This window comes from Giraffa tippelskirchi, chromosome 13 (assembly GCF_054371585.1).
Source record: "Giraffa tippelskirchi isolate mGirTip1 chromosome 13, T2T-mGirTip1v1.2.pri, whole genome shotgun sequence".
Lineage (NCBI taxonomy): Eukaryota > Metazoa > Chordata > Mammalia > Artiodactyla > Giraffidae > Giraffa > Giraffa tippelskirchi.
Window position 1 is genome coordinate 105,875,303 of NC_137287.1, and position 246,762 is coordinate 106,122,064.

General features: G+C 43.3%; 5 protein-coding genes and 1 pseudogene across 71 annotated transcripts; 3 read left to right on the forward strand and 3 right to left on the reverse strand.

The window, feature by feature from the left end:
• The first annotated feature begins 12,240 nt into the window (after positions 1 to 12,240).
• Positions 12,241 to 21,767, forward strand: TP53INP2 (tumor protein p53 inducible nuclear protein 2). 14 transcript variants are annotated; one of them, XM_081559881.1, is made up of 5 exons: positions 12,241 to 12,474; positions 13,535 to 13,586; positions 16,916 to 17,099; positions 17,490 to 17,787; positions 18,322 to 21,767. In XM_081559881.1, exons 3-5 carry the CDS (start codon positions 16,973 to 16,975, stop codon positions 18,569 to 18,571), a joined length of 675 nt encoding a protein of 224 aa, XP_081416007.1. In that variant the 5' UTR covers positions 12,241 to 12,474; positions 13,535 to 13,586; positions 16,916 to 16,972; the 3' UTR covers positions 18,572 to 21,767. The 14 variants fall into 14 exon arrangements, with proteins under 14 accessions (XP_081416007.1, XP_081416005.1, XP_081416013.1 ...); XM_081559889.1 differs by having other exon boundaries at positions 12,252 to 12,474; positions 17,610 to 17,787; XM_081559893.1 differs by having other exon boundaries at positions 12,265 to 12,474; positions 16,954 to 17,099; positions 17,610 to 17,787.
• A 1,164-nt stretch (positions 21,768 to 22,931) lies between these two features.
• NCOA6 (nuclear receptor coactivator 6) lies at positions 22,932 to 116,123 on the reverse strand. 41 transcript variants are annotated; one of them, XM_081559868.1, is made up of 17 exons: positions 115,967 to 116,123; positions 99,191 to 99,268; positions 82,744 to 82,849; positions 78,619 to 78,900; positions 74,954 to 75,109; positions 64,945 to 65,067; positions 58,114 to 58,242; positions 56,955 to 57,382; positions 56,522 to 56,654; positions 54,339 to 54,449; positions 50,700 to 51,816; positions 48,041 to 48,162; positions 41,785 to 44,736; positions 38,743 to 38,811; positions 36,413 to 36,449; positions 33,130 to 33,275; positions 22,932 to 23,461 (listed from the first exon to the last, which is right to left on the reverse strand). In XM_081559868.1, exons 4-17 carry the CDS (start codon positions 78,851 to 78,853, stop codon positions 23,418 to 23,420), a joined length of 5,802 nt encoding a protein of 1,933 aa, XP_081415994.1. In that variant the 5' UTR covers positions 78,854 to 78,900; positions 82,744 to 82,849; positions 99,191 to 99,268; positions 115,967 to 116,123; the 3' UTR covers positions 22,932 to 23,417. The 41 variants fall into 41 exon arrangements, with proteins under 41 accessions (XP_081415994.1, XP_081415991.1, XP_081415988.1 ...); XM_081559865.1 differs by having other exon boundaries at positions 54,339 to 54,452; XM_081559862.1 differs by having other exon boundaries at positions 54,339 to 54,485.
• On the forward strand, positions 68,986 to 69,761 carry LOC145532242 (small ribosomal subunit protein eS1 pseudogene; annotated as a pseudogene).
• Positions 116,124 to 127,174: 11,051 nt separating the features above from the next.
• GGT7 (gamma-glutamyltransferase 7) lies at positions 127,175 to 154,338 on the reverse strand. 4 transcript variants are annotated; one of them, XM_081559895.1, is made up of 15 exons: positions 154,145 to 154,338; positions 148,720 to 148,955; positions 148,205 to 148,356; positions 146,623 to 146,740; positions 145,687 to 145,754; positions 145,399 to 145,472; positions 144,629 to 144,825; positions 142,663 to 142,750; positions 140,982 to 141,109; positions 140,724 to 140,812; positions 137,907 to 138,056; positions 137,670 to 137,787; positions 136,767 to 136,904; positions 134,713 to 134,812; positions 127,175 to 127,649 (listed from the first exon to the last, which is right to left on the reverse strand). In XM_081559895.1, exons 1-15 carry the CDS (start codon positions 154,311 to 154,313, stop codon positions 127,420 to 127,422), a joined length of 2,055 nt encoding a protein of 684 aa, XP_081416021.1. In that variant the 5' UTR covers positions 154,314 to 154,338; the 3' UTR covers positions 127,175 to 127,419. The 4 variants fall into 4 exon arrangements, with proteins under 4 accessions (XP_081416021.1, XP_081416023.1, XP_081416024.1 ...); XM_081559897.1 differs by lacking the exon at positions 127,175 to 127,649 and adding an exon at positions 130,179 to 130,933 and having other exon boundaries at positions 140,982 to 141,073; XM_081559898.1 differs by lacking the exon at positions 127,175 to 127,649 and adding an exon at positions 130,179 to 130,933 and having other exon boundaries at positions 134,720 to 134,812.
• Positions 154,339 to 159,766: 5,428 nt separating this feature from the next.
• Positions 159,767 to 203,595, forward strand: ACSS2 (acyl-CoA synthetase short chain family member 2). Of its 4 annotated transcripts, XM_081559899.1 has the most exons (19): positions 159,767 to 159,981; positions 167,672 to 167,867; positions 189,503 to 189,594; positions 189,812 to 189,915; positions 190,113 to 190,185; positions 190,465 to 190,540; positions 190,702 to 190,816; positions 191,598 to 191,636; positions 195,582 to 195,719; positions 196,647 to 196,817; positions 197,110 to 197,243; positions 197,435 to 197,567; positions 197,649 to 197,705; positions 197,889 to 197,969; positions 199,619 to 199,727; positions 201,184 to 201,252; positions 201,546 to 201,722; positions 202,500 to 202,574; positions 202,716 to 203,595. In XM_081559899.1, the coding sequence occupies exons 1-19, from the start codon at positions 159,804 to 159,806 to the stop codon at positions 202,841 to 202,843; spliced, it is 2,145 nt and encodes a 714-aa protein (XP_081416025.1). In that variant the 5' UTR covers positions 159,767 to 159,803; the 3' UTR covers positions 202,844 to 203,595. The 4 variants fall into 4 exon arrangements, with proteins under 4 accessions (XP_081416025.1, XP_081416027.1, XP_081416026.1 ...); XM_081559901.1 differs by lacking the exon at positions 196,647 to 196,817; XM_081559900.1 differs by lacking the exon at positions 191,598 to 191,636.
• GSS (glutathione synthetase) lies at positions 200,911 to 229,019 on the reverse strand. Of its 8 annotated transcripts, none has more exons than XM_081559908.1 (13): positions 228,990 to 229,019; positions 225,743 to 225,877; positions 220,375 to 220,520; positions 217,283 to 217,358; positions 216,842 to 216,981; positions 216,031 to 216,147; positions 212,481 to 212,561; positions 212,302 to 212,379; positions 210,712 to 210,778; positions 207,864 to 208,058; positions 207,303 to 207,384; positions 205,643 to 205,832; positions 200,911 to 201,392 (listed from the first exon to the last, which is right to left on the reverse strand). In XM_081559908.1, exons 2-13 carry the CDS (start codon positions 225,869 to 225,871, stop codon positions 201,320 to 201,322), a joined length of 1,374 nt encoding a protein of 457 aa, XP_081416034.1. In that variant the 5' UTR covers positions 225,872 to 225,877; positions 228,990 to 229,019; the 3' UTR covers positions 200,911 to 201,319. The 8 variants fall into 8 exon arrangements, 7 of the variants coding, with proteins under 7 accessions (XP_081416034.1, XP_081416033.1, XP_081416031.1 ...); XM_081559907.1 differs by having other exon boundaries at positions 228,962 to 229,011; XM_081559905.1 differs by lacking the exon at positions 200,911 to 201,392 and adding an exon at positions 204,203 to 204,773.
• Positions 229,020 to 246,762: the final 17,743 nt, after the last annotated feature.

The window sequence follows — 246,762 nt, forward strand, 5'->3', positions numbered from 1 at the left end:
TGAAAGCAAAAAATTGAAACCCAACCAAATGTCCATCAATATATGTTCAACTAAATAAACTTTCCACAGCCATAGCAGTGGGAAATTGTAAGATAGTCTTTGTTTTTAATGAAGAAGATCTATGCATATTGACATACGTAGAACTCCAGTGTCATATTACTGAGTGAAAAATGTGAGTCTGCAGGACAGAGTATATCATATGACATACTAACAAAGAAACAAACAAACTCATAAGCAGTATAAATTGGTACATCCTGAAGGCTATTTGGCAGTTTCTATCAACTTTTAAAATGTTATTTAAACTTTTAAAATAAACTCAGCTGACTAATCCCCACTAATAGGGATTCATCTTACAAATAAATATGCAAAATAATGGATAAAATATTTAATTGCAGCATTGTTTGTAATAAAATATTAGAAACAACCTTTCTTTCCATAGGGGACTGGATAAATATTGTGCATAAATATAATGGGATACCAAGTATGTGTGAAAAAGAAGGAGGCTATTTTCCATACTGATAAAAAAAAGTCTGAAAAATATGCTATAAAATGAAGAAAAACAAGGTGCAGAAGAGTCTTTCTTTGTATGGAAAATACATATACGTATATACACATTGAGTTTTAAATGCTAGACTATCTCTGTAAGGAATTACAAGAAGCTAGAATTCGTGGTTGCCTCTAGGAGAGTAAAGAGACAATTGGGAACAGAGAAGAGAGGGACACCCACTTTTTACTGTTTTCCCTATTGAACCTTTGAAATTTTGATCTCTGTCCCTGTAATTGTCAGTTCATAAAATTTTTTAAAGCATAGTTCTAAAACTAGAAGCAAAACAAGCTCTTTGAAACAGTACACTTCCTGTGTGTACATACATGTGTTGTGTAGAAACACGGAAAACTCCAAATCAGGAGCAGTAGTGGAAGGTCTCTGGGCTGGGACGAGGGGCAGTCAAGGGTGGCCCTGACTTTATTTTGTTTTTGTTTTTTATAATTTTTTAAAAATTACAAAGTCTGCTTGGATTTTATATAATACTTTATATAAATTGTTGCATCATTTAAGATACATTTTAATTCAAACAAATTTTTCTATTTTCTGACTTCACCATGTGGGACCCTAGTTTCCTGACTAGGGACAGAACCTACGCCTTCTGCAGTGGAAACATGGAATCTTAACCACTGGATTACCAGGGAAGTCCTTAAATACATTTTAATTTTTAAAAATAGACTTCAGGAGATTTTCCTGGTGGTCTATTGGTTAGGAATCTGTCTGCCAATGCAGGGGACACAGGTTTGATCCCTGATAGGGGAACTAAGATCCCACATGCTGTGGGACAACTAAGCCCGTGTACTAAAATGAAGAGCCAAATAAATAAATATTTTTTTAAAATAAACTTCAGGTGGATAGAATGCAACTGCGCACACCCCCAGGCAAAGCAGTGAGGCTGACCCTCTCCTTTCTGAGAGAAGGATTCACCTTATGCCATTTGTCCCACCTGCCTTCCCCAAGGACACCCTGGCTCAGATTGGGGCACCCAGGTAACACCCAGCATCATACTAAAGAGCTTCTCCTGCCACCTCTTACCTACATGGCTCCCTGTCTCCAGTGTCTGGGCTGAAAACCAGAGCTGATTGACTGTGGGGTCATATTTTCACAGGGTCTCATTGATGTGAGGTTGAGCAGGGTCAGCCCAGGAAACCTGGGACACCTGGCTCTAGCATCTTACCTCTCTGGTGTCCCCTTCAATGCCCCATCACCCTTCTCCCCACCTCCCAATCTGTGTTTTTCTCAGAATGCTCAGTGGATAGAAGGCGTTTGAAAAACCCATTTGACTAAACGGGTAGGGATTGAGTGCTCCCCTTCTCTTGACTAGTTGCATTTTAGGAGGCATCTAGAGAGGGCAAGGCTTGGGAACTTCCCTGGTGGTCCAATGGTTAAGACTCCATGCTGCCAATGCACGGGGCACAAGTTCGATCCCTGGTTGGGGGACTAAGATCTCACATGCCACAAGGCATGGCCAAAAGATTAAAAAAAAAAATGGCAATGCTTAACTGTGAGGGAGGACCCAGTCAATGGTGGAATTTCTGGCAGTAGCGAGGAAGGGATCCTGAGGCAAAAGGGTTTTGCTGTCACTCTTAGGTCATTTTATAGGTAATGCTGTATAGCATTACCATATAGCACTTAAGAGCTATATGGACTCTAGAATCAGGCCGATAGGGTTCATATCCGTCATGTGTGCATGCGTGCTAAGTTGCTTCAGTCACGTCTGACTCTGTGTGACCCTGTGGACTGCAGCCTGCCAGGCTCCACAGTAGGGAGGAATTTTCTGTCAAACCTCAGGCAGATAACTCAAAGTCTCCATACCTGAGTTCCCAAACCTGCAAGATGGGGACCACAAAATGAGCTTCTTCAAAGGAGAGTAGTGAAGCTATATTGAGATATTACATGTAAAACCTTTAGAACATCTCCTGGAACAGAGAAAACGAGCAAGTAATGTTAGCCATGGTTATTACTACTCATACACATGCTTTTTTTTTTCTTTTTTAAAGGGCACAAATTAAAAAGCTTTGATAGTCCCTGCAAGAAAAATCCAATCTAGGAAGTCAACACAGCACCTGGATAGACAGCAAAGAGGTATTAGTCACCAGCTTTGTAATCCCACCCAAGTCAGGAGCCATGGTCATGTCACAGTTCTTGAACAGAAGTCTATAGGAGATGATGTTCTGACCAAAATCTGTGACGACTTCATCTCAGAGATGCAAACATCTGACTTGGGAGTTATGAACGGCTAAACTCAGACGAGTTGGTGCATGTTGACTGTGCATGTAGGTCAGTGGTCACATTGTGTTTTCTTAACTAAATTGAGTAAGTATATATCAATGTTGCCTTTTTTTCTTTTTAAATCACTTTTTTGAGGTATAGTCAATTTTGGCAAATAGATATACCCTACCATCCCACAATCAAAAGAGAACACTTCTACCACTCTAGAAAGTCCCCTCGCTCCCCTTTGTAGTCAGTCCTTCCACCCATCCCCAGGAAGCTATGGATCTGCTTCCTGTCTGTATGTATTACTTTTGCCTGTTCTAGATATTCATATAATGGAATCCTATAGTATGTACTATCTTGCTTCTGGTTTCTTCTGTAAAGCATGATATATTTTTTTAACATTTATTTTTTTTATTTTTGGCTGTGCTGGGTCTTTGTTGCTGTGCACAGGCTTTCTCTAGTTGCAGCGAGTAGGGTTCTCTAGTTGCAGTGTGTGGGTTTCTCACTGCAGTGGCTTCTCTTGTCGCAGAGTGCAGGCTCTAGGGTATACAGGCTTCAATAGTGTGGCCCACAGGCTTAGCTGCCTTGTGGCATGTGGGATCTTCCTGGACCAGGGATCAAACCCATGTCCCCTGCATTGGCAGGCAGATTCCCAACCACTGGACCACCAGGGAAGTCCTACATTTTGAGAGAATAAGGATTGACTGAGTCTGAACTCTAGGAGGAGAGGGTGAAGAGGTAAGACCTGGAGGTAGAAGCCTCAAGTTCCTGTTCTGTCCCTCTTGCTCACATATTCTGTTCCCTGGGCTAGTCCTACCCTCTCATCCAGACTTCAGTTCCCATATTTGTAGATTTATGGCATTAGATGATCTCTAAATAACCATTCTCTGCAATTCTATTACAGGTAGAAGGATTTCTTCTCCTTCAAGAAGGTACTTTTTTTTTTAAAGGTTCATAGGTAAGGGCCTGCCCCAGGATCTTAGAGTAGACCCAGTGAATTCCTCTGGCAAAGTCCTACCAACTAGCAATGGAGAAACAGAAAACCAAGTAGCAATGAAGAATAAACAGGGAGGCCCCAGGCAAGTCTAGGAATAGATCAATAAGTGTTTACACTCTACGCAGAGCCTCTGGGCTTCCTAGGTGTTGGGCACAGTGGTAAAGAACCCACCTGCCAATGCAGGAGACACAAGAGATGTGGGGTTCGATCCCTGGGCAGGAGGAAATGGCAACCCACTCCAGTATTCTTCCCTGGGAAATCCCACAGACAGAGGAGGCTGGTAGGCTACAGTTCAGAGCGTCGTAGAGTGTCAGTCACGACTGAGTGACTGAGCACATGCACAGAGCCTCTATCTCCGGATTTTCTGCCCACAGCTCCTGGCAGGAGACTCTTGGTTGGAATCAAGGGAGTCGGCCTGGAGGATTTTTAAGATGCAGGAAGAGTTCCGAGGACTTCAGAGAGCAGGCCATGGTGAAGGGCTGAAGCTGCCACTCTGGGCCCCAACAACAGGGTGGGCAGAACTGAGGGAAAAGGCAGTAGGAAGAGCTTGATCCAGAGGACGGATCAGAATCTGTCAAAAACATCACTGAGCCCAAAAGCTCCCAGTATCTAAATAAATCCCAGGGTTCCAAGTGGCTCAGGCTTAGCACCTTTAACATCACATTCAAGAACTGCAGTATGAAGGGAAAATTGTTGCAAACAAACTAAAGGTTTAAATATAGGGGACTAACTGAATAAACTTCAATCCATCCTTACTATGAGACAATGAAATACTATGTGGCTGTTAACAAAGAATTAGGCAGCTCTGTATATACTGCTAGGGACTGTTCTCCAAGTTGTATTGTTAAATTAAAAAAAACAAATTTCAGAAAAGTGTGCATAGTACGCTATCATTTGTGTTCAAAACAGGGGAATCATACCTACGTATGCATGCTTGTACATGCAGAGATTATTTCTGACAGTTCACACAAGAAGCTGTTAACAGCAGTCCCCTCTAAGGGCTAGAAGTTGATTGGAGGGTCCTAAAGGCAAAAATGGGAAGGAAACTTTTACCCTTTGTTCTCTGAGATTTCAAATCATGTCCATTTTAACCTGTTCAGAAATGGATAAAAATGTAGTAAATCCAAGAACAATAGTCCAGCTCCCAAGAGCAATTTTAAAATGACTCTAATATTTATCCATAACTCTCAAAAGACATCAAAGGGTCTCCACCCCTTGTCAACACTCTAGAATCTCCTTTGCTCTCACCGGTGCTCTCAAGCCCCACTGCTGCCTCTCAGTGTTGCTCACTTACCAAATCTGTCATTTCCCATCAGAAACTGTCCCCCTAGGCCCTTTTCCACAAGTCTTGCTTTTTTTCTTTCTTCCTTCTTTCCTGTCACTTCTCCATCCAGTTTCTGTCTCCCTGTTATCCCAGTTCTCTACCTAAAATGCCCGGAAAGTGGTCAGACAAGACAAAACTCTCCTTAGAAAGAAACAGGCAGAAAAAAAGTGAGCAGGCAAAGGAATTCCCCGTGTGTGTGCCAAGTGGCTTCAGTCATGTCCAACTCTTTGCAACTCTATGGACTGTAACCCGCCAGGCTCCTCTGTCCAAGGGATTCTTCAGGCAGGCATGCTGGACTGGGTTGCCATGCCCTCCTCCAGAGGAATCTTTTCAACCCAGGGATCGAACCCATGTCTCCGGCAGCTCCTGCATTACAGGCGGATTCTTTACCACTGAGCTGCTGGGGAAGCCCCACAGGAATTCCCCATCATGCCCCTATTGTGCAGACAGAGAAACAGAGGCCCATTGAAGGACAGAGAATCACCCAAAGCAAGTCAGAAGCAGAGCCAGGACAGGGGTGTAGGGCTCCTGATAGATATACATATTTAATATTTATTTATTTGGCGGTGCCATATCTTAAATTGCAGCATGCAAGATCTTCTATCTTCCTTGAGACATGCAGGATCTCTTTTTGCAGCATGTAGGATCTAGTTCCCTGACCAAGGATCAAACGTGAGCCCCCCTGCATTGAGAGCGTAGAGTCTTAACCACTGGACGACCAGGGAAGTCCTAGAGGGCTCCTGATTTGAATCATATTCCTGGCCATTCAACCCCAAGGTCAACTTCTACTCATCCTTCAAAGTCCATCTCAGATGTCTTCTTTTCCAGGAAGGCTTCTGTAGATCCCCTTTTTTTCCCCGGATTCCCATAGTTCCTTGTTCTAATCACTATCCTAGCCTCTTGGGCTTCCCTTGTGGCTCAGCTGGTAAAGAATCTCCCTGTATTGTGGGAGACCTGGGTTCGATTCCTGGGTTGGGAAGATCCTCTGGAGAAGGGAAAGGCTACCTACTCCAGTATTCTGGCCTGGAGAATTCCATGGACTGTATAGTCCACGGGGTCTCAAAGAATTGGGCACGACTGAGTGACTCTCACAGGCATTTTAAAGTCTCTGGTTATGTTTATGTTTATACTGACGGGGCTTCCCAGGTGGCGCTAGTGGTAAAGGATCTGCTTGCCAATGCAGGAGACATAAAAGACATGGATTCCATCTCTGGGTTGGGAAGATTCCCTGAAGAAGGGCATGGGAACTCACTCCAGTATTCTTGCCTGGAAAATGATATGGATAAAGGAGCCTGGCGGCCTTCAGCCCATAGGCTTTGCCTTCAGCAAAGAGTTGGACACGACTGAAGCAACTTAGCATGTTACACTGAAAGAGATTCTCCAGTATAGAAAAGATTAGGTATCTCCTGGAAAGAAACTAAGCATTCTTGAGTATGTGGTGAATTCAAAGTGTACAGTGCTCTAAGAGACAGGCAGACAATGTGTTTGTTTTGGAGGCTCTGAGGAGTGAGAGGTTAATTCTTTTCAAAGAGAGCTTGGAGAACTTACTGGAGGAAGTGACTTTTGGCTGAGATGTATACCCTGGATTTGCATCCCACATATGCAAATTACTCGATTTCAACTATATGACTTCAGCAAAAGAAAATATTTGCACTAAGACAAAATGTACTAGAGTAAGATGAATAATTCAAGCTGCTTCTTAATTTTCATGCAAAAAAACCTTTCAACACACGTGTAGTCTTCTATTACTATCTAACAAACTTCCATAGATTAAGGGACTCAAGACAACACCCATTTGTCTTTTTCCCTCCTGGGTGAATACAATTTTTGTATTAAATTAAAAAAATTTTTAAAATTTTGTATTGGAGTATAGCTGATTAACAATGTTGTATTAGTTTCAGGTGTACAGCAGAGTGATTCAGAGCTATACATATACGTGCATCTATTCTTCAAATTAGTTTCCTATTTAGGTTGTTATGTAATATTGAACAGAATCCCCTGTGCTATACAGTCAGTCGGTCCTTAAGACAATACCCATTGTTAGCTCAGAGTTCTGGAAATCAGAAGACCAGGCATAGCTCACCTGGGTTCTCTGGTCAGGAACTCACAAGGCTGAAATCAAGCCCTTGTTCTCATCTGAAGACTCAAATAGGGAAAGTTTGGCCCTAGGCTTCCTCAGGTTATGGACAGAATTCATTTTCTTGCTGCCGTACTACTAAGATTTCCCTTTTCTTAGTCTTTTGGGCTGGGACCACTCTCAGCTTCGAGAAGTCCCTCTTGGGTCCTTGCCATGTGGCCATCTTCACAACACGGCAGTTTGCTCCTTCAAGGCCAACATAGGAGGGTCTACTGCTCAAGAAAATGATTTTTTAAAAAATACTGTACATTTTTTCACACACAGCCTTTATAGTTGTATGCTATTTATTATTGAACATATAAGCACATAGAATATGGAGCCAGCCATTTTGCAGATGAGAAAACTGAGGCCCAGACAAAGAAAGTTGACTTGACAATGAACCTAGGATAGAACCAGGATTGAAATCTGGATTTACTGACAATCAGGCCAAGTTTTTTTTCATGGTGTACACACACACACACACACACACACACACACACACACCACAGTTACCCCCAATTCAAACATCTCTTGGTTGAACAACAAAGCTTTTTGAGTATAGGTTCTAGGGACGTGCCCCTTGGTTAAGGTATAGGTCAGTCTTTTGGGGGAATATGGAGATTATGTTTGCCTTAGCTGGCTTTACCAATTAAATTTCTTTCCTTGTCTGTCTCAGTTTTTTCACCAGTAAAATGAGAAGAATAAATTTTATCTATATTGGGGGTTGTTGTGGAGATTAAAGGAGTTATCAGCACAGGTAAGGATCTAGAATGGGCTTCCCAGGTGGCGCTAGTGGTAAAGAACCCGCTTGCCAATGCAGGGGACATAAGAGACATGGGTTCCATCCCTGGGTCGGGCAGATCCCCTGGAGGAGGGCATGGCAACCCACTCCAGTATGCTTGCCTGGAGAATCCCATAGACAGAGGAGCCTGGAGGGCTACAGTCCATAGGGTTGCAAATAGTCGGACACGACTGAAGCAATTTAGCAAATATGTAAGCAAGGATTTAGAATAATACCTGGGGCATAGAGGTTCTGAGTGTCGCCATTAATATGGTTTGTTTAACTCTGTAAATCTAGGGCTAGCTCGGGGTGGGGGGTTGTGTTTCTAGAGTAATCAGGACCTGCTGGTTTCATCAGATTCCAAACTGCTCACCAGGCTTGTCTCAGCCTTGCCCTCTATCTCAGAGGGGAAGAGGAGAGAGGGCAGTGGTGAGCCAGTTCTTCAGTGGGCTCATAACTTTGAGTACATGCAAGATCCCATGAGGGATACACCCAGGCTGACACATCTCTGCCCTTTGAAGTAGGGGAACCCCAAGCCACTAGGGAGCCTCCGGAGTTTGGTAAAGGCAAGCCCAGGGCCCAGATAGAAGAGAGGCCTCTTGACTTCCAACCCTGGAGCCTATAAAACTGGGCTAGTTTTGGGACTTCCCTGGTGGTCCAGTGGTTAAGACTCTGTGCTTCCAATGCAGGGGACACGAGTTTGGTCTCTGGTTGGGGAACTAAGATCCCATGTACCCTGCAGCCAAAAAAGAGAAATATTCGGCAGGTGCTTATATCTGGGCAAGGATTAGAAGGGCATGAGCATCTGTTAACTCTGCAAATGTGAGCTCATGTGCACATGTGTGTATGTTTGTACATGGATGCCTTCATGTATACACATAGATGCCCGTGTGTATGTGTGTGTACAGGAGTGGCACCTTATGTCTGATTGGAAATGAGATTTCAGGATTACCTTCTGCATGGTGCCCACGCCAGGCCAGGTTCCCAGAATACTAAGCCCACTCCAGTACCAACCAAGGTCAGTAGATGACTCTGTTGCTTTATAATTCTAAACAAGTAATTTAATCTCTCTGTGTCTCATGGTGCCTTAGTTTCTCCACGTATAAAATGAAAATCTGGGGATGAGCTGAGCTCTGAGGTCTTCTCCAGCCCTAACAGTAAATCTCTGCAGTAGAGAGGGATGGGTCCCAGGGGTTTCAGGAGGGGATTCTGCTAGGCTCAGCCACCCCACTTTCATGGTACCCTTGACTCATGAGAAATGTAAGGCTGAGATCTGGCCTAACTGCCTGTACACAGGGTTTATAAGATTGGGAGCAGAATCCAGGTCATTTAGGGGACCAGAGTATATGACAAGAAACCCTTTCCCTGGACTTGGGGGACCATAATCCTGTGCCCAATAGAATGCTTCCTGTACCAGGGTTAAGGGTCCAGGTATAGGAGTCTTCTCATACCAATCATTTCTCTTGAACTGAGCCTTTAAATTTTTTTAATAGAAATATAGTTTATTTACAATGTTGTGTTAGTTTCAGGTATACAGCAAAGTTATTCAGTTATATATACACATTTATATTCTTTTTTTACATTCTCTCCCATTATAAGTTTTTACAAGATATTGAGTATAGTTCCCTGTGCAATACAGTAGGTCCTTGTTGGTTGTCTTATACATAGTAGCGTGTATATTTTAATCCCAAATTCCTAATCTATCCCCCATTCTCCAGCCTTTATCTGTTGAACCTTTGGTTAAGTCTACTCTATGCTAGGCCCAGCACAGGCTGAGTGAAGTATATGGACAAAGATCCTGCCCTTGGGAGGCCCACAGTCTACTTGGGAAAACACATATACACAATTAGTCATCATCACTTACTGTTTATTGAACAAATAAATGATTGTACTGTCCATCAAGGTAGTTCTGGACACCTGGGTGGGGACAGAAAAGGTGACCTAGAGGAAGAAGGAGTGAGTAGAAGCTTGAAGACAGAAAAACTCGGAATTCAGAAAGGCCTGAACAGGGAATTCCAGGAGAAAGCTTGAGCAAAAGTATAGGTGTGGGAGAGTGAAGAGACAGTAGGAGTCTGAGCGTAGCACGTGGTGGATGTAAGTGAGGAAGAGGAATAAAGTGAGAGCACTGGGGCTGGATCATGGAAGGCCACAAATGCCGTATTAAGGGGCGTGGTACTGTGGGAGCCCCAGGAGGTTTTAGCGCAGGCAAGTGATGTGACATGAGAGGCATATTAGGGATTATCCAGTTTGAGTCAGCAAAAGGTGAAGAGAGGGCATGAGGTTAGCAGGAAGCAGATGTGATGAGCAGAGGCTCAGGGTTGCAAAGAATGAGGATGATTTGGGGATACCACTCCAAGGGCCAAAACACTGCTCCCTCACTCCTACCCCTCTTCCCCAGGCCGCTGGGTATTGTTTCCTGGTTCCTTCTCCTAGTTGCTAGGATTGAGGAGTCCCTCTGGGATTTCAGATTAGGCCGGGACAGGATTTTATCAGCAGAGTAGAAGCTCTGGCCTAGTTCCCTCTCCCCCCAACCCCCCCTCCCAGTGAGACAGATGAGCAGTGCTCAGATTCATCCCCACCAGCCCTGCTCTACTGAGAGAGGATGCACCACCTCTGGAGATGCTGAGGATGTGTACTTGTGGTCTTTTCAGCTACTTCTCAGGCCACTGGGAATGCTGGGGGCCTAGAATATGGGACTGGAAGAATCCTGAGGGTGATGACTTTGAAAGAATCTCTAAAAGGTAACTTGGATGTTTCGACAGATATGAAAATTGAGTGCCAGAGAGATGACATGACTTGCCTGAGGTCACACAGCAAGTTTGGGGAAAGGACGAAGCCCAGGTCTCCTGGGGGAGGCTGAAGCACCCTCGGGCTTTGATTATCTGTTGCTTGTAGAGAGCAGAGAGTGTTGGAGCCAGGAACTATGTGTTCAAATCCTGGCTTTGCCATTTACTATAACTGTGTGACCCTGATTCCTCAACTGGAAAATGGGGTTAACACACACCTTTTCGGTTGTTGTGAAGAATAAAAACACATATACCGCAATATGGCACAATGCCTGGCACTAAGTGCTCAAAAATGTCAGCTAATGGTCTGGCAGCGGCAATAGTTGTTGTTGAATGCATTACTGAGTATGAATCTATATACTAACCGTGAGATCTATCTGTTTCCCTGTGTGGTGGTGGTGGTGTTTAATCACCCAGTTGGGTCCCACTCTCTGCAACCCCATGGACTATAGCCCGCCAGGCTCCTCTGTCCGTGGAATCCTCCAGGCAAGAAAACACTGAGTGGGTTGCCATGAGATCTATCTCAGTTTCCCAGTGTGTACATCGAGGTTAATAATCAATCAATCCCTGTCTCTCACTTTTCTGTCCAGCCCCAGTAGCATATGGATTAAATAAGGTGTGTAAGGGCTTCCCAGGTAGCCAGTGGTAAAGAATCCGCCTGCCAATGCAGGATAGGCAAGTTCCATCGGTAAGATCCCATGGAGAAGGAAATGGCAACCCACTCCAGTATTCTTGCCTGGGAAATCCCATGGACAGAGGAGCCTGGCAGGCCACAGCCCATGGGGTCACAAAGAGTCGGACACGACTGAGCACACACACGCACAAGATGTGTAAACGTTCCAATGCAGAGTACTCTCTAGATCAATGTTTATTTAGCCCAAAGCAATTCCTCTCCAAGTTCTACCGGCAAAATTTTCCTGTCAGCCTAACCAACTTTGTAGACTTCCTGCGATCCCCTGGAACCAGGAAGAGGGTTGTCCCCCACCTGTTAAGCTTGCCCAGCCGAAGAAAAAAAAGGAGTGGGAAAGCAGCGAGCGTGTATGGGTAAGAAAGGGAGACAGAAAAGGAAGAGCCGGGAGACGGGTGGTGAGGAGGCTGGAGGGCACGAACGTGGTGTGGCATTGAGAAAAGTGTACAAACTGAGGGACTTGAATGTAAGATGCAGGTGAAAGGACAAGAGAGGCAGCGGGAGAGGTGAGCGCGCTGACAGATGCGGAGGGAGTGCAGGAAGATGGGGATCTCGTAGGAACGAGTGGGAACCGCCCTCTTAGAGAGGTCCGTGGGTCGCCCAAAGGCAGGGCGGTCCAAGCTTCCAGCAGTTGCTTCTCCAGGCCTCCTCTTCCCTAGCCTGGGAGTCTGGAATCCCCGCGAAGGAGCCACTAGCCGGCTAACCGCGGAGGAGGCGGGGAGGGGGGATCCGCAGCCTGGGATTGGCCGCCGCTTGGCCGGGCGGTGACGCGAGGCGGGCGGGCCCCTTTGTGACGTCACAATCAGCTGTTTGAACGTTCCAATTTGTGCCGTGAGTCCAGCTGCGGCGGCTGTAGACTCAAAGCCCCGCGCGCGAGCGCAGTCACTCTGAGCGTCCGACGTGCTCCCAACCCAGCCCCCGCGATGCTGCCGGGCCTGTGATCCGCCGCCGACCCCCGGACGCTCCGCCTCACAACTACCTCAGCGCCACCTGGGCCCGCCGCTCCGCCCCCAGCCCCCAGGTGAGTTCCGACCGGCTTTGGCCAGGGGGGCTCCTGGAGCTTCGGGACACGCCCCGCGCCCCCAGTTCCCCGGTCTTTGTCAGTGTCCGCCTGCGGCTGCCGAGGCTGCATTCTGGGCTCCGGATTGGCTGCCCCCCGCCCGGTAGACCGTGACGTCTCCCTATTTGCATATGACATTGAGACGTCACCAAGGCCGGCACCGCCCCCCACCCCCTCCCGACTCGGGTCGCTTGTCCTCCGGTGACCCGTTGGGCGTTGAGTCGAAACTGGGCCCATGAGTGAGGGACGCTGAAGGCAGCGGGACCAGAGGACCCTCCTGTTTCCTGGGCTAACCCAGGAGCTGAGGTCAAACCTCTGATCTTCTACTTTCTCTTGAGACCTGAGAGAGGTTCCGAAGGCGCTACTGGGTCTAGATAGGGGGAGGGGGTTGTCCGAAGTTCAGGAGCCCCTGAAGCTTGAACTCTAGATCGCTGGGGCAGCGCCAGTTGGTGGTGCAATTTCCTCCCTCAGGCTCCAGGCTCTGCTCCCCTGGGACTAACGTAATAACATTCTCCTAATCCCTGACATGTGTGCAGCGCCTTAGCTGACGTCGTTCCCAGCCCCCGAACGAGGGGTCGGTCTTAGAGCCCATTTCATGAATGGAGTAACCGAGGCCCTGAGAGGGGAAGTGGCTTACTCGAGATCGTGCAGCCAGTTAGAGTCATGCCTCTCTAGTGAGTGATGGATGCATTAGCCACTGGCAATACCTAGTAGAAGCTTATTACAAGTAACAAGTTACACGTCCTCCTTGCACCTAAGACTCTACTTGGGTTAGTTCAGTTCAGTTGCTCAGTTGTGTGGGACTCTTTGCAACCCCATGGACTGCAGCATGCTAGGCTTCCCTGTCCATCACCAACTCAAACTCATGTCCATTGAGTCGGTGATGCCACCCAACCACTTGGGCTAAGCCCCATCCAAATTTGATAATGCTCCCAGGTTTCCTCACTCCTGGACCTTTTTCCAGGAGGTCTCTGGAGACTGGGTCCCCTTTTGAGGCCCTGATCCTCATTCTGTTCCTCAGAGTTCTGGAGCCCAGTAAAATCACTGCCTCCCAGCTGTTTTGGCCAAGAAAGGTGAGTCAATGGTTGCATCAGGGTGTCTCCCGGGCCGATGTTGGGATGGGATGGAGGTGAGAGTTCCCTCTGTTTGGCTGTCCTTCATCTCCCACCCTGGTGGCTCAGATGGTAAAGAATCTGTCTGCAATGCAGGAGACCAGAGTTCAATCCCTGGGGTCAGGAAGATCCCCTGGAGAAGGAAATGACAACCCACTCCAGTTTTCTTGTCTGGAGAATTCCATGGATAGAGGAGCCTGGCAGGCTACAGTCCATGGGGTCACAAAGAGTTGGACACAACTGAGCAACTATCACTTTCACCTTGCACCCCCAGAGCTGTCAGCTAGAAAGGATTGACCTGGACTAGTGCTGGTGATTACAAAGCATGTGCTTTCCTCTCTCTGCTCACAGAGAAGCACCAAAGAATGAGCAGGAGGAGAGCCTCTGACTTTCCAAGTAGATGGGCCTATGGGTTGGACCAAGAGTCCTATCTTAGCCTAGACTCTGCTCATGGATGGGCTGGGGTAGAGGTGGCTTGGGGCTCAAGTGTTATTCCGGGCACAGCTGTTGCAGTTATTAAAGGGAATGGTTCTCCCAGGAGCAGAACTGGGAATGTGAGAACCAGGAAGTTGGCAGGGCTGGGAAAGAAAAATTCTGGGAGCCTCCCTCTGTGGTCATGAGAGGGGGCAGGCACTAGCTGGCTGGTGAGGTTGTCACTTCTGGCTCTGTCACTGACTTGCTGTGTGACCACGGGCAGGGAGCTTTCCCAGCCCTAAGCTTTCCTTACTTCAATCTGTTTGTAATTTGAAGAGGCCTGGAGCAGACTCTGGTACACAGTGGGTGCTCTGGTAAATGCAGGATGAATCTCAGTGCCAGGAACCTCAGACCCTTTTATAGCTGGACAGAGGGCCCCCTCAGAGGGGCAGTGACTTGATCAAAATCTGACTCCTGTCTGACTTCCCCCATCTCCCTTGCATCATTATATTTTGGGGGATTGTTTACTGAGGGGTTCCTGACTGTACACTTCGGACCAAAGGCTCAGTGACCTGGTGCTAGGCCTGTTCTGCCACCATCTAGCTGTGTCTTTGGACGGACTTATGTCTTCTGATCCTCAGCTTATAAAATGGGCTGGGTGAATACCATGGTTTCTGAAACACCTGTTCACTTTCTTTTCATTTTCTCGATGAAGCAGTAGGTCCTTAGAAAGAAGGTGTGCCTCATCAAGGCCCCAGTCTTTCCCTTCCTTCAGGAGGGGTCAAACTCTCTGAATTTTTGGTAACTGAGTCACTAACTCCCTGTGGCTACAAATGGGCTGGGATATGTGGCTTGTGCTGGGCGGGCACTGATTGAGGTTGACCCAACCTTTCATAATCCCTGAAAATCTACCACCAGGGAGGCCAACACCCAGGCACCACTTCCTTCTGGAGCCCACTGTGGGGTCTGCAAATGTACACATACTCTCAGGGTATAGAGCTTAGGTGATTCTGTGGCAAGTGTGGAAAATACACGCAGGGATTGGAAGAGGTGCAACAACCATAGAAATACCCCAGGTGGGTTTTTAGTAAGAGTAGAATGCCTCCAGGGGATGGAAGTGTGGCTATATCCCCAGGGAGCTTTATAGAAGGTGTGGAAACATCCTTAGAGGAAGGTGACAAGTGGCTGAGTAGCAAAACTGTTGGTTATCTTCAGGAGAGTCAAGCTTTAGGGACATTCAGGGGGGCCTGGTCAGCAGCCCCTAACCCAGGTCTAGTCCTGAAGTAGGCTTGGTGTTTCCATTCCTGGAGCAGGGGGTCTCCTTTCTCACCTTCACCCAGGGAAGGACTGATTGAGGGCTTGAGTCCTGATCTAACCCTCAGTCCTCATCTTTAAGGGCTCTTGGGGTCTGATAGCTCTCTCCCTCCATCATCACCTCCCACTGACCTGGGCATCCCTGGGACCAGGCAACCTGATCTTCCTCCCTAACCAGGGATGCTATCTTTGAGCAGGAGCTTGGGAATAGTGGGGATGAGGGTGGATGGCCAGTGGGAATAGGACCTTCACCTGGCAGACACAATTGAGGTTTATGTAATCACATGGTGAGATGGTAGCTATTCTGTGGGATTTCTGCCAGTGAGCCCTTTTCAAGCCACACAGGCTCAAGTAGTGGTTCTTTTTTTTTTTTCTTTTTTAATTTTATTTGGCTGCACCAGGTCTTAGTTGCAGCGCTCGGGATCTTCAATCTTCGTTGCAGCATGTGGGATCTTTAGTTGCGGCATGCGAACTCTTAGTTGCAGCATGTGGGATCTAGTTCCCTGACCAGGGATGGAACCTGGGCCCCTGAGTTGGGAGGGCAGAGTCTTAGCCACTGGACCACCAGAGAAGTTCCCTTAAGTAGTGATTCTTAATCTCTGGGGTCAAGGACTGCTGTTTAGGAAATCATGCTGAAAACCAAGGTCCTTCTGTTCAGAAAAATACACATGGACCATGGTCCCAGATCACTAAATTAAAAATGCCTAACCCAGACAGATACCCAGCAAAGGCAATGGAGTATAGTGATGTGGAATCTGCGTGGATTAGAATCCTTCCTCTGTGTCTTACTAGCTGTGAGATTTTAGACAAATCATCTTATGTCTCTGAGCCTCAATTTCTTCACCTGTAAAAGAGGGCTAATAATTATATCCATTTCCTAGAGTTATTGTGAAGATTACATGAGGTAGTATAGGTTAAAGGCTTAATACAGTACTTGGCACATGAATATTAGCTATATAATGATGTTGATGGTGATAAATAATCACAATATTGGGGGATTTCTTCCTTGCCTAGAGAACTGTTTTTACCCTTCAAGGTCCAGGTTGGATGTCCAGTCCTTTGAGGACCTTCCCTGATAGAGTCTTATATATCAGTCCTAGAGCATGCAATAATATTAACAATTATTAATAATAAACTACTTAATTAGTTTATCAAATGCTTAGTCTGTATCCACTGTTCTGAGCAGTTTGTGTTTAGCTCATTTAATTCTCATGAGAGCCCAGAAGAGGATACTATTATTAGCTCATTTAATTCCTTTAAGGTCTGAGAGGAGGATACTATTATTCTTGCCATTTGACAGATGAGAACACTAAAGCACAGATACCTTAAATAACTTCTAAGGTCATACAGAAAACAGAAAAGCCTGAAGGCAGGCTGACTTAGCAGAAAGTGAACAAACAACACACACACACACAAGTGTATACACACACACACAGGGCAAAGCTTTCCCACACATTTCCGTTGTACTCTTATCAATGTTCTGGGTGCTGGGGAAGGTATCCCCAGCCAGGAGTTGCGGGGAGAGCAGTTCCTGGTACCTCTGACTCCTCTCTACCTCACAGGTTTCTGCACTGCCATAGACCATTCTCCCCACCCCCAGGCCTCTTTGCTCCCTCACCATGCTTCAGCGCCTCACCAGCCTCTTCTTCAGTCCCCCGCCGCCTGCTGCCGAGGACCCTGACTGCCCCCAAGCCTTCGTCTCCGAAGAGGATGAAGTGGATGGCTGGCTCATCATTGACCTGCCGGGTGAGTCTGGGGCCAGGACTGACTCCTGAGCCTATGAAGTGTTCGTTAGGGCCCGTAGTCCAGCCATCGAGCAGGGAGCTGCTAGGGGACTGGGGAGTTCCCAAGGCAAATTGAGGCTGAGGCAGTAGCAATGGAGGTAGGGGTGACAGCGCCGTCCCATGCAAGCTGGGGCTCTCTCCTGGCAGAGGTGTTGCAGTCCACACCTCACGCGCCCCAGGGCAGCAGGTCAAGACTTGTGGGTGCCCCGTGGGTGTGGCTGGCGGGGCTGCGGGGCTGACTAACGATGCCCTTTCTCTCCCTGTCCCGTTGTGTCCGGTGTGTGTGTGTGTGTGTGTGTGTGTGTGTGTGTGTGTGTGTCGCCACTGCGCCCCCTCCTTCCGTAACCCATAGACAGCTTCACAGCTCCACCCAGCCCCGGGGCCGCCGCTGCCCCGGCAGGCCGCCCTCCGCCCGCACCCTCCTTGATGGATGAGAGCTGGTTTGTTACCCCTCCGGCCTGTTTTACTGCAGAGGGGCCTGGACTCGGGCCTGCCCGCCTCCAGAGCAGTCCCCTGGAGGACCTCCTCATCGAGCACCCCAGCATGTCCGTTTACGTGACTGGCAGCACCATAGTGCTGGAGACTGGCTCGCCCTCCCCGCATCCAGAAGACGACGACGCTGCCCTGCCTGACGGAGACTCTAGCGATGGGTGAGCGGGCAGGGGGCGGAGCCTGGAGGCCTAGAGAGGAATGTCTCGGAGCCTAGGAATCCCCTGGCCCTGCCCAGGAGGAGCCTTTAGAGGCAAGTGTTCGAGGCAAAGGGCGGGGCCGATGGGCCAGGATGTAGGGCGCGAAGGCAAAGGAGCCTTTGAGATTGGGAGAGGCGTGGCTTCGTGGCTGGGGCAGGGATTGAGAAAGACTGGAGCAGAGGCTTGGGGTCTGCGGAGGTTGGAAGGGCGAGGCCGCAGCGCTAAGGAGGTGTAGGGGTAGAGTACAGAATGCCAGGGTCGAACCGGAAGTTGAAGCTGAGCCTTCATGGGGCCACATTTACCCATTTTAGAGTCTAGGACCGAGGAGGCATCTCCGGGGTGGTTTGGAGGAAGGGCTGGTACCCTCGAGAACGGCATTGGGCGCCCCCCTCTGAGCAGAGACTAAAACTTGCGGAGGGTGCGGGGACAAGTGGGAGGTGCCAGCACTCCCCTCGATTTGTCCAGCCCTGACTAACTCGCTGTCTCTCCCTGCAGGGAGCTGGCGCCTGCTCGCCACGAACCCCGGGCCCTGCACCATGCCGCCCCTCTGCCGGCGCGGGCTGCGCTGCTGGAGAAGGCGGGCCAGGCGCGGCGGATGCAGCGGGCCCGGCAGCGGGCCGAGCGCCACGCGCTGAGCGCCAAGGTGGTGCAGCGGCAGAACCGCGCCCGCGAGAGCCGTCCGCGCCGGCCCAAGCACCAGGGCAGCTTTGTCTACCAGCCCTGCCAGCGGCAGTTCAACTACTGAGCTTCCACCGGCCGTGCTGCAAACCCCTCGCTGACTCCCGACCCTATGCAGCCCCTCCGCCGCAGCCAGTGTGCTGATCGAGGGGGCGCCTGCAGCCCACCTCGGGCTGGACACCACAGCCTCCCTTCTTAAGTGTGTGAGGTGGGCTGATCGCCTCTCTCTCCCACTCCTACTTCCCTTTCTCTGATCCTCTAATCTGCCTCTGAACACACCCCACACCCCGCTCCGCAACCACCCCCTCCCCCCGCCCCCAGCCCCGCTCCGTTCACCCTCTCACCTTCTGGCCCCTTCTGGCCCCTTCTGGCTTCTAATCCTCCATCTCCCCCACTGACAGTCGGTCTTTCCTTCTCTGGTTCCCCTTCTGGATCTTTGCTCAGACACTCTCCATCCCCATTCCTCCAGTCCTCTATTTCCGGCCCACTCCTGTTTCTGAGTGTCTTCTTCCAGTCTCATATCTGGCTCATTTCCTACCTTCAGCCCCCACTTTACAAGCCTCACTCTATCTAATGTTTGGACCTGCATTCACTCCTGCTCCCTTATTACTCAGTGATTCTCCCAGTGAGACTAGAGGGTTCTGCCTTTAGTCTCCCCCTTCCCTCTCCTCTGGAGGCTGGGCTCCTTGGAGCTGCTCAGGCATGGAAAGGTAAGGTATGTGGGAAAGGACTGTGAGATGTGAGTTAGTGGGAGAGAGTGGAGGGAATCGAGGAAAAGAGGAAACCTACTGGAAACGTAGTCAGGTCAGAGGGGTTGAGATGCTGTAGGGAGCAGGGCACAATAGGGGGCTCGCACTGTGCCTGCTCAGAGAGGCCAAGCCTTGTTCTCAAGCTGGAGCCCAGAGTCTACTCCCTCATCCCTTTTCTATAATTCACCTCCCAAATCTCTTCCTGAAATCAAACCCTCTGCAGATCCCTGTGTCTGAAGGGCTTAGTTAGTACCTTGCTGCCCTTACCTGCAACATGTCAACTTAGCAGTAAAGGCTGGGCAAAGCCCTGCCATCCTAGATTATCTGTTCATATGCCCAAGGTGCTAGAACTAGCTTAGGAGAGATGCAAGCTGGAGGGATTCTAGGCAGGGGAAGGACACACCCCAGAATAAGAATGCAGAATGGTAATGTTGGGGAGGACAAGCTGTGGGGTGAAGCCATCCCAAGAATGGCAGCTCAGCATTTATCTTGCCTCTGGCCTGGTATTTCAGGCTCTGCCAGGATGGCTAATAAACAGTCCTGGGTAGGAGGCCAGGAGCCCCACTGCCCCAATCCCCATAGTCCCTATCCAGGTTCAGGGCCTTTAGGGAGGGCTCTCTTCATTTTCTTTCCCAGGGCTCTCTCCCTTTCTAGGCTGCTGGGGAGAAATAGGTAACTTACGGTTTCCTCTTCCCTTCTCCTCCAGTAAGTACCTGGGAGAGGGAACCTGGATACCTGGATGAGACACAGGGGATGGGGCAGTCAGCTTTCTCCTCAGCAGGATTGAATTTTGGGCTCAGACACCAGCAACAGCCTCTTGGGATGCCCTGAGTTGCTTCTCCTTCCCTGTAACTTGTCCTTTTCTAGTGTGTGCTCTCTCTTCCTTGAAACTTTTAATATTTCCTGTTACATACTAACATAGGTCTTCCCCCTCACTCCCGTTCTAGGTTTCTAGGCCTCATGGCCAAGCTGAAGTTTAGAGAAAACTCTGCAGTTCCATGAGGGCAAAGGCAGCTGCCCTCCCTGATCTGCTAACCCTAGGGCTCATGGGGGGGTGGTGTATGGATAAGGGAGCGGGTAGCCCTACAGATGTTGGGATGGGGACAGAGGAAGCCCTGTTGGCATCTCCTACACAAGGGAATAAGCCACATTTACAATATAAAAGCAGTTCAAAGTCCCCATACTGGTCCACTAGGGCTCCAGTAGTTGACAGCCTTGCTCCTCTCCCCAAGGTTCTCCTTCAGTTACAACCTAGTCTCTTTGATTCTCCCAGCTACTCCTTGGTTACATCACAGCCAGCTTAGGGTCTTCAGCACCTCCAAGAGCTGAAACTCCCTCCAGTGCTTCTTGCCTACTCTTTCGCAGCCAGCTGGAGCCTAGGCTCAGTTCTGGGCAGTGCTGTTCACAACCCTTCTGTGGGGGAAAAGTGAGTTAGAGCATTTGGCTCCAGTTTTGGAAGGCCCCTACCTTACCCATAATTCTGAAGGCTCCTGTAGTTCTAGAACCCTCCAATATCATCACCTGGCTGGTGGCAAGGCTCATATTTTTTTACTTTCCTATAGATTTCTGTAGCATTTGAGTGTGGCAATATTTTAATTGTATATAGATCTCTAAGAACCAACACTAGTTGGTCTCCTGTTGGTCCTGAAGCGTCAGACCTCGTCACACTGTACTGACTGTGTATGTGCCTTTCACCTTGAGCATGCTTCAGGATTTTTTTTTAAACCACAGAACTTGAATACATGAGGGAACCAGAACTCACAAAGTCCTATGCAACCTCAGACAGGAGGAGGTTAGAGTCTGTCCTTATGGATGTTTTCAGAGACCCTGGAGAAGTCTGTTCCAGACTGTATTATTTAATGTCAGCACTACCAGCGCTTTGCCAAAACTCAGTACGTGAGAGGGACCCGTTTCTAGAGTGTGTCCCAGTTACATTAAAGGACAACTTCCGTAATTCCTCAATACATCTGAGTGATTTCCCCAATACAGCTCTCTTCAAGCTGGGTGTCATTTCCAGCTCTTGCCAGTCTGGCCCCATCAGGGTACCACGTGTGTATGAATGCAGTGTGCTGCTGTTTTGGAGTATGCTTGCTCCCTGACCCCTGTCTGGAACCCTGGTAGTCTGCTCTGACACATGTCAGGTGCAATGAGGACCCCACCAGAGCTCCTGGATGACTCCTCAGATCCATGTGGCTTTCTGTGAGGGGACTGAAGGCAGACATAACACGGCCCCTTGTATCTTTCCTCTTGCCCTGCCCCCTGGTTCCAGGCGGAACCAGTAAGATGAGTGCATCCCTCTTGGGTGTTTTGTGTTGAGACCGGCTGAAAAGAGGAGACTCTGGTTGACCATGTTGTGACATGTTGACAGACTCGAGGACACAACCACCTCAGCCTGGTCATGTGGCATGCCTGTGGATGTGTGTAACAGGATTCTGATTGTTAGACTGTAATGTTATTCCTCTATGGGAGAAAAAGTTAATATAAAGAAAAACAAATAAAAATCTATTTAAAGCACATGCTTTCTTCCTGAGTAAAGTTGGAGAAGCACTCTGCAATCTCAAACACAGTACTGACACAGCGTGTTATTACAAGGCTAGGTTTGGTTCTGGTTGTGTGTGTCGCACAGGGAGGAAGAGAGTAGATGAGCTTGCTGGTGACAGAGCCAGACAATGTGGTGTGACTCAGAAATAACTACTTTTAGAGAATCCTTATAATGCAGGACACGTTTTAAAAAATGAGAATAAGAACATGAGAATCACCAATTCATTCTTTGGGTCTCAGGCACTGGGTTACAGAGCCAGTGGGAAGGGAATGGGAGGGGAAGGGATGGAGTATATGTCTAGCTATAGGAGACATAACAGAAGGCTGGGGCCCAGATCAAGATAAAGACAAGACCTCAAGCATTGATGTCACCTGAATGTTGGGGGTAGGAGAGGGGCAGAAGCAGCTGGTTTGGAGACCACAGTTTTTAATGTAAGGACAGAGCCAGGAAAGGGAGAAACCTAGACATGTTCATAAGTCACCTCAAGCCATGGTGATGCAAATTAGAAACAGAGCAGCCACAGAGGGGAACACAGTGGGTTCCCCTGAACTATATAATGCAAAATGACCACTTTTATTTGGGAGCTGCTCCATCTAACCACAGATACGGACTGAAGTTAGAAACCTGACCTAAACTGGGCTAGATTCTTGATGCTGTTACAAAAAATCTTGCTGGTTGATCTGGGCTTCTCTCTCGAATGGAGGAGGTGTATACGTGCTTGTTTTGGAGCAATTGTGCATGGAGAACCAGATGAAAGAGGTAGAGAAAAGTGCCATCTGATTTGCTGATTGCTTCCCGTTTCTAGATGATCCTAGGTGACTCTGCTCCTCTCTAAGTTGATTCTGTTATTTTCAACCAAAAGAAATCTGACCAATATCAAAGTGCCTGGTACAGTGCTAAAAAGAGCTAATCTTCCAAAGCCAAGGAATGAGCTGAGTGCACAAGTATGTTCATTTTCCACAATTCCCAGGTGGGCATCTCAAGTGCAATGAGGACAAGATGGAAATCTAATTCATAAAGAAGGCTGTTCCTATTCACTTATGGTCCAAAGAAAGAGCCTGCTTACCCAATAATCCCTTACCAATAACATATGTTTATGTTCTAGGACAAAAGACATTTATTTAACACATTCAGTATTTCACATTGTACAAACCCTTAGATTCTCTTTATTCACTGGTCCATTTCTACAACAAATACATCCAAAACACTATATAATAAAATTATTTACAACATTTCCAAATGGGAAGATTTCCTGTTGCCCTACTACTGCTATTCACACACAGTACTTCCACAGCACAATACATCATTAGAGATCTAAAAATGCTCACCCTGTACTCTAGGCTGCTTAGGAAATGTGAAAACTAATAACATAATCGCATTAGCTCCTCTCAATACATGGCAACATTTTAGAAACCCTGAACTTCATCTTGCAACACCAAAATGGTTCAACAATTTTGCTTTCCCCATTGCACTTTACGAAACAGGCTGCAGGGACTAGGAAAAGGACCACGTTATTAAAATAACTAACTGTACAGAAATGGATTTTTAAAAAGTCACAGCTCAAAATTGCTTTTTGTAAAATTCACACACATTTACAAATATCAAGTCGTCGTCTAGCTTGTTTACTTGGATTTTCTTCGCTTGGATTGCACCGCACTGGTTACGTCTGTGGGGAGAAAGGAAAGACATGTTCAGCTGAGGCAACTTTTTACTGCAGTGCCTTTCAGGCAGTCCACAAGAACCAGGGGTGACCTGAGTGGAGGCCTACTGGACTCTGAGTCAGTCTGCTGCTGCTGCTGCTAAGTCGCTTCAGTCGTGTCTGACTCTGTGCGACCCCATAGACGGCAGCCCACCAGGCTCCCCCGTCCCTGGGATTCTCCAGGCAAGAATACTGGAGTGGGTTGCCATCTCCTTCTCCAATGCATGAAAGTGAAAAGTGAAAGTGAAGTCGCTCAGTCCTGTCTGACTCTTTGCCACCCCATGGACTGCAGCCTACGACGCTCCTCCATCCATGGGATTTTCCAGGCAAGAGTACTGGAGTGGGTTGCCATTGCCTTCTCCGCTGAGTCAGTCTAAGGGCCTCAAAAGGCCCACTCAGTGTGAAGAGGGTCTCAGGCTTCTTGGCCTGATAAGACTAGGGCCTGGCTGGCAACTGGGGAAATGTTACACAGGTGGTAGGAGGTGAAGCAAACATACATGGAAAAGGTGCCAAGGTGAGGACAGCCTCTTTAGCGGGGCAATTAACCCCACCATCTCCATCACCTGTTTCCATCACTCAACAAAATGATGGACAGACTGACAATGCTTTTAGTCAGAAATCAATGAGTGATGCTACAAGCAAGTGAATATATTGTGCCAGAGTACAAAACAAAACAAAACAAAACAGCCTCTGGATCCCTTCTGGGGCTAAGCCATTTTTTTCACACTGAAGAACCCTTCACCATGCCATAGTCAAAGTCTCTAAATAAGATGACCATGACCTTGGTCAGCAAGTGTCTACCATGGTCTAATAGCAATTCGGAGCACGCCACAGCCTGCTCTGAGCCCAGGTGAGCCTGAAGGCTTCATGAGAGAGGTGGGAAGTGAGAGGTTTATATCAGTGAAAGGGTAACAGTGACATAAAAGGGAGGGAAGGAGTGTGTTTTAATTCCTTTAGTATTATGTCTTCAACCAACCATCTTCTCCCATATTTAAACCATCTTTCTCAAAAACTTTTCAACATAAGTCTTCTACAGCAAAATAACAGGGGATAGCCTGAAGCTCTCCAACTGCACACATTTCTTTAAAAATCTCATATTAATATTAAAAATTCACCCTCATTCTTCATGCTGCTCCATAATAGATATGTTTGATTTAAAATGAAAAAATGTTTTTACTTCCCAATAAGGACAAAAAAAGTGCTTTCTATTTAACATAAATGTGTCAGATGAATCCAACTTACCCTTTTCTAGAAACTAGGCTGAATTCTCTGATGCTGCACATTATTAGGTTCAGTATTCTAAGCAATTTTTATTTTCTTTTTTGTATTATATTTTGAGAACCCAGACTCAAAATGTAGATGCAAAAAGCAAAAATATCACTAAGTAAAATTTTAGCTAAATAATTGCTAAGAAGTGAAACCTAGATGACTTTCTAGAAGGTGGCTTGTGTGGTGATTTCAGGCTTCTGTTGGTAGAAGTTTCAATACATCTTGCTTCTTGCGGGCAGATCGTGATGCTCGTGCCAGGTGGTAGAATTAGTTTCTCTGATTTACTCATTAGTCTTTTGCTAATTGGAGGACAGTAAATCTGATACGATGTTGATAATGGTGTTAATGTTGATGTTGATAATGATGTTGATAAGGTTTTAATTCCATGTAAATAAACTGAGTCCCACATAACACACAACTCCCCATGATCAATCAACTCGTTACATCCACCTCTCAACCTTCACTTTCACTGTAGATTTGTCATTTGCAGTGAAAACATACAGGGTTTTGTCTTGACTAAGTGTTCATCCTTAGAAAAATATCTGTTACTTAGGTCAACTTTGGGAACTTCTCCTTTGTTATGATATGAATGATCAAGTAGTTGTGTCTAACACATGTGGTGTTCTAACGTGGCTGGGAAGCATGGTTAGCAGTGGGGGAATAAACAACCTTAGGCTCCCCCCTCCATCCCCTCCTTGCTTGTTCCCATCTGTCAGTGCTCCAAAGCACCCAGGGATCTGGCAGGCTGCCTCTGCTTCTGAGGATGAATCAATGAGTGGGGCCATGAGTAAACAAGTTATCTATGCTGCTGCTAAGTCACTTCAGTCGTGTCCGACTCTGTGCGACCCCATAGATGGTAGCCCATCAGGCTCCGCCGTCCCTGGGATTCTCCAGGCAAGAATACTGGAGTGGATTGCCATTTCCTTCTCCAGTGCATGAAAGGGAAAAGTGAAAGTGAAGTCGCTCAGTCGTGTCCGACTCTTAGCGACCCCATGGACTGTAGCCTACCAGGCTCCTCCATCCATGGGATTTTCCAGGCAAGAGTACTGGAGTGGGGTGCCACTGCCTTCTCCGTTATCTATGCTAGAAACTGCAAAAAAAATAAAAGTCTTCTAGATACGAGGGTGAGAGGTGGCAGTGGTGGGGTAGGGTGTACGTTTATACTTCCATGAAAAAGAAAACCTGATCTTGAAGTCTCTATCACCTTCTCTGGATAAATCTAGCCAATCTGGTCACAGAGCAAAGTTACCTTTGATTCTATAAACCTGAAAAGTTATTTTTATGGTTCAATTTTATACACCCTCTAAAATATTACCACCTTTACCATTCCGTTGAACACAGTAAGAAAATCTAGAAGCTAAGTTTTTAGGGTAAGGAATTCTGGGGAAGTAATGTAGTAGGTGAAGGTATATTCAGGATGTATTTAATATGTAAGGCTTGCTCCTTATGGCCACCTAGCTTATTTGACTATGTATAATCCTACCCCAAGCCCCTATTGCTGCTGCTAAGTCACTTCAGTCGTGTCCGACTCTGTGCGACCCCATAGACGGCAGCCCACCAGGCTCCGCCGTCCCTAGGATTCTCCAGGCAAGAATACTGGAGTGGGTTGCCATTTCCTTCTCCAGTGCATGAAAGGGAAAAGTGAAAGTGAAGTTGCTCAGTCATGTCCGACTCTCAGCGACCCCATGGACTGCAGCCCACCAGGCTCCTCCATCCATGGGATTTTCCAGGCAAGGGTACTGGAGTGGGGTGCCACTGCCTTCTCTGAAAGCCCCTATTATAAACACCATATTGGAAAAAAAAAAATACATACATTATTGAAAAACTCTGTTTTGTTTTTCTTTTTTTAACCATCAAAGATCTTTTTGTTTTTGTGTGCACTGCGCTGCTTGCCGGGATCTTAGTTCCTCGACCAAGGATTGAACTCGGGCCACAGCAGTGAAAGCCCAGAATCCTAACCACTAAGCCACCAGGGAACTCCCAACCTTCAAGGATTTTATAAATTAATGTCTTCACAGATATACAAATAGTCCAAAGACTAATAGTATAATTCACTGATATTCATATTTTACAATCGACTATATGGTAAAAGCGAGGGTCAGTAACAGTCTTTCAGGTGGTGTCTATGTATGTCCTTGGGAAACATTTAAATTTGTAATTTGAAAAGGGCATTTTTAAAGTAATTTTTAAATGACTGCCTCATTTTTTGACCTTAAGCAAATTTGGCCAAATCTATATAGTTCAAGGTTCTATTAAATCTTCTAGTATGTGAGCTTTACCTTCTAAGGAGTTTTATAAATTGACCTTGACCTTGCTCATTTCATTATGCCTTTTACTATTCTTCTAGCCAAGATTTCCACTTAATTGTAAAAAAATTCTGGAAATTTCCTTTCAAAATTTGTATGGCTTGTTTCTAAATGACTACAAGAGTACAGTTTCAGGCAGTTACTGTTCAGGTCTCCCACACTGCAGGTGGATTCTTTACCAGCTAAGGCACCAGGGAAGCTCTTTCCTTCCATAAGATGCATCTAATTTTGCTTATTCTATAATAATAACACCTACATTTTAAGTGTATCTGTATCAGTTCAGTCACTCAGTCTTGTCCAACTCTTTGTGACCAACTGAGCCACTGATTCCAGTGTATCTGTATACTCTGTGCTTTTTAGATTGCTGCTTTTCAAGTCACCAGCTGTGGACAGGACAGAGTTATCACCCCACTTTGCTGTCAGAGGCATCTCAGGGCACACCAGGGACACCCACAGCTACTGCTGATTACAGCTTGCTCTGAACTTCCCTCTTATTAGGATATTTTCCCTGGTTTCAAACTCGTACACCAAACTTCATCTTTTTAACTACTGATCCTTTTTCCCAGATGAAAATATAACATAAAGCTACTACAGATGTAAGACTAAATAAAGAATGACAAGGGAAACTAGAAAAATCATTTCTGTGTGAATGGAGAATTCATCATGTCAGAAGCAGAACTACTCATGTGCGTATCTGTCAACACATCTGATCAAGTGCAATTTTAAAAAGTTCACTGATCGGTGGGAGCCAATTTTTGTTGCCAGTAATTAAAAGCGGCAGGATGGGGACTCCCCTGGAGGTCAAGTGGTTAACAATCTGCACTTCCAGCACAGGGGGTAGGGGTTCAATCCCTGGTCGGGTAACTAAGATTCCACATGGCATGAGGTGTGGCCAGACAAACAAACAACAGTGTCAGGGTCCTGGGGGTTGGTGGTGGTGGGGGGAACCCAACCAACCAAAATCAAACAACAAATCAGAGACAGTGACCCATCGACCATGTGGGCCTCCCTGGACTTGCTCAGAAATCATCCATCCCACCGGCTCCAATCTGGTAGTCCAGTGGCCCTTGGTTAGCATGAGGTAAGCAAACTCTGTTCTCAAAGCAGAAGCATGATGAAGGTTACTGGTTTTCCAATAATACAGAAAGTACCAATACTTCTCATTATAAACTGGTCATAATATTTCTCAGCTTTCAAGATTCTCATGAAAAAACAGACTGTTTCTGATTTTGTTTGGGCATATATGACCAAAATCTTAAGAGTACAAAAAGGCAAAACCCTCTCTTCCTTTCAAAATTTGAAGAAGTATTGATGCTGCAGGAAGATGTTTCAGGTACCCAGCAGTATATATGTCTACAAGTTTGGGACACATACAGCTTAGAAGCCAGCTTGATATTTTATGACACTGGTTCATTTTTGGATACAACACAGAAGGCCAAATAATATGCATATTAATTCCTTACTTTGGATCCAAGAGCTCTAACACTTAAAAATCAAGAGCTATAGCATTCATTTCTGATTTAAAAAGTAACTTACCCTAGAAGAGCTAAGGATAGACAGCCTGAGGGCTTAAAGCTGACGTGGAGATCTAGACATGACTGTTGATTCCTGGGGTCTGGCCAGAACCCTGCCATCCTCTCGGGAGATACTTACACAGCGTCGCTCCACGTAGTATCGCAAAGCCTGTGAGTCATTAGGACCTCTTCTAAGCCAGTTGCTAAGCCTCAAAGCATGGATGGGACAGGCAGTCCAACATGACTACCATCACCTTGGGACAATGTTCAGTTTAAGTGTACAGGCCTGTACACCCAACCCACTTCTAAAACAGGCTCCAGCTTTCCATCTTTTCTTGGCTAGCAGTTATCTACAGAGTGGCTCTAATTTGGGCATCTCTTAACTGTCCCAGCTGCCAGATTAGTTCTTTCTGGTGCACTGTAAATGACATCTTTAGTATCCTGAGGCTCTGGGCTCAGGCCAGATTTCCAAAAATCTGGTTGTATGACACCTCTAAAGGTCAACACTTATTTTCCTGCTTTAAAGATAACTGCAAACCATATTCTACAGCCTGGAAGACCCTGATCCTTTGGGAAAATACACAGAATTGAAGGGAAGCAGATTTCCTCACAGAACTTCCAAGAATCTTCCACATTATGCTTCCTTCCGAACAAGTTTTTGCCTAGGAGATGATTCCCAGGGAGGGAGAAGGAAGTTGTTGATTCCACTTCTGTATCCAAAGTGGGGATACCCACAGGACCCTGACTGTGGTATACACAGTATGTCTGGAGAGGAAAGAAGGCCCCTCCCAACCTCTCCCCTGTCTGGCAGGCTGAGGTAAGGTGACGTCCACATCTCTGCTTTGCCTGTACTTGATCTGCAGATTTGTGGCCTCCTCTAGGAACTCTTGTGAGGCATTTGAATTCCGACCCAGAAACGTGACCCAGAAACAGCTGAGCTCTCAGTCAGTGTCTGGTGTTGGGGCATCGCAATCTGCCCTGGTCCTTAGGCTGATGTCCTAATGGTATGTGACTGTTTCGAAGCAGCCCTGCTGATATCAGGCACTTGGCCAAGACCCCAGCTCTTGTCTAACTTGAGCTACTTAAGCTCAGTACACTTCCTGAGACGATGATACCCTCCCTCAGCTCTGGGCGTTTGCATATGCTTTACCTTTTACTTGGATGATGCTTCTTCATTCTCAGTCTCAGCTTAAACATCATTTTCTCCAGAAAGCCTACACTGACTTGACAGAAGAACAAAGCATCCCAGGTATTGGGTTGGCCAAAAAGTTCCTTTGGTTTTTAAGTAAAAATAAAAAACATATTTTTCATTTTCACCAACATATTCACTGTTTTGTTCCACTACCTTCTGCCCTTTTTTTCAGGCAACTTCATAATCCCATCTTCCCAAAACTTTATTTTTTTGAGCAAAGAACTCTCCCAGGTACCTTTTACAGTCTTCCAGGGAAATGAAATTTTTTTCCAGTAAGAGAATTTCGTAAAGACCAAAATAAATAGAAATCTGAAGGTGCGATGTCTGGTGAATACAGCGGATGAGTCAGAATTTCCCAGCCAAGCTGTAACAGTTTTTGCCTGGTCATCAAAGAAACACGGGGTCTCGTGTTATCCTAATGAAAAATTATGTGTTTTTGTTGACTAATTGCAGAGACTTTTTGTCAAGTGCTGCTTTCAGTTGGTCTAACCAGGAGTAGTACTTGTTGGAATTAATTGATTTTTTGAAAAGAGCTCCTAATAGAGGACTCTCCTCCAATCCCACCATACACAATATCACTTACTTTGGATGAAGACCAGCCTTCGATGTGGTTGGTGGTGGGTCACGTCACTTGCCCTATGACCTCTTCTGTTCCACGTTATTGTACAGTTTCCACTTTTCATTGCCCATCACAATTAGTTTTAAAAATGGAACACATTCATTACATTTAAATAGAAAATCACATGCAGAAATATGGTCAAGAAGGTTTTTTTGCTTATATGGGATCCAAACATCAAAGTGATTAACATAACCAACTGGGGTAAATGATTTTCAATGCTTGATCTGGATATTTTGAGTATGTCAGCTATCTCCTGCGTGGTATAACACTGACTGTTCTCAACTAATGTCCCGATTCGATCGCTATCAATTTCAACGGGTCTACTCAGCCATGGAGCAATCATCCAGCACAAAACTTTTCAATTCATTTACAGACTTCAGATTTGGGTACCCCCATGCAATGTACAGCTCCACAATTCTCAGCATGTTAATTGATGCCTTGTTGAGCTTCACAAAGGTGCCACTGAAGATCTGCTGGAGGCAAAGGAGCTCCAGCACCTTTCGATCCTTCGGGCTCACACCGTTAATACCTCTGATTCTGATGACAAATGCCAATTTGGGTTCTGCGGGTACATAGAAGTTGCCGGCTTTTTGTGCCATCCTAGCCATTCAAATTTCAGTTCTGTACATCTGCCTGTATTCCTTGTGGTAATGCTTAGCTTTTTCATAGATAAGCTTCCTCCTTGCCTTTCGAAGCATCTTTTGGGCAAACTTCTTTCTCAGGTGCTTGGTCTTAAGCTCTGCGAAATTCTTTCACTTTTTCTTAAGGGTTTCTGGCACAGCAAGAACCTTCTCTTTCTTCTCTTCTGCACCCTCCATGGTTCCAGCCGGGAAAGAGCGCAAAATCTTTCTTGATAGCTTATAATCAATGTGACAAAGACTCTGTTTTTTCACTGTTACATCCCCAGAGCCTGGCATGCAGTAAGCACTTAACATATAGTTGATAGATGGTTATTAATATAATAATTACTGACTGGATACTTCTTGCATTTAGGCACCCAGTAGGCAGCAGGCATAATGTGGTGAGCAAAACCAGACATTTCCTGCCCTAACACAGTATGTATATTAACTGCCTACCACATCAATTGACGTAAGGTACAACTGTGGTGTTACGAAGGAGAAGAATATGGTGCTATGATTCCACATGGCAAGGACAACAGAGTTAAGATAAGCAGAAAGAGTGAGAAGTTAATGAGGAAAAAAGAGGAAGAAAGAGAGAATACTTCCCACAACAGGCATCACATGTACCCAGGCTGTGATGAGAGGATGGCATGTCCAAGTTGCTAAGGGAAGTCAAATGAGCTGAGAGAGGTTGACAGGGGCCAGACCAGACAGGACCTGTGGTTTATGCTGATGCTTTTAAGACTTTAATCCCAATTATAATGGTAAACCATTAAAAGGTTTAAAGCTAGGGTAGCAGTGAAGATGGGGAAAAGTAGATGAACTTGAGTTATCTGAGAGAAAATCAGTAGCTTTCTGAGATATATGTGAGGATGAAGGAGAGAGGTGTCAAGCAGGACATGCCTAATGGGCAGACAGATGGGAGCAGGGGACCAACAGCAAAGGACCTGGCATCAGGGGTGAAAAATCACATCTGCTTTTAGACATGTTGAGTTTGTGGTCCTGTTAAGAATGTATGTGCAGTTGTCTAAGATCTCTAGGTCAGTACTAGAAAACAAATGTATGAGTCATCTATGAAAGGTTGTAACTAAAGAAGTGAGGCATGAATGAGATCACCTGGGGAGAAAATATAAGTTGAAGAGAAAAGTTGACTCAGGATTAAAGTTTGAGTAGGCCAACATCTAATGCATGGGTACAGAATCTGAGAAGGAATAGTCAGAAGACTATTGAGAGTCCTGGGTCAGAGAAGCCAAGAGCAGAGTTCATTTAAAGGAGAGACAGCAGTCAACAGAGAAGAGAAAACTGATTGTGTCAGGTCTTGAGAAGCTCAGAGAAGATGGGATCAAAGGCACAAGTGAAGGCACTGGCTTTGGACTGAAGGAGGGACAGTTACTCTATTACAGCACAAGCAAACAAGGACACTGGTAGATTTATGTCCTGGCAGTGAGAGTTCTGGAGAAGGCAATGGCACCCCACTCCAGTACTCTTTTGCCTGGAAAGTCCCATGGACGGAGGAGCCTGGCAGGCTTCAGTCTATGGGGTCGCTAAGAGTCAGACACGACTGAGCGACTTCACTTTGACTTTTCCCTTTCATGCACTGGAGAAGGAAATGCCAACCCACTCCAGTATTCTTGCCTGGAGAATCCCAGGGACAGCGGAGCCTGGTAGGCTGCTGTCTATGGGGTCGCACAGAGTCAGACATGACTGAAGCGACTTAGCAGTAGCAGTGAGAGTTCTCTGTGAAGAGGTGAAAGTCTCTGCTAAAAGAGAGGACATAAAATAGGAGCCAGAGGTTTAAAAAGAGTAGAGAGAAGGAAAACAAGTTGACCACAGAAACATAAGAAAGACAAAGGAGCCGTACTGAGGACCTGTCTTGAAGTGATGATCATGAATCAATCTGGCCTGTTATGTGCTTGCTGCTCTGGTACATACACTGCAAACACACAGTTAAATGAACTAACAAATAGAGGAAGGACCCACTAAGCTGCAGAAGTCAAAGCAACTTGAAAATGTAAGGAATACAAGCAAAGATGAAGGGTAAAGGCCGCTGATGTTGTGGTAAGAACCCTGTTCTTCTATTTGACCCAGAAATAGCATCCACAGCCCACTGCTAACCTTTAGAGCTGGAGGCTGAAGCAGGCCGAGAGGATCGCTTTCGATGTCCGTTTTCCACACTTTCAGAAGCCACAGCCGGCTCTTCAGTTCGCGAGTTTCTTCGGCTCGGAGTTTTGGACTTTTCAATTATCTCTTTGGGCTCACTGCTGACAGAGAGAAACACAAAGTCCGAGGAGGTGAGGGAATCAAGTCACACAAAAAATAAAGATTAACAGTTTCATTCACAAGGTAGGAGATTAAGAACTACATAATCATTCTGAGGAGACAATGTTCCAGTCTGGGACAATAATCACAGTTACACTCTAATGTTACTGACAATTTAAAAGTGAGTCCAGCTTGTTATATTAGTAAAAATAAAATAAATTTAAGCATAATACTGGTGAGATTGTGGAAAAACAGGTAAAAGACATTAAGAACTCAGAACAAACATCATCAAACTTCTTCACCCATTTTACTAAGATGAGGCTAATTCCCTTCAAAAGTTAATAGCACCTTTAGGTGCTAGGAAATGGATAACATACACTGATATTTACTATGAGTTAGACAGATAATGGCATATTACAAGTCACATTGGAGAATCAATAGGAGAATGTATTTACAATACACTGCTGGGTATATCGATTGCTCCAATCCCCCTTTTTTAGTACATGAAGATTAATCCAGTATTACTGAGGGTATAGGGACAAAAACTCATGATGGAGTGTAAACTGCGCAACCCAGTGATTCTCAACAGGGGGCAGTTTTGCCTCTTAGGGACAGTCGGCGATGTCTGGAGACATTTCTGATTGTTATGACTGGGGGATGCCACTAAACATCCTCTAATGCATAAAGCAGCACCCTCCCCCACACTCCACACAGAATTATCTGTTCCAGTCAGTAACGCTGAGGCTGAGACACCCTGGTGTAATCCTCTGGCTCAGCAATTCTGTTTCTAGGTGCCTAAGGAAACAAATCTTTTTACAGAGCTCTGATTACACACAAGGATGCCAAAGCATTTTATTCATATTGATGAAGACAGAAGACCGAGATGCTTAACAACGACAGCAGATTAGTTAACTAAATCATGGCACATCTAAATGGAGCTATAAAAATCATGCTGTAGAAGGTTAATAATAAAAACTGTGCATAATATATTATAATAGGGAAAAAAGCTATCACCATTATGAACAGTATAATCTCATTTTCACTGTAACATATATTAGGTATATATGTAACATATATGAATGGGTGTGATATATTTATATGTGTGTATACAACATATAGGATTTATATATGGATATAATACCACATATTAGATGTATACAAATACTATAGTATATATTAACATATACCATCTTTGGAGAGTTTTAACTCTATCTGTACATACTCTGTGAAGAGGACTAGAAGAACTAAAATATACACAGTGAATACTGCTGAACTGTAGGAATACTGGCTAATGGGTAACGCTCTTCTTCGTAATTCTCTCATCTCAATTTCAATTTATCTTCAGTAAACTCTCACTACTTTCACAGTTCAAAAAATTCATGTTAAAGTCATTAGGAAAAAAAAGCAGTTGATTACATTTACTTATAAGACATGCAACTGAAACAAAAGGAATGCAACAGAAACAAAACAAAAAGCCAGTCAAAGGGATGCCTCTTCTGGAAAGTCTTCCATGACCTCACTCCCCAAGAGGAGTTGCCCCTTCTGTCTTTTGGGTTCAGAGTCTGTGTCTGACATTCTAGAGCACCCATAAGGCTGTACAGCATCTTTTTAGTGTCTTGTGTCTTCCCCTACAACATAAGCTTCTTAAGCATGGCCTGTCAACTATCCATACCCTTCTACTGCTTACTCCTGCCAGAGGACCCTTTGCCTGGCAATCCGGCCACAGAGTTCTTTACCCTTGCTTTACTTTTAACAACTGCCCGGCAAGCCAAGGCAAGTCAAATAGGAGGCTGGGCTAGCACTGCAAGTCAGGGGGATTTATATATCCTTTTAGAAATGGTGTGTAAGGATGGCTTTCTGACTAGGAGTCCACAAAAGGGTCAAAGCCTCTAAGAAGAAGATTCCTAATGGAGGTGCCTCTTTCTCCTGGTAAAAGCCTCAGCAATACTGTCCTGGTGTTTATAGGGTCAATGGTCAGGCGACTTGGGGAACAAACACCTATAAGGTATCTTTGGTCTGATTATCTCTTCCCTAGCCATACAGTTGGTGTATACTTTGAAAAATGCAAATGAATTCAAACATAAGCCCAATCCAAATGAAACTAGACAGGCAGAGTGGTGTTGTAGGAATAGCAATGAGCCTGGAGTCAGAACAGGGGTCGAGTCTTACCTATGCATTTACTGGCCATGATATTTAGCTTTATGCTTCAGATTCTTGATCTATAAATTCCCATCTTGTCTGCTGTAATACATTAAGTGTGAGAGCTCTGGAGTCAGAAGGCCTGAGTTTGAATCTCAGCTTCACCATTTACTAAACCTGTGGTTCTGGGTGATTTAGTTAACCTCTCTGAACTTTAGGTTCCTTATATGTAAGACAGAATTTCCTTTCCTAATAGATACTGTGAAAATTAAATGTGATAATACATCTAGGGAGCTTTTAGCTCAGCATATGACATGGTAGAGCATTCAAATAAATGTTGGCTATTATTACCACCTCACAGGGGAGATATGATGATTAAATGAGAAAATGACTATGAAGCTGTTTTACAATCTAAGTTGATACAGAGCGTGACAAATTCTTTAAAATGTTGTCTAGTATATTCCTACACTAAAAAAGGAATGATTTTTTTAAATACAATAATACTCCTCTCCATGGGGCTAGTGAGGTCTAAGCCACAGTTGTATTTCATCTTGTTAGGTTATATGGAACAGCACAGTATAAAAGACAAAGCATGAGTTTTGTGGTCAGAGCCCATCTGCTTTTCTCTTACTTGAGGATCAAACAGCTACACTTAGAAGGTACTGCAAGGAATACTATTAATGACCAATGATGGCAACAATTCCTACATACTGATTCCTGTATATTCCTATACACTTACTATTTACTCACTATGCCGAGTGCTGAAAAATGTTATGTGATTCAGTTTCAGAACAACCACAAAAGGCAGAAACCTGGCCACCAAGTTTTATTCTGAGAGGTTGGTACTCACGACAGCTCCCTACTTCAGCAGGAAAAAAACTGGTACAAAGAGTGAAGGAAAAGGCCAAGGTGAGGAGAGGTTTAAAGGCTGAGAAAGCTGATATCTTTCAAAGAGGCTTATGCCATATTCATGCTAAGTCTGCAGAAATGATCATCTTACCTTTGTCCAGAGACTATGGCAGCATTTGCCTCGAGTTCTGTTAAAAATACAAAGGACAGAAATGAGATGTAGGAGCTTCTCGTGTATATGTCCACTGGGAGAGGCTAGGTATCTGTGAGAATTGTAAATGCCCTGTTTACGCTGCCATGTCTCCAAGCATGGCAGGATCCTCACCCTAATGCAGTACAGAGACAGAGCTGGCATGGACACAACTCGACTGTCTGGGGCATAAGACACTAACTCATTCTATTTTCACTTCTACTCCATACTGTGAAATAATCCTGTTTGGATCAATAGAACTAAATTCACACTGCCTGCTTCATATTTCATCTAGCTAACTAGGTTAGTAAACTAATCCTCTTCCTCTCATGTAGAAAGAGACTGTTTTGATTCTTAAAATCTCTCTTCCCTCCTGACATATTTTTTAAACAGTAATCTTCAAATATGTCTTAAATATCCATTAAGAATGTATTCTTCTCCAAAGGATTTTCCCACTGAATTTTAGAGGGCAGACTGCTTTACTCTAAGGTATCACCTACAACCCCATTATGTCCCTCTCTTCCTCAACCTCTCAGCAATGCCCTCTAAAAATGGAAACCCTCAGTAATTTGTCTAGCTGGGTTTTGCTTAAACGAGAATCCTATGGATTTACCAGGAGCTTCTTTCTTAGCACCAGCAGGAAAACACCCTCTTCCTCCATTATCCACCTTTAGGTAGTCTCATCTTTTCCAAAAAGACCATCCCTGATGCATCTGGTCTCCAACAGTCCTTTGGCCTCCAACAGTCCTTTCCCCATACCCTGCTTTCAGGGAATTCAGCACCTCAGACTCAGTGTACATGTCTAACCTACCCTACTTATTACAGAGTAACCTCCTTAAAAGCAATGAAGTCAGAGTGCCTTGGTTATTTTGACCTCACTGCCTGTTAGCCATGCGACCTTGGGCAAACTTTTTGACCTCTCTGTCCTCAATGCCTCACTTAACGGGGATAACCACTTTACCCACTTCAAAGTTAAAAAGACCCATCTTTTGGAGAAAAAAGGTGGGTCAGGAGATAGAATTCTCTTCCCCTTTCTAGTTGCTCCTTTTCTCACCATAAATGAGTTTAACTATCTAATTTGCTCCATTCCTATCCTTCTCAGGTATCATGTGGGAAGTTGGGAGCAAAAAAATCTAGGTGGTTAAAATGTTTTTTTCATCAACCACATTTTCCAGAGGTCTGGTTTTACCCAAAGAATGTACAATAGAAAGTCCTATCCATCATATAGGACATAGCACCCTGAGGCAGGTTTTAAAATAATCACAACTTTTACCTTACATAAAAAAAAAAAAAAAAATTATTTTAATTTTATTCATTTATTTATTTGACTGTTCTGTGTGGCTTGTGGCATTTTAATTCCCTGACCAGGGACTGAACTGGGCTCTTGGCAGTGAGAGTGTGGAGTCCTAACCACTGGACTACCAGGGAATTCCCAATTTTTACCTTACTTTTACTAACTCAGACTCAAAATTAAACATTAAAAAAAAAATTCTGCCAAGTGTATGAACTGTATTGTCAGTGAGATTCTAACCTCCTTGTGGAAAGCAGTCATACTTTTTTGGGGGGCATACCTACAATAACCTACAATGCAAAGAGCCAGGCAGGACTAACCTGTAACAAATCTATGCTCTTTATCTGCTCTGGCACTCTAATCTATGAAGGCAGTGTGCTATTACTGCCATCAAGATCCTCATGCATTCAGAGCTGACCCAGCATCTCACAGTAGTTATCTGTCAGATTACCATGGACTCCACCTTCCAGAAACACCATCCGTAGTGCTATTTACAATATTTTGGTCATGGGAAGAAACTTAATGCCATCCACAGATGACTGAAATGACTCTGACTCTCTGGAGGAGTGGCTACCTCACTGCAGCCTAGGTTTTCAGAACAAGCCTCCACTCCTGTTATGATAGTGCAATTACTATCTTAATGCAATAATGCCTGCCACCCTAGTGAGTTACCATGTGCCAGTCAGCTGCCAAGTAGGGGGCAGGGTCATGGAACAGGGCAAACTGTGCAATGGAAACCACCCACGGCTGGGTGGCAGACAGACAATGGGCACTGAGATGCCCTTCTTGAGTTCCCTGGCTGACACCAGGAATACGTCAGAGAGCAAGCTGCCCAAGGGAAAAATAACCTCAAATAGTACTGCGTAAGCTGCCACTCAACCAAAGTCTGCCCTAAAGCAAGTAAGATAGTTTCAGCCATTTCCTGGCACATTGAGAACAGTAGTGGTTCCTTCACATGTGATCAATTCCACTCGAGAAAGTTTTCCAAGATGGGTCTTACCTGGTCTGGGAACAGACCCCTGCAGTGCTGTGGCTGGAGTTTCCTTTGGGACTAAACTCTGTGAAGGAGCTAAGGCAACAAGTGAAAAAAAAAAAAAAAGAAAGAAAGAAACAGGTCTTTAACTTTCTTTTCTAAACAAAGCAGAAAGCACCAAATCAAGAGCTAAGTAACTGCTGAAATACATATACTCTAAGAAAGCAGTACTTGAAATTAACTTTGAAAAGTACAGTACATTTCAAAACTGACTTTAAAAATTAATTACTTTAACACTCAGTAACAAAGACTACCATGAGAGTCTGTTTTTCCTTTTTGTATGTACAAAGAACAAGGAAGGATATGGCCATAAGATAATAGCACCCATAAATTTTGCTTCTTGGGGTCAAGTTCTGTCCAGTATTCTAAAAAACCCCAAAGCATACTTTGGCAGGCAACCCAAACCTCTTTCAGAGGGACAGTTATACCATCCAACCTTAGCACTGAAAAAACTGCCTCAATCCTCTAAAGACTACATTCCTTGAGAACTGAAATGAATCATATAATTTATCTTGTACTTTTCTACAGCACCTGGCAAGTGTGATGGGCATAAAGCAGGTATTCAACTCATATTTAATGAAGCAAATCAATTTGATGTTATCTACTTATCTAACAAACAGTTACCAAGAACTTTCTAGGGGAAAGGCTCTGTGCTAGGCACCCTTAGAGACCAAATTACATTCTTCTTGCCCATCAGAAACTCAGTCTAATATTAAAGATATATATACAACTGGCACTCGGGAGTGAACTGTGATGTTAAAATGAAGCAGATTCATAAAGTACAAAGTGCTATGGGAGTCCAAAGCAAGGGAGATCAATTCTAAATTAAGAAATCTGAAGGTACCCTAGAGGCAGAAACATCAGAATTAGGCTTTGAAGGACAAAGAGAACTTGGGCCTCTGAAAAGGACTGGAACAGACTACACAATGTACTCTAGAATGGAAACTTCTTGGATCATACAGTAAAGATTGAGGGCATAGATATGCCACAGTCACTCAAGGTTATGTCCTCCCACCTTGATACTCAAACATCCTAGATAAACTCTACAACAATAAGTTTTATCTTCTTGTGCAAATGTGACTCTTGCAGATTTCTCTGTCTGCTTAGTCAATGATGCATTTTTGTTAAGAATTTATTTTGAAAAAAAAAATTTATTTTGGGTGCTTATATAATACAGCTTAAAACTATAACTTTTATTTTTTACTCCAGTATTGGTTTCTCACACTTTTAAGGTAAAATCACAAAAGGCCTTTGAAAAAGAATGGAAATAATCTTATCTAAATTTGAGAAGTTTCTTTCCAACTACTGGTTCATCTCCCTAACACTCATGTATTTCTCTAGGATTATATAGGACCCTGATAAAATGTTTTCTAAATCATTATCCTCTTGGTACCAGAGGGGAAAGTCACCCAAAAGGAAGTAGAATGGAAACATTTAATAGTGGAAAACATGTTTATGTCACATATTTTTAATTCTTTTAAAAAATTTTAGAAGGTTTGAAAAATTCTTAGGGCTCACCTACACCAACAGAACTACAATCAGAAATCTATTAATATAGTACCCAGCCCTATGAAGTCTTTCTCCTCCAAGGACGGAGAACTCCTTAAAGGCCTTTATCCCTCCCTGCATCTCTGGTATTGAAGTGAACAGGTACAGAGGAGGAGAATTAGCCTTTCCTGGGCTCTGTGGGAGGCAGCATGCTGGCCTATATGCTAAACCCCTCAATGAATCTTTGTATCAATTCTGGCAGGTAGGAATTATCGACACAATCTCAGTTTACAGGTGAAGTCCATAGCTTATAAGAGGTTAAGGGATTTATCCAACCATGACTGGTACCAGCGGAGCTAGAACTTGAACTATGATCCTGTCCTGAAGCTTGTGTTCTTTTCGCCCCTCCTCCATCCCCTCCAAGCATTTTAGCCGCATAAACAAGATAGGTGCTCTTGGCTGGCCTAGAATACAGCAAAGGTCTTTTGAGCTTTGGCAGTTTTTGACTGATTCTACAGTGGGGAAACAGAGCTTCTGTACCACTTAAACCTCACAGAAGGAGGAACATTATGTGTGTGTGTAGGGGTGGGGAGGTGGCATGGGGTAGTGGTGAGGGGGATGCCAAGAGAAGTAAGGGAAATGTAAGGACACCTATGTTTCTTATGATGTAGCCCACCTTACTAGTACATAGGAAATAATCTGAACTAGAAATACATCAATGGGATGGTCTAATTTTCAAAGGGACTGCATCAAAAAGAAACTGGTAATAAGAATACTTATTATTGAATGATTACTATATTCTAGCCCTGTGCTAAGCATGTTATATACAGTATCTCATTGAATTCTTACAATTACTACTGTCCCTACATGACAAAGGAGGAAACTCAAGTTTGGAGTAACCTGCCTAAGATCAAACAGCTGGTAAATGTTGGTTGGCACTGTGATACCTCCTTCCATGTCTATTATCATGAAACCTGGTTTTCTGGAAAGCTCTCCCCTAGCCAGTCAGAAGGAAAGAATCCCTGGGAGAGAGTACAATGAGGAAGGCACTATGAGAAACCTGCTCTGAACAGTTGAAAGCAAGTCTTCACCACAGTAAGAACCTGCAGGAGCTGCTGTTCACCCTTAAGAGACAAGGTTAAATTGGACACTCACATATAGACTTTGAACAACTGAACTCTGAGCTTCCCATCAGTAGAATGAGATTAGGGTTACCTGACATGGTTGGTATGAAGATGACGTAACGTATGTAAAAATGCTTCTTTGTAAAATGAAAAATTTTATAAAAATATAAGGTATATCATTATTCTAGGAGTTGAGAGAGAACCACATTAATAATGTAAACAACAACATGGGAATTTAAATAGGAAGTATATTTCCCAATGTACTTCAGATAAATGAAACTACCACAAGTCATTTAGCCCACGCTTTTTCCTCCAAGTAGAAAAGGAGCCATGCTTTCTCTGGTGGGATAGGTCATCAAAAATTGACACGAGATGATGCCAGGTATCAAGTACATACCTATGCTGGGCAGAAGCTCTGGATGAGATCCCACCTTCTCCTCCACTAGGCCACCTGCAAGTGGCTCAGATGCTATGCCAACATGATTGCTTTTTGTGGTCGGCGCCGTGGAGATGAGTTCAGAGGGTACCAGAGCAGTTACTATTGAGCGTACATTGGTGGGGAGAGTACTGCCAGGTAAGCTGGGTCCTGCTGAGGCGGAGCCCGGGCCCACAGGGCTAGAGGTCATTTTTAGCAGAGTCGGTGCTGGGGGAGTTGGGGTTTTACTGTCCAGCTCTGGGCATAACTGTTCTGTTCCCAAGAGCCCTGGAGCTGGGGTCTCTAGCCCTTGGCCTTCAGACTCTCCATCGGCACCATACTGCTCTTCCCCTTTCTCAAGGGAACCTGTAACTTTTTTACATGCCTTGGTCAGCAAAATCTGGCCGATTTTGTCCACTTTTCCTTTGCCCTTACTAGATGAGACTGGGCTTCGCCGGTTGACAGAGGAGCCTGGACTATTGGTCAAAAGGGGAGAAACCACTGTGGTTGACTGTGAAGAGGGCAGAGTGCTTTGATCTGCTGAGGTGCTCACCTGAGGGCTAGTCTCATCTGGATTCAGTTCTTTTACTTGCTGGACAGAGGGGTGAGGAGGAACAACTGGAGAAGTTGTACAAGGCGGGGAAGGAAGCTGAACAGGGGTGGCTCGTGAGTTAAGGACCAAGGGTCGACCTGTCTGTATGTTTGGAGCAGGACTACTGGTGGGGGCATTAGGCAGCACAGGAGCAGAAGAAAATTTTATATTCTGAGGTATGTGTAAAGGGCCAACGACTGCAACGGAGGGAGGCATCAAGCCAGAGTTGGTTGTCAGCGGGGCTGCAGGAATTGTGCTTGGCTGTGATCCTTTCATAACCTGAATTATTGAGGATGAATTGATAAAGACAGGCGTAATGAATTGAGGCCGGGCATTTGACTGAGCAGCTGACTGTCCCTCAGAAACCATAACCTTGTTACCCACATTGGGCATTGTGACAACTGTTGACATTAACGCAGACTGCAGGTGAGTTGGCAGAGCTGCTGATGTGTTCGCTGAAGTTGTGATGGGATTGGAAGTCACGAAAACAGTTATCTGATTTGGGGGCAAAGGAGTGGAAATGGAGGAAGAGCTGACAGGTCTTGATATTACTTGAGGGATGCTTGGGGTGACATTAGAACTGACCTCACTCAATTCTGGATGCACAAGGGTTGAACACGGCTCGTTACTGTGAGGTAAATTTAGGGAACTGGAGGGTTCTTTAGAAGACGGATCCTGCAGGGAGGGAATGACAGATGCTTTTTTTGGGTCCTCTCCAGACACTCCTGGAGGTGTTACTTCCAGATCTGTAAGCCCGGGGGGTTTAATGGTCACATTAGGAGCTCCAGAGTTGTCAAGAAGTTGACTTAGCGATGTTGGTGCTTCCCTCATAGCAGGAGACACCAAATTTTTGTTCTCTTCGACACTGGGAGGTTTGTTAGGATCCAAAGGTTGCCCATCCTTTTTGGATTGATCTTCAGGGACAACCATTTTCACTTCTTGGGGAGGGACTGCTTTTAGCTCAATGTTTACCTGCTCCTTCCTAACCTGGGAATTCTGGCAATCACTGTCCTGTGGCATATTCAAGCTCTCCTTGTTATCCTCCAGAACACCCCCTATCGTGGCCACAGGCATGGTAGGATTCTGAGGATTCAGCCCGCTGTTGTTAGGGAAGCTCCCAGGTACAGGCGGATTAGCCAAAGGAGTAGGACTGACCAATACATTTCTTGGCAACTCTACATTTTGCAACGATGCATTTGTTTGAGAGGCAAGTGTAAGTTTAGGGGCTTTTGAATTCTGTCTCCCAGGACTTGGGGTGGTTTTCCTACTTGACCCAGGACTAGACCTGCGGCTGTTGCTTGGACTCGCCCTTTTCGGTGCTCCAGAATTAGACTGCTTTCCAGAATTCACCACCACAGAATCTAATTTGTGAGTCTGTGGGGCAGCAAAATTGGAAGGATTATTCATAGTAAGGTTTGAAGGTGCTTGCCCGATGGCCTTCAAAGTTGTCGGATTTAGGCCCTGTTGATCAAAGCCCCTGTTTAAATTTGGCCTGGGGGGTAAAGGAATATTAATCTGTGGGGGGAAGAGTCCTGCTATGGAGGCATTGAGTCTTTCTGGTGATAGACTGATTTCTGAAGGTTCCGTGCTGGGAGGGCGGTTGTTGGGTGTCTGAGGATAATAGGGTCTGGGGCTGGCTCTGTTGGGTGTTTTAGGCCTAGATGTTTGAGTGGGGGCAGCCACGTTTGGAAAGTGGTGGCCATGAGAGCTGGGCAGGGAATTTACAGGAGGTTGCTGGGGAGTTGCACCTTGAGTTGCTGAAAGCGGTGATGGTCCAGGTTTTGGCCCTGTCATCATTAACTGATTCTGGGAGACCACTAAATGTGAAGACATGTTATTTGGGCCTCCTGAGACGGACGGTCCTTCACTGCCACTTGCTTCTGGGAGTGAGGACATCTCCCCCAGTGGTGAGCTGGAAGGGTTCTGGGGGTTCTCTTGGTACATCATTTTCCTTGAAGTGCTTCCCAGAGGAGTATTCACAGGCATTGGCATTCTTTGCTTGTCAGGTGACGGTGGCACCGAGGCAGGGCCTTGCAGACTGACCATGACAGGCACACTGCCACTCGGCTGCATGGGCATTCTCTGGGAGTCTGGGTTCAGTGGGCCCCTGGGGGGGTGGACATTCTGGGAGACTGGAAGCCTAACGGATTTGGGGTCCTGCTGCATCATGAGCATCATCATCATTTGTTGCTGCTGCTGCTGTTGCTGCTGCTGAGACTGTGGCTGACTGGGAGGTGGCTGCGGCTGCTGCGGTGGCGGCTGTGCTGGGGGTGCCACATGCTGCACGAGCTGAGGAGGCAGCTGCTGAAGTGGCCTCTGTTCAACTGGTTGAGAAGGATAACCTAAAACGAGCCCCCAAAATCAGGGAAGTTAGATTTTCAGCAAGAAAAGCTTTGCGACCTTTAGGGTATGGCCAAGCAATACTCATCTAGGTGGCACAAACAGCTCAGGCATGCCCGTTCCCAGGGGGGTAAGGGGCGGCCCCTCTTCTCTGGCATAAGCAAAGAGGCACGCTGCTTCAGGAAGCAAAAAGCAAAGCATTGAGAACCTGGAGCTCCTCAGTCTTCAGGGTTTGCATGAGGCATCACTGTACTAAGACTCTAACAGGCACTGTGCTATGCACTGAAACTGGCCAAGTCTATGCCAGCCTCACATTCAGATGAAATGAGGACAACTCCATCAACAGCACACAGATGACCACCCAGTACTGGGCTCTCATGCAGGCATAATAAACATTTCACTGGATTTGTGAATGAAGCATTTAAGATTCACTTTTTTTCTTTTAGCACAGATTAATTTTTTTAAAGACTTGGTTTTGTTGAAAACGCCAGCATCGAAGACAGCCTTTTTATTCTTTCAACAGAAGTAAAATATAAAGTTCTAGGGTTCAATTCCTTAAGAAAGAAGGATTTAAAATCACTCCAATCCATTGGCTTCACACACCACGCTGCACCCTCCAGGCTCGCTTCTTTGGGAAACCCATGAATTAAACTGTCCCTCCGACGTAAGTCAGTTTAATAAATAGTAGGAGCTAAATAGAAGCTGATACACACACTGAAAATAAAATGAGGGCACTGAAATTTTTTTTACAAATGCTAATTTCCATTTACTTTTTTATATGTCAAACTCTATTTGGAGAAATATTGTCTTTGAATCCATAGTGGAGAATAAGTGAGCAAGCAGCATAGCCCTCAGGAATAAAAAATAATTTTGGGAAAAGAACTCTGAGGACAATGCCTTATAGATTTCTAGAAGGCAATATCTCAAATGATTCTTTCTTTTGTGAAGATTTTATTTGGCATTTTAGAACCAAAACCTTACATAATCAGCAGAAAGGACCAAGAATAAAGGTGGTTCAGTGGGAAAAAGTGGACATATAGCTGGGATACAATTTTTATTTATTTATTTATTTTTTGGGGAGGGGATACAATTTTACAATTTTACAAACTAGATTTATTCCATTGTTGCATGAAAAATATATTAGGACAGTTTTATGAAGGCACAGGCATAAGGACAGCTGGCTCTGGCGGTCAGAAGTGCCGGCTCCAGATTTTCACTGAGCAGCTATCAAATGCTAAGGATCCATAGGGTCACACTCTGTGTTTAACAGCTAATCAATGTCTTCTGGCCAACGACAGACATGACACCAATGAATACAAGGTTTTTTTTAAATTATTTACTTATTTGGCTGCGCTGGGCCTTAGTTGCGGCATGTGAAATCTAGTTACCTGACCAGGGAACAAACCTGGGCCTCCTGCACTGGGTCCAGTCTTAGCCACTGGACCACCAGGGAAGTCCCCAGAATCCACTTGTGAAGTTTTTGTGTTTTTTTTTAAATCCTTTTTTGTTTTAGGCCCAACTGACTTCTTTATATTTATAACACCAACAACATATGGCATTTCTATAGGTTTAACTTAGGCTCCCATGTAAAGAAAATTGTAATTTCTGTAGAAATTACATAGCCCCTTGATGTCAGGGCTATGATACAAACGCCTTTGTCTTTAAAATTAGGGCACCAAACAACATAAATACCAAAGAGAGCAGCATAGACAATACAGCAGCCTCGTGAAAGTAACAGTTAAGGGCATGGCTGCTATAAAGGTTCCAGAAGTTGGAGGCAGCAGTCCAAACAGCACTAATGCTAAGAAGACAGACTGGGGTTGTGGTGACAGAATGGCGGAGAGGCACAGCCAGGACACACACAGTGCATATAACATAATCAAAAATCAAATTTATTAATCAAAAGATGAAAATTCATATGCCTTTAGGGGCCAGACCAGTAAAAAAGAGAAGTGGGTTGCTATAAGACAGTAGTAGTTCTGTGGACAGAGCCAAACTGCAGAGCTGATGCTCTACCTAAAGGCATCTAAAATCAGGCTTCTGTTTGCTTTCAGATTCTGCACGACAATTCAAATATATTGCAGGCCAAATTCAGCCTATAGGCTCCCAGTTTGCAAACTGTAGAAAGGAAGCAAAGACGTGTGTGAGAACCTCTGGGATTTATAGAATTCAGATGTGCCTGAGGGAAGAAGGTGCCTTCCTGTTCATAATGCCTCTGGACATATCCACCAAAGACTGGTGACCTCCCAGCCTCAACTGCGCTGCTGCAATTCACCGATGGGAAGTGTGGTGTGCCCAAACAATTTGCAATCAATAACACATAGTATTGACATCATAATGAATTTACTTTTTTTTTTTGATTCACTTTTAAAATACATAAATTAAGGATACTAAAGTTTATCCTTAAAATAACTTACAAAATCACTTACACTTACATGCCAAAGAGGAGGTGGAATAACTAGAAAGGAAGGAACAAAACATAATCCTTTGTATACACACGGAAGTGTGGCCTAAATGTGATAGGTTTGTGTGTCTTCGTCATAGGGGAATAAAGTTACAAATTACTCCTCAGGCTAATAGTAACCAGGTTTGGAGACATTGTGGCAGCTGGCCTTGGTTCTATAATAGCTAGGTTAGAATGAATTAATTTTAGGAGACTTTTTTCCTTTTCAATATTTTAGAGGATGGTATTATTTTATAATCAGAGGGGGATACAACACAGAGGGCTTCAACAATACTGGTCCTTTTATTATTAACCTGGGTAGGAAGTACACGAGTGTCTCTTCATTACTCTTTACATATTTTTTTATGTTTAAAGATTCATAGTAAAAGCTCTATTTAAAATCTTATTTTAAACCCTGGTAGTTCTCTGCTTTGAGAAAGCCCCAGTAGAAAAGGCTGCAGGAAAGGCAGGCAAGCAGGATTAGAGTGATAGCATCATTTCATTTAATCTTATTCCATTTTGATGCCAGCTAGAACCTTGATATTGACAAGAATAAAGAGGCACTGACTAATTTTAGTTTGATTTTATGAGGACCTAAAATAACAAAGACTAGTTTGAGCAAAATACACACACATACACAAATACATATACATACACATGCACATACACACACTTTCAGAGGTTATATTTGAAACTTTTTACTTAATTAACAAGGCAAAGTTTCCAATTACTAGACACATTAAATCACTAAAGTAGTCTAGTTAGTAGACAAAATAAAATACTATTGTTTCCTTGAAAAAAAGCCTTATAATGCTGCAAACAAATGATGCCAAGTATATAAACTTTAGCTAACATTTTATCACCTGGTGGTCGGTTTGAAAATTCTGCCAGTTTAGGGCCTGAGCTGTCCAAGTTAATTCCTTGTTCTCCAGGCAATGGCTGTTGATCAGCCTCCTCCAGACCAGCTGGGCGAGTCTCTGGGGTACTAAAACATAAATTACACGTTTGAGAGTAAGTTGTACAGTTTATACATGAAAATTGTTTAACCCCTCCCCTATGTCTGAATAAATCTATCTGCATTATCGTTCTTAGCATTATTTATATCTCTCTAGTCTGATAAAACATTCACTATTTGGCATAAAAAAATCCGCCAATTTCATTAAATGTTAAAATCCACTTAATTTAATAAATGGCCATTTACTCGAGGTACTTTCTGCAAATTTCTGATATAATGATTTTCATTTAATTATCCACCCATTCAATGTTTTAAGACGTGATTTTGGGTTATCAGTATTGTACTGTTCCTATGAAACCACACTATCTTTGGGGTAGCTATCAAATTCAACCAGGGAATCCAGACTTCTTTTTTTGTGAATATTGCAATGGTGGCTCCAACAATTCATAACACCTTGCAAGAAATTGCATACTGGCTAATGAAAATAGTATTCAGAGAACAAAGAAAGCTGGAGAATACCAGAACAAAGCTAATTAATTTTGTTGCAGAATGTCTATTTAACAGACATCCCCATCAGCTTTGGGATGCTTCCATTTTCACCAAAGTGTACCTTACAATTTGAGTAGAGAAGGAAAAAAATGAAGAAACACCCACATTCCCAAAGAACCAGGGCTCACAGCCTTCATTTCGTTTTTGCCCTGGTATTAGTCACCCACTTTTAGACAGTATTTTATCTCGCAGTACTCTGTAGTTTCATAAATCTTACCCTAAATCCATTTTAAAAGCTCTAGCACTTGGGAATTTAGAACCTGAAGCAGGTCCTGAGCACATCTAGATTCCTGTATTGATTTGTTCCTTAAATGACTTCTCTCTCGCTTCAATTACAGGTAAGGATTCCTGTAGTATTCTTTACTTTCAAAGAATTATACTGCTAAAAAAATATCTCAGGACCACCCACCTCATGTTACTGGATGATAAAACAAAAGCCCACACAGGTGTAAGAAAACAGCTGAAGATTCCATGGTAAGCTAGTGGTAGAGCTGAGAGCATGCGCTCTTCCTTTTAACTTAACTGTCTCCATTCCTAGGAGCCTTGATGTGGTATAAGGCCCTTTCCACAATCTGTAGCCGTACACAGTAAGCAACTCCCTAAGTGCTGGTACAGATAGCAAAAATCCATACTAATGGCAACTGAAGAATCTTGCAGTGTTACTCCTAGATTACTGAGAGGAATAAATATTGCCACAGAAATGTTATTCCCACACAGATTGATAGTAGTAAAGAATTTAACTTAGAAAGAGCTATTGGAAAAATCAGATAACCAAAGAGTTTACTAATTCTGAATTCAGGAAAAATATAGGTTGCTAATATACAATTATTGAATTTTGATTTATAAGATTCAAGAAGAAGACGAATATGATATAGTTTTATAGTACAACCAAAGGCATAGTGTGACAAGACTGAGAAAGGTATTGCGTTGGCCAAAAAGTTCATCCAGTTTTTTTCCAGAAGGTGTTATGGACAAACGCAAACAAACTTTTTGGCCAATCCACTAGATGGTTTTATTTTGAACATTTATGTTCGATTAACTAAAACTCCCCTATTCTCTTCTATAATTCTAGTAATTTACTTGAATTAACCCGCTTTTTTACTCCTTAGTCATTATTTTCTGGTAATAAATGTCTCTGGATTTCAGTTTTGTGATTAAAGGCAGAAAATCCAGTTTAATCAATATCCTTTAGAAATCATTTTATCAAAGCCAAAAATATGACTTAACACTTAGCTTTAGGAAACAAAATGTAAATTAATTGCCCTTCCCACTGTGATCTTGCAAAAGACTCACCTTTACCAAAAGAGTAACTGATTGAAAAGGTCTAATCATCTTAGCATGAGGTTTTAAGCTGCTAAGGATGATAAAGAGCCTTTAAAAGAAAGGTACTTGCACTAAAAACCATTTCTATTTGAGAGACAGAAGGGAGTCTCCATAAGTAATTTTCATTCCTGAAACAAACATAGCCTGTCTGGTTCCCCAGCAGTCATTATAAGCCTGACATGCTTTGTAGAGTTGTAGTGTGGTAGCACTGGCTACTTCTCAGGCTCTGAATGGCACAATCCCCTCTGAGACTACAGACTGAAGAGACACATATCAGTTGACTGCAATATATGAACCCTGTCTGGCTCCTTATTTGAACAAATTGTAAAAAAAAAAAAATTATTTTGAGATAATCAGGTAAATCTGGACACTGTCTGGATATGTGAGAATATGAAGAAAGCGTTAGTTTCTTCCAGGTGTGCTAATCGTATTCTGTGATCATAAAAAACAGAAAACAAAAAAAACCTGTCCTTATCTTTTAAAGGTACTGAAATATTTAAAGTGAACTCGCTTTAAAATAATCAAGAGGTAATGGGGAGAACATGAATGAATGCAAGATAGATTATGAGCTGAAAATCTGAAGCAAGGGGAATTTCATTATACTGTTCTTATACATGCTCAAAAGTTTCCATCAAAAAAAGTTGTTCACATAGAAATAAATGAATAAGATTTCAGACAAGACTATCAGAACCTACTTTAGATCCTGCTGACTATTTTTCTTCTTCCGAGGGGGCTTCTTCTTCTTCGGTTTATTTGCGTTGGTATTGTTTTGCTTATTGTTTACCCCGAAATGGCCTGCAGAGATATCACTCTGCAACAAGTTGACCAACAACGGGCTTGTCAGCGTGACATCCTTATTGACCGGGAAGCCTGGATTCTGACCACAGGACATCTGATTTCCATTGGGTGCTCCACTGAAAGGTGCATTGAAGGGCATCCCATGGCCTGAGAAGTGGTTTCCCGAGGCACTGTTCCCCTGCATGGCCTGCACATGGGGGGGGACCATGTTGCTTTGCTGCATGCTAACATCAGGCATCATCTGAGACAAGCTGACATCATTATTTGCTGTCGTAGCAGGATCACCATGCTGCTGGGCCATGTGGGGGCTGGGCCCTGGTGGCCGCAAGACCTGCCCCTGCATCCCCATAACCTGAGACGGACTGTTGTTCACAGGCCCTTGCTGCGGCAGCATCTGTCCTGACATCGGTCCTGTAAACTGCACCATGTTTCCTTGCAAGTTTGGCGTTGGTCCCCTCATTATCTGTGCTGGTCCCGGCATGACATTAGATTGGTTCTGAGTGTTAAACTGTTGCTTATTCCCCTGCATCTGATTGGTCATGATCTGCTCTATCATTGGATTCTGCTGGAGCAAAACTTGCCCCTGAGGCCCCATCATCTGGTTATGTGGAGCCATCATTTGGGGGCCCTGCTGGGGAAGCATCTGCTTGGGTGGGGTCATCCTTTGGGGCGAGGGCCCAAGATTTTGGCTCTGAGGATTCACCATCATCTGACCCTGCGGCATAAGCTGGGCCCTTGAAAGGATCATGGGGTTCTGAGGGTTCAAGGTTCCTTGTTGCTGGACCATCTGGCCCTGGGAGGGCACGATCTGCTGGTGCATGCTCATCAGTTGAGATGGTGGGCCCTGTTGGGGCTGGCCTTGCATGTTGCCCAGGTTCACCTGAGGAACCCCAGAACTACCAGCCTGTTGGTTGTTCATGTTGCCATGAATTCCCATGAGGCTGGGCTGCATCATATTTGGTGGCCCGTGGGACACCTGCATCTGGTTTTGAGGAGGACCAGCTCCTTGACCACCTTAAAAAAAAAAAAAAAGGCACAGTTTCAGGAAGAAATACTATTATCTTGTTGGTATTAAGATTCTCAAATTACCTTAATTAGAAAAACCACCCCTCACCCATATCCAGTGATCTACCTAAACAGACGTGCTATACTTAACGTATTTCTGTGAGTTTTCTATAGTATGAGGCTGTGACTATGGCATATATTCTCAGTGACCATACAACAGAGAAAGAGAAACCATTTCTTTATTCCTATTTGGTAACTTGATAACATTTTGAAGATCAATATAGTTTTCTTTCTCTTAGACTAAACAAGAGAAAGGCAGCATCTCATTATTTAAAAATAACTTGTAACTACCTTAAAATGAAGAAAATTAATGAAAAGTGCTATGGGGTAATGAAATAAGCTCTACTTTAGATGAATCAGGAAACAAAAAATGTGCTGCAGCCTCTTAAGGAAACCTCAGCAAAGTTGAGAAGATGTTTAACAATGCTCCTTGGGAAACTAATAAGGACTCTCCAAGGTTATGGATGTGTTATCTGGATGTTGCACTTTAAAGAAAAGAACAGCTAATACTTCCTAAAGATAGGTCTCCTCCACTCCCATGTGGTAACAATTATTTAATCTTGATTGGAAGCTGAGCCTCTGGTGGAAGTCAACTGACAGACAAGAAGCTGCAGGCAGAGGACAGTCAACAAAGGATGACAAAGCTTCAGTGGCCCTCTCCCGTGGCAGTCCCTAGTAGACCACACGGCACGTGTTTTAGTCTTCTTAATTATTTTCAATTCAGACAAAGAACACTTCCTGCCTTGCCACAGTGTATACTTACTGTTAGGTCTTTGGGATTTTCCTGTAGCTGCTTATATTCTCTCTTCCTTTCCGCAGAAAAACCTTTTAGCTTATTTTATCTCCTCCCCACCCTTTTCATTTTTAAATGGGGACGAAAAAGTGATAGCCACAATGAAGTTATTAAGCCAGTCCATGCTCCAGCCAAGAGGCAGGGGACAAGCTGTCCTTTGTTCATACCATCTAGATTTTTCCTAAATCCTAAGATCTTCCAGACCGGCCTTAAACTGAATTCCATGACCACTGTATATGTTATATACACTAAATATTCCAGTATATATTCATTTAATCGACAATCATCTATTAAGTACCTAATATGTGCAAGGCACTTTTGGTACTGAGGTAACATCAATAAGCAAGACAGACCAAATCCCTTACCCCTTAGAGTCTAGTTGGCAAGAGTAAAATAAGTATTTTCACAGGAAGAAGTAAAAGCTAACAAGAGAAATAAAGTAGAGTAAGAGAACAGGAAATGAAAGACAAGAGTAGAGCTATCTTAGATGGGATAAACAGAAAAATCAAAACAGTAAGTGCATGTGTAAGGCACCACATAAAAATATAAAACAGCTGTGCTTATATGGAGGAATTATGAATGATTTTATTACTATTTTAAAACTTCCTATAGAACGTGAATTTACGTAGCTCAGGAATTATAGTTTTGCACTAGCAGATAGGGAAAGTCATGGTTTGCCCTACACTTCTCTAGCCCTTCAAGAGGCAGTTTGAACTTCTTAAGTTTCAAACTGTTCTCCTTCCTTAGTGATTTACAATTAACAGTGGAGCCACACAACTAAACTAACTCCAAATGGGCATGGGAGCTCAGAAAGTATTTGTGTTACCTCAATCCAAACTCCCTATGAGAAAGGGTAAGAGGATTAATCATGTGCTACCTAACAGCAACCAGATACATGCAGTCTGGGCTTATACAATATTGCTTACTAATACTTTTAGCCATTCTGCTGTATACAACATGCCCTCCTAAATTTCTTATATACAATACACGATTGGCATTACACCTGTATTGATAAAACCTGGTCTTCAAACATCACCTTGTAAACCAGAATTCAGATACTCAACATATACAATATTAACATGAATTATAGAGATTTTAAATGCTGCAGTTAGTTGTTCAAAATGCCATGTAACTCCATGCCTTTGTACTTACCATCTCCTTTGCCAGAAATACCTTTTGTCCTTTTACTAACTGAGGGGTCAGCAACCTATGATCCATGGGTCAAATGAGGCCCACTGCCAGCTTGTAAACAGACACAAATTCCCTCGGAGCTCAGGAATATAGTTTTGTATTAGCATAAAGGCAGTGTGGAACACTGCCATGCTCATTCATTTATGTACTGTCTATGGCTACTCTGGTGCTACAACAGCAAAGTTAGGTAGCTGCAACAGAGAACATATAACCTGTGAAGCCTAAAATATTTACTACCTGGTTCTTTTCAGGGAAAAAAATCTTCACTCCAGCTCTACCTCTAGTTTTATTTCCTTTCTTTAGGTGTTTCTAGATTTTTCAAGACATTTCACCTACTTTCAATATAACCGTTATTGCCCTGAAAGAATATTTATAGGTCTGAAACGAAGGGGAAGGATCAAAGCTTATATTTCTCTGTATATCCTTGTTGTCTACCTACCACACAATGTTCAATAAATGCTGGCTGAATAAGTCATAGAAAACAAACCTGCATGCTGGACATTTTGATTTGCTTGCAGCTGAGGGGCTCCTGAATTCCCAGGGGTAGTTGCTGTGGTCGAAGGCACCTGACCTTGCATAAAGTTCGGATTGGCCTGTCCTGCTGAGAAGCCAGGTGGGAGGCGTTTAGGCATTCCTTAATAGAAAACAACGAGTAAGGCAGTTACCTAGCAAATTTATACTCTTGCTTAGATGTGGGATGAATAAGGAAGGATGAGCTGCATGAAGTCTCCACTGGCTTAGCTCTCTCTGTCACACTGGTAGGATCTTTAACAAGGTTGGGAAAGATGGTTAAAAAAATCAACACAATCTCTTACATGAGCATTGTCAAAATGAAAAAGAAATACTAAAAAATTTACACTTTGAACATGCCAAGGAAAAGATGGCAATCTGCTCCCTAAATGTGATCTGAGGCCACGTCACAGCAAGGTTTAGGGCTCACTTTTCTGTAATATAACGGACCCCAAATCTTTACATACTTTAACATAGGTACCAAAGGAATACACTAAATTCTCTCATATTCAAACAAACCGATCAGAAATACTATAAAACAAAGACCTGGGTCCTGATATTAAGCATAGATAGGTGATTTTTTTTTTTTTTTTCCATTGAGGGAATAGATGACAATTTTCTTTGTGGAAAAATTTCTCCCCTGTATTGTGCTGGTCTCTTTGGAAGAGACAAGAGATCAGAAACAATTTATAGGAGCATCAAAGTGAGGTTATATTAAATTTATCATTACACCTTCCCCTCAAAAGGGTTTGCTGAAATTCTGACCCAAAACTGTGCTCTAATGGAATCTTACTAAAGTAATACTTTCTTTTATAGGAAGGTTTAATTTCAGAAAACAAATCTATAATAAGAAGAATCTCAGAACCCATTCACTGTTTATAACATAGGCCTGGATGTGGCCAGATCACCTAGGTGAGCACATCATTTGCTCTATGAAAGCATCAAGACCTAAGCTCACTTGAATTAGTCCATTTATTTAAGGGCCAAATTTTCAATGTCCTGAAAAACGCTCTGTAGACAAATATGCATTTGTCCTTTCTTTAGCAGTGACAAGTCCCCATTTGCATGCTTCCATTGTAATTATATCAGTAATCACATTTGCAGGAGGGACTACCCAGCCCCCACTGATCCAAGGCTAGATGCCCAGAACAGTGAAGTTTGGAGCCAAAACATTCTTGCAGTTTCTCAAAACTTCTTAGGATTCAAATATTACAGCCTGCATGTCAGTAAAAGTAATTACGAGAGAGTGAAAAGACTGATGAACGATTTAATTTTACCAGAGATCATGGGAACATGCCTTTGCTATGTTGCACTAAAGATGCAAGGTTTTTTTTTCTGGATAGGCAATGGGTGTCTTTTGGTGGGGGGTATGTTTATCAGGTGACAGTATTACACGCTCTATACCTTACTGAAAAGCTCCAAGCACATTCATGTGCACTAGATCAATGATTAATAAGAATAAATAATAAACATGGAGATGGATAAGTTTTACTGTAATCGTTTTACCTCTCACACATTAAGCTCCATTGCTTTTTCTTCATACAAGAGGCACCTTACAAAATAAATAAATAAATCTCCTTTAGGTATAACTGGTGGAATTCCCTCTCTAAGGAGCAGGCATTGGCATTATAAAACTGTAAAAGTCAATGATTTCTGAACTTACTCCCCTTTAATACTTTAAGCAAATTTAACAAATACCATGCTAATAATATTTTTGCTAACTAGGATTATCAAAATTGAAAACCACAAGGGCCATTTCCCCAACAAAACCCTACACTTATCTTTTCATTTTTGCTCTACTGCATAACCTTAATTTTTTCAACAGCGGAGCAGCTTAAGTTGTTAATAAAACCATGATTCTTCCGGACGCCTTAATTTACTAGTACAAGATCAGGCAAAAATATTTTGAAAAACAAAATGAACATATATCTACATTGAATTTTACCTGCGTTTTTATCCAGAGGACTAGCTTAAACATAACGAGTAAGATGCTGCATAATGTATCAAGTTAACTAAGTCATATCAAGTGTCATCACTATATTTACAAAACCAAATAGTTACATCCTCGTTTCACTCCCTCCATTAACTCTAAAAATTGAAGTGCTACTAAGATCTAGCAACAGTCAATTTACCAACACAAATAGCTCCAGTGTTCCTCACCTCCTAGGCCTGGATGTAAACTCTGTGGCCCCTGATTTGGTGGTTGCTGCTGCATCACCATGAAGTTAGGTGGCACGTTTCCCTGTTGAACCATAGGATTCCGACCCGGAGAGCTGACGGGCTGCTGAAATCCCTGGGGAAGTGGGTTATTTTGAGGTGGCCTTGGTCCCATTTGCTGCTGAGTTTGGTTAACCGTTGGGGAGGAAGCAGGGGATCCCTGCTGGAAGGAGGAGGGTGAGGAGGCAGGAGACTTGTTGGTGAGGTGGGGCTGCTGCAGGGGGGTTGGGACCCTAGAGGGCCCTCCCTGCAAACTCTTCATCTGAGGAGCTGTGAACTGGCCTGGGTTGCTCATCTGAGGAAAGTTTGTATGGGCTTGTGAAGCTTGCTGGCTGCCAAAGGGATATGGAGGGGGAGGGTGGGAAGGTGTCTGTACCGTGGCTAAGGATGGTCTTGCCTGGAGTTGCTGTTGCATTGGGCCAGGCAAGGGAGCCTTCTTCCACCCTTGATTTGCAGTCATTGTGCCCAGAGAACTCTGGGCTGGAGGAGGCTGAAGGGCTCCGGAAGGCAGCTGGTTCCAGCCTGGAGGAACAGGCACCTGAGTTGGGGCAGTAAACTGGGGTCGAATTCCCTGTGGCTGTTGCTGCTGATGTTGCTGTGGGGGTCTTGCCTGCAGCTGTTGCTGCTGTTGTTGCTGCTGCTGCTGTTGTTGCTGCTGCTGCTGCTGCAGCTGGGGAAAACTGGCTGGGTTTATTTGTCTGTTCACAGGGACGGGCTGCATTGGGTGGTGCGGGGGCGCTAAAGATCCTGAGGGATGACTTTGTTGCTGTATATGGAGCCCAGAGAGGAGTGGATCCATTGCATCTGTTTAAAGATAGTCAACAAAGCAATAATTAACTTACTGCAACCTAGATTCTAGAGCAATCCTAGAGTCTTGGCAATTCTGCAAAAACAGAGTAAAATCTTCTGGTATCATTTAATGAAATGTTTGTGAGCATTTACTATACTGCAAAACAACTACCGAGATGAGAGAAAGACTGAATTTTGTGTATAAAGAGTATATGATTTTAAAGTGGATATAAGAGCCAGACAAACTATGCAGAGCAGTATTCTCCAAAGCATATTCTGAGGAACTATGTTCATTAGTATTAGAAGAAAACAAAACAAAAAATAAAGTCAATCAGGTTTGGGAGACACTGGACCTAACAGTCTTAGACAGGTTTCTTCACTATAGGACTTTCAGTGCTTCCAACATGTTACTTTTGGATCTCTGGGAGGGAGGATCTAGTAGGACAATTAACCAAATTTACTTCACTACAGAATTCTCAGTTATGGAGGAGCAGGATTAAGTAGGCCACAGAATACATTTTTAGGAATGTTGGGGTATAACTGATAAGAATAGTGAGAAACTCTGAGAAGAAATTTTGAAAAGGAAATAATGACTTCCAGCTTGAAGAAACTAGGGCAGATTTTATATAGAAAACAGCATTTAAGCTGGGCAGTTAGAAATCTGGCATCAGAGAGAGAGCTGAATTCAATGATGCTCTGTGCAGGGAGTGCAGCCTCTTCAATTCTCAAAGGCTGGAGGTCAATACCTGACTGAGAAGCAGGGCGAGGAGTCCTGGGCTGCAGTTCTGAATTGGGGCCTGGTGCCATCATGGAAGATGACACGTTTCCACCCTGGGGTATCATAACAGTGGCAGGGCTGGTCATCCTTATTAATCCTAGAGAAAAAAAAAAAATCTCTAGAATAGAGTACTGGAATTGACACAATGCTTGTTTTTAATGAAATATTTCAAAGATGTAAAAAGGTATAGAAAAATTTTATACCACCATCTACCTTATTTAAATGTAAACATTTTACCCTGCCTGCTTCATATATATATGCAAATATATATAAGAAGCCTCATATTCCTTCCCAATCTCATTCCATCCTTCCTTATCTCACATCTGGGGTTAACAGTTCTAAGTTTTTATTTTTTCTACATATATAAACTGCAATACATTTTTTGAATGCTTTTAACCTTTGTATAAGTGACACTATTCTATATGTATTCTTCAATTTCCCTTTTCACTTAATGCTATTTTTTTGAGATTTACCCATCCTGACTATAATAGTGCCCCATTTTATGGAGTCAATACATCCATTCGCCTGCTGATGAACACTAACTTTTCATCCTTAGAATTTTGCAATGGCATGTATTTGTCCTGTATTCCATAGACAAGTAAGAGTCTCTTTAGACTACATACTTAAAATCGCTACGTTTTAAAGTATAAGCATCTTCAATTTTACTAGATAGTGGTAAACTGCACTCAAAAGCAGTTATACAAATTTATACTTTCACTAGCAGTTTGAGAACTCCTCTTGATTCACATCTTGCTAATTTCTGATAGTACTAGATTTTCTACAATTTATTAATAGCATCTACCTTTATAAGTGAAAACAACTTATAATTATCCTCTGCTCTCGTCCTAATTTTAGCATCATGTTCTAAGTGAGTTGGAAAGCATCTTTCCTCTTTCTCTATGCTCTGAAAGAATATGTGTATCTGTTCTTTAAATATTTAGTAAAATTCACCTGTAAAATAATCTGAGCTGGTGGCTATACTAGTTGATTCACAGGGAGACAGATTATTTTATTTCTTAAGTAGTTATAGATTTTTCATTTGATATGTCTTACTAAGTCAGTTTCAGTTAAATTATACTTTCAAGAAACTTGTTAATTTATTAGCATAAAGTTATTCATGGAATATTCTTTTTTCCCATTCTTTCTAAAAACTGAGATATAATTCACATACCATAATAAAATACACCCTTTAAAGTGTATGCTTTTTTTCATTCTTTACATTGCTCATGCCTCTCTTTATTTGTCTTACGAGGACCAACAATGTTAGTTGTCTTTTCAGAGAAACATTTTTTGGTTTTGCTGCTCTGTTCCACTGGGTTTTTTAATTCATACTTTACTTATTTCTGCTCTTACCTTTATTATTTCCTCCCTCCTAAATTATTACTTTACTGTTCTTTTTCTCATTCTTATGTCAGACATTTAGTCTTTTAATTTTCAGACAGCTCTAAAATAAGGTCTGCTCTAACATAAAGGGGTCAAATTTTCTTGTCTACATCTCACAAGTTTTGATATGTACTGTTTTCATTGCCATGTTATGTGCTCAGTCATGTCTGACTCTTTGTGACCCCATGGACTGTAGCCCGCCAGGCTCCTCTGTCCATGAAATTCTCCAGGCAAGAATACTGGAGTGGGTTGCCATTTCTTCCTGCAGGGGATCTTCCTGACCCAGGGATTGAACCTGCCATCTCCTGCATTGCAGGCAGATTCTAAACCTGCTAAGCCACTGGGGATCTATTCTCATTATTTCCTTCTAAAAATTTTCTAATGTCCATCTTGAATGCTTTTTTTTAAAAATCACTGGGTATTTAGAATACATTTTAAAACTTCTAAAAAATATGGGATATTTTAGTTTTTTCTTCTTTTTGGCCACTGACTTGACTTAACTGCACTATAGTCAGAGAAAATGATCTGTGTGATACCTGTATTTGGTATTTACTGAAAACTGCTTTTGGAATAACATAATCAGTTTATACAAATGTCATTTGTGAGAAGGTTAAGAATTCTTGAATTATTAGTGCAGTTTCTAAATATGTCCATTATCTCAAACTATTTTAATTATATTATTCTAGCTTTCCTTATCCTTACTAATTTTTGTTCGATCCATCAATTACTATCGGAGGTGTGTAAAAATCTTCCTTAAGATTTGCTATGTACATGAATCCGGGCCATTTTTACTTCACAAATTTGAAGCTAGTTTATTAAAAACACAAAAGTTTATTTATCTTCCTGAATTTTTCCTTTTATATTGTACAGTCATCCTTTTACTCTCCAGTAATGCTTTTTATCTGATGAAAATATTGTTACACTCCTTTTTCTTGGTTAATATTCACCTAGATTCTCTATTTTCTTTTATCCTTTTAACTATGAACTGAGACCTTATGTTTTATATGATTCCTCTAAGAGTACATAGCTAAATCTGAGTTACTCAATCTGATTAATCACTTTCTTTTCATCAGTGTTTATAATCCATTTGCATTTATTGTTAATTACTGGTATATTTTATCATTTTATGATATCACTGTTTCTTACCCTTCTTTTTCTGTGCTGTTTTCCTACTTCTCCTGAATTTTATTGGACTTTTTTTTCATCATGTCCTTCCTTTCAACCCCTCCACTACTAGTTTAGAAATTATACCTTCTATTTCTATTATTTTAGTGATATTTTTAAAATGTCAACAGACATATCTAAAGGCCATGTATGATCATCATTATTACTAAGTTAATGTTTATTTACATTTACCCAATGTTTACCAATTATTTAGCTCACCATTCCTTCTTAGCTCTTATTTCTTCCATCTTAGGTTCAATTTTCTTCTTCCTGAAGTACATCCTTGAGCAGTTCAATTAGCAAGGGTCTGTTAATGGTAAATTCTCTTAGTCTCTTTAAAAAGGTCTTTAATTCACACTACTATAGCTTTTGTTTAAAATTCTATGCTGTTAATTTTCTCATCACTTTGAAAATATTATCCTGTTTCATGGCATCAGTGTAGCCACTGAGAAATTAGCTGTGGGTCTGATAATCTTCCCTTTGTAAATCACTGGTGCTTTATTTTGAATTGCTTTTAACGTTATGTTTTGTTGCTCTGCAGTTTTACAATTTTGTGTCTAGATGTGAATTTATTTATGTTTTTTTTTGTAGGGCTCAGAATTATTGGACTTCTGAATCTGAGGACTCACGTCTTTCATCAATTCTGGAAAAATTTCAGCCATTCTCTTACTATTGTCACTCCTCAATTTCTTTATCTTCTTCTGGAACTCTTTTCAGGGATATACATTAAGCTTTTTCATTTTATCCTTAACTTCTCTTGACCTTTTTCATACTTCCATCTATTTATTTATTGTCTGTTGCATTCTGGGTAATTTCTTCAAATTCACCTTCCAATTCAGCTGTCTTTAATTGGCTGAATAAGTTATTCACTTCAATAATTTTAAAATTTCTGTAGATTCTATTTTTCCCTTAAATTCTCTTTGTGTTTTGATAGTGTCTTGTTCTCTTCTTAGAAGTTACATTATTTTAAACATGCTGATATTCCTATTACCTAGAATTCTGGAAAGAGGGTCTAATCTTAAATTTTATAAATTCGGAGAATACACTCGTTTATAACAGGCAGTAAGTATGAGAAATCTGCAATGGTTTGGGATGAGAGCTTCAACGGTTATTACCACTCTAGGACCACTTAATAACTTAGCTTTGCTGTTCCTGGGTCATTTCAATGACACATGTCCACATGTATGAGGATAGAGAGACAATTCTATAACCACCCTTTCCCCCACTCAACTAGAGCCCAGACAAAGAGGGACAAGTTTAGCCTTTGGCCTCCTGTGCCAGAGAGTGAAACTTTTTCTTATCTACCTTTTACTGAAAATACTGGCTTCATGAAGGATTCTGAATTCTAACTTCCTTCTTTATGTGGACCCAAGGCAAGGCTTCCTATTTTATCCCTCTTGGCCATTAAAACTCAAACCCCTTGGCTCCTGCAGCATCTCCTCATGTGTGCTGCTGCTGCTGCTAAGTTGTGTCAGTCGTGTCTGACTCTGTGCGACCCCACAGACGGTAGCCCACCAGGCTCCTCTGTCCCTGGGATTCTCCAGGCAAGAATACTGGAGTGGGTTGCCATTTCCTTCTCCCCTTATGTGTTCACTGCTATTTAAATGTTCTTCTTTGTTCTTGCCCTGGGGATTTTTCCTTATTGTCTTACAAGCTCATCTGCGCATTAAATGTTCTATTTTATCCAACATTTTCAGATGTTCTGTAGCTGACACAGGGCAGTTAGGCAAATGTTTACCTGTCAAAAACGGATTTGTTTCTTTGGAACCTCACCCCACTTTCCAAAGATGGTAATCGGATAGTAAGAGAGTTCTTGGGAAATAAAAAGAAACAGGTTTTCTTAGTCTACAATCAGCCTCCTATCCCCAGAAACGTTTAAGCACATGCTGGCTAACATGCTCAGTAGTGATACTGTAGAATACATTCTAGCACAATGTGGGAATCTTGACTAGAGTCATGCTTCACAACTGGGGGCAATTTTGTCCCCTAAGGGATATCTGGAAAGGTCTGGAGACAGTTTGTTGGAACAACTAGGAGGAAGGTATGGTGGTGCTACTGGCACCTGGTAGGCAGAGGCTAGGGATGCTGCTGAACATCCTACAAGGCATAGGACAGTTCCCCACAGGAAAGAATTATCGGTTCAAAACATCAATAATGACACATAACTAAATGACTACTATGGTACCTCACTAATCTTGGGATTCTATGAAACTATGAAAAAAAATTGGCTATGGATTTGGTTTTCATTTCAAAAGACCCCTGCTTATCAGTCAAGTTTCTGTTGCCAATGCAAAGAGTATAAAGTAGTGTTAAGAATAATTTAGTCTAAGACACTCTAGATACACAATTCTAAAATTATTTATTATAGTTTTAGAGGGTAGTTAAGGTCTCTTTCCCTAGAAAAATCTGTTTAGTTTTCACTAAATATTAAATTTTGTTTGCATCCACTGTCCTAACGGACAACAGAGAAAAAACATTCTTATTTTAAGTATGCTTGGCAGTAAAAAAAGATACCTAGGTGTTAAAATGTTACTGTGACTACAGATCACTACTAATTGATTATTCTTGAAACTTTATATTGTATATTTTATCACAGTGTCCTTCATTAAACACCAATCTAATTTCAACCTAAAGCTTTTAAGTTTCCTATATTGATAATGAACTACACACATCACTAAAATTTACACTCACTTTTCAGAGATACTTAGTAAATATGCCTGCCATTTGCCAGATACTAGGAGAGCCTGCAATTAGTGTGCTGATATTGGCTTAATGGAGTCTTAAGGTTTTAAGGTTGGAAGGGATCTGTAATATTGTTTCTTGGACATAAATATGTTTACAGGTAACTAAGGCCACTAACTATTAAGACATCTGACCAGAAGTTGAGACTAGAACCCAGATTTCCTGAGTCTCATCCTAGGTCTGGTCTTTCTTGCACTAACTATATGCAACTTGGCTATACTCTGCCCACTCTTCTGGCTCTTCAATAGAGCCAACAGTGTCACTTATAATCTCTCATCAAGCTGCCTTAACACAAAATGCTCAGACTTTTGTGGAGAACTAAATTTATTTAACTTCCTACTATAGGTTCCAGGTTGGGTATTTTCCATTTACTATACAGTACTCCAAAACAGCCCAACAACACAGGTCTTGACACACAACAGGAACTCAGTGAAGGTCTGCTACATTGCTCAGGGCTCATCCATCTTCAAGTAAGAGCTCAAAAGATTATAGGGACTGTTATCTCAGTGAAGAAACTGTTGCATGGAGAGGTAGAGTGACTCGCCTGAGGCAAACACTAAGTGGCAGTGCCAGGATAAAAACCTAGTTCCAATTTTCCATGGCCAAGTCTTCAGCTACAGTTCAGGAAAAAATGGCTTTATAAACTGAGCTTCTCTATTCTGCTGCATTTCTTCAAGAGCTACTGTGGTAGGTTGGAAGTGAATGATCGGGTATAATTTCAGGTACTTAGACTCTCCTTCAACCACAGCAGCTGTGCTTTTCTGGCTCATTTGAATAAAAGTTCCTACAGCAGAAAAAGTCTGAAAGCTGCTAGTGCAGTGAAAATAGCACTGACCTGGGGAGTCAGATTTGCCCACTGCTACTTGACCATGGGCAAACTGCTTCCTTTCTGTGAACGCCACAGTTTCCCCAGCTTAAAATGAGAGTACCAACTCAATTCTAACTTTCTGTGACTAAAGTGGGTTCAATCTCTAAAAAAGAAATTTCAGGACTGCTACAAAAGTAGCAAATAATTTGTAACTCTCTCAAACTCTAAATACATAAAAACACATACTCTCCCACATCTACAGATTCCACCTAAGTATGCACAAACTCCTGGATTCTCAGTCACAGAGAAAGGCTATGTTATGCTATAAACATAACATAACATAGAAGGCTATGTTATGCTATAAACACCCTGAGGATAGAAGATGTTTTATTCAGTTCTACTTGCAACACTTAGCATAGGTCCCGTCATACAGTGAGAACTCAATAAATGTTTCCTGCATGGCTCAAGGCTCATCTACCTTTAAGTATGAGCCCCAAACATCACAAAGACTATATATGCTCCATGCTCTGTGATTCTAGTATCCTAAGAGTCTAGATTCATGTCTTGTTTTCCTGAACCAATCAACAGAAATGTGTCAGGAACCCCCACCTATCTTGCAGGACTCAAATGATCATACATTAGCAAATAAAGCCAAAAAAAGGAAACTAGTCAAATGTCATACAACTGAGTGGGAGATCTCACCTGGACCGCCTGCCATGGGAAATCCTGCTTCCATCCTAACCGAATTTCCAGCTCCCATGGGTCCATTCATTCTCACATCTTGGCTCCGGTTCTGAGCCAAAGCCAGGTTGATAGCACCTTCCCCTGAAAATGACAGTCAGGTTTAAAAGGAAATCATCAGAATAAGATGTAAATTTTGTTGAAAAACAGATATACAAGAGCTTTAGTTTTATGTGTTTTTGAAGAATTATGCTAAGTTTACCACCACAAAAAGGGTGAGTTCAATACTGTACAGGTCTCCTTTCAACCTCACCTGAGCAGGTTTACTTACATGAAGCACAAGAAGAACATAACTAATTCTCACAATACAGCAAATGGACAATCATTAATGATGTATGGCACCAGCAGAGAGCCTGGAAGGGTGAATATTTATTTTCAACCAACTCATCTTATAAGTGTGTAGGAAGAAAATATTCTCAGAAAGTCTCAAATCCCAGATTACGTTTTGAGAACTTATGACCAGAAATTAGAAATATGAGTAGGTCTAATGCAGAAAGAACATACAATGGCATGGGGACACTGTGAATTTTCTAAGTAAAATACCATTTTCCTTTCAACAACTGCAATATAAAGAGATATGCAGAGGAGAAACTCATGCAATGAAGAGCAGATACGCTGCTACTATGATATGATAAGGGCAACATTTGTATAGGGATTTTAATGCTTAAAAAACTGTATCTCATTTGAATCTCACAATAGCCTGGTAGGTAATGTCACTAGAAGTATTTCAATTGAGTAGATTCTAAAGTTAGAGGTAATTTATTTTATTCTTTTTAATTAGAATGACATGATAAAATTTATTTTTTAGTAAATATCATGTACCTGGAAGAATGCATGAGACAAATTCAGTTCAAAGAATAATTACAATGCAAACCTCACATAACCAACATTCATTTTAAGGAGCAGACTCCCTGTAAACCCTTTGTGCTCCTTTAAGATCACATGCTTTTCCTTTCCTGCTGTAGTTAACTACTTAGGGGCAATTTAAACCTCACTTAATAAAAAGATCTCTGAAACAAGTTTTGGGATGCTTCCTGAGCTTAATCCCAAATTTTGACTATTCTTAATCTGGTAGACAGCACCACCTTGTGGAGAGAAAGAAGTACAACTAGCCTGTGGTTGGGAGAAGGCAATGGCAACCCACTCCAGTACTCTTGCCTGGAAAATCCCATGGACCGAGGAGCCTGGGAGGCTGCAGTCCATGGGGTCACTAAGAGTCGGACACGACTGAGCGACTTCACTTTCACTTTTCACTTTCATGCATTGGAGAAGGAAATGGCAACCCACTCCAGTGTTCTTGCCTGGAGAATCCCAGGGACAGCAAGAGCCTGGTGGGCGGCCGTCTATGGGGTCGCACAGAGTCGAAACGACTGAAGCAACTTAGCAGCAGTAGCAGCAGCAGCAGCCTGTGGTTGAGGATTTGAAAGGCTGCATTCACCATGCTCCTTACTGTTTTAGGGCAAGATGACAAAGAATGAAGCCAATGAAGGCACAGCAGTTTCCTGTCTTGTCACGATATAGGTCAGCTAGATAAATTATTAACTATTGTAACCAGGCAAGTAGCTTGGTAATAGGGAATAAATATCCTAACAATAAGTGACCAATCACCAGGGGCTATAAAATGTTCTAAATTGCCTATGGGAGTTAGGAATAAAAGAGAAAAAGAATACAGATCTTGAGGGTTTCCACCAAAGGGAAAGAACTATTAACATACTAAATTTGCAAAGATGTTCTAGGTGGAAGGACTTTTGTTTTTGAAATGGACAACAGATCATAAAAGTGGCTTGTGGCTGATACTAAGAGCTCAGATGTGGTCCTTGCCAGTCTCTCTAATCTCAAGTCATACTACTTTCTCCTTCAATAACAAGGACTCAGGCTCAGTGGCATTTTTTACTTTCTCAGGCACACAAACCCACTGTTCACCTTAAGGCCTTCGTACATGTTGTTCTCTCTGCCTAGAACAGTTCTCTTGCACTCTTCACATAAACCATCTTCTCAGTTTTCAGTGTGATCTTAAGCGTCACAAGTCCCAAAAGTCTTCTCCAATCATTTTTTTCCAAGGTCAGGTCACCCTTATCAAAACATCTTGTTACTTCTTCAGAGCACATCCCATGTAGTTATTCATTCACTTATTTTCTTGTCTGCCTCCCCTTTATGGGCTTCTGAGGTAGCACTAGTGGTAAAGAATCTGGCTGCTGATGCAGGAATCCAAGAGACATGGGCTCGATCCCTCGGTTGGGAAGATCCTCTGGATTAGGAAATGGCAACCCGCTCTAGTATTCTTGCCTGGAAAATCCCATGGACACAGGAGCCTACAGTCCATGGGGTCGCAAAAAGTCAGACATGACTGAGCACGTACACACACTCCCCTTTATATCTGTTGTCCCAGTATAGTTACTAATAGTTATTCATAGTAACTCCACTTATTTTCATCTCCTAATTTAAATGATAAATTTTATGGCCACCTTAATTATATCCTTTAAACACTGAACAGTGCCTGGTGTACATAACAGGCACTCATTAGCTATTTACTGACTATATGATGAAAAGTCATCTTATCATAACCTTACAAAGAATCATAGGCATTTTTCCATATGATAATTGCATTCCAGGAAAACCTCACGGTCTATAAAAATCTCACACTGAAAATAATAGGTTTCATGGGAGAAACACTGTTGAGGCAAACTCAAAACCTACGCGGCTTTGTAACTAGAGCTCTAATGAAAACAAAACTTGGTGTAGGCAACACACCCGACAACGAGAGTGGAAATGCCTGGTTAAAGCTGGGAGAGAACGCAGATGCAGTGGAGCTTTGAGCCGGTGGGGCTGACCTCCAGGTGGGCATGGGAGGAAGTAAGGTTCACAAGCTGAGAGCCATGCAATGCTGAGGGCGTACTTCTGGGGAAGGTACCTGAGTGTAACTTCTCATTCTCAATTTCCTGAAAAAAAGCTAAAAGGACTCCCACCCATGTAGCAACAGATCAAAAGGTTTATGGACAATTAACCTTCTATTCCTACTATTCTAACTCCCCTTGCCCAGGAAAAAAAAAATAATGTATGAATAAACACAATTTCCACACTATACGACTGTTATTTTCCTATTTGCAAGCTGCACATAAGTTAGTTGTTGTCAAGGAAACACACATAGAAGAGAACACTACTGGCTCTCCAACTTGCTGACTGGGGTTGGCAAACTATGACCCATGGGCCAAATCAAGCCTGTTGCCTGTTCAGATAAATAAGTGTTACTGGAACACAGCCACATTCACTCATTTACATACTGCCTTAACCGTTTTTTGCACTATAGCAGCAGAGCTGAGTTGTCTTGACAGAGATCTTCTGGCCCACGGAGCCAAAAATTTTTACTCTTTGACCCTTTACAGACTCCTACTTTAAATCAGAATGAATTTACAGAGGAGTCACAAAATGTCCTCAAAAGAGATGTCTCCTCAACTCCCTGGCCAAAACTCAAAAGAAGGGTACAGGGAGTGTTCTTCAATGGAGAAAAGACTGTGTGTCCTTGGGGGGACAATCTGTCCCTCCAGCCCTGCAGCAGACACCACGATAGTGGCAATACCTTCTTTTATAACCTAAAAGGCATCAGCCCATCATAAGTTTCACAAAAGCAACAGATGCTGCCACCACTTTCACTCCTGCCTGAATTCCCAGTGAAAGTAGAAAGAGAAAAGGAGATCACCCGGGACATAGATGTACTCTAAAAGTTAAAAAAAACTCTTTTCTGTAGTATGATAATCACTGCCACATGTGAATTTCATAATTTCTTATAATATATGTTATCTATTTTGCTTCCATGCTGGTATTTGCATTTTAATTTATGGCTACAGCAATAAACGGGAGTCTTACTCTTTTGAAGACTTGTAGGAAGTAGGCATGGTTAAGAGAAGAAACTTAGGGTCATACAGACAGCGCATCCTGCCCTGCTCACCTAAGTTCTAGAGCAAGCTATGCGTCTGCCCTTTTGGCTTTCTGAATGTTACCAAGATGGTCAGCAAGAATAAGCGCCTTACAAAAGGAAGCAGAAAGGGAGCCAAGAAGAAAGTGGTTGACCCATTTTCTAAGAAAGATTGGTATGATGTGAAAGCACCAGCTATGTTCAATACAAGGAATGGGAGGAAAGCACTGGCCACAAGAACTCAAGGAAACAAAATCACATCTGATGGCCTCAAGCGTCGTGTTTTTGAAATGAATCTTGCTGATCTGCAAAGTGATGAAGCTGCCTTTAGACAATTCAAGCTAATTACAGAGGATGTTCAGGGCAAAACCTGCCTGAGATTTCCATGGTATGGATCTTACCTGTGACAAAATGTGCTAGATGGTCAAAAAATGGCAGACCACGATTGAAGCTCACGTTGATATCAACGTGCTTCATCCATTCTCATGTGTGTTTTACTAAAAAATGCAACAATCAGATTCGGAAGACCTCCTATGACCTGCACCAGCAGGTGCACCAGATTCACAAGAAGATGACGGAAATCATGACCTGAGAGGTGCAGACAAATGACTTGAAAGAGGATGTCAATAAATTGATTCCAGACAGCACTGGAAAAGACAGAGAAAAAGCTTGCCAACCTATTTTTCTGCTCCATGATATCATCATTAGAAAAGTAAAAATGCTGAAGAAGCCCAGGTTTGAAGTGGAAAAACTCATGGAGCTACATGGTGAAAGTAGTAGTTCTGGAAAAGTTGCTGGGGATGAGACAGGTGCTAAGGCTGAATAAGCTAATGGATACAAGCCAACAGTCCAAGAACCTGTTTAAAATGCAGACTTTTAATGGTGACAAACAAAAGATCTTATTTGTGGTTTTAAAAAAAGAGAGAAGAAATTTGGTGTTTCCTTTCTCCACCGGAAAACACTACCACAAAGCCCTTTTAATTCAGGTAAATAGATGTCATAGACTATAAAATGTTTAGGGTTTTTAAGACACTGCCTATATGTTTCTTATAAAAAAATGTATGTTGATGTGCTTATAAAACATAAACAACCTATACGGTGTTATTAACAATAGCTGTTTGACTTCTACTCTTCCCAAAAGTTCATCCTACATTTAACAGATTGCAGTGAATTAATTTTACTTTTCTGAATTCTTTTGGACAATCAAAACAAACTGGTTATTGTTTAAGCCACTATTCCCTTACTTATCAAATTATGGAATTCACCTCATTTCTCAATCTACCTCTCAACAATCTGTTTGTTGTTACTGCCCCTTCTGGGGCACAATAACCCTATAATCCTAACTACACAAAATGTGTCTCACTCCTAAACATAAGATGTTGACCTTTCAGTTACTGAGGTTTTGTGGAACTTTTAGGTCCTATGCAAGCACAGCGTCAGAAGGGCTTGACTGACAAGGCCAAGAAAAGGCTGGAATCACTCACTGGTTGCCACCCTGTTTGCATCAACGCAGGAAGGGGAAAGAAGGTTTTTAGTTCATTGGGCACCAAAAGACAGAAGCTCCTCTGTGCTTCCTCATACTTGGCAGTTACATCTCTCAGGTTTATCTCCCTCATCAAGGTCATGAGCTCCTTCTGAGTTCATAAAGGCAAAGCCCATATTTTACTTATCATGTATTCCAAGAACCGAACCAAACTAGTGCTATTATATATATGCTTCCTTTACTTTCATTCAGCATATGTTTATTAAAGAACTTAACGTGCACAGGCAAGTAAAGATACAACAGTGAGCAAAACAAGATATGGTTCCTGCCCCTACTGGAGCTTGGAGTCCATGGGGGAACAAAACAATTATCAAAATAACTGCTCTAGTCAAAGTGTAAGAAATGGTCAGAGGGGGGAAAACCAGACTTTTGCAAGAGTATGTGAAAAAAGACTCTGATTCAGTCAAGGAGTTCAAAAAACACATCCTTAAGATTTAAGCTGACACTTGAAGGCTGGGTATATAACTAACGGAAAGGGGAATGGTAGGGAACAATATCTGTACAGAGGAGACATCAATGCAAAGGACCTGTGGCAGGAAGAAGAAATGTATATTCAAGGAACCAAAAGAATGCTGGAGAGGCCAGAACAGACAGCAAGGAGAAGGGAGGAGAGCTGGACAATATAAGGCTAGATGAGAAACGTAAAGGTCAGACTATGCAAAGCCTGAGGTCACAATACAGAGTTTGGACATTATTCTGCAAATAATGGCCAGTCATAGCAGGGTTTTAAAGTGTGTGTGTACCATATTTTCATTTTTAAAAGATCATGCTGACAGAAATATCTGCAAATGAATACTGCTACAAAAGGATTGTTCAAGGCCTCTGTTAGATAAATAAAAAATAAATACTAAATCAGGCATATTGGGTGAAAGGAAGCAGATGAAATTAGGTATTTTTTAAGTTTTTTTTTGATGTGGACCATTTTTAAAGTCTTTATCGAATCTGTTACAATATTGTTTCTACTTTAAGTTTTGGTTTTTGGCCTCGAGGTATATGGGGTCTTAGCTTCCTGACCACGGGTCAAACCCACTCCCTCTGCATTGGAGGCAAAGTCTTTACCACTGGACCGCTAGGGAAGTCCTGAAATTAGATATTGTTTAAAAGACAAATCAGTCCTTGGTTAGGATGCCAGTAAAACCAAAGTTGGACAGACCGATAGCCAAAATCAGTCCAAGGGAATGGAATCTTAGGTTATGGATGCTGAAGCATCAGGACCCAACCAGAGCCTCAACTCCTTTTTATACTAAAGTGCTACAATGTGAAGTACAGGTGACAGGAGTAACTTCTTGCTGTCATATCTGACTCTTTATGACCCCAGGAACTGCAACACACCAGGCTTCACTGTCCTTCACTATCTGACTTTGCTCAAACTCATGTCCACTGAGTCATGATGCCATCCAACCATCTTATCCTCTGCCCCCCTCTTCTCCTTTTGCCTTCAATCTTTCCCAGCATCAGGATCTTTTCCAATGAGTTGGCTTTTCGCATCAGGTGGCCAGAGTATTAGAGCTTTAGCTTCAGCGTCAGTCCTTCAGGACTGATGTCCTTTAGGATTGACTGGCTGGATCTCCTTGCTATCCAAGGGACTCTTAAGAGCCTTCTCCAGCACCACAGTTTGAAAGCATCAATTCTTCAGCACTCAGTCTTCTTTACGGTCCAACTCTCACATCCATACATGACTACTGGAAAAACTATAGCTTTGACTAGACGGACCTTTGTTGGCAAAGTGATGTCTCTTTTAATATGCTGTCTAGGTCTGTCATAGCTTTCCCTCCAAGGAGCAAGTGTCTTAATTTCGTAGCTGCAGTTACCATCCACGGTGATTTTGGAGCCCAAGGAAATACAATCTGTCACTGTTTCCACTTTTCCCCCATCTGTTTGCCACGAAGTGATGGGACTGGATGCCATGATCTTAGTTTTTTGAGTGTTGAGTTTTAAGCCAGCTTTTTCACTCTTCTCTTTCACCTTCATCAAGAGGCTCTTTACTTCCTCTTAGCTTTCTGGCATTAGAGTGGTATCATCTGCATATCTGAGGTTGTTGATATTTCTCCCGGCAATCTTGATTTCAGTCTGAGCTTCATTCAGCTTGGCATTTTGTATGATGTGCTCTGTATATAAGTTAAATAAGCAGGGTGACAATATACAGCCTTGACGAACTCCTTTTTCAATTTTGAACTAGTCCGTTGTTCCATGTCAGGTTCTGACTGTTGCTTCTTGACCTGCATATAGGTTTCTCAGGAAGCAGGTAGGGTGGTCTGGTCTGGTATATTCCCATCTTTTTAAGAATTTTCCAGTTTGTTGTTATCCACGCAGTCAAAGGCTTTAAAGCAGTCAATGAAGCAGAAGTAGATGTTCTTCTGGAATTCCCTTACTTTCTCTATGACTCAACACATGTTGGCAATTTGATCCCTAGTTGCCCCGCGTTTTCTAAGTCAAGCTTGTACATCTGGAAGTTCTCGGTTCATGTACTGCTGAAGCCTAGTTTGAAGGATTTTGAGCATTACCTTGCTATCATGTGAAATGAGTGCAACTGTATGGTAGTTTGAACATTCTTTAGCATTGCCCTTCTTTGGGACTGGAATGAAAACTGACCTTTTCCAGTCCTGTGGCCACTGCTGAGTTTTCCAAATTTGCTGACATATTGAGTGCAGCACTTTAACAGCTTCATCTTTTAGGATTTGGAATAGCTCAGCTGGAATTCCATCACCTCCACTAGCTTTGTTTGTAGCAATGCTTCCTAAGGCCCACTTGACTTCACACCCCGGGATGTCTAGCTCTAGGTAAGTGATCACACCATTGTGGTTATCTGGGACATTAAGACCTTTTTGTACAGTTCTTCTGTGTATACTTGCCACCTCTTTTTAATATCTTCTGCTTCTGTTAGGTCCTTACTATTTCAGTCCTTTATTGTGCCCATCTTTACATGAAATGTTCCTTTGGTATCTCCAACTTTCTTGAAGGGATCTCTAGTCTTCCCCATTCTATTGTTTTCTTCTATTTCTGTACATTGTTCACATAAGAAGGTCTTCTTATCTCTCCTTTCTATTCTCTGGAACTCTGCATTCAACTGGGAATACTTTTCTTCTTTGCCTTTTGCTTCTGTTCTTTTCTCAGCTATCTGCAAGGCCTCCTCAGACAACTACTTTGCCTTCTTGCATTTCTTTTTCTTTGGGATGGTTTTGGTTACCGCCTCCTGTACAATGTTATGACCTCTGTCCCTAGTTCTTTAGGCACTCTGTCTACCAGATCTAATTCCTTCAATCTATTCATCACCTCCACTGTATCATCATAAGGGATTTGATTTAGGTCATAATTGAATGGACTTGTGGTTTTTCCCTACTTTCTTCAATTTAAGCCTGAATTTTGCAATAAGGAGCTGATAATCTGAGCCACAGTCAGCTCTAGGTCTTGTTTTGGCTGACTGTATAGAGCTTCTCCATCTTTGGCTGTAAAGAATATAATCAATATACAATCTGATACCTGGTGATGTCCATGTGTAGAGTCATCTCTTGTGTTGTTGGAAGAGGGTGTTTGCTGTGACCCGTGTGTTCTCTTGACAAAACTCTGTTAGCCTTTGCCTTGCTTCATTTTGTACTCCAAGGCCAAACTTGCCTGTTACCCTAGGTATCTTCTGACTTCCTACTTTTGCATTTCACTCTCCTATGATGAAAAGGACATCTTTTTTTGGTGTTAGTTCTAGACGGTCTTGTAGGTCTTCATAGAATCAGTCAACTTCAGCTTCTTCAGCATTAGTGGTTGGGGAATAGACTTGGATTACTGTGATGCTGAATGGTTTGCTTGGAAATGAATGGAGATCATTCTGTTGTTTTTGAGACTGCACCCGAGTACTGCATTTCAGACTCTTTTGTTGACTATGAGGGCTACTCCATTTCTTCTAAGGGATACTTGCCCACAGTAGTAGATATATTGATCATGTGAATTAAATTTGCCCATTCCTGTCCATTTTACTTCACTGATTCCTTAAAATGTTGATATTCACTCTTGCCATCTCCTGCTTGATCATATCCAATTTACCTTGATTCATGGACCTAACATTTCAGATTCTTATATAATATTGTTCTTTACAGCATCTGACTTTACTTTCACCACCAGACACACACACAACTGAGCACTTTTCCCACTTTGGCCCAGCTCTCTTTCTGGAGCTATTTCTCTGCTTTTCCCCAGTAGCATTTTGGACATCTACTGACCTGGGAAGCTCATCTTCGGTGTCATATCTTTTTGCTTTTTCATATCGTTCATGGGGTTCTTGAGGCAGAAATACTGGAGTGGTTTGCCATCCCCTTCTCCAGTGGACCACATTTTGTCATAGCTTCATTGAGTTATGCAAGCCCCTTCACCACGACAGGGCTGTGATCCACGTGATCATTTTGGTTAGCTTTCTGTGAGTTACTTGGCATCGTGAATTCAACTTAAGAGGAACAGAAAAAGTGGAACATGCTATAAATCATGCTATATTCTAGTATTCCTGTAATCTGGATCCAGACACGTACCTTCAATCTGAACGGAGAGAATTCCCAGATCCCGAAGCTGCTGGTTGTTGCTCTGAGCCAGGATCCGCAGCCGCTCCGCTGCTTCCCGGGGGATATTGAATGTCACACGCACGCTGTTCCAGGGCTCCACCTTCTGTACCTTTAGCTTGCTGGATTCTTGGTTGGGAAGGGAAGAGAATAATATTAGTAACATTTTAGCCATCAGAAGACACGGAATGAACAACAACAAGGAAGTAAAAGAACAAGGTAGAATACCAGTATGGAGTAGCTGAGAGCTTAAGCTTTGGTATTAGACCTTAAATTTAATCCCAGCTTTACCACTTAGCACCTGGGAAATCATGAACAAGTTATTTAAAGTTTCTGAAACTTACCTTTCTCTTCTCTAAAACCATGAAAAAACTACTTCATGAGACTGTGAGTGCTTAATGATATAATAATATGCCAAAAATCTAGCACAGCACCTGACAATACCATAGGTACTTAATAGATGGAAAGCAGTAAGATGGAATAAGGATCATATGAGAGAAGGGAGAGATAAGTTTAAATGACTATAATAAGGTCTACTTCTGGACTTAGTTTAATGTATGTGAACTGAGAAGCTAAGAAAATTTAAGTTTCAAATTTCAAGTGAAATTCTATAAAAATTCAATGTTCAAAATTCAATATTCATATTCAAGATATGCCAACTGTAGGATATTAGGGAATATGCAGCTACAATTCATTAAACTTGTTTAAAGAAACAGCACTGAAAAGGAAGATAGTAGATTCACTTATAAAATGTTAAGCAATTGTACTTCTCAAAATGAAAAAGTTGAACTTTTAGTACTCATATTTAAATTTCCACTGAGCATCTCTGTGAAAGATATTCATCGATATAGGGAGCAAACATTTCTTCCAATGTCCTGTAAATGCTTCAGTTTAAGGAAGGCTTAAGTCTTGATTCTTTACGTCTCTGATTTTTAATCTTTTTCTATTTTAAACAAGAGTAGAGTTTCCACTGAAGCACACCAAACTGAGGAGAAAAGCAACATAAATCTCACAAATGTATTTCAGTTAGGATAAGAAAACATTACATTTCAGAAAACCTGAAAAGTCAATGCAAATTTCGAAGACGTTTTTAAATTATGATGCAAAAGTTAAACTAATTGAGGAGGTAATGTTGTTTCTAATTATAGTTTACAGATGGAAAGCAAATCCCAGGTCCAGTTAGATAATAATAAAAAAACATTTTTCCCCCAACAACCCCAGACAAAATAATTTTCCCTTCTGTTATAAACTCAGCTACATCAAATCTTTTGTATCCTCTATTCAATTATACATTCAAGTATTGAGAAAATGGTCATGTAGGCATATATGTACTCAAAATAAGAAATTTATATGGATCGGGGAAAGTGTCTATACGTTACCTAAAAGCCCCTTCTACCTCCAAAACCATTATACGTTATCAGTTTACCCAGACATGGAGTCCACTTGTTCTAATATGGAAAAAAAGAGACTACTGGCTAAGAGCAGTGAGATACATAATCAAAGAAATTTAGGAAAGATTATGCATGATTTAGTCCAAATGTATTTTATAGGGGAGGAAACTGAAGCCCAGAAAAATCTAAGAGATTTACCCAGAATCCAGCGGCTGCTGCTGCTGCTAAGTCGCTTCAGTCGTGTCCGACTCTGTGCGACTCCATAGACGGCAGCCCACCAGGCTCCGCCGTCCCTGGGATTCTCCAGGCAAGAATACTGGAGTGGGTTGCCATTTCCTTCTCCAGTGCATGAAAGGGAAAAGTGAAAGTGAAGTCGCTCAGTCGTGTCCGACCAGGCTCCTCCATCCATGGGATTTTCCAGGCAAGAGTACTGGAGTGGAGTGCCATTGCCTTCTCCAATCCAGCGGCTACCTATCACTAAAATGGCATTAAAATCCAGCTCTGATTTTCAAGCCATTTTCCTTTCCATGACACTTATACATCCAAATAGCAAAAGGCAGGGAGCTTGAGATTCTGCCACCACAGAGGACAGATGCTGCAGGGCTTCTTCTCAGTCTGAACAGTACTAGAATCTTATACCTATGTGGCGCAGATAAACATTAAACTTGCTTTTGATGTTATCTACTTGTGATAAGCCTACAGAAAAAAATTTAACTATAACACTATTATAATTTATCAAATGTTTTTTTTTCTTTTCTTAACTTTCATCATATTTGAGAACACCTGACTTAAAATACTTTTTGGATCAAGAATATAACTGATAACCATAAGTCTGAGTTTGCTAATATATTTAAAAGCCATTAATAAACTAATTCAGCTATTAAAAAACAAGAAAAAATGTGGATAATTAAGAACAATGAACAATCAGGCCCAGCTAGCCCTTAAAATATGATACATTATAACACGATTATCATGACAATTACAACTTCCACCATAAAATTCTCTAATACTACATTAAATAATCTAATTAAATAACTAGAAAGAAGCCTTAAACAACATAGTTTTTTTAAAAAAGAGCCATTAAAAAAAAAAAACTCCTCCTGACATTAATTCTAAAGAATAAGATCTCAAAACCTAAAAAAGTTGGTTAGCACTTAATATCTGTGATAAAAGGATAAAATCTAGGCTTTGCACTATGCCTGAAGGGATTAAATAACTGTGCTAACCAGAAAAGACGGAGAACATATAAACCAAAGCTGACAAGCACAAATTCCCATAAGACCACTATAGGTTATCTAAATGTGTGAAGAGGCAAGATGGGACTGTGGTTGAGGGGAAGGTATGTCTTCAGTGGCAGCTGCTACTTAGCACCACCTGGGATGGGAGAGTTCAGTGTTATTAGACCTTTCCTGTATAAAGACAAATCCAAACTCTGAATTTTAGTGTAAAATATCTCATTTCTTGAAGCACTGGCAATAAAATTCAAACATTAAAAAACAAACAAACAAAAAAAAACAGAAAAACTAAAGTGTGCTGTATGTAACACATGGCTGCACACTGGATCCAGTAGGCTATTAGTTAACCTCTGATCTAAAATTTAAGAGAACAAATTTCAAATACATTTTAAGTAAAGCCAAAAAAGTCAGGGAGTTAAAGGTTTTTTTAAGCTTTAAGTGGCCTCAAAGAGCCGTCATTTTATAGGAAAGGAAACTGAAGACCAGAGAGCTAAAAACCATAAATCCATTTGGGCCTGGAGAATTACTCCCATCCATTTTTGTTGTTGTTGTTTAGTCACTCAGTCATGTCCAACTCTTTTGTGACCCCATGGACTGTAGCTTGCCAGGCTTCTCTGTCCATGGGATTTCCCAGGCAAGAATATTGAAATGGACTGCCATTTCCTTCTCCAGGGGATGGATCTTGCTGACCCAGGGATTGAACCTGTGTCTCTTGCGCCTCCTGCATTGCAGGTGGATTCTTTACTACTGAGCCACCTGGGAAGCCCGCTCCTATCCATTAGAACAGATAATTTAAGGATTACAACGTTAAGCAATGCTTTGTATTCAGTCACTCCATGTACTTAAAAAAATACAACAGCATTTCTATTAAAAAAAATCCTAAAATTTCAACTTTGCAATTAAAATCAGCCTTTCAACCTAATACAGCACAGTTGTACTTTGTAAAACTCAAGATAACCACAGAAGGGCAATTCAAAAAGTAACAAAAGGAAAAATAATTAAAGCAAATTACCCATGTGTAACAAATTGGGCACATTCTCCAATATTGTGTCCAATTTCCATTTGAAGTCTTTATCATCTATATTTCCTTTGAAGGCCACAAAGATTGTGGAATCCTCCAAAATACTATCACTTTTTGAGTCATCATCTTCTAGTCCAGAGTCAAAATCCATCTCTGAGTCTTCTACTGTTGATGAACACAAGGAAGTATAGATGTCTTCTAAGTTTGGAAGGTCATCCAAAACCATGGTGAGTATTATTCCAGAAGCATATGTCAAGTGGACAATAAAAAAACCTTTCAAAACAGAAGATACAAAAAAGTATTACAACACATACTTACACAGTACAAAAAAGTATTACAACACATACTTACACAATCAACAATATATGAAAACTATAGTTTTCACAGAAAAAATCATAATTTATGTGACAAGTAACAACAAAATACTATAAAGTAAATTAAAAATTACAGTGAGGATAAACTATTTTAATTAAGATATTCTATAAATTCTTAAGATACTAGAAATAAAAATTTACCAGTTTTAACTAAAATCCCTTTTATTTTGTTAGCCTAGAATATAGGCAGTAGGGAACAAGAGATCACAAGAAACTAAAATAGGTATCTTCTAAGAGTTAATTCATGTAAGCCTTTGGTTGACTCCCACAGAGCAAGACTCAGGCTGACCCCACGACTCTTACTCCTGTCCTAACAAATGCTTCAGAGCAACCAAGGTTTCTAAAGTTCTTCTCTTCAACCTGCAAAGGACAACTTGACCTAAGAGCATCTGCAGGGCTACCTAAAATTCTGAAGAGTTTCACAAGGACCATTTAAAATAACTTTTAAAGGGTTATTGATAGTGGCATAGCTAAAAATAATGATTCAGAAATAGAAAAAAAGAAAGAAAAAGTTTTGAAAGAAAAAAAAAGAAATACTTCTGCCAAAGGAAAACAAGTGGTTACCCCATGTTTACAGAGGCAAAGAACTATGTCTAGGACAGAACCAAATTACTTTTTAACTTTTAGGTTTAGAGAACTCAAATTTTCTGCTATTTTCAGTTATGTTGCCTATTAAAGACAACACCATGTGGCCATTTCCTCCATTATCTCTGGGACTGATGATCACATTCTTAACCCAAAAGTGAATGAATAAACATTAATTTTTATTAATGTGTGTTAAGCAAGAATGGCAAGGAAATAAGAACCTCACACAAATCTTCTATTTAAAAAAAAATTCTTTACATAAAGCATACTTACAACTATGGTTTTTTGTTTTTTTTTAAAAGATGATTAAGAAAGAAGGACTGAAAATAAATCAACTAAAATACAAGTAGTGATTGTACTAGGTTGGCAAGATTGCTGGTAAATTTTCCTATTTTCCAAATATGCTATAAGTCATTAGGAAAATGCAAAGCTACATATGCTGTAGTATGATTATACTTCCTGCACAAATAGGAAAAAAGTATCAACTTTTAAAAATTAACCATTCTGTTTTAAATAGTCAGTAAACTTCAAGAGCAAAGGCTTTTCAAAAACTAACCTAAGCAACCTTAAGGGGGAAAATTTCTGTCATAAAAAAATACAAAAAAAAAAAAAAAAACAACTACATTTGAGCAGAGTACCTTACAGTCTGGCAATTATAACCTTTTCTAGCACCATCAGTGTTACAAAGGAATAGTATAATTTGGATGGTTAAGAAAAAACAGCATTCAGAAAATCCTTTATAAATACCATTGCTCTCAGTCAATCACCATCTACATTTTACTGATATCAAGGAACTTTAAAGGTAAATAAATAAAACTAAAAAATATTCTAAGGGTTTAAAAGCTGCTGCCTGGGAATTCCCTGGTGGTCCACTGGTTATGGCTCCAGGTTTCTACTGCACGGGGCACGGATTTAATCCTTAGTCTTGGTCAGGGAACTAAGATCCCCGGCAAAACTCCCCTGCAAAAGTCAAAGAAACAAAACCAAACAAACGAATCCCTGCTTGGTCATGCCATGTAGGCTGTGCATCCAGATTTGGAAAACTCTCTACTGGCAGACAAGAAGTCAGCTACTAACTTTGTTAGGTGTGATATAATGGTGCTGTGGCTATAAAGGACAATGTTCTTACTATCTCTTTAGAGTTGGTAAGCATTTATCTTTTTGGCCACGTCACGTGGCACACCGGATCTTAGTTCCCGAAGACGGATCGAACCCTGCAATGGAAGTCCAGAGTCTTATAACCACTGACCCCTGGGGAAGTCCCACGAGATTCGTACTGAAGCATTTAGAGGTAAAATGTCACAATGTCTATAATTTACTTTAAAGTACTTCAGGAAAAAAATTGATTAACCAAATGTTGTTGTTTAGTTGCTTCATATCTGAGTTTGCGACCCCATGGTCTGTAGCCCACCAGACTCCTCTGTCCATGGGATTTCCCAGGCAAGAATACGGAATTGGGTTGCTATTTCCTTTTCCAGGGCATCTTCCTGACCCAGGGATCAAACTCGAGTTTGATGATGGATTCTTTTACCACTGAGCCACCTAACAAAATGTTAATAATGGCTAATTACAAATGATTTGTATATGGGTGTTCATTGTATTATTATCTGTACTATAATTTACATACTTTGAATTGATCATAATAAAGAGTTAAAAATTTTTTTAAAAAAGGGAAAAGCAAGCATACCAGAAACACAGTACTGTTTCACAGTAAAACTCCACCAGTCATCGGGAATGTGAAACAGCTTATTTATGAATATCTTCCAAATCACAGTAGGTTTTAAATACATATATATTTGAACATACATATTTATAAAAATATAAATTTACGTATCACATATATTACATATATTTAGCTACTTCCAAGAGTCTTTTCAGATATAAATATATGTATTTTATACATATTCAGATTTATATGTGAATAATCGTTAAAAGATTGTCATGGACTATTCAGATTATCTGCCACTTGAGTAAAAAGATAAGACACTATTATACAGCTCAGAAATCACCTCAGAAATTCAGAAATTCATATACCTACAGGCTTCAGGTGTGTAAAATAAATAAGGGAAGAATGTTCAATATCAAATGTATCTGCATATACTGTATGAATGGTTTGAGCAACGGGAAACTCGAATACCATCTATGCTAGGCACTCACTACTTTGCTCTACTTTATTACTTTCTTTCTGGAGGGATGGAAGGAGTTGCACAGGCACAGGACTAACATTCTGAATTTTAAGAAAAGACTGGTGGCTCAGATGGTAAAGAATCCACCTCCAATGCAGGAGACCTGGGTTCCACCCCTGGGTTGGGAAAATCCCCTGGAGGAGGGCATGGCAACCCACTCCAATATTCTCGCCTAAAGAATCCCCACGGACAGAGGAGCGTGACAGGCTACAGTCCATGGGGTCGCAAAGAGTGGGACACAACTGAGCAACTAAGCACAAAATCCATATATTGAGTAAAATCTTCAAATTTAAGAATAGATTTATATTTCTGGAAAATACCCTATGGGCCAAATGAAACACACTGTAGCTGCATATGGCCCACAAGCCATCAGTTTTCAATTTCTAATTAAGTCTAGTCAATTTCTAATTAAGTCTAATTAGTCTAAATCTAACCTGGATTGAGTTAAATCCAAGTATAACTTACAAAACTGACTGATAGAACACTAGAGTGTTAAGTCGCTCAGTCGTGTTCGATTCTTTGCAACACCATGGACTGTAATCAATCAGGCTCCTCTGTTCATGGGATTTTTTCAGGCAAGAATATTGGAGTGGGTAGCCATTCCCTTCTCCAGAGGATCTTCCCTATCCAGGGATCGAACCTGGGTCTCCTGAACTGCAGGCAGATTCTTTACCGTCTGAGCCGCCCAGGAAGACTGGTAGAACACTAGGCCTCAGTGAGTTATGCTGGGTTTGGTGGAATGCTGGAAGAGACCAGGTATTTAAAATGCATTTAAGTGTTATGATATGCCTCTTGGGAGGTCTGTGGATTCACAGAGGCAATTTAAAAAAAGAGCGAGAACAAGGTCTTAACCTCAGAGAAACAGAAGGCATTCAAACTTAAGAGAATTTCGCTATATAACTTTGGTAGTGTCATTCCACTGGTGGGAATTAAGTTGAGCCATATTTACTCTCATGTAAGTTTTCACTCACCAAAATGTCTTTCTTAATTTTTATCATTTGTCCAGGTCATCTTCTAAGTCCAAACAAGCTGGCATTTTTACGGCCTGTATTTTAAGGTAGCAGTCAAATAAATATCCTAACAACAACAAAAAAAAGGTAAAGTATTATACAGAAATTACAAAGGTGATCCATCCTTTCATCAGAACACAAACATGAACAATTTATCAAGTCAACTCAGACACGTTCAGATAACAATAAAATAGGGTTTTCATGAAATATGCAAAGAATAGTTCCCCCCTACCCAGAGATCTTAGAGCACTCACTGGGCTTCCCTGGTGGCTCAGATGGTAAAGTATCTGCCTGCAATGCAGGAGATCCAGGTTCGATCCCTGGGTGAGATGGAAATGGCTACCCACTCCAGTATTCTTGCCTGGAGAATTTCATGGACAGAGGAGCCCGGCAGGCTATTAGTCCATGGAGTTGCAAAAGTAAAGAATAACTCCATCAACAAGCAATTTAAAGAATATAGAAGCAAAACTCAGGGATGTATACCAGAATTATGAAACTGGGACCCTAAGCCTTAGAAACCTCCCTATACATTCATTTTTTAAATTGATCAAATGAGAACACTCTTTGACATAAATTGCAGCAATATCTTTTCGGGTTCATCTCCTAGAGAGATGGAAATAAAAATAAATGGAAGAACCAAATTAAACTTAAACCTTTTGCACAGCAAAGGAAACCATAAACAAAAGACAACTACAGAATAGAGCAAATATTTGCAAATGAAGTGACCAACAGGGGATTAATTTCCAAAATATAAAATTGACTCACAAACTCAGTTCAAAAAAAACAAACAACCTAATCAAAAAATGGGCAGAAGATCTAGACATTTCTCCAAAGAAGACATACAGATGGCCAACAAGCACATGAAAAAATGTTCAACACCACTAATTAATTATTAGAGGAATGCAAATCAAAACTACAATGAGGTATCGCCTCACTCTGGTCAGAATGGCTATCATCAAGAGTCTATAAATAATAAATGATGGGGAGGGTGTGGAGAAAAATAAATCCTTCTACACTGTTGGTGGGAGTATAAACTGGTACAGCCACTATGGGGAACAGTATGGAGGTTCCTTTAAACTAGTTATCTGCATTCCCATTTCTGAGCATATACTGAACAAAACTATAATTCAAAAAGATACATGCACCCCAGTACTCACTGTAGCACATTTACAGTAGCCAAGACATGGAAGCAACCTAAATATCCATCTACAGGATAAAGAAGATGTGGGGGGGGGGGTGTGTGTGTCTACACACAACACACACACAAATGGAATATATCACTCAACTATAAAAAAGAATGAAATAATGCCATTTGCAGTCACACTGATGGACCTAGAGATTATCTGAAGTCAGACAAAGACAAATAGCATAGGACACGCAGAATCTTAAAAAAAAAAGATAGAAATCTATTTATTTACAGAACAGAAAAAGACTCAAATACACAGAAAACAAACTTATGGTTACTAAAGGGGAAGGGGGGAGCGATAAATTAGGAGGTTGGCGTTAGCATATACACACTACTATGTATAAAACAGAAAACCAACAAAAACCTACTATATAGCACAGGGAACTACACTCAATATTGCCTAATAACCTGTAAGGAAAAAGAATATATATATATATATACACATACATATATGTGAAGTGAAAGTCACTCAGCTGTATCCGACTCTTTGAGACTCTATAGACTGTAACCTGCCAGGCTCCTCTGTCCATGAAATTTTCCAGGCAAGAATACTGGACTGAGTAGCTGTCCCCTTCTCCAGGTGATCTTCCCAACAGGGACCAAATCCAGGTCTCCCACATTGCAGGCCGATTCTTACCATCTGAGCCACCAGGGAAGCCCAAGAATACTGGAATGGGTAGCCTATCCCTTCTCCAGGGGATCTTTCTGACCCAGGAATTGTACCAGGGTCTCTTGCATAGCAGGTGGATTTTTTACCAGCTGAGCTACCAGGGAAGCCCATATATACTACTTTGTACATACACTAAATACAAGACCTGTATTTTTTTCCCATTTTATCTATAATAGCTATACATTTTTCATTAAATTTTCAGTTCAAGTTTTAAAGCATTCTTTATTGTACATATAGAATTTTATGTATGGAAACTGCATAATTTTGGTATGCATCAGAAAAAATTTCCCTTTTAAGAAAATATCTCTACAATGTCTTTAACTGGGCTGCTAAAGTTTTACATTATTGCCAAATACAGATTTTATAATCTCAAATTTTTATTTTATTTTTAAAAATTTTTGGACGTGCTGGGTCTTCATTGCTGCGTGCAGGTGGAGAGCAGGGGCTACTCTCTAGTTGCAGTGGGTGGGCTTCTCAGTGCAGTGGCCTCTCTTGTTGTGGAGCAGAGGTTCTAGGCACATGGGTTTCAGTAGTTGCAGCACACAGGCTCAGTAGTTGTGGCTCGTGGGCATAGTTGCTCTGCAGCATGTGGAATCTTTCTGGAACAGAGATCGAACCTGTGTCCCCCGCACTGGCAGATTCTTATCCACTGTACCACCAGGGAAGACCTACAATCTCAAAATTTTAGATTGGGCTTCACTGGTGGTCCAGTGGTTACAGACCTGCCTGCCAATGCAGGAGACATGGGTTTGATCCCTGATGCAGGAGGATCCCACATGCTGAGGAGCAACTAAGCTCATGCACCACAACTACTCAGCCTACATGCTGCAGCTACTGAAGCCCATGTGCCTACAACCTGTGCTCCACAACAGGAGAAGCCACTGCAATGAGAAGCCCACGTACCACAACTAGAGAGCTGCCCCTGCTGCCACAACCAGAGAAAGCCCACACGCAGCAATGAAGACCCAGTGCAGCCAAAAATAAACAGATACACCTTAAAAAATTTTAGATGGATATATGAACTAGGTATTAATAAATAATTATTAGATAAATAACTATCACTTAACTATTTTTTTTATCAAGAAAAAGCCAATTTTTAAGTTTCCAATCGATAAAAATTAACCTTTAAGAAAGGCCATAAAGAAAATCTCAATAAATCCAAAAGTAACAATGGGAGAGTCAAATTACTCTGGTGACAATGCACCAAAACTATAAATTTAAAATAAAGCCATGTTTTTTCCACCTTAAAACAACAACAAAACCTTTGGATCTAGGTTAAAAAAGAAACTAAAACAGCAAAACTTTCAGAAATAAGGAGAATACTACATATTGGAACCTAAAGAATATAGCCAAACCAGTTGAGAAGAAAATTTACATAGCCCAGAACACCTATATCAAGAGAAAATAAAGTGAATTAAACATTTGGCTAAAAAAGTTAGACGTGGTATAGTCAAAACCCACATCCCCAGGTAAGAAACCCACAAAGGAGAGGATAATCACAGTTGCAGGGGTTTTCCCCAAGGAGTGAGGGGTTACAGATACACATAAGGATCCCCAGCCCTGGGATTCTGCACTGGGAAGATGAGTCCCCAGAACACCTGGCTTTGAAGGTCAGCAGGGCTTGTGTACAGGACAGCTAGAAGGCTGTAAGAAAGAGACTCTGCTCTTAAAGGGTGCATGTCAAATCTCACATGGTCTCCCAGTATAGAGGCAGTAACTTGAAAGGAGCCTGGGTCAAAAACACTTGCTAATCTTGCAGAGCCTCCTGGAGAGGAAGGTATCAACTGGGACACTATCTGGGGAGATAGATATTGGCAGCAGCCAAATGGGGGACCTTGTTCTACCATGAAGATACTGGTGCTGGCAAGAGCCATTTTGGAGTACTCCCTCTAGCCTATTAGTCCTGGGGGCTTTACCCACCCACTAGCAGGCCAGCACCAGTCTCAGCCTCCGAGGGATCTGGCCCCTCCCACCCATGGGCCAACATCAGCCCTGAGACCCCTGGGGCCCTGTAGCCAGTTGTGCCAGGACCTAGGCCCACCACCAGTGGGTTGGTAGCCATTCATGAGGCAGGACCTGGCAGCCAACTCGGCTAGGAGCCAGCCTTGCCTACCAGCATGTCCACAGTACATGGCCCCCCAAGAACAAAATGACCCACACAGTCCACAGAGGGCACCCCAAGAGTATATAGCTCTAAGTGACCAAGAGTAGCACGCAGCTGGGCCCCACAGGACGTCTCCTATATAAGGCTGCTGCTGCTGCTGCTGCTAAGTCACTTCAGTCGTGTCCGACTCCGTGAGACCCCACAGACGGCAGCCCACCAGGCTCCCCCATCCCTGGGATTCTCCAGGCAAGAACACTGGAGTGAGTTGTCATTTCCTTCTCCATCTCCAAAATTGGGAAATGTACAATGACTGGCCTACCTATTACATATTGGGTTGGCAAAAAGTTTGTTCAGATTTTTCCAAAACAGTGGAAAAACCTGAATGAACCTTTTGGTCAAACCAATAGAAATAAACAGAGATTTAGGCAAAACAAGGAGATAGAAGAGTATGTTTCAAAAAGAGGAACAAAACAAAACCAAAGAAGAAGAACTAAAGTAAGTGGAGATAAACAATCCACCTGCCAAAGAGTACAGGGTAGTGATCATAAGATGATCAACAAACTTGGAAGCATGAATGAACAAAGTGAGAAATTTAAGAGTTAGAAAATACAAAGAAGAACCAAACAGAGCTGAAGGACACAATAACTGAAATCAAAAATACACTAGATATAATCAACAGTGGATTAGATAATACAGAAGAACAGATCAGCAAACTGGAAGTCAGAGTAATGGAAATCACACAAGCTGAACAGAAAAACGAACTTACGAAAATGAGGATAGCTTAAGAAATCTCTTGGAAAACTGCAAGCATACTAACATTTGCAGTTTAGAGGCCCAAATAGGAGAAAACAGAAAAGGGTAGAGAATTTATCTGAAAAAAAATCTCTTGGAAAACTGCAAGCATACTAACATTTGCAGTTTAGAGGCCCAAATAGGAGAAGACAGAAAAGGGTAGAGAATTTATCTGAAAAATTAGAGTTGAAAACTTTCCTAACCTGGGAAAGGACACAGACATCCACATCTAGGACATAGTACAGAGTCCCAAACAAGATGAACCCAGAGAGGTCCACACCAAGATATACTATAATTAAAACGGCAAAAGTTAAAGACAAAGAGAGAATCTTAAAAGCAGCAAGAGTTCGGAGTTCCCGGTTGTCTAGTGGTTAGGATTCAGCTCTTTCACTGCCATTGTTGGCATTCAATCCCTGGTTGTGAACCTGAGATCCCACAAGCCACACAGTGTGGCCCAAATAAGAAAAAAGCAGCAAGAGAAAATGCAAATAGTTACATACAGAGGAATTCCCACAGGACCATGAGCTGTTTTCGGCAGAAACTTTACAGACCAGAAGCAAGTTGCATGATATAATCAAAGAGATGAAAGGAAGACAACTACAACCAAGAAGAGGCTATCATTCAGATTTGAAGGAGAGATGAAGAGTTGTGCAGATAAGCGAAAGCTAAAAGTTCAGTGTCACTAAACTGGCTTTACAAGAAATGTTATAAGGACTTCTCTAAAAAGAAAAGACCACAACTAGAAATATCAGAATTATGGGGAATTCCCTGGCAATCCAGTGGTTAGGATTCTGTGCTTCCACTGGAGGAGGAACAGATCTGACCTCTGGTTGGTGAACCAAGATCCTGAAAGCTGTGTGGAATGGTAAAAAAAAAAAAAAAAAAACTTATTTGTAAAGGAAAGTATACAGTAAAGGCAGATCGACCACATATAAAACTAGTAGGAAGGTTAAAAGGTAAAAGTAGTAAATCATTTCTATCCACAGTAAGTAGTTAAGGGATACACAAAAAAGAAGAGGTAAAATATAATGTTAAAACATTAAACGTGGCTGGGGAGGGAGTAAAAATGCAGAGTTGTTAGAATGTGTTTGAACTTAATTTACACACCCACAGAGCTATATATGAATCTCACGGTAATCACAAAGCAAAAATCTATAATACACACATGCAAAATAGAAAGGAATCCAAACATAACACTAAAGATAGTCATCAAATCACAAGGGAAGAGAGAGAAAAAAAGAAGGAACACAAAAGAATTACAAAACAATCAGAAAAAAATTAACAAATGGCAGTAAGTACATATCAATTACTTCAAACCTGAATGGCTAAATGCTCCAATCAAAAGACAAAGAGTAGCTGAACAGATACAAAAACAAGACCCAGATACACAATGCCTTCAAGAGACTCATATCAGATCTAAAAAAATACAGACTGAACATGAGGGTATGAAATAAGGTATTGCATGAAAACAAAATGGAAGCTGGGGTAGCAATACTTGTATCAAACAAAATAAACTTTAAAACAAAGACTAACCAAGAGTATTTTAAACCTTGACTATTTGATTTCAATGTTATCACATTTCCCTGAGAAATTGCAACTCATTTGGTACAAGATATTTAAAACTCTTTCTCTTCCACTAGTGGCTATTCTCCACTCTTCTTTCATCTTCCTTCTTTCAAAATGTTAACAGTAAGCTGGGAGCTAAAATGGAGGCTACCGAACAACGCCTGGTTCATCTCTATCATCACCTCCGCCCTAATTTTTCATTGATATACTGAAGGACACACTGAAACTCAGTTATTAACAACACTGGCAACTAGGACTGCAGCTCAAACAACTACTGGACTCAAAAATGACTTTTCTGCCGAAGAGCAGGCACAAATGGGAGCCAGGAGGATAGTAACAGATCTCTAACTTCCTCCAACTACCTGATCCTAAACAGCTTTCTCCAGAGGCAGCAATGGCAATGCTAAGTTACATTAACCTTCTGTAAGAGATTCACTTAAAATGGTCAGTGCTATTAGTACTATATACCCACAACCTTCTTTCTGTACTTCAGATTCTATAACATACAAAGTAGAACATACATCCTGAGATTTGAAGGCAAATGCAGGAAGGGCTGAGATAGCAAAAGCCCTGGGAGCATTACATACTGGAAATCATTTTTTTGTAGCCTAGACTTCAAATTATCAACAATAACAAAAAAATCATCTTTTTCAAAGTAAAATTACCAGGCCAAAGAAAGGAATTTCCTCTGCTCAATCCAGCAGGAAACACATACATGACTGCTGGACACTTGAAAGTATTCAGAAACTATGTGAATCAATTAGTCCTTTAGTTTAACACCTTAAAAGAGAATTCCTACAGCTACCAAATAGCCGATGAAGTAACCAGTCTACCCTATCTGGCACATACTAGACCTGTATACCCCTCTCCTTGCTCAAGGAAGAAAAATTGAGGGGAGAGAGAAAAACCTTCTGCAATATAAAATAAGAGAAACTGCCTCTATAATCCAGAAAATGAAAATATAAGGAGCAATCGGTTAAATTTTAGAAATCAACTACATTGCTCTTAACAAACTTGATAAAGCACATTGAAATAAAGAGCTAAAAGGCAAAAATGAAAGGAGCTAGTTGAGATGCAGGAATAAATACAACAGGGGGAAAAGAAAGGTAAAAATTACAAATATACCAAAGCAGAATTCAAATCTTTACTAGAAAAGTAAATAGCAGAATACATTAGAAACACAGGGACAACAAATCCCAAAATTTCTTTCAGAATGGAGTTGGGAAGGACAAATAATGAAAAGTATGAGAGAGGATTGATGAGAAGAGAGAAATAAACTTCAACTAATATGCTATCCTGGAAACAAATGGACAGAAATAATAATCAAAGATTTTTTAAAAGGAAATGCAAACTTTCCTGGGTCAAAGAATGTCCTCATCTCCAGCTCAAAAGAGCTCACAAAAGACCAGGCAAAATTACTAAAAAGATAGTGACTGGATTTGTTCTAGTGAAATTTTCAGATTTTAAGGATAAAGAAAATGCCCCACAATCAACCAATAAGGAAAAAAGAAGGCATACACAGAAGACCAAAACTTGGTCTGGCCACAGATTTTTGCTTTGCAAAACCGGAAGATAATGGCAATATATTAAAGAATTAAGAATGGAAAAAACAAGGTGACATAATAATTCTGCTCCCTTCCCCACCAAGTTGTCATTCAGTGTGAAATCAACATGATACTTTCAGATGTATACTAATCATGTACTTTTCATAAAAAATATTGTCTGAATATAATTCAGTTCAGTTCAGTTGCTCACTCATGTCCAACTCTTAGCGACCCCATGAATCGAATACAATTAACCAAAAACAAAGACCTTGAGAATAGGAAGGAAAAATGCAATCAGTTAAACATAAGACTGTGCTGTGCTGTGCTTAGTTGCTCAGTCATGTCCAACTCTTTGCGATCCCATGGACCGAAGCCCGCCAGGCTCCTCTGTCCATGGGGATTCTCCAGGCAAGAACACTGGAGTGGGTTGCCATGCCCGCCTCAAACATAAACACAAACATAAACATAAGACTAAGTCTGAATAGTTATTATAAATATGAGTTCAGTTCAGTCGCTCAGTCGTGTCTGACTCTTTGCAACCCCATGGACTGTAGCACATCAGGCCTCCCTGTTCATCACCAGCTCCTGGAGTTTACTCAAACTCATGTCCATTGAGTTGGTGATGCCATCCAACCATCTCATCCTCAGTCATCCCCTTCTCTTCCTGCCTTCAGTCTTTCCCAGCATCAGGGTCTTTTCCAATGAGTCAGCTCTTTGCATCAGGTGGCCAAAGCATTGGAGTTACAGCTTCAGCATCAGTCCTTCCAGTGAACATTCAGGACTGATTTCCTTTAGGATTGACTGGTTGTGATCACCTTGCTGTCCAAGGGACTCTCAAGAGTCTTCTCCAACACCACAGTTCAAAAGCATCAATTCTTCGGCGCTCAGCTTTCTTTATAGTCCAACTCTCACATCCATACATGACTACTGGAAAAACCATAGCTTTGACTAGACGGACCTTTGTTGGCAAAGTAATGTCTCTGCTTTTTAATATGCTGTCTAGGTTGGTCATAACTTTTCTTCCAAGGAGCAAGAGTCTTTTAATTTCATGGCTGTAGTCACCATCTGCAGTGATTTTGGAGCCCAGAAAAATAAAGTCAGCCTCTGTTTCCACTGTTTCCCCATCTATTTGCCATAAAGTGATGGGACCAGATGCCATGATCTTAGTTTTCTGAATGTTGAGCTTTAAGCCAAGGTTTTCACTTTCATCTTTCGCTTTCATCAAGAGGCTCTTTAGTTCTTTGCTTTCTGCCATAAGGGTGGTGTTATCTGCATATCTTAGGTTATTGATATTTCTCCTGGCAATCTTGATTCCAGCTTGTGCTTCATCCAGTCCAGCATTTCGCATGATGTACTCTGCATAGAAGTTAAATAAACAGGGTAACAATATACAGCCTTGATGTACTCCCTTCCGGATTTGGAACCAGTTTGTTGTTCCGTGTCCAGTTCTAACTGTTGTTTCTTGACCTGCATACAGGTTTCTCAGGAAGCAGGTCAGGTGGTCTGGTATTCCCATCTCTTAAAGAGTTTTCCAGAGTTTGTTGTGATCCACATACTCAAAGGCTTTGGCATAGTCAATAAAACAGAAGTAGATGTTTTTCTGGAACTCCCTTGCTTTTTCGATGATCCAGTGGATGTTGGCAATCTGATCTCTGGTTCCTCTGCCTTTTCTAAAACCAGCTTGAACATTTGGAAGTTCACGGGTCACGTATTGCTGAAGCCTGGCTTGGAGAATTTTGAGCATTACTTTACTAGCGTGTGAGGTGAGTGCAATAGTGTGATAGCTTAAACATTCTTTGGCATTGCCTTTCTTTGGGATTGGAATGAAAACTGACCTTTTCCAGTCCTGTGGCCACTGCTGAGTTGTCCAAATTTGCTGGCATACTGAGTGCAGCACTTTCACAGCATCATCTTTTAGGATTTGAAATAGCTCAACTGGAATTCCATCAACTCCACTAGCTTTGTTCATAGTGATGCTTCCTAAGGCCCACTTGACTTTGCATTCCAGGATGTCTAGCTCTAGGTGAGTGATCACATCATCATGATTATCTGTGTCATGAAGATCTTTTTTGTATAATTCTTCTGTGTATTCTTGCCTCTTCTTAATATCTTCTGCTTCTGTTAGGTCCATACCATTTCTGTCCTTTATGGTGCTCGTCATATTATAAATATGATTAATACCAAATGCTATTTTTGAAAAATTATTATTCAACTGGAAGATAAGGTACAAAATAAAAATTACTATCAGTCACCATCATCTTTGAGTAGTATGAACAATTTTGCTAATACACTCTACCATTAATTTAATGGGTTACCTGCCCCTCCCCATTAAAGGATAAAGAGTTTCCGGCTAGGTCAAGGAACACTGATCTGTTCAAGATACCTCATACAATAAGAGCCATACAATAAGTGGTCTTTTGTGACTGGCTTCTTTCACTTAGTTTTATTTCTCCAAGGTGCTATACCAAGTAATAGTACTTCATTATTTTAAATTACCAAATAATTTCCCTTTATATGGGCTTCCACGGGTTCCCTGGTGGCTCAGCTGGTAAAGAATCCACCTGCCATGTGAGAGACCTGGGTTCGATCCCTGGGTTGGGAAGATCCCCTGGAAAAGGGCTCGGCTACCCACTCCGGTATTCTGGCCTGGAGAATTCCATGGACACAGGAGCCTGGCAGGCTACAGTCCATGGAGTCGCGAAGAATCGGACATGACTGAGCGACTTTCATTTTCATAGGCTTCCCAGGCGGAGCAAGTGGTAAAGAACCCATCTGCCAACGCAGGTAGACATGAGATGTGGGTTTGATCCCTGGATTGGGTATATCCCCTGGAGGAGGGCATGGCAATCCACTACAGTATTCTTGCCTGGAGAATCCCATGGACAGAGGAGCCTGGCAGGCTGCAGTCCACAGGGCTGCACAGAGTCAGACACGACTGAAGCGACTGAGCACGCACACACACATACTTTTGTATGTAAACACCATATTCATTCATTCATCAGTTGACAGACATTTGGATTGTGTCCACCATTCGCTATTATGACTAACGTCACTATGAATATTGGGGTGTACAAAATTTTGGTGTGGATATATGTTTTTATTTCTCTTGAGTATATATACGCCAAGGAGGAAAATTGCTGGGTCATATGTTATCTATATTTAACCTCTCGAGTCACACTGTTTTCTGAAGGAGTTACACCATTTTGCATTCCCATCAGCAGTATACAGGAGTTTTAATTTCTCCACATCTTCACCAATATTCGTTATCTTTCTGATTATAACCATCCTAGTGGGTGTGCAACTGTATCTCACTGTGGTTTTTGACTTGCATTTCCTTGATAGCTAATGGTGTTGAGCAAATTTTTGTGTTTACTGGCTACTAGAATAATTTCTTGGGGAAATATCTATTCAAATCCTTTGCCAATTTTAAAATTAGAATGCTTGTCTTTATTACTGAATTATAAGAGTTCTTGATAAATTTTATATATAAATTCCTTTTCAGATATGATTTACAAATATTGTCTTACATTTTGTGGGTTGCTATAGGTGACTTTCTTTATTTGGTTCTCTTCTGATTGTTCATTATTGGATGTTGTATCATATTTCTTTACAGGAGATGATTTTGTTTTGTAATTTGGGACAAACTGAATATCTGGAAAAAGTTTTATTAAATTCTCACTTCAAGACTTCCCTGGTGGTCCAGTGGTTAAGACTCTGAGCTTACACTGCAGGAGGCATGGGTTCAATACCTGGTTGGAGAACTAAGATCCTGCATGCCTCACAACAGGGCCAAAAAAAAAAGCAAAAGTTAAATATAAAAAATAAAACTATAATCACATATTGGTTATATATTCATACACAGTATATTTATCAGGTCATGGACTAAAGAGCTAAAGCAAAATATATAATATTATATAATACATAATATTATGTATTATGCTATGCTATGCTAAGTCGCTTCAGTCGTGTCCGATTCTGTGCGACCCCATAGACGGCAGCTCACCAGGCTCTGCCGTCCCTAGGATTCTCCAGGCAAGAATACTGGAGTGGGTTGCCGTTTCCTTCTCCAGTGCATGAAAGGGAAAAGTGAAAGTGGAGTCGCTCAGTCGTGTCCGACTCTTAGCGACCCCATGGACTGTAGCCTACCAGGCTCCTCCGTCCATGGGATTTTCCAGGCAAGAGTACTGGAGTGGGGTGCCATTGCCTTCTCCGTTATGTATTATACAAATCATTATATAATTTCATTATTATTTTTAAAATTTTGCAGGACAAAGTACACAAGAGTAAAAAGGCAAAATATAAACTGGGAATTATATTTGTAAATGACAAAAGGTTAATCAACTTAATATTAACAATTAAGGAAGTATTAATATCACCCTCCAAAATTGGCCCTCCAAATAGAAAATTTATAAAATTAGAAAAAAATCATCAATAAATATATGAAAAGTTTGTTCATTTCATAAGTAATCGAAAAAAAGCCAAAATGAAATATGCCCTTCTTCCAACATAAACATTTTTAATGAAATACTCAACTGCAGTAAGGGTTAATATACGACAGATTAACATTCGTATTTTGCTCATAAATGTTCATTTTCCTTAACATCATAATTATAATCCTCATATCTAGGAATCTAACTTAATAATTAAAGATGTGGTTAAAGATTCATACTCAAAGATGCTTATCAAAATACTAACAGTGAAAAACTGGAACCTAGCTCAAGGCTCAACAACAAAAGTGGTGAATCAATTTAAATGTACTCAAATATTGCTTCTCCATTAAAAGTTATGTTTTCAAAAATACTTAACATCATGGGAAATGCTCACATTTTAAATATAAGAAGTATATAAAACTGATTCATCATTTTCATTTTCTTAATGTTTGTACACATGTTGGGAAAAAGACAAAGATTACTCAATAATAAGACAAAACAACCCAATAAAAAAGTCAGCAAAAGATTTGAACAGATACATTACAGTAAGAACATGAAAACATGTTCAACATCATTGGTTATCAGGAGAATGCAAATTAAAGCTATACCTACTATAATGGCTAAAATTAAAAATAATAATAATATCAAATGTTAACAAAGACATAGAGCAACTGGAACTCTCATGCTGGTGGGAATGTAAAAAAGAAATAAATGATTTGGCAGTTTAAAGTTATATAAAGTTTCTTACCATAAGACCCAGCAATCTCTCTCCTAGGTATTTACCCCAAATAAATGAAAACATGTCTATACAAAGACATGCCTATGAAAATGAATAGAACTTTATTTACAATGGCCTCAATTGAAAGTAAACTGGAAACAAATCAAAGGTCTATCAGTTAGTAAATGGATAAACTGAAGTATATTCCTATAACAGAATACTGACAAATAATAAAAAGGATCGACTACTGAAAGGCTTTTCAAGTAGAGTAGGGAGGGGATTTTGTCCTCTGTTGGACATTTGGCAAAGTCTGGACACATTTCTGATTGTTACCACTAGAGAGGAGAGTGCTAATGGCTTCTAGTGGATAGCAGTCAGGGATGCTACTGAATAACCCATATGCACAGGACAATCTCCAAGACAAAGAATTATCCTGTTCAAAATGTCCACAGTGCCAAGGCTGAAGAATTCTGAATCACTGATACATGCAACAACATGAATGAATACCAAAAACTTCATGGTGATTAAAAGAATATTTCTGTGACATTCTAGTAGGCAAAACCAACCTACAGTAATAGGCATCAGATGGGTACTTGTCTGGAATTGGGATGGGGACTGATTACACAGGGATGAGGTACCTTTAGAGTGAAAATGTTCTATATCTTTATCGTGGGGATATATACATCTATCGAAACTCAAACTGTGCATCTTACTATATATAAATAATACATGTAAGATTAGTAAAAAATAAATTGTTGAAGCTGGGTGAAAGGTACATGGGGTTCAAGATAGCATTCTACTTTTGTATCTGTCTTGAGTTCCATGACAAAATGTTTAAAAAAAAACACATATGTATATAAACACTAAATGATACAGGGAGAAGCCTTATTTGAATCTTTAAACATACACACACACACACACCACCCACTCAAGATTAAAATCTCACTGTAAGAATGATCTTTGTATTATGTCTCCGTTTTTGAAGGGAGGGAAGCTAATGTTAAAGATAGAAGGAAGAAAGAGATATAGTTTGATACAGGGAAGGTAAAGAAAATTTCACAGACTACTCCTCACTACCACTACTCCCTTTAATATCCCATCGAGTCCCAGTCTGGCACTAAGCCATGTCTTCTGTGGTAGATAGACTTTTAAGATGGCCACCAATTATCCCAGCCTCCTGGTATTCACGCCCTAGTATAATCAGCCCTGCCCCTCTTCCTCCCCCTGAATATGGGCTAGCCTCGTGACTTACTTATAGCCAAATATTTACAGTAAAGGTGATGGGATGGCATTTCTATGATTAGGTTACAAAAGAATGAGACTTCCATCTCCCTAGGAGACTCTACTGCCTTCTCAGCTTGCCATGTTGGGGGCTACAAGGTAAGGAACTGACAACTGTCTCCAGCCAATAGCCAGTGAGAAACCAAGGCCTTAAAAATCCAACACCCCTTGATGAAGTAAATTCTGCCAACAACCAAGTAAGCTTAGAGGAAATCCTTCTTCAGTCAATCACTGAGATGACTCCATTCCTGGCTGACATCCTGACTGCTGCCTGAGAGACCCTGCTACAGAGGGCCCACCTAAACTGTGTGTCCAAACTCCTGACTTCTGGAAACTGTGCCCTAATAAATACATGTTTCAAGTGGCTAAATTAGCGGTAATTTGTTATGCAACAATATATAACTAATGCACCCTCCTTGGAAATTCTGCTGAACATTCACATCTTTTTAAACTGTTTGGCAGGGACTTCCCTGGTAGTCTAGTGGCTAAGACTCTGTGCTCCCAATGCAGATCCCTGCTGGGAACTCTTGATCCCTGGTCAGAGAACTAGATCCCACCTGCCACAGCTAAGAGTTCACAAGCTGCAACTAAAGATCCCATGTGCTACAACTAAGACCCAGCACAGCAAAAGAAATAAACATTTTAAAATAAATAAATAAACTGGCCGTTTCTTAACAAGTGAGATATACCAGTTTTGTTGTTGCTTAGTTGCTCAGTTGTGTCTGACTCTTTTGCAACCCCATGGACTGCAGCCCATCAGGCTCCTCTGTCCATGGAATTTCCCAGGCAAGAATACTGAAGTGAGTTACCACTTCCTTCTCCTAGGAATCTTTCTGACCCAGGGATCAAAATGGCATCTCCTACATTAACAGGCAGACTCTTTACCACTGAGCCACCAGAGAAGCCCAAGATATACCATACAACTTGCTTAAGGTCCTACAGCTACTAAGTGACAGAGCTGTGACTAGAGCCCAGTCAGTCAGTCATAGAGGCTGGACTCTTCATTACCACCACCACCCCACTCTATTATATATCTCAGACCACTCGTGTACTAGGTAAAAGCATACTCAGTTCACTCAAGAATGATAGGTTCATTCACCCATTTAACAAATATTTAAGCATACATGCCAGTTATTGTTTTAAATGTTAATGATATAATGGGGAAGAAAATATATACATGGTACCTGCTTTTAGGAAGCTTACATTCTGGTAAGAATTTAGGTTTAAAGAACAGGATTCTAAAATAAAAATATTTATTCTTTATTCATATATTTATCCAAATATTTACGCAAAAAGTCACAAGTTGCGTAGTGACCAGATGTGCTCTAACTAGAACAGTCGGCATTGTTTGGGAACAACTCCCAAACTTGTCGGCACTTCAGAATCCTGTTGGGATCTTTTAAAAATTCCTAGGCCATACCCCCAGGCCAATTAAATCACAATCTGGGGTGAGAGGTGGTGGTTGGGAGGCGGAACAAAGACATCAGTACTTTGCAAAGTTCTACTGGAGATCCCAGTGTAAAGACAAGTTTGGAAAATCACTAAGCTTGAGTTTTTATCTGTCTGAATAATGATAAGGTTCATTCATGGTGACACAGAGTGAGGTAAAAGAAAGAAAGACAGAAAAAAACCCACAAACCTGTATATACTTGCCCTTCCCTGAATGAGAGATTTGCAAGGTAAAGGTAGCTGTGATTGTTTTCCCCAGTGTTATGAATTCTAAGAATATTAGAAAGAGAGCCAAATAATTATTTTCCTTCTTGAATTTTTCCATGCCTCCATTCTCCACCAGAATCACAGACAACTGAGATACTCACTTTTTCATATTTTCCTGGTATTTTCCAGAAACCAACAAAGAATTCTGCCATATTATATATAATCAACATAACTGATAAAGACATGACAACTGCTTTTCTATTAAGATCTTATTTAACTGAGTCACTTTGGGTCCAGTCCACATGCCAAATGCAGCGTGCTAAAGTAAATACCCTGTGGACATTGAGATCAAAATGGCTTCTTTTTTAAAAAGGCTACTTCTTAATTCAATCCTTTGTTTAGGTTGAAACCAAATATTTTATAACTCAAACTTGCATTTGTATACTACAGAATCAACAGACCTGTTTAAGAACTCTCTGACCACTCTCAGAAAAGATAGTTAGAGGTTGAGTAGGAGCCCTCTCCATTCCATCCAGGACCTAGACAGAAAGGAAAAAGGGCAAAGAGGAAGAAGAGAAACATCAGAAAGACAACAAGACTTAATATAATCAAAATAAACGTATTCAAAGCAAATTTTTGTGACTGGACAAATTCCTTCTCTTTACCCCGTTTCTGCTAATTTCACTATAGAAAGAGTTGTAAACAACATGAGATTACCTACAGCTGCAAGTCCAGTTATTTCTTTTAAAGGAAAGCTTACTATAATCACCAAGGAAGCTTTTTCAAAATACAACAGCAATGGTTATACAAGTATGTTCATTTTATAATTCACTATCGTTATGACTTGTACACTTTGCATTGTGTTATACTTTCAGTGACAAATATTAAAAAAAAAAAAAAGAAGAACCCAGATATATTTGTACTGGGCAGAAGCCCTGAAGGATCCTAATCAAGAAGGTAGCAGTCTCACAGAGGTTACAAGATTTGCCCTAGGTCACATATATAGTTAGCTACTGACCTAGTCCTTCAAGTCATTTTCCTACCTTTCTGTTGTAAAACTGTAAATAAGGTAATAATATTAAACTTTTAAATTTAACATTTATTCTCCTACTTATTCTCTGAAAAAAAAATTATTACAAATGACAACTGCAAAAAAACAAGTAAACAAATGGAAAACACAGATGTCCTGGGTTTGCAACTGTGAAACACAGGGTGAGAGAATGAAAAAAGAGCTAGGCTGAGCATGGCAGGATGAGTGTGCTCCAAGTTCTATTTGTGACCTTCCCATAAAGTTCTATGAATTGGGGCAGGGTGCAATCTCTGTGGAGAAGGCAATGGCACCCCACTCCACTCTTGCCTGGAAAATCCCATGGATGGAGGAGCCTGGTAGGCCACAGTCCATGGGGTCGCTAAGAGTCGGACACGACTGAGCGATTTCACTTTCACTTTTCCCTTTCATGCACTGAAGGAAATGGCAACCCACTCCAGTATTCTTGCCTGGAGAATCCCGAGGATAGCGGAGCCTGGTGGGCTGCCGTCTCTGGGGTCGCACAGAGTCGGACACGACTGAAGTGACTTAGCAGCAGCAGCAATCTCTGTGCCTGTGTGTGCTTAATCACATCTGAATCTTTGTGACCCCATGGCCAGGCTCCTCTGTCCATGGAATTTCCCAGGCAAGAATACTGGAGTGGGTTGCCATTTCCTTTTCCAGGGGATCTTCCTGACCCAGGGATAGAACCCATGTCCCCTGCACCTCCTGCATTGGCACGTGGATTCTTTACCACTGTGTCACCTGGGAAGCCCTACGATTCCTAAATTATAAAATGAGAGGATGGATCACTAAGCTAGAACTAAAGAGGATTACAGGTTCCTTCTAGGTTTAAGAAAACTCAAGGACTATTTATCCCCCTGGAGTAGGAAATGGCAACCCACTCCAGTATTCTAACATGGTCAATTATATGGACAGAGAAATCTGGCCGGTTATAGTCCATGGGATCGCAAAGAGTCAGACATGACTAAACATGCACACACAACAACACACACGTGGTTTCACTTTAACAAATAACCTCGCTACTCAAATGTTTTAAGCAGCTTTGTAAAATAAGAATCCTAGAATTCCTCAGTCATCTTCCTCAGGAAAGTGAAAGCGAAGTCGCTCACTCATGTCCAACTCTTTGCAACCCCTTGGAATGTAGACTACCAGGCTCCTCTGTCCATGGGATTTTCCAGGCAAGAGTACTGGAGTGGGTTGCCATTTCCTTCTCCAAACACAAGTATATCCTTCAGCTTGTGTAAAACACAAATCTCCTAGGTTTGTTGTCTAGATGCAAATAATATAGACGATACCCTCACTACCTCACCACCATCATCACCATGAGACTTTTTTTGCATGAGTAAACTTTACATTTTGAAATCATTTCAGACTTAAAGAACACAAGATAGTTTTTTAAATGGAAAATATATGTGTAAAGAAGTCCCTCATAATTCATAATTTCTAATCTATTATAATTTGAATACTTGCAATGGATGCATTTGTTCAACCTCCGTTTACCAATCACCTACTATGTACCAGGCTCTCTGCTAAATAGATTCCTGCTCCTGAAGTTACTACGATATAAGAAACAGAAAAATTGTGGAATGGATAATTTAAATAAGATTTTCATGAATGTCTAGGTCTGGATATTACACTTACACTGCTTTAAAAGTTAAGTTGGCCTTTAAACCACATAGCCTTCAATGTTTCAAGATAAGGCATTTTTAAAATTGTATTAATACACAGTTAAATATAAACTGTCAAAGACAATTTGCCATGGCACAACTAGTATAAGATCTAATTCTATCCTCCCTACATCATTTCATAAGATTCTTATAAAACTGTTACATGTTTCCTGTTCCTAAGTCCAGGGTTCCCAAGGGAAAATTTATGTAAACCTCCAGTCAAATCACAGAAACTAAGTGCCCTGAAAAGATGAACAAAATGCCTGTTGAGGAGACTGGCATTTCACTACTGTAAAAATCCCGGTTTGCTCTTTGTAGGCATAATAGATAATTTAAGAGATTAGCGAATATTAACATTAAATCTAAATCTCAATCTTGACATTTTATTAATAGTATAACAAAACATAAATTTGTGAAATAGAATTGTTACCTCCAAGTCTCTTTTTTCATTTTTCTTATATTTCATATTCATAAAAGAACAGATGCAACATATGTGTAATTTATGAAGCCTCATAATAAAACAATATTTGTGGAAAAAATGTGTGAAATACAAAATTTGAAATCCCTAAACTAACACGATATATACAGTTGACCCTTGAACAGCTCAGGAGTTAGGTGCTCTGATCCCAGGAGCATTCAAAAATCTGAGTATAAGTTTATAGTCAGCCCTCCATACTTGTGGTTTTACATTCATGGATTCTACCAACTATGGATGTACAGTACTGTAGTATGTATTTACTGAAAAAAATCTGCATATAAGTGGATTGGCAGTCAGACCATGTTGTTCAAAGGTCAACTGTAGTTAATAATTTTAACTGAGTATAATCAGGAGAGTAAGTCAGAGGCTCAACGAGAGTTTTCCCATCTTGTTAGATACCATGCTGCCGCTGCTAAGTCGCTTCAGTCGTGTCCGACTCTGTGCAACCCCAGAGACGGCCGCCCACCAGGCTCCCCCGTCCCTGGGATTCTCCAGGCAAGAGTACTGGAGTGGGTTGCCATTTCCTTCTCCAGTGCATGAAAGTGAAAAGTGAAAGTGAAATCGCTCAGTCAGTCGTGTCCGACTCCTAGCGACCCCATGGACTGCAGCCTACCAGGCTCTTCCATCCATGGGATTTTCCAGGCAAGAGGACTGGAGTGGGTTGCCATTGCCTTCTCCATGTTAGATACCATGGTAAGAGGATAAAGTAAAATTTAGAAAAAAACTACACTATACATCATGTTCTAATTGTGAACCACCACGTTCCTTCATTCAGAATAAAGCTTCAGTCAAAAAACAATGCAAGAGGACTTCTCTGGTGGTCCAGTGGTTAAGCTTCCATACTCCCAAAGCAGGGGGCACGAATCTGATCCCTGGTTGGGAAACTAAGATCCTGCCTGCCACGTGGCCAAAAAAAAAAAAAAATCTAGTCTTTTAATCCATGCTGTAATATACAAATGACACTGAAATGTTGGCCAAATCTTACAATGTAGGAACTAATAATAATAATTAAAAAAAAAAAATAACCCTAAACATAACTTGATGAGATTCTGAGCAACATCAGAGGGCCCCAGGTCCAATACCCTCATGGAACAGACAAAAAAAATTAAGGCCCAAGTAAATAATTTGTCCAAAGCTTCTCAGTAGGAGGGAAGTCTTTCATTTCATGTATGACACTTCTTTACAAAAGAAATATTTCATTTTAAAAGCAGCAGCAAAGTATGTTATATAATGATAATGAATGTTGCCCTCCCTTAAGAAAGTGTTGGAAAACAACTTTAGAGAACAATGGCTTTCTTTCTCTATTAAGTTTCTAACAAGAAACTGTTAAATCATGAAATCTGGGCTCTAAATTACAAAAAGTCCTTAGACCATCATTCTAAGAGTCTGCCAGTGTTTCTTTTTCTCCACTGTCTTAGCATACAGTCATCCCTCAGTATCCATGAGAGATTGACTCCATGACTGTCCCCTCAAAACCAACATCTGCAGATACTCAAGTCCCTCATATAAAATGAGGTAATATTTGCATATAACAGCACATCCGATCCATATACTAGAAATCATCTCTAGATTACCTAGTACAATGTAACTGATATGTGAACAGTTGTCAAAACAGTTGTAAATACAAGGTAAATAGTTTCCAGTCCTGACAAATTCAAGTCTTGCTTTTTAGAACTTTCTGGAATTTGGGGGGAGAATGTTTTCAATCTCTGGCTGGTTGAATCTGCAGATGAGGAACCCATGGAAAGGACAGTCAAATGTATTCAAAGACAGTTTTGTCAGGCCTTTTTTTTTTTTTTTCCACTTTATACCCTTATAATTGTCACTTTCTTTTAAAAATCAAACACTGAAGTCCTTAGATCAGCTTTCAAGTTCTGTAGCTATCATTTCATCATTATTGATGACCCAGAATATACTTGGCAAACCTGCTGACAGAATTGTTACTAGATGAATACACTATTATTTTCAAACACAGGTAGAGCATCCAAACTGACTTGGAAAAACCAAAAAAGCATTTCTTCAAAATCAAGAGAGATTGTTAAAAATAATTATATCCCTAAACAATGAAGAATGAAGTTTTTGATCAAGAGAAGAAATTCAATAACATAATAAACAGGCTCATCTATATTAAACAACAAAGAAATTTCTGCCCAAGTTGTAAAAATGAGAAAAACAAAATTAAAAATTAACAAGACAAAAATATAGAAAAAAGTTTAGAATTATTAACTTCAGTGGAATGGTGGTGACCAAGACATGAACCTAGAAATCATAAAGAAAAAGACTGACAGATATGATTAGATAATTAAAATAGTCTATATGTCGAACAAACCACAAACTCAAAAGCCAACTGAGACTGGGATAATAATTTGCACCATGTGACAAAAAAGGGGTTAATACCCTAAATACACAAAATAGCTATTTAAAGTTGATAAAGACAGCCAAATGAAACACTGAAGAGGACAAGAAACAAAAATAAATTCTGAGTATTTTGGGGTTGGGTTTGTAAAACAACTTACGAATTCAGGACTTAACTCTCTTCCCAAAAGAAAAAGAAATAGTTTTATTCAAGAGCTTTACATTTCTTAGTTTTGCCTTGCTTACAATGCTTTTTTAAAAAGCAAACATCACAGGATTCTGTCAAAGAAATGCCCCCTACTGTATATCTGCAATCTGTAAGGTTTTTCTTGGTTAAATTATATTTGATTTAAGCTATACCTTGAAACTTGAAATTTATCTTTTATAACGCATCATTCTTTGTTACGCTATATAAAATTTTTAAATGCACAGTACAAACTTAAAAGGAAAATATCAAATCTACACTGAACAAACGGTCAAACGAATGAAAAACTGGCCCAAGACTAAAAAATACTCATCAATGATAAAAATAAAAAACATATTTTCCAGTTACAAAAGAAAAAAAAAACATGCAACTTCACAGGAGAGATCTGGCAGTCACAATCTTAACCCTATGATCAAAGTTAACATCAACAGGGGAAAACCAGACATTATGCACCTCGTGATACAGTGTAATGTAAAAAAATGTATTAAATATTTTTGTCAAAATGTTAGGCTACAATCTAATCAAGTCTTAAACCTTTCAGTTGAGGAAAATACAAGGAACAAGTTAAATGCCACAAAGAAAACAATCAGGCATATCCAGGATGTGGGACAAACAAGAAAAATGCTCAGGTCTCAACAAATCAATGCCTTGGGGGGTGGGGGGAGGTGAGGGTGCAGATAAGAAATGGGAATTGCTTCAGATTAAAAAAAAAAAAGACTACAAAAATAACAAATACAAATACAATGCACAGTTCTTAATTTGATTCCACTTCAGGTAAGTCAGTTGTAAAAGTCATTATAGAAACAACTGGAGAAACAAATACAGACTTAATGTTTGAAACATTAAGGAATTATTGATACTTTTGTTCCCTGTGATAATGGTGCTGCAACAATGTAGGAAAATGTTCTTATTTGTAAGAGACGCATGCTAAAGTATTTAAAGGCATACTATTATGATGACTTTATTTTAAAAAGGTTTAACCTAAGAAGTATCTTAGTAAGTGTACGGCAACATACTGAATTGTTCATTGAACTACTTCTGGAAGGGTCTTTTTGGAATGTTCAAAAATTTTTTTCATAAAATACCAAAAATCCCACAAAACTGTGATATATCACTATTATGCGTGTGAGCCTGCTTAGTCTTGTCCAACTCTTTGCAACCCTTTGGACTGTAGCCTGTCCGGCTCCTCAGTCCATGGGATTCTCCAGGCAAGAATACTGGAGTGGGTTGCCATGCCCTCCTCCAGGGGATCTTCCTCACACAGGGATCAAATCCGTGTCTCCTGCATTGCAGGTGGATTCTTTACCCACTGAGTCATCAGGGAGGCCTCAATCACTATCACATTAGAAGAAAAAAATTATAAAATCTACTGTTAACTACAGCAGCACTGTATAAACTGGTAGTTTTCCAAAGAATAATCTAACAATATAGCGAAAAAGTGATATCCTTAGATCGAACTGAATTATTTTAGGGAATATAGTCTAAGAAAAAAATGGGGGGTATAAAAAGCTGTTACAGTAGTATAGTAGTATAATTTAGAATTGCAAATCAAAAATAAAAACAAACTGGAAATCATCCAAATGCCAAATAACCAGAGAGTATTTAAACTTTATTGTGGATTCATTAAAAATGATGATTATGTTGACATGTAGAAAAGTGTATCGATATAATGCCAAATGAAAGAAGACTATAAAAAAACTATATGAAAAGACCGTATGCATACGATGACTAGGAAGTTATGTGTGTGTTTGTAATATTTAAACATAATTTAAAAAATGTCATGAAGACACATGCTCTTAGAGAAAATATGTGTGATGCAAATACAGAACCAGGAAGAAATGCCTGGGCACAAAGAAGGAAATGCACCTGAGCACGGCTGTTGACCACAATTTGAATAATACTCATAATTTGAATACAGTCCTACTGTGGACGAAAGTCAACAAAACCATCATTGAAAGGATACAGAAAAAGAAGGTATCACTGGCTTGGATAATACAGAATCTTCTTCAATTCTTTCCATTAGTCAGATGTTTTTAAAAGACATGGAAAGAAACTGAATATGGTTCAGAGAAAAACCAAGAGGTAAAAATTAGGATGGAAAATCGGTGATTTTGAAGAAAAGTTTGAAGGAAAAATGAAGAACAACATGATTATAAATCCAAAGAGAGGCTTTTGAATAGAATAGAGACCCTAAAAAAGCAGATGTGTCTCAATGCCCACAGGTGATTGACCAAGAGGCTAGTAAAATCCTCGTGTGCTGTGGTGGCGTTTTCTGCCTATGAGGAGTTTCTGGACTGTCCTGATGAAAAGTTACTGGCATAGGCAAATGAGGGAGGCTGGGTATGTTAAGTCACTAACCATTTGTTTATCCAAGTTCACCTGATCACAGAATCTCCCTAAAGCTTGAAGTAATTATCCAAAGTCTGACTTAGTTATCCACCATTTCAAAACTCTGCAGGGCTATCCTGCTCCCACACACTACCCACTCAGCAGCACTCAAATATCTGAGATCTGGTATCTAGGACCTCAATGCATTTACTCTGCCTTCATCTTCTCACAACTCCTCAATACACCAGCAAACCAGACTTCTTTATCTCATTTCCTAAATATTCCTTATGATCTACTATGTCCATCATTCCTTTAGTCCTTCTTTCCTTAACTCAGTTCGTTCCAGTTTTACTCTTCCGTTTAACTAGTAAATTTTAATTAATACTTCTGTATCATGCCACCTGTTTTAAGTTGAATCTCATCTCCCCAAAGATATTTAAAATCCTAACCCTCAGTACCACAGAATGTAACCTGATTTGGAATCACTACAGATGAAATTAGTTAAAATGAGGTAGACCCCCAATCCAATATGACTAGTGCCCTTATAAGAGAGAAATTTGGATACAGAGGCACAAAGGTAGAATGCCATGTGACAATAGAGACAGAAACTGGAGTGATGTAGCCACAAACCAAGAAATGTCAAGAACTGATGGAAACTAGGAAGAGGCAAGGGGAAGAATTCTACTCAAAGTCTCAGAGGGAGCACGGCTCCATCAACACCTTGCGTTCAGGTTCTAGCCTTAAAAACTGTGAGAGAATAAATTTTTGTTGTTTTAAGTCACCTAGTTTGTGGTAGTTTGTTATGGCAGCCCTAGGAAACAAATACACCACCTTTTCTATGAAGCGTTCCCTGATTCTTCAAGTAGAAGTAATCTCTCCTGAGTTCCCATAGCACTTACTATTTCATTTAAAACACACTTTCCTCTCTTTTATTTATGTTTACATCACTTCCCCAGATGAATTTGTTTCCTAAAAGGCAGAAGCTAACTAATCAACTGTATACAGATCTCAACAGTGGTAGGTAGTCAACATATACTGACTTTCATAATTAACTTTTTTCAATACTTAATCATTCTGATTGTAAAACTTCTGAATGAGTTATCCCCATATATACTGAAGAGTTACACACAACCTCAGATGAAGGGTCATTTTCTTTAGGAAGCATTCCTAGATCCAAATGTTCTTATATTAATTATATCAATATATATTACACTTAGATATGTGCATGCATGTATATTTACATACTACTGATAGCCAATATCCACAATGGAAAAGAATGTTATTGATTTGTTTTTGATCTAGCAAATGCTGGTTTACTTAAAATCTTCCTACTTTTACTGGTATTTGGCAGTTAATCTGTGTCTTTGAATTTCTCCAAAATGTTTGAATTTTTAAGTCTGTATTTTATAGAAACAACACAGCCTTACTTCCATATAACATTTAAAATTACGGCAAGGGACTTAATCTTTTGACTAGTTTCCCTGAGTAAAATCCAAAACAGGCATCTGATTCACAAATCTGCAACTAGTTGTTTCTTCCTGAGAGACTGCTGCTGTCTAGTCTTAAGAAAATGTACATAAATGGCACTATGGAACTAATATTCAACAGGTTCAATATCAGTAAAGGAGCTGGTTATTGGCAATTTTTGTTGCCTCTTTGTGTATGGGGGGACTTGCAGCTGATTAATGCTAAATACAAACTTAAATATCTATTTAAAATATGAATACCCTCTGAATTTGGTGATCATTAATATTATTAAGACTGACATAGTTTTTCTCCCAGGTTTATTGAGATATAATTGATATACAATATTGTATAGGTTTAAGGAGTACAATGAGATGGATACACATATATATTGAGAAATGACTATTACAATAAGGTTAATTAACATATCCATCACCTCACATAATTACCATTTTTTATGTGTATGGTAAGAACATTTAAGATCTATTCTCTTAGCAACTTTCAAATACATAACACAGTACTATTAAGTATAGTCACCATGCTGTATGTCAGACTCCTAGAACTTATTCACCTTATAAGTTTATACCCTTTGACCAAATCTCCCCATTTCCCCCATCTTCTGGCTCCTGACAACCACCATTCTACTCTTGTTTCTATGAATTTGAGTTTTTAACTGACATAGCTAACATTAAATGAGTGTTAATATTCTAACTGAAACAGAATATACAATTCTTCACAAGTTAAAAAAGCAGTTTTGGCCTTTCACTTTGTAGGCTCTCTGTATAAAATATAGCTTATCACCAAATTATAAGACTGCATTTACTCCCTCCAACAAAATCATAGTATTCCCTTTATGTACACATCTATATATACCTCTAGTCATTTATTAATTAACTCAGCAAATGTTCATTGAGCTCCGAGGCAGCCACCTTAAGTCCTTTTTAGAACAAGGTAAGGTAGAAAAAGATTATAAATTTTTAAAAATAAATAAATGTGACAGACAACACAGTAAGTAGACACCAGAGCTAGCTGAAGGAAAGGAGAGATATAGTCCCAGCCCTTACTGCTGCTACTGCTAAGTCGCTTCAGTCGTGTCTGGCTCTGTGCGACCCCACAGACGGCAGCCCACCAGGCTCCGCCGTCCCTGGGATTCTCCAGGCAAGAATACTGGAGTGGGTTGCCATTTCCTTCTCCAGTGCATGAACGGGAAAAGTGAAAGTGAAGTCGCTCAGTCGTGTCTGACTCTTAGCGACCCTATGGACTGTAGCCTACCAGGCTTCTCCATCCATGGGATTTTCCAGGCAAGAGTACTGGAGTGGGGTGCCACTGCCTTCTCCCCCAGCCCTTAAGGAACAACCAATTTGGTGAGGAGGGAGAGCAGAAACTACTTTCATATCTCTCCTTTCTTGCCTTGCTGCTCCTGTATTTCACGACCAGGCTTACTTTCCCAATGTACAGATTTCATTATGTTACTGTATGGCCAAGAACTTTTGATGACTTCCCATTACTTAATTCTAAACTTCTCAGCCTCGAACTGAAGGGGATTCAAAGCCTTCCATGTATAGTATGCAGAGACTAAGAACACAGGCTTTGGAACTGGACTGCCTAGACTCATTCTCTATCAATTGTTAGTTCTATTTCGCAGTTTCCTTATCTACAAAAAGGGGATTAAAAATTACTGCCTATCTCACAGGGTTATTGTGAGGATTAAATGAAATGCCGCTTGTAAAATGCCTGGCACATTATCTGGCAAATGGTATGCATGTAAAAAAAGAGAGCTACTACTACTATTATTACTGTTGTTCAATCTCCACTTCCAGCCTCAACTTCAACAACAGTCCCGTGACAATCCTGTTCTCCAACCAAACTAGACTCTTGACTATCTCTTAAACACCCATCTCTACATTCATGCTTTCCCTCAGCCTGGAAAAATACTGTCTTATCTTCAAGTTGTAAGATCCTAAACATTTTTCGGCAATCTTGCTTAAAAGGCCTTCTCTTTCAGGTACCATCCTCTGATAGCCCAGCTCCATAACACATTATATATACACTCCACATGACACAAATCCTGGCTAGATTTATCCTTATATTCTGCAGAGTTCTAGCCCAGTGTACATAATAGGGTTCAATTGTTGACAAACGAATAAATGCCTATATTTCCTCTCTGTCATCCAAATAAATGCTCTCTTGGAAAACAGCTCCCTATCACAAGTAAAAAGATCTCTTCTGTAGTATTTCATAAAGCTGGTCAGCTAGTTTTCTTTTCTATTACCAATGTGGTCATTTCTATTATAGTATCCAGCACATACTAGATGCCTAAATATTCAATGATTTGAATTTCATCTCATCTTTTAACTTCAATGATCGATTTATTCATTATGACTAAGAATGACTCAATCTTGGAAACGGAATTTAGTTTTCACCTGCCCCTAAACTCATCTGTCATTTTCTGGTCATCCTGACAATATCTCGATCTGTCCCTTATCAGTTCAGGAGAGGTTATATATAGAACTTTGGCAAAGTCAGAACTAGAAAATCAAATGCCTGTAGGGGGATAAAGTAAATGAACAAAACAAAAGAGTAGTGAAAACTGCAAAGAACTAACTACAGGGAGGAGTTCCATTCCAGCAGATAGTCTAAGGCAGCAGCTAAAATTAAGCAGCCACCTGGAAGCATCTCCTGCAACACTTAGCTCTTGGCCATTCTCTTTCAATCTGAAAACTGAATAAAGTCTACAACTGAGTTGAGCATATTGAGCTTCCTTCCACTCTTGCCTAGGAATCATAAATGAACAATAATGCTAAATAATAAATAATAGCTAACATTATTGAGCATTTTCTAGATGCCACTCTGTTCTACATGTTATAAGAATTAGCTTACTTAATCCTCACAACAACTTTATTTTCCTTATTTTAAAGATGAGAAAACCGAGGCACAAAGAGGTTATGCAACGTATCCAAGGTACACAATTCACAAACAATGGAGCTGGAAACAAGGCCTTCAATAGATTTCACCAGAAAGAGCTCACAATATGAAGACAGAGTACCATTCAATAAATGATGCTGGGATAATTAATTGTACATCAGAAAAAATGAAATGACTCTACCTCACACCACACAAACGTGTCAATTCCAGATAAGAGATCTAAACATAAAAGGCAAAAAGATAATATAAAGAATAGCTTCAAAATCTTGGGAGAAGAAAAGATAAACTTGATTAAAATTCAAAACTTTTTAACAACTTACAGATTTAAAAACATTAGCAACAAACCAGGAAATGTTATCTGTAATACATATAATCAACAAAAGGATTAATAATCAAAAAATATGAAGAAATCTTTTGAAAATGACAACCCAATAGAAAAAATGACAAAACAGGTCCCAGGAAGGTCTTAACTGTGAAAACCTGGCAAGAACCAGTTGTCACACAGTGAACCCCAAAACAGTAAACCATGATATCACTGACCAATATAAAATATTCAGGGATCTATGTCATGCTGCAGATACACAGAGCATGGGGAATTTGGCCAGAAAGACAGGCCAAGATGGTTATTCTTCATCACATAGGAACCGGATGGTAAATCAGAAGTTTAATGTCCAACATTCAGACACACAGATCAGGAACTGGCAAATATCTTTGGTAAAGCTCCAGAAAGTAAATATTTTCAATTTTGTGAGCTATATATTCTCTGTCACAACTATTTAACCTGCCACTGGTAGTATGAAAGCAGACAAAAGCAATATGTAAATGAGTGTGTCAATGCTGCAATAAAACTTTATTTACATAAACAGGTGGTGGAACAGATTTGATGCATGGGCCACAGTTTGCCAAGACCTGACATTGATAGTTATGATTTTCCTACTCTAGGAATACTTTTCCAGTCTGTTGACACATGATTTTCTTAAGCAATAAACGACATCACACTTGACAGCTCTGCACTGGCTTCCAAAAGTCTATTATTCTACAAAAAAGAATCTTCTCCCTTATTATCTGCAGTAATTCTCGCTCATTTTCCTTTCACTCATTTTTTAAACCTCTTTGACTGCCACCACCCCAAACTAGAAATCTAAAAAAATTCCCCTTCTCGTTCATCACTCACAATGTAATTTTATCAACACTTGAAAATTCTAACTCGATTCAACGTGCCCAGCTTCTGCCTTGGTTCAGGCCCTCATTCCCTTATTACTTCTTTTCTGCTCTCCAATTCACCCTCCTCCAAAACACATTCATTTATCTCCTAAAAATTAAACCTCATTATAACTCCACTCCTTGAAAGCCTTGAATGCCTCTCTAAAAGCCAGGGATTCAGTCCAAATTCCTTAGCAAGGTCTTTCAACCCAGGTTCCAAACAACCTTCCCAGTCTCATCTCCAACCATTCTTTCACATACAAACACTATGCTACAGACTCGTTAAATTACATTCCCTGAAAATGTATGTCCTTACCTGAAAGCTCTTCTCTCTTCTCAATTCTGCATCTGGCAAACTCCTTCACCTTTCAGGACACATCTCAAGTCTCACTTATTTCCAAAGCCTTCCCTGATCCTAGAGCAGAGACATCCCTACCTGTGTCCTAAGAACCTGACAGCTCTCCTTTGGCATTTAACATCCTGAACATGTCATTGTTTACATGTTCACTTCTCTCATGGGACTGAATATCCAAAGTGAAAAGACCCTATTCTGCCTTAAAGACCTATGACTCCTCAGAGCCTAGCATAATGGCTGATATAAACAGATGTCTCAGCAAACAGTAAATGTCTGTTGAATGGAAGACATCCTTTGTGGTTCCTTAACCTAGGGTTCACAGATGCGAGTTCACAGAATTCCGGGGGAAGGGCAGGGAGGGGCTGTGAACTTGGATAGGAAAAAAATTACTTTATTTTCACTAACTTCTAACTGAAAGTTACCATTTTATTCAAATATGAATTTAGGCAGTAAGCCATTCTTGTATTAGCAGATCTGTGATTCTGCTACTGTAATCACAGATATCTTTATATCATATTACAGTTATTGCAGATATCGTAAAGAATTATTTATGTTCATTTGATATAATTATCAGACCCACCACTAGACCTGATATCTTAATTTGCTAATAAAGAAGTATATCTATATTACTACATCACAATTTGTATATTGCAGTAATTGTATTTCAATACAATTGGTTTCTCTATAACCCCATAATTGCTTTATGCAATTAAAAATATTATTCTGAAAAGGATCCATAAGCTTTGCTAGACTGCCGACAAAGGTCCATCTAGTCAAAGCTATAGTTTTTCCAGCAGTCATGTACAAATAGAGGTGGACCAAAAGGAAGGCTGAGAAGTGAAGAATTGAGTCTTTCCAACTGTGGTACTGGAGAAGACTCTTGAGAGTCCCTTTGAGTGCAAGGAGATTAAACCAGTCAATCCTAAAGGAAATCAATCCTGAATATTCATTGGAAGGACTGATGCTGAAGCTCCAATCCTTTGGCCACCTGATGCAAAGAGCCAACTCACTGGAAAAGACCTGATGCTGGGAAAGATTGAGGGCAGAAGAAGGGGGTGACAGTGGATGAGATGGTTGGATGGCATCATCGACACATTGTACATGAATCTGAGCAAACTCTGGGAGATAGTGAAGGACAGGGAAGCCTGGAATGCTGCAGTCCATGGGGTGGTAAAGAGTTGGACAAGACTTAGTGACCGAACAACAAGAAAGGGGCCCATGGTACAGACAAGATTAGGCTTTCCTGCATTCAGTTCAGTTTAGTTGCTCAGTCTTGTCCAACTCTTTGCGACCCCATGGACTGCAGCACACCAGGCCTCCCTGTCCATCACCAATTCCCGGAGTTTACCCAAACTCATGTCCATTGAGTCGGTGATGCCATCCAACCATCTCATCCTCTGTTGTCCCCTTCTCCTCCTGCCATCAATCTTTTCCAGCATCAGCGTCTTTTCAAATTTGGAAAGACCCGAAACAAATGAATCATGTTGCTGAATAAGGATACTGAACATATATTAAAAATATCATTGCTATGAACATCCTCATAACCTTTTGGTTGAAAGTCTTTTTTGATTACATGGGGGCCCTGGGACAACTATAACATGACTGAGAATTCTCTGATAGCCCATGGGGATTTTGAACTCTTCTATCATGATCGAACTTCAATTACAGTCATGATAGAGATCCTTTGTTCACTGTTACCTTTTAGGCTTTTTGTGTCCCTTTGCTGTATAGCAAACAATGAGAAGAGAAGGAGCATCTCTTAAGACTCTATATAAAGATAGAAGTCAAAAAGATCCTCACGATAACTTCTTTGCACAAATAGAAGTACACTAGAAATTATTAAATAGCTAGTTATCTATACTGTTCTCCTATCCCCCGCAGTTTTTGTACTGACAAACTCAATACAAAAAGAACTTACTTAGTAGTTCTTTGATATATGCTGCCATACTTGACTTTATACTTTTCCCCCACCTGGCAAATTCCTCTAAGGCAGTTGTGTTGAACAAGGAGGCAACAGGCCTGAGTTCTAGTATTACTTCTGCCATTTACTGGTTAGATCTTGAGAAGTCAACTTTACCTTTCTGTGTCTACACAGAAAAATCACTCATCACTACATAATCACAAAATCACTACATAATCTGAAATCATTACATGATCTAAGGCCTTTGGAGTTTTTACACATTCAATCCTTTACCATTCTCACGGCTTCAATAACGCCTTTCTGATGACCTCCCCAGGTGACACTGCTCTTAAAAAACAGTGGGCTGTCCCCTTCCTGGGAAGACACCTTGGGTCACCGCCCACAAACAGCCGGGTCCCTCCTTTTAAAGACACACACACAAACTCCCTAAGTTGATGGAGGCTCTCTCTCTTCTCACCAACCAGTTCCACTCTGCATTCTTTTGCTGGCCAGCTCCTACACCCAAACCTCAATCCCCCTTGTCTCTCTTCATCAAAGTCTTACTTTTTCTGTTGCTCTTGCCAATACGGAGCGCAGGATCCTGGGGGCACAAATGTCCTCAGTCCCTTGGGAGTTACACGGACTTGCCCCGCAACTCTAACGACTAGACCAATCTGATATTCGCCTCTGTACCGAAAGGGCCCCCTTTTCCAATTAACCCTTTCACCACCACCGCCCGCCCCCCGCAAAGAACTGTCCCAGCCCTGACAGCCTGGGCTCAAATCCCACGCCCCTCCGCGCCCTGCCGGCCTGGGGTCCTGAACATGGACCACAGCCTAACCCAGCTCCAGTTCCTGCTCCCCAAGCCCCACGGATCCCGATCCCGATCCCGTTTGGACCCAGCGACCCTTCTCGGCGACCCCGGCCACGACCCCACGTCCGGCTCCCGCCAGTTCCTCGGGCCTGGAGCGCCACCCCGTGCAGACCCCGGCCGGCTCAGCACTCCCTCAGCTCCCAGACACCGAGTCCCGCACCCTCCCCAACCGTGCCGGGCCCCCAGCAGTCCCCAGCGCCCGCGCCCGCAGGCCCCGGGCCCGCTCCCCAACATGGCGACGGGGACACTTGCACGGCGGGCGGGCGGGGCGGCTACGGGCCGGGACCGCACAGGGGCCGTGCTCCACGGTCCGCCGGCGCCATTTTCCCGCGCCGGGCCCGGGCGGCGCCTCTTCCCGCGGAGCCAGCCGGGCCGGCACCGCGGACGCCCGGCGGGCCCACCCCTTACGGGTCCGCGTCGCCGTCAGCTCACCTGAGCGCGGCCCCAGCCCTCCCGGGCGGGCCTCGGAGCACCGGCCCGGGCCGTGCGTGCCCGCGGCCCTCCGTGTGTCTGTCGGTCCGTCCTCGCGTGCGCCCGTCTATCCGGCCGTCGGCGCCCGGCCGCCCGCAGCCCGACCCGGCTGGGCCTCAGGGAGCCGGCGGGGAGGGGGATGGGCCGGACCGGGCCGGGGAGGGAGGGGGAGGGAGGGAGAGAGGGTGGGAGCGCGGGAGAGGGCGGGGTAGGGCGGGGGCGGGGCCTTGGCCACGTGACCAAACGTCTCCGAGAGCGCGGGGCCGAGCGCGCGCCAGCTCGGTTGGGTGCCGAGCTCGGAGCCGGGATATGCGATTGTCTCTTGGCGCTGTAATATTGCCAGTGGCTGCTGCCCCCAGCAAGTCTTGGAGTAACTGCACAGCCGTATGGGAGCCCTGTAAGCTGAGTGTCCTTGGGCAAGTCAACTCTCCAAGCCTCGGTTTATGCACCTGAGATATGGATACAATAATAGTCTTTGCAAAAAGGAAATGAGGGAAAGCATGGAAAGCCCTTGGCAAAGTGCCTGACACATAGTATCTAATAACGCTAATGATGATAAAGATCATCTTTAACCTTTATTACTGATGCTTGCCGTAAGTCCCATCACTGTGACCCTAGCAGACTCAGTGGGTACAAGGGAGTGTGGCCCTTTCCCCCTCTTCCCAAATGTAGGGAGGCCTCCCGAGCACTGGGCTTGATGCCTGTCCTAAAGGCCTGGATTCAGATCTGGCTTTCACTCTTGATAGCTATGTAATCTTTCTTTGCCTCAGCTTCAACTTCCTCATCTGTGAAATGGGAGTTAAGGGTCTATTACAAGCATCATGTTAGATAGATAAGCAGGGGATTGATTGTTAGCTGATTATACAGCTCAGACATATTGGTCTCACCTAAGAAAAATCAGAGTCGTTTCATTCCACCAGTATATTTATTAGCACACACTGTGTGCTTGGATTGGTGCAGTAGCCCTCTAAGGCCGGTCCACATTCTCCCTGGCTCCCCTCCAACCTATTCTCCACCCCGCTGTCAGAGCAATATTTCTAAGTCAGAAATCTGATCATGTCTCTTCTCTATTTAAAACTATTTGATGGTTCATATTGCTCTAATGATAAAGGCCAAGTAGAGGTCTCACTCTTGCCCTTCCCACATGGCCAGGCTTATCTCCTAGCACTCTTTAACTCTCTCTGGACCGTAAATACATTGATCTTCACATACTGTACTTCCTTCCTTAGGATCCTTGCACATGCTGATCATTCCATCTGGTGTGCTCCCCCTCCTCATTAGATAATTTGTCAGCCTTCAGATCCCTGCTCAAACATCACTACTCCAAGGACACCGTCTCTGAGGATTCCTTAGGCAAGTTCTCTTGCTTGTCCTCAATAGGATTCACTAGGTTGTTTATCACCTGTCTTCACGAGGCTGTGGACCCCATTAGGAGGGAGAGTTTATCCATCTTGTTTACTGCTGTTTTCTCAGCACATAGCACAGGGCCTGGCACAGAGCATATGCTCATTAAATATTTGTTGTGTGTGAATCCTGAGAATGGTGGTGAACCCTAAAGGGCAGAGAAAAATAAAGATAACCACAGGCAGCCAAAAGGAGGCACCTCGGACACTTGAGCCCAAGAAATTAACACCAGAAGGGTTTACAAGAGCCTGGAAAAAAAATTTTTTTTTTTTTTCTTAGAAACAGTTTATTTGGAAAAAATTTTTAAGCTTTATCTTCTTTTAGAAAATAAAGTATGATTTACATACAGGAAAATGCAAACATCTTAAGTGTACACCTAATACATTTTTACCTACGTTCCTGTGTTACCACCACAGTTATCACTTTAACTTCAAAAAGTTAAATATAGAATTACCATCTGATCCAGAAATACTACTTCTGGATATTTACCCCAAGAAAGTAGAAGCAGAAGTAAACAGATATTTGTACACTCATGTTCACAGCAGTATTATTCACCATAGCCAAAAGGTAGAAGCAGGCTGTGTATCTGTCAGATGAATGGATAAACAAAATGTGGCATATACATACAATGGAACGTTAGCCTTAAAAAGAAGGAAATTTTGGCACATCCTGTAACATTGCAGACATTGAAGACATTATGCTAAGTGAAATAAGGCAGTCACAAAAGATCAACTACTATATGAATCCTCTTATACGAGGATCCTGAAAAAGAAAGCTGAAACTGTTAGCGGCTCAGTCGTGTCCAGCTCTTTGTAGCCTTCCAGGCTCCTCTGTCCATGGGATTTCCCAGCAAGAATACTGGAGTGGGTTGCCATTTCCTTCTCCAGGGGATCTTTCTGACCCAGGAATTGAAGCCGGGTCTCCTGCATTGCAGGCAGATTCTTCACCGACAGCTGCGAGGGAAGCCCCCATTAGCTATATGACTTCAGGCAAATCCACAGTTCTTTCCTTACGGATGACACAACTTGGACCAAAAGGAGAAAAATGACTCATCCCACAGGGTCCGAAGTATTTTTCCCTTTGTTTTTAAATCCTTACATAGTTTTTGTTCCCAATAGACTGTAAGCTCTATTTTTGTAGTATCATAGAAGGAAATGGCAACCCACTCCAGTACTCTTGCCTAGAAAATCCCTTGGATGGAGGAACCTGGTAGGCTACAATCCATGGGGTCACCAAGAGTTGGACACGACTGAGCGACTTCACTTTCTTTCTTTCTTAGCCTGTAATATAACTTAACTTTTTTTGTGCTACAATTGCCTCATCTGTAAGGTGCACATAATAAGGGTACCTTACAGGATCAGACGATAAAGAATCTGCCTGCAGTGCAGGAGACCCAGGTTCAGTCCCTGGGTAGGGAAGATCCCCTGGAGAACGGAACAGCTACCCGCTCCAGTATTCTTGCCTGGAGAATCCCATGGACAGAGGAGCTTGGTGGGCTACAGTCCATGGGCTCGCAAAGAGTTGGACACAACTGAGCGACTTTCAATTTAGTCCAGTTCACTCTCTCAGTCGTGTCCGACTCTTTGCAACCCCATGGACTGCAGTACGCCAGGCTTCCCTGTCCATCACCAACCCCCGGAGCTCACTCAAACTCATGTCCATAGAGTCGGTGATGCCATTCAACCATCTCATCCTCTGTCATCCCCTTCTCCTCCTGCCCCCAATCCTTCCCAGTATTAGGGTCTTTTCCAATAAGTCAGTTCTTCTCATGAGGTGGCCAAAGTATTGGAGTTACAGCTTCAACATCAGTCCTTCCAATGAATATTCAGGACTGATTTCCTTTAGGATGGACTGGTTGGATCTCCTTGCAGTCCAAGGGACTCTCAAGAGTCTTCTCCAACACCACGTTCAAAAGCATCACTTCACTTCCAATTCACTTCAAAATGAATTAGTAAATACAAAATGTTTAGAAGAGTGACTAGCACTTATGATAGCCTCAATAAGCAACAGACTACCTGAGGCCACTGAAGAGGTTATCAGGCTGTTTCACAGAATGTTTTGAGCAAGAAAAGCAGTCCCGAGACATCCAGGACTGTTCTGGATTCAGATTTAGATAAAGAGAAAGTGTTAGATGCTCAGTCGTGTCCGATTCTTTGTGACCCATGGACTGTATGTTGGCTGCCAGGCTCCTCTGTCCATGGAATTCTCCAGCCAATAATACTGAAGTGGCTTGCCATTTCCTTTTCCAGGGGATCTTTCTGACCCAGGGATCAAACCTCGGTCTCCTGCACTGCAGACACATTCTTTACTGTTTGATCCACCAAGGAAGTCCAATAGACAAAGAGAAAGAAAATCAATTATTCTTTGATGTGAACAATTTGGCTTTTTTTTTTTAATTGGAGGATAGTTGCTTTACAATGTTGTGTTAGTTTCTGCTGTACAACTACATGAATCAGCTATAAGTATACATATATGCCCTCCCTTTTGAGCCTCCCTCCCACCCCACCATCCCACCCATTTATGTCATCACAGAGCCCGGAGCTGAGCTCCCTTTGTTATACAGCAGCTTCCCCCCAGGTATCAATTTTACAAATTTTAGTGTATATATGTCAGCACTAATCTCTCGATTTGTCCCATTCTCTCCTTCCCACTCTGTGACCACAAGTCTGTTCTTTACATCTGCATCTCTATTTTTGCCCTGCAAATAAGTTTATCAGTACCATTTTACTAGATTCCATATATATGCGTTAGGGCTTCCCTCGTAGCTCAGTCAGTCAAGAATCTGCCTGCAATGCAGGAGACTTGGGTTCAATTCCTGGGTTGGAAAGGTACCCTGGAGAAGGAAATGGCAACCCACTCCAGTATTCCTGCCTGGAGAATTCCATGGACAGAGGAGCCCAGCAGGCTACAGTCCGTGGGGTCACAAGGGTAGGACACAACTTAGCGACCAAACCACAACCACCACATATATATGTGTTAACATAGGATATTTGTTTTTCTCTTTCTGACTTACTTTGATCGGCATTTTTTGAACATCTATTTTCATGTTTGTCCGATGGGCTTAAGCTTTGCAGTGTAAGACTGATAGTGAACACTAGAACCATGTCTTTAAGAACAACATCAAACAGAAAAAAAAAAAAAAAGAAGACTAAAACCTACTAGAGCATCAACATGCTACTGTCTGTGGGATTCATCATGACAGTGCCAAATGGCAAGGTTATCACATTTGGTTAGGCAAGTTGTGTCTTACTGGAGGACATCACATGTAAGTGGATGCCACTCATTGGTACACATTGTAATGTATACCTTTATTGTGGTAATTTGCCAGTTCAGTTCAGTTCAGTAGCTCAGTCCTGTCCGACTCTCTGCGACCCCATGAATTGCAGCACACCAGGCCTCTCTGTCCATCACCAACTCCCGGAGTCTACCCAAACCCATGTTCATCGAGTCGGTGATGCCATCCAACCATCTCATCCTCTGTCGTCCCCTTCTCCTCCCGCCCCCCAATCCTACCCAGCATTAGGGTCTTTTCCAATGAGTCAACCCTTCACATGAGGTGGCCAAAGTATTGGAGCTTCAGCTTCAACATCAGACCTTCCAATGAACACCCAGGATTGATCTCTTTTAGGATGGACTGACTGGATCTCCTTGCAGTCCAAGGGACTCTCAAGAGTCTTCTCCAACACCACAGTTCAAAAGCATCAATTCTGCGGCGCTCAGCTTTCTTCACCGTCCAACTCTCACATCCATACATGACCACTGGAAAAACCATAGCCTTGACTAGACGGACTTTTGTTGGCAAAGTAATGTCTCTGCTTTTAAACATGCTATCTAGGTTGGCCATAACCTTCCTTGCAAGGAGTAAGCATCTTTTAATTTCATGGCTGCAGTCACCATCAGCAGTGATTCTGGAGCCCAAAAAAGTAAAGTCTGACACTGTTTCCACTGTTTCCCCATCTATTTCCCATGAAATGATGGGACCAGATGCCATGATCTTAGTTTTCTGAACGTTGAGCTTTAAGCCAACTTTTTCACTCTCCTCCTTCACCTTCATCAAGAGGCTCTTTAGGTCTTCTTCACTTTCTGCCATAAGGGTGGTGTCATCCGCATATCTGAGGTTATTGATATTTCTCCCGGCAATCTTGATTCCAGCTTGTGTTTCTTCCAGCCCAGCGTTTCTCATGATGTACTCTGCATATAAGTTAAATAAGCAGGGTGACAATATACAGCCTTGACGGACTCCTTTTCCTATTTGGAACCAGTCTGTTGTTCCATGTCCAGTTCTAACTGTTGCTTCCTGACCTGCATACAGGTTTCTCAAGAGACAGGTCAGATGGTCTGGTATTCCCATCTCTTTCAGAATTTTCCACAGTTGATTGTGATCCACACAGTCAAAGGCTTTGGCATAGTCAATAAAGCAGAAATAGATGTTTTTCTGGAACTCTCTTGCTTTTTCGATGATCCAGCGGATATTGGCAATTTGATCTCTGGTTCCTCTGCCTTTTCTAAAACCAGCTTGAACATCTGGAAGTTCACGGTTCACGTATTGCTGAAGCCTGGCTTGGAGAATTTTGAGCATCACTTTACTAGCATGTGAGATGAGTGCAATTGTGCGGTAGTTTGAGCATTCTTTGGCATTGCCTTTCTTTGGGATTGGAACAAAAACTGACCTTTTCCAGTCCTGTGGCCACTGCTGAGTTGTCCAAATTTGCTGGCATATTGAGTGCAGCACTTTCACAGCATCAACTTTGAGGATTTGAAATAGCTCAACTGGAATTCCATCACCTCCACTAGCTTTGTTCATAGTGATGCTTTCTAAGGCCCACTTAACTTCACATTCCAGGATGTCTGGCTCTAGGTGTGTGATCACACCATCGTGATTATCTGGGTCGTGAAGATCTTTTTTGTACAGTTCTTCTGTGTATTCTTGCCACCTCTTCTTAATATCTTCTGCTTCTGTTAGGTCCATACCATTTCTGTCCTTTATCGAGCCTGTCTTTTCATGAAATGTTCCTTTGGTATCTCTAATTTTCTTGAAGAGGTCTCGAGTCTTTCCCAATCTGTTGTTTTCCTCTATTTGTTTGCACTGATCGCTGAGGAAGGCTTTCTTATCTCTCCTTGCTATTCTTTGGAACTCAGCATTCAGATGAGAATATCTTTCCTTTTCTCCTTTGCTTTTCACTTCTCTTCTCTTCCCAGGTATCTGTAAGGCCTCCTCAGACAGCCATTTTGCTTTTTTGCATTTCTTTTCCTTGGGGATTTTCTTGATCCCTGTCTCCTGTACAATGTCACGAACCTCTGTCCATAGTTCATCAGGCACTCTGTCTATCAGGTCTAGTCCCTTAAATCTATTTGTCACTTCCACTGTATACTCATAAGGGATCTGATCTAGGTCATACCTGAATGGTCTAGTGGTTTTCCCTACTTTCTTCAATTTAAGTCTGAATTTGGCAATAAGCAGTTCATGATCTGAGCCACAGTCTGCCCCTGGTCTTGTTTTTGCTGACTGTACAGAGCTTCTCCATCTTTGGCTGCAAAGAATATAATCAATCTGATTTCGGTGTTGACCATCTGGTGATGTCCACGTGTAGAGTCTTCTCTTGTGTTGTTGGAATAAGGTGTTTGCTATTACCAGTGCGTTCTCGTGGCAAAACTCTATTAGCCTTTGCCCTGCTTCATTCTGTACTCCAAGGCCAAACTTGCCTGTTACGCCAGGTGTTTCTTGACTTCCTACTTTTGCATTCCAGTCCCCTATAATGAAAAGGACATCTTTTTTGGGTGTTAGTTCTAGAAGGTCTTGTAGGTCTTCATAGAACCGTTCAACTTCAGCTTCTTCGGCGTTGCTGGTCGGGGCATAGACTTGGATTACCGTGATATTGAATGGTTTGCCTTGGAAACGAACAGAGATTATTCTGTCGTTTTTGAGATTGCATCCAAGTACTGCATTTCGGACTCTTTTGTTGACCATGATGGCTACTCCATTTCTTCTAAGGGAGTCTTGCCCACAGTAGTAGATATAATGGTCATCTGAGTTAAATTCACCCATTCCAGTCCATCTTAGTTCGCTGATTCCTAGAATGTCAACGTTCACTCTTGCCATCTCCTGTTTGACCACTTCCAGTTTGCCTTGATTCATGGACCTAACATTCCAGGTTCCTATGCAATATTGCTCTTTACAACATCGGACTTTGCGTCTATCACCAGTCACATCCACAGTTGGGTATCGTTTTTGCTTTGGCTCCATCCCATCATTCTTTCTGGATTTATTTCTCCACTGATCTCCATTAGCATATTGGGCACCTACTGACCTGGGGAGTTCATCTTTCAGTGTCCTATCCTTTTGCCTTTTCATACTGTTCATGGGGTTCTCAAGGCAAGAATACTGAAGTGGTTTGCCATGCCCTTCTCCAGTGGACCACAATCTGTGATGGCAGTAATGTGCCTTACTATTATAAAATCAGTTTTCAGACAATAGGAAATAAAGTGTCTTGAAGAGGGATAAAAATTTTGAAAAATACAATACACAATCGAAAAAAATGAAAGCATATCAAGAAGAGACCACAAAAAAAGGAGAAATATTCTAGGACTTATAAAACCTGATTTCAAAAATATTCTGAAAATTTTAAACATTTTATTAGCATATAACATAAAGACATGAAAATACACAACTCATAAGTGTAAAGCCTGATGATTTTTCACAAAATAAACATACATTTCCAGTTCAGTTCAGTTCAGTCACTCAGTTGTGTCCAACTCTGCAACCCCATGGGCTGCAGCATGCCAGGCCTCCCTATCCATCACCAACTCCTGGAATTTACCCAAACTCTTGTCCATTGAGTCGGTGATGCCATCCAACTGTCTCATCCTCTGTTGTCCCCTTCTCCTCCTGTCTTCAATATTTCCCAGCATCAGGGTCTTTTCCAATAAGTCAGTTCTATGCATCAGGTGGCCAAAATATTGGAGTTTCAGCTTCAACAATTAGTCCTTCCAATGAACACTCAGGACTGATCTCCTTGAGGATGGACTGGTTGGATCTCCTTGCTGTCCAAGGGACTCTCAAAAGTCTTCTCCAACACCACAATTCAAAAGCATCAATTCTTCAGTGCTCAGCTTTCTTTATAGTCCAGCTCTCACATCCATACATGACTACTGGAAAAACCATAGCTTTGATTAGACAGACCTTTGTTGGCAAAGTAATATCTCTGCTTTTTAATATGCTGTCTAGGTCTGTCATAGCTTTCCTTCCAAGGAGCAAGCGTCTTTTAATTTCATGGCTGCAGTCACCATCTGCAGTGATTTTGGAGCCCCCAAAAATAAAGTCAGCTGCTGTTTCCACTGTTTCCCCATCTATTTGTCATGAAGTGATGGGACCACATGTCCAACCAACATCTGAATCAAGAAACAGAACATTTGAGCCCCACAAAAGCTCCTTCGTTCTCCTTTTCCACACCTCTGAGGGTAAATAGTATTCTAACTTTTAACTTCATAGATTAGGTTTATCAGGTATTACATTTTATGTAAATGGAAGCATATAAAATGTGTTCTTTTGCGTCTGCCTTCTTTTGCTCAATTTTGTGCTTTTGAGATTCTTCTGTATTGTTGCAGGTAGTTGTAGTTGGTTCCATTTCATTGCTACATATAGTCCCTTATTTTAATTTGTCACAATTGATCCATTCTACTGATGATAAGCATTTCAGTTTTCACTGTAGGTCAACTTTTAATAGTACTACTATGAACCTTCTTGCCTATGTATTTGAGTAAACACATGTATAATTTTTGCCAGATTTATACCTAGGAGTATGATTGCTAGGTCCAGGAGAAATATCAGTTACCTCAGATATGCAGATGACATCACCCTTATGGCAGAAAGTAAAGAGGAACTAAAGAGCCTCTTGATGAAAATGAAAATGGAGAGTGAAAAAGCTGGCTTAAAACTCAATGTTCAGAAAATGAAGATCATGGCATCCGGTCCCATCACTTCATGGCAAATAGAGGGGAAAAAAATGGAGACAGTGACAGGCTTTATTTTCTTGGGCTCCAAAATCACTGCAGATGGTGACTGCAGCCATGAAATTAAAAGACGCTTGCTCCTTGGAAGGAAAGCTATGACGGACCTAGAGAGCATATTAAAAAGCAGACATTACTATGCTGACAAAGGTCTGTCTAGTCAAAGCTATGGTTTTTCTAGTAGTCATGTATGGATGTGAGAGTTGGGCCATAAAAAAGCTGACCACCAAAGAATTGATGCTTTTGAACTGGTGGTGTTGGAGAAGACTCTTGAGAGTCCCTTGGAGTGCAAGGAGGTCAAACCAGTCAATCCTAAAGGAAATCAGTCCTGAAAATTCATTGGAAGGACTGATGCTGAAGCTGAAACTCCAATACTTTGGCCATCTGATGCAAAGAACTGACTCATTGGAAAAGACTCTGATGCTGGAAAAGATTGAAGGCAAGAGGAGAAGGGGATGACTGAGGATAAGATGGTTGGATGGCATCACCAACTCTATGAACATGAGTTTGAGTAAGCTTTGGGAGTTGGCGATAGACAGGGAAGCCTGGTGTACTGCAGTCCATGGGGTCGCAAAGAGTCAGACACAACTGAGTGACTGAACTGAAGTGAACTGAACCAGGTCTTAGTTATAGCATGTGGGATCTAGCTCCCTGTGAGGTGAGAAGTCGCTCAGTTGTGTTCAACTCTTTGAGACTCCATGGACTATACAGTCCATGGAATTCTCCAGGCCAGAATACTGGAGTAGGTAGCCTTTCCCTTTTCCAGGGGATCTTCCCAACCCAGGGATCGAACCCAGGTCTCCACCATTGTAGGCAGATTCTTTACCAGCTGAAACACAAGGGAAGCCCAAGAATACTGGAGCCCAGGGATCGAACCCAGATCTCCAGCATTGTAGGCAGATTCCTTACCAGCTGAAACACAAGGGAAGCCCAAGAATACTGGAGTGGGTAGCCTATCCCTTCTCCAGTGGATCTTCCCGACCCAGGAGTCAAACCGGGGTCTCCTGCATTGCAGGCAGATTCTTTATCAACTGAGCTATCAGGGAAGTCACTAGTTCCCTGACCAGGGATCAAACCCAAGCCCTTTGCACTGGGAGCACAGAGTCTTAGCTACTGCACCACCAGAGAAGTCCCCCTTATCAGGTATTTGGTTGCAAACATTTTTCTCATTTTGGGGATTGTCTTTTCACTTTCTTGATAGTGTCCTTTGATGGGCAAAAATTTTAAATTTTGATGCAGTTTAGTTTATCTACTTTTTTCTTCTGTTGTTTGTGCTTTTGTTTGTCATAGATCCAAAATCATGAAGATTTACTTCAGTGTTTCTTTCTAAGAGTTTTATAGTTTTAGGTCTTACATTTAGGTCTTTGATTCATTATGAGTTATTTTATGTATATGATGTCAGTTAAGGGTCAAACTTCATTCTTTTGTAAGTCTATATTTAGTTGTATCAGCATAGTTTGTTGAAGAGACTATTCTTTTTCCGTTGAATGATCTCGGCATCCTTGTGAAAAGTCAAGATAGATTGATCATTGGTAAGTGGGTTTATTTCTGAACTCTCAATTCTATTCCATTGATATATTCATCCTCCTGCCGGTAGCACACTGTTTTGATTCCTGTAACTTTGTCGTATAGTAAGTTTTGAAGTCAGGAAGCTTCATATCTTGACTAAGATATGAAGGAAATACCTAAAATACCCAACTTAAGGAGCAAATGGGTATATCCGGGAGTTATTTTAGGTTGGAGAGAATATCATAAAAATTCTTTAAATTTCCAAGTTTATTTTTTCTTTATTTCATAGTCAGCAGAGTTAGCTTCTCAGTATGAGGTAAATTTATGCTTTCTATTTTGAACTGTGGTGTTGGAGAGGACTCTTGAGAGTCTCTTGGACTGCAAGGAGATCCAACCAGTCCATCCTAAAGGAGATCAGTCCTGGGTGTTCATTGGAAGGACTGATGTTGAAGCTGCAACTCCAATACTTTGGCCATCTGATGCGAAGAGCTGACTCATTTGAAAAGATCCTGATGCTGGGAAAGATCGAGGGCAGGTGGAGAAGGGGACGACAGAGGATGAGATGGTTGGATGGCATCACCGACTCGATGGACACGGGTTTGGGTGGACTCCAGCAGTTGGTGATGGATAGGGAGGCCTGGCATGCTGAGGTTCATGGGGTCACAAACAGTCGGACATGACTGAGAGGCTGAACTGAACTGATGGTAGATCAAGAGAGTAAAACCTGAATAAAGTAAAAATAATTAAGAAAATAATGTCCAGGCGAACAAGGACCTTGTTTGTCTTCCTCTTCGGTGTTCCAAGTGCATCAGGCAGTGCATGGCACAGAGTAGACACGTAAGGAAATATTCATGGAATAAAATGATATTTCATATACTGAGAAAACAGACTTTCCAAGATATCAGAATCTTGCTTTGATAAATAAGAATTGTTCCACTTGACAAATCTTTTATTCAAAGCTGTCCTATCATTATTTGTATATTTAAGAAATAAAATAACCCCAAGATACCCATGTAACCCCCAAAAACCTGCTGCATGGAAGGTCCTGTAACATCAGGGTAGGAGAGTTGGTATGACCACAGGTGTTACTCAAGCACTTAAAGATATCAGGGCAAGGATAGTCAAAGCTGCATTGGAAACCACCCAAATATCCATCAATAGGAAACCAGTTAAAATGTTTAATGAACTATGATGAATCATTATAAATTATCAGGTAAATCTATGTATCTTGATATTGACATGAAAAAATGTCCATGTTATATAGGTAAGTGAAAAAAAAAAAAAGATGTTGTAGACACTGTGACTAATACAATCCCATTTTTACTTTTAAAAAGAACAGTGAGGGACTTCCCTGGTGGTCCAGTGGTTAAGACTCCAAGCTCTCAATGCAGGGGGCCAAGTTTGAGCCCTCGTCAGGGAACCAGATCCTACATGCCACAACTAAGACCCACTCAGCCAAATAAATAAAATATTATTTAAAAAATAAATAAATAGAACAATGATGTATGTGATAGCTACAGAAAAAAGTAGTTGGAGGAATGTGTGAGATTTTTGGAGGAGTTGGAGGAATATGTGAGGAACAGTGAGATTTTTGAAAAGTTGAGATTTTGAGGGCATGGATCATTTATATTATATGTTTATGAAATGTTTGATATTTGAATGACTGCTACATATGTAATCAGATAAAGTAATAAAGTTTTTTTCAAAGAAGAGAGGGACATGATCTTCGGAGTCAAACAAACTGCTTTTATATCATGGATCTCCCAACTATCAGCTGGGTGACCTTGGACAAGTAACTTCATGTCTCTGAACCACAATTTCCACATCCATAAAATGGAGAAATTAGTATCAGCCTCATAAGAATGTTGTGCCTACCTTAACAGTTTCATCATATACTTTCATTCTCTCAGTATGTTGACAAACTATTGTCCTTAGGCCAAATTGGGCCCTGTTTTTCTAAAATAAAGTTTTATGGAATACAGCCACAGCCATCTGTTTACCTATTGTCTATGCCTGCTTTTGCACTATAACAGCAAAGATGAGTAATTACTATAAGGACCAGATGGCTTGAAAGACTGAAATATTCATGTGTGGCTCTTTGCAGAAAAAGTTTGTTGACTGACCCCTGCTCTAGGAAGAGTACACTGGTGTTCTTTCACCTCTTCACCATGGCACTTTTGTATTTACTGTTCTCTTTGCCTAAAATGACATCCCCACACCCCGCATCTAATATTTTCTGTCGATCTTCCTCATCTCATTATCTGGAGGAAGCTGATCCCACTCCAAAACAGAACGAAGTTACCTTACCTGTTGTACTTCCTCATAGCTTTCCTCATAGATCGTATCATGATGGCAATTACCCTAATTATCTGGGTTAAATAAATAAATTATATTTATTTAACATTTGACTTCCCCTATAGACTGCAAATCCACACACAAAAAATTGTCTGTTTTTTTTTTCAATCCTGAATCTCCAGTGCTTAACAAAGTACCTGTAACATAATGGGTAGATAACATTCATGCATGAATGATATAATCTGTAAAAGGTATTTATTATCTGATATATACTGTGTAAAGTATGCTTTATAACAAACAGTTTACCTAGTAGATATTCAAATGGTTAAGAGCATATATTAGGAGTTCAATATCCTGAAACTGAATCCCAGTTCTTTCATTTAATACAGGAGGAACATTAAACTAGTTCCTTAACTTCTTTTTTGCCATCTGTAAAATGGGAATAATATTAGTACCAACCTCGTGAAGTCTGAAATGAAGATTTATAATGTAATTAATATTATCCACATAAAGCATTTAGCATACAGCCTGGTACACAGTAAGTGTTCATCGATTCTATCATTATAATTATTTTTATTAGCGTTAGTCTTGGATGCCTGCTACATGTTAAGTCAGTCGTGTCTGACTCTTTGTGACCCCATGGACTGTAGCCCACCAGGTTCCTCTGTCCATGGGATTCTCCAGGCAAGAAAACTGGAATGGGTTGCCATGCCCTTCTTCAGGGGATCTTCCTGACCCAGGGACTGAACTCACGTCTCTTAATCTCCTGCATTAGCACGCGGGTTTTTTTACGATTAGCGCCACCTGGGAAGCAGTCTTGGATAGATGGCAGATATTGTTATGACCTCCACAAAGTTCATTCCAGCTTGCCCTGGAGTCAGGGCTACTGCAATAAGGTGAGCCAAGGTCTCCTCTCTCATCCCCTCCCAGCACAATGAAACATAAGTCAGAGCCATGGTTAAGCAATATTCTTTCTTTAATTCCCTTTTGCAAATGAGCCCCTGAGCTGGTCCCCACCCCCACCCCTACCCCACACCCTGGGGCCCCCCAGAGTAAGGCCCCCACCTCAACCTGATGGGAGGAGGAGAAGAGCCCTCCCCTGCTCGCTTCCCTAGGATAGTCCATTAAAAAAAAAAAAAAAGTCCTAGTCATTTAAGAAATGAGGCTGGGGATAAGAGAAAGGAGCTGGAAGACAAGGTCAGATCAGGCCCAACTGGCAATGTTGGGGTTGTGAGGACTCTTGAAAAGGGTTTACAAGCACATCCCTAAGCTCAGGGCCTGCATGGCTGAGGGAAAGGAGACAGACAGACAGTCTGACTCCTCAAGGTCCTGTGGACACTGCCACCACCACTGCCACCACCACTGCCACCACCATAGGCCTCCAGATGGAGAATTTTCCTGTTACTCTGGGATAGGGTTTGCTAAGCATCCCCTCTGGCCCCTGATCTGGGGCATCCCTGGGGTCCCTCTGAGACCAAACCTGGGAGGAGGAGGGACTCTAGGAACATGCAAAGGCAGGGAGCAGAGACTCCCGCCCCACCCCGCTGCTCTACAGGATGGTAGCTCCGGCTGCATCTGGGCTCCGAGGGTCCTTCACACCGATAATGAAGTTATTGGTTCTCCGGCTGCCATGGACCCAGGATAAGACATCTACCTTCTCCACGTGGTGACCCCTGGCTTCCAGGAACTCAATCTCTTCCTCTGTGAACTCACCTGAAAACCATTCCCCAACATACACACATTCAGAGAGTTTAGAGCAGGGATCCCCAACCTCCGGGCCGTGGACTGGCACCTCCTTGTCAGATCAGCAGTGGCATTAGATTAGAAATAAAGTGAAAGCAAAAGTCGCTCAGTTGTGTCCAACTCTTTGCAATCCCATGAACTATATAGTCCATGGAATTCTCCATCCCAGAATACTGGAGTGGGTAGCCTTTCCCTTCTCCAGGAGATCTGCCCGACCCAGGGAGTGAACCCAGGTCTCCTGCATTGCAGGGGAATTCTTTACCAGCTGAGCCACAAGGGAAGCCCAAGTATACTGGAGTGGGTAGCCTATCCCTTCTCCAGGAGATCTTCCCAATCCAGGAATTGAACCGGGGTCTCTTGCATTGCAGGCGGATTCTTTACCAACTGAGCTCTCAGGGAAGCTTTAGAAATAAAGTGCACAATAAATGTAATGTGCTCGAGTCATCCCCAGATCATCTCCCAGCCACTCTAGTCCATGGGAAAATTGTCTTCTATGAAACTGGTCCCTGGTGCCAAAAAGGCTGGGGACCACTGGTTTAGAGCACTGGCTCTAACGAGCTGTGTGACCTCGGGCAAACTGTGTTACCTCTCTGAGCCTCAGTTTCCTCATGTACAAAATGGGTATTATCTGAGAACTTACCACATAAAGTTGTTACAGGGACTAAAGCAGATAATACACACAAAGCACAAAACTCAGAGCCCTGAATATAGTAAGTGATCAATAATATTGGAAAAAGGGCTTGGCTTTGGGGATCTTCATTCCATCTGCCTAGGCCGAGCTGCCATCATTACTTGCCAACATTACCAAACAGTCCACTAACTGGTCTTTGTACTTCCAGTCCTGCTTCCCTACAGCCTATTCACATAGCGGCCATTAATCAGACCACGTCACTTCCCCTGCTCAAAACCTTCCAACAATTTTGATGATTCTTAGAATGAAATCCAAAATCCTCACCAAAGTGTCTAAGGCCAAACATTATCAGGAAACTCGCATTTCTTTAAACTCCTCTTCTCACTTCCTTTCACTCTCTTCCTTGCTTAACTCTGCTCTAGCCTCCTTAAGTAAATAAGTATTAGTCACTCAGTCGTGTCCGACTCTTTGCAACCCCAAGGACTGTAGCCTGCTAGGCTCATCGATCCATGGAATTCTCTAGGCGAGAATACTGGAGTGGGTAGCTATTCCCTTCTCCAGGGGATCTTCCTGACCCGGAGATTGAACCTGGGTCCCCAGCATTTCAGGCAGATTCTTTACTGTCTGAGCTACCAGGAAAGCTGGCCTCCTTGCCATCCCTCAAGTAAGTCAAACATGCTCCTACTTCAGAGCCTTTGCATCTGCTATTCTCTCTGCCTACAATGCTCTCCTACTAAATAATCACAGAACTGGCTCTCATACTTCATTCAAGTTTTCAAGAACTTTCCTGACCACCATCTAAAACAGCAGCCCCTATCATCTTTACTTTGCTTTATTTTCTTTCAAAGTACTTACTGCCACCTGCATCTTGTTTATGAATTTACTGTGTCTTCCTTTACTAAAAAACAAGTTTTTTGGAGGCAAGAATGCCGTCTTGCTCACTATTGATCCCCATTGCCTAGGACAGAGTGAGGACAAAGTAAATGTTTAAAATTTAATGGATAAATGAACAAATCAATCTCACTCTCCTGCATAAGTTCAGGTCTTCATCATCTCTTGCATGGACCATTATCCCAGCTGCTATCTTGTGTTTCTCCGACTTAAGTTCTCCTCCTTTCAATCCACCTTCCCTACATAAAACAAATCAAGTCATATTCGTCCCCTGCTCAACTAGATAAAGTCCATACTTCTTAACATGAACCTTCGTGGTATGCCGTGTATCTTCCCCTCCCACTGCTCAACAAAAATCTGATCTTCTTATTTCCCCAAATGGGATGATTTGGGGGTACTTCTTGAGATAAAGACACACGTTAAATAACATTACATCACCAAGTTGGAAACATATTCCCTTTGGGGTTCACTTTCAGTCCTTTCGATAATGGAAAGGACCACATCCCAGTCTAGTCTCTAACATTTCTAATCTTTTTCTTTAAGAGAGAGCAGACCTCAGAACCATCTGTGGGCAAAAACATCTAACTAAAACCTAAAAATTTTGATTATTTTTATAGCTGTTTACCATCTGTTTGTGGCAAATGATGCCATTTTTCCATTTGTGGTTATAAGATTTACTTTTAAAATACACTTAGGTGAAAAGGGAAGTCCATTTGTAGACACACATTATGTAAATAATGCTTTAAATGGTGTGCAAATGTGGCAAAAGTCATGAAGGTACTGGATAAATTCTGAAGTTTGGGAAACCATGTCTCTAGTTCAGCTGGCCTCTTGGCTGCTCCCTGAACCATTTTTTTCTGTCTTTGCCCAAGGTGTACCCCCTCCCCCTGGTTCAGAATGTTCTTTACCTCCACATGCCAAATTTCAGCTCATACATCAAGGCCCAGCTAGTTGTTACCTCGTCCATAAAGCCTTCCAAAGCCCTCAAGTATGTGAACTTTCCCTTCACCAAGCCTCCATTCTCCATATCCTTAGACTTGTGTGTCCTTTCAGGGAGGGCTGGGATGAGCACCCCTCACCCCCACAGTAACTTAGCACAGAGCTTTACACTTGATAGAGACCAGAAGATAGTAGTTGAGCAATATTCATTTTCAAGGAATTGACCTCATTACCCTCAGCTGGGATCCAAGGGACATTGGCCAACTACAGGGTGTAACTACTGAGGGTCTGTGGCTTCTAACATGCTTCAGTCCAGGAGATATCAAGAGCCATGCAGTAAAAAACTGTCTTTGGCATGTATCTGATATCGGTTCTGCCATTTATTGGTTTGCCTTTGACTAATTAATAACCTCTGTGAGCATTAGTTTTTTTATCTGTAAAATGGGGAGATTGAAGAAGCAAGGACCATGTCTCATTCAATTCTGTATCCCTTTTGGACTAGCATAATACATTGTTCTAATAAAAATTTCTCAAAGGTACACATACTTCCCCAGTTATGAAATTAAGTGGGGTCCAAAATTAAGCACCCATCCTTCTTAGAGGAAAGTCTGTCTCCTCACCATAATCTGTAAAGTCTTTGATCTGGCCCCTGCCTGCTTCTCTGATCTTATCTCACCCTCACTCACCCTGGTTTCCTTTCTACTCCTAAACCACCAAGTCCATTCCTGCAGTGAGTTCTTTGCATTTGTTCCCTTGGCCTATATTCCTGCCACAGTTCTTCGCCTGGTAGCCTCTTTCCCACTCTTCAGATCTCAGCTTAAATGTCACCAAAGAGAAAGCTTCCCCAGTCATGGAGTCAGTCATATATATCATCCTGTTTTAATGCTCTGCAGAGAATTTATTTCACTTTTTCATGTTTCTTTACTTATTTTCCTGTAAGACTGTAAATGAAGTGTCCCCAGCACCTAGGATAATACCTGGCACACAGTAGGTATTCAGTACAACTGTTGAATGAACAGTTTGCAAAATGAACAACTATATCTTATTTTACAAATGAGAAAACGAAGGCTCAGAGTGGAGACCTGCATTTTGCAAGGCCACAGACAGGAAATGGCAGGATAGATTTCAATTCCCAGACCTTTTACTGTTCTGATAGGAGTTGGTTGAAAGAAACCTGACTTTCACTGGCAGGGAGTTGGTGCCGGTCGGGGAAGGGGCACCCTTGGGAGGAGCCCCTTTCTCCACCCTGCCCTGTGCCCACCCCATGGGACCTTTGCTCTTCACTCACTGTCCACCTGCAGGAGGTTGGTCTGCAGGTCCGGGTGCAGGCGACCACGGGCCAGGCTGTCACTCAGGTTCTGGTTCAAAGTCAGGACGTTCAGCAGTACCTGCAGGCAGCCAAGGAGCAGAAGTCAGGGCTGTCCCAGAGGTGTAGGTTCAGGCCTCCACAGCCCTCGCCACTAGTCGAGACTCCTTAGTATTTGAAACATTTACACCAGGGGTGTCATCTGAGTTTCTGAACAGCCCCAGAAGACAGGCAGGCCTGTGATGACCGTCTCCATTTCACAGAGGGGAAACCAAGGGCCAGAGAAGAAAAGGGATTCATTCCAGAGTTTGGAAAGAGCTAGGGAAGAGGCACCACTAGCACCCAGTTTCCTTTAATACAAGCTGCGGGTCTCCTCCCTTCTTCTTGGCCAAGAGAGGGCTAATAGATGGGAGTGGTCTAAAGTACACTACGTGCAGATACTTAAAGCTTTGGGGTTGGAAGTGTGAGTAGGCTCTGCAATCAAATTGCCTGCCCATCCTTTTTTTTTAATTTAGATTGGAGGATGATTGCTTTACAATGTTGTGTTAGTTTCTGCTGTACAACAACGTGAATCAGCTGTAAGTATATGTATATCCCGTCCCTCTTGAGCCTCCTTCCCCCCATCCCACCCCTCTAAGTCATCACAGAGCACCAAGCTGAGCCCTCCCAGTGTTTTACATAGAGCAGTATGTATATATATATCAGTGCTACTCTCTCAATTCATCCCACCTTCTTCCCCTACTTGCCTGCCCATTCTTACTAAATTGAACTTAACTTCTTTGGGCCTCAGTTTCCTCATCTATGAAACAGAAGTAAGGATTCCTCCCAAAGCTGGGAAGGTTATAAGGTTAACACATGTAACACTGCCTGTCACTTGGTAAAAGCTCCATGAATGTTAGCTGTTGGTTATTATCTCCATTTTACAGATGAGACTGAGATTCAGAGAAGTTAAGTGAATTCCCCAACACCACACAGTTGGAAATTGGCAGCACTTAGGCTGGGCCCCAGAGAGGTCTAATTCCAAAGCCCAGGTTTGTTAACTCATCATCTGCCAAAGTACAGGTCTGGCACATAAAACAGATGCACAAGACATTCATGAACTGTAGTGAGATGTTTTAGAAGGGAGCAGGCCCTCCCTTTCAAAATCAGACCCTGAAGAGGGCTGCTTGTTATTCGGATATTGACTAGAGGCACAATGGGACTTGATGTTGACAGAACTCAGGCAGCCCAGATGCTATCTGACCTCTCAATTCTACTGACCCTGCGATTTCCCTGAAATCTGGGATGACATAGAGCTTCAGGGCTCCATTTTTACTAAGAATGATGTAGTTCATGTCCCCAGCACTCAGGAGGGGACTGCCACAAAGCAACCCCAGCCCATGTTTGCTGTGTGAGTTAAGAGATGAAGACAGGGACTTTCCTGGTGGTCCGGTAGTTGAGAATCCATCTGCCAACGCAAGGGACACTGGTTCGATCCCTGGTCGAGGAGATTCCGCATTCAACTAAGGCAGTGTGCCACAGCTACTGAGCATGTGCTCTGCAGCTGGAGAGCTGCAACTACTGAAGCCAATGCCTAGAGCCCGTGCTCTGCAGCAAAGGAGGCCACTGCAGTGAGAGGCCCACACACCACAGGGAAGAGTGGCCCCTGCTTGCTGCAACTAAGGAAATCCTGCACACAGCAGCAAGGACCCAGCACAGCCAAAAATAAATGTGCTTAGTTGCTTCAGTTGTGTCCAACTCTTTGCAACCCCATAGACTGTAGCCTGCCAGGCCCTTCTGTCCATGGGATACTTGCGGCAAGAATACTGAAGTGAGTAGCTGTTCCCTCCTCCAGGGGATCTTCTCCACCCAGGGATCGAGCCCGCATCTCCTGCATCTCCTGCATTGCAGGCGGATTCTTTACTGCTGAGCTACCGGGGAAGCCCCCCAAAATAAATAAACAAGAGATGAGAACAAGTCAGAGGCACGAGGGGCATCCACAGCCCAGGTCACAGCTTGACTCCTGGCCATGAAAGGCCTACCTGGGGGAACCTCACCTGTGTCAGGCCGCTGAGGCCTCGGGCAGCTCCATTGGCCCCCAGGGCGAGGTAGGTCCCACAGAGTCCTTCTGCTGGCCGGACCACAGTGGGCAGCAGGAAAGACAGTGGCCGCTTCCCTGGCTGCACCGAGTTCTCCTGTTGTCAGAGATCACAGGGGAATAAGAGGTGGAACGAGACAGGAAAGGCTTACTTCACCACTCTTCCAACATCTCTCCCTCTGCTGAATCTTCCACAGCCCCTGTTTTCATGGAGACCGCCCAGTCCCAGGCCACAGTTTGCTGTCTGTGAAATGGGCAGGGTCCTTGGATAACCAAGGTAGATAATGGATCTCCTGAACTATGGGGCTGCTAGGGGGCTACCATGGGTGGTGGGAGAGGGATCAAGCCCAGAAAGAGGACCATGAGAAGGAACAGATTCATCCCCACGCTGCGCATCTCTATCTGTCTTTATCCTGCTGGGACCCAGCCCGCAGGATGCTAAGAACACTGCTCTCACAACAGATAATAATTGATACCTCTTTTCTCTTTGGGTCCCTCTTCAGGGCCCCTTCAGTGCTCAGCATCACACAGTCATAGACTGCTAATTCTGCAAAGTACCCAATGTATCCAAAGGTGGCCAATATCCTCACTGTACAGTAGGTGAAGAAACTGAGGCCCAGAGAGGGGACAAGATTTTCCCCGGGTCACACAGTGAGACGGTGGCAGAATGGGATGAGGTTTCCTGGGATCCATCAGGCTCTAAGCCCTGGACTTGGGCTGGGGAGGAAGTGGATACCTTGTTTAGCTGTTTTTCTTGATAATATAATTTCCTAGAAGAAGTGGGGAGGGAGGGGCAGTCATGCCACTGCACCTTCTACCTAGATCTCAGGGTCCCCAGGGGAGAAGGGAAGTGAAGCCCTACCAGGCTGGGTGCAGGGTGGTTAGCAGTCCTGTTGGGCCAAGAGAAGTCCAGCATCTGGCTGTTGAGCAGGATACCCGAGGGGGTGATGAGGCCGCTGCCAAAGGGTCTGTTCAGGGAGCTGGGGACCAAGGTCAGGGCCAGGTGAGCCCTGAGCCTGCCCTCACTCCTGCCCAACCCCCACCTCCTTCCTGGTCCCGATCATCCCTTGTGCCAGGTTCTGAGTCTGAGCCAGCATACCTGACCATGGCCACAATGAAGTCGTCAGGGCCCATGATCAACACCTGGGCAGCTGTGGGAGCCCCATTGAGCTCATAGATGGGCAGGAGCGGGACAGGGGCTGTCTGGGAGTCATTGATCTGGCCCCGGAAGTAGGCAGCCTCCACTTTGCTGAAAAGATAAAAAGTAAGAGATGAACACACACTGGGCACTCGTTACCCCCACCTACCACACTTTGTGAAGTCTCTTTGTGCAATTATTTGATTAAAACCTGCTTCCCCCAGCCCTGCCCCACTACTGAACTGTTAGGTCTGTGAGAGCAGAAGTTCACTTATTCCTGGCAAATAGCAAATAAACAGGAAATAGTTATTGAATTGAATGAATTATTTAAATGTTGTTCAGGTTTTTCTGGAAAAAAGAAGAAAAGCTCCTTCTTCCCAGGTGGCACTAGTGGTAAAGAACCCGCCTGCCAATGCAAGAGATGTATAAGATGCGGGTTCGATCCCTGGGTTGGGAAGATTCCCTGGAGGAAGGCATGGCAATCCACTCCAGTATTCTTGCCTGGAGAATCCCATGGACAGAGGAGCCTGGCGAGCTACAACCCATAGGGTCGCAAAGAGTCAGACACGACTGAATCGACTTAGCACAGCGCAGGTTTTCTTCTAGAGTCAACGTTTAGTTTATTTCCTGTTTAAATCAAATCTTTTAGTTACTCAATGATTCATTTAATCCTTTCTATGAAAGTACCTGGAACATAAGGGATGATCAGAAAAGATTTGTTTTGAATGAACAAACTGAATTCATTTAACTTAGTGTTTGCAGTCCAGAACTAAAGTTTTATTAAGAGTTTAGTCAGAGGAAGGTTTTGTATACAGGGATGTTTACTTGCTATTAGAATTTTTCCCCAAGGCACACAAGGACTTGGCACATTAATAACTAATTACTGGATAAATCAGTTCAATTAATTTAATATAGGTGTATGTGTGTGTGTGTGTGTGTGTGTGTGTGTGTATTTTAGAGTTAAATTTGCATTGATCTTGAGAACATGTAATTCTTCACTTTTTAAAGTTCGACTGAAGGTTTCTTACCTGGTAATGGTTAGTCAGTTATTCTGATTAGAGAAAAACAAGTTACCAAGGATTACGGAAGACATTCATTCGGTTTTCAACCATGAGGGCTGGTGGGCACACAGAGAAGGTATGGAGGGTTTTGTTTCAAGTGGTTTGGGGGTGGGGTGGGAGGAGGCTTGGTTTTTAGGCTTTATCCTTGTGGTCTTGAACTGGTTATAATTTTTGGTTGCTGCTGTCTCTGCTATTTAATTATTAGCTGTTTATTTAGCCTCATCATTTCCAACCTAATTCATAGAGGGTTGTTTGAGTACCAGTATAAATTGACATGAACTATATTTTTGGCTTCTGATTTTCCCTTTAGCTAGCCTTTAAGTTCATTATAGTAGGAGTTAAATAGTAATCAATCTTACCCCTATTATCAATTGATAACAACAATGATATTTGTTGAATATTTATTATGTGCCAGACAACTGTCTAAGCACTTTGCATGTATGATCTTGTTTATTCTTCACCATGACCTCATAAGGTTGGCACCACTTTAAAATTTTTTAAAAATTAAAATTTTCTATATTTTTACTAATTTACATTTGGAATCTTAGTTCCTCAACCAGGGACTGAACCTGTACCTCCTGCATTGGAAAAGTGGAATCTTAACTGGAAGATTAATTGCTGCTGCTGCTGCTGCTAAGTCGCTTCAGTCGTGTCCACCTCTGTGCGACCCCATAGACGGCAGCCCACCAGGCTCCGCCGTCCCTGGGATTCTCCAGGCAAGAATACTGGAGTGGGTTGCCATTTCCTTCTCCAGTGCATGAAAGGGAAAAGTGAAAGTGAAGTCGCTCAGTTGTGTACGACTCTTAGCAACCCCATGGACTGTAGCCTACCAGGCTCCTCCGTCCATGGGATTTTCCAGGCAAGGGTACTGGAGTGGGGTGCCATTGCCTTCTCCTGAAGATTAATTGAGATCGGACTTAATTGGAATCTTTATTCCAACCTTAATTGGAAGTCCAGTGGACTTCCCTGGACCACAAGAGAAGTCCCAAAGTTGACACCACTATTGTCAGGCCCTTGTAGAAACTCAGACTTAGAGAGTTTAAATGACTTGCCAAAGGCTGCATAGCTAGTGGATGGTTAAGACTTGGATTTGTACTGGGGCTGTCCGACTAGAGCCCACAATCTTACTATGTTACATTGCTAACGTAGGTACAATTTAATCAAAATCCCCACCACCTCCAATATTTGCTTGGGGGGTCTTTTTCATTACTTTCTTTTTCCACTCCAAAGAAGGAACAGCTGGGTCCATATAGGTGCCCTCTGGGGCCAAAGGGCTTCCCTGGTGGCTCAGATGGTAAAGAATCCTCCTGCAATGTGTAAGACCTGGATTCGATCCCTGGATTGGGAGCATCCACTGGAGAAGGGAACGGCTGCCCACTCCAGTATTCTGGCTTGGAGAAACCATAGACAGAGGAGCCTCATGGGCTACTGTCCACAGGGTCGCAAAGAGTCGGACACAACTGAGTGACTTTCGCTCACTGGGGTCAAAAAAAATTTGAGAGCTGTATGAAGTAGACCACCTTGTTGTACAGATGGGAAAACTGAGACACACAGTGAGGCGACTAGTGCCACACTGTGAGCTGGGGTTGAGCTGACATTGACTTGGGACATTGACATTGACATTGGCTTTACTGTTCCACCAGCTGCTTCACCTGATTCTTTCCCCACACCTGCTACCACCTCTGCAGTACTCAGGGTCCTGCTCCTGGGGACCCACCTGAGCATGTCATCCATGCTCTCAGTGATGGTAGAATCGTAGATGGGATCTCCCAGTCTGCTGGCCAGAGCTAATGCAATCTTCAGGGTCTGTAAACAGAGCAGGGGTGTGAAGAGGCTGCCAAGCCCCTCCCAGCACCCACACCAGGATCTTCCTGTGTGAGGAAACTTTGAGGTGATTTAGTCAGGCCTTATGGCAGCACTCCAACCCCCACTCCTGTGTCTCCAGACCCAGGTGGAGCGAAGGTGTCAGCCTTACCTCTGCCACCCAGTGAAGAGCCTGCTCCCGGGATACCAGGCTGGTGAGATTGAAGCCCTCGAGGATGTTGAGAGCACTGATGAGGGCAGGGCCTGTGTGTGGGGGTCGGGGGCTGAGAACCAGGTGGCCTGAAAGGACAGGAAATGACCGATGGCAGGGGAGGGGTCAAGGCATCTCCACATCCCACCATCACACAGACTTGAGACCACTGCACTGAACCTCCTCATCAGATAGGGAAACTACATTGAGAGGCAAAGGGGTGCACCCAAGTTCACATGGTGAGTCAAGGGCTGGGCCAGAATGTTTGTCTTTTGTTTCCTCTTCTTTAAGAGGAAACTGAGGCTCAGGAAAACAGTGATTTGCCCAGAGTCACACTGTAGTCCATTGCAGAACAGGGACAGGTATTCAGATGTCCAGACTTCTGGTCTACCATATGTCTCCTTTCAGCTCCTCTCTCAGGTCAGGATATTATTCAGGGCCCCTGCTGGTCTTACTCTTTAAACTTCTTGGAAATAGCAAATTTCTCTTCCAATCTGAGGTCTCTGTTATTAGATGTTTGGATATCAAAGGAATAATAATACCTGACAAATACCACTTACATTAATTAACTCATTTAATCCTTATAACAGGTACTGTTATCATCCCCATTTTACAGATGAGGAAACTGTAAAATGAGGCAGCTGGTCCAAGGTTATAAGAGGTAAGGAGAGCCCAGAGTACTCAAGGTACTGGCATTGCCAAGAGAACCTAGTCTGGGGAGGGCAAATGGAAATCAGATATGCACATTCAGTGCCCACTCTGTTCAGGGCAACTTCCAACATCATCTCATCAACTCCTCATGGTATCCTGAGAGGCAGGCACTATTATTATCTCCCTTTTAAGGAAAGAAACAAGGCTCAAAGTGGGAGTGGCTTGTTTAAGGTGAATGGTACAGCTGGTACCCAAAACCAGGTCTTCTGGCTCCAAGGCTACGCTCATCCATTGCTCAATATTCCACCCCTTCTGGCAGAGGAATCAGGCCTAAGAGATTGAGGCCTGGAAACCTGAACACAGAAGCAGCCTCTGCTGGAGCTTGAGGTGATCCGGGTCTCCTGAGGAGAGAAGGCCCGAGGCCCTTCTGAGGAAGCCAGGAGCCCACCACTTTGGGTTCAACAAACATGGAGTTCACCCATGTCATAAGCTTAACTTTTTGGGTTCCTCATTGGTTTTGAGTTTGGTAGGTTTAGTTCCTTTCCTCTCTAGGGCCTCAGTTTCCTTTTAGCACAATGAGGAGGTGGGCCTCTGACTGTCTTGAAGAGTTTGTTCTAACATGAAGCTAAGATGGATACTGGTCTTAAGGACTCATCTTAGGAAGTACAGGCAGTGAGAGAGGGGCTGGGGAGGGGGCTGAGGCAACACAGAACCCAAATCAAGAAAACCTATGGCCAGAACCCCAAACCCTAGACTTCAGCCTTTGACCAGACCTCCCTCTCCATCTCCTAAATATTTGGGGTAACTGACCCCACGACTACTTCAGAAGGTAGGCTGGCTCTGGCTTGCTTCAACGGTTGGCTGCTTAGGCAGCTCATTGCCTCAGTTTCTCTCTTGTGAAATGGGGAGGAGCCACTAGGCCAAAAGGATATGGCCATGGAATGGGAGGCTTCTCCTCAGTGGGGACCCTGGGAGCTGGGGGAGAGGTCACCTCTGTACACGCCACACACAGGCTTCTCCAAGAGGGCACTGTAGTTGCTGAAGTCCTCCTCAGTTATGACGCCCCCTGCGTGCTGAGCCTGGAGAGGAGAGAATGACCCCCACCACCGTGAGTCACACACCACACTGGGAGCATGCACTTTAGCTTAAGGTATATGTTTGGATCACACACAGATCAAATGCTTACAATTTTTGTGTCTTCTGCAATTCCCATCATGACCTTTGGGAACCCTATCAGCTGTGGGTACGTGAGGAAAAAGGAAAGGGAAAAAGCACTAACGATAAGCACCCAGTATGTGCCAGGTGTTGTGCTAGATACGATCTATGAATGACCTCCTTAGCCTGGCATCCAAGGCCCTTTGTGACCGGGCCCCTGCCTACCTCTCCCACTTCACGTCCTGCTGCTCCCAAATGAGCTCTCTACAGCAACCAGAGTGACCTGCAGGTGCTGGACTCGTGACTCTATGTCTTTGCACATACTGCCCCCTGCCTATGTAGAAGAAAGATTTTCCACTTACGGCAGCACTTGCCTAGGAGATATCAAAACTGAATTCTGCATTTCACTACAATCAACTGAAGTCACTCCAAAATCAAGAACTATGGATGACCCTGGCAAGAACAGCCCTTACTGGACATAACTGAGCACTCCACTGACCAATGATCCAATCTTGTACAAACCCATGCGCTCATTCTATCCAACATGCTATTTTTTAATCCTAAATTAGCATAACCACTAGGAATCCCCTGCTTTTTTTTTTTTTAAGTAATTTTTTAGAACTTGAAACCTCTGACTTCTAAACTACCCTCAGTGACCTGCACATTGAATTTCTTGGCTTCATCTGGTAAGTTAATAAACTCAACTGTGGGAAAGCTCTGATGGTCTTTTGTTAGAATTTTGTTCATTCCTTTCTCCACCACCAGGAGAGGATATGAGACCCAGGTCTGGCTAATCAGGGCATTTCTTTTCCATGCCACTGTGATTGGTTTGGGAATAGACCCATGATGGGCCAATGAGACCTAACCTTGAGGCTTTGCTAGAACTACTGGAGTGAGAAGGCTCTTTCTCTGGGATGGCTTGCTAGAAGGATGGCTGCTGAAGAGCAGCTGTGGAAAGAATCTGACAGAGAGTGACTTCAAATAGAGGAAAGTAGAGTTGTGAGACAGAAAAAAAAGAGAGACTGATCAAGTGTGGGTGGAGCCCCTGGGCCCAGGAGATCTAAAGCCAGTACTCTGCTGGGCTTTCCAGGGAAATCCATTTGAGATGGGTGTCTATCACCACATCCATAATGCCAGTGTCCAGCACTGAGGCTGGCACAGAGCATGTGCTCCATGAATGTAGAATGAATGATGGACCTGTTTAATTCCCACTCCCAATGCACAAATGAGAGAATCACTCAGTTGGTCCGTGAATCCTTATCTCGAACATAATTTTCCATTGGTGCTTTTGAACTATCAGCAATCGTTCTCAGAACCCATTACTGCTTCAGACTAAGACTCTTTGGAGTAGGTTGGTAAGTCCTTGTGTCAATCTTCCCTAATCCTGAGAGTCACCAGTGAAGACTGTGTCTCTCCCTAGAAAACCCAGGGAGCAGGGTGGGACTGTGGGCTCAGGGAAGCTGAGGCTGATCCTGGGTCCCCACTAGGCCTGGGAGGGCCAGGACAGCCCACTGTACAGGTTGGGCCCAACACTGGGGAGCTCAAAGGTACCCCTCTCAATCAAGACAAAATATTCTCATCACCCTGGGAGGTTCTTTGTACCTCATCCCAGTCAACTCCTCCAATCCCCAAACCACTGATCTGATTCTGAGGTTAGTTGTGTCTATTCTAGAATTTCAAGTGCATGGAATCCCCAGTAAATACATGTAGAAAGAAAGCAGGAAGCAAGGGGAAAGAGGACTTCCTTAAAGTAGGGTCCTCCGAGGCAGGGCGGGGGTTGCGGGCGTGCTACGGGCGCTTACCTCGGCCACCATCTCCAGCGTGAGGTTGCCACCTGCGTAGAAGGCAGCGGGGCCGTAGGTGCCGAGCACCTCCAGCACCGCTGCCAGGTCAGGCCGACGCAGCAACGAGCCAGGTAGTGGCGGGTGGCCCATCGGCAGGAACGTTTCACGGAAGCGGTCAGACGCGTTGGGTGGCGGCTGTTCAGCTAGGGCTTGGGCTGCGGGCAAGGACACGCAGCTAGGCTGGGGGCGTCAGGACTAAACGCGTAACAGGTAGGGTGGATGAGGGCTGAGAGGTCGGCCCTAAGGCCTCAGGACCCTCCGGAAGCCTGTTATGGAGGAGGTGGGCTGTATATGAACCCCTCCCAGATCCCCTGATTTGAGACTCCCTCTCTGAGATATTGCCCAGTGGTAAGGAATCTGCCTGCCAATGCAGGACAGGCAAGAGACACGGGTTGGATCCCTGGGTTGGGAAAATCCCCTGGAGAAGGGAATGGCAACCCATTCCAGTATTCTTGCCTGGAGAATCCCATGACAGAGGAGACTGGTGGCTTACAGTCCATGGGGCTGCAAAGAGTCCGACATGACTGAAGCAACTGAACACACACACACACACACACACACACACACACACACACACACACAGTGGAGGTACCAGTGGTGTGGATAGGGGGGTCTGAGGAGCCAGTCGGAAGAGAGGCACTTCCTGGCTTCGGACCGAAATCATAGAGGTTTCCTCTCCCCTCTCCATCAACCTCATGCCTTTCCCTCCACCCCCAGGCCCCACTGACCTAGATCATGGGTCACGTTGAAGCCATCTTGGGCCACAGCTGCTGCAAAGGCCAGGACTTGGGACCATGGCAGCCTGGGGGAGCCGGAGAGCAGGGGGTGGAGGAGGTCCTGAGGGAAGGAAGAGGGGTCCTGGGGGGGAGGGGGGTTCCTGGGAAGCAGAGTCCTGGCAACCGTAGGGGATATTAGGAGGGGGAAGTTGGGAAGGGGAGAATCCAGGAAGATAGGAGAAGGCCACCCAAGGAGGAATGCAGGCAGGGGTCCCTGGTCCCCAGGGGGAGAATCCTTACCTGCCATAGAGCTGGTGAGCTTCATGCAGCCCCTTCACCATTCCGGGAACCCCCACCAAGAGCCCGGGCTGGGCAAGGCGGGCAGGTGAGGGAGAGAGGAGACCAGGTCACTGGAAGGGGGGGTGCTGGGCTGAACTCCGCAGAGCCCCAAGCCAGGGATGGGGGGCTGGCACAGGGGAGAGACACAGGCCAAGTATCCCAGAGGAGGGACAAGCTGTCCCCAGCATGCATTCCTCCCATCTCCGTAATTTCCTATCAGTAAATGCAGAAAGGCCTCCTTTCTCTATTATAACTGAGAGATTTATAAATTAAGCAAACCCTTTTAAGGGCCGAGACAATAATTTAGATGGAAACCTGTCTATATTGGATTATACCTACTCTTGTCTTTTAGAACAGTGGACAAGGGACCTTCATTTAACCTTTTCATTATCACATCACCATTACTCTAAATTGTGATAATTCAGGGGTGTGTTGGGCTTTTGCTACTGCACTAAATATCTATTTCTCCAAGTTATTCTATTTCCTCCTTTGCACTCAGTAGATAGTGGGTTTGCTTCCAGCAGTTTCTCTATAATCTTCCAATATGTCAGGGACTGGGAAAGTCACTGACAACAGCCTCAGCATGAGATGTGTGAGTGATAATGCAGTTATTTTGTGACATCTCAGACTACCCAGTGGCCTTTCTTCTTCCTTCTTATGTGCCAGATAGGCAAGGCTGCCAGAGTCAGGTGTTATTGTACTGCCTTTTATCAATCACTCAGATTTTTTGGTGCATTATTTTATTTTGGGGGGCTGCCTATCTCTCTCATAGCCTGAGATCATCCTGCTCAACTATTTTCCTTGTCTCCATAGTAAATATTCAGCAAAGTAATGCTGGGGTTAGCAGAGGGCAGTAAAGGGAGACACCCCCCCCACCCTTCTCATCAGGGTCCCCACCTTGGTCTCCCAGGATCTCTGCAGGGCCTCTTCCCTGAGAGCCCCAGGTGCGGACTCCCGGAAATCAATTAGGTGGCTCTTATTTCGTCGGATGTCATGTACCAGCATCACTCCCCCACTAGGAGAGACACAGAAGGGGGAGGGTGACGATAAGATGCCACTCCTCTGAACCATTAACCTGCCATTCCTCAACCTCCCCCATGGTGATGGCAGTAGTGTCAGTTTGTCATCTGGAGTCAGGGGTCTGAGCTCCCTCTCCAGCAGGGATTCAGAGCCTGAGCTACCTGTCCAGGATGGGTAGTGAAATCAAGGGGTTTGGGAACCCAGATTCTATGGACCTCTTCCGCCTGTTACTGGAGACTTTAATCCCTGATTAGGGAAAACCTAGAGATTGGGAGAACAGGACATTCTACTCCTCCTCCTCCTCCATTTCCCCTTACCCCACCAAGCTGGACCCCTGCCAGCTTCCTGCACCTGCCTCTGCGGTATGGCCTTGCTCCCTCTCCCAGGACTGAGTTATGTAAGCACAGACTGTCCACAAAAGTTAGGGCCTGGATGGCTGGTCTTGCAGGAGCCAAGATATGGACTTAGTCAGCCTGTCCCTTTTCTATGGTTTGTTTCCATCTGAGATGGGGGTTACATCTGAGATAACTGGTTTGCAGCCAACTCATGTAATAGAGAAAGCAGGACAGATAAACAAAAGGGAGTGGTAGGAACTATGGCCAAGTGGACAGTACAAGCCCCATCATGGGAAACAGCTTCTATTCAGCTCCAGATAATTGCAGCCACATGAGAATGTAGGCCCAGTGTTATCAGGTCTCCTGACTGTCCAATAAATATTAGAAATCTAGATTTTTATGAAAATTCTCAATTTTTTAATATTAGCAAACAAATTTTTAAAAATTCAAGGGTGCAAACCAAACCAGGCTGTGTGCTGGGTGTGGCTCGTGGATGGCCAGTTTATCATCTCTGTTTTAGGAGGTTTTACCCTGGAGTAGGGGCTTCCCAGGTGGCGCTAGTGGTAAAGAACCCACCTGCCAAAGCAGGAGATTAATAAGAGTCGTGGGTTCCATCCCTGGGTCAGGAAGATCATTGGAGGAGGGCATGGCAACCCACCCCAGCATTCTTGTCTGGAGAATCCCCATGGACAGAGGAGCCTGAAGGGCTATAGTCCATAGGGTCGCAAGAACATGACTGAAGCGAATGAGCATGCATGCACGCACCAGGGGGTATATTTTTGGAGGATAGAGGATTCATTGCTTTCATCAGACTCACAGGGATTTGTTTTAAGGATCTGTAAATCCTAAAAGTTTAAGGATCACAGCCTTAATTAATGACAGCATACTCCCAAATGTATAACTCAGGTTATAGTTTTATGAAGTCATTTTCCCAGTTAAAGAAAAACACCTCCTCTGACTCCATGAAAAGACAAGGGAGTAAGATTGGGTGTAGAAAAGAGCAAACAAAAGGATTTGGGGCTGTCTCCCCTCTGCTCAAACTAGACCTCCCACATGAGGATGATAGACCAAGAGACAGAAGTAGCCCTGGGGCACCCCAACCCTGACAGCTGGGAGCTTCTTACCCGCCCAGACCAGAACTGTGAGGAGCCACGATCCCCAAACACAGCGCCGCTGCGACAGCCGCGTCCACGGAGGATCCTTGTTTACTGAGCACCTCGATGCCCAGCGATGTGCAGCGGGCGGCATCAGTCACCACAGCGCCCTGGTGAAAGATCTGGAAGGGACAGGGAACTAGGTGGGACAGTAGGAACCCCCCACCTCCCTAAGGCACCTCCACTAACCCCAGGACCTCCAACAGAGGTTGGGGATGGGAGACCTGCCTTTTATCCCCAAGACTTTTGCCTACGAGTCTGCCTCCGACCCGATCCGTTCCCTTCTGTGAGCTCTGTCCCCCCTCACGCCCAGGAGCCCCTCCCTTGAGACCTTCCTCCTCGCAAGTCACCGCCCTCTCCCCTTTCTATTTGCTGACCCCCTTCCATCAGTCAAGCCCGTCCTCGGTTCCCACGGTCTCCCCCATCGCTTCCTCACCCCTCCTCCCCTGGTTCTCTCCGCTCCCTCTCCGATCCCCCCCCCTCACCTGGGGGTCCCCGAAGTAGATCTGCATGATAAGCGCCACGGTGACCCCGGTGGCAAAGGTGAGACAGGCCGTGACGATCACCGTGAGCCCATCCTGGCGGCAGGAGCACTCTGACGCCGCCGCGGAGAACGGATCTTTGCGCGTCTCTCGCAGCGGCGACCCGTCCTGGCTGCCCATCTCCGACGACGACGAAGGCAGCCGCTGCAGCCGCGCCGACTTCAGGAAGGAGTCAGGGTCTGCGGGCGGCGGGCCGGGGGTCTGTCTGGGCACCTCTCACCTGGCCCGGCGGGGCTATTCTGCGTCGCCCTCCCCTCTCTCCGCCCGGGTCAAACAGACACCACTAGACAGCACTGCCCCCCTTTCAGCGTCTCTCCGGGGCACCCCAGGGAGGGCGAAGTGGGGGTAGGGAGTGGTCCCAGCTTGAAAAAGACTAGGACCCCGCAGCTGGGCAGCAGGGCGGCTGGATTCCCTCCGGTCCCTAAGCCAAATTGCCTGGGACCCAGGATCTGGCGCTGAGAAGACTTCCTGGAGAGGCGGGGGTTGGGCTCTCCCTGGAAACCAGATCCTGCCCTAGCTGGGGCCCAGCTTTCTAGGCCACGAGGCAGCTCCATGAACCTAGTGGACAGGCCTTGACTTCTAACCATGTTTCCCTGATCGATCCATCCATCCGTTCGTTCAACAAATATGGAGGGTCTGCTGTTTGTCTGGTCCCATGCTAAGTGCTAGGGGAAAGGAACAGTTTCTGTCCTTATGGGTTTTGAAGACCAGTGGAAAGAAGATAATAAACAAGTAGACAAAGGAGTATATCATTACAAGTTGTGGCAGGTACTCTGAAGAAAAAGAAGGATGACAAGGTCCTACTGTATAACATAGAGAACTATATTCAATATTCCGTGATAAACCATGATGGAAAAGAATGTGTGTGTGTGTGTGTGTGTGTGTGTGTTTGTTTGCAGGCTTCTCAGGTGGCACAGTGGTAAAGAATTCACCTGCCAATGCAGGAGATGCAAGAGATGCGGGTTCAGTCCCTTCTAGGTCCGGAAGATCTCCTGGAGGAGGAAATGGCAACCCACTTCCGTATTCTTGCCTGGAAAATCCCAAGGACAGAGGAGCCTTACGGGCTACAGTCCATGGGGTCACAAAGAGTTGGACACAACTTGGTGACTAAACAACAACAACAACAACTCAGTCGATCATGTTTGCTTCCAACCCTTAGCACCAACACCAAAGTCTGTAAATAAAACTGGAATTCACTCAACAAACGTGTAAAATTCCCACTGTGGATCCAGAACTCTCCTTGTCTCCTAGAGGTTTCAAATGAAGGAAAGGGTTTTGAACTTATATTTATTGATGCTAACTATATTAGGAACTTTGTATACATTCCCTCCACTCCCATAACTTTCTGAGAGCCCACTCTCTCCATTATACAGAAGAGTAAACGGGGGCTGAAGAAGGTGATACTGCCTGCTTAGAGTAAAAAATAAACAGCAGAATCAAGAGTCTGTATAACTTGAAAACCTCTTTTCCATTGCTCCACATGGCATCAGGGGCCAGTTCTATCCTCAAAAATGGACTTTATATGCTAATTCAAGTTTATATTTCCAGGCACTTGTCCTTAAATCTGTTTTTCCAATCAGATATGATGAGCCAGAAGATAAAGGTGCTGTGGCCCCATCACAGTTAGATATATTCAAGTCTTCTTATTCTACCAATCATTTGTTATGAATATGTAATATAAATATATATAATATATGAATATATAATATAATGAACATATAATATAAATATATAAGTGAATATCATGTTCCATTTATTCAATAAAAATATTTACTAAGTACCAACTGTGTTAAGTGGTGGGGAGACAATACCATTGATTTTACTGATGTGTAAGGACAACAGCAAGACACTGGGAAAAGGCTAGTTTGGGACCAGAAGAAACAAGTCTTTCAGAGGAAGAAGAATGAGTTTAACTTTTGGCTATTCTGAATTTGTGGGACAACAGCAGGAGTTATCTGAAAGGCAGTTGGCTTAGTAGGCATCTAATTTTTATTTGCTTAGACACCATCCCTCATTCAATTTTCTTTTAGAGAACACCAATTCCCCTCTCATTCCTCATTCCCTCCTCCTGACCAGAGTGAGTATATAACCTAGGTCTAGCCAATCAGAACAGGGACCTCAGTACAGTGATTGGTTCAGATGCATGTGACCAACAACAGCACCAATGATACTCAGACTCTGGGGTTGTTTTTTTGTGTGTTTTTTTTGTTGTTGTTGTTGCTTGCTAGCATACTGGGAAAGACAAAGACTTTCTTTCTGTCTAGGTTTCTAAGATGGTAAGATGTAAGCCCGTTACTGCTGGGGGCATCTTACCCCCACAAGATGAGAGGCTTTCTGAAGATGAAGCCCACAAAAATGAACGCAAAGCAAAAGATGGAGAAAAGCCAATTCTTTTTCAAGTACTTCATTGCAGCTATGCCTGAAGCCCTATATCCTGAACTTTTCAGTTATGCTACCCAGTAACATTCTCAGTTTTAGCTGGGTTTATGAGAGACGATGGGCTTCCCAGGTGATGCTGGTGGTAAAGAACCTGCCTGCCAATGCAGAAGGTGTAAGAGACGCAATCCCTGGGTTGGGAAGATCCTCTGGAGGAAGACATGGCAACCCATTCCAGTATTATTGCCTGGAGAATCCCATGGACAAAGGAGCCTGGCAAGTTACAGTCCATAGGGTCAAAAAGAGTCAGACATGACTGAAGTGACTTAGCACAGCACAGCACATAAGAAACGAACCCTAAAATAGTTTATTTGCTAGAATTCAGGAGGGAGAGCTTAGCAGGAGACTGGGATCATATCTGGCTTGCTTATTCCCTTCAGGGGAGAATCACTGAAGATTTTTGAAATAGGGAGTGACATGATCAGAAATGGGAGGTGGTGGATGGATTGAGTTGGGAGGGGTGGGGAAGACGGAATGAAGCAGGACGAATAGCTAGAAGCCTATGGGTAATACAGATCAAAGAGGATGGCAGCTTAGTCTACAGTGGTGAGGTCAGGGACGGTGAGATGGAATTTGGAAGATACTTAGGAGGGGGACTGAGAGCATCTGATCACCATCTAGAAACGAGAGGAAGAGAGAGAACCATGGGTAGCTCTGGGGCTTCTACCTTGGGGACTGGGTGAACGGCAGTGTCATTAACTGAGAGTGACATTGGGGGAAGAACAGGTGTATGGGGAAGAGATGATGAGTACAGCACGGAACATGCTGAAGGTGAAGGACTTGCAGGACATCTAGAGGCAGATGTCTAGGAAAGAGAAGAATACATGGCCTGGAACTCATAAAAGAGCAAAGAAAGTTCTCCCCAGTCTTGGAGTGGTCACTGTCTAGCTCTGTTACCCACACAGCCTGGTGCGAGGTGCCTGACACTTGGTTCTGGGAAACAGCAGGCTAGAGACTAGGTGGGCACAACCAAAGTCCTGCATAAGAGGATGGAGCAGTGCCACCCGGTGGCACCAGCAGATTGAGAACATAGGAGGACATGTTAGCCAGCAGGGTGGTCCCACTGATTTAGAGGAGCCTTGGGGCTTGGAAATAGTGACAGGAGACATGGCTATACAGGCAGGATGGCAAGGTCCTTGGAACCTCAGCACACAACTTGGCCTAAGGAGCAGGTTCCCAGAAACTCCAGTGACCGTGATCTTTGCTGGATTTTTGTACAGTTGTGGGCAGAACCTCTATTAACTCCTCAAGGAACTCCCTGAGGTTTGAGAACTCCCTCCCCTGCCATTCTTTCATCTTGAGATCTTCTCTTTCCATTCATTTATTTCTTCAACAATTTTTGCTGAGAGATTAGCACTGTGCTGGATGGTGCATAAAGGATGGTGAACAAGACAGCCATGATCCCATCCTCATAGGGCTTGTAATCAAAAGTCACACAAATAATCACCAGAGTTGACAAATGCTAAGACATTCATAGGAAAGAAGGATAAAACATATCAGGGATTTCCAATCTCTAGATTGGGAGATAGGCATTCCCAGTTTTGAGCTGGAAGAAGAAACTAAGGCCCAGGTCAGGTTATGTGTGCCCATAGTCACACAGTGAGTTGGGGCAGTGCTGGGACCAGGAGTGGTATTCTTGACTCCTATATAAAGAGCCTGGTTTCAGTCCTGGTATCCACCAGGACATATCCTCCCACTTCTCTCTCGCTTCCTCCTGATTCCAGGGATACTCCCTTTAGAAAAGAAGTTTTAATCTGCAGCTTTGACATGTGATGGGCATAAGCCTCCCCATGGTCTTCTCAAATCCCTTCCACATAGGCTACAATCTAGTTAGGTTGACAAGGGCTGCTAGTCAGAGCCAGGTGACTAGAGAGTTGTGGAGGGGGGAAGAATTGGTGGTTGTCAGCCTAGGAGTAGCTACAGAAGGGCCAGGCTAGAGAGGGCTGGGCCAGAGAAGGAGAATCTGCCAGGCTGGTAAGGGACAGGGCTCAAGTGCAGGCACTGAGAGGAAGAGAGAGTGAAGCAGAAGGATGCTCTAATGCCAGGAAGTGACGTTGAGGGAATGAGGGATGGTGGGGGGTGGAGAATGAAAAATGGAGGGGAGGACAGAGCTGAGCCACATGGACAGGAGAGAGAGCATTAGGGAAAAACTGCTCAGAGAGCTCTCAACCCCAGGTCTCCCCCAAGTCCCGTCTCCTCCCTCCCTATTCCCACCTCTTGCAGTTTCTATAGGGCACTGAAGATAATACAGTAAAATTCTGGAGCCTGCTTGCTAGGGGGAAGGGTACCTTACTAACCTTCTGGCCTGATCCACTGCTCTGGGCAGGATGAGGTATCCACAGGGCAGTGAAGGTGCTCCGGTCCCCAAGGACTTTGAGAGGTCATACAGTCCATCCCCCTGTCTCCCAATACTCATCATTCACTCCTCCTGCTGAGAGTCATATTCTCATTACCCCACCCTGGACATAAAGAGAGTCTCAGTTTCTTCTCATGGTCTTTCCTTCCCACAGTCCCTGGCTGTGGGGAAGTTCTTCTCAAGACCTAGCCTCCATCCATCCTGCTGCAGTCTCTGGCTTGATTTCTCCTATCCTGTTCTCTGTGACTAGAGAAAATCCTCTGCTGGGTGATCACAACTGTTCCTTAGGAACTCCCCTCCGACATTCCTTCCTTATTAGTTAGTTCTTCCCAAGGGGTAACCCCAACCCCTTCTACTGCAGTCCCCGACATCCTTCTCCCTTGTCGCATCCTAAGCCTCCAAGGCCGAGATGCATCCCCAACCACACCAGAAAATTAACAGAGACAAGGGAGGTGAAGGGCGAGGTCCAGGAGGAAGGGAAGGAATTAGGGAGCTGGAGCTGGAGGTGATGCTCCACGCAGATGAAGGAGGACCAGAGACGTCTCAGGGGGCAGGGATGGGGCCAGCGGGCCTCACCGGTATCCGGGTCTCCCAGGAAGGCATCCTCGTCCTTGCGGCCCCTCAGAGGGACCGCGGGCGCCGGCTCATCCTCCGGCAGCCTCGGGAAGCTGGTGATGCTCATGTAGTCCACCGGCGAGTAGGCGCCCAGGGCGCTCTCCTGACTGGCCTCGTTCTCCGCCGCCATCCTCGCCCGCGCCCCCCAGCAGCGCAGCGCCTGCCGGAAGTGCTGCGGCGGGGGCCGGGCGGGGGTGAGGATGGGGGGGGCCGGGGGAGGAGGAGGGCGGGGCCTGAGCTCCTGGACGGCCGGGAGGGGGCGCCTCAAACCCTGACCCTGGAGGTGTCGGGATTTGACATGCCCCCTCCTGCTTAGCGTTATCTATCAGCCTGCACCCGGCGCGTAGGTCGGGCTGAGGGTGTGGATGCAGAGGCTGGAGGACGATCGGGGTCGCGCCGTGGGGAGTCAGGAGGGGAAGAGCACGCAGTAAGCGCGACCTTAGTGGCTCGGGGCACCTCACGCAGCCCAGGTTCCAAATCCTTTTTTCCTTCCAGTTTGAGCTAGAAACCTCCGCAAACTCCAGGCTCCCTCATCGGCTCGCAGTCCGGTTCACTGACCGCAAACCTCTCGTCGACCCCAGATGCTGTCTCTGATGCCAAACTCCTCGAACCTTAGACCCCTTCTTGCACTCCAAGATCCTTATCCTCCTACCTCATACTTCCTCCGACCCAAGAGCCCTCTTTCGACTTCAGACTCCGCCTTCATCACCTCCTCCGTCCCCAGCCCTAGCCCCAGCCCCAGCCCCCTACTTCATCCGCAACCTGCTTCATTTTGAGACCGCTCCTTGGACGTCTCTCCTGGGTCTTCGGATCCTTCCATGGACCACCCCCCTCAACATTTCGCCGACTCCTCTTTCAATCACAATCCCTTCTGGGACCCCTGACCTATTAGCAAGTGTTGAGCTCATGTTAAGATTTTAAAAGCAGGTCTCTAGGTGGCATTCCAGCGATCATGATTTAGTTGGCTGGAACGGGATCTCTGGAACCTGTGTGTTTACCATTATTTAAAGAGTTTTTTATGTGGTTCCGGAAAGGACCCTTTGAGAAAGAAAAAATGGTGGTGGTGATGATATGGCAGGAATGGGCTGGGGTGGGAGAGGGTAGGGAATGGGTCTATGGGTTCTTCTATTCCGTCTGTGACTGCTTACACACTGTGTAATCTTGGGGAAAATACCTAATTTCGTTCAGTATGGGTTTCTTCATCTGTAAAATGGAGAGAATAATAGTAGCCATCTCTGGCTGTGAAGATTAAATCGCATATGAAAAGTTTTTAGAATATGGCTTGACACCTACTTAATACAGTAAATGCCATAATCTTTATCATCATTTCCTTAATCTCATGGATTCTCATCTTGTCCAACATGATCCAAACACTTCCCACTCTGACAAATTCCAACTACACCAGAGCTTGCTCTACTACCCTATCTCCAATGATGGGATGTTGTTTCCCTGTATTATTAGGCCTCTTGTCCAAATTTCCATTTAACAGCCTGTCTGTCTTCCAGTACTCACAGACAGATAAGAATCATTTTCTCGTTACCCTTCCCTGGACATGAAGAAAATATCAGCTTCTTCTCTTGGTCTCTGCTTTCCACAATTCCTGGCAGAGGGAGGGGGCTGGTTAAGCCCCTGACTACATATCCCCTTCCCCAACCCCAGGCTCCAGGCTTAGAGATGACTTTAACCGCGTGAAATCCGTTTGGGGTACAGCATCTGCCATGCCACCTGTAGACGGGAGAGGGCAGCAGTGTGTTGGGAAACCGCTCTGGAGCTTAAGAGCTGGGAAGAGCAAGAGGTAGAGGGCTGCCCAGAATTTTGTGTGCGGGACTGGAAGAGGACCGTTTATACTAGGACCGTGTGCCCTTGGACTAGACCTATTTGCCATCACTTCATGGCAAATAGATGGGAAAACAATGAAAAGAGTGATAGACTTTATTTTCTTGGGCTCCAAAATCACTGCAGATGGTGACTGCAGACTTGAAATTAAAAGATGTTTGCTCCTTGGAAGAAAAGCTATGACCAAAAAAAACAGCATATTAAAAAGCAGAGACATTACTTTGCCGACAAAGATCCAACCCATCTAGTCAAAGCTATGATTTTTCCAGGAGTCATGTATGGATGTGAGAGTTGGACCGTAAAGAAAACTGAACACCGAAGGACTGATGCTTTTGAACTGTGGTGTTGGAGAAGACTCTTGAGAGTCTCTTGGACTGCAAGGAGGTCAAACCAGTCAATCTTAAAGGAAATCGGTTCTGAATATTCATTGGAAGGACTGATGCTGAAGCTGAAGCTCTAATACTTTGGCCACCTGATGGGAAGAACTGACTCATTGGAAAAGACCCTGATGCTGGGAAAGACTGAAGGCAAGAGGAGAAGAGGACAACAGAGGATGAGATGGTTGGATGGCATCACCGACTCAATGGACATGAGTTTGAGCAAGCTCCGGAAATTGGTGATGGACAGGGAAGCCTGGTGTGCTGCATTCCATGGGGTCTCAAAGAGTTGGACACGACTGAGCGACTGAACTGAAGTGAACCTTGTGCCCTCGCATGTGCCTTTCTCTCCACAGAGTGGTCCTGTCTCCTCAGTGAGGTCCATATGGCTTATTATGCTTCAGTGAAGTCTGATGCCCTGAGTAGGGTCTGTCCTCACTGAATGAAGTCTGTGCTCGCTCAGTGATGTGCATTTCCTCAGGCCCTTCGTGGTGCTGAGTCCTCTCAGTTAATATCCCATCGATGAAGTGTCTTGTCTTTTTAGTGGGGTCTGTGTCTATTCCATGAGTTCTTTATCCCTTCAGGGAGCCCTGAGGCCCTTCCCTTAGGCTTAGGTAGGCCCTGGATCAAGGTCTCAGCATGGGGAGGTTACCCCCCACCCCAGTTTAGGAAAGTTGGACTATAAAGAAAATTGAGCACCAAAGAACTGATGCTTTTGAACTGTGGTGTTGGAGAAGACTCTGGAGAGTCCCTTGGATTGCAAGGAGGTCAAACCAGTCAATCCTAAAGAAAATCAGTCCTGAATATTCATTGGAATGACTGATGCTGAAGTTGAAACTCCAATACTTTGACCACCTGATGCAAAGAACTTACTCCTTAGAAAAGACCCTGATGCTGGGAAAGACTGAAGGCAGGAGGAGAAGCGGACAACAGGATGAGATGGTTGGATGGCATCACCGACTCAATGAACATGAGTTTGAGCAAGCTCCAGGAGTTAGTGATGGACAGGGAGGTCTGGCATGCTGCAGTCCGTGGGGTCTCAAAGAGTTGGACACAACTGAGTGACTGAACTGAACTGAACTGAATTTAGGATATGCTGGGCTTGAGATTAGTTGGACAAAGAACAAGAGAGCAGGTGGGAAGGGAGGCTGGGCCAGATGGGGTTCTGCATAGGCTTCAGGAATTGGAGGCTGCCTGCTTCCAGGCCTCAGAATCACTCTTGGAGTTAGGTACTTAAGGATCTTTCCTGATTTGATAGCTGTTCTGTGAACCGATGGGTGGGAGTGGGCCCTTCTTGGTGGTGAGTGCAGAGAGATGGAGGGTCCTGGCTGGTCCCTCGTTTCTGGAGTGGAAGGGATAGAGGTAAGCTGGAAGTATTTGAGCCAGGTGTCTCTTGATGAAGTAAGAGACTGGGAAGGAAAGAAGGGTGTGACTGATTCCTTCTATTTGCCTAGACTTTATTTCACAAGCCTTAGCTTCAGCTAGATGAGGCGGTAAAAACTTCTGGAGGCAGGAGACCTAGGTTTGGCCCAAGTTATGGTCTTTGTTTTTTCTGAAACCTTGTACAAAGTCCTCCTTTCCCCTGAGTCTACAATTTACGCAATGAAATGGGTTTATTAGCAAAGATTTAAGGCATATGGATCACAATAAACTGTGGAAAATTCTGAAAGAGATGGGAATATCAGACCACCTGACCTTCCTCTTGAGAAACCTGTATGAAGGTCAGGAAGCAACAGTCAGAACTGGACATGGAACAACAGACTGGTTCCAAATAGGAAAAGGAGTACATCAAGGCTGTATATTGTCACCCTGCTTATTTAACTTCTATGCAGAGTACATCATGAGAAACGCTGGGCTGGAGGAAGCACAAGCTGGAATCAAGACTGCCGGGAGAAATATCAATAACCTCAGATATGCAAATGACACCACCCTTATGGCAGAAAGTGAAGAAGACCTAAAGAGCCTCTTGATGAAAGTGAAAGTGGAGAGTGAAAAAGTTGGCTTAAAGCTCAACACTCAGAAAACTAAGATCATGGCATCCAGTCCCATCACTTCATGGGAAATAGATGGGGAAACAGTGGAAACAGTGGCTGACTTTATTTTTCTGGGCTCCAAAATCACTGCAGATGGTGACTGCAGCCATGAAATTAAAACACGCTTAATCCTTGGAAGGAAAGTTATGACCAACCTAGATAGCATATTAAAAAGCAGAGACATTACTTTGCCAACAAAGGTCCGTCTAGTCAAGGCTATGGTTTTTCCAGTGGTCATGTATGGATGTGAGAGTTGGACTATAAAGAAAGCTGAGCGCTGAAGAATTGATGCTTTTGAACTGTGGTGCTGGAGAAGACTCTTGAGAGTCCCTTGGACTGCAAGGAGATCCAACCAGTCCATCCTAAAGGAGATCAGCCCTGGGTGTTCATTGGAAGGACTGATGTTGAAGCTGAAAGTCCAACACTTTGGCCACCTGATGCGAAGAGTTGACTCATTGGAAAAGACCCTGATGCTGGGAAAGATTGAGGGCAGGAGGAGAAGGGGACGACAGAGGATGAGATGGCTGGATGGCATCACCGACTCTATGGACATGGGGTTGGGTGGACTCAGGGAGTTAGTGATGGACAGGGAGGCCTGGCGTGCTGCAGTTCATGGGGTCGCAAAGAGTCGGACACGACTGAGCGACTGAACTGAACTGAGTCTTAACTTAATGAGTCTTTGCATTTTAGGTCTGGATGGAAATTTGTGGAGGCAGGGAAAGTAAAGAACTCTCCTCAGGAGTGGAAGAAAATCCGAGTTTCCTCAGGGTGGGGGTTAGTTCCCAGAGCGAAAGTGTGTCACCCGGAAAGGACCCTACTCCACCTGGCTTTTCTACTGGGGAGGGTGACAGGTTTGTGCAATCAGATCGCGGGGCGGCTCCTCGATGGGCCTGACCAAAGTCTGTTCGTTCGTTAGCCCAGCTCTTTCCTGCTCATGCCCCGCCCTAATTCAGCTCTGCATCTGTAACTCCAAGACCCCACCCCACCCTGGTCACTCCATGGTCCTGCCTCCTCTCCTGTCACATCCAGCCTCGCCACTCCCGGTCACTCCATGAGCCCACCCTGTCTCCTGTCACGCCTAGCCCCTCCCCTTCTGCTTTCCCGCTGCGGCTCCACCCCTTCCGCAAGTAAGCTCCGCCCCATGCCCCAAGCAATGCTCGACTTTGGCCTATGAGTTTCTTTGCTAGCCCTGGTCCCAACACCACCAGGCACGGCTCCGCCCCTCTGTGCCTCTCCCCCTGCACCTGCCTAAGCCCCGCCCCAGTCACCAGGTCCCGCCCCTTCTTAAGGTCCCGCCCCTCCGTCGGCCTGTTTTCCGCGCCTGGGCGCCGGCTGCTACGGCTAAGGCGGCTACTGTGTTCAAAACTTGAGGTGATGGGACTTCCCAAAGAGCGGGGCCGGAGCGGCAGCGGGAGCGGGGCCCGGGAGGAAGCTGGAGCCCGGAGCTGGGAGCGGAGTTGGTTTCCTCCGCCCGAGGTCAGCCGTTCGGCGCACGTCCCCTCGCTGCAGCGATACCGCGAGCTGCACCGGCGCTCCTTGGAGGAGCCGAGAGGTGAGGCAGGGCCCGGGCGGGCCTGAGGGACGTCAGCTAGGAGAGAAGTGGGGGTTCACAGGAGAGGGAGGAATTGGGGGTGTTCCGTCGGGAAATGGAGGTTCTGTGAGGAGGTGGAGGTTCTCTTGGGAAATTGGGGAGTCGGTAAGGAGATAGAGGTTCTGTGAGGGAAGAATTGCGGTTCTTTAAGGAGATGGAAAAGCGGTTCCGGGAGGAGAGGGGTTTCTCAGAGGCGAAGGAGGAAATGTCTTTCTGTAGGAATTGAGCGTCTCCTAGGAGTTGAGGGGTTCCTTTGCGACTTGGGGGTTTCGCAGGTTCTGTGAACGTCTGAAACAGTGAAAATGTCCTGAGAAGAGAGTTCCTTATATGAAGAGTCAGGTTCTTAGGGGCCAGGAGCGCCTTGAAGGGAGGCTGGCCACGAAGAGAACTTTCTTTACCGCTTTTCAGCTCAGCTCAGCCCGTGCCTCCTGACACCTTTCGCCTGTGAGTTAGTCTCCACTGCTGAGGGGCACTCGAGTCCCATCCTGGCATCCCCAAGTTAGTAATAGATATGTATTTTTAGTATTTCAGAAATCCTGATGGAGACTACCATGGAAGACCGAACAAGTCACTAAAATAGTCTTTTTTTAAAAAGAAATTAGGGCTGGGATTGTAATAACTCCAAAATTTTGATAGGTAGTGTAATGTCTTTGAGACTCAAGCTGGGTAAGAGGTCACAGATGGAGCTGAATTGGGAGGCGGAATGATGCTGGCAGTGGGACATGCATGAACAATCTGGATTTAGATCTTGGCTCTGCCACTCATTTGCTCTTTGGTCTTGAGATTTTAAAACCTGTCTGAAATTCCTTTTGTCTATAAAATAGAGGTACTAATACCTGCTTCGAAGATTTGTTTGAGGGCTAAAATGAGTAGTAAGTGGAGTGTGCATTATAGAGTGCCTGATGCACAGCAGCATTCACTAAAGAGCGGTTAGATTGATAACCATAAGAGCAGTGTGGATGAGGCAAGCAACTATTGAGTAAGCAAGATAAGATTAAATCAGGTGTAGAGCCCTTGATTGCTGCAGGCAATGTCCAAGTTTGAGTGCTCAGACCTCTTTTTTTTTTTTCAGGTGTTCTTATAGATATTTGTTGACTAAATTTGTCTACATAGACCACCCCTTAGACAAATATTACACTTAATCTTTTAACTGACTCTTGTGGTTGGTAATTCTTTCCTTGTCAAGTTCCTACTCTTTACAAAAGATTTCACAGTAGGCTTCCTTTAATAGGGAAATGAGCCAATGTCTTTAAATAAAAACTCAATCACATGGAAGCTTCATAAAACACACCTACAACACACACCTGTATCCACCAACTGTCCCAGGATTCTGACTTCTTGGGATAACACTGTATTTTTGTTGGGATTCTCTAGGAATAAAATATAAAGGCCAATTCATATACTGGCTCTATAACAATATCATATCTTCATTTTTCCAATGGAGACTTCCTAGTTGGCTCTTAGAGAGGTGATCTTATCTATAGACTCACTTCCTAATCAGAGTTAACTTTCAGATTAGATAACCCCAGCTTGTTTCTTTTTCTTTCTTTCTTTTTAAATTGAAGTATAGTTGATTTATAATCTGTTTGTTTCAGGTATACAGCAAAGTAGTTCAATTATTTACATATATGTCCTAATTCAGACTCTTTTCCCTTATAGGTTATTACAAAACAGAGTATAGTCCCCTGTGCTATACAGTAGGTTCTTGTTGGTTATCTATTTTATATATATTAGTGTGTGTGTGTGTGTGTGTGTGTGTGTGTGCACGCGTGCACGTGCTAAGTTGCTTCAGTTGTGTCTGACTCTTTGCAACCCTATGGACTATAGCCTGCCAGGTTCCTCGGTCCATGGGATTCTTCAGGCAAGAATACTGGAATGGGTTGCCGTTTCCTCCTGCAGGAGATCTTCCTGATCCAGGGATTGAACCTGCATCTCTTGCATCTACTGTATTGGCAGGCGGGTTCTTTACCACTAGAGCTACCTGGGAACCCAGTAGTGTGTATGTGTTAATCCCAAACTTCTAATTTATCCCTCCCCTCCTACCTCAGGCCTCTTTTCACTTCTCTTCCCTCTCTATATTTTTTCCTGTCATGAGTTCATGTTTCCCATGTTTTCATTTTTTTTTTAGTTGTGGTAACATCATTTAAGCTCCCTGTATACAATATTGTATTTCTACTTCTGTGTACACTATGGTGTGATCACCACCAAAAATTTAATTTCCACCCATCACCATACACTTACCCTCTTTACTCATTTTACCCTCCCCACTTCACCTCTGGTAACCAGTAATCTGTTTTCTATATGTGTATTTGTTTTGTTTAGTTTGGTTGTTCATTTATTTTGTTTTTTACATTGCACATATTAGTGAGAGCATATGGTATTTGTCTTTGACTCTGTCTGAAATGGTAAGTTTTCATTCTTTTTATGGTTGAGTAGTATTCATATTACTTCCCTGTAATATTCATATTACTTCCCTGGTGGCTCAGACAATAAAGAATCTGCCTGCAATGCAGGAGACCCAGGTTCAATATCTGGGTCAGGAAGATCCTCTGGGGAAGGGAATGGCAACCCACTCCAGTATTCCTGCCTGGAGAATCCCTTGTACAGAAGAGTCTGGTGGGCTACAGTCCATAGGGTCACAGAGAGTTGGACAGTTGGCGACTGACACTTTTTTGACTTTAATATTTGTATATCCATACATATAAATACATATCTCTATATATCACATCTTCTTTATCATTCATTTATCAGTGGACACTTAGGTTACTTCCATGTCTTGGCTATTCACTGTAAACATAATAAACATAGGAGTGCATATATCTTTTCAAGATAGTGTTTCTGTTTTCTTGAGAAAAATACTCAGAAGTGGAATTGCCAGATCATATAATAGTTCTGTTCTTTATTTTTTTAGAAATTGCTTTACTCCAAAGTGTCTGCAACAGTATACATTCCCACCAACAATGTATGAAGGCTCCATCTCGCCACATCCTTTTCAACACTTGTTTCTTGCCTTTTTAATAATAGCCATTCAGACGTGTGTGAGGTGATATACCATTGTGGCTTTGATTTGCATTTTCCTAATAACAAGTAATGTTGAACATCTTTTCATGTATCTGTTGGCTATCAGTATGTCTTTGGAAAAATGTCTATTTAGCACCTCTGCTCACATTTTAATTGGGTTGCTTGTTATTTTGTTGTTGAGTTGTATGAGTTCTTAATGTATTTTGAATGCTAACCCTTTATCCGATATATGATTTGCAAATACTTTCTCCCCAATGATGAGCTATTACTGTCACAGTAACTCTTTTTGTGTATACTTAGCTTTGTATCCAGGATCTCACTTATGCTCTAGTCTCAAATTTCATAGGTCTGTAGAGCATTTTATTCACAAACCTTGATGTTATACCATATTTAACATTACTGTGAGTCAGATTTACCAATTTTCCCTTCCAAATCTGCTCTTCTCCCTAATGTTCTAATCCCTGCCAGTGGCACTATCCCAAATCTTATCCATCTGTATATCTTTTTTATTTATAGGTTGCTCACTGCTTACTGAGCACAAATTCTGTTTGTTTGATGTAGAGACTATTATCCCCATTTTTCAGGAAGGAAACTGACACTTAGAGAGGTTAACTAAATTGCACAATGTCACAGAGGTACTTGGCGGTGGAGCTGAGATTTGAACCAACATAGTTTTGATTGCAGAATCTATACTGCCAGTAGCTATGCTAGTCCTCCTCCCTGATCCAGTCTGCCTTTTATGAAATTCTGTCAAATACTCTTTCAAAATATCTCTTCAGTTACCTTTTCTTCCATTTCCATAGACCCTTTTAATTCAAGGGAGCAGCCTTCTAATCGGTTCTCTCTCCCCTAGTCTCACTCATCTCCATTATTTCTGATAGATTTAGAATTATCTAAACACTGTTAGACTGATATGGAAATAGTACTTTCATATGTCACTTCAAAAACTTTCAATAGTTCCCTGTTTCCTACAGTTTAAAGTTAAAATTCTGCCTTTCTTTCAGAATCTCTGGATAACTAGCCTACCCCACCTTTCTATTCTTATCTTCTGATACTCCCTACTGCATGCCCCTCATTCTACAACAGACCTTTCTTGTTGATATACTGTATACACAAAAGTCCCTTTCCCATCACCATGGCTTTGCCCATTCCCTTCTGTTCCTCTCTACCTAGTCAAACCTCACCAGTTCCACAGAGCATTCCCTGATCATCCCAGTCCATTTTTACCTTTTCTAAACTTCAGTACTTAGAATGTGTGCCAAGAACCATCCAGAATTCAACAGCTCCACCATAAAAATATAAAAGCAAGAACTAAATGATTATGCATTTCCCTGACGTTCCAGTGGTTAAGACTCCATGCTTCCACAGTAGGAGGCACAAGTTCAATCCCTGGTCATGGAACCACGCTGCCTGTGGCCTGGTGGGCCAGAAAACAAAACAAAACCAAGTGATTGTAAAACTCAGATTTCTTCACTTCTTGTTGATGGACATAAATGTGGTTCATATATGGCTTTACATAGTCTGTGCCTACTATTGTCACTTAAAATGTATTTTTTTGAGTATACACATATTAAATGTAGTTATAACAACATGGACTTTAAAGTTAGGTCTTATTTTGTATTCAGGTTACTGGCTGTGTGATTCTTGGGAGAGTTTCCTATGTGTCCTGAGCTTCAGTTTTCTCATGTATTAAAATCAAGATCATCAGAGGGCCATATAAAGATTAAATGAGATTAGCTCAGTCCTTGGACATTAATGGCATTCATTAAAATGCCAGTTCCCATTTGTTCTCTCATTAATGGCCATTTAGTATTCTATTGTATCACTACCAGTGATTAAAGAGATTTCATCTCTTTAGTTTTCATGTCTGCTAGATAGATTTCATCTCTGCCAGTTTTCATCAGTTTTTTCATTGTTGAGCTTTAGGGTCGTTTCTAGTTTTACTATTATAAATGGTGTTAGTATAAACATCTCTTGAGTAATCACTTTTTCCCCTTTGGTATTATTTTCTTAGGGTGTGTTTTCCCCAAAGTTAGCAGTTGAAAGAATATAAAACATTTTATGACTCTTGTCATGCATTGCCCTGCTGTTAAGTAACATTGTACTAATTTCTTACAATGCTGTTATCATGTAATAGATCAGTTTTCTAGGGTCACTTGGGCATTGAGTTCAGTATTTTCTTAGTCTTTGCTGGTCTTAGAGGTATATAATGGCATCTTGGGGTTGATTTGATTTGGATTTCTTTAATTCATTGCAAGTTGTATAGAAAGAAAGGAAAGTGAAGTCACTCAGTCGTGTCCGACTCTTTGTGACCCCATGGACTATAGCCTGCCAGGCTCCTCCATCCATGGGATTTTCCAGGCAAGAATACTGGAATGGGTTGCCATTTCCTTCTCCAGGGGAATCTTCCTGACCCAGGGATCAAACCTGGGTCTCCTGCATTGCAGGCAGACTCTTTACTGCCTGAGCCACCAGGGAATCTGGTGGCAAGTTGTAAACTGTGTGATTTAGCTTTCAGTATATTCTGTCTTGTATATTCAAACATATTTTAGGTATTAGTCTTATTGTTGCCCAAATCTTTTCTCTCTGTGCACCAATGCCAAACAGAAATATGGAGACAGAGTTATGGAGGAGAAGGAAAGAGTAGCTTTATTACTTTGCCAGGCAGAGGGGGAACATAGTAGGCTAGTACCTCAAGAACTATGCCTCTTCCCTGGTGAGAAGGGAAAGGTTATATAGTCAGGCAAGAGTATGTGATAAGGATCAAGGCAATAACAGTCCTGTATTCTTTCTTCTGCAAAGTTCAAAAGGGTGGGGTTCCTGACAAGATTGGATGTGTGGAGGGTCTTAGGTGGTCGAGTGTCCTAATCTTGATGAGTCTCTCTGGTCTTTTAATCTTGCTGTTTTACTGCTGTTCCTCCTTTGATTAGCAACTGTGATGCTGTTTGGAACTGAGAGAAGGTCATGGAGGCTGGATTCTTGCCTATAAGAAATGGGGGACAAAAAGGCCTCTGTGCCCAGGAGTCACACGGGGCCCTGCTCAGCATCATTATCTCTTTAATCAGATTGTATAAACTAAATCATCCAACTTGAACAGGTCACTTTACCTCTATAAATTTGATTTCTCATCACTAAAATGAGAGGCTGATATCCTCTAAAGTTCCTTCCATTGTTATGGTTCTAAGTGTCTCTATCTCTCTCCTCTAGCTTAGATTATCCTAGGTGTTCTGCAACAGCGTGTTTAACCTGTTGAGTACCTTTTCTCCAGAGTAACCAGGCAAATATTTCAATATTGTAAGTCTTCTCTGGTTAAAACCCTACAATGACTTTCCATTGCTCTTAGAAACTGAAACTGTTAAGTTGCTCAGTCGTGTCCGACTCTTTGCAATGCCATGGGCTGTAGCCCACCAGGCTCCTCTGTCCATAAGGTTTTCCAGGCAAGAATACTGGAGTGGATTGCTGTTTCCTTCTCCAGGGCATCTTCCTGACCCAGGGATCCAACCCGGGTCTCCTGCACTGCATGCAGATTCTTCACCATCTGAGCCATCAGGGAAAGACTATTGTTCTTAGGATCAAATTGTTCAAATTCTCTATGCTTAGAAGGATTGCATGTTATCTGCCCAGTTTATGCCTTAATTTCTGCTATTCTTTCTCTTATTCTCAGTGCTTCAGCCTGAGGGAGTTCCTCTTAACGTATACCCATGGTTCTTTTCTGTCCCATAGTAATGTTTTTCCTGGTAGGAGAGTGGAGAAAAACTCCTATTCATCTTTCAGACTTTAGCAACAATGTCTTCCTCAGGGTAGTTCAAATCTTGACTTAGTAAATGTATAAGTAGATATCACTAAGTCATGTCCGACTCTTTGCAATCCCATGGACTGTAGTCCGCCAGGTTCCTCTCTCCATGGGATTCCCCAGTCAAGAATACAGGATTGGGTTGCCATGCCCTCCTCCAGGGGATCTTCCTGATTCAGGGATTGAACTTGGGTCTCCTGCTTTGCAGGCAAAATCTTTACCCACTGACCCACCTTGGGCAAATTATTTAGCCTCTCTGAGCCTTGATTTTCAAGCCAATAAAATAAGAATGAAAAACCCTACCTCCTACGGTTGTAGTAAGAACTAAATGAGATAATGCATTTAAGGAGTTTAAAAGCCACATCTGGTACTTAGCAAGTAACACTTGGGCAAATAGTAGTAGGAGAAAGAGATGCTCGTTAAGTAATTGCTGAGAATGAATGAACAAATTTTTCCTTGTCATGGAAGGCTCTGTGGGTAAAGGATTTCTTCCTTTCACTAATTAATTCATTGGAAAAGTTACTGATTAACTACAATGTACTAGGCATTGTGATAGGCTCTGGTTACAGTTTGAATAGATAGATGGTGAAAAATGGAGTGGATATTTTGAGAATGGAGGGAAGAAACTTGAGTCAAGATTCAGCCCATGGGAGTAAAGATGGTTTAAGAGTGTGGTGGGTGTTAAGATTTGATAGGTAGAAGAGGGACCCAGGTGATAGGTCCTAGAATACAGGGCAGAGAAATTGTGACTTGGTGCTATGCATAGAATGGTAAGCCATCTGAGGATAAATGTGCCTCAGAAGCTAAATGATGTCTGGGCTTCCTTTTCTGTTGTAGAATTTTGGGGAGACATTGCCAAGGAATTTTACTGGAAGACCCCATGTCCTGGTCCATTCCTTCAGTACAACTTTGATGTGACTAAAGGGAAAATCTTCATTGAATGGATGAAAGGAGCAACTACCAACATCTGCTACAACGTACTGGATCGAATTGTCCATGAGAAAAAACTTGGCGATAAAGTTGCTTTTTACTGGTAAAAACACCTATCTTATAGCCTGTGGCAGATAAAAAGTCACCCTGACATTTATATAGTATTTTATAGTTCACAAAGTACCTTAAAAATCCATGCATTTGATGCTTACAACAACCCAGAATAATAAGCAAACTATCATTAACTTAGTGTCTCAGGTGAGGAAAAATACCTCAAGTTAAATGACTTCCCTAAAATCATGTAACTGGTGTGTGACAGAACTGACATTCAAAATCAAGTGTCCTGACTTCTAGTCTAGTGTTTTCAACTTGTAGTTGGAGAGGAACAATGTGAGGGGGTAAATGGAAGCAAAAAGGATTATGTTATTTTCTTTCTTATTCTTGCTTTGGGAGAAAAGTGGATTTTGGATTTTTTGCTGCCACCACCACTGTTATCATCATTACCTTTGATTGAGCTATATGCCAGATACTGTGCTCAAGTGCCTCACACATATTATCATATTTGATGCTCACAACAACTAAAAATACATTATTTATTTTCCTCATTTTACATATGTGAAAATGAAATTCTGAAATGTAAATAGATGACTTATTTGAAGTTATACAGCTAGTAAGAAGGACTGATATTCACATCCTGGTAACACAGTTCCAGAGTTTATACTCTTAACTATGACATTATATTATCCTTCTAATTTCTTATACTAGCCTCTCAACAGCTTTGCAAATTAGGTATTCTTAGCCCAATTTTATAGCTGAAGAAATGAAGCATGCATCTCTGCTTTAGTGAATAATGTCATAGAGTGAGTAACTGGTGGAGCCAGGGTTCAAACCCAAGTCTGTCTGATTCCTTGTTTTTAACACTCAGCCATGCTGACTCCTCCACTGAAACTAAAACCCCCTCTTCCTAGCAACATAACTTAGAGAAGGTGTTACTAAACTGAACCTGAAATAGGACCTTGAAGTTCCAGTTATTGGGGTGTTTCTGCCACCAGCCATAAGCACGTTGAGAATTAATCTGTTTCTTTTTTAAACGAGCCAATAGGAGCATATTGGTATTTCATGGATAAATTAAATTTGTAGTCAGTAAAATGTTGCCCAGTTTGTGTGATATATTAAGAAAAACTCTAACCTGAGAGATAGGAAATTCAGTTTCTCACTCTAACTCTGCCATCCACTTGCTATGTAATCATAGGCAAGGCATTTAACTCTCTGAGAGTCAATTTCCTTGTCCATAAAATGGGGGTAATATTAAATTCTGCCCTTGCCTTATAATTGGATTGTTAGGAGAATCAAATATGATGTTGTAAAAGCGTTTATTTATTTATTGGAAAACACTGTACAAATGTGAGTGGTCTGTTAATCACATTACCATTGCTCATTTTGGGGTCACTTTGCCACTGAAATTCATGGTCCATTGTGCCTGTTGAGACTTTGTTTAGCTCCTGCCATGAGACTTTATGCTTGAGCTCCAGCTGACACTTGGGCCCACCTTCTAGGTTCCTCAGAGATCAGAAAACCTTTAAAGATCTGGATAGGAGATACTTTTGTCTGAATTTTTTCCCTGGTTTCAAATCAAGTGCATGATGAAAGACTGAAAAGACACAAGCCAGAATTGTTTATTCAATGGATATTGCTGCAGAATCCTAAGGCCCTTCTTTCCAGTTCCCCTACCATCTGTACTTGAACAGAGCCTGTCTTTCCACATATGTAAAATGAAAAGAGTAGATTAGATCAGTGTTTTCTCAAGAATGCTTTTGAAACCACTAATTACTTGACATATTAGCAGGAACTTTTTTTTTTTTTCCCCAAGCAGGAGCTTCTTGATTCATGAAAAAAAAATAGACTGAGAAGCACTATATAATGAATTACCTTTCCAGTATTTCCATTGTGTATTGATACACTAAAGGCTCCAAGAAGTCCTACAGTAAAGATACCTGATTAATTTTAACACGGGTTTCTAAAGTTTATTTGAGCCCCAAACACTTTTTATAGCATGCGATTAATATCACAAGAAGCAGTATTCCATGGAACACTGATTTACGAAGCACTCGATATATAATCTCTACATTTACTTCTCATGCAAAATTCTGTAACTCTGTAACAAGACATTTTCACTCCATTTTTACATTGGTCAGTCAACCAATAAGAATTTTAAAGATATTAAGTACTCAGCCCTATGAGTGTTATGGTACAGGAGTAAGAAGAGTGGGAGACAAGTACCACATGGGCCATTATTGTTCAATTCTCAAGCTACAAATAAATCACATTTGTTAAAAGAAAGTAAAGTGTAAATATCCCAGATATTTGTTTACTTCCCTTTTTTACCTCTATATTTTAAAATAATGTGCTTACCCTGCAATTTCTTTTTCCTTAAAGAAAGCATTGACTTCCTTTTATTATAGATGAGAATTTAGTTCTTATATACTACTCCAACTTCTTTCTCTTAATCTCAACATAATTATACCTCTATTTTTTAGTTAATTTAAAATCAATGCTTATTTTAGAATAATATATGATTGTATTTCCTTTTATATAAAGATTTTTGTTTTCAAAGAAGTTAAAAATCACCTAAAATTTTCTTATACTATTTACCTTTATCATATACTCAATATTTTTCAAACTGTCATATAATTTATTCTATGAAGTTCTCTTTTTCCCCTTGGTCATAGAGCCTACCTTCTTTCTGCTCTAATTTTTATTAATGTTTTTAAAGTGACATCTTTTCAGTGATTTGCTCCAGTGGATGCACTTCTTATGGAGCCATAGTATGACTTTCTTTTCAGCCTAGACATTTAGATAACTAAAGTGGCTTTCTTTTCTTTTTTCTGAGCAAACTCCTAGAAATAGTGAAGGATAGGGAAGTCTGGAGTGCTGCAGTCCAAGAGGTCACAAAGAGTTGGACACAACTTAGCAACTGAACAACAACAACATAGTGGCATTAGAAAACCACATTTAGGGCATATCTTATATACATGCTGAAATAATCCACAAACAAAGTACTTGAATTAGCCAAAATAGAACAGTATTAAGGAAGAATTTGGCTTTTTACTTTTTACTTGACACATTGTAAATATTCATGGAATAATAGTATTTTTAGAATTTGAAGTGATTGTTTTGTTAGAATCCATCTAGGACAACTGTCTTTACAGATGTAAAGCGTTTATGCAGGGATCAATTTATTCCTTAAATACTTATTAAGGACTTACTATGTACCAGGCAGTATTCTGAACAAACAAACAAACTCTCTACCCTCATGGAGGTTATATTCCAGCTTAAGGAGACAGACAAACAAACCAATAAATAAATGACAGGTAGTGATAAATGCTGTAGAAAAATACAAAGCAGTTTAAGGAAAAAGGAATGACAGTGAAAAATGGGGATTGATATGGGCGGCACTCTCTGATAAAGGTGACATTTGAGCAGGAATATGAAGGAAATGCAGAGTGTCATGCATATAGTTGGTTTGGGAAAAGAGACTATTCCAGGTACATGGAAGAGTAAATGTAGAGGCCCTGGGACAGGAGTGTTCTGCTACCTAATGTGTTTGAATACTAGCTAGGAAGTTAGTGTAGCTGAAGCAGTATTAGTTAGAAAAACAGAGTAATAGGGAATGAGGTCAGCAGGACACTAGATTGTATAGATTGAAAGACTTTGGGTGTTTTTTCACAGTGAAATGGGAAACCATTGGACAATATTGAGCATAGAAGTGACTGATTTGACTTATGTTTAGAACCTGTCTTTATGTTGAGAATAGACCGTCGAAGGGCAAGATTAGAAGCATGGAGACTTATGAGGCTATTATAGAAATCCATGTGAACAATGATAGTGATTGAAGGTGCTTAGAAGTGGTCAAAATCTGCATCTATTTTGAGTGAAGAGCACATGGAATTTGCTGACTTGAATTGGATGTAAGGCGCGAAAGAAAAGGGAATCAAGATTGTATTCAACAGTGATGAGGTCCAGGACTGGGACATCTTGACTATTTTTGGACACCTATGAAAAGATTTTATGCAGGGGAGTGATGTCACAGCTGGGCTTAAGAAGATTAATCTGGATTCATATGGAAGTGAGAATATAAAGGCAGAGAGCTGAGAGTTTTGTTATTCAAGGTAGAGATGCCTAAACTGGGATATTGGTTGTGGGAATGGAGTTGAACAATAAAATTTTACAATAATTCAGAGGAGAGAAACCGATAGAGGTAACTGGTTGTGTAGATGCAGGAGAGACAGGCAAAGAAAGTGAGAGAAGAGTCGATTGTTCCCTCCGTCTTTATAGCACTTTACCTCTTTCAAAGGCACATAGTCATCTGATCCAAAGGCTAAATTTACCCTCTAGACAACACTATGGTTTCAACCTCTCTCGCACTTTCTTCCCCCTACATGACAGGTAGGGATGTTAGTGGGGATTTATGTGTATATGTATGAGAAAGAAATCAGTGACAAAGTTATTAGAATAGTCATTCACAGAGAGATAGTCAGTGAGGGACATTAGAGGTAGCTCTGGGAGTGGGGCCTGACTAGTTAAAGGGATACTGGCAAACAGTGACAGATTGGAGGATTAAGTAAAGGGTTTCAGAGGAGAGGGTAGAAAGAGTGGTTGGTGGTTGTTTTTCTGGTGATTTATACAAGCTGCTCAGTCTCTAGGTTATTCCAGGAGAGGAGCCCAATCTCTCAAGCCCCCAGAATTTGGTTTAGTCCATTCCTTCTCCTTTTTGCTTTGGATTGCCTCTGGCTATCAGTATCTCTGAACCATCTCCTGCCTCAGTCTCAACTGAAGTCTCTTTCCACAAGCTCTGGCTATTTTTCAATGCTTTCTTAGAAACTTCTGAGAAGCAGGTGTCTTTAAGAGTGACCTCAAGGCAGAAGCTCTGCTTTCAGGATCCCTGTATGTTCCCGAATATGAATTCGAAAGTATGCTATTTAGAACTCTCCAGATCCTGGTGGGGTATGAGTGAGTGTGTATACTTGAGGAGATGGGGATGGTTGAGAAGTGGAGATGAGCCCATGGTCTGACAAGGAGAAGACTGTCAAGGTGATGTGGAAAACCACAGCTCTGAAGTGTATTACCTTAGCATTCATGTCCAAGGACTCTATTCATTATCTAGGTCCACGTCCTGGAGTTCATTTCAGTGATATTAGGATGGACAGACTTTTTTGTCCTCTATCTATATCTTCACTAGTTTCACAGTAGTGTATTTGCTTATTAAAATATACCATTTGACCCTTGAACAATGTGAGTTTGAACTGCATGGGTCCACCTATAATGCAAATATTTTTTAACAGTAAATTCTACAGTACTGCATGGTCTGTGGTTGATTGAATCAGCAGATATGGAGGAATCAAGGATATGGAGAGGCAACTATAAGTTATAAGCAGATTAACCCCCATGTTGTTCAAGGGTCAACTGTACTTGCTAAGGAAAAACACTCATTGAGAAGGAAGATGGCCTCAGACCATTCCCTTCCTCTCTCTGGGCCTTCCCTTTGTGGGAATGATGGGAGGTGAACTACTGATACTCTGCAATGTCCCTTCCTGCACTGATGTCTCAGGATTATATGATTGTTTGAAGAGGAAGTGGTTCTTAGAAGTTCTATTGCAACCTGTAGTGGCTCTACAGTGACTCAGAGGCAGGCTGGTCTTCTGTTGATACGGTGAAGAAAAGGAAGATTTTAGAAGGTTTAGGGTGAAGAGGCTGAGGAAAGAGTCTACTCCCCTTGCCAGGTAACATGAACACTTTAGCACAAATACTTTAAGCTAATGGGAGATATGTGGGGAAATAACTATACTGGGAACAGTCTTTCTCCACTTGAATCAGATGGGCAGATTGTGGAGAAGGGCAGGAGGATTTCATGTTTAAGGTGGATGGTTAATTTTCTTCTCTTACTTCTTCCTGAGTTTTATGACTGGTGATGCCTTAAAGAGCAGCAAGTGGTGAAAATGAAAACAAGTAGGCTGTGCTGTCCAAGACATTAGTCACTTTTTGGAAGTAGGTGGGATCTGAATAACATGTATAATAATAATAGAATATTGTACTAACATATGTAATAATAAGCGTGTAATAAATGTAGACTGTCTTGAGGCCTGACACAGTGTCCTGAGCCACATCAGCTACCTGTGTTTGTGTCTGAACTGACTTCTTATACACTTGTATTGAGTAAATATTTAATGAAGAGACTGACTTTAGATAATGCCCTTTTTCTGAGCCTTCTTAGTCTCACTATAAACAGAGGTAAACAGGATACTTGCTAAAGTTACTTCTGTCACTGACCTTCAGAATTTCTATCACAAATCTAGGGAACTGCAATGGCAGGGCAGCAAGGAGGAAAGCTGGGGAAAGGGGAGGAACTCAGTACTGGCCTCTTGTCTTTGATGAGAGCTGGTAGTTCGGTAGGGGCACAGGTAGCCTCACATTTACAACAGTAAATACAGAAGGCTTAGAGTTGTCTGCCTTTTCCTGGATTTGGTATGAAACAGGTTGGTCACTGGTAATGATACTTAGTGTTTGATAATAATACTTTGAACCTTTATGAGAATTTGAGACTCCCAGACCTTTGAGGTCCACTTCCTGTACAAAGCAGGAGTTGTAGCTCCTGAATCTTCATTCCCAACAATTCTCATAAGTGATCATTCTGATTCTGGAACACTACCAAGACCACAGAGTTCACACAATACCTATCACATTGTTAGGCACCTCTGTTACAAAATTCTTAGATATATTCCCTCCCTATAACTTTATCCCTACTTATGCTCTTCCCACAGTCTTAATCCTATGTTCTGGGGTCACATAGAATAATCCCATTCTTTTTTCCATGAGACATCTCTTCAGGTATTTGAGGGCAGTTATTATATCCCTTTGCCAGGCTGAACGTAGGAATCTAAATCTAGAAGATGTCTTGAAGATGCCTTCCATTGTTTCCCCATCTACTTGCCATGAAGTGATGGGACCAGATACCATGATCTTAGTTTTTTGAATGTTGAGTTTTAAGCCAGCTTTTTCACTCTCCTCTTTCACTTTCATCAAGAGGCTCTTTAGTTCCTCTTTGCTTTCTGCTATAAAGGTGTATCATCTGCATATCTGAGGTTATTGATATTTCTCCTGGCAAATAAAAAGCTTAGTGCTTGGCAAACAATATGTTAGCTATTTTTATGATTATGCCAAAGCCTCATTCCTAAAACAAGAAAGAGCAGAGCTGATCTGGTTGAAACATAGATTGAAGGACAAGAGCCACATTCTGTTGGTTTCTTTACTTTGTCATTGTGGTCCCTGTGAGATATGTGTGTGGAACCTCTGGGGATTTGCAAAACTCAGTTTGGAAACCCCTGATCTAGTCAGTGCCCTTGTTTTATGGATGAGGTAATCCTGAGTCCACATTCCCAAGTTCCTCGTATAGTATAGTTTCTGGAACAACTCTATCGTGCATGTTGGTTTCCTGTAGACATTCTCTAGTTGGCCAGTATCGCTTATTAAGTACTCTACCTATGGTATGCCTTGGACAGGGAATTATTACCATTCTTTGCTCTGACCTTACATAGCTAAGATCACATTAGACCCATTGACAGCCATACTCTACCACTCAGTCTCTCATAATGCCTAAGACTTTTCTATTTATTCTAATAATAAACTATGTCTCGTCTGCATTGTACGTGTATAATTGTTCCCTTGTTTTTTGAACCTGGGTATGGTTCACAGCAACACTTGACAGATGAGGAACTTAAGGCTCAGAGTGGAAGTGACTTGGCCAGATCACATAGCAGTTGAACTTGTTCTAGACAGAACACTTACATTCTTTGTTATAGACACTATGCTTCTGCTTTCACAGACCTAGCTCCTTTGACTGTCTGTCGCTTATTTAGCCAGTAGTTTACTTAGATGGTTTAGGATTGGCTTAAGAAATGTTGACCACAATTTATAATGATAATTTATAAGGCTAAACACATTAAAGGGCAAACCTCAAGGAAGTAAAATCCTTTTCTTAGCTGAGATGTTCTCATTCATCCATTCATTAAACAATTTTTCAAAACTGAATATCTACTATATATAGTCTGCATGGGACTTCCCAGGTGGTGCTAGAGGTAAAGAACCCAGCTGCCAATGCAGGAGATGTAAGAGATGTGGGTTTGATTCCTGGGTTGGGAAGATCCCTTGGAGGAGGGCATGGCAACCCATTCCAGTATTCTTGCCTGGAGAATCCCATGGACAGAGGAGCCTGGTGGGCTACAGTCCAGAGGGTCACAAAGAGTTGGACACAACTGAAGTGACTTAGCACAGCATGGCACATAGTCTGCATACTACCTTGAGAATAGTGGGTGGGAGGCACAGGGCAATAGCAAGGGAACTAGTAAGGGGGCATGACAGCAATTGAGATAGGATATGATAATAGAGATAACAGTAGAAGCTGTGAAAAGTGGTCAGAATTTGAAAGTTTTTTTTTTTTTTTTTTTGCCATGCTGTGAGGCTTATGGGATCTTAGTTCCCTGAGACCAGGGATTGAACCCAGGACCTCAACATTGAGAGCATCAGGGAATTTCTCAGATTTTGGAATTTGTCAATATTTTGAAGGCAGAGAGAACCAACAGAATTTGCTGATGAACTTGATGTGGGGGTATAAGAGAATAGAGTCAAGAAATAAAGGTTTTTTTTTTGTCTGAGCACTGGAAAAATATAATTTCCATTAGTTGAGTTGGAGAAGAAACCAGGAGGAAAAGCTTTGAAGAAGGATCAGAAATTTGTGTTCATACACAGCTGTAAAATTGCAGCTGTGACATGTGTTAGGTAGCCAATAAGGAATTTCAAGTAGGGATATGACATATTAAGAGTTACACTTTGAAAAGATCACTCTCTTGATCGTGTATATATTAAAAAAACAAAACAAAAATAACCCACCCTCCCAAGCCTATTCAAGGATCTGCAGGCAGAGGTGCTAACCATTGCTTTATGACCTTTGGCAAGTGATGACACCCTTCTGAGCCTCAGTTTCCTGACTTTTCAAATGGGAATACCAAATCTTGTCCTGCCAGATTCAAAAAATTGCTACAAGGATTAGCTGAGATGAAAGACAAGAAAACACACCAAAAAGGTGTGTTATTATGAAGTGGTGCTAATACTCGCACATATTACACACATCTAAGGGTATTGTTAGGCAGAAGGATTCAGGACTGGCAGCCACACATGACTTTTCTGTCCTTTCCAAAACGTCCTTCTTTTCTCTGATGAGCATAGCCTCTTTTCTCAAACTTGGCTCAGAATCCACGATTTCTAGGAAGGAGTTCATGATTGATCATGCTTAAGTTATTTCTTTGCATCCTTTTTGTTAATTTCCTACTTCTGCATTTTCTTGTTCCCCTTGGTCCCTGTTTCCCAATATTGGCCTGATATGGTGGGTGGTTTAGATCTCTCAAATATGGAAGTGAGGAATAGCTTCTTATTCCCTTACTTTCGTAATTTGGCAAACAGAAGGCACTGATCGTTGGGTGGCCACTCTGGCGAAGGTCATCCATTTCTAGTCCTCTGTGGCTTGGGAATTTAGTAGGTAAAAAGTTTTGAAGTAGGGGAAGAGCCTTTAGTCTAGGAACCTCTCCGACTCTTCTTTACCTACAGAATAAAATTTAAACTCAACATTTGTGGCCCTATATATGTATGACCCATCTCTAGCCTATATTATTAATCTTTAAAGTTTTGAAACATTCTTAAACTTATAGAAAAGTTACAAGTACAGCTTTTTCTTAGTTACCAGGGCCTGTATTTAAGCAGAGGCAGGAATGTGGAGCTGACAGGCCAGTGGCCTGGTGCTGGGTCTGTAGCAAAATGTGACCCTGTTGATAACCCTTTAAATTCCACTTCAACCAAGAGCTGAAGTTAATCAGCAAATCTGGAGCTCTGAACACACGTGGAATCTGGAGGGTCAACTTTACTCTGGTTGAGAGCTGCTGCCGCACACCTATTTGAAAGCAACACCTTGCTGCAGTGACTCATCTGTATCCAGGGGCTGCACAAGGGCAAGGTAAAGCTGGATTACCTGGGCCTGACAGTCAAGGGTTTTTTGGAGAGGTCTTCATGCTTGCCTTGTCTGAGTCCATCCACCTCACCTGAGTGCTGATCTGCCAGCTCCATATCAGAGTCTGCAAGCAGGTAGTGAACATAGAATCCTTCATTGTCTGGGAATAGCAGGCCTCCCAGGAGGATATCTGTCTTTTTCCCCTGTTTTCCTTACCAGGAGGCCTCATGAAGAGGAAGAAAAAGAAAGGCCAAGGTGGGGCTGGACCTGGCAATAACGAGCAAGTTTAAGCTCGTCCATTGCCACCTGGACTGGTGGATTGTCTAATTTTCTAGTCAGATAATAAAACAGAATCAACACTTAAAGAAAAAAAAAAAAACAGAAAAGGGAAAATTGCACGTATAATACAAATAGCTCTTTTCTTGAACCATTTGAAAGTAAGATGCAGACCTTGAATAGTGTGCATTCCCAACAAAGACTTTCTCCTATATAACTATAATACAGCTATCAAAATCAGGAAATCAATACTGATACACCATTATCATCAATCTTCAGACTCCACGGAAGTTTTGCCAATTGTACTAATAATGTCCTTAATGGCAGAAGGATCTAGTTCAGAATCACACATGAAGTGCAGTTGTCGTGTCTTTTTAGTCTCCTTCAATCTAGAATAGTCCCTTAGTCTTTTCTGCATTTTCATGGCCTTGACATTTTATCATTTCAATCTTATAGGCTACAAAATACAGCTTAAGGGTCTAAATTGAATTGGCTGATCTTTCATTTTATACTAATGATTGAGATTTTTTTTTTTAAATTATGAATTTTTCAGCAAGGACTTCCAAAGAGTTGCCAATTTAAAATCGTATGAAGTAAGGGTACTATTGTGCAAATTCATACATTGAATTAGAGGTGAACAGTAATCTAGGTCTGGTGACCCAAATATTTACCTGAGGATATTGTTAATAATCCAGATTCCTGGATCCCACCCAGTCTATTGAATCAGAATTTTCAGAGGTAAGGCTTCTGATTTGTATTTTTAAAAGTTCCTCACATGTTTTTGATGTGGTGGGCAGTGGCAGGATATCTTTGAAAAGTTATTATTTATGTTAGTGATCTAATACCCAGAAGAATTTTGATATGTAACTCTTCATACATTTTAAAGTTCAGATTTAATCTTTTTATCAAAAGATTAAATAACTGCAAAGAATCTAATTTCCAGCATGTTTTATTGTATGTATATATATATATGTTATATATCTTTTTCAAAATCTTGAAACTGCACATCTAGCTCATATAATTTATAGTTAATGTTCACCATATAATCTAATTTGCACAGACAGTTCTGTCAACATGTTACTCCTTTCAATATTGATTTCTTATAGAAGCTCTCTGATTTGCTTCCCTGGGGCTCTCTCTCTGAATTTGTGCATTCTCAAATTGTCCCTTTGGCACTCTAGAGGTTTGGCTTTTTTTTTAAACCTCAGCATTGTGTAGGCATAATAAAGTTTGGGATAAAAGAGAGACATGGCATTTTTTTGTAAAGTGGGAGAGGAAAACCAACTTAGATTACTGTTAGGAAAGAGTACATATGAAAGTTGAAACTCTGGACACTTACTCTCTTAAAACTTTTCCTGCTCAGGTACCCATAGGAATAGAGTTCTATACCTTAAAAACTACTGATTTAAGCTATGATATCTACCTAAATAGCAAAGAACTATTGACATGAATATTTTTGTATGTGTCTGTTATACTTGAGAGACTTAATGTACATGTAGTATGTTGTCCCTGGCTGTTCTTTCCACTTGCTTTTTCTAATCTAGGTGTATTCTTGTCTAAGGCAGCATTCCAAGTACAGTGGTAATAAAGGAGCTGAGAGAGCTGCCCTCATTCATGTATTTTGGGGAAGACTAGCATGGTAGGAACAACTGGATAATAGGAATGAGTATGATTTTCCTCCTGTAAGAAGGCATGCAGGCATTGGTAGAAAGGTTACCTTCTATACTAGCCCAGGACTGCCTTCTCAACAGAGAAGATGTGTAGAAGCCAACTGACACCAAAGCCACTTTGGCCAAGGGGAACAGGCACAAGGTCTGTGGCTCAAGGCCTAAAAATAGCTGGCAGGAGGACAGGGTGTATTAATAGCTCAGATTGCAAAGCATGTGTCCCATAGCCTGAACCTCATATTCAGGGGCTTCTTCCAGTCTCTTTCATGGCACAGAGTCCAGGATTGAGTCCATTGTAGGGGCTCAAGAAACTTTTCTAGATAAGTTTCCAAATCCCATTCTACAAGTTTTAAACTTTTCCTCTCTGTCTACCATTTCCCCCTGCCTGTTTAGCATCTGTCTTCTTCATTTGTATCCTCTATAATCCCCTCTTTCCTTCCATGTTTCCTCACTCTGATCAGCCTAGATCCAGCTGATCATGTAAGCAGAGAAGTTTATTCATTCATTCTTTTATCCACTCATTTCACAGTTATGTATTAAGTGCCTACTGTGTGTCAAACTTTATGCTAGGCACTGAGGAGGAAACAGATAAAAAGATATTCTGTCTGCCTTTAAGAAACTCACAATCCAGTGAGGGAAACAGGTATATACTATGACTATAATGCTAAAAATAAAATAAATAAATGCCAAGTCTTTAGGTAAATAGAGACAGTATGAATGAATGAACAGTATGAATGAATGAATAGTGCTAAGGTACAATCTTTCAGGAAAGAAAGATTTGTAAAGATGTCTATTTTTTCCAAATTATTCTGTGTGCTTATTGCAGTTCCAGTCAGAATTGCAATAAATTTTTTAAATTTGAGATATAAGTCATAACATACAATTTGCCCATTGAAAGCACACCTCAGTGATTTTGGGCATATTCACAGAGTTGTACAAACATCATCACAATCTATTTTAGAACATTTTCACCACCCCGAAAAGAAACCCTATACTCATTAGCAATCACTCTTCATTTTCTTCCAACTTTCCTTGCCTCAGGCCTAGGCAATCACTAATCTATTTTTTGTCTCTATGATTTTGCTATTCTGGACAGTTCATATGAATAAATCATACAATATGTAACCTTTTGTGTCTAGCTTCTTTCACTTAGCGTAATCTTTTCAAGGTTCATCCATGTTGTAGCATGTGTCAGTACTTTATTCCTTTTTATACAAAATAATACTCTATTGTATGGATATACCACATTTTATTTATCCATTTTTCAGTTGATTTATACTTGGCTTGTTTTCACTTTTTGACATCATGAATGATGCTGCTATGCATCTTTGTGTACAAGTTTTTGTATGGATGTATGTTTTCAGCTCTCTTGGGTTATTATAGTTTTATTAAAATCCACGCTTGGTGGACTTTAACCCCACAGTTCTCAGGACTCCTGCACTTTGATTTTCTTCTTTCTGCTAATCCTGGGTTTTGGAAACATCACTCCCCTTTTGTAGGCCATTTCATTTAGCAGGAGTATGCCTTGAGGCATATAGACTCTAGAGCTAGCCACAGGTGACTGTTAATATTTAAAATAGATTAAATTAAATTAAAAATTCAGTTCCCTCACAACATTTTAAGTGTTCAGTAGCTATATGTGGCTTGTGGCTACCATATTGGATAGCTCTGCTTTACAATAATAGTGCTGCTAAGTGCTAAGTAAGCTCCAGGCCATCACTTCCCATCTGTGCATTTGGTTTCTCATCTGTGAATAAGGATGGTGAACATTAAAAGCCCTATCTTCGTCTGGCATTCTAAGTGATTTATGATTCAGTCTTTGGAATTTGCCTCCTTCCACCTCCTCCTCCAGCCCTTTTCCTTGTTCAGCCAGGAGTATCCAGAGGGAACATTAAGCTGCTAATGGGTCAAGCTATGTTACTCCCACACCCCACTCCCTTAGTGAATGGGAAAGTGACTTGAGGGTATACTTACATCTAAGTGCTTTACATTTGTGCAGTTCTTCATGGATCATAGAACACATTATTTCTTAATTTTCCCAAATCAAAGAATCTCAAAACTGGAAGGGTCTTAAAGGTCATCTGAAAGTTCACTGAACATGAATCACATGGGTTGCTTATAAAATGAAAATTCCAAGGACCTCACTCCCTCGAGAATGATCAAATAGATGACAGGGTTTCTCTGTACCAACCTGCACAATCCTACGCTTCTGGACAACTCTGGCATTTAGAAAAAGTGTTAATCACCCAATTGTGTCCGACTCTTTGCAACCCCATGGACTATAGCCCGCCAGGCAACTCTGTCTGTGGAATTCTCCAGGCAAGAATGGAGGGGTAGCAATTCCCTTCCTCAGGGGATCTTCCTGACTCAGGGATCGAATCTGCATCTCCCTCATTGCAGACAGATTCTTTACCATCCGAGCCACCACGGAAGCCTGACATTTGGAAAGGCTTTCCTTATATTGCACTCTCCCAACTGACCTAGCTCTTCCAATTATAGTTACAAAATACTAATTTGTTTCTTTCCCATAATAATCCTTCAGGTTCATTCATTCATTCAGAAAGTATTTATTGAGCACCTATTATATACAAGGTTCTTTTCAAGGTGTTGGGGATTCAGTAGTGAACAAGACTAATATAGTCTCTGCCTTCAGAAAGCTTATAGTCTAGAAGGCGAGACAGACAATTAGCAAAAAAACCCAAAAAACAGTAAATAAGACAATTACAACTTGAGAAAAATGCTATAAAAAATAAACAATTTTGTGATGAAGAATATCAGGAGGGACTGATGCTGGTCATGGAAAGCTTCACTAGGGAAGTGACAGTTAAACTGAGATCTGAAATATGAGGTAGAGCAAACCATTCGAAGAGTTCAGGAAAGACAGTAAAAGACCATGGCATGTTCTCTCTGTCAGAAGGCTAATGTGTTTGGAGTCTGGTAAGCAGAATGGAACAATGGCACATAATGAGTTGGAGAAGATACTGTAGCCTGGTTTGTGTTTATAACAGATCATTTTGGTTTATGTATAGATTGGAAGGGGGCAGGAGTGTAGTGGGAGGTCAGTGTGGGGTCACTGTGGTCATCCAGGCAAGACATGAAGGTGGCTTGTACTAGGGTGGCAGCAACAGAGACACAGGTATTTGAGACTTACTATCAGATTTTTCATTATATTCTCACTTCCAGGCTAAACAGATAAGTCCAGTCTTCCTTTGATAACAGTTTTGACTCCTCTCATCTGGGTACTTCTCCTCTGGAAGACCTAACTCACTAGGTTAGACCCTGCCTTCTGATCCTTCTGTGAGGAACCCAGTTTTCCCCATATATTTTTTTTTTTTTGGCTCAGCTCTTTCCTCCTATCTTGTGCTTTACTTTTCTGCTAGTTTAGGGACCTAAAATCTCCAATTCAATGACTATCCTCATACAAAGAGAAAGAGCTCCAGTCTTCCCTTGTCATTAATTAGTTATAAGTTTTTCACTGATTTGACCGTGAACCTTAAGTACTTACTGTGCCAACTGTGCTTTGAGAAGACAGAAAGGAAGAAGACACAGTTCCTTCCCTTCAAGAGCCCAGGGTATAATGGGAACAATAAGGCCCCAATAAATGTAATACAAGGTAGAACCAATAGATCACAAGGAAAGTGAGATAAAGGGACTTGGAAGGAAGAAAGAATTTTCCACTTTGAGGTAGGTAAGGAAAAAGAGAAATTAGGGAAGACTTTCTGGAAGATGTTACCTTGGAGTATCTGGGACTCGGGGTGGACAAGTGCTTTTTTATATGGCGTGCTCAAGGATGACCTCGCTGAGAAGCCAACATTTGAGCAATAACTCAAAAGATAGGGAATAAGTCATGTGGCTCTCTGGGGGAAGAATACTCAAGGGGAGGGCAAAAGTTCTGAGGTTAAGTGTGATAGGCGTTGCCAAACAGTAAAGAGGCTATGTGGCTGGAGCAGAGAGGTAGGGAGAGGAAGAGAGAATGGGAGTATTTGAGGACAGAGAGGTAATGAGGGAATAGATCATGTAGCAGGTCAGTGTGAGGACTTCTACTCAAAATGATATGGGATGACATCTGAACATTTTGATCAGAAGAATGACATGAGCTGACATACTTAATGGTGACTTTGGACTGTGATGGCAGTAGATGGGAAGGGAAGTAGTCTAATTCTGAATATATTTTGCATCAGTAATAGATAAAAGTAAATATGGAGAGTGTAAGGATAAGCTTGCTGTAGAAGTTTTCCTTAAAAAAAAGATTATATACCTTGAGCTGTCCCATACCATATGGCTTCCAGGTAAAAGGGAAGTAGCTGGGTCTGCTCCAAGGGTTCCCAATCTGTAGCCCATCAGCTAAATCTCTCAATAGGTTTGTTTTTGACCACAGTGTTTCAATTTAAAGTTAATTGCATCACTTAAAAATTCAGAAACAGATTCCAGGTCTCTCTTGAAAAACTGAAAAATTGGGCAGTATTGAGACCTTATTCCCAGAGGGCAGAAGTTAATAGGCACTACGTTTAAGTGCTAGATGCCTCCTCTTTCCAGAGCATGTATTCTCAAGTTTTCCAGTCCCTGCTGCTGCTGCTAAGTCGCTTCAGTTGTGTCCGACTCTGTGCGACCCCATAGACGGCAGCCCACCAGGCTCCCCCGTCCCTGGGATTCTCCAGGCAAGAACACTGGAATGGGTTGCCATTTCCTTCTCCAATGCATGAAGGTGAAAAGTGAAAGTGAAGTCGTTCAGTCGTGTCCGACTCTTAGCGACCCCATGGACTGCAGCCTACCAGGCTCCTCGGTCCATGGGATTTTCCAGGCAAGAGTACTGGAGTGGGGTGTCATTGCCTTCTCCATAATACCCTCTAAGTCCATCTATATTATCACACATGGCAAGGTTTCACTCTTTTCTTATGGCTGAGTAATATTACGTGTGTGTGTGTGTGTGTGTGTGTGTGTGTGTGTGTGTGTGTGTGTGTGTGTGTGTGTGTGTGTGTGTGTGTGTGTGTGTGTGTGTGTGTGTGTGTGTGTGTGTGTGTGTGTGTGTGTGTGTGTGCGTGCGCATGCGCGCGTGCTCCCTCCCTTCTCCCAACCAGCCAGGAGCCCCAGCCGGGTGTGTATGTCAGAGAAAGAAGATACTGGAAGGAGTAAGGTGCCTACATCAATAATGTATAACTTGAGCACAGAACCAGGGAGAGAGATGTACATTCTGTGTGTGTGTGGAACTGGAAGCGGTCTCAAGTACTCTGTTCTCGTATTCTTGTATAGGTTTGTTCTTATCTGTGCCTGTGCACCTTCTATGTACCAAACTCTATTCTAGGTATCGAATCTCATTGCTAGAGATGTAGCAATGAACAAGACAGACAAGGTCATTGTTATCATGGAGTTTATATTCCAGTGAAAGATACAGATAATACACAAGTGAATAAAATACATGAGCTAATTTCAAATCATAGAAAGTTCCACAAAGAAAACAAAACAGAATAACATGATAGAGAGTTTCTGGAGGGTACACATAGGTAGATACATAAGTGTGTGGTGCATATACTTGCAGATGGGCCCATGTTCAAGTCCTACATCCATATATTAATGCTATTTGTTCCTATGTGTGCAAATGAGCAGTTCCTATGTCTGCAATGTTTTTTATATTAGTATACATGTTTTTATGTATGCAGGGGTACACAGGTCAGCATACGTATGGGGACACGTGTGCATGGATGTGAGGTATACGTCAGCATTTAGCTGTAACTAGAGATGTTCCCATGTGCCACTTGTCAGTGAGCCAAATAAGGAAGTGACTTTTTTTGCATCCAGCTTTCAGGGCCATTTGCCAGCTTCCTCTCTCCTAGTTCCTTCCCACTTTAGACAGCTCTCTGTGCTTTTCTCCTCTCAGCTCTAGGAAGGCGAAGCCAATGAGAGGATAGTAACTAACTTATTGAGCCAGGAGCTGGAAAGAAGCTGATAATCTTCCATGAAATTGCCAAAGACCTGGCTTCCCTGCTAGTCCTTGTCCTTCACACTGTGAGGAGAAAGAGTCCTGACTTGAAGTCAGAAGACCTGAGGATCTATTCTTGGCTCTGCCGACTTATTATTGTGACCTTGACCAAGCTACTGCCTCTCTCTGGGTTTTAGTTACCTCCTTCATAAGTTCTCTGGGTGGTAAGGAAGGAGAGGGAGCACAGTGACCTTTATGGAGGGCTACGCGGTGCTGCCCAAAGGAGGTGGGAAGGCATTCTGAGCTGGGGCATTGGTCTGATTAAGATTGTGGAAGTGGCACTTTGTGTATAAGGGAAGCCAGGAAGAATCTCCTTAGAATAAAATTCAAATTTCTTACCATGCCTACAAAGCCCTATGTGATCTGGCTGCTGCCTACTTCTGATTCTTACTCTCCATCTTGTTCACTATGCTGCAGCCATGTTAGCTTCCTTTCTGTTCTTTGAATAGGCCAAGCTCTTTACTACCTCATCGTTCTTCCAAATTTTGATGTTCTCTTTGCCCGGGATACTCTTCTCAAGAACTCATACATTTGCCTACTCTCATTGCTCAGGTCTTAGCTCAAATGTCACCTATCCAGAGAGAGGCCTTCCCTGACCATCCTACTTAAAGAACTTATCCTCTAGTATTTATCAGTATTTAAAATGTCCATATCTTTGACCCAACAATTTCACTTCTAGTAATTCATCATACACATATATTTTCAAGTGAGTAAATGACATATTAATAAAGATACTCATTGAAATATTTATTTGTTAAATAAATTATGGCACACACAAATAGTGGAACATTATGCATATGACAAAGAAAATGACATAGCACTTTAAGTCTTGATGGAAAATGATATCAAGATATATTGTTAAATTTAAAAATTAAGGAAGATGATCAAGTTCTATATTTAAGATTTGTGCAGTTTATTGAATGCATATTATATTCAATAAAAAACAAGATACAGAAAAATGCGTATTGTGTGCCACCATTTGTATAGGAAAAAAAAAGAGAGTATATAAACATAGAAGCATGTTTATATGCTTGTCTAATAGGCCTGTCCTGTGCTTAAAGCAGTTCTTTCCCACCTCCCCATTCTATGCTTGTTTGGGGACTGTGAAGTATTTATTTCTCTTCTGAACAGCATTAAAATCCAATTTTCAAATTCATTTTAAAAATTTACGTATATTTTTATGTTCAGTTCAGTTCAGTTGCTCAGTTGTGTCCGACTCTTTGTGACCCCATGGACTGCAGCTCACCAGGCTTCCCTGTCCATCACCAACTCCCGGAGTATGCTCAAACTCATGTCTATTGAGTCGGTGATGCCATCCAACTATCTCATTCTCTGTCATCCCCTTCTCCTCCTGCCCTCAATCTTTCCCAGCATCAGGGTCTTTTCAAATGAGTCAGCTCTTTGTATCAGGTGGCCAAAGTATTGGAGTTTCAGCTTCAGCATCAGTCCTTCCAATGAACATTCAGGACTGATTTCCTTCAGGATTAACTGGTTTGATCTCCTTGCAGTCCAAGGGACTCTCAAGAGTCTTCTCCAACACCACAGTTCAAAAGCATCAATTCTTTGGTGCTCAGCTTTCTTTATGGTCCAACTCTCACATCCACACATGACTACTGGAAAAACAATAGCTTTGACTAGACAGACCTTGTCGGCAAAGCAATGTCTCTGCTTTTTAATATGCTGTCTAGATTGGTCATAGCTTTTCTTTCAAGGAGCAAGTGTCTTTTAATTTTATGGCTGCAGTCACCATCTGCAGTGATTTTGGAGCCCCAAAAGATAAAGTGTGTCACTGTTTCCATTGTTTCCCCATCAATTTCCATGAAGTGATGGGACTGGATGCCATGATCTTAGTTTTCTGAATGTTGAGTTTTAAGCCAACTTTTTCACTCTCCTCTTTCACTTTCATCAAGAGGCTCTTTAGTTCTTCTTTGCTTTCTGCCATAAGGGTGGTGTCATCTGTGTATCTGAGGTTATTGATATTTCTCCTGGCAATCTTGATTCCAGCTTGTGCTTCTTCCAGCCCAGCATTTCTCATGATGTACTCTGCATATAAGTTAAATAAGCAGGGTGACATTATACAGCCTTGATGTACTCCTTTCCCAATTTGGAAACCAGTCCATTGTTCCACACCCAGTTCTAACTGTTGCTTCTTGACCTGCGTACAGATTTCTCAGGAGGCAGGTAAGTTGGTCTGGTATTCCCATCTGTTTAAGAATTTTCCTCAGTTTGTTGTGATCTACACAGTCAAAGGCTTTGGCATAGTCAATAAAGCAGAAGTAGATGCTTTTCTGCAATTCTCTTGCTTTTTCTTTGATCCAGCAGATGTTCCAATTTTATCTCTGTTTCCTTTGCCTTTTGTAAATCCGCTTGAACATCTGGAAGTTCTTGGTTCATGTACTATTGAAGCCTAGCTTGGAGAATTTTGAGCATTACTTTGCTAGCGTGTGAGATGAGTGCAACTGTGCAGCAAATTACTTATTTAAAAATAATAGAATTGAAAAATAATACTGAAGGGAATATTCTTACAGTTAAATCTTTGTATACAGTCTGAAAGTTCCTTAAGATGTCTTTTTAACAATTTTATGGACTCTGAGGGAGAAGGTGAGGGTGGGACGTTCTGGGAGAATGGCATTGAGACATGTGTATTGTCATATGTGAAACAGAGCACCATTCCATGTTCGATGCATGTGACAAGGGCTCGGGGCCGGGGCAGTGGGATGATCCAGAGGGATGGGAGGGGGAGGGAGGTGGGTGGGGGGTTCGGGAAGGGGAACACATGTAAACCCATGGCTGATTCTTGTCAATGTATGGCAAAAACTATTACAATATTGTAAAGTAATTAGCCCCCAAGTAAAATAAATAAATTTATAAAAAAAAAAAAAAAAAAAGAAAGACTAGCAAACTCATATAAAAAAAAAAAAAATTTCTCAGTCATTATTATGTCATTCTTTATATCTTTCATAATGCTTATCATAATTGGAAATTAAATTATCTGTTATATTTTTACTTATATATTTCCTGTACTATCATTGGAATATAAGCTTCACGTTGTCAGGGATCTTGCTTATCTTATTCTCAGTGCCTTATTTCTATTCATATATATAGCACATAGTAGTTGAATAAGCAAATGAATCGATGAAGAAATGACTGAAGGAAACCAGGCTGAAGCCTAGAAAGGAGTAGGAGGCAAGGCTGAGGCGGTAAACAGCAAGAAGTTGATAGAGGGTGGTGATTCTCAACTTTAAAGGTGCATCAGATTTACCTATTGATTCTTTATACCAACTTGTGGTAAAGAAGCAGATTCTTGGACCTTGTGATTGTGATTCTGAGTTTAGGCTCAGGAATCTACATTTTAACAAGTTCCCTAGGTGACTTGGGTACAAGTAATCTAGAGACCTCACTTTGAATAACACCAATGCAATGTTGACATCACTCTCAGGAAGAATCACATTCATGATACCATTTCTCCTTAATACATGCCTTGAATGGAAGAGAGAAGACCATGATCCCATTTTATCAAATGAGGTTCAGAGATGGCAGTGCATTTTCCAGTGACACACAGCTTGTGTATAAAGTATATCTTGTAAGGCCAGTGTATCTGACAGTCAGCTCAAGGTGTGGTGGCAGATGGCTCACACTCACAGAATATTTCCCGACCTTGGTGTTACTGAATGGATTTTATGACTGTTCCTATTTTTGTTTGTTTGTTTGTTTGGGGAAGAAGTCATACTCCCTAATGACTGGCTCTTTCTGATACATCTCAGGGAGGGCAATGAGCCAGAGGAAACCACCCAGATCACATACCGAGAGCTTCTGGTCCAAGTGTGTCGGTTCAGCAATGTTCTCCGAAAACAGGGTGAGTGTGGGGATATAGGGAGAGGACTGGAGAGCCCAGCCTGGGGGTATCTGAGGACTTGGGGAAAGTTGACAAGGCAAAGAAGGAATCTGCTAACAGAGGAACAGAAAAGGTCACCTGGGGGGAGGTAGGCAGGTGGCAGATAATTGGATGAGAAGGAACACGTAGCAGCAGGTGGGATCCACCATGGTCCATGATCTGTGTCCTTTACCTGCAGGCATTTGCAAGGGTGACCGAGTGGCCATCTACATGCCCATGATCCCGGAGCTTGTGGTGGCTATGCTGGCATGTGCCCGCCTTGGGGCTCTGCACTCCATTGTGGTAGGAATTGGGGCTGGAGAAAGGGGCCTGGTTGGGAGGTAGGGCTCAAGAGAAGTAGGTTGAGCCTGGATGATGGAGGATCTTAAAAACCAGACTATGCCATTTAGAATGTTTGTGTCATAGATTCCTTATTCCTTTTCTTGTTCACTCGATCCCTGGGTTGCCCTCCTTTTCTCAGTATTTCTTCCCTTTTCTAGTTTGCGGGGTTCTCTTCAGATTCTCTTTGTGAACGGATCCTGGATTCCAATTGCAGCCTTCTCATCACTACAGGTGACTAATTCTCTCACCCCTCCCCCAAAACTCCCGCACTCAAAGTCTTGGTCTTCAATCAGCTAGTTGGTATTTGGGACTGCTTATTGTAAAGGGTAGGGGCAGCCTACCCTTTATCTCCTGGTTCCACCTCAGCCTACCTTCTGTCAGCTCAAATCAGCTGGAAGAGCCAGAGACAAGAGGCCTACCCAGGAAGGACTGAACATTGTACCTGCTAGGGATAAAGGGGTAGAAGTGTGGTGCCTTCCTAAGGCTTGGAATATCTGTTGCTCCCCAAAGATGCCTTCTACAGGGGGGAAAAGCTTGTGAACCTGAAGGAGCTGGCTGACGAGGCCCTGGAGAAGTGTCAGGAGAAGTAAGTGTGTTTGGTCTGCTGGCTACTGCCCTGAGTTGACTGGGCATTTCCTCAGTGCCAGGTCTCCTTTGTCCCTCCTACCCTAGATGGACATGGGTGGGTCTTGCCAAATCCTCTTTTGAGCCAACCAGCCCACCGCTTCAGGCTTTTCTTTCCTCCAGGGGTTTCCCAGTGAAATGCTGCATTGTGGTCAAGCACCTGGGGCGGGCAGAGCTGGGCACAGGTGACTCTCCCAGCCAGTCTCCTCCGATTAAGAGGCCATGCCCGGATGTGCAGGTGAGTCTGGTACTGTTATGCCCTCCTCTGGGCTCCAAGTGGCTCCCTCTTCCTCCCCAGGAAGTTCCTGATGTCCGTCTTTGTTTCCTTATCATAATGCTGAGGATCTAGGAGCGGTCCTCGGAATGGCTTCCCTGGCAGGGCTGGCTGGAGCTAGGGGACTTTGACCTTGGATGTAGGTAGGGAGCTTTGGGAACTGAGCACAAGAGATTGTGAGGAAGACTGCTGTGTTGGTTGGAGTATTCTGATGGGCACAGGGACCTTTAGGGATTGGGCTTGGGTTAGAAATGGGCTGACCTGGGTAACTATATGTAGTCATCTTAAATACTGGGCTTTGGTTTGGGGTGGGCTACCTGTATGGTCCCACCATGGAAAGACCAGGATCTGTCCCTCAATACGTGGCCCTTGATAGCTTTGGATACATGCTTCTGATGGAAAAGCCCAGTGGTGGCCTCCAGGTCTAAGGGGCATGAAGGATAAAAGCTCTAGGGTCCAGAAGGACAGAGGGTTTCTGAAATTCTGTGACTTGAGAGGCTTTGAGGAGTCTTAGAACTAGACAGACTTCAGTCTAGTCTAGGAAGATTGGAGACCCCTGTCAACATTTGGGATTCTGAATGTATAGAGGCTGTGAACAGGATCAGGAAAATGGAGGCTGGGAGGACCAGTGAGAGAGGAACCAAAGGGAAAGGAAGCAGCCAGAGGTTTGGGGCACACTGACCCTTCCCTCCCCCTCCCCTATCCTTGGACCCTGCTCACCACCCTTTCCATGGGCTCTTAACAGGGTAAGCCGAAAGAGAAACCCAAGCACATCCGGCCCCAGGTATCCACCTCTGCATTGCCTTGAGCACTGCTTTCCTGCATGCTTGTTTGCTTGTCCATCTGCTCTTTGCCTGTTCGCCTCATTGAGGTGACTGCCAGACCTAACACCCTTCTCTCTGCCCTCAGGTAGTCTAAGTCACTCTGAAGGGTCATGAGACCAAATGCTTATTGCTCTGAATTGGCATAGAGCATGGATCTCAGAGAAGTAGCAACAGACATTCCATTTCACTCGTGCTTCTCAGGACCATTGTGGGAGAGAAGACCAAGCAACCTGTCAGAAAGTTTTTACTGTGCACTTAGCTGAGGCAGAACCAGGAGAGACAGGAGGAGGAACAGGTAGAGGAGATGCAGACCTTGACCTTGGGAATCACCATCAAGTTGGCAGCAGAGAAGAAGTTTCCTAAATATATTTATAAACTACTTTGGGATTTACAAACTACACATAAACTCTGTTATAATTAAATGCTAAATTGAACAAAAGTTATATTGTGGGTGATTCTAAGAAGAGAGATCCTTAAGTGGTGACTCAAAGCTGATTAGTATAGGGAACTCAAAGCTGATTAGTATAGGGGAGAGACTGAGTTTGGAGTCCAGAGACCAATTTTTAGCTATATGACCGTAAATGAGGCACCCCTTCTCTCTGGACTTCAGTTCCCTTATCAGTAACGGAGACATGATAGTACATGCTTTAAAGGAACCTGCTTTCCATACTAAAACAGAACATAAAAGCCACTATTCTTCTGAGTTTTACCATCCTCATAGGCTGTCTTACTCTAAATCTGCTATGATCAACCTCTTAGGCTAATGGTAAATATAATACGCCTTTTCTCTATTCTCATTAGCATGATGGAGACAGATCTGAGTCCTAGGGGAAAATGTTTTCATTTGAAAACTCAGGCAGGGACCTAAGACTTTTCTCTTGAAAGAGGAAACAAACTTAGTGGTTAGAATATAGGCTCTGGAGTCAGACCACTTGGATTCACAACTTAGTGGTTAGAATATAGGCTCTGGAGTCAGACCACTTGTGTTCACATCTTGGCTCTGTTACCTGCTATATGGGAACTTGGGCAAGTTTCTTAAGCTCCTTTACTTCAGTTTCCCCATGTCTAAAATAAGGATAAAGTTGTACTTACCTGACAGGGTTTTGTCAATAAAGGTAAGGTGTTCGACACATAGTAACTGCTCCATAAATGTTAGCTTTTGTTATTTCTAATATAGCAGACAGGCTGGCATTTCTAAAAGGGAGTTTAGAAAAGAAATCAAGTCTTATGATTCTTAATACCAGAGGTTGTCAGGCCACAGGCTCCTGGAATTTTATTCCTTGGAGGTAAAAAGAGTCAGTTACCAAAAACCAAAAGACTATAAAAATCGGCTTACAAAGCCCAGGTTGGTTGACTTGAAAACTGTAGTCAAAGCTGTGGAAATCTTGGCAGAGCTCCAAATCCCTCATTCTTAAGCAATCTTCAAGGGAAGGCCTGTTATAGTTGGCAGGGACCTTCTTCAACCATATTACCTCTGAGCTTCCTCGTATTCCTCTCTCACACCTGGCAGCTGCCCTCCCTAAGGCTATCCTGGTCCAATAACAAACGCCAGCCAGCTCCTTGATTCTATTTCAGAAAATTCAAATCTTTTTCTGATTCCAAGCCCTGGGCCCTCACAGGTATATGCCTAATTCACAACCAGCATGTGTGCCACTGATTGCTCTCACCCTGCTTCCTGGTGCTGGTTATCAGCTCCACACCTGGAGTACCCACCCCACCCTCCTTACCCACACCCACAAAGGAAGCAGTTTTACAAGATTACAAGAGTCCCATCATTGCCACAATGTAACTGTGCTTTGCCCTTACAGGTACCTAGTGCCTTTTCTGTGACAATCCACACCAGCACTGTAGACTAGCTCCATTTGCTCAAAGCACTATTGACACACTTCTGCTTAAATACATTAATGCCCTCATCTCAAGTAGATCATCTGGTGGGCAAAAAACTATTCATGTGACAATGTATGTGTAAACCCATATGGCTATTCCAATAAAAAAAAAAGAGTAGGGTGTATTTTTGTGTTTTCTAGCTTGTGGGCACCTTCTCTCTGTTCTTTTTCTTCTTAATGGTGTCTCTCTTGACCTGGACTTGTCATGCTTATGTGCCAGAAACTTCAAATTCTCCAGAGTAAGAGACAGATAGTTCAGAAAAAGGAGAATGGTAATTTTATAATTTATCAAGGTATGTGTCTAACACTTTGGGGCTTTTAAACCAAATATGCACACAATAAATTACTATATAACCATATAATGAGAGGAGTAGGATGTTTCCTCTAATACTATCATGTCTACCTGCCAGTTGGGACTATAGAACAAGGAGGTAATGAATGTGAAACAGTTTTGTGATAGCTAAACCAAACCTACATAGTTTCCATCATCACACTCTTATTTCACCTCCCAGAGGAGTTCAGTGGAGGAACTAACTTTTCACCTTCCTGACATTCATCAGTCTTCTCTACCCACCCAGACAATCCAAGGCTTGATGTTTACTAGGTAATACAGTTTTCCTTTGATGTTTCCAAAATCCTGTGAGACTATCAGGGCAAGAATGACTATCCTCATTTTAAAAATGAGTAACTTGAGGTAGAGTGGCTTGCCTATGGTCATATATAGATATATATATGAAGTGGCAGAACTGGGAATCGAAATCCAGTGCAACTTTGGACAGACTCAGGGAATACAACTTCACTCAGCAAAGAGTAGACTTAAAACCAGTTTTGCAAACAGGTGATATAATTCAGAAAGTAAAACAGTTTCAAGAAGAGTTTAGAAAAATTTCAGGATGACAGATCTGAAAGGCACTTCAGTATTAGAGGAACATCCTTCTACTGGGAGAAATCCACCTTCATCCTTTTCCACCAACTTAAAGCAAAGTTTCCTGCTGAAAGGAACCTCAAGAAAGTGTCTTTATGAGAAATCCATTGGTACCACTGGTATAGGGGCAGGGGCAGAGCTGGAGTAGGAACCTCCGGATGTGGATGATGTCCGGACATGCAAAAAAAGATGCTTGGACCAACATCTGTTGACTTCTTTTGCTACTAACTATTGGGGTCAGGTACCCACCTCACCTGTAGGCTCTGACTAATTCTGCATTTCTGAATTGTGTGGTATCTGCATCCCTGCTGATGAGCCACTAGTCCCATAAGTACATATGTGTGTATACAGGCCTGTGTATGCATATTAATTCATCCAACAAAATTTTACTGAGTGCCTGTTGAGTGCTAGGCATTTTACTAGGATATGGAGATTTAGGGGGGTGGGTAGGAAAGATAGACATGCCACTGTACTCATAGAGGTCACTATCTGGGGAGATGGTAATCAAGTAAACAGCTAAATAAAATAACTGGAAATATGTGCTATGCGGTAAGGAAATAAGGTGCTGTGATAAAGAATTATATATAGCAGGGGTGGGAATTCCTTGGCCATCCAGAGTTAAGACTCTGTGCTTTCACTGCTAAGGGCCCACGTTCAATTCCTGGTTGGGAAACTAATCTCACAAGCTGATTAAAAAAAAAAAAGAATAGTAGAAAAAAAAAGAATAGTAGCAGGGGTGAGTGTGGGTCTGGGAGCCTATCATCAGATGCTGTTTAGGTTAAGCCTTTCCAAGAAGGTGACATTTAAGCTAGGAATTGAAGTGTGAGAAGGGAGCAACCGAGGGGGCCCGCCTCAGCCTGAGGTCAGGTGAGAGAAGTTCTGGAGCAGGGTGCTGGGAGTACCCAAGAAGCCTCTTGTTCTGTTTCTATTCTCCCTGCCCCATTCCACCCTCACTGGGCCTTTCCTCCCTCTCAGGACCTCTATCTGCCACTCCCACCCTGGCCCCTCCAGGTGCTAGGTAGGGGTGACTTTTGCCCCCAGCCTGTGCTATTCACAGTTCCTCCTTGCCCATTCCTATTTTCTTCCCCCTGCAGATCTCCTGGAATGAGGGGGTTGACTTGTGGTGGCATGAACTCATGCAGAAGGCAGGGGATGAGTGTGAGCCTGAATGGTGTGATGCTGAAGACCCACTCTTCATCCTGTACACCAGTGGTTCCACAGGCAAACCCAAGGCAAGTATGTGTGTGTGTGTGTACATACACTGTGTAAGGGTGAGAAGTGAGTTGCTGAGGAAGCATGTAATGACATGAAATTTACAACTCTGATTTTCAGAAATGTCACATTACCTTTTCTAAATCAAATTGACATAAATCCTCAATCACTGATGGTGAAGCCCAGGGTGAGACAATTCAAGTGGGGAGCCTCATGGTGCCCAGAAAAGGAGGAAAGGATAAATGCATATGGCTGACATCTGTGTTTCCCGCCCATACCCATGTGGTTTGGTTGAAGAAGAGCTGCCTGTAAAGTCAAGGCCAAGAGTGGGCACAGGGATCCCTCTTGGCCTTCTTGACTACAGCTCTTAGAGTTCAATCCCTTTCACATGCCACACTGGTAACATCTAGTCCCTCCCAGAGCAGTGTGGGAACTGGAAACACTTAGAACTCTGACTTAAAAGATATATCACTCTACCTTCCACTTGCCGCATCCATAAATTATTCTCTCCACATGCTTTGGAATATTCCTCAGTGAACCTTTAGAGACACAGTTTGGGCCTCTCTTTCCTAGGGATGGGGTATTAATGGAGCAAGCAAAGAAGATTATCTTTTTTCCCCACTCTCATTCTGTCAATGTGTAATTGAGTGTGTGTGCACAAACACACAACAGAGACACTATTAGATGTGAGTGTACCAGAAGGGTTCATGTGTGTGAAAGTAATGTGGGTGGTTCAGAAATCCTATCTTAGGGTGTGGATGTGGATGATGGGCTGACCATATAAATATGTGTGGTGTGTGAGATGGGAACGTGGAGAAAGGAGGATGGAAGAGAGATAGATGCTGTGAAAGCAGGGCTGGCAGGGCCGGAATCTCTGAGGAGGCTTTTCCTCTACATTTGGTAGTCAGTGAGGGTGAGCCCAACTTGAGGCCCTATTCTCTCCACAGGGCGTGGTACACACAGTTGGGGGCTACATGCTCTATGTGGCCACAACCTTCAAGTATGTGTTTGACTTTCATGCGGAGGATGTGTTCTGGTGCACTGCAGACATTGGCTGGATCACTGGCCATTCCTATGTCACCTATGGGCCACTGGCCAATGGTGCCACCAGTGTTTTGGTAAGAAGGGTGCTGGGACCCATGGCTACCTGGCTTATTTAGGAGATGGACAAGATGATCCTGGGTGATGACCTCCCAAAGCCACCTTGCCTAGAGGCAGAGGGACTTATACGATGACCTGTTTCCTTGAGAAAGAGTTCTCAGAGGGTTGTATATGCTGAGTGGGAAAATCTCTTGGCTTGTCTGGTAAGGATGTGAAGACAGGGATTTGTCAGAAAAGGAAAAATACTGAGCATGAGGGTATGGTAGGGGAATGGAGGGACTGAAAATGACCAGCCATTATTGGGGTCAGTTTGAGGGGATTCCCACATACCCGGATGTGAGCCGCCTATGGAATATCGTGGAGAAGTACAAAGTGACCAAGTTCTACACAGCACCTACAGCCATCCGTCTGCTTATGAAGTTTGGAGATGAGCCCGTTACCAAGTGAGACCCCTCTCTGGCTGCTGCCCCTTTAGCGTCCCTCAGAGCTGATGCTGGCCTTTGCACAGTCCTTTCCATCCCATTATTCCAACACCCTGGCTTAGAATAGGGGAGGGGGCAGAAGAACCTGTGCACATCTTCCTGGTTCCTAGTGGTGCTCAGGGCCTCCCTTTCTCCCCACTCTCCTGCCCAAGGCACAGCCGGGCATCCTTACAGGTGCTAGGAACTGTGGGCGAACCTATCAACCCCGAGGCCTGGCTGTGGTACCACCGGGTGGTAGGTGCGGAGCGCTGCCCCATTGTGGACACCTTCTGGCAGACAGAGACAGTGAGTAACGGGTTCAGAAGGCTGGGCCTCAGGCAGAGAGTGGGAAGAGTGACTCAAACTCCTGATCTCTGACTTCCACAGGGTGGCCATATGCTGACCCCCCTCCCTGGTGCCACACCCATGAAGCCTGGTTCTGCTGTGAGTGAGGCTCCCCTGGCTGGTCCTGGGCTAGGCCAGGGAGAGTCTTGGGGGATTCAGCCTAGGTAGAGGGTGGGTGGCTGGACTGATAGATGTGGGGAATTTGGGGCTCCCTAGAGGTAGAGAGTTGAGTCAGAGTTGTCTCATTCCTCCCTGTGGGTCCTGTCTCCTGTTTGCTTCTAGACTTTCCCATTCTTCGGGGTAGCTCCTGCGATCCTGAATGAGTCTGGGGAAGAGTTGGAAGGTGAAGCTGAAGGCTACCTGGTGAGATCCTGGCCCTTGTGGGTCGTTCATGAGGGGGAGGGGAGGGTGGTCCACAAAAGGGCACAGTGTGCTTTCCTTTAGAGTTCAGAACCTAATCTTTCCTGGTAGCTGCTTTTGGCTAAAGCTCCATGGTTGAGGGTTTATCCTCTGCAGAGAGACCCTAGTGGGGCAATCCTTCTGGATATTTTGCCTGCCTCTAGGCCTTTTGGCCCACAAGGCTCTTAAGGTCTCTGCTCAAAGATACCTGATGGTGTCTTTTTGGGTCTGAAAGACATAGTGGAAAATCATATAGGCTCCAGAGTCAACCTGCCTGGGTTCAAACCTGGCTCTGCCTCTTCTGTGACCTTAGATAAGTTACCTAACCTCTCTGAACATAAATATTCTCATTTGTAAAAGAGTTAACAATAGTACCTTTGTCTGGAGAAGGAAATGACAACTCACTGCAGTACTCTTGCCTGGGAAATCCCAAAGACAGAGAAGCCTGGAGGGCTGTAGTCCCTGGGATCGCAAAAAAGAGTCGGACACGACTTAGCAACTAAACAGCAATAGCAGCAGTATCTTTGTCTCCAATGGTTACTGGATTCATTAGATGATTCATGTGAAGGGTTTATTTACACAGAACCTAAGAGTTGGTGCTTGATAAATATATGCTGTTGTTGTGATCATTTAGTAGTTGTAGGGAGATCATTAACACCCTCACCCTCCAACCCACATTGTTTTCACTAATAGCAAGCTTCCCTGGTGGCTCAGACAGTGAAGAATCTGCCTGCAATGCAGGAGACCTGGGTTCGATCCCTGGGTGGGAAAGATCCTCTGGAGAAGGGAATGACTACCCAATCCAGTATTCTTGCCTGGAGAATCCCATGGACAGAGGAGCGTGTCAGACTACAGTTCTTGGGGTCCCAAAGAGTCGGACACAACTGAGTGACTAACACAAGTTTAAAAGAGCAAGTTAGTAACATGGGCAAGACTTGAATCCAGGTCCTCTGACTCTTAGCATAGAGTTCTGTCCATCCCACCAATCTGCTGCCACAGGACATTACTGATTGGGGCAATAATTATATTTACTTATGTGTGGGTCCCACATTTTTATGTAACTGCTTTCATTTGCATCAAATTGTGCCTGCATCCCTGAGGGATTACCTAAAAGGAGACTCAAGGTCCTTCCCTTGTGGTCCAGTGGCTAAGACTCCACATTCCCAACGCAGGGGGCTGAGTTCAATCCCCAGTTGGGGAGCTACATCCTGCATGCCACAACTAAGACCCAGTGCAGCCAAATAAATAAAAATAATTTTTTTTTAAAAAAAGGGACTCAAATTTACTAAATGCTTATTACTAACAGAGCATGTGCTAGGCAGCTTCCACATACTATTAATTTAATCCTCAAAATAACTTTAGGAGGTAGAAATTATTTTCTCTGATTTACAGATAAGGATCCTGAAACTCAGAGAGGTAAAGTTACTTACCTGAGGCCACACAGTAAGTGGCAGAGTTAGGATTCCAAGCCTGGACTGTCTGTCTCCAAAGCCTATACTTTGTTCTACTTCTTGGGAATGGCATTCAGGCTATTTCTCCTAAGGTTTGGCAAAGACATAACTGTCTTCCTGTGAGACAGTGTAGCAGATGGTTACCACTTCCTCATCCTCCAGGTGTTCAAGCAGCCCTGGCCAGGGATCATGCGCACGGTCTATGGGAACCACGAACGCTTTGAGACCACCTACTTTAAGAAGTTCCCCGGGTATTACGTGACAGGAGATGGTGAGCCTTGGCTATCCCCTTCCCACACCTCCCACTAAGTCATGTACCATCCCCTTTCATTTTCAAGAAGAGTTGGTTAGGGGTGTGTCTTATGTATCAATGTGTAATATCCAGTCAGAGATACAGAGAAGACCATAAGAACAGGAATGAGTGTTGCAGGAAGGAGCGCAGCACGGTGCTGAGATTTGATGTATGAGGGAAAATGTTCTTCTTTCCATCACTGCTGGGCTGAAAGAGAGGCCACACATGGCAGTAGGTATTACCATGTCATGTGCGTCCCCATGTCTGGAGCCTATGTTTGCCCATGTGTCCATCCACCAATCCATTCTTCCATAAATATTTATTGAGCACTTACTACTTATCTAAGCACAGGAGATGTTACCATGAATAAGGTGGGCAAGGTCTCTGCTCTCATGGGGTTTACATTCTAGTGAGGAGAGACAGGCAATAAATTCAGCAAATAAATACTGCAGGGACGGCCACCATACATGGGATGGTGAGAAGTTTCTTTGAAGTGGTATTTGACCAGAGACCTAAAGAAGAAGCCAGGTATGGGACTATCTGGAGTAAAAATAAATGTTCTGTACCAGAGAGACATAAGCATGGAATGTCTGAGGAACAGACTGAAGCTTGTGTAGCTGGAATGTGGTGAGCAACAGCAAGAATGTTGTATCAAGTTGGAGAGGGAGATAATACAGGGCCTTGTGAGCCATGGTGAGGAATTTGGACTTGATCCAGTGTATGGTGGGAGACCATCAGGCTTTTTAAGCAGAGAAGTGATTAGAATTCATTTATTATTTAGAAAATAACTTTGCTTGTTTTATGGAGAATAGACTTGAGGTCAGTATATTAGTTATCTATTGCCATGGAACAAATTAACTCCAAACCTGGCAGCTAAAAGCGACAGCAAATATTATCTCATAGTTTCTGAGGATCAGGATTCTGTGAGTGGCTTTGCTGGTGGTTCTCATTCAGAGTTTCTTATGGGTTGCAGTCAACCTGTGGTTGGGGCTGCAGTCATCTAAAGGTCTGACTGAGCCCGGAGAACCCACTTGTAAGCTCACTTATGTGGCTGTTGGCAGGAACCTTCAGTTCCTTGCCACATGGACCTCTCCATAGGGCTACTCATGACATGGCAGCTGGCTTCCCCCAGAGCAAATAATCAGAGAGAATGCAACCAAGATAGAAGCTGCAGTGTCTTCTATAATCTCATCTCAGAAATGACATCCTATCATTTCTGCCAAATTCGATTGCTCACGAGACAAACTCTAGTACAATGAGATAAAGGACTACACAGGGGGTACGAATTCCAGGAGACGGAGGTTGGTGTGACCGTCTTGGAGCCTGGCTAGCACAGCAGGAAGACTTGTTAGGTGGCTGTTGCCTCGGGTCCAGCAATTTGGTGACGCAGATCGCTGTGGTATCCTACTGTGGCGTATTTATTTTCTCCTCTCAGGCTGCCGGCGGGATGAGGATGGCTATTACTGGATCACCGGCAGGATCGACGACATGCTGAACGTATCTGGTGAGGGCCAGGGGCCATCTGCCCTTCTCATTAACCCTGCTCGCCAGCAACTCCCAGCCAAAGCCTTCTAAGAGAGCAAGACCACACCTGGAGTGCAGCGTTCAGTTCTGGGCTGAAGAGTAATAAACGCTGAAGAGTACCTGGAGGAGGGGAACCAGGATGGTGGGGCAACGATGTCCCAGGAGAAATGAATGAAGGGCTGTCCCCATTTGACCAGACCGGGACTGCCTTACTGGGACAGATGGAACAGGGGCTGGGATCTCTCTCATGGTAACTTCCTTTCCTTTGACAAGGACACCTGCTGAGCACGGCAGAGGTGGAGTCAGCACTTGTGGAACACAAGGCTGTTGCAGAGGCAGCCGTGGTTGGCCACCCTCATCCTGTGAAGGGCGAATGCCTCTACTGTTTTGTCACCTTGTGTGATGGCCACATCTTCAGCCCAGCCCTCACTGAGGAGCTCAAGAAGCAGAGTAAGGAGCTTCCCTGGGCAGGGATTTCCAGGTCTGTCCTGATGGCCCAGTCACCACAGCAAGTTGTTGGGGAAGGGCTGTAGTGAGCTAGTTTCTCAAACCACAAATAGACCCCAGGGGCTGACTGCCCTCTTCCCACTCAGTCCCCACCATGTTAATAATGATTGATGTTTGTAGAATTCTTTCTCTGTGCCACTGAACTAAGCGTTTTAAATGCATTAATACGTTTAATCTCTAGTCACCTCCATGAGGCTTCCCAGGAGGCACAGTGGTAAAGAATCTGCCTGCCAATGCAGGAGATGCAGAAGACATGGGTTCGATCCCTGGGTGGGGAAGATCCCCTGGAGTAGGAAATGGCAACCCACTCTAGTATTCTTGCCTGGAAAACTCCATGAACAGAGGAGCCTGGTGGGCTACAGAGAGCCGGACACAACTGAACAACTGAGTGCACACACCTCCATGAAATAGATCCTATTGTTACTCTCATTCTAAAGATGAAGAAGTTGAGGCTCAGAGAATTTAGGAATAAATCCCTTGTTTGAGGCCACTCTGCAAGTAAAGTGAATTTCAACTCTAGCAGGCCAATTCTAGAACTTGAGTTCCATGAAGGTGAATTAATATACAATGAGAGAGTAGAGAGACAATGTGTTAAAAAAGAGAGAAAGACAAAAAGTGAGCCTGAGAATGATTAGGTTGGGAACAAAGCCATCTCTGCCTTGGTTTTGGGCAGCCTGGCTAAGGGTACTAGAAAAATGCGTAATGATTTGTTGGTTACAGTTAGAGAAAAGATTGGCCCCATTGCCACACCGGATTACATCCAGAATGCACCTGGATTGCCTAAAACTCGCTCAGGTATGTTCAGAGGCCTCTAGAGATTGGGATTGGATGGGCCAAGGCCCACTGGTGGCAAGTATGCGTGGATGGAAGCTTTTGGCAGGGCTAGAGTGGGTCAGTGTGTTGTCACCAGGTAACCAGAAGTGTGTGGACCCCCAGGGAAAATCATGAGGCGGGTGCTTCGGAAGATCGCTCAGAATGACCATGACCTGGGGGACATGTCCACTGTAGTTGACTCATCCATCATCACCCAGCTCTTCAACCACCGCTGCTTGACCATCCAGTGAACAAGACCCTGCTCGGAACCCAGGATTATCCCCTGCTTGGCTTTCCAAAGTTTTGCCCATCCTCCCTGCCCCCATCCAGGAGTGCTGAGGGCCAGTGTTGACCCACAGCACTTCCTTTGTCCAGCTGTCTGGGGCCGAGGACCATCTTTGCCTCTGGGTGGAGGCAACTTCCTGCGACCACCAGGCAGATGTGAGAGGGCCCAGGTCAGCCTCAGGCTGCTGTGCCCCTAGACTGCAAAGAGCCCTTGGAGCCCTGAAGGGACCTGAAGGTCATGTCCCAAACCCAAGTTAAGTGTTCAGTGGGCAAATGAGGGCATGGACTGAAACAAGGAAGCAACTCTAATCCTATGTCATCTCTCTCAGGAAGTACCAGTACTTATCTTGGGCTTGCACTTGCCCTGAGAAATGCCTGTTTGTGAGTCCTGAAACAATGATTATTTTTTAAAACACTTTGTTGCTTCTCTTGTGGGTCTGAATTCCCTTTTGTACCAGATGGCAGTGCCTGTCTGCCATTTGTTCCAGGGGCTCTGCAGGCAGGCTCAGTTTCCAGAGGGCTTTCAGAGCATTTGTGTCTTCGAAGGAGTACATGTGTTATGCTCCCAGGACCACAGGAGCTCGCTTTTCTTGTCCTCTGTCCCCAGCTTCCCCTGAACAATCTTGTCCATGAGAGACATTCTCAGATGAAGCTCTTTTCCTACCCCAGTTGTACTCAGGCCCTGTGGTTGTAGGAATAAAGTCTGTGACTTCATGAAGGTGGTGACTGGCTTTCTCAGTGTCTTACATGGTGTATAATTACTGGCTGCTCTGATTTGTGTGGGGGATGGGAAGGGGAGTGATTTTCCTCAGGAATACCCCAATATTCCTTCCAGAATTTTGGGTCTAGGCAGCGCTATGTAGGGCAATGCTGGAGACCCAGGTTCGATCCCTGGGTTGGGAAGATCCTCTGGAGAAGGGAATGGCAACTCACTCCAGTATTTTTGCCTGGAGAATCCCATGGACAGAGAAGCCTGACAGTCCATGGGGTCACAAAGAGTCAGACACGACTAAGCGACTAACACTTCATTTTCATCAGGGGTTCCAGGCCCTTTGACAAGCTCCTGAGCTAAGCAGGAAAGCAACTAAAGCCACATTATAACTGTAATGCTCGATCATGGTTGCTTTCCCTGCTGGAGACCATCTCTCTTCCCCGTGATCCTGTGGGAGCATGAGTGAGTGACTAAGGCTGAAATTTCAGGATCCTGTCCATAGGATCTGGAGCTAGGCAGACTGATTATAGCCGAGTTCCTTCCCCTGCTCCAATCTATCTGAAATGGGCTGACTAGGATTATAGCTTCTCCCTCCCCTAAATGTACAAAGGAATTACAGAATCAGCAAAGTAGTTTTATTTAAGGCAGAGGTGGGGAAAGGCTGTGCTCCTACCCTTTTCCTCCTACCCCTCAATCCTAGCCCAAGTCCAGAACCTGCTGGAAAGGTTGACAAGGGGCTAACAGGAGGGTGGCAAGGTTATGGCCCCTGACCTCAAATCAGCTTTCTTTCAGCTGTATCCACACCCTGAGGATTTAGGGGCCTCTAGATTGCACCTAAGGGAAACACAGCTTTTCTGGTTCTCAGAAGTGAAAGCTGGGGGCGGGGGTGGGGGAAGGTACCCAGCATTTGCCCTTCCATGAAGACCCTCCAGGGTCTCTAGAAGAGACCAGCCTTCCCAAGGTAAGGGGAGGGCAGCCCCTCAGGAGGGCAGGTGAGGAATGATCAGTACAAAGGATGGAAGGTCTTTTGAGTGAAGTCCGGGCAGGCCTGGCTGTGCCCTCACACAGGGTATGGGTTGTCCAGGACTGCCACTCCAGCTGCCACACCACCGTCTGCATGCTCAATGGCTTTGGTTCGAAGCAGATGTCCCACGTGCTTGTTCATTACAAGTGTCTTTCCCTCCCTATAGAAATGGGGGCAGGAGACACACAACTCCATCACCGGGACTCAGCCCTCAAACCCAAGACCTTCCTTGGTCCCAGCTGAGCAGTACATGGGTGACTGACTACACCTGAGAAAGTGCTAGGATTTCTGAATCAGATTTGGGTTTGCATGCTAGCGTGGATACTATTAGCTGAAGCAAGTTACTCAGCCTTCCTAAATATCAATTTCCTCAATTTAAAACAGGGATAATACCTCTCACTTTGTAAGATGGTGACAAGGATTAAAGAAAACCAGAAAAGCATTTAGCATGATGCCAGGCTCACATTTCATCTTCTGTAGCTCTATATTTCCTTCTCTACCTCTCTCTCAAGATGGCGGTAGGGGGTGGGGAGGAATTGGCAGGCAGAGATGCTGTAAGTGGAATGGTTGGAGGGGAAGATTATAGAGAGGGCAGGCTCTGGTGGGGAGCATGGTAGGATCTGGTATTCCTTCCTTGCTCTGATCTTGGAGTGAGTATTTTGCAGGAAGTGATAATGAGGGACCAGAAACTGTTCCTTACAAATTCCCCAGTTGTCTTCTTCCTGATTCTTTAGTGCTCAAGTCAAAGCCCAGGGGCCACTCAGCTTTTCAAAGCCACTGTTTATCCTCTAGCTGGCCCATCCCACCTTTCTGCAGCATCCCAGGTGTCCTGGGACTGGACCTAAACTTTTCGTCCCTGGGGTCTCCTAGTCCAGGGTTATTTTGTTAGCCATCTTGATAACACTTGGAATTTCCTTTATAGTTGCAAAGCACTTGTCATCTGGACTTCATTTGATAGCCTTGTGAGGTAGGCAGATCTTAGGTCCTTGGCCTCATTTACTACATAAGGAAACATGTTGCTTGGCTCACCTGACATAGACCCCGAAGATGCCCAGCTCTGAAATGCACTGGACCACTCGGGCAGGGCTGCCGGGTCGTAGTAGACAATTCCTAAAAGGTTCGGGTTCGATCTTCTCCATGAGGATGTAGGAGGCTCTCTCCTCACTGTCCTTCAGCCGCTCCAGGGCTTGTACCATCTCTTCCCCGTATAGGTTGTTACCTGCAATTTCACTAACTAGTCACCCTGGACCCTCTGCCCACCTTCTCTACCCTGTACTCCCACTTCTAGGGCCATGTGGACAGGTCAAGAGCGTCAGTTCCTGACACCAACTCAGTCAACCCAGGGCAGGCTTGTTCTCCAAGGAGGAAAATGTCACCTTAACAGGAGAATTCTTACAAAAGTGAACACACCTCCCACCATACCATCCTGCCCTGGTTCTCCTCTTACCTGACTGTGGCTGTTCCTTCTCAGCCTCCCTGACTGGCTTCTGCCCCTCTTAAATGTTTGGATTTCCAAGGAATCATTCCTCTACCCTTGTTCTCTCCTCCGTGTACATACTCTTTTTCAGGGAGATCTCTTCCAAGGCTTCAACTATAGCCTATAACTTGTTAACTCCCAAATCTTTAGCTAAAGCTCCCTGCTCTAAACATCACAGATATGCCAGGGGCTACCAAATCCAACTCAGCACGTCTGAACAGAGCTCATTACTTTTGCCTGGGTCTGCTCCTCCTGGGCCCTTCTACACCCAATCAAGTGAAAGGCATTCCCGAGTCACTGATCTCCTCCCTCTCCATTACCTGACACTAACTCGGACATGTCTCTTCAGTCTGTACTCCACACTGTCACAAGCTCTGGCCTAGCCTTCTGCATTGCTCTTCTGGACAACTATACCAGCCTCCTCTATGGTCTCTCTGCCACCAACGTCTCCCCGCATTCCAGGATGTGCTCTACCATGTCTGAAACATGGATCCATCATGTGTCCCTCCCCTCCTTTAAACTTGCTAATGGCTTCCCACCACCCATAGGATAAAGCCCAATTTCCTACATATATTCAACACCCTTTATAATCAGGTCCCAAACCATCTTTTCCAAACCAAATCATTCCCTCTCCCACCTCCCACGCAGCACTCCAGCCTCAGCAGTTAACTTGTTAACCTCCAAACATAACACACTTCCATGGACCAGTGGAAGCCTATGCCTGAGGTTGCTCCTTCTGTATGGAATGCTCTTCCCCCTTGTCAACCTGTGAAATGCCTACCCAACCCTTAAGGCCAAGATAAAAAAAAATCATCTCTGGATCCATGAGCCAGGTATGACCCCTGCCCTCAAGGAGTTCAAACCAGGCAGGAAGGTATCCAACCTCCTGATATGCCCCCTCCTGCGCCCCCACAGGCACCTCAGCCTACACTTGCCCACAGCCTCCAATGCTGGTTAATCACATTCCGTGGTGCTTGGGCATTTCCATAAGGTAGACAGAGGTCATCACGTTTGCCTCACACATTCCCTTGTGCTCCACAGCACTTGGTCACAGGGTCTCCTGGGACACTGTCCAAGATGGGGAACCTGTGTCAGTTCCCCTCATATCCCCTGGAGCCTGGAACTGTGCCCACAGCAAGTGCAGGTCAGCACTGGTGACCTCCTGCAACCTTCTTCACTGAGCAGCCCTGTGAAGCGGGCACCACCACCTACCTCCACCCTCTCTCTGAGGCTTTAGCACAAAGCAGCTAGGGGCAGCAATGGCCTTGGTGATAGCCTGGTCCCCTTCTTCACCCTGGTAGGAGGCAAGCGAGCAGTCACTAGCAGTCTTAGGCCAAAGAGCATGGAGCCAAGGTCCTGCTGGTTGTGCAGAGTAGCATCAGAGGAAGAGCAGGAAGAGGAAGGGCCATAAAGCCCCTTAGGCTGGATGCTACTATCTGGACAAGACAACCCCAGTGAACCCCTCTGTAGCAGGGAGTACCAGCCTTCTCTGGCAACAGTTCAGGAGTAGCCCGAGGCCTGAAAAGCAGGTACAGATACTCCTCAGTTCTTGCTGTCTACCTCAGCCCCATTTCCTAGTTAGCATCCCCATTTCCACCTTTGCTGAGGGAGCTTACAATGGATTCCAGCCCCACTTCCCAGGGCTCCAGGGGACCTCAGAGCATCACTGACTCAAGTCCAGCCCAGTGCCAGCTCCAGCCTCCCCAACACATTGGGCTCTGTGTCCCCAATACTGAGGAGGCCTGAGCTGGGAGAAGTGGGCTGTCCACGCACCAGGTCTAGCGAGTAGAGGCCAGCAAAGGTGGCACGGAGGCGGGCCACAGCCTCAGGCTTCCCGGAGAGCAAGGACTCCAGCACGCCCACTCTGCTCAGCTCCTGCTGCACCTTCTTGGTCCCGGCCAGCTGGGTGGCAATGTCTGGGCACTTGACAGCACATGACCTCTCCAGGAGCAGGCGTGCTTCCCAGTTCTGCGGAGTGAAGAAACCAAATGGAATTCTACTTTGGCTTTGGCTGACCTTTAATGAGCATGCATCAGATGCCAAGTATCCTCACATGCATCACCTCCCAGGGCCTTTGTAACACACTTGTGAGGCAGGTGTGCCCTACTCCTAACACGCAGGATTCTTGCCCTTGGGGAGCTCACAGCCTAGCATGATGACACTTGACTGTAACTAAAAGGGGAAATGACAAAAGGTGAAAGGGTGAACAGTGGATGAGGAGGTTTGAAAGGGGAGGAGACACTTGTTTATGAGCTCAGCTTCCTATTGTACTACAAATAAAATACAAACTGCTGTTCTTCTCCTATAAGGGAATCCTGTAAGGATCTACTCCTTGTCTCCTTTTCAACTTCATTCCAGGCCATCCCTTCACTCCACTCCCACCTTCCAGCCACACAGGTCTGTCAGTTCTCAGACACAAATGTCATGTCCACCTCAGGGCCTGCATTTGCTGCATTTCCCTCTGCCTGGGATTCTTGTCATTTTGGCTTTTCTAATGGATGGCTGGATCCTTTTCATCCTTAAGTCTTGGCTCAAAGTCACCTTCTCAAACCACCCTATTTAATGTGATTTCTCCATAATTCTCTATTGTTTCACCCTGTCGTTTTCCCCAGCTAGGAAAAAAAAAAAAAAACTTCTTCTACTTTTGTTTACTTTCTGATGACCATCCCTCTGAGCACACTGTGAGCTCCACAAGAACTGGACTCTTTTCTCTCTCTCATTTCCTGTTGTATCCCCAGTGTTTAACACAATGCCTGAAGCTTTGCAGGTGCTCAGTAAATATATGGTTGTTTAATAAGGGGAAATATGAGAGAACAGGGAGAGTGACCGGTGAGACTCAACAGGGAAGAGGTACTCAGGTTAACAAAGTAATATGAGCAAAGGTCTGCAGGTGAATAATCGCAGGATGAACAGTCTGGTGGACCAAGAGTTCAGGGTGTGAGAGGCAGGGAAACGGCAGAGGGTCATGCCCCATCCCCACACTCTAGCCCCTCTTCTAGGGCACCAGAGGGACAGTCTGTCCTTGACTCCAGACCACAACAAACTGCCCACAGCAGGATCAGGGCCAAAGCCAAGGAGCAACATCACCACCCCATCCCACTCTCACCCCCACACATGATGTCCTTCCTCTGATATTCAGCTGCAGCACCTCTGCCTGGTCTTCACCAATAACCTCAGACACCTAACAACTAAGCTAGTGTTCTGGGTAAAGCTAAAGGTACTCTGCATGTCGGAGATAAACCCAGGAAAGTACCCCATTGTTGTAAGTAGGGAAAGCAAAACTAAGAGATGAGCAGGGGGCTTGCTCACCGTCTCCTAGCAAGTCACTAAGCCTAGTGGATTTGTCTCCATGTCTAAACCTGGTCTGAGTTTCTCAGTTCCCTAAAAATGTTCTCCTTATGCATTGATTTCCTTCCTGTTAACTCTATATAAAATTTTCTTTGGCCCTTTCCCTCAAGCCCCTTGTCCTAGAACCTGGATCCATTTTTCCCAATAGACAGTTTCTCTCTTCTCTAGTCAGCAAGTTCCTATCACTAACCACTTTCTAGAGGAAAGGACCTTCTATAGAGCTGCCACCTCTGTGGAGCTGCTCCCTGTACAGGCTGGGCCTTAGAGAGGAGCTTACAATCAAAGAATTACAGATCTGGAAGGACCTCCTCCAGTTTTCTAGTATAGTCCCCTCAGTTTACAGAAACTGAGCCCAGAAAGACGCAGGAACCTGCTCATGGTCACCCAAAGGTGGAGTCAAATGCTCAGGATCCGCAGAGTACTGTTCATGGTGTTTTCTAACTTATTTTCTCCTTTCCCTTCTCCCAACTGAAAGCAGGGCTTCCTATTAGCTTCTCCATGCTGTGGATCAGGGGCAGGAGGAAGAGAATGATATGCTAGGAATGACACTGGACTGAGAGTCAGAAAGCCTGGGAGCTCCCTGTGGGACCTTAGATAAGCCCCTGCATCTCTCAAACCTTAGTTTCTCCATCTATATAATGGGGATAATCATACACCTATACGGTATAAGGATTAAATGAAACAGCAGATGTGGAATGCAGTTTTGAAACTACATGGTAAGAGAGCGAGCTAAGGTGATATCATTAGTGTCGTTAGTATGAATGAACAGCAGATAAAAACTTTTGGATGCAGATAAAAGAGAAGAAAGAGCTGGCAAGAAGGAACTGGTCACTGGTGCAGTGGAACTGGTTTGCATTGCCTAGTAAGAGCTGATTGTGCCCATCTCTTCCCAATTCTGTTCAGAGATATTAAGTTGGGTAGCTTTGAAATTGGTCATGATGGGAGTAGTTATAATAGAAATCAGCAAATGCTATAAATAAGGGCATGCCTCCCCAGAGAGATTATGGTTACACATTTACCAGCATAACCCTAGAAACTAAGGTGAATGGCTGAAGTATTGTGGATTCCTGAGGATTTAGATTCTAGCAGACCATGTGTGTGTTTAGGGAGTGAGAGGTAGCAAAAAGCTTGTGGGAGGATGGGAAGTTCCCTGAGGAAGAACTGAAGCCAGGGCTCAGGGAAAAACCCAGGTTGTTATGATACGTGTGTTGAATCTGTGAGGAACAATGGTGGGTCCCAGGAGGCAAAGAGTGGTCTAATGGAAAGCACCAACCTGTAGACTGTAGTGATTTGGCATGTAGCCATCCCGGAAGTAAACCACAGCAATCTCCTGGCCGTCCCTAGAAGACAGGATGGAGAAAGCTGCTGTGTTAAACTAAAACTGATGTGTTCAGTGGTTCAGTCTATTTCAGGATGCATCAAAACGCCTTTGACTTCTTTGAAAGTCAGCCCATGGGGGTAGCCTGAACAGGGATTCATTGGAAGCATGAAGTAAACACCCACACCATCAGTGCTTCCACTAAAAACTGGAAGGGGAAATGCTCTCCAATATTTCCAGATCTAGAGTCATTCTAGGAAGGCTGCAGGGAAAAAAAGAAGGTGACCAGAATCAAATTAGGTAAACTTTGAAAAGGCGGGCTCAAAATCACTGAGCAGCAGAATCATATTGCTACCAAAACACACTTGTATTTATACTGGTTAAAGTAGCTGAAACCAGGCTGAGGTTTTTTTAAATGGTAGCAGGGTAAGAGTGGGCAGATGCAAAATATGAATCTAGTTAAGCCACAGACTGTCTTTTGGAACTTCTTCCCCTTTTCTTTATTTGATATTGTTTGATATATCTGGAAAGTAAATTAATGACTTTGTTTTGTTAAGATAAAAGCACATTTTGAAAATAGTTAAGTGTGAATTCCCTGGCAGCCCTATGGCTAGGACTCGGTGTTCTCACTGACAAGGGCCTGGGTTCGATCCCTGGTCAGTGAACTAAAATCATTCCAGCTGCATGGCATGGCCAAAAAAAAAAAAGGAAGAAAAAAGAACAGAAAATAGTGGTATTGTGAAATGCCAGGAGGTTCTTAATTTTAAGAATCACAAATTTCTAGGTCTAAATATGTGATATTAACACTAAAGTCACCTGGTGGACTACTCGTGTGGTCTAGTCGTTAAGAATCTGCCTGCCAATGCAGGGAACAGGGTTTCAATCCCTGGTCCGGGAAGATCTTACACACACACCGTGGAGCCCATGCTCCATCATAAGAGAAGGCACTGCATTGAGAAGCCTGAATAGTAGCCCCCACTTGCTGCAACCAGAGAAAGCCTGTGAGCAGCAACAAAAGACTCAGCTCATCTAACAATAAAATAAAGGTCAATTTTAAAAAAAATTAAAACTATAAAGTCAAGTCACCTGGTGGTGGCCCATAAAGGGAAGCAGGGGGCCTGGCTTGGAGCACAAATCCAGGCCCCTTGAAGTCTTGCCTGAGACCTCAGAGAAGCAACTTCCAGAACCAATTAAAGAATGAGCTGGCTACTCCTCTTCCTCCTTGACTGCCCAACCCAATTGCCCAAGTCTGATTTGACCACCCAAGAAGGGCAAGAAAACTTTGAGGAGCCCACAGGCATATGAAAACCAAGGCTATACAGAATGTCAATAGCTCTGATACAGCCCTCTAGAAGCAGAACTTAGCTTCTCCAAAACTGCCTGGGATGGTGGGATATTTTCAGTGTTCACCCTAAAATTCAGAGAGAAGGAAGCAAGCCATCACATCTCTCAGAAGAAAGGATCATTTAGGGGAAGAGGGCGGCAGGATGAGTTTCCCAAATCAGCCCTCTACCGGATCCTTGGGAATGCTCCTTGGACACTTACATAAACAGTCTTCGGTCTTGGTCTAGAGACCCCTTTTCAGAGACATCTTCAAATCTTTGTCGAATTACATGGATATTCCTGAGAAAGATGGGCAAGGGTCAGAGAGAGTGGCTGCCCTGTTCCGACTGGCTCTCCGCAACCCAGGGGCCATATATGCAGGTCTCCCCTCCTTTACTTACCTGGCCAGTAGCTCATTCTCTATGGCACGCTGGTCAAATATGTTCCTTTCCTTCTCTTGAGCAATCAGCAGCACCTGAGCACTGGGGGAAGAACACATGTGGCCCCAGGTGACCCCGTCCCACCCTCTTCAGCACTGAGAATGAGAACACAGCTTCCCTGAAAGAACAGACATTCTCTCACCTCAGTGCTGCCTCAGGCACAGATACCTGAGGCTACAACACATTATTTCCTGAAAGTAGAAAACTTGAAAAAATGGAGATCTCTTTGCTCCTTCTCCAGTAGGCAGATGTAATAATGTCAATTTTCTGTGCAAATAAAAATTTAGATTTAAAACCATCTCAAAAACCCAAGAGGACTTTTTCTTGGAATTTAACATAATGATTCTAAAATCTTCTGGAAGAGTAAAGAGGTGAGAGTTGTTGTTGTTGTTTAGTAGCTAAGTCATAACCAACTTCTGTGACCCCATGGGCTATAGCCCACCAGGCTCCTCTGTCCATGGAACTTCAGAAGAATATTTTGTAAAAGAATAATGGGGTTTGGGGCTTAATGACCCTATTATTAGATTGTGAAACATATAATAAAACAATGTGTGGTTCTTGAATAAAACACTAGAATAGCTCAGTAGAATCCTATAGAAACTCTAAAGAGCAAATTATGAATAAGGCCTTATTTCCTGGGGCCTCCCAACATTTCTATGTCGCACATGGGGCCATGTTTGGTCCCACAGTATTAACAGGATCACTGGGGCTTACCTGGCCTCTTCCTTTCTGCTTATCCACGTGTTTCTTAAAAGAACAAGAGCTCAAGGACTCAGGGAAATGCTATTGCCAAAGAATTGTCTGTCTGATTACCAATCAAGCTATTTTCAGTTGTCAAAGACAAGCCCAATCCCCAGCCAGACTCTCTCAGGGCCAATGCTCAGCAGTACCAAACTCCATTTTTGCTGTTGCTATGCTGCTCTGTGCCCAAGGCTTCTTGCTAAGACTCTTGAAGAGTGGGCAGACTCAGTTTAGGATTCTAAGTGTGGATTTCTGACCTACTGTACTTGGCCTCTTGTCTGTCTGTCTCTGCTTCTTTCTCCCTCAGCTAAACCTCTTGGGTTACACTTTGCCTAACTCTTCTCCACTTAGCTAAAATACAGGTCCTGCTATATGACCCCTCTCCTAGTCAGCCTGAAATCTCTTGACATCAGACCTGATATTAAGCTGAGTCTTGGCTTTGAGATGGGTGTCTGAGAGACAAGCTAGGTGCTTTCAGAAACCATCTTGCCTGGAGAGAGTCCTGAGGGCCAATGACCTTGCTCTTAACTTTGTAGCCTGATCTGCTCTGCTCATGGGTGGGAATGTGGCACTTGGCCCAGGCTGGCCCACCTCCAAGAAGAGGCGGAGGAGGGAAGCTGTAGGTTAAAGTGGAACTGCATGCTCTGGTTAATGAAGTCAGCCTGCCCCCTGCAAATAATCGGACTCAGACTCGGAACACATTCTACCTCTTCCTGCCTTTAGTTCTGATAGTCTGCCGGGAGCAGGACTGGGATAGTGCTCAGCTAAGGAAGGTGAAGTGGCAGGAGCTTTCTGACTGGGAGTGGGCACCCTGAGTCCCAGTCCTGCCAGGGACCTATGGTACACCCTTGGGTAAGTCAGTTTCTTTCCTTGGCCCTGATTTCCCCATTTATAGGTAAGAGAGATAAATAGGTCATAGTTGCCAACCTTTATACTAAGAATCGTCTCTTCTTATCCCTACTCATTCTAACCACAGACACTGTATTTTGAAAGTGTTTGAATAAATGTCTAAATTGAAATCACAATTCATTTTCCAGGCTTACGTTTTTAAAATTCTTTTTAAAAAGTATGAGATAATTGACAAAAATTCATCTGCTCTACAAATGCTTGCACCTCAGTTTTTCAGTCTATCCTATGGGACCATTCCTCTTAGAAGAAGAACAGCGTAACAGAGAGATCACAGGCTTTAGAGGCAGATAAATATGAATTCTAAACTTACTAGCTGTGAGAGTTTGGGTAAGTCATTTCAACTTCTCTGAACTCTTGATTTCCTCTTCTGTATAATAAAACTAGAACTCTTTAAATGGTAGTTATTATTACTATTGTTATTATTGAAAGTACTACATAATGACCCTCAATGAGTGTTTTTAAAGCATTTTTCAAATCTATGGTTTCATTTAATTCTCAGTACTATCCTTTTAGGTATTATTATTATTACCTCCACTTTACAAGTGAGGAAACTGATGTTCAAGGAAAAGAACAGACTTTAGCAAAGGTCATATTTGGATCAGCAGAAGTACCTATTTGACTCTCAAAATGAGGGAATCCACTCTTGGCTTGGGGACCCCCCACACCTCCTAATTACCAGTGCCTAATTCTGAGCACACAAGTCTTTTCTCTCCACATTATTCACAGTGTGGATAGAGAAATCCCCCACAGCATTTGTTTATCAGTTATTTCCTAGATGACCCATCTCCTGGCTTCACTCTTAAAATATAACCTAGCTAAGAGTTCCACTCGACAAAACATTTGTCTGATGACTTCCAAATGCTCAGAGTCTGAGGTTTCTTGAGTCTCGTGAAGCTTAACAAGCCTAGGGAGGCTCTCTTGAAGGCAATAAAGTGATGAAGAATGCAGGTTCTAGAGGGAGATGGACTCAGGGCTCTACCACCAACTTCACCACTTGACCTTGAACAATTCACTTCACGTCTCTAAACCTCAGTTTCCTCATCTTTAAAGTGGGGGAGATGAATAGTATCTACCTCAGAGTGTTTGAAATGAGGATTCACTGAGATCCTGTATATGAAATGCTTAGCACAGAGTGTGGCACTAGTGGGTGCTCATTAACGGTTAACTGATAATGCTATGTTAACATTGCAGTAATTGTTAGTACAGTGGCTGCACATTCATCCAGAAGTCACTTACCTAGCATCTTTACACATCTGGTAAACACAGGTGAGAAATAAGAAGGAAGCAAAAAATGCCTCTGAACAGTTAAAACAGATACTATAAAATCCCTAAATCAAAGTTTATGCATTTACTCATTGAAGAGGCCCTCAAACATAACAGATCAATTTCTTTCTCAAACTATAACACATCAAAAAGGAGGTATAAGAATGGGAGTGGAGGATTCTAAATTCAAGCACAATGACAGCAGTAAGATGTAAGAGCTGAGACAGAAAAACCATGAAGAGAATGAATAAGAGCTTAAAGCCTAATAGCTGGGTTATTAGCACAGGCAAACAGCCTCGCACGCCTCTCGCTCTAAGCAGCATCTTTGCATTACATCAAGACGCAATCAGTGACAGTCATAATGATGACCTGGAGCCAACAAGAAAAGATTAAAGTATCATCAAAGATTAAATTATATCACCTCTTACTTAAGAAGGAAGACCAAAACTTCAGTAAAATAATTTTGACACTCCAAAGCGTAAGCTTCTTTTTCAAGAAAAATTCCCTCATTTCCTAATGATGTCAGGCAAAGAAGTTACTGTATCCATGAATGCTGAATCTAAAGCAAGATTCTGTTGCCACTTCTCCTTCCCCTTACTTGGCTGAGCCGTAGAGTTCCCAGGCTTTGGCAATCCCCATGGCCAGTCCCTTGCTGGGATTATTGGAGAGGATCTTGGCAGCTTCTTTGGTCTTACCCAGGACACTGAGGACATGTCTGTTGAAAGAGAGATGTCTTAGCAATTGGATGGACCTTGAAGACTCTTCAGCCTGTGACTCATAGACACTTAACTGGAAGATCACTTTGAGAATCAGCTGAGCACTAACAAACATCCTACTGTGATGCCCTCAAGAGGATCCACCTCAGGCTGGAATGTACTGGGCTGCCCTAAGCCTGGCAGCTGTGTACACACCAGAGAAGCCCTGAGACCCTCTGTTTCTACTCCACACCAGCCTCCCAATGAACTGAAGCCCTTTCCCTGAGCCCCACATGCTGTCTGGAATCCTGCTACAGGCCCATGTGGAATCACAGAAACCTAGAGCATTACTACTGACTAGATACGGATGCTACTAGGGTCCGGCCTTCAGGAGGGAAGCCCCGTTCCCTTTCTGCCTTGGACTCTGACCTCCTTTCGGGTCTCTTTCTTACCTCAGGGCCCTCACAGATACTGTTCCTTCTGCCTGGAACAGTGACTTACACAAAGAGGGGGCAGGATGAGATGAACCACAAAGTCCCTTCTCTCTCTGACATACCAAGACCTAATTACAAGTGGAAACTGTGTTATGAGGTGGAAACACATGACCCAAGGCCCAAGAGGGTACAGTCAGCATTGGAGATCCCTGCTCCCACCTGTGTAGGCTCATCAGGCTGACGCCTCACCCATGTGCCCAGGACTGCCCAAGGGACTCACCGATGCACAGCTGGGGTCCGGGAGGCTAGGCCCCCAAAGCTGGCAGAGATGGTGTTGATTTCAATCTGTTTCAGGGCTACGGAGCCATCTGGGGTGCATTGGAACATGTAGTCTGAGCGATTCAAGCCCAGGAACACGGTCTAGGGGAAAAACTCAAAGTTTAGGACATTTGCCCAGGGGCTGACCCTGAGGGCCTACCCACAGAGCCGACAGGTACCATGCGTGAACTGTACACAGAGATTAGAGGGGCCAGCTAACACTCCCAAACCCAGTGGAATCATTCTTCTGGTCACCCCAGTATTGGCCACTAATGTATAAACCCCATGGGGACCAATGAGAGGCAGATTCCCATGAGCTCAGTGACTGGGCCAAGTTTTTCTGGTAAAAAGAGAGAAATGGGAAGGGCAGGTCTCAGACCGGGGTGGAATGGAGAATGGTTACCTGGGCAATGCCTTCTTTTAGGACTTGCTTGTAGATGTCAAAGAGATGAGCAGTAAAGTTGTCCCTTTTGACGGTGCTGGAAGAGGAAGCAGAGTATTTTCTAGGCTACATGGGACATTAAAGGCCAAGGATTTCCATTGTTTCCTGAATCCTCTCTAGGTCTACTGGCCCAAACTTGAATACCCACACCAACCCCATAGAGAACAGTAGTTTAGAACCCAGCTCTAGAGCCAGATGACCTGGGTTCAAATCCCAGCTCTCCCACTCACTACTAGGCAACCTCAGACAGTCACTTCAGCTCTACGTTTCAGTTTGGTCATCTGAAAATGGAAGAGAAATATAAATTTATAACACAGAGGAGTTGTTGTTTAGTCGCTAAGTCATATTCGACTTTTATGACCCCATGGACTGTAGCCCCCCAGGGTCCTCTGTCCATGGGATTCTCCAGGTAAGAATACTGGAGTGGGTTGCCATTTCCTTCTCTAGGAAATCTTCCACCCCAGGGATTGAACTCACATCTCCTGCATTGGCAGGTGGATTCTTTACCACTGAGTTACCTGGGAAGCTCAATATAGAGTTGTAGTGAAGAGTAAATGAGATATTACATGTATAGAACTGAACATAGAGTGTGGCCCCAAGAATTCAAAACTAGCATATGCCATGACCATTCTGTAGTTGGTAAGATTTCTAGGTGACCTAACATTAACTCTCTATAGCTTCCCTTATATTGTGATATCTCCCAGGACAAGTCCTATCTGCCTCTTGCTTGGCAGCCTCAGACTAGAAGACAGCGGTTATGCCTGGTGCCTCAAAAGATTTTTCTGACTCTAGCTAAATATCCTCATTTTTTTCTTCAATGAGTCCTCATAGGAAGCCTTCCGTATCTGGGTCAGATACCCTGGTATGCACTCCCATAGCACTGTGGACCTCTCCTGTATAGCACTGACTACAGTTATAATTTTTCATTTTATTTGTGTGATGGTTAGCGTCGTCTCTCCTGTTTGACATGTCTGTGTTGGCTCATGCTCACGGACAAGTGTGCTGCTGTGACATGGGACATGAGGTAGAACCCATCAGTATGGTTTTCTGGAGACTTAAGAAGAGACATCCACAGGTAAGTAACTTGTTGCCTCTTGAGATTCAGGCATGAATCTCTGCGTGTCTGCTCAAGACTGACTCTCAGGCTCACCTTGTTACAGGGTCCCTACTGAGCCCATGGAGCTCAGGCCTGCCCTGAAGTTCCTCTGCTCCCCATCAGCTCTCTCAGGGGGTCTCCCAGCCCCTGGTAAGGAGGAGAGACACCAGCTGGGCTTCTGCCTCTAGCAAAATTGAGACACGTTTACCCTTTTTTGGAGAGAGGCTCCCCTTCAACCCCAGGGCCGAGGCTGCTATTCCAGCTGTGATCCTGGCTTTTTCTCCCTTATAAGCTAGGGTTTGTGTGTATTTTGGAGAAGGTAATAACAAAGGCAGGGGTTGCAGAGTTGGGCTACAGGGAAAGTCTCACATGTAACTGCAGCTTCAGGGTAAAGGTCATAAATCAGGCTGCTCATATTTCCCCACAATCCAGAGTCACAGGTACAAAATCCGGGCCTATCCTGAGAAAGACCCAAGGAAAATGTACTGGAGAAGTTTGTACACTCATGATTCAGTGGATTTTTAGCTCCAAGTCAATGGTTTCCAGGGGCTTCCCTGGTAGAGCTCAGCTGGTAAAGAATCTGCCTGCAATGCAGAAGACCCCAGTTCAATCCCTGGGTTGGGAAGATCCCCTGGAGAAGGGAAAGGCTACCTACTCCAGTATTCTGGCCCGGAGAATTCCATGGACTATTCCATGAGGTCACAAGGAGTTGGACATGACTGAGTGACTTTCATTTCACTTCACTTTAATGGTTTCCAAACTTCTTACCATTATGAACCCTTCTTCTATTCACGGTCACACCAAATTGCACATTTTAAAAAGATTTTGTGTTTAACAAAATAAATTTTTTGATAAATTAATCAGACATGCAATTATATTTATGTGCGTGTATATATGTGTATTCTCTCTACCTACAAACACACACACACACATTTAATTATAATTTCATTCTAAAATAAAGAAATGTCCATTGCCCCAGGGCCTCAAGGGAAAAAAGAAGTTAAGGGAGAAGAGACAAAGAGGGGTGGGTGGAATGAGCCATTTCAGGGGTTCTGTATCCTCATGAACTGGGTGTGGCCCAGTATGCACCCCATCTCACCCAGAGTGAGAGGCCTGAGGTGACAAGAAAGAGCCACTACTTAAGATGAGTAAGAAATCTGACTTTAAACCCAATAACCCTTCCTGCCTTCTGTTTTCTCTAAAACTAAGTTACATCTGACTCTGCGACCTTATGGACCGCAGCCCGCCAGGCTCCTCTGTCCATGGGATTCTCCAGGCAAGAATACTGGAGTGGGTTGCCATGCCCTCCTCCAGGAGATCTTCCCAATCCAGGGATCAAACCCGAGTCTGTTATGTCTACCTGCATTGGCAGGCAGGATCTTTACCACTAGCGCCACCTGGGGAGCCCTGACCTTCTCTAATTCCAAATGGAAATTTCAGTCTTCAAAGCAGGGGGCAGGTCACAGGTCAGAGAATCACAGAAGGTCAGCATTGGAATGGATCTTAGATTTAGGCCAACCTCCTTTATAGCTCAGTTGGTAAAGAATCTGCCTGCAACACAGGAGACCCCGGTTCAATTCCTGGGTCGGGAAGATCTGCTGGAGAAGGGATAGGCTATCCACTCCAGTATTCAGGCCTAGAGAATTCCATGGACTGTATAGTCCATGGGGTCACAAAGAATCGGAAATGACTAAGCAACTTTCACTTTCACTTTCCCATTTTACAGATGAAGAAATTGAGACCCAGAGAAAGAAAGCGACTTGCTTGAGGCCATATAAGTAAGTGGTAGAGCCAGGGTTAGAAGCCAGCTCTCCTGACTTCTATTCTATTAATTTTTCTTTCTCTTGGGGAGTACCTGTTCCCCACTACAAAGTCACTTGCCTGGGTAATACCTCATGAGTCCCAGTCTTCCAGTCCCTTAGCTCTAGCATCTCCTGCCCACCCCAGGCCCCTGTACCTGGAGAGAGTCTGCTCCAGAAAGACAGAGTTTTGGCTGACCGCATCCACCAGCAGGTTGAAGTCCGCCTGCACGGCATAGGCCTGCTCCAGCAGGGCACTCGGGACCCGCGAAGGGAAGAGTGTGAATGGAGCATAGCTCACCACCTGATCAAGGAGAGAGAGTGGGCATGGGTAGAACGCCTGTGAGTGTGTTGTCTTCCTGCAAACATAACCCCATGGAAAGTGTGCCCCATATTACTGAAAACACACAAATGGCAGAATACTGGTTACCTCTGGGAAGGGAGGGAGAACAGGATGAGGAGTGGGTATTAAGAGAACTTCTAGACTTTGTTTTAAGCCAATTGCTTCTGATTTTTTAAAAATGTAAACAGATAAAAAACTACAAAGTCTAGGCAAATAAGCCAAAAAATTATTGAGCATTGACTGTATGCTCAGTACTGTTTTAAATACTTTACATGGATTCATCATCTAATCCTCTAAGAAAGATACTATTATTATATATAGATAAACAGATAAGGGAACTAAGTCTCAGAGAGGTTAAGTAACATGACCAAAATTATACAAGGCTATTAAGTGAAACTGGGATTTGAACCATGATGGTTTCTAAACAACCACAGCACCCACCCTCCCACCCACACACATACACACACTTCTCCTAGCAGGTTCACATCCAAGTCAGTCCCCTTTCCTTCTGGTTGAGGGAGAGAGAGAGTCCTACAGGTACAGCTGCAGCAGAAGTGGACTCTGGCCCCCAGAGGAGAAGCCAGGGGTGGTTTCCCCCCAGTGTTGGAGATGGTGACTCAGGCTGCCAGGCCTGGAATTCATTCAGTTGCATTCTGAGTTCTCTGGACTTTGGCAGAGCCGGGAAACCCAAATACCACCTAGAATACCATTTTTAGAAGGGGATAATACGTTCTGAGATTTCCAACAAAAAATGAACTACAACTTGGGAAACAGAAGTTGACTTTGTGACTTATATTATATCTTTTTGCTTATATTATATTAAGAAGCATTACTGAGTCTAACCTCTGAGTTAATATCAGTTTGTCATTATGATAGTATAAGTTAATGGTGTTTGAAGTTGGCATTTATATATTTATTTTAAAAATGTTATTATTTATGTTCATCACAGCACTGTTTATAATAGCCAGGACATGCAAGCAGCCTAGATGCCCATCAGCAGACGAATGGATAAGGAAGCTGTGGTACATATACACAGTGGAATATTACTCAGCCATTAAAAAGAATACATTCGAATCAGTTCTAATGAGGTGGATGAAACTGGAGCCTATTATACAGAGTGAAGTAAGCCAGAAAGAAAAACACCAATACAGTATACACACATATATATGGTATTTAGTTAATCGGTAAAGATAACCCTGTATGCGAGACATCAAAAGAGACACAAATAAATAGAACAGTATTATGGACTCTACAGGAGAGGGAGAGGGCAGGATGATATGGGAGAATGGCATTGAAGCATGTAAATTATCATATGTGAAATGAATCGCCAGTCCAGGTTCGATGTAGGATACAGGGCACTTGGGGCTGGTGCACTCGGATGACCCGGAGGGATGGGATGGGGAGAGAGGTGGGAGGGGGGTTCTGGAAGGGGAAAACATGTACACCCATGGTGGATTCATGGCAATGTATGGCAAAACAAATACAATATTGTAAAGTTAAAAAATAGATAAATAAACTAATTTAAAAATAAATAAATAAATAAAAATATTATTATTTTGAATGGATAATACAAACACATAATATAAATTCAAAAAGACACAGTGAAAAGCATGTCTCACTCTCACCCTGTTCCCAATGACCCAATTCTCCTCCCCATGGCATATTCATGGTATACTCATGCATTCATGATCATGCACACGTGCTCAGTCATGTCCAATTCTTTGCCACCCCATGAAAAATGATATACTAGTGTCTCACATATCCTTCTAGACTAATGTGTGTGTATACATACATATTTTCTCTTTTTTTAACACGCACAAAAGCATACAATACATACATTGTTGTGTCCTTTGCTTAAATATTTCAGAGACATTTCCAAATACATTCCAACTGAACACTTTCATTACTTTCAGCGGCTGTATAGTATTCAATTCTTTGTATATACCATAATTTATTGAATCTAGCCTTCTAGTATGAGCATCAACATGGTTTCCTTCTCTTCCCCTCCATTACAAATAGATGCTTCAATAAACATTCCAGAATATACATTCTAGAAACACTAATGAAGGAAACAGGAAATGATTCAAAGAAATAGGAAGATATCCCATCCTCTTAGATTGGAAGAATTAATATTGTTAAAATGGCCATACTATCCAAAGCAACCTATAGATTTAATGTAATTCCTATCAAAACACCCATGATATTTTTCACAGAACTTGAACTAATAATCCTAAAATGTATATGGAACCATAAAAGACCCTGAATTGCAAAGCAACCCTGAAAATAAAAGAACAAAGTTAGAGGTATAATTCTCTCAGACTTCAGATTATACTACAAAGCTAGAGTAATCAAAACAGTGTGGTACTGGCACACAAACAGACATATAGATCAATGGAACAGAAATAGAGAGCCCAGAAATAAACCCATGCACCTATGATCAGTTTATCTACAACAAAGGAAGTATGAATATACAATGGGTAAAGATGGTGTCTACAATAAACGGTGCTGGGAAAACTGGATAGCCAAATGTAAAACAATGAGATTAGAACATTCCCTCATACCATATTCAAAAATGAACTCAAAATGGTTTAAAGACCTAAATATAAGCCCTGAAACCATAAAACTCCTAGAAGAGGGCTTCCCAGGTGGCATAGTGGATAAGAATCTGCCTGCCAACGCAGAAGACATGGGTTTGATCGCTGGTCCAGGAAGATTCCACATGCTGCTGAGCAACTAAGCCTGTGTGCCACGACTGAAATCTGCATGCTCTAGGGCCCACAACAAAGAGTTGCCCCCACTCTACAGAAAACCCTTGTGCACCAGTGAAGACCCAGCCTAGTCATAAATAAATAAAATTATTTTAAAAAAAGACAAAAACTCCTAGAAGAGAACACAGGTGGAACACTTTTGACATAAGACAAAATGAAAAGACAACCTACATAAAGGGAGAAAGTATTTGTAAATGACATGACTGACAAGGGGTTAATATCTAAATTTACAAACAGCTCATACAGCTAAATATCAAAAACCAAACAACCAATAAAAAAAATGGGCAGAAGACCTGAATAGACATTTCTCCAAAGAAGACATACAGATGGCTAACAAGTACATGAAAAGATGCTCAAGATTGCTGAGAGAAATGCAAATCAAAACTACAATGAGGTATCACTTCACACCTGTCAAAATGGCTATCATCAAAAAAGACTAAAAATAACAAATTTTGGAGAGGATGTGGAGAAAAGGGAACCCTCAAACACTGTTGGTGGAAATGTAAATTGTTTCAACCAAGTATAAAAATCTAAAAACAGAACTACTGTATGATCGAGCAATTCTACTCCTGGCTATATATCTGATGGGAATGAAAACACTAATTCAAAGAGAATTATAATCCTAAAGCCAGAAGCAGAACTTTTACAGTATCAGTCTGCCTTAGTGATAGTCACTCTCATTCACTTGGGCCTCAAACAAGTTATTAAGTTTGAACTCTCCACCAGGCCCTTAACTAGGTTCTGGGCACACAGAGACAAAAGAGATGTGGCTTGGTGAAAAAAAAAAAAAAAGATGGTGGCAGCTTTTTAGCCACTAATGGGGATAATCATAGAGTATGTTTTAAGTCATAGAAGAGCTTGTCTAACACACTACTTTGTGTAAAAAAAAGGAAAAAAGAATATATACATATTTTTCTTGTTAAGAGTAAGGTAACAAAAAATAAACAAGAATGCTGAAACACGAGTTGCCTTTAAAGCAGGAGAACTGGGTGGTTAGGGAATATGGAAGGGAGGACTGAACTGTAAACTCTTGCACCTTCTGAGTTTTGAACCATGAAAATGTCTTACCCGGTCACAAAACAAATTCTTTTTAAAGGGATGAGATTCTTTTTGTTTGTTTTAAGATGTGGTTTAGAACAAGGAGTTCTACTTTTATGTATTAACCCTAGAGAAACATTCATACAGGTGCCCAAACAGGCATGCATGTGATTGTTCCCCGTAGGGCTATATATAATCATAAAACATGAGAAATCACCAAAATAGCCATCCATAAAGTTAAACTGTGATTCATTCACACTTGGAATACTATGCATCAGAATGAAAGGAGTTGGAAAGAGTTCTAAGGCAGATTGTTAAATGAAAAACAAACACATACATCATAGAATAATATACTTGATCCAGCTTGTTTCTTGAAAACTATAGTTGACCCGTGAACAAAAATGGGTTTGAATTGCACAAGTCCACTGACACATAATTTTTTTCCACAGTAAATACTACAGTACTACATGATCTAAGGTGGTTGAATATGTGGATGCTGAACCTCTGATACAGAGGAACCACGTATATGGAGAGCCGACTGTAAGTTATACGCAGATCTTCAACTGTGCAGAGGGCTGACACCCCTAATCCTTGTGTTGTTCAATGGTCAACTGTATTTCTTTATATATGTGCATGCTAAGTCACCTTAGTTGTGTCCAACTCTTTGCGACACTACTGACTGTCCTCTAGTATTCTCCAGGCAAGAATACTAGAGGGGGTTGCCATGCCCTCCTCCAGACGATCTTCTCGACACAGGGAACGAACCTGCATCTTCTGTGTCTCCTGCATTGGCAGGCGGGTTCTTTACCACTAGTGCCATCTGGGAAGCCCTTCTTTATATACTTATATATACTATATATACTTACTTTATATACTTATACTTCTTTATATACTTATATGTATATAAATGCACAGAGAAAATCCTGGAAGGATATACCACAAACCAATTACAGGGAAGGTAGTATGATTAGGGGATCTTAAAAAATAAGTTTACTGGGCAAGGTGCTTCATGTGAATTATCTTCTAATTCTCTTACCAACTCCATAAGGTAGGCCCCATTATTATCTCTTTTTTATATTTGAAGAAACTGTAGCTAAGAGAGGCTAAGTAACTGCCTAAGTCACAGTTCAAGCTCTTTAGACTTAAAGTTGATTACTAAACTTAAAGCATGATGCTTTTTAATATTACAGAGATAAATTTAAGAGATAAATTTAGAGATAAAAGTAAGATAAATTAAGATAAATTTAAGCTACTGGAAAAAAAATAAAGCAAAAGAGATGTGGGCTTTAAATCCAAAGGAACTGCCTCCAGCCTAGCAGGGGCCTTGTAGGATCTAAGCTGTGTGGTCATTGCTGAGAAGAGGGGTCAGAGGCTTACATCCGAGGAGGTGGGTGCCTGTGAGGTCCTCAGCAACACACCCTCAGCCAGGGCCCGGTCCACAGCCTGCCTTGCTAGCTCCTCCAGCTGCTGTTCATCCTGCAAGAGGCTCCCCCAGCTGGTAGCCATCCCAACCTGCAACAGAAGGAGAGAGGAGGGCTTAGTGACAGATGGCCTGGGGCCCAGCAACTGGCAGTGTGGTATAGGGAAGAGAATACTGGCTGGCAGCTCTTAACAACTTCCATGAGCGCAAAATGGAAAGTCTGACGAAGCATTTCCGTTGACAGTCTGTCTTTTGAGTCCGATACAATGACGGCCTTATTCTCCCAGTAAGGAAGTGGAGGCTCAGAGAGATGAAGTGACTTGCCCAAGATAATGACTAGCAAAACCTGGACTTGAACCCAGGTCTCTGAACTCCCAGCCCAATGCTTTTCATTGGAGAGAGAGGCGCTAATGTCATATATGACTGGGACAAGTTCTTTCTCTTCCCAGAACTGCAGGTTCTCTACCTGTGAAACAAGGGGTCTGAACTAGACCATGGTTTCCAAACTGGCTGAATACTCTGCAGAATTTGGAAAAGAATACAGATCCTAGGCCCTGCTAGAGATTCTGATTCAAGAGGTCTGAGCAGAGGGAAGGGCTGAAGTTCTCTTTTTTAAATAAATATTCCTGGAATGGGAACAACTGCAACATATTGCTAATTCCCCTTCTAACTCCAACAACCCAAGCAGGCAGGTTTCAAATAAATTATGCAAGAGTGGGGGAAAGGAGTCCTCTTCGGAATACTATTAAATGCAAATAAAGTGAACCCCTCCCTCATACTGCTGCTGCTGCTGCTAAGTTGCTTCAGTCGTGTCCGACTCTGTGCGACCCCATAGACGGCAGCCCATCAGGCTCCGCCGTCCCTGGGATTCTCCAGGCAAGAATACTGGAGTGGATTGCCATTTCCTTCTCCAGTGCATGAAAGGGAAAAGTGAAAGTGAAGTCGCTCAGTCGTGTCCGACTCTTAGCGACCCCATGGACTGTAGCCTACCAGGCTCCTCCGTCCATGGGATTTTCCAGGCAAGAGTACTGGAGTGGGGTGCCATTGCCTTCTCCGTCCCTCATACTAACCAGAGGCAAACTCACTAGCAGGAAATGATGACATTCCTTGTATGGACATCTATCATTGCAGAACCAAACACAGAAAACATTCCTGAGAAGTCATATTAGCAGGATAGGAATAACTGAAACCCAAGTTCCCAGTGTCACAGGAGTCCCACTGGCTGCCAGAGACACACCGGGTGAACCAACTCACACTTTGACACTCACTGACTTTGCTGCAGGCCCCATGGGTTTAAGAAGATCTAAAAGAAAAATTGTAGACAGAATAAGGCTGTTCAGCTCAGTGGTCACAGGAAGAGAGCTGGAGAATGACCTCCATCATATTCGGCGCCATCTCCCACTCCCCATGACAGAACTGGTGCTAAACCAATCATGAAAGTCTGTGGGTCTCAGCACAATGTATGAAAGAATGAGCATGTGATTTCAAAAGGGTCCTCTCAGGTGAGACACAGATAAGCGCAGTCACAGTAGAGAATGAAGCTCTGGGGTCAGTCATATGGGTTTGAAACCATAATAATTACTTCTTTCATAAATAAGGGCACTGTGTCGCTTAAATGAAAAAAAATCTGTGTGCAATGCCTTAGCAGTGTTTCGAGTTTTATATGTGGGAGCTTCTTTTCTGGCTGTACCCATTTTACAGTGAGAATACTTGTCAGCGGTAATGCAGCAGCCCTGTGGCAAAGCCAAGACTAGCACCTGTGACTCTGACTTTAGAGCACTGGAACCCTCCAGTGGCACCCATCTCTTCACAGCTCTGGGATGCCAACATCTCTGCCTGCTGTTGGCCTTTTGTTTAGTTGGTAAACACTGACTGGCATCTAATGCCAGGACCCGGACTGAGGATGCAAAGAAAGATAAGACAAAAATAATTACTATGAAAAGTACTGATTGGGCCCTTTCTCATTCTACAGTCTCAACCTTTCTTGTGGCTTTGTTTCGCTGATGACATCAAATCTGTAACTTCACTATAGTGCTTTTCCTGACCTTCAAAGGAGAATATCCAACTGCTTACTGACAGTCTCCATAGAACCAGAACAGAATGTGTTGTCTGCCCATAAATCTGCTCCTGCTCTTGATGAACCCCACCCAGGCACCCAAAGTGAAAGTTGCTCAGTCGCGTTCGACTCTTTGCGACCCCGTGGACTATACAGTCCATGGGATTCTCCAGGCCAGAATAATGGAGTGGGTAGCCTTTCCCCGGGCACCCAAGCCTTGTATATACTTCTTGCCTACACCCTTTCTGCCCAGATCCTATGGATTCTAAGTATATAGTACTCTGAACTCCTTGATTTCTCTCCACCTCCACTGTTAGCAGCCTAATTCCGACTACCGCCATCTCTCCGCTAAGCACTAAACAGGTTCGGAGAGATGTATCTTCAGGACACACCAGCTTCTCTCCCGCTTCGAGGCCTTGGCATTTGTCTCTTTGGGACAATCCCCACCCCTTCCGACCAGCGTTCACGACTTAAGTTTCAGAAGCTGTTCCTATTCCCCGCCGGGGGCTTCCTTCTAAAGCTCATTAATTTTCCCTGTACGGTAAGGAATAGGGGTCTTGATCACTTCTCTAGCTCCAGCGCCTACTACTGAATTCGATGAATGTTAAATGAATGAATGGTGAATAAATGACAAGCTGCACCCCGATCACCAAAAGCTTTAACACGCCCAGAAGAAAACCCGGTCGGACTTCAAGCCAAGGGCCAGGTCAATGCTTGCAGGAAGTCGGAGCCAACAACACGGTCTCCTGCCCAGGCTTGCCCTACCTCCTGGGCCCGCTTGCTCTCAGTCGGGGCAAAGTTTGGTTCTAATCGTTTCCCCTTTTGTTGTGTTTAAAGAAAAAAAAAAAAAATCAAAAAACCCAACAACTCCGGCTCTAGTCTCACCGGCATCGAGTCCCCGACACCAGCCCGAACTGAAGTCAGATCTGGGGAATCTGGAATGAAGACGCACCATCCCCACCCCCTCACTAGACACCAGTTTCCAGGTCCCTGCCATGGGTGTGAGCCGCAACATCTCCCGGCCACCGGGGTTCCGATCGCTGACCAGACCCCTCCCCCGTGTCCTTCCTCCCGAAGAAACGTGACCCTTGCGGGCCGCCGTTGCTGCGCCCCAACCTACTCTTCCGTCGTCCAGCCGCGTTCCTTACTCGGGCCTCGGACGCCTTAACCGGAGCTTCAGGGGGCGGGGCCTCTAGGAGACCCAACGCGCTTGCGCGGACCGCCCCAGCGGGGCTAAAAGAGCAGGGTGGGGAAGGAGGCTGGTGTTTGCCGAGCTGGACGGTGGCTGGGAGGGGGCAGTCCGCGGCTGGACCCGGGCGGATGGGACCTTGGGAAGGAGGGGAATGCGGAGCACTTAGGGCGTCGGAGCTGGCGAGGTCCGATGCAAGATGGGGAAACCTGGTAGCCAAAATGGGACAGTCACTACCTAGGGGACACACAGTTGATGGTGGTAGGTGTGGTCATAGAGGCCAGAGAGAGACGGAGACCCGCACAGGGTCCCATAGCACGTTGAAGGCTGAGCCAGTGTTGGAACCCAGGCTTCTGTTTTTTACTTAACTGGGTCCCAGAAAACAATACCCGATTTCTCCAGCCATGGGGCAGCTTCAGGAAAAGCCTTAATGGCAGAAGCAGTTTCTCATTTTTCCTGCAGTTTTAAAGTTAGGAACTTTGAGGGTGATCCAGTGCTTCACAAAATGTCCAATATCACTTACACCAGAATCTTCTGCAGTTTTGTTGTTGTTTTTTTTAATGCAGATTTTTGATCCCTATCCTTCCTCACCCCTTGGCAGCGCCCCATTTCTCTTAACTGTTCCTTCCTTCTGGGTTGTGATAGGTTCTTCTCAGTGTGAAGCACCTGATATGAATTTTAATTAAACTGAATTTAATCCATCTAGGCTCTGGGGAATTAACCATGAGAAAGACAGAGCCCCTCTTTTTACATCTGATTATTAAAGATGGATAGGTAAACTTTTATCTGGGGAAGTAGGGAAGCCTTCCAGGGTCTTGAAGGATGGGTAGGAATATGTAAGCAGTGAAGGAAGTAGGGATGGAGGTGAGAGGCAGGAAGGGGGACAGTGTACCAAGTGGCCGGAGCAGAAACAACAAAGGCGAATAATGAATGTGGCTAGTTTTGTTTTGGAGACAAGGAGTCTGGTGTAGACAATGGGGTGTTGGAGCAGCCTCTTAGGAGCTCATTCTTGGAGAGGAAGCCTTGGATGCTAGGTTGAGAAGTTTAGCATTTGTGCAATGAGTTATCTAAAGATATTAAGCAAGAGAGAGAGATGGTGTATAAGATACTGGTAACAGCATGGCTGATGGTTTGTAAGTGCAGAGACCAAGGCCAGAGAGAGAGCTCAGAGGGAGTTAAAGTATGAGATAATGAGGCAGGCCTGAGAAGATGGAGAGACCGGGACAGATGAAAGAGATATTTAGGAGAGAGAACTATGACTGATGATAAATCAGTGGCCCAATCCAGAGGACAGAGTGGTTCCAACTCCTTAAATAAAGGATGTACATGCTCTATCTACAGGACACACAGCTTTCCAGTTTTGTTGGTGGGAAGGAAGGGAGAGGTGGTCTGCTTGTTGTCACAACAGTGATTTCACTGTTTTGCCTGCTTTTGTACCTAAGAGAGAGACTGAAGCAGCAGTTACTATAATAAAACCCAGGTGCCAGGAAAAATCCTGTGTTAACAAGGAACAAAGGAATCTATTTCTAGTGCAGCGTGAAATTAAAAATAAAAAAAACGTGACCCAGAGTTCTCAGTGCAGGTTCTCCTCTTTCAAGTTGGGTGCCGAGTGATATGTATCAGGTGCCTATCGGTGAGATTTGGGGAGTATCCCAGATCTTAACACCTCTTTGGTTGAGTTCTCTCACATTGTGGCAGATGAGGTATCTTCATTCCCATTTTGTAGATGTAGCAGCTGAGCCTCAGAAGTTTAGCGACTTGTTCAAGAAGTTTGTGGTGAGACTGGGAGTGAGATCTTGGCCTGGATCTTTACAGCGAGGTTTTGCCTTTTTTGCTTCCTCTGCCCAGATGCTTTTTCCCCTTGTTATTGTTGTTTAGTCATTAAGTCGTGTCTGACTCTTTGCGACCCCATGGACTACATGCAGCATGCCAGGCCTCCCTGTCCACCACCAGCTCCCAAAGTTTACTCAAACTCATGTCCGTTGAGTCGGTGATGCCATCCAACCTCTGCTTTTCCCCATAAATCTTGGCATAAGTGGCTCCTTCTTGTTCAGATGTTTCCTCTTCAGGTGACATCCACATCTGATCAGGTTGTATCACATTTTCCTGTATACTTTCTGCATAGCACTTCTTGATATCTGAAATTATTAATATTATGGATTTCCCTCCACTTAAATGTGAGCTCTGTGAAAATAGGGGCAGTATCTGTCTTGTTCATCACTTTAGTCTCAGCACCTGGAATAGTAGATACTAAGTATTTGCCGACAGATGGAAATAAACTGGGGAGGGAGGGAGTGAGGGAAACCAGCATTAGGTGAAATCATGGGATGTTTCAGGTGCTTCTCATAAGCTGTCTTATTTGATCCCCTCCCAGCCTTCCAGGTGGGTACTGTATGTCCATTGGATGGATAAGAAAAACACAAAGTGAGGTTGAGTCTGTGGTTTGTTACTTTTGAGGCCATAGACTCCTTTGAGAATCTCCGTTAGATGTAAACATTTTGCAGACCAAGGGGAAGAGTTCATAGACCTCTCTGGGCTGACTCAGGTATCACAGATAAAGGAAGCCAGGATTAGGGAACTTGCCCAAGGTCTTTCTGGCCTCATACCTTTGCTGGTTCCTCACCACATGGCATGGATAGATTCCCTTTAGTGGACAACAGGGAACCTGCTGAAGATTTTGGAACAGACGGAGTTTATGATGCCCCGAGTCCTTTGATGTCTCCAGCCCGAGTTCAAATCATGACTCCACAAATTACCAGTGTGATTATGGGCAAGGCTTTTCACCTCTCTGGATCCCCTCATTTCCTTCACTTTCAAAATGGAATCTTTTTTTTTCCTAATAATAGCTAATCTTTATTTGATCTGCTCCTTAAGGGCTGGGTACTTGGGTGCTGGCTTTGCAGTTGCTATCTCACTTTCACCACAACCCTCGGAGGTGAGGACTGTTATCATGTCCATTTTACAGCTGGGGACTTGGAGGCTTGAAGAGATGCCCTGACTTGCCAAAGATCATGGAGCTTCACACTCTTCGCCTCTGTGCCCCTACACACGCACCTTGAGGTGTGCCATGAGCTCAGGCTTTGCAAAGCTGACTTCTGAATCCATTGCAAACTCTGTTCTTAGGGTTTGTGGAAACAGTTGAGTCTGAATGAGGTTAAAAAAAGAGGAGAATGGCTGTACTGCTGTGTGAATGGAGGCCAATCTCTTGAATTTGTATGTTGCCTTTCCCCTATGAGGGCCTCTGGCCTAGCCTAGACCGGGCCTCTTGACTGGGACATCCGTGTTGTCCCAAGGTCTGCATTTGTGCACGTGGCCACTGTCTCTTTTTAGCAATGGCATCACTTTGCCTAGAATTATGAGGCTGTCTCCCTACCTGGCTGGGGGCCACTGCTTGGCCACTCAGAGTAGAATTCCTCTGCCTTCCAGCCCCTAGCACAGGCCTGGCCCAGCAGTGCTGCTCAGGAAATGCCTTGGGAATCAAAGGGAGGGCTCCTCCATGTGTTGAGGATTTACTGTGTGCCGGGCCCGTCCCAGGCACTTTATATGTGTTATCTCATTTACACGCCCCAGGAATCCTAGGAGGGAGCAGTCACTGTTCCCATTTTGCTGAGAAGAAACAGACTCAGCTGGGCTTTGCCTTAGGCCCACTTGGGATAATTGATGGCATCAGGACTGACGCCAGGACCTGTGTGCTCATGGTGTGTGATGAATTCTTGAAGCTATAGGCTGATAAAGGGGAGACACACTCCTCAGCACCTGGGACCCTCAGAGACTTTCTACTCACAAGCTTCTAGTCCAGCTCTCATTTCATCCAAGAGGAAGCAGAAGCCCAGGAAGAAGCAATGACTTACTCTCTGACAGTCCCTTTTTTCCACTTACTACTTATCCTTATGGGACTTCCTGTAGGCCAGGGTGAGATCCGATTTTACCCATCATTATACCACCCAGAGGAGCTTCCCAAGGTGGCTCAGCATTAAAGAATCAGCCTGCAATGCAGGAGACGTGGATTCAATCCCTGGGTTGGGAAGATCCACAGAAATGGCAACCCACTCCAGTAGTCTTGCCTGGAGAATCCCATGGACAGAGGAGCCTGGAGGGCTATGTCCATGGGGTTGCAAAGGGTTGGACATGACTTAGCGACTAAACAACAATACCAGCCAGGTAGCTGGTATTGTTGACACTCAGTAAATGCTTTTAAATTTTATTTATTATGAAAGTATTGAGAAAAGTATTAAGATTAGTGTAACAGACACCCATATACCCACCACCCAAAAACTGCTAATGTAGCTGAAGGCCCCTGTATGTCCCTTTAAACTGCCCCACCCCACCCCCAGCAAAGTTAAGAGTCTCTTGGATTTGTTGTTTGTTATTCTATGCCATTTTTATTGAGATTTAATTCATATACCATAAAATTCAACCTTTTTTAAGTTTTTCAGTTTAGTGACTTTTTAGTGTATTCACAAGACCTCATCTATCATCACTATCTAATTCTAGAACAGTTTCACCCCTAAAAGGAACCCTATACTCATTATCAGTGACTCACTCCATTCTTCCCTCTATTCAGCCCTTGGCAATCACTACTCTGCATTCTGTCTCTATGGATTTGCATATTCTGGACACTGAATGTAAGTGGAATCCTGTATGTGGCCCCTTGTGTATGGCTTCTTTCATTTACCATAATGTTTTCAAGGTTCATCCATGTGGTAGTACAAATCAATATTTCATTCCATTTTTGCCTGAATGGTATTCCATTGTGTGAATACAGCAGGCAGGTGAATTATCCATCAGTTGGTGGACATTTGGGTTGTTTCTGCTTTTTGCTATTATAAATAGTGGTGTATGAACCAGTTTTTGTGTATATTTTCAGTTCTCTTGGGTATGTAAGTGAATTTGCTGGGTCACATGGTAACTCTGTTTTACTTTTTGAGGAACTGCCACTGTTTGTAAAGTGGCTGCACTATTTTACATCCCCACCAGCAATGTACGAGAGTTTTAATTTTTACATCCTCACCACCACTTGTCTGTTTGATTATGACAATCCTAATAGGTATGAAGTAGTATCTCATTGTGGTTTCAATTTACATTTCTCTAATAACTAACAGTTTCCCTGGTGGCTCAGATGGTAAAGAATCTGCCTGCAATGTGGGAGATCCAGGTTCAATCCCTGGGTTGGGAAGATACCCTGGAGAAGGGAATGGCTACCCACACCAGTATTCTTGGGGCTTCCCTGGCTCATATAGTAAAGACTCTGCCTGCAGTGTGGGTAACCTGGGTTCAATCCCTGGGTCAGCAAGATTCCCTGAAGAAGGGTATTGAGCATGTTTTCATGTGCTTATTGGCAATTTGTATATCTGCTTTGGAGAAATGTCTGTTAAAGCCTTTTACCCATTTTAAGGACAGAGAATATTGCTGTTTTAAGAATTGTTTATATTATGGATACCAGACTCTTTTATGATATATGTAACATATCTTATTTTATATGTATATATACTCTTAGATCAGATATATGATTTGTAAATAGTTTCTCCCATTCTGACAGTTTCCTTTTTGGCTTCTTGATAGTGTCCTTTGGAGCACAAATGTTTTAAATTTTGATGAACTCTAATTCATCTATTTCTTCTTTGGTTGCTTATATTGAGTGTCATGTCTATGAAGCCATTGCTTAATCTCAAATCATGAAGACCTAGAGCCAATTTTCTGAAGCAAGAGAAGCTACCGCAATGAGAAGCCTGTGCACTGCAACTAGAGAGTAGCACCTGCTCTCCACAACTACAGAAAAGCCCGCACAGCAATGAAGACCCAGCACAACCAAAAATCAATAAATAAAATTATTAAAAAGTTTAACAACAAAATCATGAAGACTTTACACCTATATCTTTTTCTGTGAGATTTATAGTTTTTACTCTTATACTTCAATCATTTAATTCATTTTTAGTAAATTTTTGTATATGGTATGAGGTTGGTCCTATGCATTTTTAGTCCTTTTACTAGGTGTGTGTTTGTAAAAAATAAATGAGTCTGTTTTCCCTGTATTTTGGACTTTAAGTGACATACGTGTTCTTACGCAACTTGATTTTTCTCATTCAGTCTTACGTTGGGAAAGTCATCTATGGTGGTAAGAGTAATCAGTTCATTTGTTTTCACTGTTCTACAGGTTTCATTGCATAAAAATACCACATTTCATTTACCTTTTGTCCTATGAATGATCCTTCCCATTGTCTCTAGTATTTTGCTATCACAAATGGTAAATAGTCTAACATGTGCCTCCTTGTGCAGTATAGTGAAGGTCATGGGCATATTCAGCTTTACTAGATAATACAAAATTACTCTAAGTGGTTTTACAAATATGTATTCCTACCAATGATGTATTAGAATTGCCCTTATACAGCATCCTCACCAAGACTCACTTTTGTCAGGCTGTTTTGATTTTGTCAGGCTGTGTGACTTCGTGCATGCTAAGTTGCTTCAGTTGTGTCCAACTCTTTGCGACCCTATGGACTATAGCCCACCAGGTTCCTCTGTCCATGGGATTCTCCAGGCAAGAATACTGGAATGGGTTGCCATGCCCTCCTCCAGGGGATCATTCCCAACCCAGGGATCGAACCCACATCTCTTATGGCTCCTGCATTGGCAGGTGGGTTCTTTACCACTAGCGTCAAGTGGGTGTGAAATGGTATCTTATTAGGATTTCCCAGATTAATAGCAAAATATTTATTTTTCAGTAAATATTTGCACGATTGAGTGGATGGCATGAAAGTAGAATGAATTCAGCTCTTTGATGAGGAGATGACCCTTGGCTTTGCCTGTGGCTAGAGGGTGGCACGGAGAAAGAACTGGCGACCCACTCCAGTACTCTTGCCTGGAAAATCCCATGGACGGAGGAGCCTGGTAGGCTGCAGTCCATGGGGTCACACAGAGTTGGACACGACTGACACGACGCAGCAGCAGCAGCAGAGGGTGGCAGGGCTCTGGGCCTAGTCTGTTGGTTATTTGTAGGGAGACCCTGGAACTAGGAAGTGTTGAGTGAGACTGACAACTCTGTATATGTGGGGGAAGGCAGTGGTCACCTTGAAACCAGTGATGGGACTGTTATCTCAGGGAGAGGGTATCGTCCTGCCCTTCCATCTCCCCAATCTCTCACCAAGAAGGGAGGGAGGTGGAGAGAAGCCTGAAGGGAATTGTATAGGATGACAATGGGGTCCCACGATCTTAGGAATGACCCTTGATTGAGGACCTTCTCATGGTCTCTGTATAGGTGGTATGTATTTTCCATGTTTATTCACTAAGTTTGGGAATGATGATAATGATAATAAGAAAAATAATAGTAAGGATTGTGTATGGAGCACATTATATGTGGGGCATTGTGCCTTTTCCTTTTTATAAGTAATATCTCATTTAATTCCTGTGGCGTGTGAAGTGCGCTTAGTCATTTCTGACTTTTTTAGACCCCATGGACTGTAGCCCACCAGTCTCCTCTGTCCATGGAATTTTCCAGGCAAGAATACTGGAGTGGGTTGCCATTTCCTCCTCCCACCCAGGGATCGAACCCATGTCTCTTGTGTCTCCTGCTTTGGCAGGTGGATTCTTTACCATTGGACTGCCTGGGAAGCCCTCCTGTGGAGTAGGTACTGTTATTACTCCTGTTTTATAGAGGACAAAGGGACAGGATAACTGAGGATTTGCACTCATGCAGTCTGATTCCAGAACTCCTAAACAATGTGCTGTATTGTTAGCCTGGCTCAACTAAATCTGGGAGAGCAAAGAAAGGAGAAGCTTGCCCAGGCTTGGGTGGTTGAGAAGCACAAGTCACAGTATCAGCTGGACACGGAGAGGGCAGTAGGGAGTAGAACAAGAGGCCCCTGGGAAGATAGTTCCTAAGAGGCAGATGCCCCCCCACCCCCACAGTGGACATGATCCATTGGGCAGGTCCTCATGGGCACCTCTTCTTTGCCAAGTCCTGTGCTGGCTGCTGGCGATGCACAGTGGGATCTACTCTTGTGGGAGAGACAGGTGGTAAATAAGCCAACCTATCAGTATATGTCAATGTGGGCTTCCCAGGTGGCGCTAGTGGTAAAGAACCTGCTTGCTGATGTAAGAGATGTGGGTTCGATCCCTGGGTAGGTAAGATCCCCTGGTGGTGGAAATGGCAACCTACCCCAGTATTCTTGCCTATAAAATCCCAGGGACAGAGGAGCCTGGCAGGCTACAGTCCATGGGGTCACAAAGCATTAGACATGACTGCAGTGACTTAGCACACATGCACCAGTAAGCATAAGTTAAAAACTGAGATATTTGATACCAAGGGGGAAGAGATAACATTTGTAAAAGGGACCTACTTTAGCCAGTGTAATCAAGGGTGGCCTCTTTGAGGAGGTGACATTTGAGCTGAGACTTAAAGGACAGGAAGGAGGCAGCCATGCCCTAGTTTGGGGTGGGAGTATTCTGAGTAAGGGAATGGCAGAGGCAAAGTTCCCGAGGAGGCAGAAAGGATATTGGTGTTGTTTACAAGCTCTCAGAAGCTGGTGGGTATGGAGTGGAGTGAGTGGGAGGGTGGGGCTGCCTAAGGTGAGGCTGAGGAGTTGGCAGGGTCTCCAGGTCAAGGGCAGCAGACAAGTTTACAGTCTGCAAGTTTAAATGAGGTGCAGGGACTCCTTAGGTACTCTATTCCTGTTTGTCTCTAAGGATGGGGGTCTAATATACCTGGGAGTGACTGAAACCTGATAAAGGTATCCCCCACTTTTTGAAAGTTGAATTTACTTCAACTTTCACAAAAGACTTTCTTTCTTTTAAAAAAATATTTATTTTTATTTATTTGGCTGCACCAGGTCTCAGTAGCAGCACAGGGGATCTTTAGTTGCAGCATGCAAACTCTTAGTCACAGCATGTGGGATCTAGTTCCCTGATCAGGGATCAAACCCGGGGCCCCCTGCATAGGGAGTGTGAAGTCTTAGCCACTGAACAACCAAGGATGTCCCCATAAAAGATTTCCACTTCACTTTTATAAAAGATCTATCTTAGAATGGAAGGCAACCCACTCCAGTATTCTTGCCTGGAGAATCCCATGGACAGAGGAACCTGGCGGGCTACAGTCCATTGAGTTGCACAGAGTCAGACATGACTGAAGCAACTTAGCATGCATGTACATTGATATAAGCAACAGCTTGGGTTAAGCTCCAGGGAATTATACAGAGTGAAAAAAGCCAATATCAAAAGATTACCCACTGTATGATTTCATTTATATAACATTTCTGAATTGACAGTTTTAGAAATGGGTGACAGGAGGTTGCCAGGGATTAAGGATGGGAGGGAGGAGGGTATGATTATGAAAGGGAGCACCTTTGTGTTGTTGGAACTGTTGAATATCTTGACTGTGGTGGTAGATCCTTGAATCTGCACAGGTGAGAGAGTTGCACAGAATTTAATACATACATGTACATGCACACACATACACACAGGATGTAAAACAGAGAAAATCTGAATAAACTTGGGGGATTGTATCAGTGTCAATACAGGGTATCTCTCTCTGTGTGTTATTTCTTTTTTGACTCTTTGAAAATTTTTTTTTGTTTTAAAAAATATATAGTTACTTATTTGGCTGTGGTGGGTCTTAGCTGTGACATGCGACTCTTAGTTGCAGCATGAGGGATCTAGTTCCCTGACCAGGGATCAAACCTGGGCCCCCTGCATTAGAAACACAGACCCTTAGCCACTGGACCACCAGGGAAGTCCTTGTATTATTTCTTATAAATTCTTGTGACTATATAATTATCTCAAAAATTTCAAGTGAAAAGTGAAATTTAAGACCCCAAATGTTAGGTAGGAAAATAGAGACATTTTAATAACAACATTTTCAACCTATTAAAAAAATCCCTTCAGGCTGTCCTTAAGGAAACCTCTCACCCTTCAGTTTGCAAAGTCTAGATTCGCAGAGGTGGACAGTACACCCTGAGATGTGAGAGAGCACAAGGTCACCCTACACACCTCACAATTCCCAGGGTAGACCGTTTGATTCCTAGCGCAGACCATTTGATACCCAGGGTAGACCGTTCGGGTTGGCTTCCAAGCCTAACTCGTTGAGCCTCTGTCTGCCCTTCACCACCCCCCCACCCCTACCCTAAGCTGATGGACCATGGTCACAAAGGCATAACCACAACCTCATCCCACCGTCCATCCATTTCTAACTGGTCTTCTGAGAGTTCTTCCCTCATTCTCCACTCCAAAAACAGATTCCTGGACCTTAGGAGCAAGCCTAGAACCGGTTCCAACCTGGGGGGCATCAGAGATTGTTGAACTCAATGAAATGGGAAGTTGATGTAGGCTGGGACAAGCCTGTCCTGATCCTGAGACCCCAGGGAGGGCCTAGGCTGTGGCACAGGATTCTGGGGTGGCTGTGGTCTTACAAGATTCTGGGACTTCCGTGGTAGGCCTACAGGGATGTCTCTTCTAGAATGTTGATTGCCCTGGACGCTATCTCAGATTCCATCCCAAGAGTGGAAGACCCAACAAGTCCTCCCCACTAGACGACCCCGACATACACATCACTGCAGGGCTGGTGTGTTCACGCTGTTGACCTCTTACCATGGGCTAAGCTCTCTGGGTCATTTGTAGCAGAGGTCACCAGCCCCCAGCACCCCATGATATGGGACCATGGCCTATTAGAAACTGAGTCTCACAGGAGGAGGTGAGTGGCCGGTGAGCAAGCAAAGCTTCATCTCTATTTACAGTCACTCCCCATCGCTCAAGTTACCTCCTGAGCTCCGCCCTGTCAGATCAGTGGCGGCATGAGACTCTCATAGGAGTGCAAACTTGACTGTGAACTGCACACCCGAGGGATTTGGCTGCGTGCTCTTTATGAGAATCTTCCCCAAACCATCCCCACCTTCCAAGGTCTGTGGAAAAATTGTCTTCCATGAAACCAGTCCCTGGTGCCCAAAAGGTTGGGGACCACTGATTTATACCTCTCAGCAACATTATAAGGCAGGTACTCTTTGAATATCCATTTTTCAGAGAAGGACCCCGAGGCTCAGAGAGGTTAAGTTTCTAGCTCATGGTCACTTAGCTTGTGAATGGTACAGCAATGATTTGAAGAGGTGGTCCTAACATTTGCTCAGCCTGGTCCATGCAGGTGCAAAGCTGAAAAAGAATCATTGCCTGCTGGAATGGGGCCAATGATACCGTCGTCAAACATTTACAAAGTGTATGTATATGTCAGACACAGGTTACCTTATTTCCTTGCCTTTGCATAACAGTCCAGTGGAATAAGATTATGCTAGTTTTATGATGGAAATTGAAGCTCCAACAAGAAAAGTGACCTGCTCAAGCTCACATAGCAAGTAAGTGGCAGAGCTGGACAGTCTGACTCTGAACCTTTTTTTTTTTGGCCACTTTGCACAGCATGTGCAATCTTAGTTCCCTGACCAGATATTTAATGAACACCCCCTACATTGGAAGTGCAGAGTCTTAATCACTGGGCCACCAGGGAAGTCCTAAACAGTCTGACTCTGCAGCCATATCTATCGGACCCTCTTCTGCCATATTTCCGCTTTTTATTCCCCTTCTCCCCTCCTCCATACACTGACCCTCCCAGGCTTTCTTCTTGCTGCTCTTTCCTCTCTCCTCCTACCCCAGACTCACCCAGGTCCAGAGCCCCTACCCCTCTCATTCATATGCTGAGCATAGTTTGGAGGCTGGGGTTGGGTCAGACTATGTGGATGGTGACCTCCAGGGGTCAGCTCACACCCTAGAATGTCCTTCAGCCCTTCCTACTTCCACGCAGGTGCCTGGCCAGGAAAGCCCTGGAGGGGCCCACCAGCCAGTCCTCTTACCTATCGGCCATGGCCAGAATGTGTGTGGCCTGCAGGATGCGGTGGACAGAGTGAGCAGGACACCCCTACCTGGCAGAGAGGCCAGTGTGCCAGGGAGGGGGGCAGTGCTGGGCCTCTCAGGGCTGGGTGTTTCTGGAAGCTGATATGAGCCACAGCAACTGCTGGCATTATCTGGGTTCTAAGAATAGTCTGGGCTGAAGAGTTGGGGGGTGGGGCCAGGGAAGAGGGCAGGAGCCTTTTTCCACTGCCCCCTCTGCCCCTGCTGCTTGTCCTAGAAACTGGGAGGCCTTCCTTCTGCTTACCATGTGCTCTGGGATGATTCCGCATGGATACACCTTGTCCACGTCTGGGTGGAGGATAGGGGGCATCTCAGGGATTCAGAACCAGGGCTGAGGGCACTGAGTCCACACTCTGGGGTCCAGCCTTCCCCCAGGCCCTTCCCAAGGGCGCAGAGTAGGGGCTTGCTTTTTCAAGGACTGATATTTTGGAGGCGACCTTTATTCATTTAGCAAACACTAAGAAACAGGTAGACACGATTGAGAATTCAAAGGTACAACCACCATGTGTAAAACGGATCTTTAGTAGGAGGCTGCTGTATAGCACAGGGAGCTCAGCTTGGTGCTCTGTGATGACCTAGAGGGGTGGGTTGGGGACAGATGAGAGGGAGGTCGGAGAGAGGGGGTATATGGATACATGTAGCTGATTCACTTTGTTGTACTGCAAGAACTAACACAATGTTATAAAGCAATTATACTTCAATAAAAAAAATTCAAAGGTATAAAAGGATACACAAGGGGAAAATACCAGCCTCTCACTTGGCTGGCCTCTAGCCACCTAGTCCTCTCTGCTCCTCACTTTTCTCACTTAATGAAATATCCTGAAAATAGCAACAATAATGTAAATCACAGTAATATAATATGAGAGGAAACCCACATGTCACATTGTGAGTCTCCACTATGTGCCAGGCCCTGTTCTAAACACTTCAGATGTTTTAACCCGTATAGTACTCATCAGAATCCTACATGGTAGGTACTTTGTCTGAATCGCCATTGTTAAGAGGTCAAGTATTTTTCCAAGACTTCATTGCTGGTAATTGATCAAAGCCAGGATTCAATCCCAGGCAGTCTGACGTCAGACAAGGTATTCCTCATCACTGCTCCAAACTGCTGCTCACGCTTACGTCTCATCGCTACACATCACACTGATGCTCTTCCTAAGGGCCAAATCCAGAGATGCACTGCCATGGCCAGGCTCAGGCTGGGCTGCAGCAAAGAGCAAGAAAGCCTAGGTCTCTGCCCTCATGGAACTGGCATCCCCGTGCCCATGAGTATCTGTCAACCAAGGTAGGAGGAGGGAAAGTCACGTGTCACTCACGTGCCTGTCTACAGTCTGCTGTTCACACACACCCTGGCCCTTATCCACTGGCCCTTTACTCACTCGGCCCCTGAGCAGCAGAGCTATAGGTAGGTACATGGAGGGCTGGACAGTAGTAGACACAAGAGATCAGAGTGGCCCCTGTGAGCCTCATCCCCTGCCCCCAGGATCCATTTCAGCAGGGCCGGTGGGGGGGGGGGTGTCTCTAATCCAGGGCCCAACTATTGTTTGAAGTCGGGAACAATTGAAGGGCAAGGGAGCTATAGATAGACCCACAGCTGCTGTCACCTGTTCCCGCCTGGGCACTGGGCCCGAGTATTGTCTCCGGGGGGTACTCTACCAGTGAGGGACCCTGGGGGTGGGAGGTTGGTCCAGCCTAGTTCAGCTCCACAGAGACTGAGTCAGAGGCCAAGACAGAGAAAGAGAGTCTCGGCGGGCCGAGAGAGACAGGGTAACACAGAAAGTCCAAGACCCTTGAGAGATACAGAAGACTCCCACCTAGTGTTGGAACCACCGAGACTGGCTGGGGCTCTGGGAGCGTCACATTCCCCAATTGCCTCAGTGCCTGCTGAAGGAAGGGGGCTGGGGAGTGCTCTGGGAGACCCCTGAGGTCTATGAAAGGGAAAGGTTGTGCTTCTGGGTCTAGCTGCAGCTTTCATTCACTTTTCATTCACTCTGTGACCTTGGCCAAGGACCTGCTTCTTCCTCCTTGCCTCCGTTTCCCCAGCTGTCCAATGAGAGAGAGGGTTTGCATGGTCACTGAAGGGCCCCTGCAGCCTCTGATGCCTGTCCGGACATCTTCCTCCTGTGTCTAACCTCTCTCCCTCTTGCTGCCACGGAGGCCATGGTCCCTTCCTTTGTTCGCCCTTTGTGAGGATGGAGGACAGCTGGTCCTGCAGCCCCTCCCCTCAGTAACCTTTTGGCCATAAATCCATGCTGAGGCGTCTCTCCACCGGATAAACAGCCCTGATGCCTTTTGGCTGCCCTCATCCTATTCTCTGCTTGAAGCATCAGAGCCAGGGCCCACTCGGGCCCTCTGCAGCTGCCCAGGGCCCCAGGAGGGGGGACAAGCCTTGGACGGGCAGGCCCCCCCTCCCACCCTCCACCCCCAGGGTGACAGAGTGGAGGCCCCTCTCTGGGCCTCACCCCCTCGCATTTGGACCCTTATGGCAGCCGCCTCCTAAGTCAGTCTTCCTGCCCCGGTCTCGCCCCTGCAGCCAATCCTCCACACCAGCTGCTGTGGGGATCTTGTGAACACATAAATCTAGCCACACTGTCAGATGCCCTTGCTCAGAGCTCTTTGATGAAAAATATAAAATAAAAATGCCTTTGATGACTCCCCAACTCCTGCAGGATAAAGCACTGAATCCTAAACTGGCTTCTGAAGCTCTTCCTGATCCAGTCCCAACTGCTCTGTGCCTCAGCTCCCTTTATGCCCAGGTGGCTGCTCTGGCCTTGGAGCCTGGGTTCATGCTCTCCATCCCTCGGTCCTCTATCTTCAATGCCTCTCCCGGCCCAGGCCCCTCCTTTTCCAATGGGCAGCCACAGCCTCCTCACTGGCCTGCCCATGGCATCTCTCACCCCTTTCCAGTCCCTTCTCCATATGGCTGCCAGAGTGATAATTTAAACGTCAACACTTACTCTCCTGCCCTGTCACTTCACACTTGGAATAAAGTCCTCTAAGACTCCCAGTGATCCAGCCCCTGCCTACCTGTCTCAGTTCAGTTCAGTTCAGTCGCTCAGTCATGTCCGACTCTTTGTGACCCCATGAACTGCAGCTCGCCAGGCCTCCCTGTCCATCGCTAACTCCCTAAGTCCACCCAAACTCATGTCCATTGAGTCGGTGATGCTGTCCAACCATTTCATCCTCTGTCGACCCCTTCTCCTCCTGCCCTCAATCTTTCCCAGCATCAGGGTCTTTTCAAATGAGTCAGCTCTTCGCCTCAGGTGGCCAAAGTATTGGAGTTTCAGCTTTAACATCAGTTCTTCCAATGAACACCCAGGACTGATCTCACCTCACCTCATAAAACTCCCCAAGTTGCCTCCCCAGCAGCCCTAGCATTGTGATGGCCTCAGACACACCAAGCTATGTTCTGCTTTGAGGCTTTCATGTTTATTGTTCCTCCTGGTTGGAATCTTGTTCCCTGGCTCTTTCTTGGCTGGCTCCCCCCTCTTATCCTTCAGGTTTTGCCTTACATGTCACCTCCTCAGAGAGGCCCTTCCTGACCAACCTGAACAGTTACACCCCCGTTACCCTCCCCACCACTACCCTGTGTGGTGCCTTCATAGCATGTACCACAATCTTTTATCCTTCAGACTCCTCCATTCTGACATCTTTCTTCAGCGTCACTCCTTTCCTGGACAATCAGTGTTGTGTTCCCCTCCTGGCCACAGAAGAGAAGCTGTCAGATGCATACTGAATTGAATTCATGTGTACCTCCCTCCTTAAGGCTTCCCTGGTGGCTCAGTAGTAAAGAATCTGCCTGCCAGTGTAGGAGACCTGGGTTCGATCTCTGGGTCAGGAGATTCCCCTGGAGAAGGGACTGGAAACCCACTCCCGTATTCTTGCCTGGAAAATATCACGGACAGAGGATCCTGGTGGGCTACAGTTCATGAGGGTTGCAAAGAGTCGGACACAACTGAGCAACTAACAGTGCCTCCTTAACAGAGTCCTTCAATGTCTTTATCCAGAGAAGGACTTCCAGGCACCAGTGGCTTTGGTGGCTGATATTATTGGGGGCTGCAATGGGGTCCCAAATTCATCCTCTCTGCCTACCTGCCTGCCCTTGCTTTCTCCAATACTCAGATCCCACTGGTATTTTGGGCTAGGAGAGGCCAGCGTTTTTTTTTTTTTTCTTTCCTTTTTGGGCTTTGCTCCATCAGCTCATTTCTCATGAAAATCTCCCCAAAATAGTCCTGCCTCCAGGTCTGGCCACTACTAAGCTGTGGGTCCCAGGACTCTTGGCAATTGCTGATCTGAGGCCTTTGGTGGAAAGGAACTGGGGACACCTAGACCCAGCTCAGCTCCAGCTCCCCTACATGCTAAGACTTTCAATCCTTCCTTCAGCCATTTTACTCTCTTTCCTGACTCCTGCTTCTCCCCTCCCACTCTTAGCCAGGTTCAAGGTTCCCTGGTATAAATGGGGGTAGGCAGGCAGCATATTAATTTTTGAGGGCGGCGACTGGCCTGTCCAGGGCCACCTGAGTCTGGGGGTCCAGGGACACGGGCTAGAAAGCCTGATGCCCAGCTCTCCCTGACAGCCCTTCCCAGGGCTGTTAGGAGCTTTGTGCATGCTGTGCTATTTGCTTCAGTCGTGTCTGACTCTTTGCGACCCCACAGACTGTAGCCCACCAGGCTCCTCCATCCATGGGCATTCTCCAGCCAAGAATACTGGAGTGGGTTGGCATTTCCTCCTCCAGGGGATCTTCCTGACCCAGGGATCAAACCCATGTCTCTTATGTTTCCCGCATTGGTAGGTGGGTTCTTTACCCCTAGTGCCACCTGGGAAGCCCAGAAAAGATACAGGAAAGTACAGAAAACTAGCCATTGCACATTTTGGCATATTTGCTTCAAGTCTTTTGACCCAGAATTCTAGCACTTCAGGGTTCTAATGACCCAGGGTTCTAACACCCCAGGATTCTAAACCAAGATGCATATATGTCTTGTCTCTGTACTTGTAACACTGGGAAGAGAGGCAGAACAAAAAACTTCAGGTCGTCTACGCTGGCTACTCAGTGGATGGGTTAGTTGGAATGAGAGGATGGTTGTTAAGAAACAAAACTTCCAGAGGGTCTAAAATTCTGGAACCTAGAGTCCTAAGGTTGGAACAAACCTCAGAGGTTGTCCAGTCCAAGGTCTCAAGCCCTCCTGTGCAACCTCTCCTTGATTCTTCTTTGCTTTTGGCAGGCTCACTTTCTTCTAAGGCAGCCCCTTTCTTTGCTGATTGGCTCTAAGCGTGAGAAAGTCCTTTTGTGTGTGGTCTCCAAACGCTGCTTCCTTGTAACTGCACCATTGTTCTGCTCCTGAAAGAAAGTGTTAGTTGCTCAGTTGTGTCCAATTCTTTGTGATCCCATGGGGTGTAGCCCACCAGGCTCATCTGTCCATGAAATTCTCCAGGCAAGAATACTAGAGTGGGTTGCCATTTCCTTCTCCAGGGGATCTTCTAGACCCGGGGATCAAACCTGGGTCTCCCGCATTGCAGGTAGATTCTTTACCATCTGAGCCACCAGGGAAGCCTGTTCTGCTCTTGAGGCCACACAAATCACATAGACTCCCTCTGCTCCAGGACAACTCATCAGGTTTAAAGTTGGTACCTTAAGTCCTTGTAGATTGTAGTATTTGTTGCATCTCTCAGATGCATCTTGGGCTTCCCTTGTCGCTCAGCTGGTAAAGAATCTGCCTGCAATGCAGGAGACCTGGGTTTGGTCCTTGGGTTGGGAAGATCCCCTGGAGAAAGGAAAGGCTACCACTCCAGTATTCTGGCCTGGAGAATTACATGGACTGTAGAGTTCATGGAGTTGCAAAGAGTTGGA

What these genes read in the sequence shown, in the direction of transcription:
- TP53INP2 (XM_081559881.1), top strand. Translation starts at nt 16,973, where the DNA reads ATGCTTCAGCGCCTCACCAGCCTCTTCTTCAGTCCCCCGCCGCCTGCT. An exon ending in GCTCATCATTGACCTGCCGG is followed by an intron (nt 17,100 to 17,489) that starts GTGAGTCTGGGG and finishes CGTAACCCATAG; the next exon opens with ACAGCTTCACAGCTCCACCC. An exon ending in GACGGAGACTCTAGCGATGG is followed by an intron (nt 17,788 to 18,321) that starts GTGAGCGGGCAG and finishes CTCTCCCTGCAG; the next exon opens with GGAGCTGGCGCCTGCTCGCC.
- NCOA6 (XM_081559839.1), bottom strand. Translation starts at nt 78,853, where the DNA reads ATGGTTTTGGATGACCTTCCAAACTTAGAAGACATCTATACTTCCTTG. An exon ending in TCCCATGGCAGGCGGTCCAG is followed by an intron (nt 58,243 to 64,944) that starts GTGAGATCTCCC and finishes TTTTTTCTCTAG; the next exon opens with GATTAATAAGGATGACCAGC. An exon ending in ATTTTCAAACCGACCACCAG is followed by an intron (nt 44,737 to 48,040) that starts GTGATAAAATGT and finishes GGCTCGTTTTAG; the next exon opens with GTTATCCTTCTCAACCAGTT.
- GGT7 (XM_081559895.1), bottom strand. Translation starts at nt 154,313, where the DNA reads ATGGCGGCGGAGAACGAGGCCAGTCAGGAGAGCGCCCTGGGCGCCTAC. An exon ending in TGTGTGTGGCGTGTACAGAG is followed by an intron (nt 141,110 to 142,662) that starts GTGACCTCTCCC and finishes CTGTCCTTTCAG; the next exon opens with GCCACCTGGTTCTCAGCCCC. An exon ending in TTCATTGTGGCCATGGTCAG is followed by an intron (nt 137,788 to 137,906) that starts GTATGCTGGCTC and finishes CTTGGTCCCCAG; the next exon opens with CTCCCTGAACAGACCCTTTG.
- ACSS2 (XM_081559899.1), top strand. Translation starts at nt 159,804, where the DNA reads ATGGGACTTCCCAAAGAGCGGGGCCGGAGCGGCAGCGGGAGCGGGGCC. An exon ending in CCATGAAGCCTGGTTCTGCT is followed by an intron (nt 197,706 to 197,888) that starts GTGAGTGAGGCT and finishes GTTTGCTTCTAG; the next exon opens with ACTTTCCCATTCTTCGGGGT. An exon ending in TGAGGAGCTCAAGAAGCAGA is followed by an intron (nt 201,723 to 202,499) that starts GTAAGGAGCTTC and finishes TGTTGGTTACAG; the next exon opens with TTAGAGAAAAGATTGGCCCC.
- GSS (XM_081559903.1), bottom strand. An exon ending in TAAAAGAAGGCATTGCCCAG is followed by an intron (nt 216,982 to 217,282) that starts GTAACCATTCTC and finishes TTTTTCCCCTAG; the next exon opens with ACCGTGTTCCTGGGCTTGAA. An exon ending in ATCTTCGGGGTCTATGTCAG is followed by an intron (nt 204,774 to 205,642) that starts GTGAGCCAAGCA and finishes CCATTTCTATAG; the next exon opens with GGAGGGAAAGACACTTGTAA.